The sequence below is a fragment of the Herpailurus yagouaroundi genome, unplaced genomic scaffold (genome assembly GCF_014898765.1).
Source record: "Herpailurus yagouaroundi ecotype Mexico unplaced genomic scaffold, PumYag 196, whole genome shotgun sequence".
NCBI lineage: Eukaryota > Metazoa > Chordata > Mammalia > Carnivora > Felidae > Herpailurus > Herpailurus yagouaroundi.
The window spans coordinates 8,810,561-9,098,918 of NW_024412427.1; the positions used below are offsets into that span (position 1 = coordinate 8,810,561).

The window sequence follows — 288,358 nt, forward strand, 5'->3', positions numbered from 1 at the left end:
AATATTTTCACCTTGGAAATAAGCAAAAAAAAAAAAAAAAAAAAAAAAAAGGCTTTTTTTTTTTTCCCTGCCAGTGAGCTAATTGTTAAATATTTACAAGTACATCACATTCATCCCCAGGAGTTCAACTGAAAGTTCCGGGCCTCTTCTGGGCCTGGGATGACAGAGGGCTTTAAAAGCACAGACTTTGGACCCACATACCTGGTTTCAAGTCCCAACTCTGCCACTTCTTGTATATGTGACGTTTAGCATGCCATTTCTGTAAGCCTCGGTATGCCAATCTGCAATATGGGCTAAAGATAGTGCTTCTTTCAGAAGACTCCCATGAAAATGAAATAGGTGATATACACTTAGTATGTGAGAGCCCTCATTAGTCATACCCCTACCCACTCTCTTGGAGAGTGGGGGACGACTGGGGCAAATGTTGGCTCTCAAGCACAGATGTGGCCTTCCACCTGGAGCCATCACTGGTTTTGAGGCTTGGCTCAGAGGCTGAGGTTCTCAGGAGGCCCTTCAGGAGGATGTGGCCAGCACAATAGTTTCATTATTGAGTGTTGGAAGTGTTTGTTATTTTCAAACCACCCCTCTGGGCCTTTGCTCAGGCTGTAAGCCAGCGGAGAATACTTGCCCCATATCTCCCACTTCCCAACCCCTGCTGTTCATCAAGGTCCTGAAAAAGCACCACCTCCTCCAGGACATGCTTCCTGACAAACCCCTGATGGAGGCACACTGCAAGTCCATCTAGGGTATGTCTGTCCCCACCCCGAGGGCAGGGACTATGGCCTGACCCGTGCCCAGCACAGAGCAGATACTGCCCAGTTGGCCGGAGAGATAGGGACATCCACAAAAGCTCAAGTTCCAACTCTCCATTGACTGCATGACCCTGCCCTCTGAACCTCAATTTACTCATCAATATACTGGGGGAAACAACCGTACCAACTTCCATGATTATGCAGATACAAGAGTCCCACTGGTCTAGCCTGGTGGATAAGTGGCTCTTTGTGCATTATTTTGTTTAAAACCTTGTTAGTAGAACAGCAATTCATTGCTTAATACCTGCAAAGTATTCATCATCGTTAACGGACAGCAAACATTCATTGACCACCACCAGTATACAAAGCCCTGGGCCAGGCCTAGAAAGCCATGAGGACAATCTCCCAACCCAAAGCACCCAGCAAATGACAGATATTATGGATATCAACATGTTATGTCTCTGGAAACCTCCTCATCCCTCTGACACCCAACCTGAGTCAAAGCTACACAGAAGACAGGGTGGAAGGTGTGGGGCGGGGCCTGGCTCAACACGACTGGCGACAGTCCCCTGGGTGAGACTGGTTTCCCCGCCACATGGGATCTGAGGCACCACCCCCCACCAGCAACTCTGACTCAATGGCCTGTTTGCCACGCCCACCCCCAGCCCAGCTCACCCTCTGACAGCCTCAGCGACAGCGACTGGGAAGCTGACCCGTCACAGACTCTCCGCGGGAAATTCCAGACCAGCCCTGTCATTCCCCAGAAGGTCTACTACAAGTTGTCTGTTCAAAACCACTGGGCTCAGTGTGAAAGAATAGGGTGGAAGAGTAGGCAGGCTCTAGCTTGAGGCTGTGGAGTGGGCTTGGCACCTTCCGTGACACTGCACTTTACAGTTTACACAGAGATGCCCAGTTCTTCAGTGCCTCAGCCTGATCTGGCCCTTGCCAGCCACTCGGGCCTCCTACGCAGGTCCTGGTGGCCTTCCCTCCTTGTCAAGCCTGCCTCCCTGCAGCCACTCCGTCAGAGCTGATCATTCCACCCGGAGGCCTCGTACCTGCTGGCCCCTCTGCCGGCAATGCTCTCCATGCCCTAGTGCCTGGCCAAGCCTTACTCTTCCGTCCTCTGGCCACTCAGTATTTACCAAGCATCTACCGAGCATCTAGGTGCTAGGGTCTGTGCTGGGGGCTGGGGATGCAGCGGGGAGCAAACCAAGTCTGGTCTCTGCCTTGGAGTTGCTCACAGCCTCGGGGAGAGGCGAGTGGGACCCGCACACTGGGCATGGTGATGGAGCAAGCACTGGGGGCTGGAGGGGCCCAGGGGAGCCCCCCAGCATGTATAATGCTATACTCTTCTATGGAGAGTGTAGGAGCCTGAGGAGAGATGGTGTTCCAGGCAAAGGGAACAGCATGAACAAAGACACAGGCCCAAACCACTGCTGTGTTTGGAACTATGGCCGCGGCAGCGCTAATGGAGCACGTGATGGGAGCTGGAGTTGGGGAAGTGAGGTGGGAAGTGTGGCTGGGGTGAGCCCCGAAGATCCCTGAATGCCAGGCTTGGCTTCTATCTATCTCAGAGGCCCGGGGGAGCCATGGAGGGTCGTAGGCAGAGAAGGGCTTGAGGAGATATGCGATCACTGAGTGGGAGACAGATTGAGGGGTGGGGAGGAGCAGTCTGGAGGCCTCTGTGCTGACGGCAGCCACAGCTGAGCCAGTTAAAGCCAGGTCCCTGGCTTACCTGGTGTGTGTGCACCGGAGTTCCAGGCAGTCGGGCCAGCCCAGCCTGAAGGCATAAACACGGGACACTAGAGAAGCGTGCCTCGCCCCAGGAGAGTCAGAAGGACTAGGAGCAGGTGAGCCTGTTCTCCCTCAGAGGCCAGCTGCCAGGAGTGTGGCCCATCTCCAGCATGTTCCTCCAGCATCCACCCACCTTCCAGCCAAGGGAAGCGGGTGGAGCCCAAGCAAACCAAGGTGTTAACCACTGAGTGCAGCCCCACACAATCAAAATCCTCTCAGCCCCACCTTCTGTGTGTGCACGGCCAATTCACAGACGGGAAGCCTGAGGGTCAAATGCTTCTCTGTCCAGCCCAGGGTCTGGTGACAGGACAGGGGATGTCACAGGCAGAAAAGACCTACCCATGTGAAGAGAAGGGAGGCACCTGGCCCCACCAGGCTCCTGTGAAGGCCAAGAGCCAAGAAACTCAGCCACACACCTCACCACTCTCTTCAGGCCACGGTGGAGGACCAGAGAAGGACAGACACTCTCCCAAGGTCACACAGGGCATCTCTGGCAGGCAGGCCCCGCTCCAGCCCAGGCCTCCTTCCACCATGTCTCAGAATGTTTGTGAAAAAAGATGAAAAGAGCCGGGCCCTTGATCCGCCTGGCCTGGCGGGAGGGCAGAGGGCAGGGAGGAAATCTGCAGCCAGAGCCGTGACCCCACAGATCAGAGGGGGTTAGAAGCCTGCTGAGCAGACAGGAGACGGCCTGCAACAGGAGGGCTTCAAAGAATACTTGTAAAAATAATCATCATAGCACCAGCTCACTGTCACTGTGCACAGAGCTTCCTGCCCAGTGCTCCGTTCTGGGGCTCTGTGTGTACTTCTTTGTTCTTCACAGCACTATGGGGTAGGAGCTACTGCTATCCCCATTGTACAGATGAGGAAACTGAGGCTCAGTGAGGGGACATGCCACAGTGAGGGAGTGCAGGACCTCGAATGCAAACCCAGGCAGAATTCAAGCCCCTCTGAGAATGATACTCTGGCGGTTCTGTCCTGCCCAGACCTTCTGTGAGCCTTGGCCTTCACAGCCTTCACCTATTTCACATCCAGAAGGGAGAGGTGGGACACATGGAGCCTGGCCCAACTGCTGATCTCCACCCCAGTCCCCTCCCTGAGCCTCCATTTCCACCTCATCTCCAAAGGCTCCCAGGTTTCCAAACGGACTGTAGCAATGTTTTGTGGGAGGGCTTTGAAAAGTAGATACCAAAGAAGCAAAAATGTTAATACCATACTCCGCCTTCGAGGAGGGGCGCATAACTCCTCCGTTCCTTAGTGACTTCCTTCCTTCCAAGGAGGACAGCATGGAAGGTGGGGCAGGGAGGTAACTTTGCAGTAGAGAAACCCAACAAACATTGCCTCAGCCAGGTGGTCAAGGTTGACATCAACAGGGATAAATCATGGTGATAACATGTGCCCTTGATAAGATGTGATGAGAACAGCACTTCACCTCTGTGGTCTTCTTCCCAGGAATCCATAATCCCAATGTAACCATGAGAAAAACATCAGACACATGCCAGTAGAGAGATAATTCTACAAATATTAGCTCACCCGTTCTCCTTAAAACTGTCAAGGTCATCAAAAGCAAGGAAAGTCTGAGAAATTGTTACAGCCAAGAGGAGCCTAAGGAGGAGACACGATGATTAAATATAATGTGGCCTCTGGGGCACCTGGATGGCTTAGTAGGTTAAGCATCCGACTTTGGCTCAGGTCATGATCTCATAGTTCATGAGTTCAAGCCCCATATCAGGCTCTCTGGTGTTCCCCCTCCCCCCCACCCCCACCGCCGCTCCCCTGCTGGCTCGTGTGCACACGCGCGCTCTCTCTCTCAAAATCAATAAACTTGAAAAAGAATGTTTTAAATAAATAAATAAATAAATAAATAAATAAATAAATAAAATGGGGCATCCTGGATGGGATCCTAGAACAGAAAAGGGAAATTAGGGAAAAACTAAGGAACTCTGAGTGAAGTGTGGACATTAGTTAATAATAATATACCACTATTGTTTCATTAGTTGTAAGCAATGTACCATACCAATGCAAGATGTTAACAATAGGGGTATATGCCACATTATGTTCTAGAGCCAGAAAAAAGAAAAAAAGGGGGTTTTAGGACAGGCAGGAAGCCAAGAAAGCGGTCTCTAAACATTTCCTTCTAAAGCTGGGGAAACTGAAGACTGAAGAACGGAAGGGACTTGCCCAAGGTCATACCGCAAGTTTATGACAGCCTGGACTAGGATAAAAGTTTCTTGATGTCACAAGAATTTATTAAATGTCTACTGTATACAGTGCACCAGCCCATGTCCTTGTCATGGTGAAGGTGGGTTGAGAGGTTCAAAGATTTGTCCTTGGCTCAGCGACTTCTTTGGGCCAGGTGTCCAAGGACACAGACCCTGCCCCTTGGGGACTCTCAAATCAGAAGGGGAAACAGACGCTGAAACATCCTGAGCTAGAGGGCCAGGAGCCATGAACTTCCATGACCGAAGGATCCAGCCCCACCATCTGCAACCCGTGGGACTTTGCGAGGCCTCACTCTGCTGCTGGTGATGTCGAGCACCTGGTGATTGATTGTACCAACTACCAGTGACGCTGAGAGATTCCAATAAAGTGTCAAGGCTGAGAGGTAGCTAGCACGGTGCCTTGCGCACTGCACAGACTCAATGAACGGTGATTCCTTCCGTCTATTTTTTTAATGTTTATTTATTTTTGAGAGAGAGTGAGTGCAAGTGGGGGAGGGGCAGAGAGAGAGGGAGACAGAGGATCCAAAGCAGGCTCTGTGCTGACATCAGAGAGCCCGACGTGGGGCTCGAACTCACGAACCATGAGATCGTGACCCGAGCCGAAGTCGGACACTCAACCGACTGAGCCACCCAGGCGCCCCGTTTCCATCTGTTTTTAAGTTCAGTCTGAGGGCTGGAGGAGCTGAGAGAGGTAGACATTTCTCAGCTTGCCTAGATGGGGGTTTCTCCGGGAGGCGCCCAGATGAGGGACATTTAGGTTGGGTCTTGAAGGATAGGAAAGGGTTTGCCAGGCAAAGAGGAAGTGGAAACTGTGGCCCAGGCTTCCGGAATTCACTGTCTGGTCTGGCAGAGAAAGAGACGTCAGGGCATTTCCACACGACAGGACTTCCTCTGGCCTCTCCCTGGGCTTTGGGGCTCACCACTACCTGCGCGGACGGCAGAGGCAGCAGGGGATGGGCCAGGGTGGGGGCGGGGAACCAGAGCCAAACGACTCCAGGACTCGGTCTGGAAATGAAACCAAGTCGTGCCTCCCACTCACCAGCTGAGTGTCGCTTATAGAACTTCCTCCTTCTGTTCCTGTTTAGGAATTACCAGGGCAGGCTCTGTGGTGGCTAGGGGATTGCCCCAAAGGCCAGGCCTGGAGCCTCTGGGTCCTCTCTGGCCCCTCAAAGACTCCCAGACCCTTTGTCTGGTCAGTCTCCTCCTTGTCCTATTCCTGCCCTTCAACACATCCTTTCTCCTTTCTGCCTCCACACATCTGCCTGTGCATAGGCTCCACCGTCTCCTCTCTCTCTGCTTGTCCAAACCCTGCTTGCCCCTGGACCCCTCCTGGAAGACTTCCACAGACACCCCTCCCCATCCTGGCCTCTGTATCCCATTCACAGGTCTCCTATATGGCAAGACTTGTGCCAGGACAGATGTAGCAGTGATGGTCCTTTGGAGCTTGGGCCTCTAATCCCTATGTCCTTGTCCATCCATCCCGTATGCTTTGTTCACCCCCGGCGGACAGAATCGAAAACCAGGACCCCAGTCCAGTGCAATCTCTCCACAGTGCAGCCTTAGGCACGTCCCTTCCCCTTTCTGGCCAGCATTGTTTCCATAGCTGCAGAGTGAAGAGGTCAATGACACGTCCAGGGAGCCATAAGAAATCGGCAGGAAGGATGACGAGGCCTGCCCTCACCCCGCCCTGCCAACCCCAATATAAAGCCTCCCCCTCCAAGTGGAACTCATAAAATGCATGCACAAGGCTCCAATTCATGTGAATTTCTGGGTGGAAACAAATATGGGGGCCCAGGAAGGAGTACCCACCAGGCGGCCAAATATCATTGTTAAGAGCAGCTACAGACACCTGGCTTTGAATCCTGCCTCAATAGCCCTGTGGCCTTGGGCAAGTCACTTGACCCCCCCTCACCCTCCCTTCTCTCGTTTGTAAACTGAGGGGAAAGGACACACCTCCTGTGGCTCTTCAGTGATTAGCTTGACATGCGCATGTTAGATGTTTGGTAAATGGATATGTTGTTGTTGTTACTATTATTTCTGGTGCAGCTGGCCCAAGATTTCATTAATAAAGTGGACAACATAGCTCTGTCTCTCAAAAATGAGTAAACGTTAAAAAAAAATTTTTTTTTAAGGGGGGGCGGGTGCCTGGATGGCTCAGTGGGTTAAGTGTCCAACTTCAGCTCAGGTCATGATCTCACGGTTTGTGGATTCATACCCAACGTTAGGCTCAGTGCTGACAACTGAGAGCTTGGAACCTGGTGCAGATTCTGTGTCTCCCTCTCTCTCTGCCCCTCCCCTGCTCATGCTCATGCTCTGTCTCTTAAAAATGAACAAATGTTACAAAAAAAATTTTTAAATAAAATAAAGTGGACAACGTAGGCAGCCTTAAAATTAACAATGTAGATCTATATACTTTGCCATGGAAAGAGTTCATGCTGTATTAGTAAATTAAATTATGTTACAGTATTAACATATAATCCCATTTCTGTTAAAAAAAAAAAAAAGTGGGCATAGGAAAAAGAGATAAACATCAGTAGGTTTCTAGCAGTTGTCCCAGGGATAGAGGATCATACATGAGCTTAATCATTTTTTTCTTTTGTGCTTGTCCTTACTGCTTTAAAATTTTTTTCTTTAAAAAATTTTTAATGCTGTTTATTCATTTTTGAGGGAGACAGAGGGAGTGAGAGGAAGACAGAATCCAAAGCAGTATCCAGGCTCTGGGCTGTCAGCAGGGAGCATGGAGCCCGACACAGGACTGGAACCCATGAACTGCAAGATCATGACCTGAGCTGAAGTCAGTTGCTTAACCAATTGAGCCACCCAGGTGCCCCCATGCTTGTCTTTACTTTTTAAGTCTTCTACAGTAAGCTCATGTTCCTAGGGCAATAGGAAGTAATACAGGTTATTTGTGACTCTGACCACAGTGGGTCTTTGCTCCCCGACTGACCTGGACACTCAGTACAAGGCCTGGTCACAGAGCTCCACAGCTCAGGGCTCCTGGGAATCTAAGTCCTCAAGGGTGAACTGGTCGTGCGCTTGACCTCTCTCTGCCTCATGTGGGCTGGCCCCTGGAGGTGCATCTGTCTGGGATCTTGGTGCTCATTTTGCTCCTGGCTCCATCTGATGAGGAAGAGAGAAACTCCCAGGGGAAGTGCCCAGTTCTCTCCCAGGACGTCCCAGAACCCCCTCTTCCCCTTCCCCCTTCGCCTTGACTCACTCTGTTTACTTCCACAAATCCTTCCCGCGGGCGGAGGCAGTAATGAGTGGGGGGGCTCTTTGGCCCTAGGCCTAGGTTTAAGGCCAAGGACACAGCCAGTGCTAGCCCAAGAGGAGCCCACAGTCCCGAAGCTTCAACTAGACTTTACCTTAGCCCTCCCCGCCCGAAGCAGAGTGTGACACAAGCACTCACTCGGGGAGGGATCTAAGAAGCTGCAGAACCTAGGAAGGAAAGAAACCAAGAGAAGATGTGCTATCCAGGTCACTGCTACAGGCCACAGGAGCTTCAGTCCTCTGCGACGTCCAGTAGGTTTCCACATGCGTCCCAGAAATGTTTCATCCATCCTAAGCTGGGGGCTGGACCCTTTGTCCCCCACTCCCGTCTCCCTTGGCTTTGGGGTGCTCTTAGGGCCATTAGCTCCCTCACTTCCTAGCCAAGCCTGCTCCCTGCCTCCAGGGAGCCAGAAGGAGAAGATCTGAGAAGGGACACCCCCCCGTTTCCCCCCCCCCCCCCCCGCTCCCCAGCCCTCGTCTCCCCAATGTCCTGCAGACCCCTACACCCATCCATTCATCATTCTGCAGGCCTTTCCCTATGACCTCCCCAACCCCCACCCTGGTCTCCCAGGTATCTCTCTTTTCCTAAACAAACCCATCTTCCACTCCCCGAAACTGGCCCCTCCTGTGACCCCCAGTTAGAGATAGCTGCTCCGTCCTCCCAGGCACTTCAGCCAGAAACCAGGCATTCCAGCCTCCCCCCCGCCCCCAACACACACACACTCAAGACCTGCTGCCTCTACGCCTCCAGCCACCCCTCCTTTGGCCCCCTCCCCTGTGCCCAGGAGGAGCCTGGCTCATCCACACACCATCCCGTCCTCTGAGCTCCTGGCCTCTGGTCTCCTGTTCCCGATTCATCCTATAAAAGCCCTTATGCTCCTCTTCCCAAAACACAACTCTGGTCCTTCACTGACACTCTGTGGCCTCTGGCCAGAGCCCATACTTAGGAAGCCACACAGGACCCCGCCAGCCTCTCCAGTCCCAGCTCCATCTTGGTCACCTCCACACCTGTGCTACTGTCTCACCTCCAGGCTTTTCTCCTGTTTTCCCTTTCACTTGGGGTGTCCTCCCTGCCTCTCCTCCCTGGTTAATCCTGTTCATTCTCTGGTCCCTCCCCTGACCTTCCAGCCTAGGCCAAAGCTTCACAGACCCCATCTGTTCTTCCTACAAGGAATGCTCAGTTTAACCCTTCCACTCCCCACCCCCCCCTCCCCCCACCTCTACCCACAGACCTAGAGCTCCAGGAGTTAAGAGTTGGGGCCTGGGTCATGCTTGTGCCCCAGCACTGCCCAGACCAGGGCTTGACACTGAATAGGCCCCATGCTTGTTGGGACAGGAACCTCAGGCCTGGATTGCCCCTGTCTGCTGGAACAGTGCCAGGCCTATCCCAGCCCCTGCCTGAGGCTAGCATATTAACACAGGCTTTCAGACCAGGAACGGAGCCAACCCTGCCCCAAGTCACGCCCTGAGTCTGGCCTCACCTTCTCCCCAGACCCATGCCAGCTCAGTGGGGTGGGGATCTCAGGAGGAGCCAGGAAGGATCCCAGCCCCCGTGTTGGCCCAGGCTCCGGCTCCCTGGGGCCACGGTCCCTGGCTAAGACCTCCCCCGTCCAGATGGCTGGATGGGGGAGGCCCGGAGCTGGCAGGGAGGCTTCTCCCCACAACACGAATTTGAACCAGGCCTCTTGCTGCTTGCGGTCTGTGCTCTACTTCCCACTACAGGTACTTCCCAATAATTAAGCATATTTAATCATCCAATAGTTAAATTAGCTCCCTGGGCCTTGAACTAGCTCCCCTGTAGGCTTCCCATTCCTAGAGGTGCTGGTATCTGTGTTTCCAGGGCCTTGGGGCAGGACTCTTTGACTTGATTCAACTCAGCAAACACATACAGAGTGTTTTCTGTGTCAACAAGAGGAAATGTGCCCCGGGAAATATACAGCAGGTGAAACGGCCAGCCTGGGCGGCATCCCCTCCCTGCTGCACCTTGCGCCAAGGCAAGGAGGAGCCCATCACCAGCCAAGCCCCTCTGTCTGCCAGACACTGGGAACTCAAGGCCCAGAGAGGGTGAGTAACTTCCCCAAGGTCACAGAGCCCAGGTCTGGATATCCACTTGAGGCCTTGAGAGTTGATGAAACATTGCCCGTCTGGTGCTTGCACACTGGCTGATAAAATACACACAGCTCCTGCCTTTAAGATCACAGGTTGAGATCTTGAGAAAAGTGAGAGGTAGTCAATAAGCCAGAGAGCAACCCTGCTGATGCAGAAACACAGACTGTGCTGTGTGCCAGAGCAGGAGCCAGTGGGGGGAGGTGGGCAGGCTGGGGGGCAGGGGGCATGAGGACAGGAGGACAGGAAGGGCTTCACGCAGGAGATGGATTTTGGTGAAAACCTGAAGGACAGAAAGAGTGGCCCTACAAAGATTGGTGGGGTTCAGGCAAAGGCCCTGGGGTGAGACTGACCTGCGTGGGGGATGCAGCTGGAACCTAGAGCCTCGTGGGCTGTGCTAAGGGCCAAGGAAGGAGGCACATCCCGGGGATGTTTTTGAAAGATCTCACTGGCAGCTGCGTGGAGGGGGAGTGGAGGGGCAGAGAGGGGCCGGGCAGCCCTCTGGGAGGGGGTGCAGTGCTCAGCCCTGTCAGGAAGGTGAGCAAGGAGCACCTGATTCAAGTGCATGGAGGAAGCACCCAGGGTCCTCAGTTGGATGGGGAGTGTGGGCGCACAGAGAGGCCGAGTCAAGACCGGTCCCCAGGCTTTTAGTTTGAGTGGATGGAGTTGCCATTTACTGAGATGGGGAAGCCTGGGTAGGAGCCCGCTGAGGGGGAAAAGTCGAGTTCAGTTTTGGCCAAATTATGTTGGAGAAACCCTTTAGGTATCCATGGAGATTTTGAAAAATTAGTAATACTTCAGCCAACAGTTATTGAACACACTGCTTCAGGCACTAAGCGCCTTATTTGTGTTAACTCATTTGATCCCTGCATCATCCCCTTGGCAAAAGGTGCTTTTCTGTATGCTCATGGGGAAACTGAGGCCCAGAGTAGGACATCGTGTATAGGGTGAGAAGAAAGCAGGCAGTGTCCCAAGGAGCCCTCGTGTCTAACAGGCTGAAGGGGGGGAAGGTGCCTGGGTGGCTCAGTAGGTTAAGTGTCCGACCTTGGCTCAGGTCATGATCTCATAGTTCGTGAGTTCAAGCCCCATGTCAGGCTCTGTGCTAATAGCTCAGGGTCTGGAGCCTGTTTCAGATTCTGTGCGTGTGTGTCTCTCTCTCTGCCCCTCATCCCACTCATGTCCTCTCTTGCTCTCAAAAATAAACATTAAAAAAATTTTAAAAGGCTGCAGGAGGAGGCCTCTGAAGGGGTCAGATGTTGCCAGGAGGCCATAGGACTGAGGACAGGAACACAGGGTGTTCAGGGGATTGAGCCACAGGGCAGCTGTGGCTGCACCCCAGGGGAGCAGTGGCAGGGGGGTCGGGTGGAGGGGCAGAGGGAATGAGAGGAAGGGTGGAGAGCAAGTGGGCACTTTCCCGGGGGCTCAGCCTGGCTAGTAAGGGCAGGGGTGAGATGGGGAAGCTGACAGGACTGAGGATCCTGCCCACCTGGGGTCAGGGACTCCTGCCATTTGCCAGAGGGACAGACACTTCTGAATAACAATTTCCTTTTTGATATCATCCAGCCCACTGTGCGCCTAATCCCTTTGTCAGCCTTGAGAGCTCTCCCCCTCCACCCCCGGCCAGGGCAACTCTGCAATTCTCCCGTGGACTGAGGACAGGGCGCGGGGTCAGGGGAGGGAAGGGTGACTCACTCCAACCTCTCAGCTTGGGCTGTTCCCACATGAACTGGGGCTTGGTCGGAGCTCAGAGGGTGGCAGGCGGCCCTGTGCTCCCTGAGGAGTGTGGGCCTAGAAGATGCGGAGGGCAGAGGCATTGAATGCCAGAAAAAGGCAGGTCTCTCCTGGCTGCTGGACAAAGCACTCTCCAAGCTCAAAACTCTAATCGACACTTTCCCCACCTCAGAAAACCAGACTAGGGAGACCACGGCCATCAGAACAGCCAGCCACCCCCCACAAATGCATTCTAGGGAGGCTCAGGCCCAGAGTGGGAGAGGGGCTTTCCCAAGGTCTCATTCCATCCCCTCCTTTCATCAAGGCCACCTGATGTTAATCCTCTGACTGTCACCTCCCTGGAAGCTTCCCCTGACTCTCCTCCAGGCTGAGGTCCTTCCTCTGCAGTCCCAAAGCCCCTCAGGAATGATATCACCAAGCTTGCCACAGTCTATTGTAATTGGCTATGTGTCCATGTGGCCCCACAGGTTGAAGGCAGGGGCCACATCTGACCCACTTTGGTGTCCCCAGTGTCCAGTTTAGGGTCTGGAGAGAGTTGGGGCTTGGGTGTGTTTGTTGAACCAGGCTCGACCGAACTGAACCACTTGGTGCCTGATGAGGGCCACAGACCTTGACCCTCCTCTGGCTTTGGAGGCAGAACACCGTATTTCAGGTTCAGCCTTTCTATCAGGTGGACGTTTAGATGCAGATGGCCCCCAGATGATAGAAAACCAAAAGGGATATCAGACTCCCTGCCCTCAGTTTCCAGAGGAGGAAGCTGAAACTCAAAGCAATGAAGGCACAGTCCATGGGCCCGCGACCAGTGGGAATGAATCATACTCAGATGGCCTTGGCCCTGCTCCACGGCTCCCCTTACTCTAAGTGCTAAAACCCAGGGTTCCTTGTCTGCAACACTGGGTTAGGCCCAGCAGTCTCTAAAAGCCCAGCCTCGTTCAGTTCTATGAACCCACAGGCCCCGGGCCCTGCAGTGAGGGGAGGAGAGATCATTCAAGAGGCTGTTTATCATCTTGCTGTGCCCCCCCTCTGAGCTCTTGGAGCAAAACATTCCCAAGAAACAGGGTGATTCATTCACAGCACCATTTGCCAGTTCCAGAGAAAAGGCAGACCATGAAATACATTCTGCAACTTTGGAAGAGAAGACAAAATAATCTCAACATGAAGTTTCTCTTTAGTGGACTCAGGCTGGGAGAACATATATATTTTATATATTTATAGACTGTAAATATTTATATATTTCTATTATACATTTATATATTTTTCCTCTCAGAGAGCCATACTTTGGGGGAAGGAAGTTGTCGTCGTTTAAGCCAAATTCCCCCCAAACACAAGGTACGGCCCTCTAAGAACACCAAAGACTGCATGGCTTTTAAAACACTCTTAACACCGATTGGATGTGAGTTAAGGCCAAGGAGGACGAGCTGTTTGGCTGTTCTTTTAGTTTGTTTGTGGGGTTTTTATGTGGTTTTTTCTTGTCGTTGTTGTTGTTCTTGACGCTAATCCCTGTCTGAACTCCAACGGTCAAGGAGAAAGTGAGAAACTCATGCGTGCTCCTCTTAAATTAAGTAGACGGAAGCTTGCTGAATGTGTTGGAGGCCTTGGACATCTTGCAACCAAGAAGACACAGTGAGGGGGGCCTGGGAGGCTCAGTTGGTTAAACGTCTGACTTCAGCTCAGGTCATGATCTCACAATTCATGAGTTCGAGCCCTAAGTGCTGACAGCTCAGAGCCTGGAGCCTGCTTCATATCCTGTGTTTTCCCCTCTCTCTGCCCCTCCCCTGCTCATGCTCTGTCTCTCTCTCTCTCTCTCTCTCTCTCTCTCTCTCTCTCAAAAGTAAACATTAAAAAAATTTTTTAATAAATAAATAAAGAAGACACACAGAGCGGTAACAGGTGAGCCTGGTGATAGGGGGCGGTGTTTGGGGGTAGCATGTCTTAATTGCAGGGAGAGTGAATGGCATATGTCCACGAGTCACAGGAAACCTCTGGAACTATTCTAGCAGTACAAAGACAGATGGAAAATTCAGTCTCTCATTTTGAAGTCACAGTGCCCTGAGTTTGGGTCTCCCATAATATGAATGTTATACTCAACTCTTTAAAAATTGTACTTTCAGGGGCACCTGGTTGGCTCAGTGAGTTGAGAGTCCAACTTCTGCCTAGGTCATGATCTCGCCATTCCCGAGTTCGAGCCCCGCGTCAGGCTCTGTGCTGACAGCTCAGAGCCTGGAGCCTATTTCAGATTCTGTCTCTCTCTCTCTCTCTCTCTCTCTCTCTCTCTCTCTGCCCCTCCCCCACTCATGCTCTGTCTCTCTCTCTCTCAAATAAATATTTTAAAAAATTGTACTTTTAGCTCCCGACCCTGAGCTGAGTAGGAGTGAGCTTGACCTCTTTAAAGCCCAAGTAAAGATGTGTGCTACGGTAAGGAAGCCCCAGAGATCTGGGTTCTAGTTCAACTCTGACTCCAAAGAGCACAGGTGGCATTGAGCGTGTCTCTGGTGCTCATATGTACCACGCATAAAAGACATACATTTCACTAACGCACTTTGCACACGCAATTTCACAGCACATACATCACACAGACACGATAATGTCACCCCATCTTAAACATGTACTACAAACACACATACCACACATATGCCAATCATTACCAGACATATCACACAATTTCCCCATCTGTAAAATGTTAGGGAAGAAGATGGGTTGAGGGAAAAGTGGGAATCTTGGAGGCATGGGCTTTGGGATCATACTGCCTGAGTTCTAATCTAATTTTTTTAACTGTGTCCTGAAGCAGATTGCTTAAACTTTCTGAGCCTTGGTTTTCTCATTTGTAAAGCAGAGACAATAATATCCACTTCATGGGATTTGCTGACAAGGTAAACAACATAATGTATACAAAGCACATAACTTAGTGCATGGCCCACAGGAAGGTGTTTTAGTAAGGTGTAATTTACACATAATGAAATGCTCTAATCTTAAGCATTCAATGTAGGTAGCTGCGTATCAAGATGCAGAATATTTCCATCACCCTAGAAAATTTTTCTTGTGCCCCTTCCTAGTCAGTCCTTCTCCTGGGAACCACCACCGATCTGATCAGTCTATTTTAGAATTCCATATGATCCAGACACCATTTATTGTACTTCTGTGTTCGTGGGTATATTGGCTTGTTTTATTCAGTATAATAGTTTTGAGAGTCATTCATATAATACTGTGTGTAGAGTAGATCATTTATTTATTGTGTGTAGTATTTCACTGTATTACACGCTACAATTTATCCATTCTACTGAAGGTGAGCATCTGGGCTATTTCCAGTTTTGGCCTTTTGTGAACAAAGTGGCTATGAATATTCTAGCTAGAATTTAGTGTAAGACTTTTATGGACGAATATTTTCTTTTCTCTCGGGTAAATTCCTAGGAGTGGAGTGCTGGGTCACAGAGCAGATATGTGGTGAACTTTTTCAAGAAACTCCCAAACGGTCTTCTAAAGTGGTTTTACCATGTTCCGTGTCCAGTGGCAAGGTACAAGAGTTAACTCCATGTCCCTCCCAACATGTGGTGTGGTCAGTCTTTTCCATTTGTCATTCCAGCATCACATTGTGGCCTTAATTTGCATTTCCCTGATGACTAATGAACTCCCTCCATGTGCTCATTTAGAATTTCTTTTAAGGTAGCTCCTCTCCCCTTTGCTGCTCTGTAGCTTTCCACCTCCATCATTTGAAAAACGAGGAAGGGAAAAACTGATAGCAAAATCTACTAGAAATATGAAGAGCTCTGCAAATACAAACACAATTATGAGCTTAGCCTCAGAACCCTTCCCTTACCTCTGGTTTCCCAGGACTGAAAAGCTAAGGACCTGCTTGTCTTCCAAAGAAGCTAAGATCATGGCTAGCTGGAGGTCAGAATGTGTGTGTGTGTGTGTGTGTGTGTGTGTTTAATATTATTTATTTAAAGTAGGCTCTGTGCACAATGGGATACTCGAACTCAAACCCCAAGATCAAGCATCGCATGCTCTACCAACTGAGCCAGCCAGACACTCTGAGGTCAGAATGTTTTCATGATACGTTTATCTGATCAAATAATCATTTTTAGTCATTTTCATTTATAAACTACCCACTATGCTCTAGGCACCTCATATACACACAGCATGTCTGATCTATTTTAAGATTTTTATTTTTAAGTAAAGTAAAGTCCCAATGTGGGGCTCGAACTCACAAACCTGAGATCAGGAATCATACTCTCCACCGACTGAGCCAGCCAGGTGCCCCCAGCATGTGTAATTTTTACAATAGCCCTGCAACATTATTGTACAATCTCCATTTAGTGGACTGAAAATCAGAGATGTAAATTCCTCGATAACACCACACAGCTACATCTCTACCAGGTCTAGGTTAAATGCTGTGGGCGACTGTGCGCACGCCCACCTCAGTAATCCAGAACCATCCCCCTGTCTCAAGATCCTTAATTTAATCACATCTACAAAGTCCCTTTGCCGTGTAAGGTAATATAGTCACGGGTTCCAGGGATTAGGGTATGGACATCTTTGGGGGGGGCCCATTATTCTACCATATGAGACATAGTATCCAGAAGAAGTGGGGACAGCAAGTTCAAAGGCCCTGAGGCAGGGCTCTTCTGACATGCCTGAGGAAGACGAAGACCGGTGAGGATACAGTAGAGTGAGCAAGGGCAGCGTGACGTCTCACAAGGGCAGAAGGGTGAAGGAGGTAGGGTGGCTCTTGCAGGCCCTTGTGGGTCCCAGGGGGGCTTTGACCTTTCCATGAGTGAGATGGGAGAAAGGGAGGGACATGGTATTACAGGTTTTTCCAGGACCCCTCCAGCTGCTGTGTGGAGAGAGGACTACCCACAAGGAGGCTGCTACAGTATCCAGCTGAGAGGATGGTGGCTGGACTGGAGCAGCAGAGGGAAATGGTGAAACAGGTCTCATTGTGGACTTCGAAGGTTGAGTCACAAGGAACCACTTAAGGGTCAGGAGTGGAGAGGAGCTGGAAGAGGGGAGACGTCCAAGGTTTTTGGCCTGAGCAACTAGAAGAATTAAGATGCTCTTAAAGCTGGGGAAGTCTACAAAAAGCTCAGACTTGGGACTGCCCATGAGAAATCAGGAATTTACTCTGAGATGCGTGTTGGGAACCCAGATGGAGAGAGAAGTAGGAAGTCGGATATGGGAGTTCCGGAGCTCAAGGCCAGGAATCTGCAGGGATTTGTTTGGGAGACGTGAGCATGTATGTAGGTGGAATTTAAAGCCAAGAGCCTGGATGAGGTCTCTGAGGGATATGTGCAGAGGTGAGAGGACCAAGAACGGAGACCTAGGGCCCCTCCAATGAGGAGGACCAGTGATGCAGGAGGAAAACCACGTGAGGGGGCGGTTCTGGAAGTCAAGAGAGCAGAAGGCTACAAACTCTGTCCACAGTAAGCACGGCATGAGGGGCTGGTGGAGCACAGGATGACCCTTTTGCCTCCTAGGGCTGTTTTCTGGCAAAGAGCCTCCAAGGGAGACAATTTAAATTTTTTTTTTTCGTTTATTTATTTTTGGGACAGAGAGAGACAGAGCATGAACGGGGGAGGAGCAGAGAGAGAGAGAGACACAGAATCGGAAACAGGCTCCAGGCTCTGAGCCATCAGCCCAGAGCCTGATGCGGGGCTCGAACTCCCAGACCGCGAGATCGTGACCTGGCTGAAGTCGGACGCTTAACCGACTGCACCACCCAGGCACCCCAAGGGAGACAATTTAAAGGAGTTTGGCCTACTGAGGCAGCCTTGTTCGTGAGGGCCAGAGGCGGCCTCCCCTGCAGGAGGCTCAGCATATCCGCCCCAGTGGTCTGGCCCCATTTCCCAGCATGATCTCCTTCTGGTCTCACCTCCAGCCAGGCTTTAAGACTCAGTTCAGTCACCTCCCCTCTGCCAGGTGGCCGTACTGACCACCCGGACTGAGTTGGGTGCCCCTCTGCTCGGCTCCTGTAGGATCTGCTGCACGACCCCCCCTTTGAACAACTCCCCACCCCAAGCCAGTTTCCACATCTGAGTCTCCCACTGGGCTAGGCGCACCTGGGTTTCTGGCAAGAAACCTGGTTCCTCCTTTCTGCAACCCCGGTGCCTCCCTGGTGCGAGGCACCCAAGAGACTCAGTGTCTGGCCACTCCCGGTCCTGTTACATGGAAGCTCCAGCCCCTAGACTTCCCAGACCTTAGTGGGGACATTTACGCACTGCGCCTACGGACATTCACTGAGTATTTGTTAAATACCAAGGAAAGGGCCGTGGACTCTGGTCCAAGCCTGACTTCTGGCACTTTCAATCACTTTGGACTTCATTCTCCCATCTCCAAAATGGGAGGTGATGCAGGCTCCTCACTGGTTGTGACAACATTCGGGAAAGTGTTTGGCAAACTGAAAAGCAGCCTGGCAAATCGGAGTTACCGTAGCTCAGGGCTTTTCCTTGGCAGATGATTCAGGGCACGTGACTGGACCTGCATGACCCACTCCACGCCATGTGAGCCTTCTACTTGGTTTTTTTCAAGCCACTTGGAGGACAAGCAGCGTCTTCCTCTGGCAATGGGAACTGGGGAGTGAGTGGGGCCCAGCCCCGAGGGAAACTCTCACACACGCATGGACGTTCACGACTGTTTCCAGTGACTAAGGACCACACGAAGCAGTTGGCTGGACCCTTCCTGAAACCTGTCCCAGAACAGCTCGGTCTAAAGCACTGCTCTGGCCATCCTCGGCCCCACTGTCCCACTTCTCTGGGGGAGCCCCTTCCCTATACCCAGGGCAGGGACCCAGCCTCCCCCTTTCCCTCAGCAGCAGGCAACACACAGGAGGTCCAGCGTGGGAGGCAGTTTATTGATGTTTATTTGCCCAGATGACTCTTCCTCACTGTTCTGGGGTTGAAAGAATTAGGGGAAGTGGAGACGTGTCAGATGGAAGCCAAAAGGCACACACTGAATGTACCATGATGGGCTAAAAAGAGGTCGGTCTGAGATTGACAAGCCCCCCATTTCAGAGGCTCAGAAAGACTGGGCCCAAGAACGTGGGCCAAGTCCCTTCCATTTGCCAGAGAACGAGGCACAACCCTGGCCGGCTTTCCTGCAGGCTCTCACACCAGGCATCTTCGGGCCTGGCTGTTGTGCCTGTGGGACCACCAACATCACAGTGGCCATGGTGTCTTGACCTAAACAAACAGGGAAGGCCTGGCTTGGCTCCTTCTGTACTAGGAGAGACAAAGGTGACTGATGAGCAGATCTGCGGTGCACGAGTAATGGGAGGGGCAGTGCTTGTCAGCGTGAGATCATGACTCTAGAATGTAGTGTAAATCCACAAGGTGGGTAAGTAAAGGCTGGCCACAATGATTAAGCATGGAAGTGTCACTCTGAGCCAGCCCAACTTCTGAACAGGCGGACTTCTTAGACAGCCTCTGCTCGTAGGGGGTTTCAGTCCCCTTGGCTCTAAACTGTCACGGAAGCAGAAGGAAGTGGAACTGCCCAGCTGGGGCCTGGGGACTGCCACGATTGTCCAGATCTCTGTGGTCAGAGAGCGGCCCAGCCACCTCAGCCCTCCCCTGGGATGAAGGAGGGAACAGGACGTTGAGTCCCGGGAGGGCTGCCCCCTGGGCCCGCGCCCCGCCTGCCTGGCTCCGCAGGCCTCTTCTTCTACCGCTTCTTCTTGGCCTCCTTCTTGGGCCTCTTGCTGGCAGAAAGAGCAGCAGCCTTGGGCTTCCTCGTCACCTCCACACTTCTAGGCTCGGAGGGTTCTGCCTCCTGCATGGCAATAGAAAGGAGAGTCCCGTTTAGACGAGTCAAGCCTGACACCAGCAAAACGAGACTGTGTCTGAAGGGGGCTTCGCAAACTAAAGCACACTGCCACAGAAACACCAGGGGCAGGAACCGTCAGCGCCGGGACCCCGGACCGCAGGTCTGCAGGGCTGCCCCTGGGGGAGCAGGGCGGTCCTCAGTGAAGAACAGAGGAAGAGGCCCCAAGGGAGGAGGCAGCCTCTGGAGTCTCAGGAGGCCTGGGTGGCATTGAGGCTCCTCCGCGTACCAGCCAAGTGACCTTGTGAGCAACTCACTTCCCCTTCCTGTGTCTTTGGTTTACCCACCTCTGAGATGGAAATAGTGATACACGCCCCAGAGGGCTGAGGTGAGGAGGCAAAACGCATGGAAAGCGCCCGGGGGCCGGCTGGCTGCTGGCCCTGTGCTGGTCCCGGGCAGATGGCAGGTGGGGAGCCGGCTGTGGGACAGACCCACTGTGGCTTGCTCTCCTTCCGGCCCTGCTGTTCTCCTTCTCCCGTTCAACCCACAGACTGCCAGGGCCGGGAGGGGTGGAGAGTGCCGGCCGGCAGGTGGGCAACCCCCACACTGTGTTCTGTGGGGCCTGGCAGAGGTGCCCTGTGGGGGAGGGCAGAGGGCAGCCTTGGGGCGGAACTCCAGACTCTCCCTACAACTGGGGCAGCCCTGGTTTGTATCTGTCGGGACTCGTTCCCTGTAAGATCTGGTTTACACAGAGGTCCCGCTGCTAAAAAAAGGTTCAAAACCGCAGATCCAGCCCTGGCCTTCGTTGCACAGATGAAGACAGAGGACTCCAGGCGAGGGACTCGGCTTGCCACAGCCACAGAAGCCTATGTCCAAGAATCTGGAGTGGATTCAGTCCTGTCAAGTGCTCCCTCCTCCCCTGGGTGATAAGTCACCCTGTGCCTCGGCCAGGCAGGATGCTAGCGAGGCAGGTCCAGCCCAGAGAACACTGACCACAGCCCCTGGGCCTCCTCCGGCCCACAGGCAGACTTCAGTTGGCCTGCAGTGTTTATTTCTAAGCATTTGAGCCAACTGGTAGACTTCCCATTCAATCTGGACTCCTAGCTTTTCTTGAAAACTTGAAACACCTAGTAACGCTGGCCCCTAATCCCCCGGTGGAAAAAAATGGGCTGGGCAGCGGCTGCCCCTTTATTCAGGTGCCCACGCTCCCCACACCCCCCACGGCCCGCTGTCCCCAGCACTACAGAAAGGAAATGTTTCTCAGTACCTGTGTCCTTTGATCAAAAACGGGAAAATAAAAAACAGACTAAGAATACTAAGAAGGAGCACACTTCTGGAAGAGAAAAATATTTCCCCGTGTTTAACCGGCCGACTCCCAGCTTCCAGCTTGCTTTGCTCTCTGCCCTTCCCTGGCCCTGCACCTTAAGCTATGTGCTCACAGAAGCCGCGTGACCGTGGCTGGGAGAGGCAGTTCACACCTATGTACTGGCCTACTCCAGAGATCTGTCGGCTCCCTCTCATCAGCCATCACTGCCTCCTCTCCACCCTGCCAGCCTCCAGCAGAGACACCAGATGTAAAGGCCTAGACCAGCCCCGGGTACCCGCGGGTGACCTTCCCAAGATAATGAGGGGGCTGGTCCCTCCCCTGGCCAGGTCTCCGACGGTGGCTCTGGACTTTCCCATCCTATCTACTTGTGTGATACTGTTAATGTAACTTGGCCAAAAAAAAAAAAAAGGAAGAAAGAAAGAAAGAAAAAAAAAAGTTAGCCTGTTAGAAAGACAAACAAACAAAACAAAACCTCAGAGGAGCCAGTGAGTGCAGGAGTTGCCGGCTGCAGAGCACAGCAGGAAGGCTACTGTTTAAGGCAAACCCCACAAGGCACGATGCCTTTGGAGACCTTGGGAGGGGCGCCTGGGTGGCGCAGTCGGTTAAGCGTCCGACTTCAGCCAGGTCACGATCTCGCGGTCCGTGAGTTCGAGCCCCACGTCGGGCTCTGGGCTGATGGCTTGGAGCCTGGAGCCTGTTTCCGATTCTGTGTCTGCCCCTCCCCCGTTCATGCTCTGTCTCTCTCTGTCCCACAAATAAATAAACGTTGAAAAAAAAAATTAAAAAAAAAAAAAAAAAAAGACCTTGGGAGCTGGAAACCGTCCCCACTGCAGTACCTATGAGGCCAGAGGAAACCAGTCAGTCCCTGAGTGCCCCAGGCAAAGGCCCCATGAGACGATGGCTTATGCGCAGGGAACTTGCCAAGCCCGCCAGGATCTCCACAGATGGAGCCCCCCTCCCCCGCCACTCGAAGCTCGAAGCTGGGTGCCTCCTCCACTTTCAGTAGGGCCCAGTTCAGAATCCACAGGGACGGTGACACCCGGCTGCCATCCCCAGTGCTTCCCTCAGACCTTCTCTTAGGCACCTTATCTTTATCTCTCCTGAGCAGACCTCGCTCCCGATCCAGCTGTCTGTCAGATGACTGGACTGGCACCTTCCAGGCACCTCCAACCCCACTGTCCCAGACCAAGCACGGCCCCTTCTCCAGCAGGCCGGGTCCTCCTCCCCACCCAAGGCAGAGAAACTGGAGTCCCAGTAACCCCAACCCTCTCTCCTCCCAACTGTCCAATCAGTCACCAGGTACCGGTGATTCAACAACCCCTTCCACCTCCTGACTTGGTCACCCTCTCTAGCACCAAAGTCCCTCCTTTGTTCCCTCCACTGCTAACTGACCTCTCTGCTCAGTGCCACAGATCCCCCCACCTTAAACCTTCTAGGGGGCTCTCTATCCCCCACGGTCCCATGCCCCACACATGGGATGGCATCTAAGGAGGCCACATCTCCAGCTTCTTCTGGGCACTTCTCTAGACCTCACACTGGGTCAGGTGTCGGGGATTCTGCCAGTCACTCTTAACAAGAGGAGCGCCCTTCCTGGCCACCCAGCAAAGCCCTCCCTGTGGCCCAGGACAAGAACACACTCCTACTCACCATCCAGCCTTCCTTCCCTGCTCCTCCACCTCCAGCAGCGTCCATCCCTCCCTCCACCCCTCCCCTCTCCCACCCCCAGTACCGAGGAACTGTGCATTGCCACTGTTACCTTACCACAGTAACATATTCTCCTGTTTGTCTCCCCTACCAGCTGTGAGCTCCTTGGGACAGCTTCAATTGTGAAAGAAAAAGAAGAGAAGAGAAGAGGGGAGGGGAGGGGAGGGGAGGGGAGGGGAAAGAAATGGAAGATCAGGCAAGATCTCCCATAACCATGGGGACTTCACTCTTGTTTATCATCATGAAAACAGAACACACTTAAGGGTGCCTGGTTGGTTCAGTCAGTAGAGCATGTGACTCTTGATCTCGGGGTTGCTGAGTTCAAGCCCCACTTAGGGCATAGAGATAACTTCAGTAAATATTTACAAATATATGTACATAACGTTTAGTGCTGGGTCTCAGTTTTCCCATGGGCACAGAGGACATAAGCAGCTTTGAAACCCAATATACATTCCCAGAAGCATGGCCAGACATAGCCACCAGTAATAATAACAACAACAACAGCCACAACGGCTGCTGATACTACTGTTTACAGGAGGCCGGGCCCTGGGTTGCATGGTGTGTACATACCTTATTTTAGCCTCACAAAGTGCCATAACGAGTCCCATTGTACAGATGAAAGAAACACTCAGATGGTGTGACTTGCCCAAGGTGTCACTTGGTGAGCAGCAGTGCCGGCATGTGAAGTGCGGTCTTAACGGCTCTAGGATATCATCTGTCCCCGGTTTCCTCGGGACCTCAGGGCTGGAGACTGAGAACCAGAGTCAACTGTGAAATCTATTCTCTATTTAGTAGCGGCTGGAACCACAGGTTCCACAGGTGGCCATGTGGAACGACAAGAATGGCTTGTTCCAGATTCTGTCGACGGGTCACTCGGACCCCTTGTTTGTGACTGAGGTTCCCACAGGAGTCAGGAGGGCGGGTGAGTGCTCCCTGCACCAGGCTCTGTTTCCCACAGCTGAAAGCAGCTCTCTGTGGGCGTATGTACATGTTACTGTCATCGAGTCATCTGGATGCATGATCTGTCTCCTCCTCACCCCAGACCTCCTCCTCTCCTCCCCATCAAAGATTCTGGCATCGTCACCCACCCAGTTACCCAAGCTAGTAACCTCCAAGCCAGTTCTGAGTTCTCGCCGCCCCCTCGTGCCCCCCGCATCCCATCGGCCCCAGGTCCTGCCCGCTCTACGTTCTGAGGGTCTCTCGAATCCACCCGGCCCCTCTGGACACACACTGCTGCACCAGGTCACAGCCCGCGGTCTGCCCCCTCACTGTGTCAGCCTCCCACACGCTCTCCTCGCCACCTACCTCACCGCTTTCAGTCTATTCTAGAACAACAGTCCCAACCATGTCTGTTTTCCGCTTTAATATGTTTCTGGTTCCCTCTTCGTAGGAGACAAATTCCAAGACCTTCCTTGTGGCCTCCAGGGCCACTCCACTCCAGAGCCGGCCCTGCCCCCCGGCACGCCCCCTCACAGAGCCCACTCCGTCACCCCAGGCTGCCGGCCCGCCAGCATCACCCACTGCTTTGTTCCCTTTCCTGCTCTGCCTAGGTTCCCCGCACCCCCACCTATCTATCCACACCCAATGGATGCAGGTTCCGTGCCAGGCACCACGGGGTAATGGAGAGAGCACATGCTTAGTGATGCGCACCAAGCGTCCGCTCACTGAGCCCCCATCACCCCAATGAGCCAGCCACTGTGAGCTCATTTGACAAGAAGGGAAACTGAGGCTGAGTCTCGGTGACGGGTCCAATGGGGCACAGCCACCTTCCCCCCAAGCTACAGGGAAGAAAAGGCAGCTCTTATGCACATGATAAGACTCTGGGGTCCTAGCCACAAAGAGCTGTAGCTCCGAATTCTTAGCTAGTAAGGACGACCCTGCATGAATGACTGACTCGTAATTTCTCTTCAAACGCACGTTGCTGGTACAAGCGAGGCAGACTCCGGGTACCACAGCCCCACCTTTAAATCTGGGAACTCCGGGCCTCACCTGAGGCAAGTTTTAAGTCTCCTCAGCGAGCACGCCATGGCCAGCCATGGCCACCACCACCGGGAGGATCAGGAAACCTCCCCCGCCAGGTGACTCCGGGCTCTGCGGAGGCACCCGTCCTCTGTGGACACAGGCCTCATCAATAATGAAGCAGTTCCACAGCTGCTTACGAGGCCAGAAAATTGCTGCTATTCATCAGATTCGAATAATCGAATCTGTGCCACAATGCATCAAATCCCTTCCAGCAGGGAAGGCACTCAGGATTTTGATTTCCACTATACAGTTCAGTGTGGATTGAGTCCGATAAATCAGGACAGAATGTCATTCCATACGGGCTGAAACCACTCTCTCCTCTCAAGTGGTCCCGGGAAGGAAAACCACTGTGCTATGCTCAGGTCCTCACGCACCTTATCTCACTTGATCCCCAAGAACTCTGGGTTGGGTCTGCATGCCCTCCTTTTATAGCTCAGGACACAGGCTCAGGGACATGAAGGGCGTGCCCAGTGCCGATGCTTCTGTTGGTCCTGGTCTCTTGCCCCAGGCCTGGGTGGGGTGGGCCACCCCCCACCCCCAGCAGACCTTGCAGGGGTAGAACTAGCACTGGCCTTGAGGGGGAGAGAGGACTGGCAGAAACAGGGCGTGGGGGAGGCCTTCCGTGGCGGCTCAACAAGGCGCACGAAGACGGAGTGTCCAGGATGTGCCTGGCAGGCAAGAACTGTGATTACAGAGAACAGCCTTGGAGCTCATTCCAGACACAATTCAGCACGACTGCAGGCCCGTCCCACCGGCTGGGCTGTGGCCCTTTGCGTCCGGCTGTCTCTCCCATGAGACGGCACACATCTCGAGACCATGTTTATACCGTCACCCTGCCCGCCACACAGCAATCTCTCCAGAAGGGCTCGTTAAGTAAAAAACACCCTGCTGCCCAATTCAACTGCAAACTGCTCCCAAGCTTAAAAAAAAATACAGGGCAGAAGTGCAAAGTTAGTTCTACAAGGCTGTCTCCTAAGGTGTTGAGAGTAGGTATAATATACACTTGCCCAAGTTAATTATTTACTCTGGCAACCCCAGGAGGAATTTTCCAACAGGCTCCTGAACTTCCAGGCCACAGCCAGAGCTGGGAAGGCTCCCTCATTTTTAGGGTTCCAAATCTGCAGAGCTTTCTGGCTGACAGTGAAGTCTACGTGGACATCACACTGAAAGCCACCACTCTTGCTATCAATTCTGGTGAGTTCTCCACTGGATCACAATGCTGGGCATCAGTTGTCTCTGTCTGCCCAACACCCCCTTTTGCACTGGGGCTCTGCCATTTCTCTATCCCCTACGGTTCTAGGGGGACTCTCAGTCACGGTGGCCACTCCTGTGGCCAGTTAAATGTGGCCTGGCCAGAAATGGTACCCACTGCCCCTTCCTATCGATGGGGCAAGGTGCAAGCATGTGGCCAAGCCAGAGCCAGGCAGAGGACTTCCATGAGACCTGGAAAGTGAGCACAGGCAAGAGAGATGGCTTCTCTTGCTTATAAACCATGAGCAGTAAGGATGCAGACTGGGGCTGCGGCAGCCATCTTCCTGACTTGTGACGAGTGCCTAAGAATGAGGCCAACACTCACAGGAAAGCCAGGAGACGGAGACAGAGCCCTGAAGACCTTTTGAGCCTCTGAACCCAGATGTGCCTTAAAATTCCCAGTTCTGAGAACCAATACAATTTCTTTCTGGAAAAACTGCTGGAGCTGTTTCTGACTTTCAACACAGAGTCCCCATTACTGCAGGAAGAGACTGTGGCAATCCACACAAAGACAGCAGAGTGCGAGTTGAAGGTACCGGCTAGGGGCTGGCAGCCGGCTGGGGAGACATGAACCCAACACATGAAGAGATGGGAACAGTCAGCGTTCGAACTAGTAGGAGAATCTGTGATTTACTGCCAGAGGAACCGTTCTTATGTGCTAGGTGAGTCGCTGAACTAAAAGTCAATACCCACTTGCTTAGGGTTAACTGGATCAACATTCTGTGTAGAAACTGATCCGAAAGAGGCTGGGAGTAAGTTCCAGCAGGCTTTTGGGGAAGGGAGAGGAGCGTGCTGCCTTTATTTCCTCACTACCTGCTCCTTAAACTCCTGGAATTTGGCTCCCACCTCATCAAACTGAGAACAGCTATAGCCTGTCTTCCCAGAAAATGTGCCCGAGCATAAAGATATCTAGCACATTTTTGTTCACAATTTCAGGGACCCTGTGAACTTCTGAAGCCTATTCAGGGACCCACAGGGACCCAGGAACTCTGTTAAGAACTTTGCTCCACTGAAGCCGAACTCTGGAGGAGAGCGGCCTTTCCTCGGTCGCTCAGGAGTTCTTGTTGTGCGGTCCCCATGGGGACTGGGTTGTACACGTACTCTCCTTGAACCACGGCGGTTTTCAGGGAGACCACAGTCCCCTCTGCCCGCCGCTCTGCCCTGTCTCTCCTGAGACAGCGACAGGAACGGAGACCCCAGCTTTGTCTGCACGGCACCCCTGTCCCTCCTGGGGCGGGACCCTCCCCTCCCGCCACACTGGCCATAGCTGTCCCAAGCTGGGTCAGCCACAGTTCCTTCCCTGGGGATTCTGGAACTGGGACCAAGCAGGAAGGCAGCCTCCAGATGCTGCAGCTGAAAGACATAAACTTTGGAAGCTGTTAGTGGCCATGTTTCATCTCACCACAGGGACAGTGAGCAGAGGAAGCAGGGCCCTGGTAAGATAAATGAAAGACAGGAGATGGACAGGGAGGGGATACAGAGGAGATGCAGATGGTGAGTGACAGAGTCCCTGGTTCTCACCCCTTCCAGAGGCCCAGCTGCACCCCTGCTCTGGGACAGCACCCGCTGTCTTTTCAGTACATCTTTTCAGTATACCCACACTGCACAGAAACCACTTCAAGCAGGTTGGGAATGCCCCAGGTTCAGGCCTTTTCTGAATCTTAATTTCTGTTGAAAAGCTCAGCAACACACTCTCAGGGTTTCAAGTAATAATGCCATATTGATAAAATAATTCCCAGGCCTCTATCCCCAACTTCTCACTGGCTGTTTCTTTCCCACTTGGACGTCTTGCTATTATTTCAATCTTAACACATGTAGAACTGAACACTTCCTACCCTCCCAAAATTGGTTTGTGCTTCAGGGAAATCGTCTAAAGATTGGACCAGTGGCTGCATAATAGAATCACCAGAACACTTCAAGAAAATACTGATCCAGGCTACAGTGAACAACAGAATCAGAATCTCTATGGGGGCAGTCCAGGCCTTTGAAAACTCCCCAGGCAGGCGCAGATGGAAAGTGGTGGACCAGCCCAAGGACTCCCTAGGCCCTTACTCACAGCAGACCTCAATGAGGCTTTACCTGGAGCCCAGACGCAGCCCAGAAGCCTTTCACTATGGCCACCACAAAATCAATCAGAATGGCATGAGAGATGAAATGTACCTGCCAGCCTGCACTAGAGAGAAACGGTGTAAGGATCTACGATCTTATACTTTAGAATCCAACCTACAAGAAAATGCTTGGATTAAGTGTGGCCCAGGTCTCAATCATTCTCACACAAATGTTTATTTTCTCAGGTCTTAGTTTAATGAGGTGTTGACGAGAACAGTTCTCATTTGGCTTAGGACTGGAAGGACTTTAGTTTTGATTTTGCAAATTGGTTCTTACTCCCACTATGAAAAGGAAGGGGGTGGGGTGGGAAGCATTCGTATGTGTTCCTTCTTTCTTCCCTGATTACCCCCAAAAGAGCTTTCAAAATAATCTGCTAAGTATTGAAGTACTGAAGTCATAAACTAGTTGCAAAAAATCAGCTTACTGGAACAACAGGAAAGACATTCTTTCGCTTTTCAAAGGCTTTCCCATCATCTAGAGCCAAAAATATTATCTTCTGACCCAAAAAGCCACTAATAAACCTTGTTTCTATAGGCCAAGCAAGAGGGATGATTCTGCCCGAAGCAGACCGTCAAAAAGAGCGAGATTGTTCTCTGGGTCCTCCCACCCCCACTTCTGCCCTCTCCCACCTCCTGGCACCCTCCACTTCCCTCCTGCCCTCAGGCTGCCCGGGGTCCCCACCAGCTATTCTCACTCCACAGGTACCCTTCCTCCCTAAGAGCTCCCTGGCTCCAAGCAAAATCTTCTTTTCTCCATCCCCATCCAAATCCCACATCCCAGCTAGCTGTCAGGCTCAATCCCTGAACACAGGCTCAGCACCCACCCTCCCTTCATGAGATGGCTTGTGCGCAGAGTGCCGTGTCCCCTTCTATCTATCTAGGAGTGTGGGGAGTCCGAGAAGGCTGCCTGATGGGGGCACCCTGAGGAAAGCTAGCAGCAGAGTCTCTGCATAACTGGGGGCCTGAGGCACCAATAAAAAGTTTAATGACCGGTACTGTTATTTGTTGCTACTGATCCACTGAAAAGCTTTAAAAAGCTAAAACAGTAAGCTTCAGTCATGAAGACAGTTCACTTATGCGAGCCTTACTGCTCTAAACTGCAAGATAAATTAAAATGAGATGTTATGTACTCTATTTATATTTTAAAAGACGAAGCTGTTGTCCCAAATTAACCTCTAAATAGCAGAGTGGGGAAGTAGGCATATTGCTGAGCCCTTTGTCAACTCCCCGTCTCAAAAGACCGCAACCCACTGCGCCGCTAAGGACAGCAGAGAGAGGAGGAAAAGGCACCCCCCTTCCCTTGTTTGCTGAACTGACCCAGGCCTCTGTGGCTAGCCTGGAAGGGTTAAGAACATGACAGGAGGTGAGCAGCAGCTCTCCAAAAGGCCACACACCTCTGACTCTACATCTCTGCCTACAAAATAAAAACATTCATCACCTCCCTCCCTTGGGACTCTTAGCATTGGCTTCATCAGTGGCCAATGACAGTAAAAATGTTGGTTATTTATAATCGCCAATAGCATGCCGAGGCTGGGAGGACAGAGCCCCAGAGCACAGGGATTACGCTTTTAGAGTGTGATACAATTGTGGGTGGAAACACTCCAATCGTGACCTCCTTCTCCAAATACCAGAATAAGAAACAGAGATGGACAGAACCATCCGGAGGCCATGGGCCCGTGTCCATGTTCACCAAAGTTCTCGATGCCCTCACTGGCTATGCCTTCCCCCCGCCTGCCCTTTAAATGCTAAATCCTCGCAGCTGTAGCCTTGGACCTCTCCTCATCTCAGCCCATGTTCTCAGCCCGCAAACTTCGTCCTCGCCCCGACTTCAAGTACATCTCGACTCTCACGTGTTGATGAACACTCAGCCCAGACCCTCCTCCTGCTAGAGACCTTCTGCATACTTGGCAGAGCCACCCGGTATCTTTTCTTTCTTTTTTTATTTTATTTTTTAAGTTTACATCCAAATTAGTTAGCATATAATGCAACAATGATTTCAGGAGTAGGTTCCTTAATGCCCCTTACTCATTTAGCTCATCCCCCCTCCCACAACCCCTCCAGCAAGTTCTCCATATTTAAGAGTCTCTTATGTTTTGTCCCCCTCCTGTTGTTATATTATTTTTGCTTCCTTTCCCTTATGTTCATCTGTTTTGTATCTTAAAGTCCTCATATGAATGAAGTCATATGATATTTGTCTTTCTCCGACTAATTTCGCTTAGCATCATAATGCCCTCCAGTTCCATCCACGTAGTTGTAAATGGCAAGATTTCATTCTTTTTGATTGCCGAACAATACTCCATTGTGTATATGTATGTGTATATATATATATATATATATATATATATATACACACATACACACAACATCTTTATCCATTCATCCGTCGATGGACGTTTGGGCTCTTTCCATACTTTGGCTATTGTTGATAGTGCTGCTATAAACATGGGGGTGCATGTGTCCCTTTGAAACAGCACACCTGTATCCCGTGGATAAATACCTAGTAGTGCAATTGCTGGGTCGTAGAGTAGTTCTACTTTTAATTTTTTGAGGAACCTCCATACTGTTTTCCAGAGTGGCTGCACCAGTTTGCATTCCCACCAGCAATACAAAAGGGTTCCTGTTTCTCTGCATCCTCATCAACATCTGTTGTTGCCTGAGTTGTTAATGTGAGCCATTCTAACAGGTGTCAGGTGGTATCTCATTGTGGTTTTGATTTGTATTTCCCTGATGATGAGTGATGTGGAGCATTTTTTCATGTGTTGGTTGGCCATCTGGATGTCTTCTTTGGAGAAGTGTCTATTCATGTCTTTGCCCATTTCTTCACTGGATTATTTGTTTTTTGGGTGTTGAGTTGGTAAGTTCGTTATAGACTTTGGATACTAACCCTTTATCTGAGATGTCGTTTGCAAATATCTTCTCCCATTCCATTGGTTGCCTTTTAGTTTTGCTGACTGTTTCCTTCGCTGGGAAGCTTTTTATTTTGATGAGGTCCCAACAGTTCATTTTCACTTTTGTTTCCCTTGCCTCCGGAGACATGTCAAGTAAGAAAGAATTTGCTGCAGCCAAGGTCAAAGAGATTGTTGCCTGCTTTCTCCTCGAGGATTTTGATGGCTCCCTGTCTTACACTTAGGTCTTTCATCCATTTTGAGTTTATTTTTGTGTATGGTGTAAGAAAGTGGTCCAGGTTCATTCTTCTGCATGTCGCTGTCCAGTTTTCCCAGCACCACTTGCTGAAGAGACTGTCTTTATTCCATTGACTATTCTTTCCTGCTTTGTCAAAGATTAGTTGGCCATCTTTTCTTTTTTAATGTTTATTTTTGAGAGAAAGAGAGAGAGACGGAGAGAGAGAGAGACAGAGGCGAGAGAGAGGGGGACAGAAAATCCAAAGTAGGCTCTACACTGACAGCAGCAAGCTTGATGTGGGGCTCGAACCCACAAACCGCGAGATTGTGACCCCATCCAAAGTCAGGAGCTCAACCAACTGAGCCACCTAGGTGCCCCCGAACCACCTGGATATCTTAAAGGCACCTGTTTAAAACTGAACTCAGCACGCTCTTTCCCCAGCTACACCCCAAGCAAGTGGCTCCTTTGCCAGGGCTCCCCACTGCATCAGTAAATGGCTATGACTCTCCCAGCTACGTGAGCAGGATCTCTGGGACAGAGTCATTTCCAAGAAAAACTGATCTCCAGAATATCTTGTATGTTGTTTAGCGAAAAAAGAAACATGTGAAGCTGTATTTAATAGTATGCTATCTTTTACGTGTCAAAGGGGAGAATATTTATATATGTACGTATGTACATACACATCACACACACATATATACACATTTGCTTATGTTTCCAAAAAGAAACAAAAGAAGAATAAATCAAAATAATAAAAATGGGGGTGCCCGGGTGGCTCAGTTGGTTAAGTGTCCAACTCTTAATATTGGCTCAGGTGATGATCTTGCAGTCAGATCAAGCCCTACATCAGGCTCCTCACTGAACACAGAGCCTGCTTGGGATTCTCACTCTCTCCCTCTCTCTGCCCCTCTCCAACTTGTATGCACACATGCACACGTGCTCGCTCTCTCAAAATAAATAAATATTTATTAACAATGTTTATTTATTTATGGGGGGGGGGAGGAAGAGAGAGAATCCCAAGAAGACTCCATGCTATTGGCATAGAGCCCGATGTAAGGCTCGAACTCAAAAATGGTGAGATCATGACCTGAGTCTAAATCAAGAGTCGGATGCTTGACTGACTGAGCCACCCAGGCACCCCAGTAAACTTTTTTTTTTTAATTTAAAAAAATAATAAAAATGGTTACCTATGGAGGGAGGAAGGGAATAGGGTAGAGCATATTGATATTAAAGGAGACTTCTGTTTCTGAAGACAATTTTATCTTGTATCATTTTGATGTGGGAAAATGGTGTACATACACATTTTATATCTTTTAATTAAATCAAAAAGGAAAAACATATAAAAGTTCAAAACAAGCTGAAGCAAATTAAGCTAAATTCATATGAGGATGGGAGTATAACTATATGAAAAAAAGAATTACTAAACACAGTACTCTGACCATACATCCCTACTGGGACATATGCTAAGGCCAAATAGAACCTCAGAAAAATCTTAAATTTCATTCTGAGTCTTACTGTTAGTAGTAGAAAACAATGCAGTTTTAAGTTATAATAAATATATTATAAGTGTGCAGAATAGAATCAACATAAAAAAAAACAAAAAACAAAAACCTGCTTTCTTTAGAAAAGCCTACTTGCAAGGTTGGCCCTTGGAGGGCACCAGTGAAATTGGATTTTGGGTGGTTCCTACAATTCCCAGAACTGGTAAGAGTGACTCACTGTACCTAAACCAAACAATATGGTTTATGCTGAATACCTGCTTTCCTGCTGGAAGTCTAGAATTTTGTCCATAAGCAGCTTATGTAACGTACACTCAATATTATTAAGTCCTAGGCAATGAGTCTCTAATGAACTTCCCTGGTAGACAATATTGCACACAACTTGATGAGGCTCCCATTGAGACCATCTGAGCATTAAAAAAACTAAAGGGGCACCTGAGTGGCTCAGTCAGTTAAGTGTCCGACTTTGGCTCAGGTCACGATCTCACAGTTCGTGGGTTCGAGCCCCGCATCGGGCCCTGGGCTGACAGCTCAGAGCCTAGAGCCTGGAGCCTGCTTTGGATTCCGTGTCTCCCTCTCTCTCTGACCCTCCCCCACTCATTCTCCGTCTCTTTCTCTCTCAAAAATAAACATTAAAAATTTTTGTAATTAAAAAAACTAATAACGTGTCAAATGTATAAAAATATATGTTCAAAATGATATAAAAATCAAAGTTTCATTGGTCAAGATTGGAGGTTGCTGGAGTCCAAACTTTCTGCTCTGAAAATTATAAAGGGAAAGAAGCAATAATTTATCCAGCCTTTACTATGAATAGCATTTCAGAATAACCATACAGGCAATGAAGAAAAGGTCTTCTTCACTGAAGAATTCCAGCTAGTAAAAGCAGAAGGAAATAATGGAACTTAGCAATGATCACCAAGGGATGCGAAAACGACTTAGGTGAAAGACTGGTGGTGATTTTTTAATAGAGGGATCAGCTAACACCACCTGAATCCACTGATCAATCCTAGAATCTCTAAACGGGTGACAACCAGACACATGTCCATTGATGACATACAACAGGAAGTTCACGGCACCAGCTATGAGGTGTTCTTACCAAATAACCTGATCGGAGCTGACTCAAGCCTCTAGACCGAATTTCCAATTAATAGGAAGTATGGGGAACAGAGAAACATGTTAAATGACACCACACAGAGGCAATCAGCTAAATCCTGGATATGGATATCGTAGATGACAATGACCTGCTTTCTCCAACAGATCAATGTCATGAGAAAACAGAGGGTAGTAGAAGGACTATGAATGGCTACAGGATAAAGAGACCTATAGGAAAACGTCAAAACCACAAAAAGCCCATCTGATCATGTCAGTCTCCTACTTAAAACCCTCTGGGCCCTGCCCACTCTTCTGGATGCACCTCTCATCATGACCCCTCTGTGCTCTGGCCACAGTTACCTTCATTCAGTTACTTGAACTAGAGTCCTTGCAAATGCAATTCCCTCTCCCTGGGGAAGGGGCAACAGGCGGGCCCCTGCCCCAGTAAAATCAGGCCCTTCCCCTTGATACACACCGGCACAAGTGCCCTGGACTTATGGCAACATGCACGCTTGTTCCATATCTGCCCTTCTCTCAAGGATTAGAAGCTCCATGAAGACAGATACTACATCTCGAAGCAGGATGACATGTAGTAGGCACTAAATAAAAACCTGCTTAACACATGTGAACAAAGAAAATACTGGTCACGTGGTTCGAGGCCACTGGGTGGGAATGTGACATCGTCCCAACTGATCTTCTCTGCTGTGCTGTTTTTAGTACCTAGAACCCCGTCTGAGGAGTGGAGGCTCACAGGGAAGAACTCACCACCTCGTGGGACTTGGGAACAGGTACGATGATGGCCAGCACACAGATGAGCTGGAAGATGGCTCCCAAGAAGAGTCCGTACCGTAGCAGGTTCTCCAGGAAAGTAGGCTCGGGCACCTCGGGGGGTGAGAAGTCCAGGTCGGAGGCCATGACCTCAGCCGCCTGCTGCCTTCGGTCAGTCTCCTCTGACTCACCACCCTCCAGAGCCAACTTCTAAACACAAAGGTTAAGTGTCATGTTTCTACAACTGACTTTTAAATAGTTCCACTTGCACAAACACACACAAACTTGCAAGAATACATAAAGCAATTATAGTGAAATGCTAACAATTCTTGAATCTAAGTAGAAGACATATGGATAGTCGTTGGACTATTCTTTCAACTTTTTTGTGGGTCTGAAATTTTTCCAAGTTAGAGAAAATAAATAAGTAAATGCAAACACTTCAACACAAATCTCTAATCAACATACGTTTGAAGGCCAGCTATGTTTCAGGTTTTGTTCATTCGTTCACTTATTCATCCAATTATCCATTCAACAAACACTTACTGAACACCAAGTACTGAACAGAGGGCAAAAGAGACAAATCCCTGCTCTCTTGGGGCCTACATCTCAGGGCACAGGCAGGCAATGCATCCAGACATGCTACGTCAGCTAGTGACAACTGTTTTGAACAAAACTTGAGGGTACTATTTTAATTTGTACAGGGTGACAGACAGGAAGCGCTCTGAGAGAGACAGGAATCGAGTGGCAGAGACACGAAGTGTAAGCAAACCACTGGAACGCATGAGAGAAGCATATCCAGGCAGAGAGAAAGGCAAGTGTCGAGGCCCTGGGGTAGGGAAATGAGTCCAAGATGTCAGAGAAGAATGCTCGGGAAGGAAGAAAGATCAGAGAGGAGTGCAGGCTGACCCACTAGGACCCTGACACTTCCGAACTGACTGAAGCCACTGAAGGGTTCTGAGCAGACAAGTGACATGATCTGACTTACATTTTTATATATATACATATTTTTTAAATTTAAATTTTAGTTAACATACAGTGTAATATTGGTTACAGGTGTAGAATTCAGTGATTCATCACTTACATACAACACCCAATGCTCATCACAAGTGCCCTCCTTAGTACCCACCACCCATCTAGCCCATCTCCCACCACCTCTCTCCATCAACCTTCCTCAGTTTGTTCTCTATAAGTTAAGAGTCTCTTGCAGTTTGTTTTACTCTCTCCTTCCCCCCATCTTCCCATATGTTCATCTGTTTCGTTTCTTTTTTTTTTAATTTTTTTTCAACGTTTTTTATTTATTTTTGGGACAGAGAGAGACAGAGCATGAACGGGGGAGGGGCAGAGAGAGAGGGAGACATAGAATCGGAAACAGGCTCCAGGCTCTGAGCCATCAGCCCAGAGCCCGACGCGGGGCTCGAACTCCCAGACCGCGAGATCGTGACCTGGCTGAAGTCGGACGCTCAACCGACTGTGCCACCCAGGTGCCCCTCATCTGTTTGGTTTCTTAAATTCCACATGAGTGAAATCACATGGTATCTTTCTCTGACTGAAAAAGTATGCTATCTTATTTTGCTTAACATTATACATTCTAGCTCCATCCACGTCATAAATGGCAAGATTTCATTCTTTTTGATGGCTGAGTAATATTCCATTATGTATATACACTACATCTTCTTTATCCACTCATCAGTCGAAGGACACTTGGGCTCTCTCCATAGTTTGGCTATTGTTGATAATGCTACTATAAACATTGAGTTGTGCGTACTCCTTCAAATCTGTATTTTTGTATCCTGTGGGTAAATACCTAATACTGCAATTGCTAGATGGTAGGGCACTTCTATTTTTAGTTTTTTGAGGAACCTCCCCACTCTCCCCTAGAGTGACTTACATTTTATTTTTTATTTTTTTTAACGTTTTAAAAAATGCTTATTTATTGAGAAAGAGAGAGCGGGAGAGGAGCAGAGAGAGAGAAAGAATCCCAAGCAGGCTCCACAGCACAAAGCCAGACATGGGGCTCAAACTCACGAACCGTGAGATCATGACCTGAGCCAAGAGTCAGACGCTTCATCAACTGAGCCACCCAGGCACCCCGAGGGTCTTACATTTTAAGTGGTGGGATGAGGGGGTACAGAGTAGACACAGGAGGCCAGTGAGAAGGCTACTGCCAGTAACCCAAATAAGAGATGCTGGGGACATGAACGACAGGGGGCATGGTGGTGGCCAGTGGTGACAGGTCCAGCCTCAGCCAGCTTCTGCTTTCAGCAGGGACCCCACTCCTAATACCCTGGTCAAGCCGAAAGAACTGCCTGTAGTTCTCCAAGAGCCCGGGCTCTTTCAAAATCCTGGGCCTCTTGGGGCACCTGGGTGGCTCAGTCAGTTAAGCATCCGACTTCAGCTCAGGTCATGATCTCACAGTCCGTGAGTTCAAGCCCCGCATAAGGCTCTGTGCTGATAGCTCAGAGCCTGGAGCCTGCTTTGGATTCTGTGTCTCCCTCCCTCTCTGCCCCTCCCCTGCTCAGGCTCTGTCTCTCTCTGTCTCAAAAATAAAAATAAAAACAAAATCCTGGGCCTCTGCCCAGGCTGCACACTCTGCCAAGAATGCCCTTTTCTGTTCTGACTGCATGGTGAAGCCCCCACTGTACCTCCAAGGCTGAGCTCAAGGGTCACCTCTCCAGCATGCCCTCCTTATTGCCATCCTCTTACCCTGGTATGACTGAACTGTTTCCCCTCGACCACGGCACCTAACAGCGTCTTCCTCCTGCCCACCCCAATGAGAAAGGGGCAAACTTACTTTGGAACCAGGCCCACCTGACTCCAAAGTCCTCTGTATTTTCAGAGATCTGTGCCACAATGCAACTTCGTGCTAAAATTGAGCTGTCCAATATGGTGGTCATGAGCCACATGTGGTTACTGAGAGCTGAAACAGAGCCGATCCAAACTGAGAGGGCTGTTAAATATATACTCAATTTAGGAGCTAGCAGGAACATAAAAATGTAAAATATCTCATTAACGAGATTTTTATATTGATTACATGTTGAAATGATATACTGGATTAAGTTGCATTATTTTCACCTGACCTTGAAAAAGAACAAAATTGGAAGATTTACTTTCTGAGTTTAAAACCTACTAGACAGCCACAGTAAGCCAAACAGGCACTGGGATAAGGATGTAGACTAACGGAATAGGCAGCTGAGAAATACATCCTCACGTGTAGTCAGCTGATTTTCAAACAAGGGCGCCAACACCACTCAATGGGGAAGAACAGTCTTTTCCACACATGGTGCTGGGAAAACCGCATAGCAACTTGCAAAATAATGAGGCTAGACTCTTATAACATATACAAAAACGAACTAAAAAATGAGTCAAAGATATGGGGCACCTGGGTGGCTCAGTGAGTTAAGCGTCCAATTCTTGACTTCGGCTCATGTCACGGTCTCACAGTTTGTGGGATTGAGCCCCTCATCAGACTTTGTGCTGACAGCATGGAGCCTGCTTGGGATTTTCTCTCTCCCCCTCTCTCTCTGCCCCCCCTCTGCTCACGCTCTCTTCCTCTCTCAAAATAAATAAATGCACTTAAAAAAAAAAAAGAATCAAAGATCTAAACTTGAGAGCCAAAACTATGAAACTCATACGAGAAAACGTAGGGGAAAATCTTCATGAAACTGGACTTGGCAATGATTTCTTTGATGTGACACCCAAAGCACAGACAACAAAATAAAAAATAAATTGGACTTCATCAGAATTTAAAAATTGGTGCATCAAAGAACACTATCAAAATACAAACTAGAGTGAAATTATACTAGAGTGAAAACAGAAACTAGAAAACAATTTGGTTGCTTCTCAAAAAGTTAAACCTAGAACTACCACATGAAGGGGTGCCTAGGTGGTTGGTTAAGCATCCAACTCTTGATTTCTGCTCAAGTCATGATCTCACAGTTCATGGGTTCAAGCCCCATGTCCGGCTCTGTGCTGACACTCGGAGCCTGCTCGGGATTCTCTCTCTCCCTCTCTCTCTGTCCCTCCCCTGCTCACGTGGGCTCGCTCCTGCACACTCGCTCGCACTCTCCCCCAAAATAAATAAACTTAAAAAAAAAAAAAAAGAATTACCATATGATCCAGCAACTGCACTCCCAGGTATATGCCCAAAATAACTGAAAGCAGGAGCCCAAACTGATACTTGTACACCAGTGTTCACAGCTGCATTCACAACAGCCAGAAGATGGAAACAACCAAGAGCCTATCAACAGATGAATGGATAAACAAAACGAGGTACATACATACAAAGGAACACTATTCAACTATGAAGGGACTGAAATTCTGATACACGCTATAACATGGATGAAGCTTGAAAACATGATGCATGATACTAAGTGAAACAAGCCAGACACAAAAGGACAAATATTGTATGATTCTACTTCTAAAAGGTACCTAGAATAGGCAAATTCTAGAGACAGACACAAATTCTAGAGGCAAAGCCTAGAGGCAGAAACTAGACTATAGGTTAGCAGGAGCTGGGGGAGGAGGAATGGGGAGTTATTGTTTAATGGATAGAGTTTCGGTTTGGGATGATAAAAAAGTTCTGGAAATAGATAGTGATGATGGTTAGACACCACTGTGAATGCTACTGAACTATATAGTTAAAAATGGTTAAAATGAGGGGCGTTGGGTGGCTCAGTTGGTTAAGTGTCCGACTCCTGCTAAGGTCATGATCTCACAGTTCACAAGTTCGAGCCCCGCGTCGGGCTCTGTACTGACAGCTCAGAGCCTGGAGCCTGCTTTGGATTCTGTGTCTCCCTCCCTCTCTGCTTTGGATTCTGTGTCTCCCTCCCTCTCTGCCCCTCCCCTGCTCAAGCTGTCTCCTCTCTCTTTCTCTCTCTCTCTCTCTCTCACACACAAATAAGCATTAAAAAAAACCTGTTTAACAAAAAATAATTTAAAATGGTTAAAATGAAAGAAAAAAGATTAAAACGATAAATTTTGTTATATATATATATATTTTACCACAATAAAATTTTTTTTTACCTTTTTCTTTTTACTTTTTTAAGTAGGCTGCACACCCAGCAGGGAGCCTGGCATGGGGCTTGAACTCATGACCCTGAGATGAAAACCTGAACGGAAATCAAGAGTCAAGACTTGGACACTTTAGGGGACTAAGCCACCCAGGTGCCCCTGTTTTTACTGTTTAAATGTAGCTACTAGAAAAATTTAAAATGACCCAAAGTGGCCTGCACTGTGTTCCTGTGGCATAGCTCCGGGCTAAAGAAAACGTTCTGCTCCGGGCTGAAGAAAAGGTTCTAAGACCTTCCTCCACTTTGGCTCTGCAGCATCACTGCTTTGCACGACTGTCCCAATGCCAGGGAGTGACTAAAGGATGACAAAACCACCTTCTCAGTAAACAGAGTGGGACCTATGCAAATTCACACTGTCCTGGACACACAGGAAGGTCACGTGCCTGAGCCAACAGGGTGGCCACTCTCCCATCACTTCTGCTCTCTTTGGGAGCTGCCTTCAAAGCCCAAGGCCCCTCTTTAAAAAAAAAAAAAAAAAAAAAAAAAATCCTCAGAGCTGGCAGATCTTCCTCCTCCCAGGAAGGATTTGACTTCTGGAAAGAACCCAACCTCATCTGGATCCAAGTGTGGTGAATCAGGTGGGGCCTCGAGCTCAGGAATACCATTTTTGGTCAAATACAAGGTATGCTGCTCAGACACCAGGCGGCTTGTTTGGGGTGGCTCATGAACTGGCCCCGAAGTGAATTCCAGGGTGGCCACGAGAACAGCTTCTCTGGAGGAAACACGCGGCTCTGCCAGGGCACCACCACGTGAACACCAAGGTGTAAGAAAAAGCTCACGTTCCTTCACAGTGGCAGCTCATAAAGTATACATTTTTAAAAATGCCCTTGGTCCCAAAGCTGTAACAAGCCTATTGAACTTATCGATACTCAGATGAACTATGCTGAACAGCAACACTGTTAATGAATATTTGGAATATCATAAAAAGATGGGGCCTGGGGGTGGAGGCAAAAAGCCAGACTCTATCAGCAATTGGCTACACTTTGGGCCCATCTCTTGACCTCCTGGGGACTCGATGTTCTCAGGAGCCAAATGACAATCATCTCTATTCTGAGCTATAATGCATTTAGGATTCTTTTTTTTTTAATGGCAGTAGGACAACCTATAACAAGAGCCATAAAAGTGATTATATCCTTTGACTGAATAACTCACTTCCTAGAATTTACAGCAAGGAAACAATTCAAAGCAAGAAAAAAGGCTTCAGGTACAAAAAAGTTCATGGCAATGCTATTCATTATGCTGCAAAACAGGAAGCAACCAAAATGTCCAACAGTAAAGCAGTTAACCCGATTATGGCGCATCCCGGCACAGTCCCCCTTCACTACAATGGCAAATATAAACAACACGTATCAGGCCAGCACAAAGTCTTGGAGAATAACATGAGCTGAAAAAAGAAAACAATTATAGAAACCCCGCGGCCGTGACCACGTATAAAGTGATTTCACCGGCCAGAGATCAGAAGAGACTAGGAAGATGGAAATCGCTGCTGTTCAAGTGAGGACTCCTATACCGGACAGCACAGGTGTCACGGGAGGGTGGCTGTAAAAGGGTCCTGGGAAACGTCAAACGCTCTACACATATAGTGTATGCTTTAGAACGCTTCCCTAGCTTTCTCTGCACCCCTGTGCTTGACCTCCCGGCTTTCCTGCCAGTACCCTGGGTCTTCCTTTCCTGAGTACAGAAGTCACATGAGTCCTACTCATCCTTCACATCTCAAGCGGGAGGCGGCTGCCCCCAGGCTGCCTGGTGCCCAGTGGTTCCCCGGGCCACTGTTGCGGTAGCAGCAACAGCAAGGAGCGAATCACTGGCCGGCTACGCACGACACTTCCCAGTCGGTATCTCATTCGCTTCCCAACCAGTGGGGAGGTGGGTACTACTGCTGATGAGGATGAGGAAACTGAGGCTTGAAGAGGTTACATGGCCTGCCCAGGGATTACTTGGTGGATGAGTGGTAAAGTCAGGGTTCGAACTGGCTGGCTCCTCCAGAGCCTGAGCTTTCCCCACCAGGTCGACGGCTTTCCAGCTGCAGGCTGTGACCCATTAGGTGAGCTATGGAAACCACTTAGGGGGCTGTATCCAGCACGTTTTCCCTTTCCCTTCATTAGCTAGCACTTTAATTAAATAAATAACAACAGAAAATACCGTAATAGTAAGGATCAATATTGTATCCTGAAGCTTTATTTCAGTTGTAGCCATTTACATCCAAGTATGTGTGCTCTAGGCCAAAATTCAAAACCTATTGTTATCTGAGAAGTAAGGAGTCTGGAGTCTTAATGTTTTTCACTTGCTCACTATAAGGCCCTGGTCCGGACCTGACTCAAATATTTGGTAAGTGACAATGCCTATGCCTGTCTCCCACCATGAAAGCAAGAGCAGATGCCTCAACCAAATGCCTCATTTAACAATGAGAAGTAGGAGTTGAGAAGCCTGGGGCCTGCTTAGGCTTTCCCAGTGAGTCAGGGCAGAGCTGACTATCCTCCGGTGACTCTAGCCAGAGTCACTTTAAGAGCAGAGGTTTTCACACGTTGTGGAAATCTCTTACCCCTACCAGAATTTAATAAAAACTACTTACTCATCTATTACCAAACATGGCAAATAATTTCATAAGCTACTAGAACCCTTGAGACTCATCCCTGAATGCCAGACTCTAGTGGTCTCAGATAGTCGCTCATTGGATACATATTTATTCAGCGCCTATTATGTGTCGATATTATTCTGACTCCTGCCAGGGAGTTTTCATCCAAATGAAATTTCATCCAATCACACACACACGTAATACAATGTCAAAGGTATTAGGAGAAAATATAGAGGGAGTGCTATTTTATATGAGGCGGTGAGGGAAGGACCTCTCTGAGAAGGTGACATTTCAGCAGAGGCCAAAAAAAAAAAAATAATAAAAATAAAATAAAATAAAGCACAGGAATGAGTCATTTAAATGTCTGCTGGACTACCCCAGGTTGGAGGAACAGCGAGGATAAGGTCCTGAGTCAGGAATGAAACTTGATGATCCAGGAGAACAGTAGAGCGAGCAAGCTGTGTAAGGCTAGCAGGCCATTATAAGACCTTTGGCTTCTCCCCTTAATAAAAGGGGAGCCACTCGAAGCTACTTAGCAGAGATGATATGGTCTGACTTATTTTAAAATGGTCCCTCTGGCTGCTGTGTTGAGAACAACAGACTGCAGAGGGGTAAGAGTGGAAAAGAAACACGGAGACCACTTAGGAGGCTGCTGTAACAGTCAAAAAGACCTGCCTGCACCTGGTTGTAAAGTGGAGATGGTAAATTCTGGGGTTATGGACATATTTTGAAGAGAGAGCTACTGGCATTGCTGAGGTGAAATCTGAAAGAAGTTAAAAATAATCCCTGAAGGTGAAGCTATTCTGTATGATACTGTAATGGTGAATACACGACATTAAGGATTTGTCAACATGCATAGAACTTTATAGCACAATGAGTAAACTTTAATGGATGCAAATGTTTTAAAAAAATCATTTAGGAGGTCAAGGTATCCCAGTAGGGAACACAAAATGTGACATTCTGAATTGAAATGTTTTACAAATGTATGGGGCACCTGGGTGGCTCAGTCAGTTAAGCATCTGACTTCGGCTCAGGTCATGATCTTGCGGTTTGTGAGTTTGAGCCCCGCGCGTCGGGCTCTGTGCTAACAGCTTGGACCCTGGAGCCTGCTTTGGATTCTGTGTCTCCCTCTCTCTCTGCCCCTCCCCTGCTCGCATTCTGTCTCTCTCTCAAATATATATATATATATATACATATATATATATGTATATATATATATATTAAAAAAAAAAGAAATGTTTGACAACTGTATTAAACAACTTCACTGAAAGGGCAGGGGGAATCAGGTGTTGACCTCAGTAACTTTGGAAATGAGTGGAGTCTGTGGACTAAAGATAAAAGGAATTGCACTTGTACAACTCTAGTTGATACCATTATTTCCCAAAGGGGATAGAGGTTAACAATTCTGAAACCATTACATATGTATACTGAAACTGAATTGGGTAAACGGATGGTAGATGGTGGGAGCTAAGATTAGTCACAGCTAAGCCAGAGGAGGAGGCTAGAATGATCCACGTGGAATGGATGAGAGTTGCAGATATCAGTATGAACCCGTATTTAGCTTAACATAGATACAGGTGACTCCACAGAGAAATATTTATAGATATGTGTGTATATATACAAGTTAGTACACACACATCTGTCTCTTGCACTGAAGGCCTGGAAACATGGGCATAATGATCACACCTAGCACCGAGGTCTTGGCATTTAATACTTTCTCCAATAAAAGGAACCAAGCTCCTTGGAGAAATGGTTAATTCTGGGACTGAGGCATGAAATGTACAAGATGAACCTGGAACAGAAGGTGTTCACAAAACAAAAGAAAAAACACATGTGCCGGGGTACATCAAAGCGATAAAGGAGTGCCCAACCGCCGAAGCTGGGACAATGTGAGCAATAAAACAGAGCAGCACTGGATTGTAATCCAAAGTATGAAAATAAATATGAGCCCACACTGATATAAACTGAATAAGTTAATAAATAAGTAGGGCAGAGTCGACAAATTTCCTATGGAGAATTCCAAATAATTTACCTAGATTTATCTGACTTTAAGCGTGAAGCATGATTCCACACTCAAGTATGGGTTCCATGTAATGACTTTCTTCCAAGAGTACAATATGGAAGAGGGAAGGAAGGGGAGTAATTTTACTGGAAAAACCTGACTCTCTCAAGCTAGTGATCCAGGTTAACACCAACAGTGACCATTTATATTGATAGTACGTACCCTTGGTATGATGTCATGAGAATGGCCCTTTACCTCTGTGGTTTTCCTCCCCAAACCCCGTAACTTCAATTTAGTCATGAGAAAAACATCAGACAAACCTCAGCTGAGGATCACTGTACAAAATATCTGACCAGTAATACTCAAAACTGTCAAGCTGACGAGGCAGTCTGGGAAACTATCACAGCCAAGAGGAGACAAGCAGATGTGACTACTAAACATAATAGAGTATCATGGATAGGATCCAGAAAAAGGACATTAGGCGGAAACTGAGCAACTGTGAATAAAGCATGGACTTTAGTTAACACTAACTTATCAATATTGGTTCATTATGACACATGCACTACCCTAAGGTAAGATCTTAAGAACAGGGGCAATTCTCACGGCGCCTCCCTGGCTCAGTCGGAAGAGCAGGGGCTCTTGATCTCGCGGTGGTGAGTTCCAGCCCCAGGTTGGGTGTAGAGATTATTTAAAATAAATAAATAAATTTTTAAAAGAAATCACCCAACAAACACGCACTGTGCACCTACTAAGCGCTCTGCACTCGCCATCTCATTTAATTCTCAGATCAAGCTATGCGCCCATTTTACAGAGGAGGAAACTGAGGACCAGAGGGGCAACACACAGCAATATGGGGCCCACTCAGCAGTCGAATTCTGGCCGGACTGATTCCGGCGCCCGAGCGCCTCCCATGCTCCACGGATGGAAGGAAAGGCCAAGTCCCGGCAGCGAGCGCTGGGGACGGGCCCGGGCTCGGAACAACGCTCGGGGCGGCAGAGGCGAGGCCGTCCATCTCCCAGGGACTCAAACTCCCCTCTGCAAGCAACTTCCTGAGGGGCGCCCCGGGAAGTTATTCTCGCCGCGCGCCGAGCGTGCCCGGGACCGGCGAAGCAGCGCCGCCGCCGGGAGCAGCAGGGCCGCGGGCGCCGGAGTCCAACCCCCTCAACGGTCCCGCCACCCCGGCGACTCCGCCCCGCCCCGAAGCCCGAGCCCGGCCGCCGCGCCGCCGCACTTACCTCCCGCGCCGCCGGGCCGCTCCCCCGGAAGTGGTTCCCCGCGGCGGATCCCGGAAGTGACGCGTGGAGCAACCGGCGGGCTCCGCTCCGCCCGCGCTGCTGGGGTTCCGGTCTTTGTCCCCACTTTGTGGGTTTGATCCCAAGGGAGAGCCCTGGGGAAGCGCGGTACAGACGTCCTCGGTTCTCTAAGCCCGTTTGTCCTCGGCCCATTTCGGCAGATGTTTATAGACGTCTGTACGTCTATAACTTTTTCGCTTCTCGGCCTTTTGGCTAAGATCAAGTGTACGTCTATAACTTTAATTCTATACTAGATCCTGAAGCTAGGAGCCTACAATGCAGAGGCGAGACAAGAATTCTTATCATTCAAACAGAAGTATGTTATAGAATTCGTTCAAAACTTTCACCCAGGGGTGCCTGGCTGGCTCAGTCAGTGGAGCATGCAACTCTTAATCTCGGGGGTCGTGAGTTCGAGCCCCACGTTGGGTGTAGAACCTACTTTTAAAAAGCGAAAAAATTTGCTGAACACGTACTCTATACCCTGTGCTGGTTTTTGGAGATGAAATGAAATTGTGAGATAATAAATGTTACTGCTTTGAGCTACGGTGTTTCAGAATAATTTGTTACACAGCATAGATAACTAATAAAAGTACATAGACTGTCAAAGAGAAGGGATTGGATGGTAGAGATCCAAAAAAGAATTGAGACCTAACCTGGGGTGCCTGGGTGGCTCAGTCGGTTGAGCTTCTGACTTCAGCTCAGGTCATGATCTCACAGTTCATGCGTTCCAGCCCTGCATCTGTCTCTCTGCCATCATCTCAGAGCCTGCTTCAGATCCTCTGTCTCCCTCTCTCTGTGCTCTCTTTCTCTAAAAAATAAGTAAACGTTTGAAAGAAAAAAAAAAAAAAAAGAATTGAGACCTAATCTTACCTTCAAGGAGCTTACTCTTAGAGGACACAAAAATAATGATAATTCAGTCAACATCCACTAACTCCATGCTTTATGAGGCAATACAGAGGCTACAAAACTGTAGCATTCATTTATTCATTCAACAAATATTTATGGAGTTTCTACCTTGGATCGTGTACCATGGAACTGGGAAGACAATGGCAGGTAGGTGGGTTCCCAGCCTCACCGTGCTTACAGTGTAGGGGTTAATGTCTGACACCCCCACTAATCACACAGAGAAATGTATATGAATCAGGAGGTCTGTTGGGAGGAAAGGGAAACCACGAGAGAATAAATGACATGGGAGATACAATCAAGACAGGGTGATCAGGGAAGGCCTCTCTGGGGAGGTAAAATTTAAGCTAAGAAATGAGGAATGCGTAGGAATTTTCCAGGCAAAGAGAGGAAGGAAAGAGCATGGCAGGAGGTTGAAAGGCTGTGGGAAAGACTTGGAGCATAAGAAGGGGGAGAAGCTGAGCCTGAAGGGTACAGATATATAGGACAAGACTTGGTATTTGCCCTTAAAGGGACTCACTGCGGGATGTGGATGAGGAGGGTCATAGGAGACGGAGATGTTTTATGTGTTGAAATGTATTCCCTACCCCACACCCCACCCAAAAAAATCTATGTTGGAGTCCCAACCCCCAGTACCTCGAATGTAATCATACATGGAGGTAGGGTCTTGACAGAGGTAATCAAGTTAAAATAGGTGATTAAGATGGGCGCTAATCCAATATGACTGGTGTCCTTACTCAAGGGGGAAATTTGGACACAGATGCACACACAGGGAGCATGCCATGTGAAGATGAAGGAAGATCAAGGATGATGCTTCGGGGCAGCTGGGTGGCTCAGTCGGTTAAGCGTCTGACTTCAGCTCAGGTCATGATCTCGCGGTTTGTGAGTTTGAGTCCTGCGTCGGGCTCTCTGCTGACAGCTCAGAGCCTGGAGCCTGCTTTGGATTCTGTGTCTCTCTCTCTCTCTCTGCCCCACCCCTGCTTGCCCTCTGTCTCTCTTTCAAAAATAAATAAACATTAAAAAAATAAAAATAAATAAAAAGGATGATGCTTCTGCGAGCCAAGAAGTGACAAAGATTGCCAGCAAACCACTGGGAGCCAGGGGAAAGCAATGGAACAGATTCTTCCTCCCAGCCCTCAGCTTTGATCTCAGATTCCTAGACTCCAGAGCTGTGAGAAAATAAATATTTGTTGTTTAAGCCACCCAGTTTGTGGTACTTTTTTCGGGCAGCCCTAGCAGACTAATATGGATGTGCAGGTGCTTTGAGACCTGCCACTCCATCTCCAAATGTAAAAGATATCCAATGTGGCTGCTGTAGGCATAGCTACTGTTGCACTCTCTGGAAGCTCCTGGAAAAGGCTCCGGCTGAGTCTTGCTCATCCCTGTGCCCTGCATGGCTCCATCAGCACCGCAGCACGGTGAAGAACTCTGTGCCATGCTTGCTCCTATCCATAATACCTAGGCAAGGCACACTGCTCGCACCGTGAAAGAAAAAGTTGAAAAAGATATGGTTTCTGCTCTGAAAACAATTTCTAAACTAGATGAACACATGACAGTATAAACTGGTTTATAATTACCTTTATTCCATCCATGTTCACTAAGTGCCAAGCACTTTCCATATATCAATATTCTCCTGCCAGCAAGCCTTATAAGGCAGCTGTAATTATTCTCGGTTGCAAGACACCTAGGGATGGAGAAGTTAAGCAACTTCCCAAGGTCCCACAGAGACTCTGTGCATAACCAATGCACACCCGGCCAACCTGTGCAAGCCAGATAGGTGCTCCAGGAAGAAAGGAAGGATCCACAGGGACTGAGGTATCTGAGAAGGCTTCGTGAAGGAAGCAGCTCAATGTGGGTCCCAGATAATGGGTTGGATTGAATATGGGAAAAGGAAAGTCGAGGTGCCAGATTTACTTTTGCTACTTCTGAGCCTTCGTTTTGTTGGTCTCTTTGCCTGGAATGCTCTCCTCTCTTGGCTTTTCACAAGACAGGCTCTTTTTCATCCCTTAGGGCTCAGCCCAAATACAACATTTTCCGAAAAGGCTTCCCTGACCACCCATTCTAGCTGGTGGTCGTTTTAAAACATGGCTCCAGCAGGGCGCCTGGGTGGCGCAGTCGGTTGAGCATCCGACTCCAGCCAGGTCACGATCTCGCGGTCCGTGGGTTCGAGCCCCGCGTCGGGCTCTGGGCTGATGGCTCGGAGCCTGGAGCCTGTTTCCGATTCTGTGTCTCCCTCTCTCTCTGCCCCTCCCCCGTTCGTGCTCTGTCTCTCTCTGTCCCAAAAATAAATAAAAACGTTGAAAAAAAAGAAAAAAAAATTTAAAACATGGCTCCAGCGTATTACCACAGGCTCTTCTGGCCCGTAACTGCTTCGACCAGTAGCATACTCTGGAAGAGACTGTGTCAGCCTCAGGCATGGCACTCACCTGGCCTGGGAGTCAGCCATGTAAGAAGCGTGACTAGCCTGAGGTCAGTGAGCTGTGAGAAGTTCAAGCCACATGGGAGGAAGAGATTCCGAGGAGCATCAGACACCAGGTCAGGGAGTCAAGAGCCATCTTGGAGAGGTGAAGAGATGGATAGATATGAGATAAAGGGAAGATGGTAGAATGTTAAGTGTACGACCCAGGTGGTAAGTATAATGTTGCCTGTACAATCCTTTTGATTTCTTTATATGTCTGAATGTTTCACTACAAAGTTTGGGGCAAAGAGAAGCCATCTTGGAGGTGGATTCTCCAGCCCCAGATACCTCAGCTGATACCACATGGAGCAGAGATGAAGCTCCCAGTCCAGCCTTTTCCAAATTCCTGACCCGCATTATCATGAACTAAACAAATGAGTACTTTAAGCCACTAATTTTGGAGTTACAGAAAACAGAAACTAAGTAGACTTCTCTTACTCTCCATCACAGCTCCCTGCCCCTTTCCTTTATAGCATTACCACAGTTTGAGATAGTCTTGTTTCCTTGATTATTCATCATCAGCCTCTCCCCCACTAGAGTGTAACTTCTGTTTCCTCTGCTCACTCCTTCTGCCAGCACCTAGCACATTGCCTGGTGCGTGGAGGTACAAGTGAATGTTTGTTGAGTGACTAACTGTGCCCGGGAGATGGAACCCTTCTGTAGAGTAATGGGGGAGAATATAGAGTTCGTGGATGGGGGAAAAGCTGGAATTTGTCAGTTGGGCTGCCCAACCCCCATGTGTACAAATCTCAAGAAGCAGAAGGAGGCAGCCCCCTCTCCCACTACGGCAGATGCATGGGGTAAAGACACCCTTACCTCAATTCCTGTTAGAGCATGGATGCTGGATGTACTCATGATGTGTCAGAGTCCCCCATCCCAGACCAAGTCCGGAGGCAGAAATTCCAGCTGTAAAGGTCAGCCAGAGACAGAGGCGAGTCCAGAGTTGGGGGCCTTGTTTGGAGCAGGTGGCTCCAGGGGCAGGATCTTAGCCACTTGGCTTTGGGTGGTTCCTGCCCGAGCCCAGTTCTGCAGTGTCCCATCACCTCCTTCTGTCTTAGGTTCAGCTCAGGTGTGAAACCAAGAATGCTGAGTGTGGCATATCCTGATAAATCTAGGACACAGGGCTGAAACAGGTGATCTGGACATCTTCCACGTGCCAGAGAGGCCAGGGACATTTTCCCCTCTGAGGCAGCAAAGCCCAAACATGGAGACTCGTCACATCCTGGTCTCTTGCTCTGGGCCTCCAGGAGCCTCATAGCAGTAACCAACTTTGATTGACAAGGCCTGTTCTCTTGCTTTCTGCCACGTATGAAATGGACTCAGGGCTGGATTCCACGCTCAGAAGTCTATAAACACAAGGTACCCAAGTCCTATTCCTGTGCTCTAGGATCTTCCAGGAGCAGAGCTGCTATAAGGAGGGGAGGTTCACATGCCAGCGTGGAGCTCATGAGATTGGTCAGCAAAGAGAATTTCCATCAGGAGAGAGATTACATGTCAACACCAGCCTGCCCTTCCCAGGAAAATCCAAACACTCCAACTTGTTCTTGAGACCCAGGATCTCCCACAGTCCTGAGACCTGAAAAGCTTTATTCAGCAGACATTCTTTGAGTGCCAACCGTATGTCAGGTAACCACTGGGGACAAGATCTTGGGCTCTGGTGGGGGAGAGACATAGAAACAAACTAATACAATAGGATATTTTGAGTTCTCCAAAAGAAGTGTGTGCAAAGGGACATAAGAACCCAGGAGAAGCCTCGGATTTCTGCCTTTGGCAATCATGGAAGGCGTCCCAGAATAGGTGATATTCACTCTCCAGAAGGAGATTACAGCAGAAGCAAAGGACCAGGCCAGGGCTCGCACCTCTAGCTCCCCCCTCAGGGAGCGAGTCCAGAACTTTCTTTCTCTGAAATGCTTCAGTCATAGGAGCAGCACAGACGTCACACGCACCTAGCATCTGGGTGATATTAATTACCGCCATGTTTATTAAGTGCCCCATTAAACTTGAGTCTCACCAACAGCATGGTTGGCTCCCTGGGCTAAATCCATGCTAAATATTCAATTACACACAGCACAAGCAGAATCGTATTTGGCAGGGATTAGTTCACTTGTCCTGAGAAGGCACTTTTCCAGCTGAATAATAATGGTGTCTTTTAATTGTGTGGTATCCTCCTCTTGAGGGACTTTAAGCCAGAACATCTCCTCAGAGGGAGACAGAACCCAGGTGTCATCATCTCCATTTTGTACTTGGATGAACTCGGTAAAGAGATCTGGCGCTCGCCACATAAAGCTCCAATCTTTCTTCTCTTTCGGGGCCCGGCTCAAATGACCTCTTCTCTGAAGGTTTTTCAGCTCCCTCATCAGAATTTCTCTGAAGTACACGACACTGAAAGAAGCTGAGAGCATCGGCAGAGCCTTCACTGTGTCCAGGGCCCTGTGATGGATGCTTGGCCTGCATTCACTCACTTGGTCGTCCCCTCCCCCCACCAACCCTGAGAGAGTGCTTCCATTGCATAGCGGAGGAAACTGAGACATAAAGAAGTTGAGAGATGGGTCTTGGATTGCGCAACTAATAAGTGTCAGAAGTCAGGATTCAAACCCAGGCCTCTAAGTCCATTGTCTTAACCACACACAATCCTGGCCCACTTGTCCTTTCATTCAACAAGTATTTATTGAGCGCCTACTGTATACCCAGTCTGGCTAGGAGTATAGTACTTGCTAGGGATGCAGTGGTGAGGAAAATATCATCGTATCCTAACAAAGATTATTGTCTAGAAGGGAAGACAGATTTAAAATCCTTCCACAAACAATTATTTAATTAGACACATCGATCATCAGCCAGTGTTAACAGAATGTAACTCAACTGGGTAAGACACTTAGCAGGGTGAAAAAAGAAATCAGGTGCCTGGATGGTTCCTTGTTTTCTATAATTCAGGGGTCAGTCAATTCTTCCTTTCTTCTTAGACTCTGTGGCTGAGCAATGCCTACCGATTCCCACATTTGCTTTGGGAATATCCACAAATCAGTTCCCTCTCTAAATCACAGTTTTCCCAGCTATAAAATGGGAATGGAAATAACAAAAGACTGGAAGCAACCCAAATACCCATCAACAGGGACTGTTTACATAAATGATGGTACATTTACACCATGGAATATGCAGCTATTAAAAAGCATGAGACAACCCGAAATGCTAGAGAAGGATTGCTGAGACATCATTGAGTGAAAGAACAAGGTCAAGGATGGTGGGTATGGAATGTTCCCAGCTGCTTACATAACAAAGGAGAAAGGAGATAAAGGAACATGCTTATCTATGCATGGGCTATCCCAGGAAAGATGCACAAGAAACAGGTAATAGGACATGCCCCCCCCCCTTCCCAGAGGGGACCTGGACACCAGGGGTTATGGGGAGACTTGCTCTTTTTTTTTTTAATTTGAGAGAGAGAGAGCACACTCGAGCGGGAGAGAGGGGCAGAGGGGGAGAGAGAATCTTAACTGGGCTCCATGAACCTGGGATCATGACCCAAGCCGAAATCAAAAGTTGGACGCTCAAGCAACTGAGCCACCCAGACGCCCTGAGACTTCCTCTTACTGTGTACCATTTTGTACCTTTTGGATCTTGCACTCTGTGCGTGTAATGTCTTGAAAGATAAACTAATCGATTCTTTAAAATTTTGTATACAACATTTTCATGGGAATACAAATGCAGTCAGGTAGGGCTGCTCACATTCACCCACCTTACAGAGTTATTGTTAGTTTCAAAGGAGAGGTCAGCTTTGGCAACCCTTGGAAAACAGAAAACAATTAGAACACATGTTGCTCCTAATGAGACGAGGTAGGAATAAGGGCCAAACAGAGAAGAAAGGAGCAGAAAGAAGGAGGAAAAGCAGAGAGAAACAAAGAGGCCGTGCATAAAGAGATTGACCCCAGCAGAGAGAAAAATCACAGTTACTTTAGTGCCACTGAGACCCCAAGGCTGTGTGCTACCTGCTTCTTTCTAGCCAGCTTTCAGGTTGCCATGGTAATGTAATAGCCTGTGAAAAGCTTATTTATGAGTCTGAAAACATTTAAAAAAAAAAAAAGCCAACAACAGCAAGCTGCAGATAGGCAGCAATGAGCAGAGAAGGAGCCTGTGTGAAAGGAAGCATCAGGGTGACCTTCCTGGGGCTTGAGATCCCCCCTTAAAAATTGTCCGAGAGGGGCGCCTGGGTGGCTCAGTCGGTTAAGTGTCCGACTTCAGCTCAGGTCACGATCTCACGGTCCGTGAGTTCGAGCCCCGCGTCGGGCTCTGGGCTGATGGCTCAGAGCCTGGAGCCTGCTTCCGATTCTGTGTCTCCCTCTCTCTCTGCCCCTCCCCCGTTCATGCTCTGTCTCTCTCTGTCTCAAAAATAAAAAATAAAAAAAATTGTCCAGAGCAGAGGGTTGCAAACTGGAGCACATATCCAAATCACCTGGAAGGCTAGTTAAAACGCAGACTGCTATGTTTTAACCAACCCCAGAGATTGGTTGGAGGTCTGGAGTGGGGCACTTCTTTTTTTTTTTTTTTTTTTTAATTTTTTTAATGTGTATTTATTTTTTGAGAGAGACAGACAGACAGAGCACGGGTGGGGGAGGGGCAGAGAGAGAGGGAGACGCAGAACCCCAAGCGGGCTCCAGGCTTCCAGCCGTCAGCACAGACCCCGATGCGGGGCTCGAACTCAAGAACTGTGAGATCATGACCTGAGCCGAGCGCACCACCCAGGCACCCCTGGAGCGGGCACTTCTAACAAGTTCCCAGGAGGTGCGAATACTGTGGTTTGGGGCCATATTTAGAGAACCACTGTCCTAAAAGAGCTCTAAAGGCCTCTCCAACTTGGGGATTCCGTGAGCCATGTGCTCCAGCTCCTGTTCTCCCTGAGCACATCCATCCCCTCCATCGGCTCCTCTGTTCGCTAAGCAGCTACACCATCTCAAAGGATGGCCCAACACAGGTCTCAAGGTAGCTCAAAGCCAGTAGCGGGCCAAGAGCTTACAGGGCAGTTTCCAAGGCAGAGGCCAACACCTCATACAAGCAATTGCATGGAAAGATTGGCTGGCATTCCAGCTGCCTTTGCCAGAACTCTCTCATGGGGCTAATTAACTGGGTGCAATAGCCAACAGGTGCTGCTGGGCCAGAGGAAGGGTGGCTGCCAGTTAAGACTGAGGCTGAGCAAGGGCCAGGGCTCGTTGGAGAGGATTTGAAAAATGACAGAAGCCAAATCTTCAGGCATTAAAATTTACCACAGTGGGCTTCCGGTGCCCCATAGAAATGGAAACAGGCAGACAAATCCAAACCCCCAGCCCCATCCAACACACAGAGCGTGCTCAGCGAGAAGTTCATGGCTAGGGTAGAATGCAACCCTTGAGAACAAGTCCTTCCCCATTCAGGTTTCTAGCACATTCAACAAATATTGGGAGAGTGCCAGACATGTCAGGTGACCCACACGTGGGCGGTGAGCCAGGGTAGCCCCTGCCCTCATGGAGTCTACATTTAAGTGAAAGGAGACAGACATTACTCAAAGAATCATACGATTTAATTGTGCTGCGGTTATGTAAATGAGTGATCTGGTTCTTAGGAAATAATCCTTAAACATGTAGGGGTAAAGGACAAGATGCCTGCAACGTTTTCTCAAGTAGTTCAAAAAAATAACAATCATGTATATAGTGTATTAGCTATACATGTATGAATGTAGATATAAACTATATAATCGATCATGCACAGAGAGAGAAACAAAATAATAAAGCAAATGTGACAAAACATTAACAAGTGTTGGATCCGGACCAAGAGTGTATGGGAGTTCTTTGTGCTACTCTTGCAACTTTTCTGAAAGCTTAGTAACAGTACGAAGCCTTGAAGATTCTCTCTCGGGTCTTCAAATGAATATACGGTTATCTCCCTGAGTTGAAGAGGTACCACTGAACTACAACGTATATCCAGAAAAGCATATTGACAGAGAAGCTCTTGAACAAATTCATCTGTATAAGATTCTGTAACATTAAAATGGTCCCATCTAGTGTCATGTTTTCTTGTGTGTATTACAAATTGATTTTTTAAAAAGCACCACCCCCCCCCCCAAAAAAAAGAATCACATAAATACTTACAGATTGTAACAGTGACGAGTGCTATTTTTTTTTTTTTTCAGTATAGAATGATGTAAGGACCTAAAACTGGAGTGGTTCGTCTTAGGTAGGGAGGCCAAGGAAGGCTTTGTTGTAGTGGCAGGTTTGACCTCAGGGCTGAGCAGAAGTTGACCAGGAGAAGAGAGCCAGCTGCCTTCCAGGCAGAGGACAGGGCTCCAGCAAAAAAAAAAAAAAAAAACGCTTTCACGGGAAACAAAAGCACATTGGAGGAACTGAAAAAAAAATGAAACCTGGGCCCTTGGGGCTGAGAGCTGCCACACCCTCACCTTCTAGCTCAGCATGTTGGTGAGGAGCTGGGGCACGGGGCAGGGTTTCAGGAGAGGGCCGCTCTTCTGGCCGGGGGAGGAGTCCGCGTTGTTTCCCTCCTGCCCCTTCCGGTCCACTTTCTTCTGTGTCTTCCTCGGGCTCCCCTCCGCCCTTAGTTCTTAAAGACTCTGCTCGAATGCGGCTCCCCAGGTGCCACTGGGCCAGAACGCCACAACATACGGCACCACATGGCCACCACTGGCCTTTAGCTCCATTTCAGCCCCAAATCCCTGGCTGCCGTTCACCGACCTCTTTACCTGCCGCAGAAAGAACATCGGGCTGTCCTTTACACTTATTTCTACCCTTTGCTTCCAGGGCCTCAGGCCACGGGCTCCATCTGTGGGTGGCTTGTGCGGTTTCCAGCTGCTCTTCAGCCAGCACTGGTTTCCCAAGAGCGGCACATGGAGCCACCTCCTAGATTTCCTCTGGGGGGTCAGCCAAGGGCGACCCTGGGTGATTTGGAAGCACGAGCCTTCATAATAAACACGTGGCGTCTCCACGGCGTCTTTCATCCAAGCTATCCAAGAGTTTTGCTGACATGGGGTAACATCAAACCGAATCCTGAAACTCAGGGGATGAGTGACATTTCACTAGGTGTTCGTTGGATCAGAGAATTCAGAACTTTTAAGAAATATTTTATTTATTTATTTATTTATTTATTTAAATTTTTTTTTTTCAACGTTTATTTATTTTTGGGACAGAGAGAGACAGAGCATGAACGGGGGAGGGGCAGAGAGAGAGGGAGACACAGAATCGGAAACAGGCTCCAGGCTCTGAGCCATCAGCCCAGAGCCCGATGCGGGGCTCGAACTCACGGACCGCAAGATCGTGACCTGGCTGAAGTCGGACGCTTAACCAACTGCGCCACCCAGGCGCCCCAATTTTTAATGTTTATTTTTGAGAGAGAGAAGAGGGGCGGGAGCACAAATAGGGAAGAGGCAGAGAGAAGGAGACAGAGGATCTGAAGAAGCGAGCTCTGTGCTGACAGCGGAGAACCTGGTGTGGGGCTCAACCTCAGGAACCGGGAGATCATGACCTGAGCCAAAGTCAGATGCTTAACCGACTGAACCACCCTGAGTTCAGTCCCTCTGAATTCAGAACTTAAAGGGAACTTTGAGATCTTGTGGTCTAGCACCCTCATGCTGCAGATCAGCTCAGAGAAGTGAAAGAACTTGTCCAAGGTCACAGAGCAAGTCTGTAGAGGAGCTGGACCCAGAATCCAGGTTTCCTGATGCCTAGCAGAAGGGCAGAGCCCAATTACTAAACCATATACAGGATCTCCCAGGAAGCTAGCATTCTGAACGGCCGCAGGAAGCACAGCAGTCCTTAGTTAGGAAGTGAGCAGTCTGGGGAGCCTTGGTGGGAAATGAGCCCCAGAAATCTGTCCCGTTGCATTCAGCAGCTACTCCTTGTGCTATTTTTATTCTGTTTGGTTTCACTTTAGACCCGGTTCCTATTTCACATTTATGACTAGAGGCCTCTGAGTGAGGAAAAGGGAAGTCAGAAAGAAGGATCTCTTCTTTTGTACTCTGCAAATCTTTCCAGACTTTTTTTTTTTTTTCCCCTTTATAACATTTCCTTCCCAGGGCCCCTACAAGCTTCGCAAATCTGCATTGCCAATCCCCTGTTCCCTTCTCTGTAATTATCTTGGGAAAATTTAAATTCCTTATCATGGCTTTGTGACAATACCGGCTCAAGATAAGCAAGCCAGGCTTCTATTCTGAGGTCTTGTCAAATTGCCCTCAGTAGGTTCACTTAATAAGAATTATTGTTAGAGTTTTTTTTTTCGAGTGTGATAATGATATTGTGACTATGTCAAAGAAAGCGTCCTTATCTTTTTTGTATTACATACTTAAATATTTATGGATGAAATGATAAGAGGTCTGGGATTTGCTTCAAAATACACCAGTGGGGAAAGGTAAAGAAAAATACGCTCCTTAATACGCTGTTTTCTACCCCGTTTCTCTTGTAAGCTCTTTTTGCAACATCTTCCCCCAGCCTCCCACCCCCAATCTATGAATCTGCTTATTTTGTCTCTGGGGATGGGCTTTGCCTCTTGGAGTCTCAGCAGAGAAGACAGTGTGGATGCTGGAGCCAAAGAGGCTCAGATTCAAAACCCTGGCTCCGCCCCGAGGAGCCCAGTGACCAAAGGCAAGACATTTATCCATGACGTGGAAGTCATAAACTGACAGCAACCGGCCTCCTTTTCTGATTGTCTTCTTGCCCGCTGTTTCTCATTCTGCTGCCAGCTGCCCTGGGATGTGCATTCTAAGATCCCGCTGATGCCCCACAGCTTGGCTACCTTCTTCTCTGCACCGGCCCCTGGCCCAGAACCAAGCTCCAGACTGGGTCCAACTGCCTGTTACCTGCTTCCTTCTGGACGTCCTTTGAGTCCTAAAAACTCACCGCATGGAAATCGGAGCTCACCGCAACCTGCTCCCCCAGAGTACCCATCACCCCTCAGGCCCCAGCTGGAAACATCAGCTCATTCTCAACATCTCCCCCTCCTCCACTTCCCTTGTCCTTTCTACCCCAGACCCAGCGGTCCCATCTCCCAGGGCCCTCTCGCATCCAGCCCCCTGTGCTCCCCGCCACCTCCTTGGTGGGCCTTGGCTCAGGCCCTCAGAACCACAGGCTTGAACACCTGTGAAAGCTTCCCAGCCAGGCTCCCTCCCTGTGGCCACTCTGCTTTTCAGTACCCCCTCCGGGCTGCTGGCTTGAAAGCCTCCCATGGGGCTCTCTCCACTGAGAAGGGAAAAGGCCCAAATTCCCAAGCGTGGTGTTTGACACCCTGCACGGCTGGGTCTTCATATATCATTCCAGAGTCATTTTCTGTATTTCCTGCCAATGAAGTTGTGGTCTCTCACACCTGCGTCAGAATCACCTGAGGCCTTGGCTAAAACTGCAGAACCCTGGGCCCTACCCCAGACAACTGAACGTGGGGGTCCAAGCCCAACGCAAAGGCTTGAGGACCCTCACGGTAGCCACCCAAACGACTTGCCACGTGCTGACTGTGCAGCCCGGCCTCTGCTCATGCTGTAGTAGAGTTTCCCTTTTCTTCAAGGCCAGCTTAAACGCCATCTCTGCAGCTTTTGCTGAGCCCTAGCAGAGCAAACTCCCCACCCACCCTGCTCCTTTAGCACATGAAACACACCTCTGTTATAGACCATGTGTATCACACCATATCTAATTATCTGTTGGCCTGCCTGCCTTCCCAGCTGGAATGAAGTCTCCACCAAAGCAAGCCCACGGAATGCCTGGAGCCCCCAGCACAGCGAATGGCCCACAGCAAGCACTGAATAAATATCTATTCATTTGAATTGTATCTTACCACTCCTTGGTTCCCGGATGCCAAAACACAATGCTTAACACCCAGAGGGCATAATTACAGGGAGGTCTGAGGGGCGAATTGTCAAAGGATGGATGAAACCCTGAATGAATGATGAAATATGCAAATGTATTGGTGATGAGTGTTCATTGTTCTGAAATGCTTGTGCCTGCCCGAGTCTATTTCGAACCTGAAGGATGTGTGAATTGGGTCAGATGTGAGGCTGGGACTTTTGGTTCCAGGTTCAACGGGGGAGATCACCAAAGTTCTGATGTTAATAAGAAATGTCACTGTCACCACATCAAATGCATGTGAAAAGTACAGTGCCACTTGGTCATCAGACATGGGAAATCCTCACTCTTTACACCTCACAGGTCCACAGAGACCCTACTGATACTGCCCAAAGGGAAATCTGGTATCTGTTGTGAGGAGTCAGCAGAAATCAGCCTTAAGATGCTGAGGCTGGGGGCATTGGGGGCGCCTGGATAGCTCAGTCAGTTAAGCGTCCCACTTTGGCTCAGGTCACCATCTTGCTAGTCTGTGAGTTCAAGCCCTGCATTAGGCTCTGTGCTGACAATTCAGAGCCTAGAGCCTGCTTAGGATTCTGTGTCTCTGTCTCTCTCTGCCCCTCCCCACTTGCACTCCATCTCTCTCTCAAAAATAAACATTAAAAAAAAATTTTTTTTTTAAAGATGCCAAGGCTGGGGCGGCAGTAGCACTGCTCCAGGGCACTAGGGCATGTCTGGAGGCAGACCTGTGCCACTTCTGGCCATGGCTTCCCCATTTACTGTCTGAGTGAGATTAGATGAGTTACCCAATGGCTCCAACACTCAGCTTCTTCCACAATAATTGGGGCGCCTGGGTGGCTCATTCGGTTGAGTGTCCAACTCTTAATTTCAGCTTAGGTCATGATCCCGGGGTCATGGGATAGAGCCCCACATCAGGCTCCGTGCTGAGTGTGGAGAGTGCTTGAGAGTCTCTCTCTCCCTATGCCCCACTCCTCTCCCCCACCCCATCTTAAAAAAAAAAAAAAAAAAAAAGCAACCACTTTGTGCTCCTAACCCTTAAATTTGTTGAATGAGATCATGCATGTTACATGACTGGTACATAGTAGGCACCAAAAGATATTACGGCTATACTGCTGTGCTGTGATCCAAGACAACTGGACTCCTATAAGGAGTTGGGTGGGGGTGAATGGGGCTGACCCTGGGGCTGGAGTGACAGGAGTTAAGCAGAAAGCCAGGTGTCAGCCGTGGATTAGGGGTGGATTGTGGGGTTTTTAGAGGAGAGTTCCAGCTCCAAGGGTGGGGCTGGGCGTGGAAGCTGAGCTGCATTCTGCTCTGTGGCCTGGGTGTTCAGGGACCAGATGACACGGGATGGGGGGAGGTCAGGAGGAGGTGGCTGGACTGGAAACTTGAGCTCTGGAGAGAAACTAGCAGCTCTACTTCCAGTCTGGAAGTGTCTGAGGGCACTTTGGCCCTACTCTGGAGCCCAGGTTTATGCATCCATGGCTAATGGAGCTCTGTTAACTGCCCTATCACCGCCGTGGGGAAGTGCAGCCATATCCTGGCCCTGACACTGGGCACCCAGTTCAGATGGTAACCAGAAACTGGAATCCCAGGCAGGCTGCGGGGTTTTCCTGTAGACAGTCAAATAATGCGAAGTTCCTCTGGCTGTGTCTGCAGGTCCCGTTGTCACTAAGATCCTCCTACTCAGCTTCCAAGTGAGAAGGGGCCTCCCGACATACAGATGTCCCCTCCTCTGCCGGGCCACATTGTTGCCTGATGAGCCAGGCTTGAAGAAGTCTCCATATGCTGGGCTTTCTCCTCTGGGCTTTCTCCTGGGGATCCTGGGGCAGGGGCTGAGTTTGGGGAACACACAGCCTTCCCTAACTGGAAACACAACTGAGAACCCAGGGCAGGAAATGGGCAGAGAGAGATAGGCGGCCCAGGTGGCTGAGGAGGGGGTGGCCTGAATACATAACGGACCTGGACCCCTCGGTTCTCCTGGATTTCACAGGAAACAAAACCCGGCACTTGGGGCCTCTGGTGTTTGCAAGGAAGCCTGACATCTCCCAAAGACTGGAGAACAGCGACATCTCCCGGCTGCCTGTGGTCAAGGCCCTCCTCCCTGGTGAGAAAATCGCAAGGCCTTCAGAAACCATCTTAGGGACCTGATGCCTTTAAAATCCTAGAACAAAGAGGATTTGCCCTCTGATTCAGTCACTCTGGGGTGGAGCCCAAGATTCTGCATTTCCAACAAACTCCCAGGAGATACTGTTACTGTTGGTCTAGGAAACACACCTTCATTATCAAGCTTTATATATGCCAGTCACATCTTTTTAAAAAATTTTTTAATCTTTATTCTTGAGAGAGAGAGAGAGAGCACGTGCGAATAAGCAGGGGAGGGGCAGACAGAGAGGGAGACACAGAATCTGAAGCAGGTTCCAGGCTCCGAGCGGTCAGCACAGAGCCTGACGCGGGGCTCGAACTCACAAACTGTGAGATCATGACCTGAACCGAAGTCGATGCTTAACTGACTGAGCCACCCAGGTGCCCCTATGCCAGTCACATCTTAATAAAGCTGGGAAAAGAAAGAAGGCTTTAGGGGGCTCAAAAATTAATCAGATGTGGGGCACCTGAGTGGCTCAGTCGGTTGGGCTTCTGACTCTTGATTTTGGCTCAGGTCATGACCTCACGGTTCATAGGATCGAGCCCCACTTTGGGCTCTGTGCTGACAATGTGGAGCCTGCTTGGGATTCTCTCTCTCCCTCTCCCACCCACCCCCTCACCCCCAGCTCATACACCTTCTCCCTCTCTCTCTCTCTCTCAAAATAAATCAATATATATTAAAAAATTTTTAATTAGGTCTGGTTGCAGACATCCCAAGTGTCTCAGGAAAGGAGACGCTTCCACATATAAAATCAGTCAACCGCAAGGCAAGGCCAGGAGGGAGGAGCAGGGTGTGAGAATGCTTCTTGGGGAGGTAGGGTCCAAAGAGGTCTTTATTTTTTATTTTATTTTATTTTTCAATATATGAAGTTTATTGTCAAATTGGTTTCCACACAACACCCAGTGCTCATCCCAAAAGGTGCCCTCCTCAATACCCATCACCCACCCTCCCCTCCCTCCCACCCCCCATCAACCCTCAGGTTGTTCTCAGTTTTTAAGAGTCTCTTATGCTTTGGCTCTCTTCCACTCTAACCTCAAAGAGGTCTTTAAAGGCTGGTCAGATCTCCACCAGGGAGAGCTTGCCTACAGGATCAGCTGGGGACAGCCTTCCTGCACGGTACCTACCAACCCAGAAAACCAACCTGGTTAGCATTCATAACTGACTTGGGACAGGCCTAAAGATTCCATGCAAGGTGAATATCTAAAACACTTATGAGAGTAACATTTCCAAGCAACCCAGAATTGCTTAATTGATTTGCTAAGTACAATCAACTTCACCTCTTTAAAAAAGCTCTCCTAATGACCTTCCCAAATGCAGACTTTTCCAGAAAGAGATGAACTTCTGATGGTTATTGGATCACCAACCAATCATGGGCACTTCTGCTTGGGTAGGATATGAAGTAGGGGGAAGGACCCCATCAGCCCCATTTTACAGAATGGGAAACTGAGGTTCAGGAAAGTCCCTTGACTTTGCCTGAGGCCCCCCAACTGGGCCAACCGTGTGAACCTTGGTCCCTCACCCTGACATAGCACTCATGAGTGCTCATGTGACATCTGCTGCTGCTGACTCCGTAAAAACAGGCCTAGAAGGCACACTAGGTGGGGGGTGTCAAGGGAATCTGGGAGTCTAGGGTCCAGGCCTTCCCCTTCCCTGCATGCTGGCCTCGGGCTGGGAACGCTGCCATCATCCAGGGAGGGTGATGAAAGCAGCTTTTATGAAGCAGGGTCTGAGGCCCTCAGACAGGCCCCCTTTGTCGACTTCCTCTGCCCTCCCCACCCGCAGGCCCACTGCCTTTAGCATCACCCTCCCTGAATGGCTGGCTTCAACACACTGGAAATTTGCAACACAAACGCGCGGCTTGTCTCTCTCCCAGCGGAGCCTCTCTGCCCCAGCCTTTTGGGGCTTTTTAAAGCCTGCCTTTCTCTGGGGCATTTTTTTCCACAGCTCAAGTCCCCAGCCCCTAGAGCAGGCACGATCGCTAATTAACTCTGGGTTAAAACCCGTGCTGGGAAGAAAGCCGGGTGGCGAGCGAGGCGTTCCCACCGCCTCTCAGAGGATGAGGACGAGGCGGCTGGCTGCGGGGATTGGTGGAGGGGGGGGCTGCGCTCTCACTGTCAAGGCTGGGTCTGGCTTCTTCCCTCATCCTCCGCCTCAAGGGCTTTGAGAATACGCTGCAAATGAAGCCCCTCCTCCCAGAAGGCTCCTGCTCTTCTGGCCACCACCCTGCCCAGCTTTCAGAGCTCCGCTCTGATCAGTAAGAGCTACAGTAACAGCTGCCTTTTGCCTTGTGCATCAGACACTTTACAAGCACGTTCCTGACCCTCACAACAACCTGAGGAGGTAGATGTCATCGCCCCCATTGTACAGATGCAGTAACTGAGGCTCCGAGAAGAATAAACCCCTCGCCCAGAATCACACAGTTTGCAAGTGGCAGAGCTGAGTTTCAAATCTAAATCCGTGGGCCTCGTGCTTCTCTCTGCTTTAGGCTTTAGGCTTCTCTCTGCTCCTCCCTGAGGCTCTCCCAGCTTTAGCGTGACTTTTCCCTTCTCTCAATTCTTGGGACATTTAACCCACATAACCGTGTGCCTGTCTCCATCTCCCTGCCTGAGGTAAGTCACTCAGCTTCTCACATGCCTGCCTCCTGCAGCTCTGAGTACAAGCACATGCCACTGTCCTCCTAGTGCTCAAGAAAATGCCATGCAGGGGGAAAGGCCCAGCCCACTCTCCTAAGAGGAGAATAGAACCGGGGCTTCAGAGACTGACAAACTCCTAATCCAGCGAGCTCTGGGTGGGCCTAATTCAGTGCTTCGTAGGTGTTTGCGGGGTAAAGAAAGGCTGGTTTAAGGACTTCCCCGGGGGACTCTCCATCACAGCTGGCAGAAATGGAATGGGGGTGCCACTTCGGAAAACAGCTTGGCCGCTTCTTAAAAAGCAAACCATTCACGTACCACATGACCCAGCAGTTCCTCTCCTAGGTAATCACCCAAGAGCAATAAAAGCACACGTTCGTACAAAGTCTTATACACGAATGTTCATAGCAGTGTTTTTCGTAACCGCCCCAAACTGAAATCTACCTAAATGTCCATCACGGTGAATGGGTCGACAAGCTGTCAGACTTTTGTACAACGGAACGCTACTGAGCAATAAAGTGGAACAGGCTGCTGATATGGATCCAACACAAATGAATCTCAAAAACAGGTGGATGAGTGAAGGAGACTGACAGCACAGAGTACGTATTATGTGATTCCATAATTCACATGAATCCGTATGAACGTTCTAGCAGAGGAAACAGTATAGAGGCAAAAGGCAGATCAGTGGTTGTTGAAGGCTGGGGTTGGAGTGGGTGTTGATAGCAAATGGGACTGGAACTTTTGGGCTGACAGAGGTATTCTAAACGGGGTTGCATGACAGTGACACAATTTTATAAACTTATGAGAACTTGTTGAACCATAGGCTTCAAACAGGTGCCTTTTATGGTGTATGAGTTATATATATGTCAATAAAACTCTTAAAGTGCTCGGGGCGCCTGGGTGGCTCAGTTGGTTAAGCGTCTGACACTTGGTTTCAGCTCAGGTCATGATCTCCCAGTGTCATGGGTTTGAGCCCCGAGTCGGGCTCTGTGCTGACAGCTCAGAGCCTGGAGCCTGCTTGGGATTCTGTGTCTCCCTCTCTCTCTGCCCCTCCCCCGCTCACACTCAAATAGAGTGTCTGTCTCTCAAAAATAAATAAATGTTGAAAACAAATTTTTTTTTAATTTTGTTTAAAAATAAAATAAAAGTAAAGTAAAAAGCAAAACTGTTAAAGTTCTTTAAAAAAGAGTAGAAGACCCAGTGGGCCACGGAAGGGCCTTAGGAGAACATTAGCCTAGTGTGGGGCACTGGATTCGGGAGTCGGAAACCTTTGTTTGAGTCCTGGCTCTACCGCTGCCCAGGTGTGTGCCTGTGGATGAGTGGGTAACCTCTCTGTGCCTCTGTTCTCTCTTGCTTATTACAATAATAGCAATGGTAAGTGAGAGCTATTTTTTTTTAATTTTTTGTTAACATTTATTCATTTTTGAAAGGCAGAGAGAGACAGAGCGCAAATGGGGGAGGGGCAGAGAGAGAGGGAGACACAGAAACAGAAGCAGGCTCCAGGCTCTGAGCTATCAGCACAGAGCCCGACGCGGGGCTCGAACTCACAGACCAAGAGATCATGACCTGAGCCAAAGACAGCCACTTAACCGACTGAGCCACCCAGGTGCCCCTGTGAGAGCTAATTTTTGAGACTTACTCTATACCAGGCCTGTGCCTTATGCACTGGCACCTTTAATCCTCACCCAGCAGCCTCATGAGTCGAGCCCTATCACTTTCCTCTTACAGATGAGAAAACTTGAGAAGAGGCATGAAGTCCTTAGCAACAGAACTTCAACTAAGGTTGCATTCTGATCCCCATGGCTTCTCCAGGCAATTCCATGTGTCCTACATCTGTACTCTGGCCTGGTGTCCATTGTGGGTACTCGAGCTGTAGGTGGTCCCCACCTTGCATTCCCTGAGATAACCTCACACCTCCTGACTGTATGAGAACCTATTGCCCAGGGGGCTCCCAAACGCTCCATTTGCCCACTCTCAGTCCCTGGGGACCTGGCCTGACCTGACCACTTTGTGTCCAGGCCGGTACGGTGACAAGCCACTCAGTCCCTGCTTCTATGGGAAACACCCCTTGTGTGCTCTGTGCCAAGAACACGGCTCGGTGCAGGCTAAGCAGAAGGATCACAACATAACATTGCCAAGAGGTTCATTCAGAAGCTACTGGTTCTGTGGCCCATGGAGGTACCCCAGGTGCAGCCAAAGGGAGTCTTCACTCCCCCCTCTTCAACCAGAGCAGTTTCCTGTTTTAAATCTGCTTTATATACTGCACTTCCATAGAAGATTTCCGAAGAAAGTTCTATGCCACCTTTTTTTTTTTTTTTTAAAGTTTGAAAGCTGCTATTCTCTGGCAGCCCTCGCTTTTCCAAGTTTAGAAACTGAGATCTGGAGGGTAGAAGTAACTTGTTGAGGGTCACAGAGGTCATGACTAACAGACACAGGAGGGCTGGGTAGGGCTCTGGACTTGAAGCTTATGGCTCTTTCCACCCCTCCACAACAGCCTCGTGGAAAACTGGTGTTTCTGACTCACACGCTTTCAGACCGTTCTCGAGGATTCTTTAGCTACAGGCTAGCAAAATCAGGAAACACAACAACCCTCCCAAGGTTTTCCATCTCCTTCCATGTTTGGCTGCCTTGACACATGAGAACAGGTGCTCCCCGGGCTAGCTGCCTACAGTGGCCTATGACTGCAGCAGATGTAAATCGAATAGGGGGAAATCTTGATAATTGGATGCTGCGCTAAGGAGAGAAAAACACTTATCTGTAATAAGTGGACTACCTGAAAGTGAGATAAAGTTGCACACGGACAAAAAAAAATTATATCAACTTTTTAAAACGCACATTTAACTCAGACAGTAAATGAACCTTTGTTGTTTCACTGTTATGATTACTCCAATTATTAGAGAAGCAGTATTATTATATTCTCTATGCCCCTCGGAATAATATCATAACTTTGCGTTCTGTCCGTAAAGGGAAAGTTCCATACAGGTCTTCATCTGCAAGGGGAAAAACCTCTTTCCCCTATTAGGGTTTGTCAGTATGATGCTAAAAACGGTCCTTTGGTTGACTTGTGGGTAATTGATTCTCTGACGCTGGCGACGCTTAGGAAAATGAAGGTATAAATGATGGAAGCGTCACGCAGTCACCGAACAAACGCTGAGCCCCAGGTCCAGGCAGCAGGAGCAGCGCCTCATAGCAGAGGGGACACCTGCCATATCGGAGGTGAGAGGGGGTGGTCCTGGGGGCTGGGCTGGATGGGGGCAAGACGGTTGACCTTCTCACCAACTCAGAGACACCGAGTCAAAGAGGCCCACCATCATCCTCGTCGCCTGTGGACTAGTGAGTACACTCAGGTACCTGGTTAGGGGCTCTGGAACACGCTTGTGATGGTTGGCTCCATGTTGAGGTTGTTTTGGATACATGGCACCTCAACCATGGAGAAGGGGCAGGCAGACGGATGTGTTCCAGGGGTTTGTCGGGGGGGCAGATGAAATCTCAGCACTCCTTCTCCGGTGTGCAGGCAGGTGTCTGGGGCAAGACACAAGCTGGCTAGATTCTCCCATCAACAATGGGGGTCTGCCATGGATCGGAAAGGAGCCAAGTGGCTGTGCAAATCAATACATCCCATCTATCGCTCTGAACCCATTCAACATAATTGCCTGGAAATTGATAACATTTTGCTTTCTTGCTCAATTGCTGCTGTGCTCCTTACTCGAGGTTTCAGACGCAATTATCTGCCCCTGGAGCACTCCATTATCCCCACGCTTGTTTCTTGATCCATGTTTTGATGGTCTCATAGTATTTGTGTCTTTCACCATAAGCCGCCTCAAACTCTTCCAGGAAGGAGGTGGAGTGTCTCTCTTTTGAGTGATGCTTCCTCATTAAAAACTTAGATCTCTTTCAATTTGGAATGCTATTGCTGAAACAGTTTATAAACTAAATCAGGACGTCAGTGCCTCAGCGTTCTTAAATTACAAAGCAGAATGTTTGAGAAAGGTAAACGAGAACCGCCTGGGTGGCTCTGTTGGTTAAGCATCTGACTCTTGGTTTTGGCTCAGGTCATGATCTCACGGGCCATGTAGTTTGAGCCCCAAATCGATCCCTGCGCTGTCAGTACAGGACCTGCTTGAGATTCTCTCTCTCCCTTTCTCTCTCTGCCCCTTCCCTGCTCGCACTTTCTCTCTCTCTCAAAGTAAATAAATAAACTTAAAATAAAAAAGAAAGGTAAAAGATTTTCTTCCTAGTTGTCCAAAAGTGGCCTTGCTAGGTTGGGCACATGAGACCTGACCTCTGTCATTAGCAAAAGGTGCATCTGGAGAATTCTCATAGCATTCTTGGCATAGAGGCTGGCAAGAGGTGCCGACTAATGTAGGTCAAGTGTCCATTTATCCTGAATCCTGATGACCTCAATTAGATCTAACCGCAGAATTCACTTGTCAACACTGCAGAAAGCTAACTGATACTCATGAGGATAGATGATAAACCTTAAAATACCTTTGGAGCTATCAAGGAGTTGTTGAGGATGCTGTTGAATTTGTACTACACTTAATTCAGTGGAATTCTGTCTCTGTAGATTGCTCGCGTGGAATACGTCTGTCAATAGCTACTTTATCCGTGGTGATACAACATCTAATTCTCATCGGACCGTAAGCAAGAGAATTCTTGTCGTTTCCCAACTTTGTCCAGTGGAATTTTGCAACCCCAAGGATCAGAGGCTGCAACCCCAAGCCTAGAGGTTGCGATGGTGTCTTGACTCACCCCTGGGGCACACGGTTTGTAGTAAATGTGCCTCTTGGTTGACCAGACTATACAGTTGCTCAACCTCGTTCCAAATAAGCTAGGGGTTACAGAATTTACTGTGACTTGCCCTCCAAAGTCTGCCCTCATATCAGGTTATTTTCAACTCCCTGAAACCACTGGCTGCACATAGGAAGGTGCCAAGCAGGCAGGTGTTCCTGTGTGTGTCCCTTTTTTTTTTTTTTTTTTTTTTTTTTAATTTCCCTGGAGATCCAGTGACAAAGAGCAAAAGCTTTCTGTTTTTCAGAACGGCTTCCCATGTGCAGGTGATGAATCCTGCAGCACCTGCCATGAACGGGGAGCTGAATAGGGAGCTGTGAATAGGGTATTGTATCTGGGAGGCAGCCTCCACGGAGCAGGAGGGCCCTGCTGGCCTGGGAACTTTGAGGCCCATTCTGAAGTGCCCAGTCAGAAACCAATGTGATGGAGGACCATGGAGAAAAGGTCCTTCTCCTCTCTGGGCTCGTTTCCTCAGCTGTAAGATGAAGACCCTGATACCCGCTCCAGAGGGCGAGTGTGAGGGTGGGCTGTGCAGGCCAGGTGAGCACAGGGGCTGCGAAACACACGAGAAGGGGCAGGAGGTGGGGAAGCCAAGGGAGAGCTTAGCCCAAGAGCAGGGGGTTGGGCTTTGCTCTGGAGAGCAACCAAGGGCCTCTGAGCAGGGGAATGAAGTGATTAGGGGCCTGGACGTGCCCAGGTCTTTCAAATATCCGCAGCGGCCACCTGGGTGGCTCAGTCAGTTGAACGTCTGACTCTTGGTTTCATCTCAGGTCATGATGTCACGGTTGGGGGGTTCGAACCCCGTGTCGGGCTCTGCGCTGCTGGTGTGGATTCTGCTAAGGAGTCTGTCTCCCTCTCTCTCTGCCCCTCCCCTGCTCGCTCTCTATCTCTCTCTCCCAAAATAAATAAATAAACATTTAAAAGAATTTTTTTAAAGATCAGCAGCAAAGAAGGCAAGGAAGTCCAGCCAAGAGACAGAAAAAAAGAGGGCTCGTTACAAGGGGCCCTCCTTACCTCCAAAGAACTCCCTGCTTAGGAAACTCCATTGTTAGAGAGGCAGCCTGGAACCGGGCCGGGAGACGGGGGGCCAGATGTGATATGGTGTGACGAAGAGGACAGAAGACTGAGATCCTTGGTCTGGAGAGCAAAGGCCTAAGTCAGATCCACCTCATGTGGATGAGGGTGCAGAAGCTGTGGGTGGCACAGAGGGTGGATGGCAAAGCCGGGGAGAGGGAGGGGCAGGCAAATGCCATGTTCTCATCTTTCCTCCAGCCCCAGTCCTTCCCAGAAGAGTAGAAGCTTAACACGTCTTTTTGCACTTGACACAATGGGAAAAAATTCCTAACAAGAAGAGCTGCCTGGAGATAGCACATCCTGGCTCGGGGGTAGTGAGCTCTCTGCCACTCGCTGGCAGAGAGCATTTGAGCAGGAACTGGAGGATTGTTGGGGAGACAGTGAGGCCTGGAGGGCTCCTCCCTTCTGCTCTGGAGGTGCAGAGTCACAGGTTGCTCTGAGCCCAGCTCTGCAGGTGCTCCCTGGCTTAGTCAAGACCCTGCTGTCTGGTAGAAGGAAGGGGATGCCCTAAGAGGGCGGGCGAGACCAGAAAAGGAAGGTGGATTCTGCCAGTGCCGGCCCTGCTTGCTGGAGATCACTCTTCAACAGGACAGGAGAGAACACGGAAGACAGGGGGTGAGGTTGGGCTAGATGGGTTCCTGCCCCTCTCTGGGCTGGCTGGGTCCCCACATGGGCCTGTAGCCCATGGAATGGATATTCTACTGAGGGGGGCATGAGAGGTGGGGAGACCCAATTCCTAGGTCTCCTAGCTGAGCCCCCTGCTTCCACACTGGGCAGGTCTGGGTTGACGGTGGAGCCTCCTCCCCGAGCCCAGGCGGGCTCTTTCTCACGTTGCCTGTTCTTTCCCTGATCGCAGAGCACGGTGTCAGCAGGCCCCAATTAAGGGTAATTACATGATCTATTAGATGATTCTGCCACACTGGCTCCCCAGGCTCCCTGGTCTCTTCCAAGGCTAAAAGCCTTCAGCGAAATCGAAATGTCTGGAGCGAGAAGCAGAGCTTTCCCTTCCCTCTGACTTCACACAGAACCAAACAGGACGAGAGCCTGCCCCCTCGAGTGGGTCTGATCTGAGGTCGTCGCAGCAAAAGTGTTTGGGAGAATTCCTTATGTGCCAAGCAACTCTCATCTCATCTCATCCTCACAAGGGCCCTATGCAGTCAGTATCGTTATAGACCCCATTTCACGGATAGGGAAACTGAGGCCCAGAAAGGAGAAGCCACGTGTCCTGGGACACACAGCTGGTGATGGTGGAGCCCAGATAGGAACTGAGATTTGTCTGACTCAGAGCCTGAGCTATTGGCCCTGCTCCCTGTTGTCAAGTGTCACAGTGGGTGGGGTGACTTAGGAGACTAGGAGAAGGTGTAGCCCCCAACCCTTGCTGAGGCCTGAATTCCACATGTGATGCCTTACAGCAAGGGGCATTTTCACCCATGTCATTAGTTTTCCATGCAACCCTATGGGGTCAGCAGGGTAGCTTATCAGGCCCATTTTATAGATGCAGAAAATGAGGTCAAAGCTTGTGACTGGCAACAGCAGGACTTGAACCTGGGTCTGTTTGACTTCCAGAGTCTGGGTTCTTTTTCGTACCTCACTGCCTCTAAATGACGAGGACTAAGGCTTGTATACAGCCAAGCCCAGAACTGGGCCCAGCCAATAAAAGGCATCCTTGTGGCCATGGCTGCAGTTGACCTTCTCCTTCTGTCGTTCTCCAGGAGTCACCGGAGGGGTGAAGGATGCTGCTCTGGGTGTTCTTCCTGGTGATCCTCACCCTCGACAGTGGCTCCTACTGCTCCCCGCCATCCCTGCCCCTCAGGTGAGCAGTCCCGCCTCCAGGGCCTAGATACCCAATGTCCCAGAACCATCCCTGCAGCCCAGTGGGGGATGATTTAGGGCGTGCAGAACAGAGCCCTAAGCAGGCCCCAGCCACCTCCTCAGGCAGCCCCCACTGCCTATCTTTGGGAGGGGGGCAGATCCTGAGTTCCAGAGAAGCCTCCCAGCCCTGGGTCCTACCTTCTCCGGGGATGAGTAGGGCAAAGGGCAGAAGGACGTTACGGGGACATGGTGAGTACCCCTCACCCCACCCCCGTTTCCTCACCTGGCCCTGCCACCCAGCCCTTTGACGTCTGACTCCTTCCATATAGAATGCCTCGGTATGCAGATGCCATCTTCACCAACAGCTACCGGAAGGTGCTGGGTCAGCTGTCTGCCCGCAAGCTACTGCAGGACATCATGAGCAGGCAGCAGGGGTAAGCAGGTCTAGTGGGTTTTTTCCCAGTCTTCCAAGCATCAGAGTTTGGAGGGACTTTTGGTCCCTTGCCTGGCACAGCATCTATTATTTCTGGATTTGCCACAGCAGAAAGGCCCTAACGCGAAGCCCCAGCTTACCTCTAATTATGCTATGATTGTTGAACACCAACGATGTGCTTCTCCCCATGTTAGGCCAACAGGAATGATACCAATGATAGTTACCATCTGATCATGATTCTGTGCTGGACACAGAGGCTGTGCCCTCAGACATTTCCATACATTCAGGACAGTGTTGGGCTCACAGGAAGCCCTTGGTAGTATTAGCCATTACTCTTGGCTTCTTGCCTGTAACAACCCTACAAAGTAGGTACTGTTTACTCCCATCTTACGGGGCAGTTCATAGCTTCTAAAGGATGCATACCAGACAGCTAGCATCCAAAGAGCCTGACATCACAGCCTGTATATTATTTATTTTGAAACAGTTTGGCGCATACAGAAAAGCTGCAACAGTAATACAATGGAATTCCACATCCCCTTTCCCTATCTTCAGCAATTGCTAATATTTTGTCATATTTGCTTATATACACACGCAAACACGTGTGCACTTTGTCATTACTTTGTTGAACCATATGAGAGTAAACTGCGGTCATCACAACCATTTACCCTCAAGTAGCTCTGCACGGCGTCTCCAAACAGCTAACAACAGGACATTCTCTGATAGAACCACAGTGTAATTATCACTTAGTGTATACATTCACCTTTCATCAGTTTTCCCAACATGTCCTTTATGGCAATTTTTCATTTTCCTGATCCAGGATCCAAGCCAGGGTCATGGATTGCATTTAATTGCCATGTCTCTTTAGTTTCTTTTAATCTGGAACTGCTCTTCGGTCTTTCGTGACATCGACATTTTTTATCAGTAAAGTTCAATTATTATTTATAGAGCGTCCCTACGTTCCTCATACTGGATTTGCCTGATGCTTCCTCATGATTAGCTTCAGGTTATGCATTCATAGCAGTGATATTGTTCCTTCTTGGTGCATTACATCAGGAGGCACATGATGTCAATTCATCCCCTTATTGGTGATGGTAACTTTAATCGCCTGGTTAACGTGATGTCTGCCACGTTTCTCCTCTGTCCAGTTAACATTTCTCCTTTATCATTAACAAGTAATCTGTGGGGAGGTATTTTGTAAATCTATTTCGCAGCCTATGCTCTTCACTACTATATCGAGCACCTTCCTAAGTGTTGCTGAATCTAGTTCGATTGGGTGAAAGAGTCCACACCAGATATTGGAATAGGCATAAGGACATACCTGTTCTGCTTACTTGGCCCTGGCCTTTCCCAGGCTTCTCCACATCCTATCCAAATAGTCACCTCCACTGCTGCTCTTTTTCTAATCTAACAGAGAGAGAAACCAGGAGCAAGGAGCAAAGGTACGGCTTGGCCGTCAGGTGGACAGCGTGTGGGCAGGTCAAAAGCAGATGGCGTTGGAGAGCATCCTGGTGGCCCTGCTGCAGAAGCACAGGTAGGAATATGTGTGGGCATGCACACGCGCGTGTGTGTGTAGTTAGGGACCTTGCAGGCTTCCTTCCGCATGGGTTGCCAGGAAAAGGAAAGGATCTCCTCCTCTCCAAAGACATGGGTTCCTCGGGGCGCCTGGGTGGCGCAGTCGGTTAAGCGTCCGACTTCAGCCAGGTCACGATCTCGCGGTCCGGGAGTTCGAGCCCCGCGTCAGGCTCTGGGCTGATGGCTCAGAGCCTGGAGCCTGTTTCCGATTCTGTGTCTCCCTCTCTCTCTGCCCCTCCCCTGTTCATGCTCTGTCTCTCTCTGTCCCAAAAATAAGTAAACATTGAAAAAAAAAAAACAAAAAAAAACAAAGATATGGGTTCCTGCCAAGGAACAAGGTTCCTTCCTACACACATGAAGAACTGGAAGAAGGGGAGCAAGTGCATAATAGAGACCAGATCTTATCTACTGCTGTATCTCCAGTGAGAAGCAAGAGGCCAGGCTCAGCGTCTGTGTACAAAAATGTGACCTACTCAGTAGTTCTGGGATAGGAACCAGGCACCTGAATTTTAAAAAATGTCCAGGGGATTCTGATGCAGACGATGTGACAGGCACATCCTGGGTCCATTGGCAAGTTTCCAAAACTACAAGGCCAAGGAAAGGCCAGCCCCTCCCAACACCCTCGGGCAGACTAGCGTGGGCAGCACTCACGACCAGGAAAGTTGGGAAGGACAGTCACCCCTCCTCTCGTGGCCCCTCATGTTCCCCTGGGTATCAGGGAAGATCAGGGAGTGCTCTCGGCTTAGAGAGGGGGGAAACTGAAGGAAAGAGGGGCAGCAGCTGGCCCCAAGTCAGGGACTGGAAAGCCAGACCCAAGACCTGTTTTCTTCCCTTCTTCACACGGAGTTCTACTTCACAGACACAGCTCCCCAGGGATGACGGACTGTTTGTGGAGAAACTGCTGTATTTTTGAGCCTGATTTTAACTGTGAGCACAAACATGTCCCAGCAGGGCTCTGCCAGTCACCTCTGGATGAGCCTATTAAGCAAATCCATTCCCAGCAGAGCTCTCCATGTGCTCCCGCACCTTCCTCCCAACCTAATTAGACACCAAGAGCCCAGAGATCTCACCAACCACAGTCCTGTGGAGACACGAGCGGCAGGCAGATGGGCAGGCTGCAGGAGGGGCGAGAGCCAGCCTGGGAGGCACACACAGCAAGTTGCCTTCCTTGTCTCCTCCTTTGTGAAGGGAGGAGGGGCTCCAATCACCCCTAAGGATCCTAAGACTAGAATTCTAAAAATAATGCCTCCCCCGAGCAGCCCACGCTGGGATTAGGTCATCATTCACCTGCTTTAGGGCTCCCGCCAGGCCCTGGTGGGCTAGGGTGTAGTGGCCCCAAGGAGGGCCAAGTGCTAAGAACACAGGCTGTGTTCCTGCAGGTTAAAAGCCAGAGACAGTTGCAGAGCTCAAGGTCACAGAGCAGGCAGGAAGGGGCCTGGAGGCTGCTCCAAACATTGTTCCCCCTCCAGCTTAAGGGTTGCAAATCCTAGGATCTCCTGGTGGGCCTGAGGACACATAACAGAAGAATGAATTCTTAGAGCTTAGAGTAGAATGATCTGGAAGACGGCACATCTGTGCACCCACCACACTTTATGTCCACCTAATGGCCCTGTGAGGAAACCGAGATTCAGAATTACCTGTCCTCCTCTCTCTGGAATATCGTCCCCTGACTACGACGTGCCAGGCCCTGGACTGAGGGTTACAGCAGTGAATAGGACAACAGTGGTCCTTGCTCCCATGGAATTCACTGACGCACTGAGGCAGACAGAAATTAAGCAAGTCCCCGAACAGTGGATTATTTAATCTGTGATAAGTGGTAAGAGATGTAAGGGGTGTGGTTGAACGTACGTGCCGGAAGGAATAACCTAATCTAACCCTGTCTGGGGATTAGAGGTGGCTACTTCAAGAGGAAGTAACTGGCCCAGGATCTCCGTGGGAATAGGTGAGCAGAGCTGGGGCTGAGACTGATGTTCGTTGTGCTGCAACCCGTGAGATCCTTCCCTTCCTCCCATAGTCCCTCTTCTGGAACCCAGACAGCTAGGCCTGACATTGGAGCACCTGTCACCCTAGTTCCGGGTGTCTTGCCCAAACTCACCCTTGCTTCGGTCTCCCTAGCTGAGCTTTATCTTTCTTTCCGAAACAGGAATTGCCAAGGATGAGGATTCCACCTGTGTCTCATGCCACCTGCAGCCAAACACAACTGCATCCAGTTACTCCTATTTAATTTCTGACCTACCTTTTTCCTTCACAGATACAATAAAATTCCCCCATACTGTTCTGCATCTCAATTTCCTTTTATCTTCTGCCTAATTTTGTATGTGTTTTACACAGTTCCATTTCCCAAAGAGGTATTACAAGATATACTACAAAAATAGCTAACGTTTACCAAGTACGCGGAGTGGTAGCCGGGAAGCTTCATGCATAGAATCTCATATGCTCCTCACACAGCCTAATGGGAGGTCTCGGTATCCTTATCTCACAGACAAAACACTGAGGCACAGAAAGGGTAACTGAACTGCCAAGGTCACTGCTGACAAGTGAGAGTCCAGGGATTCAAACCCAGGCGGGCTGGTTCAGAACCAGGCTCTTAATCATTCCCATCCACTCTGGGCCAAAGTCATCCTTCATCCACTGGTGGCTTGTTCATCCACGAGCAATATCATTTATTCATTCAGCAAATATTTATACAGTACCCATTATGTGCCAGGCCCTGTTCTAGGCATTGGGAATACAACTGTGAGCAAACAGGCAAAGACCTTATATTCTAATGAGGGGGAAGAATAATAAAAACAAGTAAATATAGAAATGTTAGATGGCAGCAGTTGCAAAGGAGAAACATTTAAAGGGTTGAAGAGTGTGGGAGGGCATTTTTGTACCTAGAATCCATACTTGTGCTGTGCTGTGGCCAGGGAGGGCCTCAGTGACGGGGTGACATTTGAGTAAAGGCCTGAAGGAGGAGAGGGGGGTTGGCTGTGTGAGTATCTGGGTAAAGAACATTCCAAGCAGAGTGAAAACCCAACACAAAGGCCCCGAGGCAAGAGCATGGAAGGAGAGGAATCAGAGCTGGTAGTTATAGACCTGGCTGTCCAATATGGTAGCCATTAGCCACATGTGGATACTGAACACTTGAAATGTGTCTAGTACAAGCCGGAATGTGCAGTAAATGTAAAATAGACATTGATTTCAAAGACAGTATGAAAAAAGAATACAAAATACCACCATGTTTTTTTTATATTGGTTATATAATAATATTTTAGATATACTGGTTTAAATAGGATATTAAAATTAATTTCACCTGTTTCTCTTTTACTTTTTAAAAAAATATCTTTCTTAAAAAAAAAAAAAGAAACTGGGGAGCCAGGGTGGCTCAGTTGGTTGAGTGGACGTACAACTTCGGCTCAAGTCATGATCTCATGGTTCATGGGTTCGAGCCCTGCATTGGGCTCTGTGCTGACAGCTCAGAGCCTGGAGCCCGCTTCAGATTCTGTGTCTCCCTCTCTCTGCCCCTCCCCTGCTGGTGCTCTGTTTCTTTCTCTCAAAAATAAATAAACATTAAAAAAAATGTTTTAAAGAAACTTATTCTTTAAAATATTTTATTTATTTATTTAGTTACTTACTTAAGTAACATCTACACACACTGTGGGTCTTGAACTCACAACCCTGAGATCAGGAGTCCCATGCTCCACCAAATGAGCCAGGTGTCCCCCCCCCCCTTTTTTTTTTTTTACATTTTTATGGTGGTTACTAGAAAATTTAAAAAGCACCCATGTGGCTTGCATTACATCTCTATGAAATAGTGCTGGTAGAGCTAATCCTTTTGAGTTAAAAAACAATTTTTTTTAATGTTTATTCATTTTTAAGAGACAGAGAGAGAGAGAGAGAGAGAGAGAGAGAGAGAGACAGTGTGAATGGGGGAGGGGCAGAGAGCCAGGGAGACACAGAATCCAAAGCAGGCTCCGAGTTGTCAGCACAGAGCCCAACGTGGGGCTCAAACCCATGAAGCTTGAGATCATTACCTGAGCCAATGTCAGACACTGAACTGACTGAGCCACCCAGCACACTTTGAGGTTTTGCTATAAAGGGAAGCAAAGAACTGAAGCCACTGACCACAGGTACCTAGGCCAGTGACTACTCAGCTCTTTCTATTGATGAACCATTTCACCTGGGCCAGATACCCCCGCGTATCATCTACCTTACACATGCCTCTTAGAATCCATCAACTTCCCGGGGGGATAAATTGTTCTATATTTTGCTTTGAGCAATGGTTACACCAGTGTAGTTAGATATTAACCTTCATTGAGCTGTACACTTAAGATTTGTGTATTTTGCTGTAATTAAAAAAAAACAAAAAAAACAAAAAACCAACTATGAAAAGTCCGGGTGATGGGAGGTCTGTTTTGATTAAAAGTGTAAGAAGAATCACAGCATTTTGGAGTCGATGGGGACTCAGAGACAAGCAATCCCTACTCCCATTCTGCAGCCAGGGACACACAGCACCGACCTGGGGCCTGGCAGGCAGGTCTCCTGTCTCCCTGCACCAGAACTGTAAAGCCAGCTTGATTCTTCACAGGGTTTAGACCACCTGCTCTCCCTGGGAGTCCCCAGTTTACCCTCCAAGAGAGAATGTCAGGCGTGGGAAAGGCTCTGCAGGGGACCACTGTGGCGGCTCTGCCGAGGAGACCATACCAACAATGGGGGACAAAAGCCCCCTCCAGAGGAGAAGGCTGGCCATTGAGGGCTGGCAGTCCACTTCAACCAAGAGAGGCGGGCAGGCCGAGAACCTGCCAAGGAAGGAGAACAAAGGAGGAAGCCGCTGAATGGTGGGCTCGCCATGGCCAGCCCCGAGGCCCCCTCCTTCCCCCAGACCCACCTGCTCATCTCTTTCCTCCACCCCGACAGAAACAAACACTGAGGACTCTCCCAACTTCCAATTAGTTTTTCAAATGAAATAATGACCACTGGGACCCACTGCTACTTGTGGTTTTCAAGGCGAATACAATTATAAAGGAAAAAACCATGATGGCCACAATTCCGGTGCTTTATCACCATTAACTACAACACTAATGGTGTCTTAAAAGACTTTACCCCTCCCCACAGAGGGGCTGGGAGCTTCCCATTCCCGTGGGGGTCCTACTTAAGACCCAGTGTTATTTTTTTTCCCCCTAAGGAAATGCTCTAATCAATGGGGGACTTGTCGCTTTTAATAATAATCCCTTATGTTTGTATTAACTTAAAGTTCACAGAGAGGTTTCCCATCCATTACTGCATTTGCTCCCTCCCACAGCCCTCTGGAGAAAGGCAGGGAGGGGTGGCCTCACAGAGGTCAGGCGCCCCGGCCAGGTCCCACCCTCGCAGAGGGAGCAAAGCCGGAACCGATTCCTCATTCCAGGGCAGCGCTCTTATGTGGTTTCACGATTCCAGGTCCCTCAGGAAATGCGAGCTGGGGAATAGAGTGAATTAAACAATCAGACAAATAAACACGTGGACCTGGTACAAACTGCTTTCTGTGATCCTACTAATGACACATGGGAAATAACGGTGATACCGATATCTGCGCTGACCAGAGCAAATACGGAGTCGATGCTAAGCGCCAGGCACTGTGGTATGTGTTTTGGCTGCGACCTCATTTAATCCTTCTAAAGCTCTCGGAGGTATTATCCCCATTTTTACTGATGGGAAACTAAGACCCTGAGGGGTAAAGAAGGGCACAGAGCTAATCAAGCAGGTCAGCTGGGCTCTAAATCACCATGTTTAATACTTCTTAGAGAAAGCCAGGCTCAGCACTACTACATTGTCAAAGAAAAACCAGAGCCACATAGTAAAAATAGTTAAGATTTCATTCAGGACTACTGCACTAGGGCAAAAGAGACCTCGGCATAGAACTGGGCTCAGTTCAGAATACGGCCTCGGCAAGGGGGGATTTATAGCCAAGGAGTAGGGTGGGGATAGGTGGCTGGCTTCTGACCAAACGGACCTTAACAAGATCCCTGCTGTAGACAGGCCAGGGTGCTCAGACATCACCTGGGGGTTGGTAGAGGATGAAGGACCTGATCAGATATCGAGGTGGGGGGTAGGTTCTGGTTAAACTGACTTAGCAGAATTCTTATTAAACTAGATTTTACAAGAAAGTGCAGAGATGGGTCCAGGAGAAGTTTCAGGAGCCTAAGAGACTCTTAAACACAGAGAACAAACTGAGGATTGCTGGTGGGGTGTTGGGTGGGAGGTTGGGCTAAATGGGTGATGGGCGTTAAGGAGGGCACTTGCTGGGATGAGCACTAGGGGTTATATGTTAAGCGATGAATCACAATTCTATTCCTGAAATCATTATTACACATTATTACACTCTGTTCTGCCCCAGCATAAAATTCAAGTTGCCTAAAATTTGCCATTGGTCCTAAAATAAAATCTGTGACCTTTACCACAGCCTTTAAAAGCTGTACTTGTTCTGGCTTCCAAGGATACTCTCCTCCTTGCTAACTACACCCTAGTTACACTGGCCTGCCTTCAGGTCGAACATGCCATGCCAAGCTCTTGCCTCAGCGTCTTTGCATATGTTGACCCTATGCCCAGAGTGTTCTCTCCCAGCTCTGCACAGGCTCCCTCTTGTCCTTCTGGTGTCAACTTAGCCTTCCCAACCCCACTAGGTAAAAAGTGCTTCCTTGAAAGCCCTTCAGATTTGCAGTCTTGTTTTCCCTGTCCCCTCCAATTTTAAGTGGATCAAGGGCAGGGAACTGTCCGTCTTGCGCTCGGCTACAGCTCGACGCAGCACAGAGCGTGGCACATAGCAAGTCTGCTGTGCTTTACTCCCCAGCTCCTTTCTGGGTCCACAGGCCAACCCTCAACCAGCCTGGAAGCTGTTTTCTGACTTCCTTTCCTGTAGCCCCTATACTTCTGTTCTCAGGCTTTACCCTTTCTCTACACCTCTGTCCATCAGGTCTCATTGGTCTGTCTTCCAGAACGGTACCCATCTGGTTCTAGGTGTAAGTCCCAGCTGGGTGGGCTCCCCCTGCTGTCATCCCTCCCCCACCACAGAGCTGGTGTGGTGCCAGCCTAAGTAGGGTCACTAGGAGCCACTCTAGAGCCCAATATTACCCTTTCCCCACAGAGTGGGATAAGAAACAAACACTTAAAGGCAAAGAAGGCTTCCAAAGTCATGGTCGACAGGAACCAGGCAGGTGAAATTGGCAGGCGGAATAGCAGAGGCGCCGTGCTGTGGTGACAGGCACAGACACCTGTGGGGACGGAGCTCCGGCAAGCTGGAAAGAGCAGGCCCCACCGACAGGGAGTTGCTGCTGCTCGGCTCCAGCTGATTGTTGCCATGTAGCAATCAGGCCCAATGTCACAGGCTCAGATTTTCTTTTTTAAGAGAATCGAAAACCCAGGGAGCCTGGGTGGCTCAGTCAGTTGAGGGTCTGACTCTTGATTTCGGCTCAGGTCATGATCCCAGGGTCATGGGATTGAGCCCTCGTGTGGGGTTCTGTCCTGAGCATGGAGCCTGCTTTGAATTCCCTGCTCCCCCCCACCCCCCCCCCGTCCCTCTCCCTCACTTACATGCTCTCCCGCTCTAAAAACAAAAATAAAAAATGAAAATAAAAAAATATCCAGCACCCAAAACCTGTATTTTTATTACTTTCTCAGTTAAGTTAGCAGCTTATTCAGTTTTTGAGAAAACATATGGATCAAATAAAACCTATCAATGGGCCACCTCTGGTTGCAGCCTCTGGGAAAGGTGAGGCCTTCTTCCCACCTTGGAAGCAACCCTGTAATTGCCCACATCACCCTCTCTCACCTGTAGAATCCCATTCAGAAGTAGTCCAAAGTTCCAGAATCTCTTTTCCCCAACCAAAAAATCCCAATTTCCTCACTGTAGTGAAATCCAGCTTGCACTGGAATGCAATCTGATTCAAATCATTTCTGCCTCCCAAATTCAATAAATACCATGAGGATTACCTGCTTTTCAAAAGTAATCTAAATGTATTTATGATGTTTCAATTAATAGAATCAGAGGTGATGAGCGAAAGTATGTAGCTAGGAGCTAATTGGGGAAGGTGCCAAGAGCTGAGCCAAGCACTTTAGATGCAGGAAACTCCTTCAGTCATATGACGTAAGTACAGTCATTATCTCTCTTCTACAGAAGAAAAGGAGGCTTAGAAAACTTAAGCCACTGGCCCAACGTCCCTCACCCTAACAAGTGGTGACAGCAGGTTTGCTTAACACTGAAGTCTATACACTTAACCATATTATTCAATATTTCTTCTCTATGTGATAGTATATAACCTCCAGGTAATGGTGGTCCTGGACACAACTTCAAAAGGGACATCCTTGAGATATGTGTGTCCCTGTAAGAGCCTAAGAATACTCATGTGGCCCGCCTCCTTTTAAGACAATTCCTCCCCTTCCCCACTGCATGCCAAGCCCATACTTTGAAGGCAAAAGCAGAGGGGCCTTCAGATATCAACAGGACTCCTTCGCAGACAGATGGTGCCCACTACTGGAGAAGAAAAAATGCCCACTTTTCCAGGCAATTCTCAGTCCTGTCAGGAAAGAGGCAAAAAGGACTAAAGTAAAAAGGCCTGGAGAAACACCCTGGCCACCTTGTCAACAATACTTCCCAACTAAGTCCTCATGTTACGTACCCCGGGGATCCCACCAGCCCAAAAGTACTAGAACAAACTCTCAATCGGGCCGTTGTTCCTGTTATTCTCTTTATTCCAAAACAGATTAATTACAAATTTCAACTTTTCAAATGCAACATCTGGCTAAGTTAGGAATATTCACAGCCTCTTGCTAAGGCGCCATGCCAAAGAAACAGGGTATCTGGGCTCACAGGTGTGCGCTCTGTGTCGGGGAAATAGAAAAACAACAAGCAAACGTACAACCACAATTCTGACTTTTGTTTGTTTAAATAAAGTTTCTTCATTCCTCTTTACGAACTGTGAATTGTTCTTGACTCCTTTTCTTGATATTCACCTCAGCTTGCAAAATTTCTTTCCTTCTTCTGGCACTAATGTGCTGTTCTGAAAGAAAACGGAGACAAACACCAAATTACTGAAGGTTTCAGTTCGCTGTTACAGTTCCTAACTGGTGACAACAGAGAGACCCAAGGTTCTCTGCCGTTTTAAGATCCTATTTATATAGGAATAATCATTAACCTATTAATTGTATTTATTTATCCCCCATCTCATTTCACAAGAGATTGTGAGACCACTAGTTCCAGCAAAAGCTGATGATAACGTAAATACGGACAACAGCGCAAACCTGACGACAGGAAAGAAAGCGGCATGTGGAGCTCTGACATGAGGTAATTCCAGGCACACCTCTCACAGTGCAAGGCCAGAAAGACAGTGTAAATTTCAACTAGGGGAAGAAAAAAGGAAAGCCTAAAGAATGTCCACCTTCAATTTCCCACGCTCCGGGTCCGCCAACCAGCACGGGCCCTCACGTAGCTTGGACAATGACATTCCGGCCACTCAGGACAGAAACCCGCACCATACTCCTGCCATGCAGGTCTCCAGTCGTGTTCTTGCCAATGGTCAGCCTCAGTGTCTAAACCTAAGAACGATTCTCAAAAATGGAACTCAGCTCACAGAAAAACTCTAAGAGGAGACAAAAACCTCTCTATCTCTTATTCCTTCTTTCCCCATGGCTGCCCTACCCTCGACTCTACGAACTGAGGGGAAACATGAGAACGGAAATGACAATCTAGATAGCTGCTGTCCAAGTAGGAGGGTGAAGCAGCAAACAGGTGTTTCGGGCAGCTCCGGCAGGCAGAGGCACCGCGCCGACACGCACGCCGTCCTTAGCGGGCAGTTCTACCCAGTGGTGAGGGCTGACGCGATGGCGATGCAGTCTTGCAGAATGGTAGGCTCCAAACCGATTAATCCACAGTTCCAGGGGACACACACACAGGCACAGAACTAATCCTGAAGGCTGAAGTGAGTGCCCCTAATCCCCTGCCAACATGCAGAGGTTCCCAGGTGCACTGAAACGTGTGTGCTCCAGAACGACCATGAGGAGAGGAGAGCGTGAGTATGAAACAGGAGGAGCTGAAAGGGCAGCGGCCCACCAGCCTCCGTCTTGGCTAAGAAGGTACAGCCTCTATTGTGCCTCATCAAATCGATGTCTGTCCTCAGATCAAAAGCACTCAGCTACCACAGACTTTCCTTTAAAATACTAGGCCCCGACCTCTGAAGTCCCAAACGTCCACATGATCAAGCATCTTTCCTTTCTCTCAAGCAGTGTGATTTGGGGGTAGCAGCAGCATGAAAGTAGACTATCTAAATAGCAAGAAAAAAAAAAAAATCAATCCAGAGTTATTTTGAAGAATTAAAGAGCTCAATATTTAGCAGAAAGGACTAGTTCTGAAAGTAAAATCTCAGAACAACTCTAATGCAGGACAAAATCAACTGGGTATGTTAGGGAATGGGGGAGGACACAAGGGACTGACTACACAGGGGAACTTTCTGGAGTGTAGAAATAGTCTATACCTTGACTGAGGTGCTATTTACACGACTGTGTAATTTGTCAATATTCAGATTGTACTCAAAAAGGGCAACTTTTACTGGATATAAATTGTACCTCAATTAAACCCAAAACAACAAAACCAGGACAAACGCAGTCTTTGTGTTGAGGATTAGATGTGCCAGCTTACGCTCACACATCAGTGAAAAGGCTCTACATTCCATGCTTTTGTTGATCTCCCTGATCTGCAGAGGATTAAAAATTAGATGGTTCTGCTGCCTTGGCAGGGAAGCCACTTCCAAGGCAAGGGACCAGGGAACATGACTTGAAAATTCAAATACTTTCCTTCTCTATATGTTGGCCTAGTACAGGTGTCAGCAAATGATGCCCCATGGGCCAAATCCAGCCCACCACCTGTTTTTGTAAATAAAGTTTTATTGGAACACAGCCATGCTCATTTGTTTAGTCTACGGCTGCTTCCACATTATAGTGACAGAGTTGAGTAGCTGTGACGGAGACCATATGGTCTGCAAAGCCTAAAATACTATCTTTCCAGAGAACTTTTCCTCATCCCTAGTCTAGAGGAACTGATCAATGAAGCGCATACTCTCTCTCCTTCCCTCCCTTCACCTTGCTTTCACCTCCATCCTCATCCTAGGATTAATACCTAGGAAAATGGGTGATATTTCACTTGACATTTTAGTCACACAGGGATCAGCCCTGAACTACACCGAGTTCTAGAAACCGGGGTTCTGATGCTGGCTTTGAGCTATGGCCATTAGTCCTTCGTAACAGAGAATCTCACCAAACCACACTGTTTGGCCCAACCAAAGATCAGTGTTACAAAAAGGCCTAGAAACAGTGACAAGGTGTGCCAGGATTTGCCATGGGACCATCATTTAATGAATTGAGATGTTCTGAACGGGGTCCCCTTTCAAGAAGTCCAAGGTTGCATCTGTCTTATCTTCAACTCTGCTTTCTTCATCGAGAAAGGGGCTGCTGTCTATCAAGTACCCCATGGGCATAAGGGAGGATGGAGTCTAATGCAGCCAAAGCCAGGTCAAATTACCCTATCAGTTGGGCTCACTCAGGGAGTTTTGGTTTTTTGCCCTGGTCCACTAAGTTCAAAAATGGCCCCAGAATTCAGCTTTGGCTTGGGGAAGGTGGGGAGGAACGAGTGGGCTGAACATCAGATAAAAAACTGACATGCATGAGGTGGGCAAGATGGGAAAGGGGCCCTGCTTCTGGGATGAGTCCACCCTTCATCTTTACCGTAGTGTCCTATATTTTGCCAATCTACTGCTCTGCTCTGCAGCGATCCTGCCAAAGGAAAGAGGGTTTGAGAATCAAGAAAGGACAGTGGGAAGAGAAATAAGCTTGAGAAAAGAAATGGCAAACACCCAACCAGAGCTTCCATTAGGGTCCGTGATTCCCCCAGTGGCAGAGTTTGTTCTAGGATTCACAGCAGAACTTTCCGTATGAGGGTGCGTGCATGTCCGTGTGCACACATGCTGGAGAGGGGATGAGGACCATGGTCTCTCTCCCCAGAAAATGTACACAATTTTAGGATTTCAGATTAGGAACTCCTGCTAAACAGGATCTAAATCAAACGGTTTCCAGTCCACTACTCCCCTGATTTGTACATCTTGTGTGGGCAACTTCCAGAAAAGAGAGAACTCAACAGAGCACAGCCTTTTGGCTCCCTGGGGCCTGGACTGGCTGCTGCAAGGGAACAGGGCTCTGCTTAGAAAAAACAGCTGAGTCCCAGGCTCTTTCTCAGATGCGATGCATAGCTGCCAAGTTAAGGCTCCTGGAAGGGCAGAGAAATGAACCAGCTGCCACTGCCGGTGCTAAGGGAAGCTCTGGTGGAACGTGGATCACTACAGGCAAGTGAGGGAGCACCTCGGGGCCAGGTCTCCACGAGGCGAGGCACTCAGTGCACAATGGCGACTCAGGCAGGGATGAGACAGGTGGCTCTCCCGCCTACTAATGGTCTCTGAGAAAGCCTCTCTGATCTGCCCAACTTAATTGGCAGCCATGTTGGAGGGCACACTATTGAGTTACATTCTTACAGCAAAAGTCCTGGAGAGGAGAAAGCAGGGCACATCTGAAAATGTTAACTTCCAAAGGTGAAAGCAGTTCTGACCTTTTCTTACCGACCTTTCCGTGGCTCAAATCACCCAAGTTCTAATAAAGTCAAATCAATGAGAAACACCTATGTGACATTTAAATTTGCTTCTAATCCAGGTTCGAAAATCAAGCTGCCAGCAAGCTGCTGCCGTGCTGAGATCTGACCGTTTGTGTGAACCTAAGGTTGTCTGGTTCTCAGGGACGTGGTACAGGCTACCGAGCAGGGCTCCCTGTTAGGGGCTTCTTAAAACCTGTGGCAGTTGGGGGTGGGGGTGGGATGGGATGGGAAGAACGTGGACCTCACACTTAGGAGGAAACGCTCTGTGAGTCTGCCAGGGGTTATAGAGGATTAGCTCTGGGGCATGGGAGGAGGACAGAATAGGATTCCCCGTGGCGAGTAGAGAACATTTTTATACAGCCAGCACATTAACAACGATCTTCTGCCGCACATGTTCTAATCCATTTTAATCTTCATAAAGCAATTATTTTCTTCTCTTGTTCTAATGTGTCAGGGCATAAATCACTGTGGTTTTAATACATTTAAAACTGATCACCAAGGCCCCTTTCGGACTTAAAAGGCTGGATTAAGGTGTCACACTTGCCCCTAAGGATACGAATCGTTCTGCCACATACCCTTGTTCAAAGAGCTGGGTGAGCAGAGCTGACAAAAATATTTCTAATCCCACTCTGAGTCCCTGGCCCATCCCCAGCCTTACCTCTTGATTGCCTGCTGGGCCAGCATCCGATTGCCAGCCAGGAACGTCACGCTGCCCAAGATGGCCAGGTACTTCAGGGTCTGGAACATGTTGAGCTGAGTCCAGTAGACATACATGAGCCCCAGCATGGCTACAGGAACAGATGTCATGACAGCCAATTAAACTGCTGGACTCTGAAGAGGTCTCTATTTCTAGACCAGCTCATTTTATTCCTTTTATCTGGTGCCAGAAAATTAACTCAATATACTTACCTTGGCTACCGAGAAATTCAGAGGTAAAAATCAGATGTCAGCTACCTTAACTATCCGGTTCCTTGTTCCAACTCACATCTATTTCCTCTAATGTAGGTTTTTTATTTTTGTTGGGTTTTTAAAAAAAATTTTTTTTTCAACGTTTATTTATTTTTGGGACAGAGAGAGACAGAGCATGAACGGGGGAGGGGCAGAGAGAGAGGGAGACACAGAATCGGAAACAGGGTCCAGGCTCTGAGCCATCAGCCCAGAGCCCGACGCGGGGCTCGAACTCACGGACCGCGAGATCGTGACCTGGCTGAAGTCGGACGCTTAACCGACTGCGCCACCCAGGCGCCCCTGTTGGGTTTTTTTTAAAGCATTACTATGATACTATATTTGGCATTCATTTTATTTTTTAAATTCTGAATGAAAGCATGCAGGGTTATATAAATGAATAATTTCCTTTCTATTAAAAAAAAGATTATTAAGGGGATTTTGCCAGTGTGAGTAGGAAGGAAGCAGGAAGCACTGAGGAAGAAGGTTTAATGAAAAGGGCTCAGGCCTGGGCACTGGGAACCCTGGGTTCTGGTCCAGGCTCTTCCTTGCCTAGCCGCTTCCATTTCTCTGAGCCTACATTCTCTCACTTGTTGAACAGGGAGGATCCTAACTCCTGCCCTGGGCACCCACATCACAGCTGTGATGAAAATCAAATGAGGGAATGTGCACAAAAGACACTCTGGCAAGAAAAGTCATGGCTCTAAACAAATTTATATTCAGGTTCCAGTCTCAGCTTCACTCAGGAGGGCTATCATCAAACCCAGTAACTAGGCTGGTGAGAAAGGTCATCCTGTCAATTTTGCCCAGAAAGATGACGGATGAACTACGGCAGGGGTTCTTAACTGTTTCTGAGGTCACGGACCACTGTGAGAATCTGATCAAAGTTACAAACTCCCTCTTTCCTGAGAAAAACACAGACACACATTTGCCTAGAATTTTAACTGATTCATCTGTGGACCGCTACAGAATCACACACTATGGATGCACAGAGGGTGACTCCCCAAAGCGTCAACGAAATCAGAGAATACTGAAATCTCAGTGAAATGCAAGGCGCCACAGATCCAACAGGGTCAAACGTCTCAAACGCTTAGCTGGTTTGTGAATTTACCGTCTTGTTATGTTTAGGTCCTAAGTTCTCAAGAGAATAACACGGGACAGTGTGGCCAACTGTGGAAGAAACTGTTTTCTATTACTGTCCAGACCCAGCCGCCAACAAACGTGAAGATCGATATGGTGGGGAAAGATAACCTTTGGAAACTGCATTAATGCTCTTCATCCAGGAAGATGGCTCAATGTAAAGCTACGGCAAGTGAGTAATCTCTGGAAATGAACAGGGCTATTAAGTATGGGTAAATGGCCAGCCAACAGCAGCCTAGCACAATGAAACCCAATATAATGACAGCTGTTCTACGCTGATGGACCAAACAGGTTTATCATCATATTAACTGTCCTAAAAGGCCAGGAGGAAGAGGGAAATGTTATGCTATTAAGTCATTATAGTTAATAGGTTGTGGGTCTACTTAACAGGGCTTTTGCATGGGCAGGCAAAATGTCAGAGGAAGCTAAATGGAATTAGCAGCCTAGAGTGCTTACCAGCATGTCCCAGGTGAAAGATGATCGTGCTTGGAGCAAAAGTGAAGTTGGAGACATTGGCACCAATCCGGATCCACTGAACGATGGGGAGAGGTAAATTAAAAAGACATTAGAACTTGAAAGGGAAGGCAACACATGCTACGTCAATGCTAATCCAATGAACAGCCCCAAGGGCTTAAAAGTTCATGTATACTTGAAGGACAGGAAATTTTTCCAAGTGACAGCCATCCTATTATAAGTCCTCAGGAAAATAATTGTTCCCTTTTCTCTTTAGGAAGGCATTCCTACACCTGCTCTCAAATGTGCTCGAGTAACTCAAACCTGAACATCCTTTTTAATGACTGCAAACTCTTCTATTTTAAAGCAGGTGAAACCACAAAGCTGAAAGGTCACAGACCGCATTTATGATGAAGTAACTGGCACTCAGGCTAATTCCTCTAAGTACTGGTAAGATAAGACCCTTGGCAGCCGGTAGGGTGCACGCTCCTGCTGTGGGTTCCATGCCTTTTGGAATTCTGATCACTCATGAGAACAGGTGCCCATACCCTCAGTCTGGTTTCTGAAAGACTGTGCCATGCCTTCCAGATTTAGACTGACCAATAATTCCTTTACTAAAATCAATGAATAAATTAGAAACACGGGCAGCTAACTTTCCAGAAGTAAGATCTAATGAGTTTTCCATACAGTTATCAAAATTCTCTGAACTTCAAGGATATGCTTCTTATATTTATAATTTGTAAAGAGAGACCAAAAGAAAATTATTAAAAAAAAATTCAAACAGTACACTGAAGTATAAAAATTTCCTTCCTTTATACTCCCTAAAAGGTCCTCTCCTTAGAGGTGACCAACACTAACAGATAATGCCTTTTCAAGGTTTTTACAAAGAGGACCATACTAAACATACTCTTCTACCCCTGGCCTTCTTCACCCAGTACATCTTGGCAATCTTGTCAATACCAGCATATAAATCTATATATTCTTTTAATAAAGTGCATATTATTCCATCATATGGATGTACCATAATTTATTTAACACTTGCTTTTATGAGGGTTTTGGGTTGTTTATGGTTTTAGGTTCACTGAAATGCACAGCCTCTGTTCTCTGTTGTTATCTTTTCAAAAAAAAATTTATTTATTTATTTATTTATTTATTTACTTGTTTATTGAGAGAGAGAGAGAGAGAGAAACAGCAGGGGAGAGAGAGAGAATCCCAAGCGGGCTCCGAGCTATCAGCGCAGAGCCCAACACACAACGCAGTTCGATATCATGAACTGTGTGGACCTGAGCTGAAACCAAGAGTCAGACGCTAAACCGACTGAGCCACCCAGGTGTCCCTCTGTACTCACTTTTTATATAGCTATCAGCATTGGGCCTTGCCTTCTTCACACTTGACCTCATCTGAACACTCCTGCAGACTATCCCAGTCCATACACTTTTATCATTTTTTAGTGGCTATAAGGTACTTTCTCGTGCCTCTCATTTATGGATCAGTTGGCTGTTCCCCACAGTGGGGAATTTCAGTTATTCTAAAATTTTTTGACCATCGGTTCAGGTCACAGCTGCTGGACCCCTTCAGAGCTGTGCGGAGGCCAGAGCACAAAGCCTCCTTTAGAACAGCTACATCTGCTGAGTCTGGCGCCAGACACACGCTGCCCATGCTAATTACAGCTACTCACCAGAGCAAAGAGCAGGAGCAAGGGCGAGAGGATCAGGGCTGTGAACGTATTGGACACCACGGTGGGGGGCCTCTTCTCAGGCTCTCGGAACAGGTGCTGCCAAAAGAGGACATACCAAGAGTATTTAAGAATGTGCCCTTCCCCGCAGGGGCTGCCATGTATACCAGGAACCAAAACGCCAATGACAGTCAAGAAGAAGAAATGCTTCCCAGAGGCTAAACCCTCCTGGAAGTGAGAGGACACTGGGCTTCTGCCTCTTCTCAATGCTGGCTTCTAGTCCCAGAGGCCTCTTTCCAAAGACACCAGTCCCAGCTTACTACTTGGGCAACCCTCTTTTTCTCGCAAAGACTCACTGCCATTTAGAGGTTAGAAAATGCAACCCATTCAGTGGCATTTTGCTTAGTGTCAGAGAGGGTGCCCAGGTATATGGATGGTTTGGATGATATATCCAAGGCAGGACTCTGGCTTTCATAATGCTTCTGGGTTCCTAGGGTGGCACTATCATATATTACTGCCCCACTTAAGTTAGCTAACTGGTGGTAACCTCACTCACTGTAAAAGAGCTTCACTACTGATGGTTCCAACCATAACTCACCCCTTCTGCATCCAGCCCATGGCTCTAAGGAAGCCCTAAATGAACCTTCTCTCTTCCTTGTTCTGCCTGATTTCCAGAATTGGAACCAGAAAGCTGGGCAAGCACTGCTCTGGTATTTGTTTTGCTTTGTTCTGAGAACCTCTGTATGAAGATCTTCGGGAGGCTCATCTAGACAGTGTCACCCAGCAGGGGCAGTGATGGACTAGGGGGCCAGAAGACTTCTATTTGGGCCCAAGTAGAGGGGCAAGTTGCTTTACCAACTTTTTGCCTCAGTTTCTAACTGGAAAATCGGGGATGGGAGGGCAATGACCATCCTATCAGGTGTGCAAGGTGGCTGTAAAGACCAAATGCAATAGGGCATCTGACTGTGCTTTGTAAGCTCTAACATGTGCAAGTTTAACTTCTTTTCAGTCTTTCTTCCAATGCACAGACTCATGTCTGTCTTTCCTTGCCAATGTCCAGCCAACCCAGCTCCAGGATGAGGCAACACCACCTGGGGGTCCTGTTCCCAAATTTTCACCTCGGTTCCTCTTTGCTGCCACTACCATTAAGGGATCTCTAACACCGTCTATGGCAGATCAGTCGGCACCCTTCATCCTCACAGTTGTACCTTCTATTTAACTGCATTTTACAATCTTAAACAATGCTGTATCAACATTAGGAGGATTTCAAAGAAGAATCCTACTACTTACACCCTTTGGACGCTTGTCCTTTTTTTAAATAGTGAAACAAGAGTAAGCAGTCTGCTTGGAACATCTCGACATTCATTCAGATGTGGTGTGAATAGTTTCCACATTACTACAGTATGATCATTTCTTGGGACTGCAATATAGTCCACTGAGTGCGTCCACCTCAGTCTCCTTAACCAATGGCTCAAACTGCTTAACAATTACTATACTTATTTTGTTTATGTTTATTTTGTAAAATGTTTTAGAGACTTTTCAAAGCCTTTCTTCCTTGATCAGTTACTTATTTTGATTCTCACAACAGTCCTGTGGAGCTGAGCTGGGCAGAGACTGCTAACTGTGTGCATAGAAGATGAATCCCTGGAGAGAGGATTGCCTGGGGGAGGAAAGCCCTATGCTCCCACCCAGTTGAGTTTTCCACCTATAGGCCCCAATAGCCCTGATTTCTGCAGGAGCAGAGAGGAAGAATGCCAAACCCATTGGTCCTGTAGCTGTCAACTGAAGGCTGAGCCTCCTGAATGTTTAGGAAAAACAGACTCTGATTTTGTGTCCAACTATCTGCTTTCAGGGAGCTGGTCACTGGGCTCTTTGAGCCTGTTTTTTCAAGTTCTAGGTTGGCGCTGATATTTGTCCCGTTTAATTTGCAGTGTGGTGAAGCCAAAACTATAAGATATTGTGTAAACAGGTTAAAGGAGATCCCAGAGCCACAGTTCAGGCATTCGCTGCCCCCTCTCGTTGTGCCCATTTGACGTATCTCCTCCATGTTTAGTGGGAGAGCCCTTAGGCTCCTTATACCTGAATTTCCTGTTTGGGGGTGAAAAGGTTCTTGGACAGGACAGTCGATGGAGCATCTTCTTCAGGGAACTTGATGACCACATCAGCCTAAAAAAATAAGGGCAGCTTTTAAAGGCACAGGGTAGAGAAGGGGTTGAAACAGGGTAGCATGCCCTAACTCACATGCAGGCCCATAACTGAAAACAGCTCCTAGCAGTCTAATCACTTCTGATCTATTAGCTGACAACTGAGGCAGTAAAAATGTCAAGAACAAAATAATAAGTATTTGTTGAAACTGCTTTTTAGAGCTAGAATTTCAATTTTCTACTGTCTGGTGAGCCCCACAGAGCTGCTTAATACAAAAATCCCAGCTGGTATTCAGGCTGTTACAGTTGCAATCAGAAACTGCTGGTGTCCCTGGGAAGTGTGATTTAGTCACAGAAAAAAGAAATGAAAATGTGCTCTCGTACAAAAAGCAGCCCGAAGTCCAGGAGAAGAAAAAAGGCTCTGAATACAACGCAAAGAAATGCAGCCGCCCCTTTGTCTTGCAGAGGGAGCGACCGCCATTCAAGGCCTGGGGTTTGGCCTCTGCTACCTTTCCAACCTCACCACCCACTGCTCTTGACCAGATGCAGGGGCTCCAGCAAAATGGACCCACTCAGGCCTCACCGAAAACATCTTCTGCGGGTCATTCCCCAGCCCCCAGATACTATTCTGATAAACCCCTGCAATTCTTCCACCGCTCACTCGAATGCTGTCTTTCAAGAAGTATTTCACTCATCACATCTATCAGACGTGAGATATGGAGGTGAAGAGCACTATGTAAACTATAACACAGTATGCAAATACTGGTTAATAGTTTATTAGCATCTTGCATATTCTAGAATTCATCTGAATTATTTTCAAAATTCAAATCTTACCCTTTCCCACCCCACCCCGTGAGGCTATACCACCTCTCAAAGACCAGGCTTTTGTCTCTTACATCTATGTATCCCCATAGTGCTTTGCTATAAAATGAAAACTTCCTTCGAGTGGAACTTTTATAGAAATTTGCTAGGACCCACAAGGGCAAATTCATGCTTCATTCATTCACTCAGTCACTATTTATCGAGCACCTACGATGTGCCAGGCCATGTGCATACCCCTAGGACCAGCACACGGCCCCTCACCTCACCATGCCTATTTATTGCCCTGCACAGGCAAGGCCAGGGTAAAGAGGCCATGTTCCTGAAAAAGAGCAGTCTCTGTCTGACTGTGGCACAGCCACTCTTGCCTAGGTCAAGGTGCATTAGGGCATACCACATTCCAAAGGATTGGGTTCTTCAAAGTGGCATCTCCGATGATCAAATAGAGAGTGTAGGTGCCGGATGCAGAGTCAAATTCGATCTTTCTCTCAGAAGTATCCAGTTCAAACTTGTACACGTTCTTGCTGTCTGGCTCAGCAACAAACACTACTTCCTGGCCAGTCTTCTGGTTATGGAGTCGGACAAATGTCTGAGTAGAACAATAATAATACAACCTTTCATCTGATAATTTCAAAGTTCCCTCCATACCCAACACCAAATCAACAAGGCAGCAGACTATTGGCTCTTTTGTCACAGTGGAAGCTCTGGGATGTGCCAGACCTGCCTAAGAGCGAGGAAGGAGTGGCCATCCCACTCTGGTTCCCAGCTCAGAGATTAGAGATCACTTTTTGTTAGTCTAAGATATTTAACTTAGGGGTCCAGCCAATTCTCAACTACATGGAGGCTGAATGCCCAGTTTGTGGAAGATTTAAGCCCTTTGCTGCTGCTGCAGTTTCTTCTTCCTGCCAGCCTTTTGGCCACTTTGCTGCCCAATTAACTTCTTCACCAGAGGGTGAAAAGAAGGGAAATGAGGTGGAACTGTAAGAGGCCCATTTTCAATTTCCTAGTGCCTCTAGCTAAAGATTTAGTAGAAGAGGCTTGAGGATTGATAGCAAGGCAGAGTTCTAACCAAGCAGAGCAGCCTGGTGTCACAGAGAAAGCCCAGGCTCTGAGGACAGACACATTTGATTCCACTACTTTTTAGGTGAGCAGGTCACTTCACCCCCTCAGGCCTTGATTTCCTCATTTTTATGAGAGAACGATTAACCTCTATATGTGGTGTACCTGTGCAAAGATTCACAATGATAAATGCAAAGCATTTAGCGCAAGACCTGGTATATGCTAGCTAGTTGACACATAGTAGCTGATACTGTCACCAATGTGATGGTACGAGTCCTTATCCCCCCAATGGCACAAGAAACTAAGGCTTCTGCATATTAGAACTGCAGCAAACTTAACATCCACTCTGAGCTTTCCTTTCAGGTGTTTCAAAATAAAGAATTGAACAAGGCTGGAAGGTTCCAAGGATTAAATGAGTTGCCATGTTCACGCAATTCAGCCCTGGCTCCCAGAAAAAAATGTAAATCTCATTTGTCACTCTGCATCTGGGCAACGAGGAACCACCATCAAAGTATTTAGAGAAAAGGCCCAGAGATGTGAAGTATCCTGACTACAGCAGTCTTGGCCAAGAATGGGATTTAGGCCTGACCTTCCTCCTGTGACAGCCAAGGGCACGTGGCAGCCAGGTCACCTGCACAACGCCATCTCTACCTGGGGGGGGTTCTCTATGTCACGGTTCCAAAGCAGAATCTTAAATGAGACAAGTATTCAGTTAAAGTTACACTCCCTCACTAATTCCCTGCCTCAGCCCTAATCCCACCAGTTTAATCTTATTATCTCTTCTCTTCATGTTCTTTCTTCCCTTGTGCTGTTTGGTTGGCACACCTCATTCGGAAAAGGAGCTCGGAAATGTTGAGAGGCTGAAGTGCTTAAAGTCAGTTAGCCATGGCTAAGTGTCCTGACTGAGCTCTCTGAAGCTTAGGGGTGGAGGGGAGAGGAGCAGAGAAGTGCCAGGGGTGGCGGCGGTCTTGGGGGCAGCCACTCTGGAGCCTGGCCACATGTGCAGCAGTTGTAGCTACAAGCAGCAGAAAGCAGGAAGGTTTCCAAGTAAATCCACTCACCTCAGTCATCTGCTCTGAAGCTGTCTCTCGGCACAAACTCGACTCCGCCAGCTCTTGCTAAACTATCCCCACAAAACATCTCAACCAAGGCCCCTACGTCCCATGTTGTTTTCTTTCAGTAAAGTATTTACTGGAATTTCCCATTATAATACTATCATCGATGGGGAAGGCCCAAGAGCAGTTATTCTCAATCTAGGGGGATGATAGGGGCAGGGGAGAAGGTGTCTGAGAGGATAAGGGGCCATATCAGATTCTCTGGGGAAAGGGTATATGGTTTGAAAAAAAATTTTTTTTAATGTTTATTTATTTTTGAGAGAGAGAGAAAGAGAGAGAGAGCACAAGCAGCAGGTAAGGGTAGAGAGAGAGGGAGACACAGAATCTGAAGCAGGCTCCCAGGCTCTAAGCTGTCAGCACAGAGCCCAACACGAGGCTTGAACCCATGAACCGGGAGATCATGACCTGAGCTGAAGTTGGATGCTTAACTGACTGAGTCACCCAGGCGCCCCTGAAAATCTTTTAAATAATAATTCTCATGACTTTATGTATGGAAAACAAAAATGAAGGCTATTGTTTTCTAATACAAATTAAGCATGAGTTAAAAAGGGCTATTCTTCAGATTCCTAAAAAGAGGAACTCTGCTGTGGTCAGAACAAAACCCTTTGGGCCCACCTAGGTTCTCCTTTTTCATAATTATTTCAATCTGTTTTGTTGTTTTTTTTTTTTCCTCAGAAAGGAAAAAACCTCAATTAAGCGCTAATCTGCCTTAAATTTATCTTCTCAATACCAGCTGATCTTTTAAAAACAACTGTGTCGGGGCACCTGGGTGGCTCAGTTGGTTAAGCAACTGACTTTGGCTCAGGTCATGATCTCCCAGTTTGTGGGTTCGAGCCCAGTGTCGGGCTCTGTGCTGACAGCTCAGAGCCTGGAGCCTACTTCGGATTCTATGTCTCCCCCTCTCTCAACCCCTCCCCTGCTCATGCTCTGTGTCTCTCTGTCTCTCGATAATGAACAAACATTAAAAAATATAAAAATAAAAATAAAAAGAACTGTGTCCGCCACGTTCAGAGTTACAACCAGTATGAGTGGGGACAGTGCCATGTGGGAAAACGTGCCAGTCCATCAGGGTCCAGAGTGAAGACCTGAAAGGGAGTGTGGACTTTATACACTGTGCCGTACACTCTAGTGCATGGTAAGGCTGCAGGCCAGGAGGAACACCTGGGCTTTTTCCTGACCTGGTGAGGGGTGAGTTCAGCACCAGTGTTCACATCTACCAGCTGGAAGAACAAAGCAAAGTTCTGGTGGCTGTCCGCGATGAATGTGCCCTTGGCTTTTGCTGGGTAGGTCACCCTGAAAGAGACATGTATACAGTAAATCTTCGGAGAGGATCTGCGGGTCTCTGAGAACAGAATAAAAAAGACAAACTGCACTTCACTGCCTAATCCTTCCTCTCCCCACTGGATAACTTCCCTGCTGCAGACAGACAGGAGTACAGTTGTCTGTGGCCAGAGGGCAAACCGGACTAGGAGAGCCAGGACTGAGAAAAGCACAGGATAAACTCTCATCGGGGTCTGGGGAAATGCTACGCACAGACGCTCCAGGCTGTCACTTCAAGGACCTAAGGATGTCAGCTCAACCAAGTCAGGTACCAGTGGGGCTCACGTGTCCCTCTGCAGCTACAGGGGGGAATAGAGAGTTGGGCTGGCAAGCGGGCAAGGAGAAATAATCACAGGATTGATGTCAGCAGCATGTGGGTACATGGTTGGAAGATGAGGGGGTAGGAGATGCAAAGGAAAGACGGGTACTTATCACTTTTTCTTTTTTTAATGCTGTATTTTTTCATGGATACAGTTTCAATTTACTTTTCTGCCTCAAGTTGGGTTTTAAAGAGTTATTTTCTCAAAAGGCAGACTTGATGAGAAAACTATTCTTTTCCCAGCCATCTCCTGGGATGCGGTAAGATGGCCATGGGAAAAAACAAGCCAAATGGTTATAAAGCTCACACCTGACTATATTTTATACTTAGGCTTTATATTTACGTGTGAGGAATACCAACTCTTCATCTGTATAGAGTATTAAACTTTGCAAGGCACTCTTACATTATTTCCACGGACTCTCAACAGGGCTCTCATCTCCAGTGTCACTATGAAAATAACTAAGCCAGAAGCAGAAAGCCCAGCCTTTTCACATGACTTAAAAGGAGTGAATGTTTAGCTTCTAGGCCCTGGCTAACATCTCCTGTCTTCATAACAGCCTTGAGGGTTCACCTACTTTCTCTAGCAGCTATAGCCACCCAGTCAAGTTGAGGTCCAAACTATACCCAGAGGTCTAGATGGGCCCCCCCAAAACAAGGATCTGGAAGAGGGCTGACAGGCTCCATATAGTGCCCAGCCTGCTCTGATCAACTGCCAATGATGACCTTGAATGCTGTGTTAGAAAAGATTCTGAGTTCAACAGGAACAAAAGCTATGACTGATTAGTGATGTCTTCCACAAACTTAAGAAAGGAATTCACAGCCCCAGTGCTAGGTATCTGCCATCTCAATTCTAAGGATCTCTGAGGCTTCCAACCAATTTCAGACCCACTGTGAGCCGAAGGGAGTAGTCATGAGGCCACTAAAAGCCAATTCAGGACTATGAAGATAAATTACCAAAATATAAACACACTGCTTCCTTCGTTGAGAAAGTCTTGCCTTTTTTAAGAAAAAGTCATCCGAACTAAATAATATACTTGGTGACATAGTTGATTCAGACTCAGATGCTCCCTATCCCATTGTGGACTAACTGCTGGTAGAGACAACCCCAAATCTGCGTGGATGCTGTGTGGCACGGTGCCAGCAAAATTGAAGCCTCTTTAATTTAGAGTGCAGGCTGGATTACTGCTGACCCAGAAATGGCATCCAGAGGGGATCGGTGCCTGGGCGTGCTCCTCTCAGCTCAAGCCTAGACTTCCCCGGTGCCCAGAAGGTACCCCACCTACCGGGTGGTTTTGGGTGCGATGCTCTGATCCTTATCCACAGTGGAGAGATCAACGTTCGTGATGCCAACTTCAGTGGAGATCTTAACTCTGAGCTAGAGTGAAACACAGAAGAAAATCACCAAGTCAGCTGATACATCAAGAATTACAGGCATACCCAAATTTTCCTCATAAAGGTGAGCAAAGGCATGAAAAGATCCTAGGACAGGAGTCTTCAATGATTTTAATAAAGCTGACTCGGCCAGGTAGGATTTCCAGCTCTTCAATCTCAAGGCTTAAAAGCAACTCCGTGGGGCTCCCGGGGTGGCTCACTAGGTTGAGCGTCTGACTTGATTTTGGCTCAGGTCATGATCTCACAATTCATGAGATTCGTTTTCTCTTTCAAAATAAATAAATAAACTAAAAACAAACAAAAAAAGCAACTCCTTGATTCTCATCCCTTCTTCTCTTCTTTGGCATTGGTTGGATGGTATATACTAAAAGAAGAAAACAAAGTAGGATTTTTCACGTGTCCTTTAAAATAAAATAAGGGGGAGGGGCGCCTGGGTGGCTCAGTTGAAACTTTGGCTCAGGTCGTGATCTCACGGTTTGTGAGTTCGAGCCCCACATCAGGCTCTGTGCTGACGGCATAGGGCCTGCTTAGTTAAGATTCTTTGTCTCCTCTCTCTGCCCCTCTCCTGCTTGTGTGCTCTCTCTCTCTCTCATTCAAAAATAAATAAACATTAAAAAAAGGATATGAAGGGGTGCCTGGATGGCTCGGTTGGTTAAGTGTCCGACTCTATTTCAGCTCAGATCATGATCTCACGGTTTGTGAGTTTGGGCCCTACACTGGGCTCTGCAATGACAGTATGGGGCCTGTTTGGGGTTTTCTCTCTCTTTCTCTCTCTCTCCCCCTCCCCTGCTCATGCTCTTTCTCTCACACACAAATAAATAAATAAACTTTAAAAAAAAGAAATTAAAATACAGAAGGGGGAAAATTTGTAAGCAGTAACCTTCAAATAATTTGAATCAACAAATACTTGATTCTAATGACAGCTATTGTTTGCTTTGTGAAAGACACTGACTTTAAAACGACAATTTCGTGTAATCCTCACAACAATTCTCTAAGGTAGTGCTATTTCAGATAAGGAAATTAAAGATTAAAAAGATAAAGCCACTAGCTCAAGTTTTGATGGCTAGTAAGTGACAGAGCCAGTATTCAAGCTCAGGCATTCTGATTCAGTGTCCATACTCTTAGGCACCTGGTTATCCAACTTCCCAGCAACAACTTACTCTGTACCAAGCAGTATTTTAAGTCTGTCCATGAAGATGTAAGAAGCATGGCAGACATCTGCACCATTCACCAGGCACTTCCGCACACATGGTAGGGATGTGCTTCCCTGTTTCCCTGGAATCAGGTGTGGCCACATGACTAGCTTTGGCCAATGAAATGTGAGCCCCCAAATGGAAGTTTTAAGAGTCAGTGCGTGATTCTCTCCCCTCCTCTGCATGGACACAGACAATGCAGAGAGAGGCCTGCTCCTTCAGTCTGAGTCCCAGCCTAAGGACAGCATGAAGCCGAGCCTCCAGTTGATATGCTAAGATACCTAGCATGGGCAAAAAAGAAACTTTTGTTATTTTAAGCTACTGAGACTTGGAGTCTGGCAGAAGCACAAACCAGCCCATCTTGACTCTTAGGGTTTGAATTCTATATATTCCTTGTAAATATTTTCACAAAGAGGAGCTAGATAACACAATAAACACAATAAACACGAACTTTTTAAAAGTTAGACTTAAAGTGTAAAATTCCAAGAGGCAGAAAACATTCTGAAAGTCTATTCATGGGAAATTTTTTAAAGTCCAAGTTTTGGGGTGCCCGGGTGGCTCAGTTGGTTAAGCGGCTGATTTCAGCTCAGGTCATGATCTCCCAGTTGGTGAGTTCGGGCCCCACGTAGGGCTCTGTGCTGACAGCTCAGAGCCTGGAACCTACTTCGGATTCTGTCTCTCTCTCTCTCTCTCTCTCTCTCTCTCTGCCCCTCCCCTGCTGTGCTCTGTCTCTCTCTCTCTCTCTCTCTCAAAATAAACATTAAAAAAAATTTAAATAATAAAAACTGTAAACCAAAATAATAAAAATAAATAAAGTCCAAGTTTTAATGTGCAAATTATAAAAACCCAAGGTACTTTTTATATGCAAACATATCTATAAGACTTGCAAATATTTGCTAAGCTTGAATGTAATGCTTGAGGAAATCCTTGCCAAATCCACTGGTTTATAGTCTAAGTCAGGATCAAGGAACAGAGATAGAGGGCTGGGCAATTGAAGAATGGCTTTAGCATTTTGCTAAAATGCACTATCAAGGTGTAACAACCTCAAATTGAGGCCAAAGAAGAAAAATTAAAAAGGGATAAAGACAGCTATCAAGTAATATAACAGCCTTCTCTCCTACCTCCATAATAACTATTTTGTGACAACAGCCTCAATTATCAGATTGAATAGGGCTATTATGTTTTACTTAAAAAACAAGGGGTGCCTGGGTGGCTCAGTTGGTTAAGTGTCAACTTCGGCTTGGTCATGATCTCACAGTTCATGGGCTCGAGCCCGAGTTGGGATCTGTGCTGACAGCTTGGAGCCTGGAGCCTGCTTGGGATTCTGTCTCTGTCTCTCTCTCTGCCCCTCCCCTGCTTGCGTGCTCTCTCTCTCTCTCTCTCTCAAGAATAAATATTAAAAAAATTTTTAAAAAAACAACAAAAAACTGAATGTACAAGATTTATTACAGAAGCTGTAAGGACAGTCTTACCTCCTACTCCTAAATACATAGCCACCTATTGGTAGAATTATACTCAGCCTCACTGCCTGTCACTGAGGTTAGGCAACTGGGTGAATGACAGTGGTAGGGAAGGGAAACAGATGGCCTTCGAGTTGAATAAATCCCCAAGGAAAGAGTTGGGAGCCTCTCCTTTGGCTCTTTGGGCTCTGCGCTGAGAAAACAGCTTCGCAACTCACATAGGGCTTGGAACCACATGAAACTCAATGCGGAGAGGCACTGGGACCATTTGAAGAAAAACTGGAGTGGAAGGCTTAAGCAGAAAAGTAGCCAAAGAGCTGTGATTAGACTACTGCTGCTTAGCAAGATACCTCCCACTAAGATCACTTTGCCTACATCCCCCTAGCACAATTGGAGCACACAGGTGCAGGGGATATACAGAGATGGCAAGATGCACTTCTTGTCCTAAAGAGAAGCATACATGTAAAGCTAAATGTTAACAAACCAGGCTGCTGCTTTAATGGAGGGATGTACAAAGTGCTATGAAAGCACAGGAGAAATAACTGTGACTTAAGCTGGCCTGGGGGTAGCCCTTGCTTGGTTGGGGAGCGAGAGAATGTGTAGCACAACGGCTCAGAAGTCCTCCAGTTTGGGGAGAGGAAGGAGTTTAGCAATATTCCATGCTATAAAAACAATCCATCTTCATAGTTAACCACTCTGCAACCTACCCATCAACACTACCCAGATAATTCTTTCCTTACTTCGGTGACTCACTCCCTCAAGGGCTCACCCATTTAATTTGTAAATGTGATCTTAAAATCATCATCCCACCTAAATTTCCATAAACAGGAGATGGTTACGTGACTAATGGTACGTGTACACTATGAATTACCATGGAACAATTACAAAGGACAAGGTAGATGTCTATAAACAGATAAAGAGATATTATCACCTATTTTTGAGTACATCCATTGACATGATTATATTTAACATCACTGTCATGGAGTCTAGGCAACTGGGTGAATTCTGGCAGAAGAATGGTGGAGGGTTGGGAGGAGTCATCAAGTTAAAAAGATCCCTGAGGGGAAAGCTGCGAGTCTCTATTTTATGACAAGAGCAAAGAATACAGCTGTTTTTAGAATAATCCTTTTTTTTTTTAAATTTAAATGTTTTTATTTATTTTTTGAGACAGAAGGAGAGAGGTGGGGAGAGAGAGAGAAGGGGGAGAGGGAGAGGGAGAGGGAGAGGGAGAGAGAGAGAGAGAGAGAGAAAGCAAGCAGGGGAGAGGCAGAGGGGGGGAGACACAGAATCTGAAGCAGGCTCCAGGCTCCGAGCTGTCAGCACAGAGTCCAACGCAGGGCTCGAACCCACGATCTGTGAGATCATGACCTGGGCTGAAGTCAGATGCTCAACCAACTGAGCCACCCAGGCCCCCCTAGAGTAATCCCTTTTATGTAAACAAGAAAGGATAAACGTACATTCATTCATTAATTTTGTATCCTTCTTTTTCTTAAAATGTACAATAATTAACTCTTAGAAATGGATTCCTCTGAGGAGAGGAACTGGATGGAAGGGATGAGAGAAAGCTCTTACATTTCATTATATACTTTTACAAAATTCATTTGCACTTTGAATTTTTTTTAACTACATGCATATTTTACTCCTTTTTTGAAAAAAATAGAGATTATCTCAGCAATGAGACTGTGTGCCATATACTTTTTTCTTTATAAACATTTTGTATTGAAAAGCACCACCCAATAAACAGAATTGCAAAAATAACCATTCTTCCAGGGTGCCTGGGGGGGTGCTCAGTCAGTTAAAAATCTGACTCTTGGTTTTGGCTCAGGTCGTGATCTCACAGTTAGTGAGTTGAAGCCCCACATGGGGCTTCACGCCAAAGGTGTGGAGTATGCTTGGGATTCTCTCTCTTTCCCTCTCTCTCTCAAAATAAATAAATAAACTTAAAAAAATAATCATTCTTCCTTTCAGCAGATGGATACATAGAGACAGATGTTTAAAGATTTATGTAAGGCTCCTCAATGTATCCTAATTATAGTGATAGAAAAGTCATCAACTTTTAGCTTTTTCCTTAGAATCCTGACTACAAACTTTCAACAGTAACATGGTCACTAAGGCCCGCTAATCAAGATTCAACTGTGTGTTTTAAAGACATTATAAGCATTCCCAGACAATACACACACATGGATGACAAAAGAGCAGATTGCAGTGAACTCAAGTCATTTTGGGTTTGCTCTCAGCCCTAATTCTAAAAGGCTCCCTAAGTTAAAGGTTTCTTTGTTGCAGAGAAACACTGCAGGGCTGTTCTTGAATAGGGAACAGTTTAAAACAAGTCCTTCTGCTCCTAAAATCTTAATACAAATGAGTCTCTGGAAACACTGAAAAGAAAAGCGTTTTTATACTACTCTTTTAAAGCAAATTGAGAAATAAAAATTATCGTAACTTTTTTCAAAGCCATGTTGTAAAGAATTGAGTAAGATCCCTGTGGGTTAGCTGCTTCTTCCTTCAAACTAACACTTCAAGATTAGTTTTTATAATAGGAAAGGGACTTGTTTAGCCACTTTAAATGCAGCTAAGCCTGCTTTACATTGAATCATGCTAGTCTTTTCTTTGCCTGTACTGCATGCCACATACACCTCAAAAAATGTTTTAACGCCAGGAAATGTAGTCTTTCTGCTGAGAGTAATAACCCCCTTGTTTAGCTCATTACTGTCAAAAATGATGGTGCATTAGGGGCAATTAATGCTAATGACAGCTTCTAAAACCCATGTTTCCCTGACAGCAAGTCCAATGTCAATGAGGGCTATTACAGGCCTTCCACACCAAACCACCGTTAATGCACTCTGACCAATGTCAAGCGTCTCTCAGGAGAGGAAACAGGACCTGCTGACCCGCTCTGAGGTTCTAAGTGTGACTACTACTGAAATTACAAAGTAAAGTTGCGTATGTGACAGAGGTCAGAACGCACACACGCGCGCGCGCGGACACACACACACGTACATATGCATGCATAAAGCTCTAACATAATGAAGGAGAGATTTTTTTTAATGCTCACTCCATCACCAGGAAGGAAAAGGACAGCAATGGCCTCAGTTGAGGCTTATTATCATTGCATGAGTAACAGCTATTAGCCATTTCTGCTATTTTGCACTTAAATAATTTTTCCAACAATCACAGAAACACTTGGACAAACGCCAGATTTGATGTTACAAAAAGCCAAGCTGTTAAGTAACCAAGACAGCATAGCATTGGTATAAAAATAAAAATATTGATTAATGGAAAACGACGACTGCAAGACTAGGTATTAACCCTTGCCTGTATGGCCAACTGATTTTTGACGGCAAGATGCAAAGTGTGCCAAGACAATTCAATAGGGAAAGAATGGTCTTCAACAAATGGCGCTAGGATTTCCACATGCAAAAGAAGGAAGCTGGACCCCTACCTCACACCATATACAAAAACCAAGTCAAAATTAATCAGACACCTAAATGTTAGAGTTAAAGCTATAAGAGGAGTAATCTTCATAACCTTGGATTAGGCAATGGTTTCTTAGATATGACACTCAAAGCAGAAGCAGTGAAAGAAAAATAAAGAAACTGAACCTCATCAAAATTAAAACATTTTGTGCTTCAAAATCCAAAATCAACAAAGGGAAAAAACCTATAGACTGTGAGAAAATATTTGCAAATCATGTATTTGACAAGGGACTTGTATCCATAGTATAAAAAGAACTCTTAAAATTCAAGAATATATGGGCCCCTGGGTGGCTCAGTCAGTTGAGCATCCAACTCTTAATTTTGGCTTAGGTCATGATCTCACGGTTTGTGAGATTGAGCCCTGTGTTGGGCTATGTGTTGACAGTGTGAAGCCTGCTTGTGATTCTCTCTGCCCATCCCCTGCTCTCCTGTGGGGATACACATACATATGGTCCCCCTCCCTCTCTTAAAATAAAAAAATATATATACATACAAAAAAACCTCAAGAATATATAAAAAGATAATAATGTATCAAGAAGAGGAAATAAGAGGTATATAGATTGGGACGGAAGAAATAAAAAGACAAAAAACAATTTCTTTTTAATGGGCAAAGGGTCATCTGTACAGACATTTCTCCAAAGAAGATATACAAATGGCCAATAAGCACATGAAAAAGCTGCTCAATATCATTAACCATCAGGGAAATGCAAACCAAAATCTCAGTGAGATACCACTTCATACCCACTTAGGAATGCCAGAATGAAAAGACATATAATAACAAGTGTTGGTTAGGATGCAGAGAAATTGGAATCCTTATACATTACTAGTAGAAATGTAAAATAGTGCAGCTTCTTTGAAAAAGTTTGTCAGTTCCTCAAAAAGTTAAACATAGAGTTTATCATACGACCTCGTATTCCATTCGTAGGCATATACCTCAAAGAACTGAAAACAGATGTTCAAACAAAAATGTGTACATGAATGTTTATAGCAACATTATTTTAAAAAGCCAAAAAAGTGGAAAAGCTCCAAATGTCCATCAACTGATGAACGGATAAACAAAATGTGGTATATCCATACAATGGAATATTACTCAGCCATAAAAGGAATAAAGTACTCATACATGCTACAACATGAATTAACCTGAAAAATATGCTAATTAAAAAGGCCAGACACAAACAGCTATATATTGTATGATTCCATTTATATGAAATGTCCCAAATAAGCAAACCATGGAGACAAAAGTAGTAGTTGTTAGGACTAGAAGATCTATTCCTGTAGAATAAGGAATATCTACTATAGACGCAGGACTGCTTTCTGGGGTGACAAAAGTGTTCTGGAATTTGAAAGTGGTGTAAATATAAATAAATAAATATCTGTAAATATACTAAAAACACTGAATTATAAATACTTTATTAGATATGTGAATTATATCCTCAAGAAAGCTGTCACCCAAAAAAAAAAAAAAAAAAAAAAGGCCAAGCTACTTTGTATAGAATAAAAAGCTAACCCTTTGAAGATGAGTTACCATAGTTTTAAGGGCCCAGGAATGTAAGGAAATATTTTTATACCACTCCATCCTTTTCTTCTCGAATGGTCGGAAATGGAGAATAAGCACTCAAAAAATAAGATTTGGTTTCCACTCACAGGGAGTTCTCAGCCCAATGAAAAAGCAAACATATAAGCAAACAACGGTAATAGAATACAATAAGAACAATTATAGATAGGATATAAAATACTACAGCAACAAAAATAAACTTTAAGTAGATTGAAGTCCTAAATATAAGGGGGAAAAAACTTAAAAATTTGTAGAAGAAAATATTGCAGATTATCTTTTTGACCTTGGAGTTTTTTAAAGACACAAAAAGCATAAACAACATAAGCAAAAAGGCTTTTAAATTAGGCTTCACTGAAAATAACTTTTGTGCATCAAAAGATGCCATAAAGATAACACTGGGGAAGACATCTGATGCTTATAAGTAAAGCTTACTTTCCAGAATATAAATAGCTCCTAAAATTCAATAATAAAAAGACTAACAAACCAAAAGAAAAACAGACAAACAAGACAACAATTCACAGAAGAGGAAAACTAAAAGGCCAATAAACACAAGAAAAAAATGCTCAATCTCACTAGTAACCAAGGAAAAACATTATAACAAGAAACCATTTTGGGGCACCCAGCTGGCTCAGTCACAAAAGCATACAACTCTTGATCTCAGGGTCATGAGTTCAAGCCCCATGATGGGTGTAGGGATTACTAAAAAAAATAAATAAAACCTTAAAAAACAACACACAAGACACCATTTCATATCCATCAGATTATCAAAAATTCATAATACCAAATATTGATAAGAATATGAAGAAAAGAGCAATCTGGCAATATTTAATAAAGCTGGAAGACAAACACACTCTATGACTTCACTCCAGATAAATAAACAAAATGTGCACAAGGAAACGTACCAAGATGTTCACAGTAGCACTGTAATGGTGAAATCTAAATGTCCAATAGGAAAATGAATTAATAAAATCTACTTCATTCATAAAAGGAAGGCAATTACATGACAATTATCCACAGTTACACATATAGCTCTAGTTCTACAGGTATAAGTGCAACTAACTGTCATATAATATTGAATGAGTACAAGTGCGTTGCAAAAGGATGCATACAAGATAATGTATAAATTTTGAGAAGAGGCAAATCAATGCACTGTATTATTTAAAAATATGTACACGTGTGGGGCACCTGGGTGGCGCAGTCAGTTAAGCATCCGACTCTTGATCTCGGCTCAGGTCACGGTCTCACAGTTCAGGGGTTCGGGTCCTGCATCAGGCTCTGCGCCGATGTTGCAGAGCCTGCTTGGGGCTCTGTCTCTGCTTCTCTCTGACCCTTCCCCACTGTGCTCTCTCTCTCTTTCTCAAAATAAATAAACTTAAAAAAAATTGTTTCAAATATGTACATGTGTAGCAGAAATATAGAAGTTTCTTACCAAAACAAAAGGGAGAGGGTGGAGCAAATATAGCAAAATGGTAGGGTTTGAAGGAGATGAGTGGCTGAGAATGAGTGAAGGAGACGAGGTACATGAGAATTCACTAAATTATTTTCTGTTCTTTTCGGTATATTTGAAGTAGTCCATACTAAAAAATAAAAGTTTTGTGGGAGCACAGATGAAAGAGTAACATTTGAACTAGACTCCATAGGATGAGCAGTTCAGCATATGAGCAAGAGAGGGGAGGGGCATTTCTTATGCAGGCAGCAAGAGTTGAAACCCAAAGACATGTGCATGTAAAGTATATCTGAGGAGCAGTATGCAGTCAAGAGCAGCTAGCATTGAGGGGGTGGGGACGCACCCACACTGAAGCATATGCACGTGCCTTGTGGAGGACCTTCTTAGCCATTCTCAGGAGTCTAGACCTCACTCACAAGCAATGGGGAACCAAAGAACAATGATTTTATCATTCTAGTGGCACTTAGGGAAAATTAAATGAAAGAGGCAGAAATCTGAAGACAATGGAACTACAGTTGGCACTTAAACAACGAAGGGTGAGGAGTGCTGACTCCCACCCAGTACAGTTGAAGATCCATCTAGAACTTTAGACTCCCCCAAACCTTCACTACTAATAGCTTGCTGTTGACCAGAAGCCTTACTGATAACACAGTCGATAAACACTTATTTTGTATGTTATAAATATTGTATAGTGTATTCTTACAGTAAAGCTAAAAATCAAGAAAATGTTATTAAGAAAACCATAAGAAAGAGAAAATACATTTATAGTACCGTATTGCTTTTGTCGAAAAAAAAAAATCCACGTGTAAGTGGACCCCTGCATTTTAAACCCTCATTTGTTCAAGGGTCAGATGTAGTTAGAAACTCCCTTATCTACAGACAATATAGGGCTCTACCCAATTGAGAACACAGGGACTAAACAACAAAGAACTCATGCAAAAGACATTCAAAGGTGGAATCAACAGGACTTGGTGACTGACTGAAAGAAGTAGAAAGAAAGGAAGAGGTTAAGAATGACTGTGTCATATGGGTATGGCACTTAAGCTGGATATGTTGTTATCAAGACTGTAAAGGTAGAAGGAAGAAAAGGTTTCAGAGGGGAAAAAAAAAAGAAGGAAAGAAAGAAAAGTCTGCCTTTTAATGTGTTCAGTTGCAAATAGGGACCCTTAATGAGGGGAGCTAAAATTCGTAAAGGTTCAAGGTGCACACTACAATAGCTTCTGTCCAAATATTGCATTAGTAACGGACTGGGGTCAGATGTCTCATGCCCAAAAAGGTCAGATTATGAGGTGGAGAAAAGGGAGAGATGAGAGTTTCAGAAAGTATCTTCCTTTCTGACAAACTTTAAATATAAGTATTTAATCTACTACGTTAAGTAATGCCCCAGTTTTGAAAAGGTCAAACTTTCTAGCTGCCTTGTCCTTTCATTTAAAAAAAGTGAGTGTCACAGGAACCAACTTGAGGAGCTTCCGAAAGGTCAAATCTGGGATAATGTGAGAAACAAAATAAATGATGGCAGTAAGGTATCATAACCTACACAGTAAAATAAAAATCCATGAGCCCAAAGTGTTATAAATAATTGAATAAATAAATGAAGACAGAGTCAGTCAGGGGAGGGATAGCTTTTTCTTACAGAATTCTAATTAATAAATGTAGAAAGAGTGAAAAAAAGAGAAAATCACCTTTGGGCAGACAACACATGAACAATGGTTGCAAGCTAGACCATCAGGATATTTGCAGACTCAATTATAAAGCAGAAAAACAGCAACTTTACAGTAGAGACACCTAGCAGACACCACTGAAACTAAGTGATCAAGGTTAACATCACCAGCAGTGAGACATATCAGTATCATATACTTCCTAAGAAGATGCACTGAGAGGGACAGAGTTTCACTTCTGGAGTATTCTTGCAAAAAATAAATTTAATTTTGAGGAAACTCAGACAAACCCAAAGTGAGGGCCATTCTACGAACTAACTAGAGTACTCTTCAAAAGTGCCAAAGTCATGAAAGAAACTATCCTAAATTAGAGGAAGCTAAAGGAACATGTCCCTAGGTAGAATCCTGGATCAGAAGAGGGACATTAGTAGGATAACTAGTGGAATTTGAATTACAGTCTACAGATTACTTAATAGCATTGTATCAGTGTTAATTTCCTGATTATTATCTGGATAGTAATTACTGATATATTACAGTTATACAAGATGCTAACATTTGGGGAAGCTGGGTAAAGGACATTTTTTATACTACTATACTTGGCTAAGTCCCACAAAGCATCAGAGAAATGAGGAATAGTTTTCCATCCTTAAAAACTAAAAACTTTAGGGGTGCCTGGGTGGCTCAGTCGGTTGAGTGTCTGACTTTGGCTCAGGTCATGATTTCGTGGTTCATGGGTTCGAGCCCCACATCAGGACCTGGGCTGACAGCTCAGAGCCTGGAGCCTGCTTCAGATCCTGTGTCTCCCTCTCTCTCTACCCCTCCCCTGTTCACACTGTGTCTCTCTCTCTCAAAAATAAACATTAAAATAAATTTTTTTAAACCCAAAAAACTAAAAACTGTATACTTTATATTTTTGCAACTTCAAAATTATTTCAAGATGAAAAAAATGAAAAAGTATAATTTAAAAAAGTGAGGAATGCCTGGTTGGCTTAGTCAGTGGAGTATGTGACCCGTGATCTTGGGGTCATGAGTTCAAGCTCCATGTTGGGCATAGAGTTTACTTAAAAAAATAAAAATAAATTTAAAGAAAAGTGAGTGGGAAATGATACTTGAATAGTGAAGAAAAGAGTTATCACAAACAGCACATATTCAATTACTCAAAGAAAGGCACAGGGCCACTCCAAATTCCCCCTCATCCAACAGAATAAATGACAATGTAAGCAAGTAGATGCAGCAAAGACACAGTGACAAAAACATTGAGAAGTGACAGCTGAAAGGAGAAAGTAATATCATAAAAAGGCCAGCTGCTGGAGCTGCACACAGCTCTTCAGGCTCTATGCCAGCTGTATATTCACCAGAGAACACTAACCAAACTATTGTGCAGGGAATCCACCCAAGTACAGGCTGGGTGACCTTGGACAAGTTACTCTACCCCTTTGAGCTGCATCTGTGAAATGAAGATGGCTCCACCCATGCCTTAGGGTTGTCAGAAGACTAAAATAATGTAAGCAAAAGCATAAAGACCTATGCTTCTCATGTCAAAGGACTTCAATAAAGGGTTTGTACAGATGATTCTAATTCAGAATAAGAAAAGGTTAAACCATATCCCATAGTTTAAGAAAGTAGGAAAATGTAGGGGCTTCCAACTTTAGTTCAGGTCACAAGTTCAAGACCCGCCTTGGGCTCTGTGCTAACAGCTCAGAGTCTGGAGCTGCTTCGGATTCTGTGTCTCCCTCTATCTCTCTGTCACCCCAACTTGTGCACTCTCTCAAAAATACATAAATAAACATTTAAAAAATGTATTTAAAAAAAAGAAAAAAGAAAATGTATAATTCATCTTAAATAAACTTCTGTGAAACAGATTGAAATGAAAGCCACAGTGCCTAAAGGGGTATACTTGAATTAGCTGGGAAAACCACTAATGTGAAGTACCTCCTTCCTAAGGCATCAGATAAATGAGACATAGTTTTCCATCTTTAAAACTGCTTTGGGGGGCGCCTGGGTGGCTCAGTCGGTTAAGTGTCTGACTTTGGCTCAGGTCATGATGTCACAGTTTGTGAGTTCGAGCCCCTCATCAGGCTCTGTGCTGACAGCTTAGAGCCTGGAGCCTGCTTTGAATTGTGTCTCCCTCTCTCTCTGCTCCTCCCCTGCTCAGTCTCTCTCTCTCTCTCTTTCAAAAATAAATTAAAAACATTAAAAAAAAAATTTTTTTAAACTGCTTCAGATCTTCAACACAACTCGAGGCAGCTAAACATCTGAAACACAATTCATTATGAAACTTACTGACATTCTTTTGTACTTTACCCAGATAGCCTTGCTACAGTGTGTTGTCACTTGATGATTTTCGTCACCTAATTTAGCATCAAGCACTTGTCTAAACCTATCAAGACCTACCATGTAAAACATTACAAGAATATTTATGTCTCAGTGACATTATGGGTGGTTTTTATCTTTCTGTTTCCTAAATTTTATGTAAGATAGCAACACTAAATTATAATAGAAAATGAGTAATTTATAAATAAAACCCACTATGATCAACATCTTGGAGAAGTCTGTCAAACAGCATAGTTTAAACCTACCCTTCTCTTAACATAGTCACATTAACTTGGTAGTAAAGTGAGGTCAATATTAATTAATGCTGTGTGCCCACTTGGTCATTTCATTGGATTTAATGGGGACGAAAGAAAAGCACTCACCTCTACACTATTTGCAATATAACGGTTGTCACCTTCAACTTTGACAGAGAAGTCATAATAACCACTGGAAAATTTGACATTCATGAAGTTTAGTTCAAAAACATCCCTGTTAAAAATGACAGCAGGGTTAGCAAGAACTCACACAGCAAAGCCATGAATGTACCAAATGGGCCACACACCGCCCTCCTTGAGACGATCCAGGGCTACACCACTTCACCTTTTAGCTTCCCACCCCAGTTGGGCAACCTCCTGCTCAATCACGGAATACGGTGTGGGGAAAACTTGAGACCAATCTCAAATGACCTCCTCTTTCAAGGGGCGTCTGGGTGGCTCAGTCGGTTGAGCGACTGACTCTTGATTTCGGCTCAGGTCATGATCCCAAAGTCGTGGGATTAAGCCCCACATCAGGCTCTGGGCTGAGTGTGGAAGCTGCTTAAGATCCTCTCTCTCTCCCTCTGCCCCTCTTCCCTGCCTGCACTCTCTTCTCTAAAATAAAAAATAAATAATAAATAAATAAAATAAAATGACCTCCTCTTTCAAGATTCTAAAGTCCCTTTTTTCCCTTTGTTTCCTCCTCTCAGTTCCTAAAACCCACCTTTGGGTAGACTTCCACAATTAAATGCAAAACAGTCTACAGTATGAAACCTATTATGTTTAAAAAAAAGAAAGAGAGTAGAAATGTTCAAAAAGCTGGATGTAGAGCAGTATAATCGTAGGTAATTTTATGTATTATTTCTACTTTCCTATGTTTTGTGAATTTCCTTAAAATGGCATATCTTACTTTTATAAAAATATTAGTAACTTTTATTTTAAAGAGGGAAAAAGGTAGAGAATTCTTAACTCTAATTACATAGCAAAATCCCCAATGTCTTTTACCATTGCGCTCACCATTCCTAAAAAATTTTTGCTTTTTAATTTCACATATTGCCTGTGTATTTTTATCACGGTTTAAAAAATGCATATTCTCGGGGCACCTGGCTGGCCCAATCTATAGAGGATATGTATGACTCTTGATCTCAGGGTTGGGAGTTAGAGCCCCACGTTGGGCATAGAGCTTCCTTAAAAGAAAAAAAGAAATGCATATTCCCGATCTCATTAGCTTACTAATTTAACACTTAACAAAGTCTCTTATAAAAATTGATCCTTAATTCTTTTAAAATTTATCTAACAATATACAGCCATTACAAATAAGACTAAAGAAGAATATTTAATCCTATCAGGGAAATGTTCATGACATATTGTTATAGACAAAACATAATCCTTATTCAGTTAAAAATATATTTATTTGCAGGGCACTTGGGTGGCTCAGTCAGTTGAGCATCCGATTTCGGCTCAGGTCATAATCTCACAGCTTGTAAATTTAAGCCCCACATGGGGTTCACTGCTGTCAGCACAGAGCCTGCTTTGGATCCTCTGTCCCCCTCTCTCTACCCCTCCCCCGCTTATGCTCTCCCAAAAATAAATATTTAAATATTTAAAATATTTAAAAAAACATGTACATACACACACACACACATATATATACACAGACACATATACGAATGGCTTTGTATATACATACATACATATATATATATATATACACACACACACACACACACACACACACACACCTATTTGCATAGAAAAAAGGTTGACCAAAAAAGACAACAAAATGTGAACAGTAGTTACCTCTAGATGGTAGAATTATGGGCAATTTTTGTTTTATTTTTTGGGTTTTTCCATATTTTTGCTACAATAAATATGTATTACTCATACATCAGAAAAAAAATTAAATATTAAATTTAAAACCAGCTACTTACATCACAATGACAAGACAGAGACAACTAGAAATAGATAGGGAAGGAAACAATAAAACTAAAGCACAATTCTTCTAGTTGGCTTTTTTTTTTTAAGTTTATTTACTTATTTTTTTAGTAATGTCTACACCTAACATAGGGCTTGAACTCATAACCCCAAAATTAAGATTCCCATGCTCTACCAACTAAGCCAGCCAGGTACTCCTCTTTTGGTTTTAAAAATCCTTTTCTTCTATGACTGTAGGATTTTGATATCAGTAAGTCAAATTTACCTAACCATGGGGACATTTTGTAATATCCATATTAATTTGGGTTATATTGGCTACAGACAAAACAAGTCTATTGGTGCTCTGCAAAAATAAAATCAGCACTTACCCTACAGGGGTAAAAGAAGTCTTCTGGAGGACAGTGGCTCTGGAAGCAACAGATTTAGCATGTTCTAGTTTCACAGTGGCCTGAGTCAGAGGCTGAGACAGAACATTGGTGACCTGCAACTAGAAATAAATTTGAAAATTATCTGCAGCAACAAAGACTGAAGGAGTACAAAATTTCATTTCTGGGGTACTTTATCCATAGGAAGCCAGCTCTGCAGGGGAAAAAAACACCTCATTTCAGGACATCTTCACTGACTCTGGTCTACGGTCTATCAGAAATCAAACACAGGAAACACAAGGAGATTGGTAATGGGATAGATTATAGAATATTAGAGGTAGGGAGGATATTAAAGATGACCTTGTCCAATAATCTCGTTCTTCAGGTGAGGATAGGCTCTTTACATACACCCCCCTTTATTGATCATCTGAAATAAACAGCACCATCTCTACTTTACAGATGAAGAAGCTGAGGCCAGTTAAGTGGTTGGTCTAAGACTCAACCTCAAGCCTATCAAGCTACGAAACCAATACTACTTTGTTCTCTTAGCCGCCCACTCACAACTCATGGTGAACTATGTTAATCAGGCTATTTCTCACACTAGCCTTTGCTGAGGGGGTGTGGGTGTAAGCAGGGAGAGGAGAGGCGGTTTTGAAGGAAAGGGCACTTCCGCAGGAGAGCATCTGGAGAGGCCACCAGGGTAGAACTGATGCAACTGTCCTGTGTGGAACCCCCATGTTTAGGCATAAATAAAATGCTAATTTCTTATGAAGATCTTGGCTTACCACGGATTTCCAAACAACAGCAACAAAAGCCCCATTTGAGATGACAACTCTATGCGTATTCAAGATCTGTACATTTACTCAGAGATTCAGGCAGCATAAAAGTTCAGAGAGTCAGCATGCGCAGTCTATGCTTGCTGCTAAGTGAGAGGGAGGGCTGTGCTACGAAGAGGCAGAAAGACATACTGTCAACAGCAGGAGGAAGAGACCTGGTGTTAACAACTTCAAGCACCAGAATTACTGGGAAATTTAAAAAGTGGTCTTTAAATAACATAGTTAGAAAGTTCTGGTACTGGAAAATGCCTTTTAGAAGTAAGCCTTCTCGGGGTGCCTGGATGGCTCAGTCAGTTAAACGTCGGTCTTCACTCAGGTCATGATCTCACAGTTCATGGGTTCAAGCCCCATGTCAGGCTCTGTGCTGACAGCTCAGAGCCTGGAGCCTGCTTCAGATTCTGTGTCTCCTTCTCTCTCTGCCCCTCCCCTGCTCATTCTCTCTCTCTTTCTCTCTCTCTCTCAAAGATAAATAAATGTTGAAAAAAAAAATTTTAATTCAAAAAAAAAAATAAAATAAAGCAAGCTTTCTCTATACACCTGGTGTTACAAACCCTGAAATGCAATTTTCTTGCATTTAATTTCTTGAAAGCCTTACTGTTTAAAATCCTCCGGTGGGGGGGTGGGGAGAGCTTTTTTTGGATGGAGTTGAAGGGTTCTGTGACTAGTTCACCCAGGGGTCATGTCCCCAGTTTCAGGCTAAGGGAAATGAGCCTTCCTCTACATTTAATGGGTGTGTCCTGGGGCGGGGGGGGGGGGGGTGTTGGCCCCGGGTTTATTAGTGCCTAGGTTTCTGAAAGCCTTACACTGGAAACAGCAAGAAGAGTGACACAGTTTGGACGTGGAAGCCATACCCGAAGGATAGCCTGCTCGTGAGTGTCAGAAGGAGAGCCCTCGGGCACAACCACAACTGGCACATGGTAGCGATTTTGAGAGAGTGCAGCAGCAGCAGAGGCCACGCTGAAGGCTTCTGAGAGTGACTCGAAGTTCTTCTTGCTAAAGATCGCATTCATTAGTTGGATGACCTGATCCTGAAAGAAAAGAGAAATGCAGCTTGAGATCTTCCTCCAGCAGGAAGGTGGGAGAGCCACCCCTCGTTCCCCACTAGCTGAAGTCATTCTCTATCTGCTTCTTGGTGTTCACAAGGAGGATCTTTCAGCCATTAATCCAAACTGACCGAGAAGGTGAAAAGCAAATGTTAAGATTAAAACCTGGGGCGCCTGGGTGGCTTGGTCAGTTAGGCGTCCGACTTCGGCTCAGGTCATGATCTCACGGTCCGTGAGTTCGAGCCCCGCGTCGGGCTCTGTGCTGACAGCTCAGAGCCTGGAGCCTGTTTTGGATTCTGTGTCTCCCTCTCTCTCTGCCCCTCCCCTGTTCATGCTCTGTCTCTCTCTGTCTCAAAAATAAAGAAACGTTAAAAAAAAAAAATTTTTTTTTAAAAGATTAAAATCTGATTTGGTTGTTTTTTTCCATCTTCTGGTTCAAACTGAAATTGACACATTTATTTGTCAACCTTTTATTGAATGCTTACTGTACAAATGCAAGATAACTACTGAGATATGAAAGTATATGACAAAATACATACAACAGTAACCTTATGTTCCAGGTTACCATATTTGCCATGCACTGTAACAGGTGCTTGACATGCATGAACTCAAATCTTGATTAAAACCCTGACAAGATTGATATTATCAATGTTTTTCAAATGAGGAAAGTGAGGCTAAAGAAGGTTAAGTAAGTCCTACAAGTTGTAACAGGAGGAAAAAAAAGACCCAAATTTATATGGAAGTCTATTTGTCCCGAGTCCTTCCAGAATAAAATATGTTCTTTCCTGATTCTTCTCACTCTCTGAGCTAAGCCAACTTCTCTCCCTAACCCCCTCTGGGCAGTACACTGGGGCTAAGTTTGAATTCATAAGACCAAACCTTATAACCAACATATACATTAGAAACAAACTAAAATAACTTTCCATTAAGAACTAATGGGCTGTTTAGAGGAGAAAAGTGAAAGCAGTTTTTTAAAAATGTGGAACCTAAAAGGCATTATTAAAATTCTGGAGGCTGTGTGCTTAAGAGGAAACATTTTTCACTTCAATCAGTTTTGTTTTTTAAAATCTACAATCTAACAAAAGAGCTCCCTTGTTCCCGGCAGTGTTATTCACAGTCGACATGAAATAATTTTCTTTAATTGTACCAATTACATTTTTCCATCACTAGGCTGTTGACATGTTAAAATGGAGGACTGTTCACCAGAATGGTTATGTCAAAAGCAGTGACAGCAAAATTACTCCAGCCAAAATACCTGGTGAATAGAAGCTTGGGAATAAAGCAAGAAAAAGTTTAAGTTGTATATGTAGAATATTGCCAATTCATCTACTCTGCTGTGTACAGGAGAGTTCCTTAATGATTTGTACCATAAGACCCACATTCCTGCACTTTCACCCGTCATAGAAATTAAGAGAGTATGGGATCTCCAGACCTTCTACACTTAGGGTAAACAAAAGACAACAGAAGAATGCTAACACATGAATAAATTATTAGGTCATATCCTCCAGAGAAAATATAAAATTAATTCAAATTGCCCAACGCAGATAAGTATTTACTATTTACTTGAAGAAACTCAGCACAGAACTCAAAATGCTTAAAAGAAATGAAAGTTCTAACTTGGAACCCAGATCTCTTCTCCTAAAATGAAAACAACAGCATCTTGTATTTTAAATCCTGTAGTTAAGGGTTGGTAACCTTCTCACAAACAAGGGGTACAAAGAGGGCCCAACTCAAAAAGATTTCCCACACACATTCCCGCCGAAGGTTCTTGCAGGTTAACAAGTTCCTCTTGAAAAAAACAAACAAACAAACAAACAAAGAAAAAGAAGAATTAACTCTTGGTAGATGTCTGTAGAAACATATGCCTCTCAGAAAACTATGTCAATCGGCAAAGATTAGCTAAGATTTAGCCATTTAGCCACTGCTGAGGCTGAGGTGGGAGGCAGAAGAGGCAGTTTTGCAGTACAGGAACAAGAAAGCTGGACATCCATTTCATAACACATGGGAAAGAGAGAGCCTGTAGCATGGGGAGACCTGGTTTAGAGGCATCTCTCCCACCTATTATCTGTGTGTCCTCACACATGTCACGTTGCCACTCTAGAGAGGGACCAAATCTGACTGAGCATATTACTCACAGATTTCCTATGGTGATCAAATGAGCCACACATAAAAATGCTTTATAAACTGTTAAGTGTTGTGAGAAAAAAAAAAACAATAAAAAAATAAAATAACGCAAGCGTGACAATTTGTTTACATGTCCATCCCACTGACAACCAGTTTCTTGAGGACAGGCATTACATCTTTCTGTTTCTCATTTTCAATGCCTAACTCAAGACACTGGGTGACTACGTCTCGAGGCTAACTAAACAGCCCCCTCTGAAAAAAGCTGTTCTTAGCAGATAAAAGTCAACAGCCCCTTTGGCTTTCATGCTTGAGAATTATCAGGTACCTCCTTAATGGATGGCTCAGTCCCCACGTGGTCCATGAGCTTGTAAGTGGCGGCCACGAATAATGCTGTTGTTTCCAGTCCTTCTTCAAACTGGAGATACACACCTCCCAGTTCATCCAGGCGAGCAACAAGATCCTGTCACAACAAAATGGACGCATGTTGGAAGTCAAGTGGTAACAGAAACAAGATGAACAAACCTGTCGCCCTGAGCAGTTTTGAGAAATCACACTCCAAATCTGGAGAACACCTCTGACATTTAGCACTTTCTCAATTAAGATGCTTAGGCACAGAGTGAAGAATATCACACAGGCATCTGAAGAGAACAGTATCTGCTGCAGCCCTGGGAGTGTTCCTTCCCTGACCCCTATACTCAAGCCTAAGCCCTGCTCTGGGCAGAGGGCCAGTGGGCCAGGCCGCAGTGCACCCAGGAAGCATCGTGACACAGGCGGATCCCATGGCCATCCTTTTGGATACAACCTACAGAGCAGAGCATTTCTCTTATTCAATGCTCTAAAGGATGAACAGAGACATATACCTCTTCTGGGCAATATGAGGGGGCAGCTAATGTGCCCACACTGGGTGGGGCACCCAGTGATGACACTGTGTGGACTGCCTGTCATCACTGACTATGCAGTCCATGAGAGTAGGCTCTGAGCAGCAGGAGGTCCTAGGTAAAGGAAAGGATGGAGTAATAAAAACACAGTGACCACTTGCTGAGCACTTATTTTGTACTAGGGACTTGAGAACCTCACTTGTTCCTACAACCCCATATAAGGAATTGAGGCTCACACATTAAAAATTTGCCTGAGATTACAAAGTAATGAGTAGCATTAAAAAATATCTGAATTTGAGGTTTGTTAGGCTCTAAAATCTGTGGACTATGAACCTATACCTACAAAAGGCTGCAAAAGTAGTCTGTTGCCTTATTGATGGTGTAGCTATCCTACGTGAACAAATATCTCCTAGGACATATTGCTCTGATACAAAGAACATAAGTGTGCCATGGATATGAAAAGAAATGTAACTGGCCAAAATAAACCATGCATGTCTCTCTGCAAGACTCTTCTAAAGGGTTTCAAAGACAGGAGCTGCGAAATTCATTTGGCAAAATAAATTCACACCTCAATCTCCTCCACAATGCTCCTCAAGTCAGCCTGCTGGGACAGGTGGGATGCTGTCTGCAGAGCCTGGACCGTTCTGGAAGATAAAGAGTACAACCCCAATGAATGGCAAATCTCTGTTTATCTACTCACTCTTTCCTATATTGGGACACTTTCAAGAATACCCCTCTCCTGTTCTTTACAAGTATAACACAGTCTCAGTCTTTAAGGAACTTAATCATAATCCAGTTGGGAAAGGACATCATATTACAAAGATCATAACAGCAAGAGAAGGCAGTCCAGGCAACATGACCTGAAATAAGTACCGTGGGCACAGGGAAGAGAGGGAGCACAGGTTCACTCTCCTCTGAAAATATGTTTTGCTCCTAGTGTCAACACACACACAACACTGAGACTAAGACTTACTTAGTTTTAAAAGAGATACGCTCTTCAGGAGAACAGAATTGAATTCAACCAAGCTGTATGTTGTACAAGAAACTGTGCTAGGCAGAACTTAGCTGCCTGTTAACTTTCTACTTTTCTTACTCTAAGACCAAAGAATATTATAGAATCTACATATGCAGATTGTTGGGTAGAATTTGGAGCAAACCAAATGAATGTGTTATAAACAAGAAGGCTTCAGGAAACAGATGTTGAATGTTCAATACTTGTGCTATCATCACCCTGCTGGGAGACCTGAAAGTCACTTAATCCTTCAGGCATTAAATAAGATAAAAGGAATTCAGTTCTGAAACCGGAATGTATTCCCTTTTTCTTTTCCTACCATTTATTTCTGATTATAAAAGTACATATTTGTCAAAACTTCAAGCAATACATTACTAAAGAAGAAAGTTAAAATTCCTATAATACCTACTCCTAAAAGATAATTGTTCTCCAACTTATTTTTAGTTTAATGATACGTTGTATACAACTTTCCACATGAGTACATATAAATGTACTTCATTCTTATTAACCATGACATAGTACGTACTGTTTAGATGTACCAGAATTTACTCAATCTCCAGTTGATAAACATTTATGTTGTCCTAAGTCATACAATGCTGTAACAGATAGCCCTTACTCAACTCTCTAAATATTTTTAAATTGAAGTGAAATTTACATTAGAAAACTAACCATTTGAAAAGTGAACAATTCAGTGGTATTTAGTATGTATCTCACAATGTTGTACAATCACTGCTTCTGTCTAGTTCCAAAACATTCCCATCAGTCTAAAAGATAACCCCGTACCCATTAAGCACTTGCTTCCCAGCTTAATGGGCACAGCCCCTGGTAAATGCCAATCTGCATCTGTCTCTATGGATTTACTTATTCTGGATATTTCATGTAAATGGAATCAGATAACATGTAACCTGTATTTGGTTCCTTATACTTTCCCTTAGCATGTTTTCAGGGCTCACTTATGTTGTAGCATGTATCAATACTTCATTGTTTTTATGCCTTATTCATGTAGTTTTATCCACTCATGAATATATTCCTGTAAGACAAACTTTCAAGGCAGAATGTGAAAGGTATGTATGCATAAGGTTTTTTTTATTAGATTCTATTCTCTTAGTGCAGATAACCCGGAAAATATAAATGCTGCTTTTCTAGAATGCATAAAGCTGAGGACCCCTGGTGGTTAAGCCACTGCTACTCAACCCCAGAATGGTTACCTATTTCCCAAGACACGACTGGGCCTTTATATAAAACCACCATTTATCAATCAGGTCAATGTGTTGGGGAATGTAGAGAGAGAATTTATCTGCTTTCATTGAGATCATAACAATTTAGATTCCCTCTATGGAAAATTAATTCCATTAAGATGACAAGTTGGAAAATAGGGGAGTTACAGTCCATGGACAGGAAAGCCCCAGAGTATTCAATGACTCCCATGGGATCTTTGTTGTTAAAAAGCACTAGAGAAAACGAAACCTGAATTTCCAAACAAGATAAAATCCCACATCTGCCCGTGACAAATGCTGAGGCCAGAAAAGGTTGCTAAGACAGCCAAGAAAGAACTTTTCAATTAAGGTATCATTTTTCTCTTCTTTAGAACGAGTGAGTGTCATGCTGGTAACAACTTTAGAAGTTTTTAGACTGAAATTAATCCACTTAGCTTTTGAAAAGTTTTGTCACTGGCTTTAATTACTTATTCCCCAGTCAGCAATTTCTTTCCCTCTGAAGTACTTTTTCAAACACTAAGAAAGCCGATCTTGTCTTGCTAATATACAGCAAATGATTTAAAGAAATTAGGTTATAGGACACCACAATGGCATCTTTTCAGATGGTTCCTTCAAACCTACAATTTTTTTTTCTCCATTCTAGACAAGTTTATGAACATTCATATCCTAGAATAAGTCCAATGTAGATGACCCATTTACAAGTCCTAATTTAGATCCAATTTCCTTACACAGGGCAAGTCAGTAGTAATGTTATATAAGGCACCCTGCCAGTTTGATCTTCACAATAACCCTATGAGACAGATACCACTCTCTCCGTTTTACATACGAAAACACTGAGGTTTAAGGGGGTTGAAGCTCCTGGTGTTGGTCACAAAGATATTAAGTAGAAGAGTCTGGATTTGAACATAGTTCTCCCCGATCCCAAGCACGTGCTCTTTCTACCTGCACGCTTTCTACAAGAAAACAGAAACATCAAAGTACAGTTTCAGCCTTTATAAACTCTTTGTTGGGCACCTCCCATGCACCATGCTGTGTGCACACCACAAATAAAGAAGCTTACAATCTAAAAGAGAAAGAACTACAGTAAACCGAGGAAGTAACCAGCTTCCTAAGAAAGAGACTAAGAAGGAAATGCTCTAGAGAAGGAGCTTTTGGTGCAAGCCCGCTAAGAACTGGGCACTGCAAGAGCTCCTTCCCATGCATTATCTCATTTAATCCTGACATTTATTCTATGATGTAAGGATTATTGGGCTCATTTTATAGATGCGGCTCAGGGAAGTTAGTAACTAACCCAAAGTCAGAGCAAGAAAGGAACAGAGCTGGTGTTCAAAGTATAACCATATAACCAAGTATAACTGACTCCAAAATAGATGTACTTTCTTTGTATTTTTTCCTGTTCTGGGATTTTGAGGAGGGAAACTTTCTTTTTTGCTTGGAGGGAAAAGGAAAGTTTTGCTGTAGAAGATGGCATCAGACTGAGGCAGTGATGACAGGGATATCTGGACATGATACTACGGATCTCACTGGGGATCCCTGGGGATTTCTCCCAAGGGATTATGAGAGGAGATCAAAATAACGTGACCTGAAAGCAAAGGACTGCAGGGCCAAGCACTGGACAAAGTGTGTACAAGACGTCAGCCCTGGGAAAAGTAGCCCCAAAGTCACTGATTACTTACTGAGCGTGTGCAAATGAACAGGGTGTGAGTGAGAGAGAATGTCAACTGACTGTGAGCCCTGCCCTTAACAAAATTTCAAGTTTAAAAACATTTTGATCTTACCCCCTCCCCACAAAAACAAACTAACAAAAAACCCAAAAATCTGGGAAACAACTGAACTATCTGCAATAGGGAACTGGTGTCACCAACATCTTGCTAAACAAATAACAAGAGGCCAGGTGCTCCCCCTCCTTTCAGGGGTTGCAACTGAATGGGTGACAAATACAAAACAAAAAATACATGTACTGTTATAAGTGGGGAATTTCAGTGTTAAAGAAAAAAACTACATATAGAATCACTTTTAAGTTTAATAAATATCCTGGGTGCCCTGGTTTCGGTTCAGGTCATGATCTCATGGTTTCGTGTGTTCGAGCTCCACACAGGGCTCTGTGCTGACAGGGCAGAGCCTGCTGGAGATTCATTCTCTCTCTCTCTCTCTCTCTCTCTTCCTCTCTCCCTCTCCCCCACCCCCTTCTGTTTCTCTCCTGCTCACGTTGTCTCTGTCTCTCTCAAAAATAAGTAAATAAACTTTAAAATGCATTTCCCTAATCAGGGCACCTAGGTGGCTCAGTCGGTTAAGCGTCCAACTTTGGCTCAGGTCATGATCTCACAGTTCATGAGTTCAAGTCCCGAGTCGGGCTCTATGCTGACAGCTCAAAGCCCGGAGCCAGCTTCGGATTCTGTGTCTCCCTCTCTCTCTGCCGTCCCTCCCTCGTTCGCACTCAGTCTCTGTCTCTCTCAAAAATAAACATGAAAAAAATTTTTTAAATGCATTTCACTAATGACAAAAAAAAAGTTTAGTAAACATCCTTAAGTCCGTTAAAACATTAAATTTATAATAAACAGGAAAGTTGCTCAGAGTTCCTTTCCTTTAAGTGCTTCTCCTTCACCTAAGCTTTTGCAGAGTAGTAGAGTCTGATTCCTAGAATGCTCTCTCCTCTGAGCACACACTTCTCCCAGCAGATGTGTCTGTCACAGCTTCAAGGGATCCTATAAGCCGTCCTCCAGTGCAGGGCCTCCGCTGCCAACAGCTCACTGTGCCCCAGCCAAACCTCAACAAAGATGCACGTGGCTTGCTGGCTTCACTTTCCCTCGGTTATCTCCTCCCCTGCTTCAGCCTCTAACCTCAAAAGCAATTCTCTTTTTTTTTTTATTTTTTATTTAAAAAAATTTTTTTAATGTTTGTTTATTTATTTACTTTTGAGAGCGAGCACAAGTAGGGGAGGGACACAGAGAGAGAGGGAGACACAGAATCCGAAGCAGGCTCCAGGCTCTGAGCTGTCAGCGCACAGTCTGATGTGGGGCTTGAACTCACAAACTCAGATCATGACCTGAACTGAAGTCGGACGCTTAACCGACTGAGCCACCCAGGTGCCCCTGAAGCAATTCTGTCTTTATATGGCAGTGTGTTTATATTCTGACTCAGTATCTTGAGGAACACGGTGTCCAGATGAGTCCACCAAGACAGGGACCTTCCCTGTCTTAATTTAATATCGTGTCTGCAGCGCCTGGCAGAGCACATGGCACATAGTAGATGCCCAGAAAATATGTGCTGAAATCAGCGGACGAACCCTCTCTCAGGACAGTCTCTGACACAAATGAAGTCTGAAAAGTGCTCGACACGGTGACTTACGCTAACACAGTCTCTTCCTTGCTGAGGCGAGCGGTAAGGGCACCGAGTGCTTCTTGGGAAGCCAAGGGAAGGCCAAAGCCACTTAGGGCTGCCACTGCATGGTAGATCTGGGTAACGGATGAGTCTTCACTGACAGCTGCCAGAAGCAGATCTTTGGTCTCATTTGAAATAGAGATCTAAGAAAGGATTGGCAGACATAGAGTTTAGAACAGGTGCTGGTAGTTTGTGGCAAACAACACGCAGAGAGACCGCCAAAGTCATACCACCCGGCTAGCACACGGTTGTCCCTCCTCAACTGCTCGGACACCAGAATTCAATGTCTGTAGGAACTCAGCATAACACTTGAAAAGATTCTGGCAAGTCACTTGTCTATTTGTATGGTTCTCCTATGTTCAATGAAACGGATTTCCAGAAATCTGGCATGGGGACATTCTTCTTTTACTCTGAACATTTTTTTTTTTTTAATTTTTTTTTTCAATGTTTATTTATTTTTGGGACAGAGGGAGACAGAGCATGAACGGGGGAGGGGCAGAGAGAGAGGGAGACACAGAATCGGAAACAGGCTCCAGGCTCCGAGCCATCAGCCCAGAGCCCGACGCGGGGCTCGAACTCACGGACCGCGAGATCGTGACCTGGCTGAAGTCGGACGCTTAACCGACTGCGCCACCCAGGCGCCCCAACTCTGAACATTTTTAAAAGTTAAAGGGAGTTGGAGAGAAAAATCTAGGCTTCCCAGAAGAGAGGCAACTATAGGAAAAATTACTGAAAAGCCATGAAAAGTGAAAACTCGGAGAAAAAAATAAACTCCATTTCCTTAAGAAAAATAAAATCACAAGAATGGAATTCCCACCCACACTAATGGATCCTTATTGTTAAAAAAAAAATTTAATCTGACATGACCCTCCCCCTTTAAAAATACACATTACAGTGTAAAGCATATAGAAACGTAGAAGCTGGACTCACCTCACACCCTGAGAGGGCCTGGCTGGACTGCGCAGCATAGAAAAGGGAATCCACATTGCCTGGATCAAGGTTTGACTTAATGAAGGCGCACGCTTTCTAAATAGGAGGGAAAGTCAATGATAAGTGGCAATATACACAGTGACTGGGAAAGCATACATGTTTTTTGAGGACAAAATGCTAAGCAATCTGTGATGGCTAAAAGTATGAACTATACAAGATTTTGTGTTTTAAGCAGGTATTTTCCATAGAACACTGTATTACCCAACACTGTAGACTTCATATCAAGAGCAACAAACCTAAAGTACTCTAGTCCTTCTGAAGCCTAAGAAAAAAGAAAAAAGAAAAAAAAAAAAAAAACATTTTCACTGATCACCTGCTGTGGCCATAACCTGTGCTGGGTGTTTATGATGCTCTTCCTTTTAATGAACATAAGGACCCTATGGTAGAGATTACCATTCCCATTTGACAGGAAAAGAAACTAAGCTTAGAGTTGGTAAGTCACCTGATGAAGGTGACAAAGCCACAAAATGGCAACGTCTCCACAGATTCTAACTGTACTGGGGTCTCCACTTAGATGTCTCCAAAGTTAAGTCAAGTTCAACACACCTAAAATGAGCTTGAAACCTTCTATTTCTTCACCTGGACCTTCCAGCTCATGTACAGGCACCACCACATACCCTACTACCTGAAGCAGAAACCTAGGAATCATTCTCGACTTTTCCGTTACCCTACAAGCCTGGTGACCCTATCTCCTTTCATTTTTCCAACCCAATCCCCATCCTCTGGCTTCCCTCATTGCCTTATTTCAGGTACTTGCCATTTGTCACCTAGTCTTTTAATCATCTCCTAACTGGCCTCAAGCCATGCAGTTCATTCTGCATACTGACTGCTTCAAGGGTGGTCTTCACAAAATACAAATGTAACCATGTTACTCTGCTATCAAAACCCTCGGGTGGTTCCACATTATCCTCAGAAAAAGAGCCGAAGTTTCTGATACAGCATAAAATGCCCCTGTGACTGGCACTTTCAGTGCCAGCTTTACCACCACACCACCTCCGACTCCAAAGTCTTACCCTCCAGCGTGCTGCAGCTACCCAGAGACACTATGATCTCGCCTTGGCATGTATGTGACCCTGCTACTACCCCGGCTGGGAGCACCCTTCCCTTGTCCCTCCAGTCTGCCCAACCAGGTCTTATCTTCATCTCTGTTCAGATGTCACCTCTTCCAGAAAGCATTTACGGACATTCATCCCAGGTTAGGCCAGGGCCTTCCCTCCCAAATGCTCCCCCAAAGTGCTTACCACACTGTACTAACTACCTCCCCCAGTGACCAGTTACTGAAGAGCAAAAACTTGGATGAACCCCAATCACAGTGTCTGCCACAAAGTAGGCACATAATAAAACTCATGCTATTCTCACTGTATCAAACCACAAGGAATACTATCTAATAGTTACATTGCTAAACATTTTGATGGAGGTAACATAAAATTCAGCTATTCAAAATTAAGTGGCAATAAAACCAGTTAAAAGTGGGTGCTTCTGAGGAGTAAGACAGGGTGTAGAACAAGGTGGGCCAGGTAATGGGTTGATGCTTTTCACTAACAGTTGTGCTGTATTATCTGATTTTTTCCTGTGTGTGTGTGTGCTACTTTAACCAAAAATCTATTTTTAAATTTTATGAAAGAAGTTAAATAAGAGTCTCAAAACAAGTGGGTTTCAACCAGAAGTTTGAGAAGAAAAAAAACACACAAAGAAATACTTCACACTGTACAAATTAGGGATCTGAAAAAGAAAACAATCTACTCAAGGAATCCTTCAGGACAATGTGGGTAAACTTAAGACATGTACTTTATCGCCATCTGGTGCTTTAACAATAGAACAACAGCATCCAAGACCACCCTTTCCCCCGCCCCCCCCAAGGATTATGGTCACTGCTACCACTTTTTGAGCACTTAAAATGTGTCAACATTGTTCTAAGTGTTTTATGTGCATTTCTCCTTAAGTATTAGGTCCTCCTCTGATCTTAAGTTTACAGATAAGAAACCTGAGTCATCAGAGAGGCAAAGTGACTTGTCCAAGGTCACTCAGCTCTTAATGGAGGAGCTGGAATTCAAACCCAGGCAGCCTGGCTCCATAGTTTGAGCTACATACAACCTCTGTCTCTCAAGGTTTTTCATCTCTAGTGAAAAATTATTTATCCTGTAGGAAAACCAGCATTGTGCCAATTCCCTAATTCTTTGTACAGGCAAATGAAGGTAAACAGTCCCAGCAGTCAGTGGCTTTTAAGCAAGCTCCCAATGTGTACTAGGTTTTAACAGCAGCAGCAGCAGAAGTGCCAGAAGACCTCTGGAAACACACCCTGGACTCTTGGAAGACCACCCAATGCTGAGGCTTCAGCTGGCCACTTCCAAGGGTTTGTAACTCTGACTTGAGCTGTCCTCATCCTACATTCATTTTCCCAACTGAGGCCTGCAAATCATCCCCTAAGTGTCCACTCCCTATCTGCTCCTCTCTAACCTTCTATGCCCTATATTAATACTCCCAATTATCTAAACATCCTCCTGAGCAAAGAACATCAGTGCTTTTCTCTACCCATTCTTCCCTACAACTCCCTGAACAGAATCAGGAACCAAGAAAAGATAGCTAAATCTCTCTCATCTGCCCTTACCTCTCCCTTATTTTCACCATTAACATCTCCCAACTACTCTGAACTCCTCTCACACCACACTCTGTAATCTCGCCAGACTTCGTCACCGTGTTGTGATATAGAGGCATTCCAAGGCAAGAGCTCCCACACCAGGTCCTTTGTAAGGGGGCCCACCTTTTCCTCTTAAAAAAAAATTATATATGTGTGTGTGTGTGTGTGTGTGCATATATATAATACATATATAACACATATATACATACATGTATATATACATATATGTATATATACATACATGTATATAACACACACAATGTATGTGTGTATGTACATATATATTATTTATGTTGAGAGAGAGGGAGTGAGCATGAGCAGCGGAGGGAGAGAGAGAGGGAATGAGAGAACCTCAAGCAGGCTCCACACTGTCGGCACTGTCAACATGGAGCCCACTGTGGAACTCGAACTCACGAACCATGAGATTATGACCTGGGCTGAAATCAAGAGTTGGACACTTAACTGACTGAGTCACTGAGGTGCCCCTTGGGCTCACCTTTTTCATACATACTTCTTTTTTTTTTTTAAACGTTTATTTATTTTTTTGGGACAGAGAGAGACAGAGCATGAATGGGGGAGGGGCAGAGAGAGAGGGAGACACAGAATCAGAAACAGGCTCCAGGCTCTGAGCCATCAGCCCAGAGCCCAACACGGGGCTCGAACTCACTGACCGCGAGATCGTGACCTGGCTGAAGTCGGAGGCTTAACCGACTGCGCCACCCAGGCGCCCCTCATACATACTTCTTACCACACTTCCCCCGCACCTCTGTTCTGGCTGTCCCGGACAACCAACTCACTGCTCCCAAAACACAAGCACTTTTAAGCCTCCAGATTAGTGTGAGCAGTTCTCTCCATCTGGAAGCCCATTCATCTCATTCAACTTGTCAGCTAAACTTCTCCCTCTCAATTGGTAACTCCTGACATATTAACAAAATTCAAGACTTCTTTTACTTTATTTTATTTTATTTTTTAAAGTTTATTTATTTACTTTGAGAGAGAGCAAGTGGGGCAGGGGGAGAGAGAGACAGACCCAAGCAGGCTCAGTACCACCAGTGCAGAGCCCGATGCAGGGCTCAAACCCACAAACTGAGAGATCATGACCTGAGCCAAAGTCGGACGCTCAACGGACTGAGTCACCCAGAAGTCAAGACTTCTTTTAAAATAAACTTTCCTTGGGGCACCTGGGTGGCTCAGTCGGTTAAGCGTCCGACTTCGACTCAGATCACGATCTCGCGGTCCATGAGTTCGAGCCCCGCATTGGGCTCTGGGCTGATGGCTCAGAGCCTGGAACCTGCTTCCGATTCTGTGTCTCCCTCTATCTCTGCCCCTCTCCCGTTCATGCTCTGTCTCTCTCTGTCTCAAAAATAAAAAATTAAAAAAAAAAAAAAAAAACTTTCCTTGGGGGCGCCTGGGTGGCTCAGTCGGTTAAGTGCCCAACTCTTGATTCTGGCTCAGGTCACAATTTCACAGTTCGATTTCACAGTTCGTGGGGACTGAGCCCCTCGTTGGGCTCCACGCTGTTAGCGCAGAGCCTGCTTGGGATTCTCTCTCTGCCCCTCCCCAGCTCAGGTTCTCTCTCTCTCTCAAAATAAATAAATAAACATTTTTTTAAAATAAACTTTTCTTGATCCTTCTCTCCCCCCAGCTGCTACCTTCTCTCCGCTACCAGTGAGTTTCCAAGTCGGAAAAGCCAAAAGAGACTTTCCAGTGCTCACTCCCTCAGCACTGGACAGAACTGATCACTTCCTCATTCTGAAACATTCGCCTCCCTTTGCTTCCAGGATTCTCCAGCACTCTCCTGGCTCTTGTCCTACTTCTCACAGGGGCTCCTTACTTTCATCCTCTTCTACCTGACCTTTCAACGCTGGAGTTTTTCAACTCCTAGGCCCACTTCTCATCCATCCTCTCTCTCCCGGGGCAATCTCACTCATGCCCACGGCTTCATCCAGAACTTTTATGCAGATATTCTCAAGATTTTTACCCCCAACCCAGACTTCTCTCAATGGCCATTTACATGACTCAAAGGCATTTCAAACTCAACAGGTTTAAGACCAAATTCATGAACTTGCCTGCACAAACCTATGTTCCTGTCTTACAGAACAGCTCAACATCTACCTGTGCAGCAAACGCTGGAAGTCCAGGTGTTAACTTTTTTTTTTTAAGTGTATTTATTTTGAGAGAAAGAGCACGCATGCGTGCAGAGGAGGGACAGAGACAGAGAGAGGAAGAGAGGAAATCCCAAGCAGTCTCCATGCTGGCAGCACAGAGCCTATTGCAGGGCTCGATCCCACGAACCATGAGATCATGACCTGAGCTGAAATCAAGAGTCAGATGCCCAAATGACTAAGCCACCCAGGCATCCCCGGGTATTATCTTTTGCACCCCTTCTGCATTCAGTGTTGCCCCATATTCCCCTGCCAAAGTCTGTCTTCTATAGAACAGGAAAGAAACATTTCCAAAATGAAAATGGATCATGATACTTGCTGCTTAAAATCAACTGCTCTTGGGGCGCCTGGGTGGCGCAGTCGGTTAAGCGTCCGACTTCAGCCAGGTCACGATCTCGCGGTCCGGGAGTTCGAGCCCCGCGTCGGGCTCTGGGCTGACAGCTCAGAGCCTGGAGCCTGTTTCCGATTCTGTGTCTCCCTCTCTCTCTGCCCCTCCCCCGTTCATGCTCTGTCTCTCTCTGTCCCAAAAATAAATAAACGTTGAAAAAAAAAAATTAAAAAAATAAATAAATAAATAAATAAAATAAAATCAACTGCTCTTTAGAAAAAAAGCAAAAATTTTCCTGTGGCCGCCGAGGCACTTAGACTTAGCTCCAGCCTTTCTCTCTGGCTGCACTCCTCTCTCTCCCACTGTCTGCTTAACATGCGGCCTCCAGTCAGTCTCTCAAATGTAATCTGCTCCCTGCCTGCACAGGTCCCTTGCACATGCCATTCCTTCTGCCTAAAGTTCCCTCCCCTGCCCCCGTTAACTCTTCTTCTCCCTTTAGACTTCAGATCAGTCATACCTTCCTTCATTTAATAAACAGTTACTGAGTGCCTACCACATGCCAGCTGCTATTCTAGGAACTGGAGATGTACAACAAATAAAATGGACAAGGTCCCTGCCCTCAAGGAGCTGTAATTTAGAGGGATACAGAGTGAGATTTAAGTTCAGAGATTTCCTTGGGAAAGCCTTCCCTGACCAGGTCAAAGTCCCCTATTTATAAATAGTATATATCTCTTGGGGCACCTGGGTGGCTCAGTCGGTTGAGTGTTCAATTTTGGCTCAGGTCATAATCTCACAGTTTGTGAGTTTGAGCCCCGTGTCAGGCTCTGTGCTAACAGCTCGGAGCCTGGAACCTGCTTTGGATTCCGTGTCTGCCTCTCTCTGCCCCTCCTCCACTCGCACGCTGTCTCTCTCTCTTGAAATAAATAGACGTTAAAAAAAAATTTTTTTAATAAAAAATAAAAATAAACACTATATACCTCACCTTCGTAAAACTTACCGTAGTTACAAATATTCATGTATACATTTGCTTATATGACTAATGTCTATCTCCACTATTAGAGTATACATTCCAAGAGGGCAGAAGCTTTCTTTCACTGTTCAACACTGAATCCCCAGAGCCAAGCACATGGCACGAATTCACTAAATATCTGTTAAATGACTAAATGAATCGTGCAGCAGCCAGTACAGATGGCAACCCCCCTGTACTAGGTTAGGGCTTATGGCGAGCTTTCTCAGCAGACAGCGTGAGTGAGCTTCTCCCTCTGCTGAACTCCACACACCACGTGGGCCTGGGACTTTCTACATGCTATGCATCCTTTTGTACTCAGCACCTGATCTCACTATCGTGGTACCTGTCCTTCACTAGGTAATGAGCTGTTATCTTTTCTGCACTTAGTATAATTCCTGGCACATAGCAAATGCTCCACAAATAATTACTGCCTGAAGGAATGTCTGACTGTCTGCTATCCCTAGCAACCAGCTGAGTACCTGGCCCTCAACAAGCACTCAGTACTCGGTGAATGGTACAAACATCCTGTCCTTCATATGTACTCACCATGTACCAGACACTGAGCTAAGCACTTTATTCTTTTTTTTTTTTAATTTTTATTTTTGAGAGAGAGAGAGAGAGAGAGAGAGAGGAAGGGGCAGAGACAGTGAGACAGAGGATCCCAAGCAGAGAACCTGATGTGGGGCTCAAACTCACGAACCAAGAAATCATGATGTGAGCCGAAGTCAGAACTCAACCAACTAAACTACCCAGGCGCCCCAAGCTAAGCGCTTTATACAAATCATCTCATTTAATCCCCATAACAACCCTATAAGATAGGTACCATTTTCGCCTTTTTACAGACAGGGAAAGTGTGTGATTGTCTGACAACCTGTAAACACTGCCTAATGTTTCCTGATTTTAGTCATTCAAACACTACATCACAAGTTTTGCATAATATATAACCTATTTACTTCATGTTTTCATTATAGTGAATACAAAACAACTCTCATTATTCTTAAATCTTAAAGAAGGCTAAGCAGTAACATCTATAAAACCACCATTCTCATGTGCTTATTATTTTTATTTAAGTTTATTTATTTTGAGGGAGAGAGAACAAGCAGGGGAAGGGCAGAGAGAGGGGGGAACAGAGGATCTGAAGTAGGCTCTGTGCACATAGCAGAGAGCCCGATGCAGGGCTTGAACTCACGAACCATGAGATCATGACCTGAGCCAAAGTCAGACACTCAACGAATTGAGCCTCCCAGGTGACCCTCATGTGCGTATGGCTTTTATTTTTTTATTTGTTTTTTTTTTTAATTTTTTTTTCAATGTTTTTATTTATTTTTGGGACAGAGAGAGAGCATGAACGGGGGAGGGGCAGAGAGAGAGGGAGACACAGAATCAGAAACAGGCTCCAGGCTCCGAGCCATCAGCCCAGAGCCCAACGCGGGGCTCGAACTCACGGACCGCAAGATCGTGACCTGGCTGAAGTCGGACGCTTAACCGACTGCGCCACCCAGGCGCCCCTGTATGGCTTTTAATTATACATATATAGAACCTGATTATTAAAATGAAATTGTTCACTCTTCCTAACACCTAAAACTAACTCTCATTCCACATTCTGTTGTTCCTACAACTGCCTTCTACTCATATTCTTATTAAACCCCATTCCTCTCAGTTTTGCTGGGAAAATCTCTTATGACAAAATAACCAAAATCTCCCCTAAGGATCTACCTGTGAGAGCAGCCAGTTCAGTGCATCTAGCAGGGCTGAGGGCATTCTCTCTGCTCAGCTGAAAGCAACAACAATGGAGCAGGATGCACATCACCACATGGAAGTGGCAGTAAGGGAGACTGTCCTCAGTGGATTTATTTAGTGCGCACATCTAATAGGGCAATTTGCTAGCTTGAACCTTCCATACAACTCCCTTCCATTGCTTACGATGTGCACATCACACAATCACCGCAGCACATTCCACAAGCGACTTGAAGAAAAAAGTGTGATTAACCCATTTACTTTCTGGTTAACAGGCATATTTGAGAGCTTCCATTTCTAATAAGCCAACGTTTACAATTCATTCAACAACCATGTGTCGAACACCCTCTGTTTATTAGCCATCAAGCAATGGGGATGACAGTCGAGAAAAATGTCAATCGATGTCCATCACCCACTACTACTACATAATAGAGCTGAGAGCTAATACTTAGTACATACTCCATGCCATCACCATGTTAACTATGCTAACAGACTATGAGTGGTGAGTGGACTATTATTATCTCCATCTTACAGATGAGAAAACAGATTCTGAAAGGTTCGGTAAGCTGCACAGTTAACTCAGCTATGTAGCTCTGAAGTCAAGAACTTGAAGCCAAGCAGTCTGACTTTAGAGTCTGTGTTATAAACACAAAGCCATAGCTGGCCCAATTATGCAATTACCCCATATCACACTGCACTGCAGCCATCCAGATGGCTTCAGTCTGCATCTTCAGCCCTGACCAACGTCCCCTCAAACTCTGGACATCACCAGAGAACACCTTTAGGAGTATGTGTTCAACCTAAATCCATGTGGAACCCCAAATCATGAGACGGATAAAAAGGCACTGCTCTAGCTAACGTGGAAGTGGCTCATTCTTCCATGATCTCCCTGGACTGAATCCTACAGTTCCATACAAGCTTGAAAATGACCAGTAGAAACTGCTCTTCCTGCATTCAAATCCACCAAAATTTAATATTAACCTAATATTCCAATTTTGTCTCCTATATCTCACAATATAAAACCTCTATAGGGCAAGACTGTTTCACTCTGTATCTCCCAATCTGCTCTGTCTCGTCCCCAGGCCCTCTACAGACTGCATCCCTCTGTACATTGCAGTATCTGTGCCAGGCATTGTCTGAACTCCCCTGAACAAATTATAAATAGAAGCAAAACTTTTAAAATATTGACGATGATGATAATAATAATAATAATAACAATAACTACCACCTGAAGGGCCTTTTGTAGGCCGAACACTTACTAGGCTTAATAGGATTTCACTTTATTTTTATAATGATCCAGTGAGGAAGGGATCGTAACTCCCATTTTACAGAGAGGTGGAGCCAGAATCAAAAACTTGGGCTAACTAGCACCGATGCCTGCACTCGTTCTTTTGAGCAAAACTAATTTTACTAGGAAGTACATTCACCTTGAGGGTTTATAACAGTATGATCACAAGGAAAAATTGTCTCCTTAATACAGTCATATGTTAAGGAAGGAAATACTGGGCAGGAAACAAGAGCTAGCTGTCAGAAGAAACCTGAATGAGTGTGGACCTCATACAGCAGGATTAACAAACTTTCTGTTTGTAAAGGACCAGAGAGTAAATATTTTAGGCTTTTCAGGCCAGACGGTCTCTTCAGTAACTACTCAACTCTACTGCTAAAGTGCAAAAGACGCTACAAGAGTGGGCATGGCTGTGTTTCAATAAAGCTTTATTTACAAAAGCAGGATTTGACTCTGGGGGCCATAGTCTGTCAACACTTCTGCCATACAGTATTCAGATGATGGCTGGCAGACATCGGGCAAATTACCTAACCTTTCTGAGCTTCCATTTCCTCCTCTATTACAGGATACTATTTTTGACCACATAGAATTAAGACAATTAACTCAAGCTAATATATCCAATGTACCCAGCACACAGGAGGCATTCAATAAATCAATAGCAGTTACTGATTTTAGTGTGGGGCAGGAAATGTAAAAGTAAGCCTAAGACATCACAAACTCTCCTACTAGATCACATAAAAACAAGCAAAAAATGCACATAGAACGGCATTTTGGCCTACTGGCTAAAAGGCGACATTTTGAGCATCAAAAAGAATAACAACTGTTATTGTAGGTCAACTATACTTCAAAAAAGAAAAAAGAAAAAAAAAGAATAACAACTGCCATGGATTGCAAAACATTAACCGGGACTACCAGTTCTGGCCGTGGCAGAATTAAAGGCATTGAAGTTACCTCCTGCCGTCAATAATGACAAAACTAAAAAAATATACGAAGTTGAGACACTGGACAACAGACAGTACAAGGCTGTGATGCTTAAAAGAAAGTAAATAGTATGAAAACGATAGCACAAATGACAGGATTTTAAATAGAAATATCTCGTTATATGGCTCTTTTGTTATTCGTGACATAGCAAAATAGTAATTCAAAGTATATTGATGAAGTTCAAACGCACATTACAATCTCTAGAGCAAATACTAAAATAATAAGTAGAGCTAAAAAGCCAACAGAAGAGATAAAATGGAATAATCAAAAATTAATTCAATCCAGGGCACCTGGGTGGCTCAGTCGGTTAAGCATCCAACTCTTAGTTTTGGCTCAGGTCATGATTTTACGGTTCGTGCATTCGAGCCCTGCATCGGACTCCATGTTGACGGTGCAGAGACTGCTTAGGATTCTCTTTCTCTCCCTCTCTCTGCCCCTCCCATGCTCTCTCTCTTTCAAAATAAATAAATAAACTTAAATTATAAAAAATTATTCAATCTAAGACAGGAAGGAAGGAGGAAAAAAACAGCTAATCAAAAAACAAGATGGTAGACTTAAACTAAACAATATAGTTACATTACATATAAATAGACTAAACTCCCAATTAAAAGATATTGTCAGATGAGATTTTACAAAAACAAGTCCCTACTAGATACTGTTTACAGAGAGAGGGTAATCTGACAACACCTGAATCCACTGATCCAACTTTATCATAACTAAACAACCAGATGTTAGTTACACACCCATTGATAGAAAGTACACATAGGAAGTACCTATGAAATGTTTTTGCCAAGAAAATTGACCTGAGGGGCGCCTGGGTGGCGCAGTCGGTTAAGCGTCCGACTTCAGCCAGGTCACGATCTCGCGGTCCGTGAGTTCGAGCCCCGAGTCGGGCTCTGTGCTGACAGCTCAGAGCCTGGAGCCTGTTTCAGATTCTGTGTCTCCCTCTCTCTGACCCTCCCCCGTTCATGCTTTGTCTCTCTCTGTCTCAAAAATAAATAAACGTTAAAAAAAATTTTTTTTAAAAAAAGAAAATTGACCTGAATACAAGTAAGCCTCAAGAGCTAACCATCAGTTTATAGGAATACAAGAGATAAGGAGGTATGTTCAAAAACAGTATGAAGATGCTATCAAACAAAGGCAGAATGTGGAAACTTCTCCAGGATGAGTTGATCTGGCTTGTTCTACAAGTAAAAGGTACTGGGGGAGGGGAAGATGGAAACGGTTATTAGACGAAAACGGTCTTTAAAAGCAAAGTTTTCTCCAACTGGTAGCAGAAGAGATCAGAGAGATTTGAAGAGTAAGAACTCAACATGACATTACTGACTTAAATGGGGAGGGGACAACATGAGAAGTAATGTGGGTCGCCTTGAGGAACAGAGAGCAGCCCTTGGCTGACAGCCCACAAGAAAATGGGGATCTTAGACTTAAGACTGCACAGAACTGCATGCATTCCGTCAATCACCTGAAGAAAACTGAAGCACTTTCTTCCCCAGAGCCTCCAGATAAGAGCCCAGCCTTGGCCAACACCTTTACTTGGACCTTCTGTGACACTAAGTAGAGAGCACATACAAACCTGCCTGGACTTCTCACTACAGAATTATCAGCTAATAGATGAATACTGTTTTAAATAACTAAATTTATAGTCATTTGTTATGCAGCCACAGAAAACTGATAACACAAGGCTTATATGAGAAACCTGGCCTTAACCCCTTTACCCTAGCTATCCATGCTACTGTAATAAATAAAATGTAAATTCACTTAAGACTGTTCCTAAAACCAGGTAAAGTTTTAGTCATGATGCATGTTCCTCATCAAAGGTCCAAAAAAACAAAAAATCAAAACTGCCTGATACAGTGTCAGTGTTTAATAAATATGAATGCTCTCATCTTGAATTCCTTTATTATTTATGAGTCACAAGTACAGGGCACTTAAGAAGTCCATGTGGTATTGTACAGTCTCACTCAGAACTATAGCAACAGTTTCTAGAGGTAAAATGTCAAGTTTACAGTAAAATGTTAAGTTTCTAAGACTCACTCTTCTTTATATTCTACTATAACGCCTGGCATGGTCCTAAACATACATTAGGCATTAAGAAAAAAAAAAAAGATCTGGCAGACGGAAATAAGTATTTTTTACATTGGATTTGCCTTGGTCTTCCTCAAATGAGCAAGAGTTAGTTCTGAAGTACACAAAAGGAACACAGTCAAGGGATGAGGCCAAGACAAAAGTAGCCTTACCTTTACATCTGGCACCTGGGCACCAAGGCTGCTGAGTCCCACGATGGAGTAGAAAGCAGTTTCCAAACTTGTGAAAGGGCGGTCCAGTGAGGCTTTCAGTCTCTCCACATCTGGCTTGGTGAGGTAGTGAGTGGGCGTCAGAGCCTGGGTGCTGGCTATGATTGTCAGAGCCAACAGGAAGACAGTGCTTGAACCTTGGGGGGAAATAACTATTAAATACACTCCACAAACGATTCCAAAGTTCTATGTACAGTTCCAATGATGGCGTATACCAAGGTCTGGGAACCAAATCATAAGAGGAAGTGGGAGGGGACTGGGAGGTTTAAACTGGAAAGAAGTCCTAGGGAGTGGTGGGTACTGTCTCCTTCATCCATCTGAAGGGCAGTCCTCCTGGCAGCCTCTGTGGGCTGAAGCACAGAACCCATCAGGCCACTCCATTTCAAGCACGTTTGTAACTTCTATGCCACTAGGACAGGCCCAATCCTGACCCCTCACCACGGCCTTGCCTGCCTCTCACAGGATCTCTTCCCTCACTCTTCCCTCCATCTGTGGCTCTCTGGCTCCCTCTGTTCCTCTAATGAGTCATGTTCTTCCCTACCCAGCACTTTTTCATGCTTTCCCTTACTTCAACTTTGCTTAATTTTTACTCTCAGATTTCAGTTCAAGTATCTCTTCTTTAAAAAGCCTCCCAACAGCCCTCAGTAATTGGGTTAGGTCCCCAGTACTATAGTGACTTATACAGCCACACTATAAAGTACTATAAAGAATGTGACCTCTGAGGCCAGGTTTAAATTCTAGCTCTGCCACTTATTAGCAGTGTGGCTGTGGCAGTTACAATGTGGCCAACCCATGCCTTAGTTTCCTCAAGTGTAAAGTGGGGAGTAACAGTACCTACCTTAGGGGTGTAATGAGGATTACATGAGTTAACATAGAAAGATCTTAGAGCAGTGACTGTTACAGCAAGAACTACATAAATGTTAGCTACCTCTATTAGCACTGCTATTGTTGCCAGATCAATGCATAGCAACCGGTACTTCTTCCATGTTGTCTTTTTCACAACCATAAGTAATAGTGTAATGTCTGATTCCTCTGCTAAACTGTAAGCTCCAGGATAGTTTCTCCGATACATCCCCGTATTTCCAAGTATTACACATCACCTGGCATAGTACTAAATTAATATTTGCTAAATACATGGAAAGAAAAGTTAATCCTTGTCTATTACGCTCCAGGAGACAGGAAGCAGTTAGCAATGGTACATTTTATGGGCTGTTTCCTGAATTGTCTGCCACCCGATTGTACAATATCCATCCTTCACCACCATCACCTTATCCATACTTTTCATGGTTTCAGTTACCCATGTTCAAACACGGTCCAGGACTGTCAGGTCAACAGTAGCCTAACGTTACATCACAATGCCTGTGTCATTCACCTCACTTCATCTCATCACGTAGGCATTTTATCATGTAGTTATCTATATCAAGAAGGGTGAGTACAGGACAAGATATTTTGAAAGAGAGGGAAGACCACATTCACATAGCCTTTAGCACAATGTATTGTTGTAACTGTTCTTTTACTATTAGTTATTGTTGTTAATCTCTCACTGTGCCTGATCTATAAATTAAACTTTATCATAGGTATGCATGTATAGAAAAAAGCACATATGTATAGGGTTCAGTTTTAGGCATCCACCGGGGTTCTTGGAAAGTATGCCCTGCAGATACGGGAGCACTACTATAATCATGAGGCCAATAGAAATGGTCCTAAACCTCTGCCTATAGTGTCAAATTTACTTTGAACTATAATCCCTTAAGAAAGGCATTATTAGGGAGAGCCTGGCTGGCTCAACTGGTAGAGCATGTGACACCTGATCTCGAGGTTGTTGAGTTCAATGCCCACGTTGGGCATACACATTACTTTTTTTAAAAAGCATGATTGTATCTATTTTACAAATAAGAAAATTCAGAGTGAGAGTAGCCTGCAGCCGATCTTGGACTCAAACTCAAATCTAACTAAAGAGGTTAGATAATTATTTTTTGGAGTATATTATAGAAATGATGCCTACATTAGTGCTACTCAGAATCGTTCTTCTATGAATGCTAGTTCTATTTAAATCCTTGTGTATGTGTTAAATAATCTAAAAAATGTGAAAGTTCTTTTTAAAACACTAGAAAGAGAGGTGCCTGGGAGACTTAGTCATATGAGCATCCGACTCAATGTTGGCTGAGGTCATGACCTCATGTTTTGTGAGATCAAGCCCCACATGGAGCCCTACATTTTGGGATTCTTTCCCTCTCTCTCTGCCCCTCCCCTGCTCACGCTTCCTCTTTCTCCCTCTCAAAATAAAAAAATAGACAGTTTAAGAAAACACTAGAAGGGGTGCCTGGCTCAGTCAGTTAAGCGTCCGACTTTGGACCAGATCACGATCTCGCCATTAGCGGCTTCGAGCCCCATGTTGGGTTCTGTGCTGACAGCTCAGAGCCTGGAGCCTACTTGGGATTGTGTCTCCCTCTCTCTCTGCCTTCCCCTGTTCACTCTCTGTCTGTCTCTCTCTCTCTCTCTCAAAAATAAACATTAAAAAAAATTGTTTTTAAAAACACTAGAAAGAAATCTATAATGCATTCATTAATAAAATATTTATTGGATGCCTACCAAGCACTATTTTTGGTATTAAAGCAGGAAACAGAAAAAACAAAACAAGACCTCACAGAGTCTACATTCTAGGGTGAAAAGGAAGATATCACACAACACAATTAAGAAACATTATTTATCACGTTAGGTGACAATCATTATGGAGAATAAAAAAGCACAGAAGAGATTAACTGAGAAGAACTACAATTTTTAATATGAGAGTCTATGAAGGTCTAACTAAGAAATAAAACTACTGTGTATAGACCTGAAGGAAAAGAAGGAGCAAGTCACAAAGACATTTTTGGGGAAACTATCCCAAGAAGAAAAGCAAGTGCAAAGACCCTGAATCAGCAGTATATATAGTATTCTTGGATATTAGCAAAGAGGAAAGTATAGCTAGAGTAGCATAAGCAAAAGATGAAAAGTATGGAAGCGGTGATAAAGGCAGCAGAGGTTAAATCTGAAGGGCCTTTAACATCTTTGTAGGGCCTCTGGCTTTTAATGAGTGAGATGGAAGCCACTAGAAAGTTTTGAGGAGTGATTTGATTTACATTTTAACAGGATCATTGACACAATTGTCAGGATTTAATGAGATCTTGACACAATTGCCAAGAATAAACAAAACTGTGTTGAGACTATGCAGGAGAAAGGACCTAAAAAGGATCACCATTTAGTAATAACCCAAGTAAAAAGATAATGGTGGTCACAGCCAGGGTGACAGTAGTAGAGGTGAGAAGCAGTCAGAGTCTGGCTAGAATTCAAGGTCAAAGCCAGAACTTTTAAAGGATAGAAAAATGCAAGAAAAACCTGAATCTCCAGTGCTTTGTATACATGCATGTACTCAATATATTAAGATCTAGTAAATGACTATGAAAACATGTGTGGGATATACCCATACTATATGCTAAGTACTTGGCATGCACTGAGTCATTAAATCTTCACAACATGCAAATGAGTGTGGTTTACAGACCAAGAAATTGAGACTCAGGAGTTACCTGCCCTAAAAAACAAATGAGAATCAAACTGCAGGCATTTTGAATCCAAAGTTTGTTTTTAACCACTCTATCACCCTCAACTTTTCAAAAACTGGAACAATGACCCAGTATCTTAGTCACTGTTATCGTGGGCAAGTTACTTCTCTTCTTTGAAATTCTGCCTTCCTATCTGTCAAATGTAAATAATAGTACACATGCCCCACGCCGCCGCGGTGAGACTACATGAGGATTCCATTCTGCACAGTGCTCACTCAATAACTAGCAATGCAGTTAACTTTATTGATGCTTGCTTAGTGCCATATACTATTTTAAACTACGCAAGGGAATCAGCTTATTTTGATACAGCAATTTATGCAGCGGATAATGTGACTGATCTAGTTTACACATCAGAAACTGAGGTGCGGAGAGGTTAAGGAACTTGCGCTGGAACACAAAACGAACACTTGGCAGGCTACAAGCATGCACCAGGAGAATCTAACTTCAGAATTTATACCCTACGTTCTCAGGTGAGTGATTTCCTTCCTCCTTTTTACTAAAAAGGAAACCACGGTCCAAAGAAGAACGATTTGGCCGAAAGCTTCCACTCAGGCACCCCCCGCCGGCCCGGGAACCGCCGCGAGTCAAATGAATGAGTGAAGCCAGACCTAGGGTTAACCGCGGCCCCCGGTTGGGCCTCGGGGGCACCCGTAGCTCCACGCCGCACTCGCACCCACTCCCCCTCCGCTTGCCTGCAGTCCCACCAGCTAGACAGCCCTCCATCACACGACCCCAAAAAGAGCCCAAGCACATGCCCCTTCCCCACAGGGGAAGAAGCTCCCGCCTGGCCGGCTCCCGAGGGGCGAGCACTAGCCTCCCGCGGGCTACGGCCCACTCGCCCAGGCGTGCCGGCCGCGGGGCCCCGTTGCCGAGCCATGCACAACGCCTCACCCGGCGACGCCATTTCTCCGAGCAGGTCCCACCAGGGCCCGAGCCGCAGGCTGACTTCCGCTCGGGAAAGTGGCGCCAAGAGCGCGCCGGAGGGGACGCCAGGGACTCGCGGCGGTCTGCGCGTGCTGGGATGGGATCTAGACACAGGTTAGTCCCTGCCGTCCCGCTGGGTCGGGCCAGTCCCAGCAGCTGGGGCCTGAATTCCAGTCCCCACGCGCAAAGGGCGCCGCGGTCCTTCTGTATAGGCCCGCCTCCCCCCCCGCAACCTGGCCCATTTGGAACCGGCCCCCTCGCAACGGTCTTGATCCGGGCGCTACCGGTACGCGGTTGGATGAGGCTTTGGGGAGGGCCCGAAACGGGGCCTCCTCTGATTGGCCGATCGCGTTGATTGGCCGATCGCGCCGTCACTCAGTCTTCTCTCTGCAGCCCGGCCAATTTTAAAGGAATGGGTAGGGTCCCTTGAGGAGGGGCGGGTAATATTCGAGGGCTTAGGTTTTCTTTTTCTTTTCCTTTTAAGTTTTTTTTCCTTTAAGGAATTATGGCAGTTTCCTCCAAAGACTGTTTCGCTCGTTAGTAACTGACCTATAGGTGACGTTTAGTACCTCTCAAAATAACTGAGCCTATTAGCCCAATTTTACAGAAGTAACAGGGTCAAAAATAGAAGTGACTCCTGAGACAAAAGCAGCTTGTTTGTTTTAAGATAAGAAGAATCCCGTAATAATAATAATTAAAAAAAATGAAAGTGTCTTATCTAAGAACTCAATAATAACTAATTGTAATAATTGAGCGTTTACAGGATAGCCCGAGTGTAGTAAGCATTCTCCGTACTTTATTTACTCCTTATCACCATTCTGTGAGGTTTGTCCTGTTACTCCCATTTTCTAGAGAAAGGAACTAAAGATTTGAACCCAGACATTCTGACTCCATAATCTGTGCTTTTAACTGTTAAGAACATCTAAAAGCATGCACAATATGGTAAATATTAGTGTCCCCAATGTCATTACCCCAAATAGGGAAGAGTGAGGTCTTTCTGTCTGCTACTGTGCTATTAAATAAAATAGATACTTACATACTAGTTATACGTGAATATCTGAATTTGACTTTAAATTAATTAAAATTAAAAGTTCCTTAGTTGTGCTAGTCACATTTCAAGTGCTCAATAGCCACATGTGGCCACTGGATATCATTTTGGACAGCACAGAATTATAGAAATTTCCAATATCACAGAAATTTCTAATGGATGGTGCTGATAGAGAATATATATATATATATATAAAACTCTTACTGGAGCACCTGAGTGGCTCAGTCAGTAAGCCTCTGACTTCTGATTTATATTCAGGTCTTGATCTCGTGGTTGGTGAGATCAAGCCCTGTGTGGGGCTCTAAGCTAACAGTGCAGAGCTTGCTTGGAATTCTTTCTCTCCTTCTCTCTCTGCCCCTCCCCTGCTCAGGCTTTCTCCCTCTCTCTCAAAATAAATAAATAAATAAATACTAACAAAATCTTCCAACTCAATAATAAGACAACCAGTGTTGTGCTGGAACCATCTCATACTGACTTGTGAGACTCACTTATTAAATTTAGCAAGAACTTTTCAAATTGGTTGTTAAATACAGCTACTTAGAAAAATTAAATTATACAAACTTAACAATGAAATAAAATCGATTGAAAACCAAACTCATCATTTCGTTATTATTTTACTACATTTTACCATTGTGTATGCTTTTATGGTTGTTTATATCTATTGCAATCATGTTATAGGCACATTTGCAGCTTTACCAGATGATGCCAAATTATTTCCAAAATGGTTGTACCAATATACACTACCAACTCTGATTTATAGGAGTTCTGTGCTCCACATCTTTTTTTTTTTTTTTAATGTTTATTCATTTCGAGAGAGAGAGCGAGAAAGAGAGGGAGAGAATCCCAAGCAGGTTCTGTGCAATCAGCACAGAGCCCGACGTGGGGCTTGATCTCACAAACCATGAGATCATGACCTGAACTAAAGTCAAGATCTCGACACTTAGCCAACTGAGCCACTCAGGTGCCTCCCCCCGCCGCCCCGTTCCACATCTTTGTCAACATCTTATATTCATGCCAATGTAAAAAAAAAATTCAAGCAATATAAAAGTTTAAATACCATAAGTTTTCCTACACATATCCCAACATTTGTGTGTGTGTGTGTGTGTCTGTCCATATGTACACACACAGTTTACACACATTGCTCAACAACTTGCCTTTTCATTCATTACTATATGCTAAACATTGAGAAAATAGAGATCTATTCAGTCACTCAGTCAGTTTTTATTGAACATTATCTTGTGCCTGGCAGTATTCTAGTCTCTTAGAATACATTTGTGAACAAAGCAGCCAAAGATCCTTGGCTTCATGGAACTTACATTTTTTGCAGGAGGAGATGATAAACAATATCATAAGTAAGTGAATGATACATTAAAAGGTATTGCATGCTATAGAAACAAAAAGTAGGAAAGGGTAAGGGAGATTAGGGAAGGGGAAATTGTTCTACCTCAGTTTCTTTTAACAGCAGCATGGTATTTCTTACCTATCCATTCATGCCCCATGAGGCTGACACTGTGCTAGGTGCTGGGAATACAGCCATGACCGTGTAGAGAAGGTTTCTGTCCTCATGGAGCTTACAGTCTGATGGGAGACAGTCAACAAACAAACACAAATGAACTTGATAGTTGTAGGTAATGGTTAAATACTATGAAAAAAAAAATTAGAAAACAGCTGTGGGACTGCGTGGGGAGAGGCTACTTCACTTAGACTGGTGACCAGTAAATGCTTCTCTGAGAAGGTGACATTTAAGCTTTCACCTGAGTGATGACATGGAAGCAGTCCTAAAATACTAACCTTTCTAATCCCCTCTTCATTCCTAGGATCTGTAGTCGGGAAGACATAGTGATCCCCTGTGCTTCTGACAATGATGCAGGAAGTGTGGATTTGCAGCTGAGCAATTTAGAGGATGTTAAAAAAGATGCAAGTAGCCTTGAACTTACAGGTGAAAGGAGGAAAGGATTTTTATTTATTTATTTATTTATTTATTTATTTATCTATTTATTTATTTTTTTATTATTATTATTATTTTTTGGCAGGGACTTTTCAAGTCACGTTGCTGGATAAGAGCCCTCAACTAGACTTTGACAATGAATTTGGTCCCTGCATTTAAGAGCTTGGAATATGGTTGGCAAAATGAGATAAAATATATTTGTGTAGACATCTAGGAAACTGTGACAGGCAATCCTGCAGACTTGCACAGAGTCTAGGTGCTGGAAGGATTCTGATAAGAGAAAGATGGTTGTAGGTGGAAACTTGATCGGGCTACAGAATATCTATCTTTTATTCTGCAAACATTCATTGAGTACCAGTTGCTGAGTGTACAGTAATGAACAAGATTGACATGTTCCCTGTCCTCAAAGAATTTGCTGGAAAGGACCAAAAAAATTAAACATATCAAATAAAGTATGAGCTGTAGTTAATACTCTAAAAGAATTATACAAAGGGCTGAGACAAAAAGTAAGGGAGATGGGAACCGATTTTAAGCCATGGTCGTCAGAGAACACCTATCTGAGATGGTGTGGTTCAAACCTGAAGGAGTCCTCCAGGATATGAAAGAACAACCCATGCAAGAAGTAGAGGAAGGAACATTCCAGGTGGATATAATAGCATGTGCATGAGACAGGAAAGACTATTTAGGAACTACATTTACTCATTTCTACACTCAATCAACAAATATTTATTGAAGCCCTACTATGCTATAAACACTGATCTAGCTGCTGGAGATCTACTAATGAACAGAACAGACTTATAAATAAATGACTGGAACTCAGTTTAATATGGATGATTGGGAGTGGGGATAGGGAACAGATATAAAGAGGTTTTTTAGCAGCTAGGAGGATACTTAGTCAAAACAGGCAAAGAGAGGATTTAAGAAAGGCATCCTGGCACAGAGCCCTGAAAGATGAGTGGGTGCTAGCTAGGCAAACAGGGTAGGAAGTAGGGAAGGTGGGGAAGAAGAAGAAACATGCAGAGAGAAGGAAAGCCCATGCAAAGATGAGAGGTGAATGAGAACAGGGCTTCTAGTGCATGAGAAGAATGTGACAGTGAGTTGCAGGAATCTGCAGGAGAGGCTATAATTCAGGAGAGCAAAAAGTGTACAGAAGAAGGGTGGTAGAAACCCTCAGATGATGGGTATGTAAAGGGGGAAATAGTAAGACTGTTTCCCCAACAGGAATAAGGGATTTGGTTTAGGAAAATAGAGGAGGTAAGGATGCAAAGCAATACGAAGAGGGAAAGGATGCCACCATAATTGTCACTCAACAAGGGAATAATATTTACCAACACTTCCTTGGTGCTAGCTCTGTATCAACCAAATGAGGTAGGCTCTATTACCATCCTCATTTTGGAAATGAAGAAATATGTCCGGAGAAAGTAAGATCACACAAGGTCAGAATGCTAGAAAGAGGCAGAGCAAGGATCCAAGCCTAGTCAGACCTACTCCATAGTCTGTGCTCTTAATCAAAGTATATCCCAGGTCTGGAAGGAGAGACTTCAGACATTTACTGCAACCTGGTCCAGTAGGGAGAGATCAACAAGGGGCTGCTACTATATTTTAAGCTCTTGTCACTACAGAGTCATAGACTTTTTTTTTTTAATGTTTATATTTGAAAGAGGAAGACAGAACATGAGCAGGGGAGGGGCAGAGAGAGAAGAGAGGGAGACACAGAATCCAAAGTAGGCTCGAGGCTCTGAGCTGCCAGCACAGAGCCCAATGCAGGGCTGAAACTCACAGACTGCGAGATCATGACCTGAGCCGAAGTCGGATGCTTAGCCAACTGAGCCACCCAGGCACCCCAGAGTCATAGACTTTTTAATAATAAAATCTACTATTTAAATGCTTATTGGAGGCCACATACTGAGATAAGTCTTTTGTATTTATTACCTCACTTAATCCTCATAATAACCCTGTCTTACAGGTGAGGAAACTAAGGTACCAAGAGGCAAACTATCTTGATAAAGATCATACAACTAATAAGTAGTAGAGCCAGGATTCAAATTAGTCTCAAACTGAGGTATAAAATCCGTGCTCTTAACCACTCTGTCATAGCTCACACTTAAAGGTTTTTGTAGCTTAGGAGGCCCTTAAAGAATGTTGAATTTGTAATTGAGAAAATTGAGACTCAGAGAGCAGAAGGGACTTAGTCAAGGTTGCAGAGCAGATAGTAAAGGTGAGACCAGGACATGCCTAACCTGATGTCCAGTGGCTCTCCCCACTAGACTGTATAACTTTACGTAGTATGGAGGCATCACCTGCTGTGTTCGTTTTGGTATTAGACTCGGACATCTCTGACATCGCTGGACTCCCTCAGGAATCGCTCACAGATAGCTTCAGACACCTGACCCAACAAGGCCCCCTCAGTGAGCCCATTGTTGAGAGGCTGATCCAGTCTATCCAGGAGTTTTTTAATGGTGACCTACAGGTATGCACAAGCAGTCTTACCTAGTTATCCAACTTATTCCTCCATTTTAACAAATATTTTAAACATTTATTGTTTTGTTAACATGCAAATATAACTGATATTCTAGACTATAAAACTGATTTATGATTATATTTTGATAATATACATGTATACATTTATAAATTGTATTTATACTTATGTTTATAAAAACTATGAAATTCCTATTAAAGGAAGAAAATAAAAATAAAAGTCTTTACAAATCCCACTCTCCTAAGATAACTAATGTTAACGTTTTAGTGTATTTATTTTCAGTCTTTTTCTTCAACACATATAAATGCATGTAATTAGGCATGCCTGGGTGGCTCAGTTGGTTAAGCATCCAGCTTTGGCTAGGGTCATGATCTTGCGGTTCATGGGTTCAAGCCCCGTGTCAGGCTCTGTGCTGACAGCTTAGAGCCTGGAGCCTGCTTCAGATTCTGTGTCTCCCCCTCTCTCTGCCCCTCCCTTGCTCGTGCTCTGTCTCTTTCTCTCTCCCTCAAAAATGAATAAAACATTAAAAAAATACAATATTACTTTTAAAATGCATGTAATTATAGAAAAATAAACATCAGAGATGGTGGGAGGAAAAAAGTTTTCTAGGTCAATAGCTATAGATCTATATTTTCCTACTTAGCACAGTATTCTGTTGTTCAGGCAAAACATTCATTCATTAGTTTATTCTGTGAGAGCACATAACAGAAGAATGTATCTTAACCTTGGGCATTTCTTTTTTTTAAATTTTTTTTAACATTTATTTATTTTTGAGACAGAGAGAGAGCATGAACAGGGGAGGGTCAGAGGAAGAGGGAGACACAGAATCTGAAACAGGCTCCAGGCTCCGAGCTGTCAGCACAGAGCCTGACGCGGGGCTCGAACCCACAGACCATGAGATTATGACCTGAGCCGAAGTCGGACGCTTAACCGACTGAGCCACCCAGGTGCCCCAACCTTGGGCATTTCTGAGGAAGGACACCTTGAGCTCAGATCTGAGGAATGACTAGGAGAAACTAGAAGTTAGAATTGGAGGAAGTATTCCAGAAATAGGACATGGTATGTTTAACAACCTTGAGGCAGAAAGGAGAAGAGCATGTTTTATGAACTGAGAGAAGCCTGGTATGTTTAAGTGACAGTATCGAAGGTGTCTGTCATTTGTCAACAGACACTTAGGTTGTTTCCATATCTTGGCTGTTGTGAATAATGCTGTGGTGAACCTGGGAGTGCAGAGGTCTCTTTGAGATCCAGATTTCATTTTCTTTGAATATATATATGCAGATGTTTTGGTTTGTAAAAATTATTCAAGCTTTACATTTCCTTTATGTATAATGCTAATTAAAAAATTTTTAGGGGCCCCTGGGTGACTCAGTCGGTTAAGTGTCTGACTTCGGCTCAGGTCATGATCTTACGGTTTGTGGGTTCAAGCCCCACATCAGGCTCTGTGCTGACTGCTCAGAGCCTGGAGCCTGCTTTGGATGCTGTGTCTCCCTTTCTCTCTCTGCCCCTCCTCTGCTCACACTCCATCTCTCTCTCTCTCTCTCTCTCTCTCTCTCTCTCTCAAAAATAAATAACATTTAAAAAAAAATTTTTTTAAGCCAGAATGTTGGTCTTCACTTTTTTTTTAATGTTTATTTATTTTTGAGAGAGAAAGAGAGAGGGAGGGAGACAAAGCAGGCTCCAGGCTCTGAGCTGTCGGCACAGAGCCCGATGGGGGGCTTGAACTCACAAACAGTAAGATCATGACCTGAGCTAAAGTCGGACACTAAACCGACAGAGCCACTCAGGCACCCCTGTTGGTCTTCACTTTTGACTTAAACTGTTCTTTACACTTCATGGCAGCAGAGCTTTATATAAATCATTTCTTTGTAATTAATATAGGGATTGCATTGCTGCAGTGAATTGAAAAAAAAAGAAAATCCATTCCCTACCTTGATCTGAACCTACAACCAGGCAGGAAAATAGATGAATAAGAAGATAGTTTTGTCAGAGTGTCACAAATACCATGATAGCAATATACACATGAGGTTTATGGATACTCTTAGGAAAGGCACCTAATGCTGCTTCAGGAGGAAATGCATTTTCCAAGTCTTAAAGGATATATAGATTTTAGTCAGTAAACAAAAAGAAGTGTAGAGAATTCAGAAGGTGCAAAGACCCAGAACCAAGAAAGGGCAGCATAAAAATTCATTTGTCTAAAGCTCAGAATGCTGCAGGGCAAGGCAAGAGATGAATTTGAAGAGGTTAGCTGGGGTCACACTGGGAGAGCCTTGACCTCCATGGGTTCTACTGAAAGATACTTGATAGGGAGTTACCTGATCAAATTTGCACTTAATAAAGATAAATCTGGTGATGGCTAGGGAAATAGATTGGAGGGGAGCAAACTGGAGCAGGGAAACTCAGTGTCGGATTGTTGTACTAATCTAGATGAGAAAGAATTAGGCCATGAAGTCAGCTTCTGGCTGTATGTATTGCTACTCGCTGTCCAGAGAGCTTATACCAGTTTATACTATCTCTAGCCCAGTATAGAAAGATTAGAAGAAATTCTCTCAAGATTGTGAAATTATTGGTATCTTTTACTATCTTCTTTATACTTTATTTTCCAAGGTTTCTGTGATAAATACTATTTTTACAATCAGAAAAAGAATAATACAAAAGATTTTTATTCTTCAAAAAATGACTTGTTTTTTAAAAATATTTACTTCTAGGGGCGCCTGGGTGGCGCAGTCGGTTAGGCGTCCGACTTCAGCCAGGTCACGATCTCGCGGTCCGTGAGTTCGAGCCCCATGTCGGGCTCTGGGCTGATGGCTCAGAGCCTGGAGCCTGTTTCCGAATCTGTGTCTCCCTCTCTCTCTGCCCCTCGCCCGTTCATGCTCTGTCTCTCTCTGTCCCAAAAATAATAAAATAAAACGTTGAAAAAAATGAAAACATTTACTTCTTTTGAGAGAGATAGAGAGCATGCATGCATGTGGAAGCAGGGGGTCAGGGGGTGTGGAGGGGCAGAGAGAGAGAGCAGCCTCCTCGCTGTCAGCACAGAGCCCCATTTAGGGTCTGTCTCATGGACGGTGAGATCATGACCTGTGCCAATATCAAGAATTGAAGGCTCGGGGCGCCTGGGTGGCTCAGTCCGTTAAGCGTCTGACTTTGGCTCAGGTCATGATCTCACTGCTTGTGAGTTTGAGCCCCACATCGGGCTCTATACTGACAGCTTACAGCTTGGAGCCTGCAGCCTGCTTCAGATTCTGTCTCCATCTCTCTGCCCCTCTCCGCCTTGTGCTCTGTCTCTCTCTCTCTCAAATATTAAAAAAAAAAAAAAAAAAAAGAGTTGAAGGCTCAACCTACTGAGCCACCCAGGCTCCCAAGATCTTGCATTTTTTTTTTAATTTTTATTTTAAAAAACATTTTTTTTTCTCAACGTTTATTTATTTTTGGGACAGAGAGAGACAGAGCATGAACGGGGGAGGGACAGAGAGAGAGGGAGACACAGAATCGGAAACAGGCTCCAGGCTCTGAGCCATCAGCCCAGAGCCCGACGCGGGGCTCGAACTCCCGGACCACGAGATCGTGACCTGGCTGAAGTCGGACGCTTAACCGACTGTGCCACCCAGGCGCCCCGATCTTGCATTTTAATAGGAACCCTTAAAGTCTCAAAATAATCTTTAATGGCATGAAGAGAGCTAGAAGTGGGGCACCTGAGTGGCTTAGTTGTTTGAGTGTCTGACTCTTAATATAGACTCAGGTCATGATCCTGCATCATGGGTTTGAGCCCCACATCGGGCTGCATGCTGAGCCTGGAGCCTGCTTAAGATTCTCTCTCTCTCTCTCTCTCTCTCTCTCTCTCTCTCTCTGTCTCTCTCTCTCTCTTTCTCTCTCTCCCCCTTTCCCCCTCTGCCCCTCTCCCCAGCTCATGGTCTCTCTCTCTCTCTCTCTCTCTCTCAAATAAAAACTAAAAAAAAGAGAGAGCGAGAGCTGGAAGTAACAGCATCAAAGGTCACATTTAGAAAGTTTAATCAGTTAATCAGTATACAGACAGGGTGGGTAGGTGGGGAAGCAAAGACTAAAGGTGGGGAGAGCCATCATGGAGCAGTTAGTAATTTAGCATTTAATCTAGCTGAGAGGGAAAACTAAATCGTAAGCCCAAGCAGGACCAGCAGATGAGGAATTTCATTCCCCTGTAATTTATTCATTACTTATAATAAAAGACTGATGCTAGAATTAATGAGATGTCAGATGTTTGAAACATTACAGGAAACTTCCCCAACGCCCTCTACAGGGGTGCCTGGGTGGCTCAGTTAGTTAAGCATCTAATTCTTGATTTCTGCTCAGGTCATAATCTCGTGGTTCGTGAGTTTGAGCCCTGCATCAAGCCCCACACTGATGGTGCAGAGCCTGTTTGAGATTCTCTCTTTCCCTCTTTCTCTGCCCCTCCCACATGTGCTCTCCCTGTCTCTCAAAATAAATAAATAAACATTTTTTAAAAGCCCTCTACAATTATCAAATGAGATTATAATATGTAATTGTGTTTTTGTCATTTTTCCACAAATTCAGAGTGAACTTGAGAAGCTGACATTCCTAAGATCTTTGTCTTCTCTCAGCCGAGCTTTACCCTATGCTGAAACCGTAGGAACATTCATCCACAGCCACATAGAGGACATTGTGCATATCCTAAATGTAAGTATTGTGACCTTATCACAAATTATCAGGACCATACAGATTCAGTGACTTGACTAACAAATGTTTTAGTGGCTTTGTATACATTATCAAATCCCTTGGCCTCTTTCATATCAATATCTGTGCACGGAGGAGAAATACTCAGGAATATCCACAAATATAATTACCCATGAAAACCAACTAAAAGATGAGTAGAAAGGAGAGGAACAACATTTAAAATTCTCAGAAAGGGCAACACTGCATTCTCATTAATCACGCTGTAGTTGTGAGGCAAACTCTATAATCAGATGCCTAAGTTCAAGTGCCAGCTCTGCCTCTTTCTAGCTGTGTGACCTTTGGGAAGCTATTTAACTTCTCAGCACCTCACTTTCCTCATCTATAAAATAAGAATAGCTGTATACTTCACAGAGCTATTGAGAGTACCAAATAAGAAATAAATGTAAGTCATGTAGCATGATACCTAACACATATTTGACATTTGAGAAACATGGTTGTATTCGTTTTACTGTTGTATTTGTACTTAACTCCAGCCACACTCAGCCACATTAATTTATTGACTTATTGAGTGCCTCATAGTTCCAGGCAGTATCCGGGAATTGAGGCTACAAAGATAAGACATGAGTCCTGTTCCTAAAGCCAAGCAAGGTGTAATCAAGTGTCTTGGGGACAGTGACAAAAGTTTTAAAAAGTATAGTATGAGTATGGAGGAGTTAGTGAATGGTCGATTCCATGTCAAAAGATCCAGAAGGACTTTACAAAGGAGGTGATGCACTTAAGCAAGTGTTTAACTTTTTGATGCTTTACTTTTCTCATCTATGAAATATCCCCTTCAGTTTCTCTGAAGCCTAAAATTCTGAATCTGAGATTTCTCACACACTCCAGGAAAATGAGTAGTTTTTTTTTTCCAACCCACAAATCTATAAGGCTAATTAGACTGATGATTAGTTTTCAGAATTGAAGGCTAACCAGATAACAGGTTTGTTAAGCAGTAGACAGTTATCAAGGGTCCTCTGTATTTAGAACACTGTGGTACTTTAATGAAGTATACAAATTTCCTGGAAGTATTCATCTTTGCCCTCCAAGAGTTTACAGTCCATTTGGAAGGGACCACACTTCATAAATAGGTTGAGAATTATTCCAACTAATACATCAAGAATAGTAAAATGATATTAATGCAGATTTAAGAATGAATACAGTTTCCTACTCTGCTTCACTCCATAGAAAGAGGGTGATAGGCAGCCACAGGACCCCAAAAAATGTCACAATTCCAGAATCTCACTTCTACAAGAATGGACAGCAGTGGGTTGCCACATTTTCAACCAGCCAGCTCAGAAGATCCACAAATGCAAGTCACAAACAGCAAAAGTACACTGAATTTCCCCATCCCGTGCATCTAGATCTGTCCTGCCAGTAGTAAAATACCCACTGTCAGGTATCAACCAAAATTTGAGCTAAGAAGGGGTATAACCTAGAATTAAAGGTAGTTGGTGTCCATGAGAGAATTGCATGGATCATTGCATCACTGGACAAGTCTACAAATTCCCTGAAAGTCCATGTGCAGGGAATAAAAGAGTACAGCTCCCAAAAACCAAGAAGAGAGGTACCTAAGAGGAGAGGCACTTCTGCTGAGTAACCTACAGGGAGGGGAAATCCATCATAAAGAAGAATCGTAAGGCATTTGCCAGTCTTCTCATGACCCATGCCAATGCATGCCTCCTCAGTATTTTTTTTTTTAATTTTTTTTTTTAACGTTTATTTATTTGAGACAGGGAGAGACAGCATGAATGGGGGAGGATCAGAGAGAGAGGGAGACACAGAATTTGAAACAGGCTCCAGGCTCTGAGCTGTCAGCACAGAGCCTGATGCGGGGCTTGAACTCACGGACCGCGAGATCATGACCTGAGCCGAAGTCGGACGCTTAACCGACTGAGCCACCCAGGCGCCCCGCCTCCTCAGTATTTAAATAAAAAGAACCAAAGAAGCTATGAACAGAATATGGAAAGGATGGGGGAAAAGATCTATTATGATACTCCACGAAAAAAGATTTATAAATAAGCATATGAAAAGATGTTCCCTCACTGTGATTAGGGAAAAGCAAATTAAAACCGCAGTGAGATTCAACTATACACCCACTAGAACATTAAATACTGACCATATGACCCGGCAGTTCCACTCCTAGGTAAAACGAAGCACGTGCCCAAACAAAAACATGTACACAAATGTTCATAGAAGTTCAATTCATAATAGCTGAACCCTGGAAACAAATGTCCATCAACAGATGAATAGATAAACACATTATGGTATATCCTTACAATGGAATACTGTCCAGCAATAAAAAGGAACAAACTATTGATACATGCTACAACTTGAATGAATCTCAAAATAATCATGCTGTGTGAAAGAAGCCAGAAAAAGAAGATCTATGTCATATAATTCCATTTATATAAAATTCTAGAAAATGCAAACTTATGTAAGGTGACATCAGATCAGTGGTTACCTGAAAATAGGAGTAGAATGGGGAGAAACAGGAGTGAGAAGTTACAAAGTAACACAAAAAACTTTAGGGAGTGATCCATATGTTCATTGTCTTCTTTTTTTTTTTTTTTTTTTTGTTTATTTTTATTATTTTGAGAGAGAGCAAGCCCGGGAGGGGCAGAGAGAGAGGGAGACAGAATCCCAAGCAGGCTCTGTGCCGTCAGTGCAGAGCCTGATGGGGGGCTCAGACTCAAAGCCATGAGATCATGACCTGAGCCAAAGTTAAGAGTCGGATGCTTAACTGACTGGGCCACCCATACACCCCCGTATGTTTATTATCTTGATTGTGGTGATGGTATTTCATGGATGTACACATAAGTCAAAATCATCAAACTATACACTTAAATATGTATTGTTTATTGTATGTCTATTATCTCAAAGTCAAAAAAGCTGTAAAAATTCTGTTGAGAACTTTAATAGAAAAGAAAAAATGCAATGGCAACTGGGATGTAGAGTAAAGAAATGATAAGATTGGGCCTCTGGGTGGCTAGTTGGTTAAGCACTCGACTTCGGCTCAGGTCATGATCTCACAGTTCACAAGTTCAAGCCCTACATCAGGCTCTGTGCTGACAGCTCAGAGCCTGGAGCCTGCTTCGGATTCTGTGTCTCCCTCTCTCTCTGCCCCTCCCACTTGCACTCTGTCTCTCAAAAAAATAAAAATTAAAAAAATTTTTTTTAATAAATAAAAAAATGATAAGATTGATGTGAAATTAATCCAGATAGATCTTCTGATTAAGCTTGGAGGATGTGATGGATAGGGTAGACAGAAGGGACCAGTGGGTAGGGGCTTTGACTGGCAAATTACTATGTAGCTCTGTCCAGGCCAGGGTTCTAGAAATAAGCAGAATAGCAGCGGGGGTCCTTTTTAGATGCTATTGGTGGCCAGCAGCAGACACAGGCACTAAGACCTACTCTACTGGAATTTTAATGGAGGCAGACCTGTCCTTAGTGCCTCTTACTTCTCCTCTGCCTGCTAGGGGCTCTACCCTAATTCTGTACCTGGGGTCCTCCACAAAACCCAGCTACTATTTTGTTTTTTGGTAAATAAAGGTACACTTAGTATTGAACAGGCACTGTATTTACTTGAGCAGCAAGGCAGGCAATGGATGAGAATGATGTGCCAGAAGACTGTTCAGTTGTATGGGTAATAAATGCTGAAGGATTTCAGAGGATGGGCAGTTCATAGTAGACTGAACTAATATGAAAAGACTGTCCATTTGTGCCAGTGAGAGTTTGAGCTCCCTGAAACAGAATGGTGGAGAGGAAAGAGAGCTATTTTAGGAATTAGAAGACATAATTCTAGTTCCAGTTCTGTCAAGTGCAACCCACGTGATCTTAGACAAATCATTTAGCTTCTCTGAACCTCTGGCTCCACCTGAAAAATGGAGACAGTAATATCTGTCTGGCTTTCGTTAAGGCCTTTGAACTCTGTCATTTTGTTAAGACTTGTTAAGATTCTTGTTGGAGAAAGCAATACAAATCAACTCTGGCTCACTTAAGTTAAAAGAAAAAACAAAAACAGCATGCTGGGATATCTCTCTTAGACTCTGAGGAAGAGGTTTAACAATCAAGCCTCCAGAAGAGCATGTTCCAGGACAACTCCTGGGGTCTCAAAGGCAGGGGTTGCTCTCCAGTGACTATGACTCAAACCTCTAGCAGCTCTCAATCTGTGTCTGTCATTCTCAAATTCCAGATTCTGGGGGGCGCTTGGGTGGCTCAGTCTTGGGTTCAGTGTCTGACTTCGGCTCAGGTCATGATCTTGCATTTCATGGGTTCAAGCCCCACATCGGGCTCTGTGCTGATTGCCCAGAGCCTGGAGCCTGCTTCAGATTCTGTGTTTCCCTCTCTCTCTGCCCCTCCCCAGCTTGCACTCTCTCTCTCTCTCTCTCTCTCTCTCTCTCTATCTCTCTCTCTTTCTCTCTGAAAAGTAAATAAACATTAAAAAAATTAAAATGCCAGATTCTGGGAGAGGGAATCCAATTGGCTCAGACTGGGTCTGTTCTCCACTCCTTCATCAATTAGGTATGTTTGGGGGCAGCATCGTATAGTAATGACATGATTTCTGGGCATCCCTGTCTGTGTATTGGAGGCAGTTCCCAGAGAAAGAATGATTGCTGTGCTCTGGATAGTCACCCAAGAGGTTTCTACTACACAAATACTTTACAAACAAAAAATAGCCTCTCACGTCTGAATTCCCTATACTGGTTAGCATAATTGTGAACAAATAATAAGACTTTCATACCCAACTGATTGTAAAAAGGGATTGTAGGCCTGGTGGTTTAGTTACGAGGCACTGCCTTCATCCAGTGTGAGGGGTGTGGCTGCAGGAATGGAGAATCAGATATTGTGCAGAGCAGGCAGTGGCTATCATCATGATTGATTGCATGTGGGAAATGAATAAAGCAGAAAAAGAAATCATGTCTTTTATGAGCCCTGGGAAAGAGCACCATTGATAACAATGGAATGCTGGGAAGGTGTGTCCTTTGAGGGGAAAGATAATGAACTCACTTTTAAACACCAAGTTTTCAGGTCATAGCAGTGATCTTAGTGGTGATGCCCTTGAGATAACTAGATGTGGGCAAGGAGAGCCCTGGGGGGCTGAAGGCAGAGTCTTATGCTTTGTCCCTTCTAGACTATAAAGCCATAAAATTAAGTGAACTCCTTGAGGAAATAAGGAAGAGCATCAGGTCACCAGCAAAATCTGACCAGCGTTGGAAAGTGAGAAGAGAAGGAGAAAAGTTGGGAAGGGTCAAGAAAGAGAACACAGTAATATTTATTGAGCACTGCCTCCTGGACACCATTCTAAGTTCCCGGTGAGGCTTTTTGGTGGCAGGTAAGAGACATCCACTCGAGGCAGCTGAAACACAAAAGGGGAGATTTGTTCTTAGTTCTGAGAACTGAGTGCTCCCAGAGTTCACATACTCAGAACTTTCTCTCCATCTCTTATCTTTGCTCCTTTGCATACATTTTCATTTCTCTCTGTCTCTCCCCTTCCCCTCTCTTCCCCAAATTCTCCCTCTCTGTTACCCTGTTCATAGGGCACAGTGTTCCCAAATTTAAAATATTCTCCTCTTAATAGGCCAGCTACACTGAGATTGAAGCTCGTGGTCTCAATTCCAGAGTGCTGAGACAAAGAATCTAATTTACCTTAGTGTGTACTCCTTTCTGGATAAGCTGGGATTAGTGCGACAGGACGACTTAGCAGAAACATGGCTGTGAGGTACCCATTCCTATGACCCAGTTTCCAAAGAGTTTGGCTAGACAATCCAACAAGGCTTCCAGTACGACCATTTACATTTGCTATTTATATCAGCTCCTGAGACGAATCTCTATACAGATAAGGAAAGTCAGGCCCAGGGAAGTTAATACATCCAGGGTCGCACAAGGAGTGCGTGGCAGAGCCAGTGCCCAAACTCAGCTGCTGTCTAGCTCCTAACATCTCTGTTTTTTCTTCTCTGTCACTCTGCAGATATTTCCAACAAAGCAAGGCAGCTTTCCCTCTGCCAATGTGGACTTTGGAAAGCTAGTCCTTTTCTAGGACAGCCAACATAATAATATTAGGCACTATAGCAGAGTGCTGTTTAGTAGAAACAGGGGTTCAGATGCCTCAGCTGGAAATAATCACAAGTAATAAAAATGATGAATAACAGACACTAACAGTTATCAAGGGCTACTATGTATTATGAACTAGCTCCTTTAGTATCCACAACCACCCTGTGATGGCAAATAGTACTGTTACCACCTCATTTTACAGATGAGGAAACTGAGATACAGGAGGTTAAATAACCTGTGTCAGCTCAAATGACTAGTAAGAGGCAGAGCCAGGCCTCAGGCTCTGGCTCCAGAGAATAATCTTCTAGCCTGGCCACTGTCCTGCTGCCAGTCCTGTGGAACAAAGGAGCAGGGCCCGATGAAGTTCCTGCTGTTGTTCTTGAAGGCCATCTACATTTCTGATCATCTGGCCCAAGGACTTGGCACATTCTTGACTCTTTAAAGTTCTTTCCCTCTCATTGCAGATGCTGGTAGAAGAGGAGCTTCTGCATTCTCTCTTCAGCCCTGTGCCCCAGGAGGTCTTTGTCACCATTGCTGACCTCAGGTGATACCCATATGCCCCCGCCCACTACACATGCCCCAGTTTTTCATTCAGGGTCAATACCAGAGCCAACTGACATGTTCCATATTTTGAACTTTTGCAAACAGTTTATATAGGGAAGGGGAAGCCAAATCCATGTTTTGTGTGTGTGTGTAAGAAATTTGATTTCATATATGCTACCGTCCATATCTGAAAGACCTTATTGGAACCTCTTTGGAGTTCAGTTTTGTCCAAAGTATATTCATTGGAAAGTTACTCTCATTTATGTTTCATGACAGTACGGTTCCATAGTCCAAGAAATTTGGAGGGGCCTGCTGTTTGTCTTTCTTGGAGATTTGTATGGCATACTAACTTATTAACGATCCCAAGAAATCCTGTAAAGTTTTTTTCATATTTATTTTTTATATATCTGGAGAGAGCACAAGCAGGGGAGGGGGGCAGAGGGAAAGAGAGAGAATCTTAAGCATGCTCCACACTCAGCACAGAGCCTGATGCAGGACTTGATCCCACGACCCTGGTATTATGACCTGAGCTGAAATCAGGAGTCAACCAACTGAGCCACTCACTCACCCCTGTAGTTGAAAAGTATTTTTGAACTTGGCCCAACCCACCATTCTCCAAACTAACAAATGTTCAGCAGAACACCCTTTGGCAAGTTGTGGTTTACTATGTTAGACTGTAGCAGGCTTTTCTCCATGGTTGAACTGGAAAAACCCTGGAAGGATGTCACTCCAGTAACCTCTTGGGAAGGCGGGGAGGGAGAGGGGAGAAGGATGGAGCCTCTGAGCCCTGAAACTCTTCCTCTAACCTTTTATGAGATTTGTCTAAATAGGCTAACAAGCACGCCATTTGTCTCTTCCATCAGAATGATACACCAATTGGTCCACCCCTTCTTCTTGGGTTACTTTGATCCCTGCTTATCAATGTCAAATCAGATTCTTCCCAGCTCACTACTCCCAAACTGTCTTTTTTTAGTTACCAAGATGTCCATTTGCTACTTGGCTCTGAAGATCGAGCTGACTTTTTCAGTCTTCTCACAAAAAGTATAATCACTCTGCCCCCTGTAAAGACTCTTACCCAGCTGGAGGAAATCGTGCCAAGTGGATCCTACAACACAGAGGTAGTAACTCATGCTTTGCTTTAATAACGTGCCATCCACAGCGTCAGCTGATCATGGCCTTTGATAGTGCATTTGATTTTTTGGAACCAGCCAAAACTCATTTAAGCCAAATCTGGTGAATAAAATAGGGAGTTAAATTAAATAGCTTTTTTTTCCTCTTTGTCTTCTTTCTTTCTTTCTTTCTTTCTTTCTTTCTTTCTTTCTTTCTTTTTCTCTTGGCTTTTGACTTTGAAGTAGGTGGGAATGGCCCATATTCTTGGCAGATATTTAGGATTATCATGTGCTAAGTATCATGAGAGGCAACAGAAATACAACACTACACTCTCTAATCTGGGGAGCTTACATCCCAGTGCAGAGATACAAACCACTGATAAGTATCATATCTGGTGGTAGTAAAGTGCTATGAAAAAAATGAAACAGGGAAAGAGGAGGATAAAGAGTAGTGTGATTGGGAGGCACAGGGGCTTTTTTACGTAGGTGGTTAGGGAAAGTCTTCCTGATGAAGGGACTGTTGAAAAGATGGTATGAATATCTCTGAAGGGGAAGCTTTCAGGCAGAGAGGAAAAAAAAATGCAAAGGCCTTGATTTTCATCTGCAGCTAGTAAACTGGTTGGTAAAGCAGTTGCCAAAGGGGACTTAAGTCCCCTTTGTTTCAAAATGTCAGAAAGAAGGAGCACCTGGCTGGCTCAGTCTGTAGAGCAGGGGACTCTTGATCTCAGGGTCATGAGTTCAAGCCCCATGTTTGGAGTAGAGATCACTTTAAAAAAAATGCAAGATGTCAGAAAAAGTCACAAGTCACACTTTAAAACTATTTTGATGACCCTAATTTCCCAACTGTAGTTAGAATCGGTTAACTGTGTTCCCAATAAGGCTGAAATGTCTATTTAAAATTAATATATTGTACATGGAACATTCTCCAGAATAGATCACATACTGGGACACAAATCAGCCCTCAACAAGTACAAAAAGATCGAGATCATACCTTGCATATTTCAAGACCCCAATGCTGTGAAACTTGAAATCAACCACAAGAAAAATTTGGGAAGACCATAAATACTTGGAGATTAAAGAACATCCTACTAAAGAATGAATGGGTTAACCAAGAAATTAAAGAGGAAATTAGAAAGTACATGGAACCCAATGAAAATGAAAACACAAGAGCCCAAAACCTCTGGGATGCAGAAGGCAGTCATAAGAGAGAAGTATATAGCAATCCAGGCATTCCTAAAGAAGGAAGAAAGGTCTCAAATACAGAACCTAACCTTAAAGAGCTAGAAAAAGAACAGCAAAGAAAGCCCCAAACCAGCAGAAGATGGGAAATAATAAAGATCAGAGCAGAAATCAATGATACCAAAATCAAAAAAACAGTAGAACAGATCAATGAAACCAGGAGCTGGTTCTTTGAAAGAATTAACAAAGTTGATAAACCCCTAGCCAGATTGATCAAAAAGAAAAAGGAAAGGACCCAAATAAATAAAATCACAAATGAAAGAAGAGAGATCACAGCCAACACTGAAGAAATATAAAAAATAATAAGATAATTTTATGAGAAATTATATGCCAATAAATGGGCAATCTGGAAGAAATGGACTAATTCCTAGAAACATATAAATTACCAAAACAAACAGGAAGAAATAGAAAATTTGAACAGACCCATAACCAGTAAGGAAATTGTATCAGTAATAAAAAATCTCCCAACAAACAAAAGTCCAGGGTTGGATGGCTTTCCAGAGGAATTCTACCAAACATTTAAAGAAGAGTTAACACCTATTCTTTTGAAGCTATTCCAAAGAATAGAAATGGAAAGAAAACTTCCAAACTCATTTTATGAGGCCAGCATTACCTTGATTCCAAAACCAAAGACCCCAATAAAAAGGAGAACTACAGACCAATTTCTCTGATGAAAATGGATGCATAAATTCTCAACAAGATACTAGCCAACTGGATCTAATAATACATTAAAAGAATATTTCACCATGATCAAGTAACATTTATTCCTGGGATGCAGGGCTGGTTCAAAATCTGCAAATCAATCAATATGATACCTTATATTAATTTAAAAAAAGGATAAGAACCACCTGATCCTGTCATAGATGCAGAGAAAGAATTTGACAAAATACAGTGTCCTTTTTGATAAAAAAAAAAAAACCCTCAAGAAAAGGATATATGGATCCTATATATGATATAAGGATCATACCTCAAGATCATAAAAGCCATATATGAAAGACCGACTGCTAATATTATCCTCAATGGGGAAAAACTGAGAGCTTTCCCCTAAGGTCAGGAACATGACAAGGATGTCCAGTCTCAGCACTGTTATTCAACATATATTGGAAGTCCTAGCCTCAGCAATCAGACAACATAAAGAGATAAAAGGCATCCAAATCGGCAAGGAGGAAGTCAAACTTTCACTCTTTGCAGACAACATGATACTCTGTGTGGAAATCCCAAAAGATTTCACCAAAAACCTGCTAGAACTAATCCATGAATTCAGCAAAGTCGCAGAATATGAAATCAATGTACAGAAGTCGGTTGCATTTCTATACACCAATAATGAAGCAGCAGAAAGAGAAATCAAGGAATTGATCCCATTTACAATTGCACCAAAACCCATAAAATACATAGGAATAAACCTAACCAAAGAGGTGAAAAATCTATACACTGAAAACTATAGAAAGCTTATGAAAGAAATTGAAGAAGACACAAAAAAATGGATAAACATTCCATGCTCATGGATTGGAAGAAAAAATATTGTTAAAATGTTGATACTACCCAAAGCAATCTACATATTCAATGCAATCGCTATCAAAATAACACCAGCATTCTTTACAGAGCCAGAACAAAGAATCCTAAAATTTGTATGGAACCAGAAAAGACCCTGAATAGCCAAAGTGATCCTGAAAAAGAAAACCAAAGCCGGAGGCATCACAATTCCAGACTTCAAACTGTATTAAAAAGCTGTAATCATCAAGACAGTATGGTACTAGCACAAAAACAGACACATAAATCAATGGAACAGAATAGAGAACCCAGAATGGACCTACAAACTTATGGCCAATTGATCTGTGACAAAGCAGGAAAGAATATCCAATGGAAAAAAGACAGTCTCTCCAGCAAATGGTGTTGGGAAAACTGGACAGCAACATGCAAAACCTGGACCTGGACCACTTTCTTACACCATACACAAAAATAAACTCAAAATGGATGAAAGACCTAAATGTAAGACAGGAAGCCATCAAAATCCTAGAGGAGAAAAAATAGGCAACAACCTCTTTGACCTCGGCCAAAGCAATGTCTTACTTGACATGTCTCTAGATGCAAGGGAAACAAAACAAAACTATTGGGACCTTATCAAGATAAAAGCTTCTGCACAGCGAAGGAAACAATCGGCAAAACTAAAAGGCAACAGATGGAATGGGAGAAGATATTTGCAAATGACATATCAGATAAAGGATTAGTATCCAAAATCTATAAAGAACTTATCAAAATCAACATCCCAAAAACAAATACTCCAGTGAAGAAATGGGCAAAAGACATGTTTTCCAAGGAAGACAGCTAGATGACTAACAGACACATGAAAAAATGCTCAACATCACTCATTATCAGGGAAATACAAATCAAAACCACAGTGAGATACCACCTCACACCTGTCAGAATGGCTAAAATTAACTCAGGCAACAATAGATGTTGGCGAGGATGTGGAGAAAGAGGAACCCTTTTGCACTGCTGTGGGAATGCAAACTGGTGCAGCCACTCTGGAAAACAGTATGGAGGCTCCTCAAAAAATTAAAAATACAGAACTACCCTACAACCCAGCAATTGCACTACTAGGTATTTATCCAAAGTTTACAGGAGTGCTGATTTGAAGGGGCACATGCACCCCAATGTTTATAGCAGCACTATCGACAATAGCCAAAGTATGGAAAGACCCCAAATGCCCATTGACTGATGAATGGATAAAGAAGATGTGGTGTGTGTGTGTGTATATATATGTATATATATATATATATATATAAAACATTCATTTTATATATATATATACATATATATATATATACAGGTGTGTGTGTGTATATATATATATATATACACATATATTTTTTTTTTTTAATTTTTTTTTTCAACATTTATTTATTTTTGGGACACAGAGAGACAGAGCATGAACGGGGGAGGGGCAGAGAGAGAGGGAGACACAGAATCGGAAACAGGCTCCAGGCTCTGAGCCATCAGCCCAGAGCCCGACGCGGGGCTCGAACTCACGGACCGCGAGATCGTGACCTGGCTGAAGTCGGACGCTTAACCGACTGCGCCACCCAGGCGCCCCTATATATATATATATATATATATATAATATGCATTGTATATACACACACACAGTGGAATGTTACTCGGCAATCAAAAAGAATGAAATCTTGGGGTGCCTGGGTGGCTCAGTTGGTTAAGTGCCAACTTCGGCTCAGGTCATGATTTCATGGTTCGTGGGTTCGAGTCCCATGTCAGGCTCTGTGCTGGAAGCTCCGAGCTTGGGGCCTGCTTCGGATTCTGTGTCTTCCTCTCTCTCTGCCCCTCCCCTGCTGTGCTCTGTCTCTCTCTGTCTCTCAAAAATAAATAAATGTTAAAAAATTTTTAAATAATGAAATCTTGCCATTTGCAATAACGTGGATGGAACTAGAATGTATTATGCTAAGCGAAATAAGTCAGAGAAAGACAGATATCATATGACTTCACTCATGTGGAATTTAAGATACAAAACAGATGAACATAAGGGAAGGGGAGCAAAATAATATAAAAACACAGAGGGAGACAAACCATAAGAGACTTTTAAATATAGAGAACAAACTGAGGGCTGCTGGCCGGGTGTTGGGTAGGGGGAAGGGCTAAAGGGGTGAGGGGCATTAAGGAGGGCACTTGTTGGGATGAGCACTGAGTGTTTAGTGATGAATAACTAAATTCTATTCCTGAAATCATTATTACACTATATGTTAACTATGACGTGATGTAAAAAAAATAATAAAAAAAGAAAATAAATAAAGTGAATATATTATTTCACCTCGGCTCACAAACTGCCTACCAGTACTTTTACATTGGTTCTGTGCCTTTCCTCAAAGATAATGGAGCCTTAAAAGTGTACATTGTAGTTGATGGGAATGCAAATGGGTGCAGCCATTCTGGAAAACAGTATGAAGGGTCCTTAAGAAGTTAAAAATAAAACTACCCTACAGGGCACCTGGCTGGCTCAGTTGGAAGAGCATGTGACTCTTGATCTCAAGCCCCATGTTGGGTAAAGAGATTGCTTAAAAATAAAAACATTAAAAAAAAATAGACCTATCCTATGATCCAGCAATTGTACTTCTAGGTATTTACCCAAAGGATACAAAAATAGAGTTTCAAAGGGATACATACACCCTGATGTTTATAGCAGCACTGTCACCAATAACCAAATTATGGAAGGAGCCCAAATGTTCATAGACTGACAGATGGATAAAGAAGATGTGGTGTGTCTACACACACACACACACACACACACACACACACACACACCACACAATGGAATATTACTCAGCCATAAAAAAGAATGAAATCTTGCCATTTACAAAGATGTGGATGGAGTTAGAATTATGCTAAGTGAAATAAGTCAGAGAAAAACAAATACCATATGATTTCACTAATATGTGGAATTTAAGGAACAAAACAAACGAACATGGGAGGGAAGGAAAAGAGATGAAAACCAAGAAACCGGCTTTTTTTTTTTTTAAGTAAGTGTTTATATTTATTTTTAAGAAAGAGAATGCAAGCTGGGGAGGGACAGAGAGAGGGAGAGAGAGAATCCCAAGCAGGCTCCATGCTGTCAGCACAGAGCCCAATGTAAGGCTTGAACTCATGAACCGTGAGATCATGACCTGAAGTCAAGAGTTGGATGCCCAACCAACTGAGCCACCCAGGCCCCCCAAAAAATAGATTCTTAACTATAGAGAAGAAACAGTGTTACTGGCAGAGGGGGGGATGGGCTAGATGGGTGATGGGCATTAAGCAGGGCACTTGTTGGGGTGAGCACTGGGTGTTGTATGGAAGTGATGAATCACTAAATTTATACCTGAAACTAATATTAAACTCTGTTAACTAACAGGAATTGAAATAAAAACTTGGAAAGAAAAAAAAAAGTAAAATTCTATATAGAAGCAAAAAAAGTATAGTGTTGGGGAACTTCATGGTGGGGGTGTGGGGGAGGGGGACATCACTGATCCTATGCCTTTTCAGTCTCTCTACAGGCAGACACTTCAGGCATTCTCTGAGATGCTCCAGAGTTTGGTAGTAAAAGACCCACATTTGGAAAATCTCGACACCATTTTTAAGGTAAATAGGATATCAGAGAGAAGGGGAAACTATTTTTATTAACTGGTGAAAGTGGAAGACAAAAATGTGAAAGGATTAAGTTTTTTTTTTTGTTTTTGTTTTTTTTTTTAATTTTTTTTTCAACGTTTATTTATTTTTGGGACAGAGAGAGACAGAGCATGAACGGGGGAGGGGCAGAGAGAGAGAGGGAGACACAGAATTGGAAACAGGCTCCAGGCTCTGAGCCACCAGCCCAGAGCCCGATGCAGGGCTCAAACTCCCGGACCGCGAGATCGTGACCTGGCTGAAGTCGGACGCTTAACCGACTGCGCCACCCAGGCGCCCCTAAGAGATAGCATAATAGTTAAGAGTATCAGCTATTGGGGCGCCTGGGTGACTCAGTCGGTTAAGCATCCGACTCTTGATATCGGCTCAGGTCACGATCTCACAGTTTGTTTGATTAAGCCTTGCATTGGGCTCTGTGCTGACAGCATGGAGCTTGCTTGGGATTCTCTCTTGCTCCCTCTCTGCCCCTCCCCTGCTTGTGTTCAGCCCCCCCCCCCCCGCCCCGCCACTCTCAAAATAAACAAACATAAAAAAAAAAATTAAAAAGAGTGTCAGCTATCAGTGTTTAGTCAGACTTGGGTTCAAATTCTGACTCTGTGTCATTCAGTGGTTATAAATTCAGCAGAAATGAGCCTTCTCAGAGTCTCATTACTTTTAAATTGAAATAGTAATTACAGTGAGTATTGAATAAATGGCCTTCAATATGTGATTTAAAAGGTTGCTATAATTATTCCTTAAATTACTATTGCTTACTACCATAGCAATGTTTCAGTCAGTGACCAGAGAACAGAGTGAGCCTCATGAATGAGTAAATAGGTGCCTACCAGGCAGGATTCAAGGTCATTGATAACGCCCTGTCCTCACCTGTACCCATTCCAGCGTATGCCATTCCATCATTAGGAATTTGCTCATTGGAATGCATTCACTGCAGTTCAAGCATCTACTCCTCTTGCCCCTTATTAAAATGCAGATATCCCTTAAAGGAATAGCCCTTTAAGCTATTAGGAATCATCTGTGCCTAAGTGCAGATGGACATTTATCTTTGCCACAACTGACCTTCACCTTATTTCTCCTTCCTCTTATATTGTAAATCAGCACTCCAGCCATATTGCCTTTCTCTCCTTTATCCAGTTGTGCCTTGTACTTTCCTATGTTGGCAGCTTTATCCAAGCTGTTTCTTCTACCTAAAATGCCACTTTTTTTTTCTTTTTCTTTCTTTTTTTTTTTTTTTTTTTTTTTTTTGCCACATGGGGCCATGAAATGTAACCTTTATGAAGTTCCTAATTATGAATGTTTTCTTCTCTGGGAATCCTTCCCTGACTGTTACAAGCAGATGCAATTTCCCATCCTCAGAGTTCTTTAATACCACAGCCTTGATTTTCTTTTCCTTCCGAAGAGATTTCAGAAGGCTAGAAACACAGGAGAATAGGATAAATAATGGAAGAAAGTGGGATGAAGGGAAAAATAAGTCTAGAAAATAAGCCTCTGTAGAAGCCAGCCCATCTGACCCCAGGTCTTTATGCCTTGTTTGCCTTTGCACCACTTTCATTTACAACCCTAACTGGTCATTTAGGAAGACCTTTTCAGATACAGTGGTGACATGTAGAAATTCTCTCTCCATATTTTCTTCTATTTTTTTTTTTTAAATTTTTTTTTCAACGTTTATTTATTTTTGGGACAGAGAGAGACAGAGCATGAACAGGGGAGGGGCAGAGAGAGAGGGAGACACAGAATCGGAAACAGGCTCCAGGCTCTGAGCCATCAGCCCAGAGCCCGACGCGGGGCTCGAACTCACGGACCGCGAGATCGTGACCTGGCTGAAGTCGGACGCTCAACCGACTGCGCCACCCAGGCGCCCCCATATTTTCTTCTAAACAGAATAAAGATGTTATCCCAAATCATTCTGGTAAACCATTTAGTCTCCCTCTTTTTCACAGCAAATGGACCCCTGGTTACAATCAACCAAAGACCATGAGCGGCAACGGGCCGCAGTCAGCATGGCTGAAGTTCTAAAGTGCTCATCCAGACATCTCAGCTTGAAGGTAAGCAGCCCTTCAGTCACACAGGAAGAAGGATCCATAGCCACCCTACTAGTGCCTATTTCCCCTCCTATGTATGACTTCCCAAACTGATGACTTCTTGGTGCTCCATGTATAATACCATAGCACTTAGCATTATTCACGTATCTGCCCCTCTAAAATTTGAGCGGTTTGAGGCCAGGTACCACGTTTATTAATTTTGCATCCCTGTTGCTTAACACAAGAGCTAGAACATAATAACATAGCAAATATTTTTGAATAAGTGAGTAAATAAATGTAACAGTGGCCTAGACTCTGTGCAGTGTCATATTTGAATTAATAAAGTCAAACAGCAAATGTAAGTAAATCAACTTTTTTGAGGGTGGGGGAAGTGGCAGAATCTTAAGAAGCCTTCATGCCCAGTGCTGAGCTGATGCAGGGCTCAGTCCCGTGACCTGAGCCGAAATCAGAGTCAGACACTTAACTGACTGAGCTACTTAGGAGCCCCTAAATATCTCCCAGCATCCTACAGAAGAAGGTTCTGTGGCACCTCTTTTTAAATCCTCTCATTTGTCTCTTTCACTCAGTCACTTCTCAGTTCTGAATGCTTTCCCATAACTCCTGAAAAGAGTTCATCAAAACTAAGATCCTCTTTCCGGGATCTATTCCTTTTTTAATCTGTGAATCTTTTTGCTCTTTCCTAGTAGATCTTCCAGGCACTAGAGCTTCTGTCTCCAGCCATCATTTCTCCAATCTAATTGGAAGAGAAGTTAGTGAGGAATGCTAGGTCCTAATGCTAGATTTTTTTCGTAGAGATTTTGTCTTTGGTATAAACATTCTAACAGCCATGCTTATTAAAAGGACAGCATTCCATTAACTTTTTTATTTCTCACATTGGAAATAAATCCAAGCTTTCCACCTCCTTATTGAAGTAAGTTCAGTCCCTCAAACTATGCTACTTCCTTTTTTCTCTCAGGTCAATGCAGCCATCCCTGACTACCCTACTATTCTATCATCACGTTGGTCTTCTTTCTACATGCTTCAACCTCTAATTTTGGCTGCAGACCAAAGAAGAGTTTCAGGGGCACCTGGGTGGCTCAGTTGGCTGAGCATCTGACTTCAGCTCAGGTCTTGATCTCACGGTTCATGGGTTCAAGCCCCACATCAGGCTCTGTGCTGACAGTTCAGAACCTGGAGCCTGCTTCAGATTGTGTGCCTCCCCCTGTCTCTGCCCCTCCCCTGCTCGCATCCTGTCTCTGTTTGTCTCAAAAATAAATAAAACATTAAAAAAATTTTTAAGGGGCGCCTGGGTGGCGCAGTCGGTTAAGCGTCCGACTTCAGCCAGGTCACGATCTCGCGGTCCGGGAGTTCGAGCCCCGCGTCGGGCTCTGGGCTGATGGCTCAGAGCCTGGAGCCTGTTTCCGATTCTGTGTTTCCCTCTCTCTCTGCTCCTCCCCCATTCATGCTCTGTCTCTCTCTGTCCCAAAAATAAATAAACGTTGAAAAAAAAAATTTTTTTTTTAAATTTTTAAGAAGAGTTTCAAATGATCTCTTATATATAATCTTTCTATAGGCCCTGGAGATCATCCTTAGTGTTTTCTTCCTAGGGAGAAGTGGCAATACAAGGTTGCTAAATATAGGTGCCATTGGAGTCTGTGAACATCCAGGAAGCTATAGGCAGAATTTTGTGCAGTGGAGTCTTCTAGAGTTTCCTGAGGAAGGTCCATAGCTTTTCTTAAACCAACTTTATTGAGTTATTGTCATCCAGACATAACAATTGTCTTTATTCCTTCTGAAAACATTTGCTGCATGAATGTGATGGATTGGGGGCTTCCACTTTAGTTCCTTCTAGTTATCTACATGTAGCCAGAGTTATTATCTTGAAACCCATGTCATTCTTTTGATCCAGTGATTTCCAGCTGTTCCTAGAATACAAGGTCTTATACAATCCAACTCCTACCTGTCCCCTTGCATTTGCTGACTTACTTTGGCCACACTGGCCTCCTTTATATTCCTTACCATATAAAGTCCTTCCTGCCTCATGGCCTTTGCACTTACTACTTCCCTCTGCTTGGAATGACTTTCCCCAACTCTTCACATAGCTAACTCCTTCTCATTCTTTAGTGCTTAGTTCAAATGTTTCCACCTCAAAAAGGCCTTTGCTTACAAATAGATATATACTTATGCTCTGTCTTATCACTCTCTTTCCTTCTTAGGGCTTCTTAAGATCAGAGATTATCTTGTTTGATTGTTTCTTTATTGATTTACTATCTTTTTCTCTCTTAGAGAATGTAAATTCCATCAGTGATTATGCTTGTCTTATTCACTACAGCATCCCCAGTGCCTAACACAGAATATGCCACACAGTAAATGCTTAATTAAATATGCACTGAATAATAAGTGTGAATCAGCTCATGTGCCTTCTCTGTTCAAAACTCTCCAATGACTGTGGCGTCTGGGTGGCTCAGTCAGTTGAGCAGCTGATTCAACTCAGGTCTGATCTTGCAGTTCTTGAGTTTGAGCCCCACACTGGGCTCTGTGCTGACAGCTCAGAGCCCGGAGTCTGCTTCAGATTCTGTGTGTCTCTCTCTGCCCTCCCCTGCTTGCATTCTCTCTCTCTCTCTCTCTCTCTCTCTCTCTCTCTCTCTCTTGTCAGCACAGGGTCCAATGCAGAGCTCGAACTCGCGAACCACAAGATCATGACCTGAGCCGAAGTCGGATGCTTAACCGACTCAGCCACCCAGGCGCCCCTCTCTCAAAAATAAATAAGCATTAAAACTCCCAATGGCTTACCATCTTACACAGAAAAATAGTCAAAATTCTTACAGTGTTCTCTAAGTTGCTATACCCTATACCTAATCTACCTCCTATTTCTTTTGTTTTTTAGCTTGTTTACTTTGCTCCAGTCTACCTAACCTGTTTGTTCCTCTGAAACACCAAACACACTCCTTTCCCTTTGCACTTGCTATTCTTTCCACCAGGAGTGCTTTTCTCCCAGATATCTACATGGCTGCATCCTTCATTTCAACGTGAGTGAGGTCTTCCCTGATAATCCTAAAATAGCAATTCCTGTCCTTTTTTTTGTATTTTTCTTCATCATAGCATTTATCACCATTTAACACGTAACAAATGTTACTTCTTGGTCAAAGTTGGTTAAGCATCCAACTCTTGATCTCAGCTCAGGTCTTGATGTCAGGGTCATGAGTTCAAGCCCCACACTGGGTTCCACGCTGAGCGTGAAGACTACTTTAAAAAAAAATTTACTTCTTTGCTATTTTATGTTCTTCCAACTAGAATATCATCTCCATGAACAGGATATTGTCTTTTGTTCACAGCTTGTATTGCCAGTGCCAGTTACAGTGCCTTAGCCCTAAGTGTCATCCTCATAACTAGTTCCTGGTTTATAAGTACACTCAGGATTTGTTGATTGGGTGAATGAAGGTTCTATCAGTGAATGAAAGACATTACATGGCTGTGTGTATGTGTTGCTGTGTTGACTGTAAATAGGTGAAACAGGCTGTTGTTCGCAGTATCTCAGTCCATTTCTCTAAAGAGCCACATGAGGAATTTCTCTCTGCTTCAGTCCTAAGAACAGTTGTGCTTCCTCTGCATGGGTATTTGCTTCTTATCTTCTAGGCAATGTGAATCATATTATGTGGGACATTGTACGTACCTCCACATTAGCCCTGAGAAAGTTCAGAACCTAGCTCTGTGTCCTGCCTTGAGCAAATGATTATGCATTCTGCATGCAACCAAATTCTTCACATTTATCTTTTCTTTTAATCTTTTTTATAATTTCCTTTTTTCACTATTTTAAATTATATTTCTTTTTCTGGTATGGTTTTTTCCAGCTACCTTTTTTCCCATAATAAGGTAAAATATCAGTAAATACATTTTTTAGTTTTGTTAAATAGTGCACCTCAACTTTGCATCCAACTTTTTCACTTAGCAGACTAGTACATTTTCCCACCTTACTGTAAATTCCTAGGATACTTGACTCCTAATGGCTGTATTCCTAAAGTGGTTACACCATAGTTCTCTTCACTATTGGACAATTATTTCCAGTATGTCTTTAAAAATAGTACTAGAATGAACACCTGTATATATAAAGCTTTTTCATTCTTTAGACTGCTGACTTAGGTTAGAATTTGTCCTATTTAATACCACCTGATGGACATAGTGTATCCACACATGTTCAGTGTTTACCCTAAAGAGATCTAAGGGCTGCATGTGACTCTTGCACTTTCCTGAGCAGAGGGTGGAAGTAGAATTACTTTTCAGTAACTCAAATCTAAGGCATCAAATGCACCCGTATGCTAATGGTATTTTTCTTTTTCTTCCTAACTAGCTTCCACTGCAATTCCAAAGGCTTGGGCGCCTGGTGGCTCTGATGGCACTACTGTGTGGGGACCCAGTGAAAGAGGTAGCTGAGGAGGCTGCAGAGGGCACGCACTACCTACTGCATATCACGCTGAGGCTGAAGTGTAAGGCACTGCTGATGGCAGCCAGTTCTCCTTGTGCCCTCATTCCCTATATTCTAGAAAGACTTTTTATGGTGGTTTTCAAAGAGAAAGGCACATAGTCCACAAGCATAGATGAACCAACATTGACTTGATAACCTGAATCAGAACCCTGGATGATCCATTAGTGTCAGCCATCTGCATGGCCATGGAGTTGAAATAGCTAAACATGTAGCCTCATGTACAAACTAAAGTTTGTTTGTTAAAGTAAGTTAGTTTGGTCAGAAGTGGAAGTTCTGCCATCATCTGGGCCTTCATTATTATTTATTTATCCCATAAACGTTTTCTGAGCACTTACTTAGGATCTAATGGCAACCAGAACACAAGTGGTCCAATCCTTGTATAACACATTGTCTAGTGGGGGAATCAGACAATCAAAGAATCAACAAATAACTCTGTAATTATAAATAAAGAAATCTGCTACAGGGAAATTGCAGGGGCCATGAGGAAGAATCCCATCTAGCTGTGGCATTCAGCAAAGGCCTCTCTGGAGATAACCTGAAAAATAAGAAACATTAGCCAGATGAAGATGTAGGAAGAGCATATTGGGCAGAGGAAACAACAGGTATGAACTTGAGGAGTTTGAAAAATAGAAAGAGGGTCATTGCAGTCAAGGAATGAATCACTGACCGCCCCCAGGTAGGAGAGATTTTAGAAGATATCTAGCCCAGTGCCCCCAGTATTTGAATCTCAGTCTAATCTACTCCCACCAAGGATTACCCTGCCTGGGCTTGCTCATCCCCAGGATAAGGAAACTCTGTGCTTCCCGAAACAGCAATCACATCTCTGGGCAGCTCTGAGTATGAGGAATGTCTACCAAGACATATATAGCCAAGAAAATACAACTGATTATTCATTCAACAAATATTTATGAAGCACTTACTATTCTAGGTGCGTTGGTGAACAAGACAGACAAAGTTGCTTCCCCGAAAGAGTTTATTTTCCAGGTGGAGACTCTGTATCCTCAACCAGATACTCAAAGACTTCCCATAGATAATTTCCAGCAAACACGAGTCACAGAGCAACATGAAAACAAGGCACTGTGAGGGAGTACTGGCAGGCTCAATAATCAGCAAAACTAGACACAGAAAGATTTCTGATATTGGAGTTATCTGACATCGTGAAAGTGTGCAATTTTTTATGGGGACCTAAGCTTCATAAGGAGACCCCTCAAAAGTCCTCACCAATGGGGGAATGGTTTAGTGTGTCTCAGTTATACTCTCAAATCACTCAAAAGCTCTGTTCTCAAAAAAGCTCTTTTCTTTTTCTTTAAGCCCTTTTGATATATTGTCTGACCACAGAGGGGGAAAAATCAGCCTTCAGATTAACACACGCTCCTTCCCCCAGACACTCTTATCCAAGTGGAAAAGATAAGAAGAGTGAGATCTTTGGATTCACTTCAGCCTGGGGATCGACCAGACTTGCAAAGTCAATAAGAAAGACATAAGCCAGAAAATATTAATATTCCATGTTTTCTTCTCAGATGTCACTCATGACAAGAAAAATCACCCAAGCTTGAGGAGAGCAATGAAAAAGTGTCAAGAACTCCTAGAACTCTACAGTATTAATCAGTTCTACAGTTGTCCCTTCAAAATTGCCCAGGTAATCAGAATGGCTGCAGATGTAAAGACAGATAACTGGACACGTGGGAGAGGATGGGAAATACCAGAAGTCTCATACATTTTGTTATGAGAATATAAAATGGTAGGTAAAGCCACTTGGGTAAAAGTTCTAATTTCTTATAAAACTAAACATACAAGGGGCACATGGATGGCTGTCAGTTAAGTGTCCAACTCTTGATTTCGGCTCAGGCCATGATCTCGTGGCTCCTGGGTTCGAGCCCTCCGTGGCATTAGGCTCTCTGCTGTCAGCACGGAGCCTGCTTCAGATCCTCTGTCCCCTTCTCCTTCTGCCCCTCCCAGCCTCAAAAATAAATAAACATTAAAAAAAGAAGAAGAAAACTAAACATACGAGATTGCCTGCAGAATTTCCTCTCTAATCACTCCACAGTTTGGAGACGAGGCGCCATGGTTGTGACTGTTATACAGCTGGCCCCGTTAGTTTAATGGTTTAGGTCAGCCTGTCAGTGGGGCCAGTATCACTGTTTGGATATCTCTTCAGACAGGCTTTGCTCTCATTGATTGCTCTTCTAACCTTGGCCAGCCTCTTGCAAATGTAGATTCTTGTCACAAAAAGGAGCTGCTAGAGAGTGTAGTTGACCCAACAAGCTATACATTTTTTAATTAATATATGTATCCATTATTCAACAAATATAGGTATCAGGCACTATGTTAGCAGATGGGGAAAAAAGAAAACCTACAGATTTACTCAGGTAGGGTCTAAGGTGTCAGGTAATTTAAATTCCCTGTGCATCCGTTTCATCTGTACAGGGGATCTGTAAAAATTGGGTTGTAAGTGTTAAAGGAGATATTGTATGGAAAACCCTTTGCTTAGTGCCTGTCATATAGTAAGTGCCTAGTAGATTACACGTATTATAATCATGTGAAGGACTTTATACACCACCAAGCACAACGAGAAACAGAATGAAACATTCTTTGACTATATCATCACCAGCCAAGGTATTTTAGCTATGTCTGGGACCCTGTGAGCTGTATAGCACTAAGGCCTTTATTTTAGTTCTGTTCCTATAAAAGGTGATTCTTTATGAGGATCTTGGTAATAAAACCTCTTTCTAAAAATCAGAACTGTAAAAGGCCATGCACAGACCCTAGCAGTGGACATTTGCACCTGCTTCCAGTTTTTCACTTTTGTAAACAAGACCGAAATAAACAGCCTTGTCCATATTTGTATGCCTCTCTAATTAACTCAACAAAATTAACATAATATTTCTTATTCAGGGTTCTTTCTATTGTACTAAGTTTCCTGGAAGTTCATTTTCTCTAAATCATTTCAGGTCTTTGAAGTGTTTCTCAATTCAAACGAGCTCTGCCAGTTTGTAATGACTATATTGGATGGCCTGAAAAATCTGAAACATCCGTGCACCCAAAAATCAGCAGGAGAATTGCTGATAACATTGGTAAAAAATGCAGAGTCCCGATTTGAGAAGGTAAAAAGCTCAGTGGTCGTTTCCTGGGTTTGAAATATCGGCAAATGCTCTCCCCTCTTGCAGTTACTAAGGTCTCTTCTGCTACTCCTGTTCAATGGAGAGTAACCACTGTTGGCCCAGGGTCCATTGTTCAGTGGAGTCCCCTTCAACAAGCATGTAATGAAAACAGTCACTTGTATGCAACTAGGGATGGATAGTTTTAAAATCCAAGATGTGTTCCATGTTTTCCAGAATAGAATAGTTTTGAGGGAAGATATCATTAGCACTTATGAGAATGGTAACTTCTACTTAGATCCTCATCCAGGTCAATTCAAGGTGCCAAATTTTTGAAAAGCAAGCCATGAGCAATCATCAAAGGAGACCAACTTAGCTTAAAATCAAGAGATTTTATTTAAGTATCTATAGTTGATACATCAAGAAACAACACTGTAATTATATCATTTAGCAATATGGGAGGACAACTGAAAGCGATAAAAGGGGTAAAGTAGTAGTCCCTGGAGAGCAGATCTGGGGAACAGGCAGGAGAGAGCCTTGAAATAGCACCGGACTTTTTAAATTGTGTACATGTTACACTTTGATAACAATAAATGTTAATTTTAAAATGATGAAAACCGACTTTTAACCTATTAAAATAGCAAAGATACAAAAAGAACAACGTGATGAGAACATGGTGAGATGGGCCCTTGCATCAGCTTTCAGCTGTAAAAAAGACCAACTCTGAGTGGCTTGCACACAGCTGAAGTTTAAAGGGTTTGTCTGCTCATACAATAAGAAGCCTGGAAGTGAAGTATTTTCTAGGACTGGCTCAGCCAGTCGACAGTGTTATCAAAGAGCCAGGGGCTTTTCCATCTGCCACTTTGCCTGTTCACATAATCATAAGGTGGTCACAGCAGTTCCAGACTTTATGTACAGATAAGACTGTATCCAGCAAACAAGAAAGATACTGCCTTCCTTTTGTCCCTTTAATCAGGGAGGAAAGTGTTTCCCAAAAGCCTCCAGTAGATTTTTTTTCCCGTGTTTCATTGGCCAGAATTGCATCACATGCCAGCTTAAAAGTGGCTCTGGCAACTGGTGATAATGAAAGCCATTTTATATGAGGGTGCTGAGGACTGCCTTTCTGAGAAGCTGACATTTCCACAGAGACTTGAAGCCATGAGTCTATGGGTGGGCAGAGAAGGCCAAGAAGAAAAATTGCGCCAAAATCCAGTGGCTTCTGTTTCCAGAGATGGTAGACATCTCTGGGTGAAAGGCAAGTATAGACTCCTCTGGCATTGTCAGAGTCAGAGCAGAAAAAAATCCCAACTTCCTTGGAACACTTTTACTAGTTTGGTTTATTATAAAATCAATACATAGTCATTGAGGAGAAATTAGAAAAATATGTAAGCAAAAAAATCAATATCCCATCATTCAAAGTCACATTATTAATATCTTTGTATGTAAGTTCTTCTAAATATTTTTATATACATATACATACACAAAGATCTATTGTAGGTAGTTTTTAAATACTAAACATTCTTGTCACCCCCTGAATCTTTCAGAAATAGCCACAATATCCTCAGTAACCATCATTGTCCCATAGGATCAAGGTCTTAGTGATTTCTTTTCCTTCTTCAGGTGCCAGAAATTATGGGAGTGATCTGTGCCCGGCTATCCATAATCAGCCAGCCTAGAGTCCGCCAACAAATCATAAATACTGTGAGTTTGTTTATCTCCAGGCCCAAGTACACAGATATAGTGATCAGCCACCTTCTGTGTCATCCAGTACCATATGACAGGTAACAGAACCTAGTGCTGTTCTCTAAATGAAATTGGAGTGTGTGACACAGCCCCTGGTATTGTGGAACATGGCTGTCCTCAAAAATCGAATGATATTCTTGTAGAAGAGATAAGATATAGACAGATAACCGACAATATAAGTCAGAATATAACGCATAAACATAAAGAAACAATCCAACAAATCCAGAATGAAGAACACTGTATAAGATAGCTGGACTAAACTCTTCAAACAAGTTAATGTTATGAAAGAAAAATGTGCTGGGGTCACTGTTCTAGATAAAAAGGCACCGAAGAGATAAAGCCAAATGTAATACATGAACTTGATTGGATCCTGGATGAAAACATAAACTGTAAAAGAAAATTTTGAGGAAATTTAAGTATAAACTCTGTAATAGATTACTGAATTAATGTAATTTTCTTAGGTGTGAAATGATAATGTGGTTATACAGAAAAATGTTCTTATTCTTAGGATATCAAAGCTGAAGTTATTTAGGGGTGAATATCATGATTATCTGTAATGCACTTGAGAAAGATTTAGCCAAAACATACATACATAAAAAAGAAAATATGAATATATCCATAAATAGGAATAAATCACATAGAGAATAAAACAAGATGCTTTTTTACATACAATTGTGGCTTTCAGAGTTGGAAGCACCCTGAAAGTTCCAGGAGATCCCTATGGGGAAGATAATGAAGCATTATGAGAAGGTTCTAGGCCCCCACTTCCTTTATCAGAGCAGCATCTTTTTTTTTTTTTTTTTTAATGTAAGCTCTGTGCCCAGGGTGGGGCTTAAACTCACCACCCCAAGATCAAGAGTTTCATGCTCTACCAACTGAGCCAGCCAGACAAGAGCAGCATCTCTTTTTGTCTGCTTTATATATTGTGATTCTGGGTAATTATTATATTTGAAAAAAAGATTTCTTAGCTTTTTTTTTTTAATTTTTAAAATGTTTATTTATTTCTAAACAACAGAGAAAGACAGAGCACAAGCAGGGGTGGGGCGAAGAGAGAGGGGGACACAGAATCCGAAGCAGGCTCCAGGCTCTGGGCTGTCAGCACAGAGCCCAGTGCGGAGCCCGAACCCACAAACCGCAAGATCATGACCCGAGCCAAAGCCGGACACCCAACCGACTGAGCCACCTAGGTGCCCCAAGATTTCTTAGCTTTAAACTGTTTGAAAACCACTTTCAATGAATGATTCTCACAATGTCTTGGTGCAGTGCTGATGTTTTCTGTAAGCTGAAATTAAGACACTTTACCACTAAGTCGAATAAAGGAAGGTGTTTACCCATGCAAAAAAAAAAAAAAGAGTTCATACAATTTTTTTAAAAAATATTATTTTGTATATTTCTGTAATCCATTATTTTTAAACCTTTACTGCTTGCTTCAGCTTATATGAAACTTATGATTTCATACAAAATATTAAATATAGATTCTTATATGAAACTTATGATTTCATACAAAATATTAAATATACTTAATCATTTTAAAGTATAATTTTAGCATAATTTTATTGTTCTAGCTCTTGGAACAAGAGTTGGTTTAACTGGTGGATTGTTCTTAGGAGTCTGTGCAAAGCAACTACTATGTCCAAGGTGCTGTTGGGCCTGTAGAAATAAGGGATAGGACACAAGCCCTGTCCTGGAGCAGCACACAGTCTGATAGCAGACCTAGACGAATAACAGAGGACTCCAAAGCAAAATAAAAGAGTTCTGTGGAAGCTCCTGTAGGAGGTGATTTAATTAGATGAAGGATTGGGGAGGGAGTTTTAAAAGAAGGGCAGCCACAAGCTAAGTGTTTAGTGTAAATTAGCCAAGTAGAAGGTGGGACAGGGCAGTGGAAAAGGCATTCTGGACAGGAGGAATAGCAAAACTAAACACAAGGAAGGTATGAAACAGCTTGATGAATGCATACCCCCAAAGGGATGATGCAAACAAAAACCACTGAATCAGTATCACTGGAGGGAAACCGTATTTTTAACAAATTCTCCAGATGTATTTTTCACACTAAAATTTGTGAACCATTGGCTTATAGGCTAATGTATGTGTTTTCCTAATTCAGATGCATTCCCAGCACTTACAAATGTACAGACCAAAAGCATTTTTGAAACACTTCTTTCACAATAAATAGCTTCTCAAATTATTTCATTTACTTCCTAGGGAATTCAAAGAAGGAAAAAAAAAAGATAGGTAAATATAGGAATTTCTTAATTTCATCCCAAGAAGGAATGTTCATTTTCTACAATCTGTTGCCCCAGCTAGGAGCCTTTTCAGTATTTCATATTGCCTTTATGGCCTTCCCTTTAGGAGTCCTTCAGGACCTTCTCAATTTGTTTTATTTGTGGATGAGAATTATCAGAGGAGTGAAATTATCAGGGAGTGAAATGTTGGAATAGTCTTTAAGCCTCTCAATTTTTAGAGTGATTCTGATATAGACAGTTGGAAGACCATACTTGCTGTAGCACACAAAGATACCTAAGTAGATTCCGGAAATAAGAGAATGAGTTAAAACCAGGAGTAACTCCCAATGTTCCCCTGATAATGCTCTTCTACAGTGTTTATATAAATGTCAGGCCCTACCTTTGAGTCAATTATAGAAGAAGAAAAGTTCCTACACACTATCTTTCTTCGAGAAGAGACCTGGGGCGCCTGGGTGGCCCAATCGGTTAAGCATCCGACACTTGGTTTCGGCTCAGGTCACGGTCTCACGTTTCGTGAGTTCAAGCCCTGCATCGGGCTGTGATGGCAGTGCTGAGCCTGTTTGGGGTTCTCTCTCTCTCTCTCTCTCTCTCTCTCTCTGCCCCTCCCCCACTTGCTCTCTCTGTCTCTCTCGAAATGAATAAATAAAATTAAAACAAAAAACAAAAAAAGAGGGGCACCTCGGTGGCTCAGTTGGTTGAGCGTCCGACTTCGGCTCAGGTCATAATCTCACGGTCTGTGAGTTCGAACCCTGTGTCAGGTTCTGTACTGACAGCTCAGAGCCTGGAGCCTGCTTCGAATTCTGTGTCTCTCTCTCTGCCCCTCCCCCGCTCATGCTGTGTGTGTGTGTGTGTGTGTGTGTGTGTGTGTGTGTGTGTGTGTGTCTGTGTCTGTCAAAAATAAATAAACATTTAAAAAAAAAAGAAAAAAAGAAGAGGAGATCTCTTCTGGGGCACCTGGGTGGCTCAGTCATTTGAGCATCTGACTCCTGGTTTCAGCTAAGGTCATGATCTCATAGTTTGTGAGTTCAAGCCTGAGTCAGGCTCTGTGCTAATAGCTTGGAGCCTGCTTGGATTCTCTCTCTCTCTGTCCCTCCTCCTCCCTCAAAATAAATAAGTAAACTTAAAAAAAAGTCTGGGGGCACCTGGGTGGCTTAAGTATCTGACTCTTGGTTTGGGTTCAGGTCATGATCTCGCATTTCGTGAGTTTGAGCCCCACTTCAGGCTCTGAGCTGACAGTGTGGAACCTCCTTGGGATTCTCTCCCTCTTTCTTTGTCCCTTCTGCTCTCTCTCTCTCTCTCTTTCTCAAAAGAAATAAATAAACTTAAAAAAAATAAAAATAAAAAGTCCAGTAGTAAAAATTTTAAAATAAGTAAATAAAAGAAGAGACTTCTTGTAAGGAGAATCAAAGCTTTATTTCTCAGCTTGGACTTGTCCAAAACTTGAGGACCATAGACTGGATTGAATAAATATATCTTTGAATTCCTTCTGTAAGCCTGGCATTGTGCTAGACCCTGAGGGGTTCATAGAAGAAAAGCCAAATATAATCCCTGCCTTCAGAGGGAACAGATGGACACATACAAAGAACTGAAAATAGTATGTGTAAGATCGAGGCAACCTCTATACAGAAGAAATTGTGAAAGTGTTATGAGAACTCTCATGAGAGACATGGTAAAGAAGCAGCAAAAGTTTCACAGAGGAGATGACATTGGAGCTGGACCTTGAAGGATTTTGTCAGGCAGGGAAGCGTTTGGGAAAGGGCCTTCCAGTTTAAGGACAGGCAATAAGCAGACGTGTAGAGTTGTCAAAGTCCATTGTTTGGTAAAGATGAATGGTCTGGGGTAGCTAGAGCGCAGACATGTGACAGGGATCTGAAAAGATCATTAGGACCAGTTTGTCTTGAAGTCCATGCTGAGGCATGGGAATTTGAGATTATAAAACCTTGGGACTTACTGTTATGAAATCAGAGAGTAAGTCTTTTGATAGCCTGAAAACCTGAGCAGAGAGGAAAATCACTTGCAGATTGGATTCCAGATTTTAGGAAGGTCATGGTCATGGTGGGCCTAGGATAAGCCATTCTCCTGAACCCTCTTGTTCTTTGGGATTTCCAGGCATCTGGCTGAATTGTGGAGAACTCTGGATGTAAAACTGCCCAGCACCACCTGGATTCTGTGGAGACTCCTGAGGAAGTTGCAGAAATGCCATAATGCACCCACCCACGAGAAGATGGCCTATATGGCTGTTGCTGTAAGCCACTGAACTTTGCCCTTCCAACTTCAACACCATACGCTCCCCCCTCTTGGGATGACTGGCCCAACACCCCATCTGTAGTATCCCTTCTCATCACTCTCAAAAGTTTGCATCTGTCATCCATTTATAAATCTACAATGTCTCTGCCAAGGGATTAATATGGAGGGGGCTTGGAAGAATGAAGGAATCAATATGGTATAATGAAGTTTAGTTTAATCAGTATGGTTAAATGTTCCTTTATCCTTTAAAAAATATGTATCATCATAGTAAAAGAGTAATATACACTTGTGAAAAAAAATGTCAAATAATACCGAAGAGTATAAATAACAGAAAAGGTCCTCCTTGAGCAGAAGTCGGCAAACTTTTTCTGTAAAGGACCAGAAGGTAAATATTTTAGGTTTTCAGGTCACATATAATCTCTATCATATATTCTTTGGATTTTTTTTTAAATCTTTTAAAACCTAAAGACCATTCTTAGCCTAGCTGTATCATCTCCCTAAAAATGAACTTTCTAGAATTATTTATACATATATAATTTTTTTTGTATTTGGTATACTTTCCCCCACTTTTTCTTTTAATACTTTTTAAAGAGAAGTTTTAGGTTTACAACAAAATTGAGTAGAAAGTACAAAGTTTCTATATACTCTCTGACTCCTACACACACAACCTTCCCCACTATCACTATATACTTTTTACTTTCTTTTCTTTCCTACCAGCTTACGGTTCAGCTCTCTCTGACCTAAGTTATTATCATACATGTATTTTTTAGCTTCCAAAATTATTCTGACGTCTTTAATCTGCCATAGTCTTCTCTCCTATTCTCTTTGTTTTTGTGGATTTATACCTTTTTAAAACCCCTATAATGTTAACTTAGTGTAGTCTTAGGAGTTAGGGCAGACAAAGGTACATTTTTAATCATGTTAGTCTATAAAATTGTATGTATATATTAATAGGATCAAATTACATGTACTGTTTGATGATCTGCTTTTTTAAACAGTATATGAACTACTTTCCATGTCAAAACATAAGCCTCTCTGTTATTCTTTTCATGGCTGCATAGTAATTCATTCATTTTTATTACCTTTTTAAAAATAGATAACACTTAATATGGCACAGAACCATTTATTTCATTTCCAAGTTTCCTATTAGTGAACATTTTGACAATTTTTAAACTTTTGCCATTAAAACAGTGCTATAATAAATTTAATCACACACACATGAAGTCTGTTATACATATCCAATTATTTTCTTAGGATAAAGGCCATTGTAGGGGAATTTCTAGGTCAAGGGGTGGGCTGATTTAAACTTTTGAGAATTCCCAGATGGTCCTCTAAAACATTGCCCTTCTACCAGTCATATGTGAGAATGCCCATTTACCCACACCCTTACCACACTGAGCATTCCTAGCCTTTTTATTGTTGCCTAGCTGATAGGTAAAAAAAAGGAGTATTATTTTAATTACAATCTTGTTATTGGTGAGAGTGAAGTAGCCATTTATATTTTGTGACTTGTCTGCTCATGTTCTATGTACCAGTGCTTCTCATATTTAATATGCATGCAAACCAGGGCACCTGGGTGGCTCAGTTGGTTAAGCATCTGACTTTGCAGGTCATGATCTTGCCGGTCCCAAGTTCGAGCCTCACGTTGGGCTCTGTGCTGACAGCTCAGAGCCTGGAGCCTGTTTCAGATTCTATGTCTTCTCTCTCTCTCTGCCCCTCCCCCACTCATGCTCTGTCTCTCTCTCAAAAATAAATAAACATTAAAATTTTTTTTTAAAATAAAAATATGCACACAAACCACAATCAGCTAGGGATCTTACTGAAATGTAGGTTCTGATGCAGCAGGTCTGGGGTGGGGCTTGAGCTTCTCCATTTCTAACCGGGTCCCAGGCGATGCCAGTGCTGCTGGTGTGTGGCCCATACTTTGAGTAGCAAGCCTTTACCTTTTTTTTCTTACTGATACAAAAAAGGACTTTATATATTAAAAACATCACATCAGTGCAAATGATTTCTCTAGGTTATTTGTAATCTAACTATGTTTACTACAAATTTTGCCATGGCTTTATATTTGTATGTGGTCAAATATGTTAATAGTTTCCTTTATGGTTCTGGATTTTAGACTCCCCTCATTCTTGGGTAACTTTTAGTAACTATTGTACTCCTATTCCTTTCCCCCCTCACTTTCATGTCCCTGCACCGTTTACCACTACTGTTCTGCCTGTGGGATAGTAAAGCCAGAAAGCATGTTCTGGCACAAGCACAGATAAAGCAAGTAAGGGATAGTGCTAACAGGTGTTCAGCCCTCTGGTGTGTCTTTTCTACCACAGGCAACAGACGCCCTTTATGAGGTGTTTGTGGGAAACAGGCTCCGAGCAGCTACATTCCGACTCTTCCCTCAGCTTCTCATGACACTGCTTATCCAGATACACCACAGCATTGGCCTTACCATGTCTGATGTCGCCATCCCAAGCGGTCTGTACACAGAACAGGAGATGTCTTCACAGGTCACCCCTTTGTGGTACTGCCTTTTGTGATATCATTGACCTTAACTAACACTAAGCTCTCAGCACTGTGGTAGACACAAGGATAGCCAAGATGTGGTCCCAATCGTGGGAGAGTTTACAGTCCACTATCATGAGACATCAAGATGAAATGCCCAGGAATTATTCTGGGCTCTCACTGGTTGGTTGTCTGGTTTTCTTGGTGCCAAGGTAAACTCAGTATAAATTCATTAATGTCACTGTGGCCCATGACTTTCTTTCAGACGAAGTGCTATAATGTGGATTATTAAGAACACCTGACTATGGGGCCGCCTGGGTGGCGCAGTTGGTTAAGCGTCCGACTTCAGCCAGGTCACGATCTCGCAGTCTGTGAGTTCGAGCCCCGCGTCGGGCTCTGGGCTGATGGCTCAGAGCCTGGAGCCTGCTTCCGATTCTGTGTCTCCCTCTCTCTCTGCCCCTCCCCCGTTCATGCTCTGTCTCTCTCTGTCCCAAAAATAAATAAACGTTGAAAAAAAAAATTTAAACAAAAAAGAACACCTGACTAAAAGTCAGGAGAACTGAGTTCTAATTCTCATTCATTTAATTAGCTATGTACCCTGGGCAAATCTTTCTGTTGTTCTGTGCCTTGGTTTCCCCATCTGTAAATTAGGTCAGGCTCAATACTCTCCAAAGACCCTCTAGTTTTAGGATTCTCTGGTGTTATGTCCAGCATACAAGTTCAGTAAGTAGTAAGGGTAGTTTATTTTTTAAAGTAATCTCTCCACCCAAAGTGAGGCTCAAACTTACAACCTGGAGATCAAGAGTTGCATGCTCTACTGATGGAGCCAGCCAGGCATCCCAGTAATGGGGGTAGTTTAAAAAGCAGTGTGGGTAAGGGCACTGGAGGTGGCTCAGTTGGTTGAGCATCCAACTCTTGATTTCACCTCAGGTCATGATCCCAATGTCATGGGATCGAGCCCCTGTGTTGGGCTCATGCTGAGCATGGAGCCTGCTTGGGATTCTCTTTCTCCCTCTGCCCCTCTTCCCCACTGGTGTGCTCTCTCTCTCTCTCTCTCTCCAAAAATATAAAAATAAAAATAAAAAGCAGTGTGGGTAAATTTATGGAGGGGGTAAATTGTATCTAAATAAAGCTTTAATTTTTTTAAGTTTATTTTTTAGAGAGAGAGAGAGACAGACAGAGAGAGCAATTGGGGGAGGGGCAGAGAGAGACAGACAGAGAGAGAGAGAATCGTGACCTGAGCTGAAACCAAGAGTCGGATGCTTAACTGACTGAGCCACCCAGGCACCCCTAAATAAAGCTTTGGAGAAAAGCAGTGGGTATGGGTTTAGCATCCCATATCATTTGTTTTATCATAGATTTCTTTTCAAACTCCCAGGGATACAAAATTTAGTTAGATTTCTTTATGCTAAAAATTTGTGTGAAGGGCTTTTCAAGTTGTTAGAGCATTAAGAGTCTTTGGGGAAATCTGGAAAGAAGAGAATTACTGTCCAGCAGCTATCAGTGCATGACCCTCCTCAGTGAGAGCAGGGTGATCATGTGCTGATAAGTTGGAGGGACCTGTTCTATTCACGTGTACTGGTTTTGTTTGATTTAGCTTCGCCATACAGGCTACAAAGACTCTCCTTCTCAGAACATTGTGCTGGCAGGAATTCAACATCATGGAAAAGAATAAAGGATGGACCCTCTTGGAAGGAAAAGATGGCCATCTTCAGGGAATATCTCTCCTTGCCAAGTAAGGCTTCCTTGCCATGTACACCTGCTCTAAATCAGCATTGATTTAGGTACTTTTCTCCCTTTTAGTTAAAACAGCAACCTAAGTTGGATAACATCACAGGTTAGGGAAATACCCACTATGCCAGGCAAATATTTTAGAGGTCCTGACAGTACTATACCCTCCTGTGCACCTGAAGCTGGGCAAAATCCTCAGAGGACCCCTAGCCCTGGGAATAATGCAATCTGGATAGGAGCATTTATTTCCACCACCCCCCCCCCCGTTTTTTTGGATTTTAATTTTGAGTAATCTCTACGCCCTCCATGGGGCTCAAACTTAAAACTTAAGATCAAGAGTCATACTCTCCACTGACTGAGCCAGCCAGGCACCCCAAGAATAGGAGCATTTCTAAGAGGTGTCCTATTGGGTGTTCTGTTTTGCAGTGCATTGCTGGAAAGAAATCACCTCTTTGCAAATAAGATCATGTACTTGTTGGTCCCTCTTCTTAACCGAGGGAATGATAAACATAAACTCACATCTGCAGGATTTTTCGTGGAGGTAAGATTCGTTAGAAGCTGAATTCAGGAAGCCTGTAAAGCAGCACTGCCTGCCTTCCTGGGCCCCATCCAACTTCATGGCAGGCTGGGATCCATAACAGACATGGGACAGAAATAGTTTCAGGTTCAAGCCTACTGAAATACTTCTTGTCTTATGTACCTACAGTGTAAGCATCACCCTGTAATATAGTACAGGTTTCAAAGGAAAATGTGTATTTTGGAGTTGGTGGGAAGGTGGTTCCCCTCCTGAAAAAGGGCTTAAAGGTAACTTCTACAGGGGTGCCTGGATGGATCTGTCTGTTAAGCGTCCAACTTTGGCTCAGGTAATGATCTCACAGTTTGTGAGTTCAAACCCCACGTCAGGCTCTGTGCTGACAGCTCAGAGCCTGGAGTCTGTGTAAGATTCTGTGTCTCCCTCTCTCTCTGCCCCTCCTCTGCTCACACTCTGTCTTTCTCTCTCAAAAATAAATAAACATTAAATTTTTTTTTTAAAAAAGGTAAATCCTTTGGCTTATTTCTGGATTCTTTCAGCTTCTCCAGAGTCCAGTGGCTAGGAGACTGCCCAGCATATACTCTATTGCCCGCTTGAAAGACTGGCTACATCATGGAAATAATGTCTTCAAAACTCTTGCCCTAAAGGGACTGCACTATCTTACCAGACACCAGGAGATGGTAGGAGGGGCCCTGAGAGTACTGATTTATAAGTCACAAATCAAGCATACCCTAGAAAGACACCCAAGAAACTGGTAACAGCTGAGAAGGAAATTGGGTAGCTGGGAATAGGATCGAGTGGGAATGCATCCCTTTGAACCATTTAAATCTTATGCCTAGGAAATATGTAAGTACTGACTATAAAGTATTTCATGAAATTATAAGAACTAAATAAAAAGTCCAAGTCACATATATTCATAAAATTTGAAACCTACAATTTGTGTAAGGAGGTACCCTCACTATCATCACAGCCTGGGTGACATTCAGGTGTCCTTTTATGTCTTGAACCATGTTGCTCTAAGGAATAAATTGGATATGCCATGGTATCTATCCCAAGATGTGTATCATCTAAATAAAGATCACTGACATTCATGTTGAAAGAGAGCTCATTTTCTGCAGGGCTAGCTAGAAACTAGGCCTGGGTCAGAAAGGAAAATTAATTCCGGGCCTTCGACTTTGTCATTTGAGTTCCATTTCTTTTAAATATTTAAATATGTGTGTATGTCTGACACAAGAATGACAGATATTAGCATGTTAATTGTTAATACTTTTTACATGTATGTCTTACACTTTGAAACTCTGAGATTGCTTCATTTTGGGAGTTTCAGAAGAACAGAATCCCAATTCAGAATGGGAAGGATGCTTAAAGGTCCTCAGTCAATTTCTGCTTGAATTCCGGCAAGGAATCTTTCTGCTCTGGATACATTCCATGTTGGAGAACTCACTATGAGTTGAGCTAGCCATTCCATTTTCTCTCTCTATAAGCAATTCCTTACATTAATCCTAAGTCTCTGTTATTGGACCATCTCCCTCTTGGTTCCATTTTTTCCCTATGAGGCAACTTACAACAGCTCTGCTCCATTCTCTATCAGCCCTGCCAATACTGAGAGGGCAATCATGCCCTCTTTACTTCTCTATTCTTAATTAGCCAGCCCTACCAAAAATTCAACAAGCACCAGGTACTGAGTTAAGCTGGGGAGCCCTACTTTGGTAACAGATGAAGTGCTATCAGGAGAGGTGATGGTGCACTCCCTTTGGGCACACAGAGGGAAGGCATCAAGAGCCTGTTGCCATGCATCTTAGACCTCTTATGTGAAACCGACGAGAAGATTGTTTTGTTGGCCATCCAGATACTCCTGCAACTCGTCGAGACAATGGATTTCACTACCCTGACTGCCATGATGAAGACCCTGTTCTCCCTATTTGGTGATGTAAGACAATGAGAGAGGAGAGACTTTCCTAGAGGAGGGTAATTGGCATAACAGCAAATAGAAATTGGGATCCTTCCAGGTAACCTGTGATGTTAGCAGGACTGGTGTTACTGTTTTCTCAGATTAAAAAACAAAAACAAAAACGAAAAACAGATGTAGAGACTTGCCAAGGAGAGTCTCTACAGAGATGTAGAGACTTACCCTGATCATGGGGTGGGGAAGGAGTTTGTATAAGAAAAGATGTCTTTCAAGGAACAATCAGGATGGGTCAAGGTGGTGGACTATACATATGTCCCCATCCCAAATCCCAAAAGATTTTTGAAAAAAGAAATGCATGGAGCACAATGAACCATGTCCTTGGAAGAGTCAAATATGCCAAGGTTGGGTTTTTGAATTTCAGCAAAACATTGTGTGAGTAGTTAATACTAGTATCAGGCACAAACTGTGCTGACTACATTTCTCATATGCAGAGTGAGAGAACAATCAGTAGTACAAAGCATCAGGTCTTGCTAACTTTACCTATATTTGGCTTCTTGCCCTCAGCGACCTACAGCTAAATAGCCTCATGTTAGGACTGGGTTTTCAACTGACCTAGTCCTTGCAAGTTAAGCATGAACACTTTCGATGAGTTGCTTCCCTTTGGATACTTTATAGGTGAGACCTGATGTTCATCGTTTCTCCATGACCCTCTTTGGAGCCTCCATAAAGTCTGTGAAATACACAGATAAGAAGGGTATAGAGAATCAAGTCCTGGACAGCTTGGTCCCACTACTTCTGTATTCTCAAGATGAAAATGATGCAGTAGCTGAGGTAACACCTCTGTCAAACTTCTTTCAGCCCTGAATAACTTCCAATCCAGAGCCAAATACGCAAATAAGCTTTTATAGCTTTGAGGGCAGGGACTTTGCCGTGCCATCTTTATTCACCATTTCCTCTAGCACAGACTACCTTTCAATTATTTTGCCTAAGTGAATTATGTAAAAAATCTTACTCCTTATTTCTGTATAGGAAATTATGGCCCTTTGTGGGTAAGAACAATAAATATACCTTGTTGTTACCCCACTCCAATATTTAGCCTAGCACAGAGGCCTAAATACCGTGCCCACTTCAACAAACTTTTTGTTGATGTCAATAACAATATCCCATTACCTTTCTTGTATTTAAGAACTGCCTCATGGCCTTTGGACAAATAGACTTGTGTTCAGGCTAAGTGAGAAATAGTAGCTCCTCTGACAATCTAAAGAAGGCTCTGCATCTCCTTAATCTTCCACAAGTTTCTGTCATAGAGTTGTGGGTGGGATGTCATCATCTTTGGTACTTTCCTCAGGAGCCTATCCATCCCAAGGTGCTAACTATGACGAGGTACTTTCCTCAGGAGCCTATCCATCCCAAGGTGCTAACTATGACGACCAATTACAGCAAACCAGAGAGGTGCACAAGGATTCTGGAAAAATGCTGAACTTGCCCTTATTTATGCTCCCCATTACAGAAATGAAAGCGGAATCAGAAACAAGATTTAAGATTATAGTGGGCCCTGGTGTCTTGACATGGGGGAAGTGTTATGGCCTCATAAACAGAAATATGAAATATTTCAGACCCCAATAAAGTATGGAGTAGAGCTTCCCAACCGAGTGATGGAGAAGTATGTCCTGTAGGGGTCATAGATATGTGGATGCGTTGATACCCATCCCACCCCAACCACACCCCTGTCAGCCCTTGGCAATCAGGCAAGGCATAGAGCAGCCGAGGCTCTGGGCTTATTTTCTTTCAAACCTTGAATGATCCCTAGCCTTGTCTTCAAGGCTAGAGAGGTGGAATCCAACATTAAACAGGTTGGGAGTCACTAACACAGAGAACATAATAAATACCCACATATCTACCACCCACTGTAAGAAATAAAATAGGAATAAATCACACGCCTATCCCCAAATGAATTCCCTCAACAACTATCCTCCTGAATTGTATTGTTACCAACTTCTGTGGTAATATGTTTTCATGTTTTAAAACTTTATATGTAGAGGGCGCCTGGGTGGCGCAGTCGGTTAAGCGTCCGACTTCAGCCAGGTCGCGATCTCGCAGTCTGTGAGTTCGAGCCCCGCGTCGGGCTCTGGGCTGATGGCTCAGAGCCTGGAGCCTGTTTCCGATTCTGTGTCTCCCTCTCTCTCTGCCCCTCCCCCGTTCATGCTCTGTCTCTCTCTGTCCCAAAAATAAATAAACGTTGAAAAAAAAAATTAAAAAAAAAAAAACTTTATATGTAGAAAAACACTTCGTATGTTGTATCATTTATAAATCTGTCAGCAAGCAACTTGCTCTTTTTTGCATATTTAGCATTATAAGACTTGCCCGCATGTGGGGCTCCCGCTTGTTTATTCTTCCTGCCGTACAGAATCCTCCATCTTGAGGATACCCTCACACTTCTCCCTCCTATGCTCGTACATCTACATCGCCTCCAGTTTTTCATTACTACAATGCTGCAATGAGCATTCTTTTATGTATTTCTTTGCATACCTGTGTGAGAGTTTCTTGAGGGAATAAACTCAGAAGTAGAATATCTGGGCATCTTTAACTTTACTAGATATTTACAAATAAACAGAGTAGCTGAACTAACTTGTATTCCTATCAGTCTCCAAAAGAATGGTCCAAATCTATTGGACGTGGGACAAAATACTTGCTTGGATACTCATCTGAGGTGGTGTGTGGTACATGGGAAGCATTCTGACAGCAGTGAATAGAGAAGAAGCCTACTTGCTAAATTCTGCTCAAGCATCTGGATCAGGAAGGGATCAGTGCCTTCCAGAAGTCATTCCAAGTCAGAGATTCCACAAGGTCTGGGAGAAGAGAAGCTATACTTCCCTGTATAAAGTGACAGGAGAATATCACAGGAGCAGCACGTGGGTGGAGGAGCCCTAGGTCTAGGAGTGGGGGAGTGGGAACTCCTGCCCAAATCCCTGCTCTGGGTATTACACCTGACAGCTCTCACTGTTGCCCTAGACCAGTGGCTTCTCCATCCTCCCCACAATTCTGCAGGCTTTATGAGTCCCCTATAAGGAACTGACTGGGGAAATTGAAGGAGGACAGGACTCTGGTTCCTTTCCATCCCTGCCCTCGCTTTAGCCAGGATAATTCTGAGTTTATCAGCTTTTCGTATTGGACGTCAGTATCAGTTTTATTTGAAGAAAAGTTAGGTCAGCTAAAAAAAGAAATATTTGAAAAATGCTGATCTCTGATAATCCTTTCCACAGGAAAGCAGGCAGGTCCTAACTATATGTGCCCAGTTCCTGAAGTGGAAGCTGCCCCAAGAAGTGTACTGCAAAGATCCCTGGTACATCAGGTGTGGCAAAGTTGGAAAAGTCTGCAAGTTCTTTGTACGTGAGCAATAATGGCTATGTTAGCTCTTTCATATGCTAGCATACTTATTTTTTCTGACGTAGTTTTAAAGGGAGGAACATGACATAAAGGAAATATTTCCCATCCCCTTTCACATCAGCAGCTGTTATCCATGAACCGTCTTGTTTTGGGAACCTATTTTTCTACAGTTTCCTCCCAACTGAGTCACAGATGCACTTTCTATTACCACCCTTTCTCATCAGAAAGACTCTCTTTTGAATTCCTGGGAGCCCCATTAACCTGGGTCAGAGGCTTATATAGGGTATAGGGCTGATAGTACATGCTCAAAAAACTGCTTATGGAGTGAATTGAAATGGAGTTATGTATTGCCTTTACAATGATCTCTAACCCTTTTCTTGGGTGTAGTGGATTATTTTACCCTCCATTAGAACATGTTTAGGGAGCCGCAAGCAAGGGTTGCTAGGCTATCATGGGCCATGCAGCATGCTTGGCAGCATGCCACTGACTCTGCTAGGACCCAGATGGCATCCTTTCTCCTTCCAGACTTAACTAAGGCTACTGGGGCCAATCTCAGGGGAAGGCTTGAGCCAGGGCAGTTTCAGGGGGCCTATCCATGGTTTTCTGGACATCTGACTCTAGAACTGCTGGGATCCTACTATGAAGACCCTAGGACTGACTATTCCCACAGGGATCTTCCATTTGTGTAACCTATTTAGGACCCAGTGGTGGGCTCCTCCGATCAGAGTTACAGGGCTAGGAAGCCTCACAGTGTCAGGCTTTCCACTGGGGATGATCTCTCTGACCTGTAGGCAAACTTACATCTGAGGCAGTGATAACAATATTTACAGCAGAAATTCCGATTATAGATTATCCATGTACCATCGTAAGATCTATAGGAATAGATTCTGATTGCCCTCCTCCTATCCCAAGCTGCCTATCCCTGTAGCAGACCCACTGAGAGGCACATTTATTCAGCCAGTAGGCACAACACATCCAATGTGCAACAGGCCATGGGGAACCCAGAAACATGCCAAAGATACAAACTTCCCAAGGGAGCTTGCTAGCTAGGAAGGGGGATAAAACTTCTGTGGGAAGTTAAATGGAAACTCAAGGTGGAAAATGACATGTGCCTAGAGAGGAGTACCTGCAAAAATGCTCAGAGCAGAGTAAGGTCAGGAAGGCAAGGGTGACGGGGGAAGAGCTGATAGGGAGGCAGAGCTCAAGACAGAGAAGACTTAGAAACAGAGAGGTGGAGATGGACTTAGAGGCATCACGGGCACAGTATGTGGCATGAGTGACTGTGAGCAAGGTGTATTCAGAGGATTTAACTTTGTCTAGGGGCTTGTTATTGTGGTGCTAAGCAACCACAATCACTATTTCAAGCACTATGCTATATGTGTCCGATGTCTGACATAGTCCCTGACTCTGGAAACTATAGTGAGGCTGACAAAAATAGTCGTGCGTTTCACTCCTTTCTACTCTTACTTTTTTCCCCACTTAGGGAAAAAAATGCAAGGGGAAAGTTAACCTCGTAGCCCAAACATTGATGTTCTCCAAGAATGCAAAGCTTCCTATCAGAAGAGCAGCAGTCTTATTTGCAGGTATAAATAATCTTTGCATTTCTACAGTCACGTTACCCTATATTCTCCCAAACTGTGTTGTTGAGTATCCTCATTCTTTATGAAGATAACTTCAAAAATACTTTTTTTGAAGAAAGGGGCTGTTGTCTTTAGGTAACTTTCAGGCACTTGGAAGTCAAAGTTTTAGAATCTAATTATCAAAAGGCCAGTTCTGCCAACTGCTTAGAGCCAGAGCCAGACCACAGACTCACTGACTTTATCCTACATTTAGGGCTCTTATTGAAGTACGTGGATCACAGTGAGCTCAGGATGAAAGGCACTGACTGGATAGAGAAAGGTGAGTGACAACACACTTGGGTTTGGTTTGGGACATCTCACATTTTGAAAGGGATCTGAGGCAGTGACAATGGGCAGGCTCTTTGACAGAATTTAGACCCTGGGAACCAGAGAGCCTGACTTTTGCAGTAAGCAAGCCCTTGGTGACTTCAAGTGAATGATGGTCTCATCCCAATCCAACTACCCAATTAGGAAAGGACATGACCCTATTTGTCTGGAAGCCAGCTTTGATGAGTGTCTCAGGGACAGTTTCTGAATTTTTTCGGGAAATAAGACATTACCTAGAAATACTATCTTAGTAAATTATGATGATACCTCACAAGCACCACAGAAATGGCTGTAGCACTACTTTCCATAAGCAGTTGTCCTGTGAGAAGGTAAAACTTGGTAATACAGATGTTTTATAATCATATAAGGCAACCATAACATAAATGGCTTTCTGAATTGTCAGTGAGTGGAAATTTTCTATAACTGTACAGTTTGGAGGATTTAGCACTCAGAGAACTACTTATTCCCATTTAAGAAGTAGTCCTACAATTAGAAATGCCATGAAATGCTAAGCCTCACACCCAAAAGTATGTACTAAGAGAACCAAATTAAAATCCTGGGGGTACCTGGCTGGCTCAGTCGGTAGAGCATGAGACTCTTGATCTCAGAGTTGTGAGTGCGAGCCCCATGTTGGGTGTAGAGATTACTCAAAATATTTTTAAAAAATAAAATAAAATCCTGAACAATTCACTGCTTTTAAAATAAGAATATACAACTGGTAAAATAGCCAGAAGCTGGACCTTATTTAAGAAAGATTATGAGAGGGGCACATGGCTGACTCTGTGAGTAGAGTGTGCAACTCTTGATCTTAGGGTTGTAGTTTCAAGCCCCATGTTGGGTGTAGAGACTACTTAAAAATAAAATCTTAGAAAAAAATTATGAGAGGGGCTCCTGGCTGACTCAGTCAGTAGAGCATGCAACTCTTAGTCTTGGGATTATGAGTTTGAGCCCCACATCGGGGGTAGAGTTCATTTCAAAGTAATTAATTAAATTTTTTTTAAAAGATGATTTGGTGCTCACTTTGGCAGCACATATACTAAAAAAAAGATAATTTGTATAAAAAAATTATGAGAAATGTTAACCAGATTTGTTGTAGTGATCATTTTACAAAATATACAAATATCAAATCATTATGTTGTACACCTGAAACCAATATATAATGTATGTCAATTATACCTCAACAATAACAAAAAAAGCAAAAGAGCTTTAAAAAAAATGGAAGATCATGCCACTTTTCTAAATTCTTCTATCTTCTCACAGCTATCAGAAGCAAGAAAAAAAAAAGTAAAAGTAAAATAGATTCTTTTATTCTATGAGGTAGGCCTGTGCCTGGTTGATTCTGTTCAATTAAAAAGAAATTATTTTCTTTTTTTAACTTTTTTAAATGTTTTTATTTTTGAGAGAGAGACAGAGTGAGTGGGGGAGTGGCAGAGAGAGAGGGAAACACAGAATCCGAAGCAGGCTCCAGGCTCCGAGCTGTCAGCACAGAGCCTGACATGGGGCCCGAACTCACAAGCTATGAAATCATGACCTGAGCTGAAGCTAGACGCCCAACTGACCGAGCCACCCAGGTGCCCCAGAAGGAAATTATTTTCTAATCTAACACAAGGGGAGCAAAAGTTCCTTTTTCATTCTAAAGTCATTTATGTATAGGATCTATATATGAACCTTATGAAATTGCCAATCTGTAGGGCGAAATCAAGTCAAATAACATTCTCATGTGGTTCAATCTAATGGAATAATCCCACCCTCTTCCTTCCCTAACAGTGCCTGATCTGTCTTAGAATAGGGTGTTCCAGCACTCCTGAACAAATTTATGTCATTTACTGTAGGTAATTTTTAAGCTAAATTTAAACAGAAAAATAACAAAATTTTAAATGTGAATTTAAACTGACTTCATGACAAAATAAAGTTCCATTCCTTTAGATTCTAGAATTGATGTGTACTCCTTCATGTATTCTGTGAAACAGATCTTAATGCAAGAACTGAAAGAAATTAAAAATAGTTAAGTATTCCCTTTTGGAAATAAACATGAGTTTAAAGGCTAAAATGCTACTGAAGAAATAAAAAGCTGCAAACTGTGAAGAGGTCTTGAGCATTTTTGAGACCTTGGAGAACTGGAAATTAAAAAGAGAGCTTTATCTAGGGGGCCTGGCTGATTCCATTAGAAGAGCATGCAACTCTTCATCTCAGGGTTGTGAGTTTAAGCCCCAGGTTGGGTGCAGAGATTTATTTATTTTAAATAAATAAAACTTAAAAAGAGAGAGAGAGAGCGCCTTATCTAACTAAATATGATACCAAAGACAGATCCATAAAGTAAAAGAATGATAGATTTATCTATATAAAAATTTTATTTCTTTTAAAAATTTATTTTGAGAGAGAGAGAGGGGCAGAGAGAGAGGGGGAGAGGAAGAATCCCAAGCAGGTCTGTGCTGTCAGCACAGAGCCTGATAGGGCTCTATCCCACAAACCATTAGATCATGACCTGAGCTGAAATCAGGATTTGGATGCTTAACCAAACAATAACTTTAAACCAAACAATAACTTAGGAAATATATTTGTATTTGTATTTTTTTAGTAATCTCTACACCCAGTATAGGGCTCGAACCCACGATCCCAAGATCAGGAGTTGCCTGTTCTACCGACTGAGGCAGCCAGGCACCCCAACAAATTCATACATCTCAAAAGACAAGTGGCAAACAATATGAATAAGCAGTCTATAGAGGGCAAAATCAAGTCTATAGAGGATAAATGGCCAGTAAATATATGAAAAATATTCATTATTCCTAGTAATCAAAAGTTTGAAAACAAAACAATGATGAGATGCCAAATGACTTTTTCTGCCAAAATGGCAAAGGTTACTAATTAATAGTCACCATAAATGTGTTAAGGGAAAACTGACATTATTGTACACTGCACTGGTATGAGCATAGATAGATATACCTTTTTTATATTTAAGTTCGGCAATATGTATCAAACCCTTTAAATAAATATATACTTTGACTTATCAATCTCACTTCTAGGAATTTAACCTATGAAAATCAGAGGGGTGCCTGGGTGGCGCAGTTGGCTGAATGTTCAACTCTTGATTTCGGCTCAGGTCATGATCCCAGGATGTGGGATCAAGTTCCACATCCAGCTCCATGTTCCATGCTGAGTGTGGAACCTGCTTGATTCTCTCTCTCTCCCTCTCAAAAAAAAAAAAAAAAATCAGCAGAAGGGTACCTGGGTGGCTCAGTCAGCTGAGCGTCTGACTCTTGGTTTCGGCTCAGGTCATGATCCCAGGGCCGTGGAATTAGACCCACATTAGGCTCCACACTGAGCGTGGAGCCTGCTTAAGATTCTATCTCCCTCTGCCCCTGTTCCCCACTCACACTTGGTCTCTTTCTCTCTCTAAAAATAAAAATACCCAAAAATAATAAATAAATAAATAAATAAATAAATAAATAAATAAATAAAATAGCAAACATGGAAAACATCCAAGATTAGAAATACTGAGAAATTGCTTTCATAAAGCATGGCATATCCATATTATAGAATCCCACGAAGCCATGAAAAAATTTTTAAAAATTTTTTTTATCAAGTAATCTCCATGCCCAACATGGGGGTTCGAACTCATGATCCCAAGATGAAGATTCACATGCTCTACTGACTGAGCCAGCCAGGTACCCCAAAGCCATGACAATATCATAGAAAAAAAATTTAATGACTTTGATAAGCGATGATGCAATATAAAATAAAACAAGCAATTATTAGATAATCTGCATGACCTGGTTTAATTTTAACAAAAAAGCACATGTATGTAACTGAATAGAAAAAACAGAAATATAACTATTTCTCTGGTGGTGGAATTATGGATAACTGATTTTCTTCCAGTGCTTACATGTATTATCCAAATTTTCTAGGCAATGAACATGTATTTATTTTATACTAAGAAAACAAAAGGTAAAGATTTTAAAAAAATAAAGTACACTTAAAAGAAAATAATGATTTAAGAGTAATCTCTAGTACCAACACAGGAATTTAGAAATTAGCAGTTTTAGACATGGCCTGACAGATGATTTGACTTCAGGTGGACTACTTGGCATTGTGGCTATTGTAAAGGAGTAAACTATTTGGAAACTCAAAAATGAATGCTTTGTAGGTCACAATTGGAATTGATCTACAAATGTGTAATTTTCAGACAGATTCTTAGAAATAGTCCTTTATCTCACCTACTGTAGGCTTGTTGGCTGTTTGGTGTCTGGATCAGTGATCATTTCCATAGATATTCACCTCCCACCTGTGTTTTCTGGCCACATAGATCTGAGAGATCTGCTGTGTGACCCTGAGCCCTCTCTGCGCATCATCGCCTCTCAGGCTCTCTTCCAAGTCCGGGAGGTAGGGACTGAACAAGACCCCAGGCAGACTGTTTGCGGCTTGAGGAAGCTCATGGGCTGTCTTTCTACTTAGAAATGCAAGGCAAGTAACATCAGGTAAAAACTAATCCTTTCAGAAACCATAGAAGCAATCATGCCCCATTTTTTTTTTCAGACTGAAAATAATGCCAGCCCGAAGTTACCTCCTGCCATTTAATTACCTCAGAACATATTTTTTGCTGTCAAAATCTTTAAGGAAATAGAATATATGAGGGAGGGAAGCTCTTGGTGTAAATTTGCAGAAATCATGAAATTCTATGGAGCTTTTGAGGCATGCCAGAACTTCCATAAAGTTCCAGTCTTGATAAACAGGTCTAGCACAGCTTCAAAAGAGATTCTAAATAAATGTTAATATAGCAATTTTAGGGGGCGCCTGGGTGGCGCAGTCGGTTAAGCGGCCGACTTCGGCTCAGGTCATGATTTCGCAGTCTGTGAGTTTGAGCCCCGCGTCAGGCTCTGTGCTGACAGCTCAGAGCCTGGAGCCTGTTTCAGATTCTGTGTCTCCCTATCTCTGACCCTCCCCCGTTCATGCTCTGTCTCTCTCTGTCTCAAAAATAAATAAACGTTAAAAAAAATTTAAAAATATATATATAGCAATTTTAGGATGATTGGGTCTTCTGTCAAAGCCCAGTCTACTTGTCAACAATCTTAAGAATAAATTAACAACCAATTCTTATAGTTTGATATTATTGGTGTATGTTTATGAAATCCCTGTGGCCTTTCTACTTCCTTTCTCTTTCCTTAAAAACCTTCAAGCAAGAAAAAATTTCTGAAGTGGCATAATACTAAATCTACCCCAATTATGCAAGATTTCCACTCTTTCCCTCCCCTTTTCATTTTCCTGATTCCCTCTCCTACAACTACTGTCAGATCCTCAAATGGCTCTAGGATGGGAACTATTATTTGTTGAGCACCCACTGTATGCTTTAAGCATAGAGAACATTTTCTTACAAGCAGAAGTTTCCCAAGAAAGAGGTTAGTTTGTGTTGGGTGAATACTTTGATAAGCTGCATATAGAAGGGTGGGAACCCCCAAGAGGCATACCAGATTAAGTAGAAATTGATCTAATTCCCAGGCTTTTGTCTGGTTGAGGAACATAAGTGGAGAGCCACAGGTGAACTCTCTAGGGCAATGGAGAGGCCTCTGGGAGGTAGTGACATGGAGTGACATGTAAGAGGTTGAAAGAAGCCTTTCTCTTCACTCATATATATGCCAGAAGGAAAAGGGGCAACTGGCATGTGAAAAAGAGACACACCCAATGGTGAATTGCATTAGGTTTTTGTTGTAAAGCAAGCAACGTGAATCTTACCACCCTGTCCCCTCGATTTTCACCTTTCACCCCCAGCCCTCTGCCAATACATCTTTACAAACAAATTTCTTTATGATTCATGGTGAGTTGGGTTTGTTTTCAGGGTTGTGGCATGTCGAGTGTGACTTCAAAAGGATCCCTGGCCAAGAGAGGTCTTCATATTTGGGACTAGCAGTCAGGAGTTTTGAGCTAATTGCAGGCCAGGGCTATCTGCTGAATTAAATCTTCACCCTTGAGCAGAGCCAAGAGGACACCTTGAAGCTAGCTGCTGGATGCTAAACTTGAGTGCACTGAGCACAGTTGAGTTAAACATGTCTCTTGCTGCTCTCTCCTTGGTCTCACTCCATTAAACCACTTTTCACTCTCTGCTTTTGAACTGTCCATTTTGTGGATTATCCAGTGAAAATGACTAACACTCATTAAGTGTTTACAATGATCCAGATTCCTAAGTACATTATATGATTAATTCTTTAAATCCTTATAACCACTCCATATATTATTCTCTCCGTTTTACAGATGGGGAAGCTGAGGAACAGAATTTGAAAAAGTGACTTGCCCGAAGTCACATAACCAGTAAATGCCAGAATTCAAACTCAAGTAGTCTTGCTCCAAAAGCCACATCCTTGGCTAGTCTCCTCCGCTCTGCTCTTTTCTCTTTTTATTTATTTATTTTGGGGCGTGAGGGGCAGAGAGAGAGGGAAAAAGGGAATCCCAAGCAATCTCCATGCTGTCAGCACAGAGCCTGACATGAGGCTCAATCCCACAAACCATTAGATTATGACCTGAGCCAAAATCAAGAGTCAGACACTTAACCGACTGAGTCATCCAGTCACCCCTGCTCTGCGCTGTTCTAATCTGCTCTGTCCCTCTAATGTCAATAAATGCAGATCCACTCTACAATTAAATCCCAGTTGTTAAACTCATACCCCAAATTAAAAAATGCTGTAAAATGATATCGAGCTTCAAATAATAAAAATAAAGTTAGCATATCTTATTTAATAGGATACTATGTACATTGTACACTGTAGAGGAGTGTACTTAGACAAAAGCTCGTGGTTATTCTTGAGGAATATTGTTTGAGTCCCTGGTTTGACCTCATATGCCACCCTGTCTCACAGCAGTGAAGACATATCTCTTCACTCATATTTATGCCAGAGTCCATTTCCCTCCAGGAAGATTTTTATTTTCTGAGTAATACTACCAACAGGGAGGGGCAAGTACAATAATACTTGTTTCATTGTGTTAAAATTCACAGAGAGAAGCATCCATTAAGAAGCAGAGGTCGGGGGCACCTGGCTGGGCCTGTCGGTGGAACATATGACTCTTGATCTCAGGGTCGTGAGTTCAAGCCCCACGTTGGGCAGAGAGATTTCTTTAAAAAAAAAAAAAAAAAGCAGAGGTCTGATTTTTTTACTGACTACCTCCGCAGTTTGGGAAAGGCTGAAGAAGTATTTAATAGTGATTGTATTAACAAATTCAAATATCCAAATATTCTAAATATCTCCATTATTTTTATACAAGGTTCTTCTCAAACATAGTTTTGTGTTTTCATGGAATTTTTTAAATATATAAAACAAAAATTTCTGGACATTTAATTTTGTTATAATATGTTAAAAATTCAGTATAAGTCAATAAGATTTCAGTTTTATCTTCATCATATACTATTAAAAGGTATTGCTCATTATCTATTGCTGGCCTAGCCATGTCTTTATTATTTTAGATTCTTACTTTTTTACTCTTAGTATTGCTTTTCTTCCTTATACTGAGATACATATTTTATTAAAAATTATTATTTTGGGGGGCACCTGGGTGGCTCAGTTGGTTAAGCGTCTGACTTCGGCTCAGGTCATGATCTCATAGTTTGTGAGTTTGAGCCCCGTATCAGGCTCTGTGCTGACAGCTCAGAGCCTGGAGCCTGCTTCTGATTCTGTGTCTCATTCTCTCTCTGCTCCTCCCCCACTTGTGCTCTGTCTCTCAAAAATAAATAAAATGTAAAAAAAAAAATTATTTTTTCTTATTGAAAGATTAAACTATCATATAAGTAAGAGATGGGCTTAGGGAATGAGACCATCTCCTAGACATCAACTCTGCCAAGTAAACTTGCACTGGGTAAAATTGTAAAATCTCTCTCTCCTTCCAGCTTCCCCCTCCTTCCTGGCTCGAAGGTCCTTTTTCTATCTCTCCCTCTCAGGAAGGGATCTAATGAACAGGCTGTTATGCGAAAATGATTAATAATGCAAGTTTTAATGAGCCTAACTCTTCCAGGGATGTTTGCTTTTTTTTTTAATTTTTAATTTTAGAGAGAGAGAAAGGATGCAAGTGGGGGTGGGGCAGAGGGAGAGAGAGGAAAAAGAGAGAATTTTAAGCGGGCTCCACGCTCATTGTAGAGCCCGACGCAGTGCTTGATCCCACAACCCTGGGATCGTGACCTGAACTGAAATCAAGAGTTGGAGGCTCAGTGGACTGAGCCACCCAGGCACCCCCAGGGATGCTTGCTTTTTAATAAGGTAGATCTCTAAGCCAAAGGCATGAACCTTTAATTGAGAAATGTTAGGCATTACTAAGCAGGATGCAGAGGAGGTATTTGGAAATGAGTTTGAAGGTAAGGGTGGGATATAGAGATTTTCCTGTCATCCCTGAAACCACATCATATCAGCTGCTTTCCCTACATCTTCAAACCCTTGTCAGAACACAGCAGAGGAAAAGCTTTAGAAAGGATAATTAACAACTGCTTTCTGTTACAGAAAACACAGAGGGAAGTGATGGATTTTATTCTTCCTGAACAACAGTGATGACTTCCCACCACAAAGAATGACTGAGTGCCAGTTGTTGAATGATTCAGTGATGTCTCTTTCTCTCACCCTGTAGAGTTTATAGTCTGAAGTCCAAGGGAGACAGCACTGGTTTAAAGTGGTTCCTATGGATACCAAAGAATCTTTATGAGGGACCTGTCACTCCAACCCTCCCCCCTTTTCTTTTGACAGAGGTGGTGGTATGAATACAGCAAGGGACATTTTTAAAGGGAGCAGGGATATGGGAAGAGGTTAGGAAGGAGATGGAGCTGAGATTCTAGAAAGGATGCTTATGTGAATTAGATTAAAAGGTGGAAGGTTGAGACAGTATAGAAGATACATCAAACATAGAGTCCAGCTTTTATGACCCCCCAGACACTAGTTTTCAGTGAAATCTTGCCCCAGACTGGTCAGAAGACCACAGGTAGAGAATCTGTCTCTCCAGACACTCAAATATTTATGAGGTCATGGTTCTTATGCCATACTAGGCTTTATCTCCCAAACCTTTGTCTTTCAACCACCCACCAACCAGAGTAAACCTACTAAATCCTGAGTTAAACTCTTGTGTGCATCAGGTAATCTTAGGAAATCACTTTTGTGGCAAAAAGGGCAGGACACTAAAAAGGATAAGAATTTGTAGGCAGTTCAGGGCGCCTGAGTGGCTCAGTTGGTTGGGCATCCAACTTCCACACAGGTCATGATCTCACAGCTTGTGGGTTTGAGCCCTGTGTTGGGCTCTGTGCTGACGGCTCAGGGCCTGGAGCCTGCTTCAGATTCTGTGTCTCCCTCTCGCTGCCCTTCTCTCTCTCTCTCTCTCTCTCTCTCTCTCTCTCTCTCTCTCTCACTCTCTGTCTCAAAAATAAATACACATTAAAAAAAATTTTTTTAAGAATTTGTAGGTAGTTCAAATCAAGTATTCTGACCTTAAAATTAAAGAAATTGATTTTTTCAGGAAAGACCTCAAGCTTTTCCCCTGCAAGAGCTTTGGTGATTTCTAAGGAGTTTTGGATTATATTACAACCCAGATTATCATTTCAGTTCAAGACCCCACAGAATTATACAGTTTGGCCAGTCAATCCCACCACATTTTAGTAGTTTCATATGAAAAAATTTTTTTCAAATAGGCCAAACACATTTCCATAACTTCCTTTGTGGTATCCTGTTTTAGAGCTTTAAATAATCTTGTCGGAAATTTTTTCTTTTTCAGATTTCAAACCCAAAAGTCTTTTGCAAAACTTTTTTCAGCAACTGAATTATTAAAATAATTGAAAATGGAACTTGGGGCACCTGGGTGGCTCAATTGGTTGAGCGGCCGACTTCGGCTCAGGTCATGATCTCACGGTTTGTGAGTTCGAGCCCCGCATCAGGTTCTGTGCTGACAGCTCAGAGCCTGGACCCTGCTTCTGATTCTGTGTCTCCCTCTCTCTCTGCCCCTCCCCTACTCATGTTCTGTCTCTCTCTGTCTCAGGAATAAATAAACATTAAAAAAAATGTTTAAAAAAAAGAAAATGGAACTTAAAAAGTTTTAAAGGGGTCTTCTAATTCAGACCTTCAGAACCTCAGACCTTTTTACTACTTAACAATGAATTGTTATAGCATTCTGGTTGTTATAAGAACCTTTTAAGATGTTTGAAATATTAATATCATAACACTACCCAGGCCTCATCACTGCCAAAAGTGAAATAAAAACATGAAATAGACATTAGTTAAGTGGTCTTATATTGAAAAATCAGTGACTAAATCTGAAAATAATCTCAAGATATTCATCTGTGCATCTGATTCCTTATGTAAAAACCCTGTGCCTCAATACTTTTCTAATCAAAATATTAAATCAGGATTTATTTGAAATTAAAATACAGTATGTAAAGAGAGAAGTTCAGAAAACATTTTTTTCTTGACTCATGATAGATTTATTAAAGTGGTAATGCATATATATACGTATATATATATATATTCAATATTCAAAAGTTACAGAATATTCCTAGCCATCCATTTCACCTCCCCAGAGGTACCATGTTATCAATTTCTTATATCTCCAAGACATAATTATGCATTTATGAGTAGATATGTGTATTCTCTTCCCTGCTTTTTTCACAAATCAATTTTATTTATTTATTTGTTTGTTTATTTATTTATGTAGGCTCCATGCCCCACATGGGGCTTGAACTCACGACCCTGACATCAAGAGTCACATGCTCTACCAACTGAGCCAGCAGGTGTCCCTTTTTTCACAAATTATAGTATTCTATACATATTTTTCTGCACCTTGCACTTTCTCTCCTTAATATCTTTGAGATTTTTCTATACTACTCCAAAAAGAGTTTCCTCATTCTTTATTCCTGGCCAGTATTTATTACATTAATGGACACTTAGGTAATTTACAATTTTTTTTTGAGAGAGCACTAGTAGAGGGCAGGGGTACAGAAAGAGAAAGGATCTTAAGTAGGCTCCATGCTCAGCATGGAGCCCAGTGCAGGGCTCAATCCCACCACCCTGGGATCATGACCCGAGCTGAAGCCAAGAGTTAGATGCTCAGCTGTCACCAGGTGCCCTGAGAAATTCCAATCTTTAGAACAAACAATACTGTAGTGAGTAACTCCAGACATATGTATTTCACATATGGTCAAGTGTGTCTTTAGAAGAAAATCCTAAAAGTGCAATCACCAGGTCAAAGGATATGTTATTTGATATTAAAATATTGCCAAATGACTTCCATGGAGGTAATAACAGTTACCCCCCAGTGATGTAAGAGCATGCTTTTCTCCCTACATCCTTGCCTGCACAATGTGATATTCATTCTACAGATATTTATTGAATTCTTGCTATGGCCCAGGCACTATTCTAGGTAATTAGGAAATATCAATGAATAAAATAAACCAAAATCCCTAGTGGGGTTTGTATTCTACCAGAAGAGAAAAAGAATATAATGTATCATAATATATAGTATAAATAAATATAAAATCATATAGTATCTTAGAAGCTGGAATATGTTCTTGGAAAACGATCAGGGTATGAGGAATCAGTAGTGTGGTGGTTGTGGGGACCAGGGGGTATAATTTTAAATAAAATGGTTAATAGTAGGCTTCATTGAGGTGATATTTGAGCAAAGACTTGAAGGAAGTGAGGGAGTTGATTATGCAGACCTGGGGAAAGAATATTAGCAGCAGAGGAAATAGACATTTCAAAAGCCATAACGTGGGACACCTGGCTGCCTTAGTCAGTGGATGGAGCATGTGACTCTTGATCTCAGGGTTGTGAATTTGAGCCCCGTGTTGGGCATAGAGATTACTTATGTAAGTAAATCCTTAAAACACAATTTTTAAAAAGTCATAAGGCATTAGGGTTGCCTAGGTATTCTAGGAACCGTAAGACCAGGATGACTAGGGTGGGATAAAAAAGGAGAGAAGCAAATGAAGGCAGAGGGAAATAAAGTTATATAAGGGACTAGATCCAGATTCCTAGTGACTTGTAAGCTGTGACAAAGAGTTTGACTTAACTCTGAAATGAGGAGTCACTGAAGCTTTCCAAACTTTTGGATTTTTGACAACTGAATAGATTTTAAAAAAATGTTTTTTGGGGGGGCGCCTGGGTGGCTCAGTCAGTTAAGCGTCCAACTTTGGCTCAGGTCATGATCTCACAGCTCATGAGTTCGAGCCCCATGTTGGGCTCTGTGCTGACAGCTCAGAGCCTGGAGCCTGCTTCAGAATCTGCCTCCCTCTCTCTCTGCCCCTCCCCCACTCATGCTCTGTCTCTTTCTCAAAAATAAACGTTAAAACATTTTAAAAAAATGTTTTTCAGTGGTGTAAGTCTGTGTTTTTTTATTAGGTTGAGCACCTTTTGATGTCTTAAAGCTGTTATTTCCTTTTCTAAGTATTCAAATCCTTTTCTCATTTTGAGGATGTTAAGTCTTTTTCATGTTGATTCATAGGAACTTTTATATATTGATGAAATTAGTCTTTGGTCTGTTACTTTGTTACAAATTCAGTTAATATCTGCAATGGTCTAACCACATGAGTTTCACTTTTGTCTGTTGCATTTCAAATTTTAGGACCATAGAAGTAACAGTGTGATTGTACATGGAAATTAATTCATGATTCTCTATTCCTGCATCTTATTTTTTAAATCAAATATACAGAGAAAAATAGTTTCTGAAATGAACAAAATGCTTAGAAGTCCTTAGGTGCATTTTTAAAAAATGTTTATTTATTTTTAGAGAGAGAGAAAGGGGTGGGGTGGGGAGGAGCAGACAGAGAGGGAGAGAGAGAGAATCCCAAGCAGGCTCCACACTATGATGTTTAGCCAACAGAGACACCCAGGCACCCCTTAGGTGCATTGTTTTAATTAACAGAGCTAATCAATAAAAGCAGGTAATAAAAAAAGTATCTTAAGTATCATAGCAAACATACATGACAGTCTATCTCCTTTATAGCATACATTTTATTTATTAGGTTATTTTTTGGAATAAGTACAAAGTTCGAAGGATACTGAAGATACACAGTAAAAGGCAAATTTCCTTATTTTTATCTCACCATTATTGAATTTCTCTTTCCTTAAGCACTACAGTTCTTATATTTTTCAGTTTCTTATACATCCTTCCAGAGACATCTTATATGGATGTGTGGGTACATATAATCTTCAGTCTGTTTGCTCTAAGTAGACCCATTCCTAATCTCAATTATTCAATGTAAATTCATGCATTTAAGAATTAACTATATTGACGGGGCTAACGTTTTAAGATGTGGAAGTGAAGATTAGCAGGTGTTTCTGGTGCAGTAGGAAAATAGTAAAGGAAATAGTAAGTTATAATGTTATTTGTATGGAAGTTTCACATATTTTTTCCCTTGCATTAGTTGTATAATTTAGACATTATTGTTATTGCCATTTTACAGATGAGGAAACAGGCTCAGAGAGGTTAAAGAACTTGCCAGAGAGCACAGAATCAGTAAGTAGCATTACTAGGACTTAAACTCAAGTCTCTTGATTCTAATTCTCTGTACTTTCTTTGGTAGCTCCATAGGGAACAGCCTTAGCTATTTCAAAGTTTCTCTAAACTGAATGAGGAAATTGAAATGAGGCAAGAAGCAACAGGTATAATCTCACCAAGACTGTTTGCTATTACTGTCTTTGAATGTTACATACATCTCTCTCATATGGTTTGATTTTCCATCAGGTTCCTCTGCTTTGGGCTAATATCTGGGGTGATTTTTAGTTAATAATGTTCAGCTTCCCTGGGATTAAGGGTGAGCAAGATTATTCTAGGTATGCATGGGTTCAGGAAACAAAAATGATCATAAGTTTTGGTCCTAAGTAGAATTAAGTCTGTGTCAGTGTAATCTCTTAAAGGAAAACTTAAAATGCCGTCCTGAAATATCTTCTTGTGACCAAATTGAGTGCCCTAGACATAGATTTTGATGGATAAAGACCTTAGAATTACATTTTTAAGTTAAATTGGACTTTTTAGTTTCTTGTTTCCTTATCCAAAGTCCAAAGGAAAAGGAGCAAAAATCACTTAACTGCCCTTGTGAGCAGGACTGGTACTACTTTCCTGGGAGGGACCCAACTCACCAACCACCACTTTAGTTTTTCTTTTGAGGAACAAGAATAGGAAGAATGAGGTCAGGTTATGCTCCTCCCCACAACTATCAACTGCTTTTTTTTCCGACAGTTAAAAGGTTAGGTGGGTAGTTTTTCATTAGAGGAGCATGTTTGTGCACACCAAGTACCTGCTTAGGGCACAACATAGCTGGGGGACGAAAAAATAATTTTTTGAAAGAATTACAAAATGAAATAGCCATGTTGGAAAAAACAATCAGAACTTTGTTACACTTTCTTTTTGTTGTTTTTTGTTGGTGTTGTACTTATTTTGTTTAGAATTGTTTATATTTTAAATTACATCTGGAGGAGGTACATGGTAAATGTTTTAGTTTTGGAGCCTCTAAAGGCCTTAAGAGGTTCTGGACGCATGCTCTGGAGAATTCTGAAATATTAAACACCAGGGAGGCTAATCATAGGGCCCTATCACACAGTGGAATCAAAGCAGAGACAATTTTCACAATGTATCTGGATTCAGTACCCATACTTCATTTCCTATTCGAAATTCAGTGTAGTGTTAAATGGGAATTCCACTGGATAATAAGAAAAAATAAAAACCAACATGGGTAATAAGAAAAAATAAAAACCAACATGAATCCTGATAAAAAGCAGGGAGAGCGTATTGATGAAAGAAAAAAAAAAGCATGTAGGTGAGGCTGGATGTGACAGACATGTCTCCAATGCTCAATGCTGAGCTGTCTAAATCTGATTCAATTATAATAGTGAACCCCTGAAGAGTTCTGAGAAAGAAAGCGACATGGTGTAAATGTTGCTTGAGAAAAACTGGTCTAGTAACTAAACATAAGATGGATTGGAAGAGAAAATATAAAATGTTGAAAGACAACCAGAAACCTGGTGGAGGAGGAATCTACAAGATTTAGTGACTAGGTATAGGGCATGAAGTGGTGACTAAGAGGGAAGCATGGCTGGTTTTGCCGGGGCGGGGGGGGGGGGGAGGGGGGGTTGGTGACTACGGCAGTACTGTTTATTGAAAAGCAATGACATAGTTTAGTTACAGTCCGAAAGAGGAGGAAAAAAAGAGTACTGTTTATTTATTTTTTTTTTTTTTTTAAGTTTTTTTTTCAAACGTTTATTTATTTTTGGGACAGAGAGAGACAGAGCATGAACGGGGGAGGGGCAGAGAGAGAGGGAGACACAGAATCGGAAACAGGCTCCAGGCTCTGAGCCATCAGCCCAGAGCCCAATGTGGGGCTCGAACTCACGGACCGCGAGATCGTGACCTGGCTGAAGTCGGACGCTTAACCGACTGCGCCACCCAGGCGCCCCAAAAAGAGTACTGTTTAAATAATGCTTTATTTCATAAGGGAAATAAAGGAACATAAAGAGTTTTTTCCTTTCATCTTGGCCTCACTGCCAAGGCATGTACTTTCTAATAATTCGGTTTAGAACATTTGAAAGAATTACAACATGGCAAAAGAAAGTCGTAAAAGTAAGTCACTGATGGGGTGCCTGGGTGGCTCAGTCGGTTTAAGCGTCCAACTTCAGCTCAGGTCACCATCTCGCAGTTTGTGGGTTTGAGCCCCACGTCAGGCTCTGTGCTGACAGCTCAGAGCCTGGAGCCTGCTTTGGATTCTGTGTCTCCCTCTCTCTCTCTCTCTGCCCCTCCCCTGCTCATGCTCTGTCTCTCTCACTGTCTCTCAAAAAATAAATGAAAGTTAAAAAAAAAAGTAAGTCATTGATTTAATGTAAAAGGCGACAGATCAGGTGAATCAAAAGATAGGAGATGAAAGTGGAAGGCTTTACATAGACAGGATATGACTTACTGAAAATCCAAAGTTACAGCCTAGATCCAGTCGTAGAAAGAAGGAAAAATGTGTGTTTCTCAATTTTTCTTTGCTGGATGACATTTGAAAGGTGCTTATTTTGTTTCTTGGATCATTTTTAAGCCAGCAGTGCCCCTCAGTTCAAGTCTGGATGTTCTGAAAGTCACATCAAAGGAAGAATCAGTATCTTGCACAAAGCAGGCATTCAGTAGACATCGTGGAATGAAGAAATTAAGGATTTTCAGGACTCAGTATACATGAAGTGAGAAAAGAATCAGGAGAATCAAATCCAGTAGCAAAGATGAAATGGGCTAGAGTCCATATGCTGCAACTCAATGAAAGCCAAACTACTAGAGAAATGAAAAATGAGGCAGTGAGTCTCTGGTTTGGTTTGTAATTCCTGAAGCTCTTTCCTTTTATCTTGGTTTAGATATCAGAATCACCCTCTGCGGTTTAGATCTGGATAAAAAAGTGATTAGTTATGACAAAGGTAAAAAACTTGACATTTCTCAGCTCTTGTGATCCTATCCAGGACCAACTATGAAAGCCAGGATCCCATGGGGCAGAGTTAGTTTTATTCTATTTTTCCTCAAAAACTTACGACCAATATGTTTGCATTTGACAGACCAAGTGATATTTCTCAGCAGTTGTTCCAAACAAACCTTTACCACTCTCAACTCCCTACTGCATGTTGCTCTACTTTGCACTCAGCGGAGCACTTAGCAGTTCTGCTTAATCTAGATGTAAGGTGATAACCTTGCAGACAAGAGCTACCTAGAAAAAAACCCAGGCTCTGGATTCTTGGCTTGGCCAGCTTTTCCAGGGCCTGGCTAAATCAATGATCTCTTTATCTTCAGTCTCTCTCTGCCTGCCCCTGTTGCTGATTATTCACATACTTGTGTTTCCCCTATCCTAGAAAATTCCCTTCCTTTTGCCTCTCCACCACAAAACTTCTTAGAAGCTTTTATTTCCTACTTCCAACTTTCTGACCTTCCTCCCTTTAGCCCCTCAGCCACAGTATTCTGGCTTCCACTCTCACCGTGCCAAAGAAAACTGCTCTGGCAAAGGTCACAAAAAACATATGAATGATAAGATATGAGGTCTTCTTTGAATTCTATTTTAATTCTCTGTGGTGTTGGGCTCTATGGAATACTTCTTTCCTGGCCTCTGAGACACCACTCCTTTATTTTTATACCTGTTTAGAAGTTTAATTCATTCATTCCTCAAATTCTGCCCATCTCTGAAATGTAGGTGTTCCTAAAGGTTCTACCCTGGAATCTCTTCTCATGCCAACACACCCCCTACCTGCTCCGTTAGCATCAGGAATTGCCTGAATATTCCCAATGCCTCATATCCCGGCTGTCCCCACTCCTGTAGCTCTCTCCTCAATAAGCATAGGTTAATCAGGAAACAAATGAGCCACTACAAGAGGAATTTCACCCATTACCTCCACGAATCCTGACATTTCTTTACTGACACACCCCTTGGCACTGGAGATAGACCTCCCCTCAACCACCCATACCAGCCCTCTAAGTAAATAAAAACCAATGGGAGGAGATTCTCTGTGCAGACACTATGTGCCAACATTCCCTCCAGAGATAATGAGATGGTCCTAAAGTCAGCTGCAGTAGTAGCTTCTAGAAGGAAGGAGAGAGTTGGAAGTACCACATGGGTGTTTCAGTTTGATTTTGAGTTTGAGGGGTAAGAGGAGTTTGAGTTTTTTCTCCTTTGAGACCTGGCTTGCAGCTGGTTCCCAAATCCCACCCCTCTGCATGTGTGGACAGTATAGAAGACTGAGAAATTGTCAGGAGAGAGGAGAAAGGGGCTACCTTCCAGGTTCCAACAGCCTCCTCTTAGACTTCCTGCAAGCATCCCAAACACAGCTGCTCTGCGACTGAGCTCATCCCTCTGCTTGCACTCCCATTCCAGGAAACCGCATCACCTTTCACCCTCTTGGCCTAGATGGAAACTTCTGTTTGGGGGGACTTCCCTCTTTAGCAGTGTCCCATTCAGTTCTGAGGCAGCGACCTCTCTTCAGACTGGCTTCTTCCAATGCTGGACCAGCCCCCTGCCATCTCCATACCTCTGGTCTCTACCCCGTCCAACCTGTGTCCCACTGTAGCCAGAGGGACGTTCTCAGAACATATATGGATCACTCATTACCTCCTTTCATTAAAACCCGCCACCGATGGGGCGCCTGGTGGCTCAGTTGGTTAAGCGTCTGACTCTTGATCTCGGCTGAGGTCATGATCTCACAGTTTTGTGAGTCTGAGCCTCGAGTCAGGCTCTGCGCTGGCAGCACGGAGCCTGCTTGGGATTCTTTCCCTCCCACTCTCCATCTCAAAATAAATAAACATTTGAAAAACACACTGGCAATGTCTAGGCTTTCGGTGGGGCTTATGAGGTCCTTTGTAACCTACCTTGACTTGTCTTCCATTTTCATCTCTGGTGACTCCTTCCCTCACCCAAGCATCAATGGACATTTTGTAATTTTTCAAGTACTATGAGCCAGGCACTAATCTAAACATTGTAATACTGTGAACATGAAAAAAAAAAAAAAGGCCCCTGCTTACATTCAAGTCACATTTTAGTAGGAAGAGGCAGTGAATAAACAAGATAATATCAATTGTGATATGGCACTATGAGACAATGAAAAGGAGTGTTGGCGGGAGGGTCAGCTATTTTACATACAGTGCTCAGGATTGGCCTGAGAAGTTAACGTTTAGTTGAACTTGAACCAGGAGGAGGAGCCAGACAAGCAAAGACCTGGTGTTGAGTATTTGGGGCTCTTTGAACAGCATGTGAGAAAGGCCTTGAGGCAAGAACTAGCTTGACAGCATGGCATTTTCAAGGTTCCAAAACAAAGCAGTTAGGCTGCACCTTATTATATACTCGTGAGGGGGGCAATGAGGTGAGGCCAGATCACAAGGAATTTGGATACTATTTTAAGGGCAAGAGGAGTCTTTTGAAAGATTTTGAGTAGAGTGACATGCTCTGGATCACTCTGGCTCTTCCTGCAGAAGGGGTTTTGGTGGAGCAGAAGGGGAAGCGTGGAGACCCGTTCCATGCCTTAAGACTTATGCTCAGGCCATTTCTAAGCCTGGAAGACAGTCGTCTTGACTAGGACGGTTCCCAGGGTCATTGATTACTGCAATTCTCTCAGCCCAGGTCTAGCCTGGTTTAGCAACCGAGAAGAGACAAGGAGTAGTTCCCTGACATCCCTGCCTCTCCAGCCCTTCAGTCATCCAACAGACCACTCACTGGCCGCTGGAGACAGGAATCCGGAGGCCTCCCGCTGTCACGAGACCACTTTTTTCATTTCGTGCCTCGGTCTCTTATCAAGGGGCAAGTCTGAGACGAAGTTTGGCGAGGCAGTGGAAAACACACGCCCATGGGTTAGTGGTACAGAGGAGGCTTCTCCCGAAGACGATCGAGGAGACCACCTCACAAGAGACAGCTCCGTCGAAGCCGAAGAGCCGCCGAGACCCAGGCAGCGCCGCGGCCGTCAAGGCAGGATATGGACTACAATTCCCAGTAGCCTCTGCGCGCGGCTGCCGATCCCTCCGCAACAACTTGCTGCGCTGGCTGTGCCCCTCGCAGCCCGACAAAGACCACGCCCAGGGTGTTTTTGTTTTTGTTTTTTTCCCCAGGAATTGAGATCCATCTTCTTATCACACATCTCCAGAGAGAGGCCACTGGGTGCCCTGGAGGAGAAACGGACTTTTTTGAGGGGAAACGCGGATGCAGACTGTCGGAGAGACGTCGTGCTAAAGCCACCGACTTTCGCGCGCTTTGGCGCAGGGGGTTGTGGGTAGCGCGCCCAGAAAACGAGAAAGGAGCCGGGGGGCCGTGGCTTCGCCGCCCGCAGGGTCTGAGGGGATGTTCGAGGACGAGCCCCACGCTGAGGGGGCGGCGGTGCTGGCCGCCGCCGGGGAGGCGCTGCAGGCTCTGTGCCAGGAGCTGAACCTGGACGAGGGGAGCGCGGCCGAAGCCCTGGACGACTTCACCGCCATCCGGGGCAACTACAGCCTAGAGGTGAGCGGCGGCAGGTGGGGCGGCCGGACCAGACCCCTGCCAGGCCCCACCCTCGCCCCGCCCCTACCCCACCCTGTGGGGCGGTGGGAGTTTCCCCGCCGGGAAGGGTCGCTGCCCAGCCGGGAGCAGAGGAGTGCGAAGCTGGAAGGGCGGGTGTAGACCAATCTATCCGTTTTCTTTCTGAGGCGGGAAACCGAAGTCCGGAAGAGGAGCGGAGGGTCACACGTCACTCGGGGCCCCTAGACTCCAGACCAGCTTCCCTCCGCCCCGTCGAGCGCCGCATACGTCATGATCGTGCCCGTAAACTTGTTAAAAAACCAAATGCCATAATGGTAAAAGCTAAAGTGAAGTTAGTACCTACACCACTGCCCAGCTCTTTAAATCTGTTATCTCACTTAGTTCTCACCACAACCCTGGGAACCCGACCTGGGATCGCCATTCCACGAAAGGGCTTAAGCTTTGGCCTCCCACCCTTTGGCCTCGTCCAGGCGGAAGTGTGGGGTACTCGCTTTGAGGAAAGGCTCTCAGCCCCAGCTTGCTCCTGTGTCCGTATTCTGAGGCTTAGCACAGTGCCTGGTTCTGGATAAAATAAGTGTAAACCATCGTTAGATTCTTCCCAACCATTCTTGCATTGAGTCCTCCCCCACCGCCCTGTGAATATGGCAGGGCCGAATTATACCTGCTTTCCAGGTAATAATATCAAGGCCCAGAGAAGGGTCTTCCTCAGGGTCGTTCTGCTAATTATTATAGGAATCCAGACAAGGAATGCAGCGGAGAGATGGCATTGCGGCGGAGTGTATTTCATTATATTTAAATTCAGAGGTTTTGTTTCATGATCCAAGGGGTCTAGACACACACACACACACACACACACACACACAGTGCTCCACCGACTCACCACCCAGTGAAATAATTAATTGGTGGGTTCAGAAGCACATGGTTGGATATTTGAAATTGAGTATGTGTGTCTGTATATGAGGGAAAAATACCTAGGAGACACTCTTCGTATGTCTCTACGGTAGGACTATTGTAGACTGGATAAAGGACAGTGACCTGCATCCATGAGTGGCATGACTGGAAAGCTGAAGGAAGAATAAGAAAGGGAGATTATGAATTATGGCCGCTCAGTGAAAACAAACTAATGTCTAAAAGCCCAAGAAAGTGTTTCCGACATCCCAAGTCCTCTTTTGGTCTGTCGCTGAATAAGCATTTACTGTGCAAACTGGTCAGGGCATTAAACCAGACACCTCTTTCAGATTCTTGAACATGCCAAGTTTCTTCCCACTTGTGTGCTTTCTTCATGCCACACCCTCTGCCTGGAAACTTTTCCCACTCACCAACAGGCAAATTGAAGAACTAAATCTCCAGTTAGGGGAAGTTAATCAGGACATCTTGAATGTTTGATTCAGAGAGCACAGATCTGTGAATTAAGATTTGGTGAGGGTTTATTCTGTCCAGAGTCTTTTATATTCTTCCTCTTCTTTTACTTTTTAAATTAACTTATCTATTTGAGAGAGAGGACGAGCAGAGAGGGGCAGAGAGAGAATCCCAAGCAGGCTCCACACTTACAGCGCAGAGCCGGAATCAGGCTCCATCCCACCAACCGTGAGATCATGACCTGCACCCAGAAGCAAGAGTTGGACACTCAACAACTTAGCCACCCAGCCGCCCCTCCTTTTTTTTCTCTTTTGTTTGTTTTTGGTGAAAGACTCTTAGAGTAGGTATTTTCATAGATTACTGGTTTTTATAAGGCAATCTTTAAAAAAAATTTTTTTAAGAGAGAGATCATGCACGCAAGCAGGGGAGGGGCAGAGAGAGAGAGGGACAGAGGTTCTGAAGATGTGGGGCTGGAGGGACTGAGATGTGGGGCTGGAACACGTGAACTTCGAGGTCATGACCTGACCCTAAGTCAGACACTTAACCAATTGAGTCACCCGGGTGCCCCTCTGTTGTTAAGAAGCCCTGTCCCCAGCTTCCTGCCTGTCAGTATGCCTAACAACTTCCTGCTTACATTTCTCCTTTGCCTTTCCCTCTTACATTTTGGTGTCTCCCTCTGTGAATCCTTCTCTGACCTCCACTTAACATCAGTTATTATACTATAGTCTCTCACACTTTATTTTCAATTCTTACAGCGTGTCTCACCAATTATAGATCATGGTTTTCTGTTCCTTTTCTTAACTCTAAATTTGTAATTCCATGAGGTCAGAAACCATCATTGCATTTCTAAGGTCTAGCATCAGAATAAATAATAAAGATGACTTTTTTCTTTTTTTTTTTTAGGAAAAAGAAGCAAAACTTTCAGTACTTATTTTCTTTATCTCAATGGTGTTTTCATCTAGTAACCTGTATCCAATGGCTCTTTTTTTTTGGTAACGTTTATTTTTAAGAGAGAGAGAGAGAGAGAGCATGTGCGACTGGGGGAGGGGCAGAGAGGGGGGAGACACAGAATCTGAAGCAGGCTTTAGGCTCTGAGCTGTCAGCACATAGCGCAATGTGGGACTCAAACCCACGAAGCACAAGATCATGACCTGAGATGAAGTCAGATGCTTCACCGACTGAGCTACCCAGGTGCCCCTCCAGTGGCTCTTGTAATACTTGGATGCTATTCCCAAATAATTGGTTAATCAAGGCTTCTAAAATTATCCAAACTTAAGCTTACATGCCTCATTTAATACCTTGAACAAATAAGATTTCTCACTACTTTAAGGTAGTAACACTGGGCTTTAACTCTTGTTACCCACCCCATTTCTGCCCACCCCTTTTGGATTACTACAAGAAATCTTTCCATGTTTTTATCCTTCTAGAATCTGGTCTTAAAGAGGATCTGTAGAATAGTAAATAGGAACAGTAATATGTTGTGCTGTATTGTGTCTAATTCTTAAACCTTAAAATCCATATATAGTTCAGTAGTAAACTTATAAAGTGATTTTAAGGGGCACCTGGGTGACTTAGTCGAGTGTCTGACTCTTGATCTTGGCTCAGATCATGATTTTACACTGTTTGTAGGATCAAGCCCTATGTCAGGCTCTGCGCTGACAATGCAAAGCCTGCTTGGGATTCTCTCTCCCTCTCTCTGCCCCTCCCCCACTGGCATGCATACTCTCTCTCTCAAAATAAACTTCAGAAAAAATAATAGGGATGCCTGGGTGGCGCAGTTGGTTGAGCATCTGACTTTGGCTTGAGTCATGATCTCATGGTTCATGGGTTCAAGCCCTTCATTAGGCTCTGTGCTGACAGTGCAGAGCCTGGAGCCTGCTTCAGATTCTGTGTCTCCCTGTCTCTGCCCCTCTCCCATTCGGGCTCTGTCTCTCTCTCTCTCTCTCTCTCAAAAGTAGATAAACATTAATAATAATAAAGTGATTCTAACTTGGGAGATATCTCAAGTCTAAAGCAGACAATTAAGTGTTGAATTACCAAATGTCATCTTTTTTATAGCATTATAAATTGAGATATCTGCTAAAATAGGCTAAATTACTATTTTAAAGATTGGGTAAATATGGGTGCTCGGGTGGCTGAGTCAGTTGAACATCTGACTCTTGATTTCGGCTCAGGTTGTGATCCCAGGGTTGTGGCTTCAAGCCCTTTGTCAGGCTCTTCACTGAGCGTAGAACATCTTCAGATTCTCCCTCCTCCTCCCTCTCTCCTTTCCTCCTCCTCTCCCTCCTCCTCCCTCTCGCCCTCCTTCTCTCCCTCTACCCCACTCCCCTGCTAATGCTCTCTCTTTTTCTCTAAAATAAAAAAATTCTTTAAAGATTAGGTAAATAATTCCCCAAATTTTTACCTAACAAAAATGACAGTCTCCTTTATGTTGCTTGAGATAGATATGAACTTTTTATGTGTCTCCCTGGCCATCTTTCTACTCAGTACTTTCCTTTCTCTGCCAAACTGGTTAAAGAAGAAACATAAAATTAACATGGTGGAAAGGAACTTAAGCATCTTTAAGGCCATGACTCACCGGTGTTATAAAATTGAGAAAGCCAGTGCTGAGAAATTTTAAGAGAACTCTTTGGATAATATTAGATTTGGGGTGTAGATGAAAGATCTGTTTTTAGACTAATGCTGATTTAGCATCTTACACAGGACTGATGTAAGGAGTTTTATACCCATTACTGCAAAACTAAGCTTCGTGACCTTGGGCGAATATCTTCATCACTTTGGCCTGTTATATACATAATGTAAGATCAGACAATTCCAAGATCTTTTTTGGCTCTAGAATTCAAGCATTTTAACATAATACATACATTTTACTGTTTGTCTTTTGCCTGCCAGGGAGAAGTTATACACTGGTTGGCATGTTCGTTATATGTTGCATGCCGCAAAAGCATTATTCCTACTGTTGGGAAGGGTATCATGGAAGGAAATTGTGTTTCACTTACCAGAATACTACGTTCAGCTAAATTAAGGTAAAGCACTTTGATTTTTCAAACACTGTTTTATAAGTCCTAAATTTAGCTTTAGAATTTAATTTCTGTTTAACTCTATTCCATTTTAAGTTTGTTATCCTATAGGTCTCCTTTTCCAATTCTCACATTATTCCATTGCCCCTTTTCCTCAAATTCTGACTTCAGAGGTCTCTGTACTAAATCTTTTTTATCTGTAGCTTTTTTTTATTAATTTTTTTAAATTTGGAGACAATTTCAAGCTTTCAGAAAAGTTGCAAAAATAAGGAAAGTAGAAAGAACACCCATATACCCTTGACCCAAATTCACCTATTGACATTTTACTCCATTTGCTTTGTCATTTGATCTTTCTCAAATAGTTTTTCCTCAACTATTTCAAAGTAAGTAACATACATTATAGCCCTTTGCCCCTAAATAGTTCAGTGTATAAACTTAGATAACTACAACAGTTATCAACTTCAGCAAAGTTAACATTGATACAATAATTTAATCTATTATCTCTATTCTAGTTTTATTAGTTGATCCAATAATGGTCTTTATAGCAGCTTTTTAAAAGAACAGTTTCCAATCTAGGATCAGTTATTACATTCACTTACCATGTCTGTTTAGTTTCCTTTAATCAGGAATGTTTCCACAGCAAGAATATAGTCCACAACCACCTTACCCCCCACTTTAAAAAAAAAAAAATTTTTTTAATGTTTATTTTTGAGAGAGAGAAAGACAAAGTGCTAGTAGGGGAGGGGCAGAGAGAGAGAGAGGGAGACGTAGGGTCTGAGTAGGCTCCAGGCTTGGAGCTGTCAGCACAGAGCCTGTTGTGGGTCTCAAACTCATGAACTATGAGATCATGACCTGAGCTGAAGTTAGATGCTTAACCAACTGGAGCCACCCAGGCACCCCAATTACCTCCTCCTTTTTAGTAGATTACTCCTCATTTTGGATTTGTCTCATATTTTCTTATACTTAGAAGCAAGTTACATATCCCCAGATAGAAAACTACATAAGTAGTTTTGTGTCTTCACTATATTACATCTGGAGGCACGATATCCACCTGCTTCTCTTTGGTGATGTTAATTTTGATTATCTGCTAAAGGTGTTGTCTTGTTTTTCTACTGTATAGTTAGTATTTTTTACCTTGCAACAGGTAAGCAATCAGAAGGTCTTGGCTATAGCTTTTACTTGCTCTAGTATTAATCATGTGGAACTATTTGCCTGGATACAAAACAAAAGAAATGGAGTGAACCAGACATAGGTGGTAGTGTTCTCAATTTCTGGAATTTTCTACCCATGACAAGACTACTTGAGGTTGTTGTCTATTTGCTGTCATGTGTTTCCAGCATGGAAGAGAAACAAACTTTGAAAGACCTATCCAGGGAGAGCAATTAGGTTTCAATTCATGCTAAATTAAAAACCAAAATTTTTTTTTCTCAGAACAATTTTAGTTTTCATAAGTGGAAAAATAGTACATTAAAGACAAAATTTTTCCCTGAAGGCAGTTTTTAAAACTTTAATAGGTATCAATTTTTGTCATTAGTGATAAAAATAAAATGAAAGTATAATTAAGATTGAATTCACATAGTTTTTTTAATTGAGCAGAAATTCCCTCTTCATTGCAATATAAAATAATCTGACTTTTCTATCAGTGTTTCTCATTATTGACCATATAAAAATTTTTAAATATTTAGAATATTAGGTTGTTGGGGAAACTGAACCAAAAAGAAGAACTTAAAATTTAGAGCAGTGTAAGTATATGGTAAAAATTTCAAATAATGAAAACATTCTGGAGATGTATGGTGGTGATGGTTGCACGTTGGGAATGTACTTAATGTACACTTAAAAATGGTTAAAATGGTAAGTTTTCTGTTATGTATACTTTTACCATCATTTTTTTAAAGGTTCACAAATTTTCAAATAATACAGAAAGTTTAAAAATGTAAAGATATCTCTTTCTTTTTTTTCCTCATTCCCCAGAATTAACCACTTAAACAATTTACTGTTAATAAATTATTAAACAGAAAAAAAAAGCCTGTTTTTTAGTGTTTTGGTTGTTTTTTAAAACATAAATGCGATCCTACTATATGTATTGTTTTGCAGTTGCTTTTCTTAATATTCTGGTAATCCTTCCATATCACCATAAGTAGCTCTTCCTTTTCTAGGATTTAGGGTGTAAGGATGTTTCATATAGTTAGCCAACCCCTTATCAATGACCATTTAGGTTGTATCCAGTTCTTTGTGATAATACACAGCTGAACATCATTGTGAAAATGTATTTCCGCTAAATTTCTAAAAATGTAGTGAAGGGTCAAAAGATACTAGTTTTTTAAATGTAGATTGATATAAATTAAAAAAAAAATTTTTTTTAATGTTTATTTTTGAGAGAGAGTGAGCAGGGGAGGGGCAGAGAGAGAGGGAGATAGAGAATTCAAAGCAGGCAAAGCCTGTCAGCACAAAGCCCAGTGTGGGGCTTGAACCAACCAAACTTGAGATGATGACCTGAGCCAAAATCGGGCACTCAACCAACTGAGCCACCCAGGTGCCCCTGATATAAATTTTTTCAGGTGTCAGATTCTGAACTACTAAAAGAGCATAGACCAGCTTCATCATGTTCAGACAAATAAAAAAGAATTACAAGTGATGTTATTATTTACATTGATTTATAATAATTTGGGCTATTTTCACAATTTGAACTTTAAGGATAATTTTAAATGATTAAATATGTATTTTTTTTAATGTTTATTTATTTTGGTCATGGGGGAGAGAATCCCAAGTAGGCTCTGCACAGAGCCCTACATGGGGCTTGGTCCCACGAACCATGAGATCATGAACTGAGCCAAAGCCAAGAGTCAGACATTTAACTGACTGAGCCACCCAGGTGCCCCTGATTATTCTCATCAAATATTGCTCATAAATCATACTGCAAAATACTGTGCAAATTTAGATTCTAGATGTACATGTAAAACTAGAAAATTTTTATTGAGAAATTACCTGTATGGTAGACACTTACTATATACTAAGGGTTTGTATTTTTTTATTCAGTTAATCCTCACAGTTAATCCCATGAAATGAATCTCATTTTACAGATAAGGAAACCAAGTCACCAAGAACTTAAATTACTTCCCAAAGGTTACACCCCATTAAGTGGCGGAGCCTCCCAAGTCCATGCTGTATTACATATGCATCCACCCACAAATATTAGTATGTTTGTTTTGAAATGTATTTATATATTCAGCCTCAGTTTGTGAAAAAAACTTAACCAAAGCAACTTTCAACTTAAAATGAGTTCCAACTAAAAATTTATTTGGCTATTAAGTGTAATATTAAAAAATAGTTACTGTTATGTAATTTGAATTTTTATTATTTTGTCTGCATCTTATTGTATTAAGTATTGAGAAGTAATTTTTCCACATTTTTCACAAGTTTTTCAATAACTTGCGATTTAAATCAAGATGACATTCATTATTTTCATGTTATAATAGAACCTGAATGAATATTTAGTTCATGAAAAATTTTTTTCATAATTTTAATTGGAACATTGATGATGTTAACTTTTTACACAATAATTTCTTTTTTATTTTTTGAGTGCCAGTAAAATTGAGTAGTGTGCTGCTATTGGGACGTATGCCCCATGTTTACCATCCCTACTCTATATTTGTTTCAGGGTATGTGTGTGTGTGTGTGGTAAAATCTACATAACAAAATTTACCACATAACCAATTTTAAGTGAATATAGTTTGGTGGCATTAAATACATTTACATTGTGCAACCATCACCACTATCCATCTCCAGAACTTTTTCAGTTTCCCAAGTTGACACTCTGTAACAATTAAACAACAACTTCCTTCTTCTCCCTCCTCCTAGCCCTTGGCATATATCAGCACTTCATTCCTTTTTATGTCTGAATAATATTTACATTGCATGGATATATCACATTGTGTTTATCCACTTATTAGTTGATGGATACTTGAGTTCTTTGTACCTTTTGGCTAGTATGAATAATGCTGCTATGAACAGTTGTGTACAACTTTTGGAGACATATATTCATTTGGGGGGTGGTGTATATGTATGAATGGAATTGTTGGATCATATGGGAATTCTTTGTTTAACCTTTTGAGAAACTGTCAAGATTGTTTTCCAAAGTGCACGAGTTTACATTCCCACCAGCAGAGCTTGAGGGTTCCGTTTTACCACTACCCTTGCCAATACTTGTTATTATTTGTCTTTTTTATTATGGCATTCTAGTAGGCATGAAATGGTATCTTGCATTTCCCTGATGGCCAGTGATGTGGAGTTTCTTTTCATGTGCTTTTTGGAATAATGTTTTCTTTACGACAGAATCCCAATGAACAGGATAGTTTTGAAAGCTGTCAAGTTTACTTTGCTTCTTATTTTAGTTTTAAAAATCATAATCCTAGTTTAAGTAATAACAATGCTGTAAGGTTTTTTTTTTTTTTTTCAAACATTTGATGTACTTTGTTCCACGATAGAACAGCCATTTTGGGGGTAACAGTAAATACAGTGGATTTATATGGGGATGTGTTAGTCAAGCCCCTTGTTTATAAAAAAAAAAACAGATTCCAACTACCAACTTTGGCTAACTTAAGGAGAAGAGAAATTTACTGAAAGGATATTGAATAGCTGACAAAGTCTTTAGAATGACTTGAAAAAATAGACTTGGAAAATGTCCAGGAACCAAAGGAGCCTAGCTATAGCGAAAAGCATATCACAAAAATTTATCTAACAAGGACATGACTTGCATGATCATCAGTACCATCCCTGGACATTGCGACTGTATTTGCCCCTAAGAGCTAATTGATTGTAAGAATTAATCAGTTGTTGTGTTCTCTGCGCCACCAGCTCCATATTCAAAATCCCAAACATATATCAAAGACCTCAGGTTTTATGCCTTCACCCTAACTTCCAGTGAAGGTGATCTATCTAGCAGATGGCAAGACTCAAAATTGGGGAATTCCTCAAACAAAGGAAAGGATTTCACATGCTGAGCATCCCTGCCTCCCCAAACAAAGTCTCCTACAAGAGACTATAATCTGTCAGCCCAAATAAATATTTAGCAACCTGGCAATAATGTTTTTGGCTATTGTTTATAATCTTTTTTAAAATATTTATTTAATTTTGAGAGACAGAGAGAGAAAGCCAAGGAAAGGCTGAGAGAGAGGGAGAGAGAGAATCACAAGCAGATTCCAAGCTGTCAGCACAGAGCCTGACACGGGGCTCAGACTCACAAACCATGAGATCATGACCTGAGCTGAGATCAAGAGTCAGTCTCTTAAGCGTCCAACTTCGGCTCAGGTCATGATCTCACGGTTCGTGGGTTCGAGCCCCAGTCGGGCTCTGTGCTAACAGCTCAGAGCCTGGAGCCTGCTTCAGATTCAGTGTCTCCCTCTCTCTCTGCCCCTCTCCCACTCACACTCTGTATCTCTCTCTCTCTGTCTTTCAAAAATAAAGAGTAAAAAAAAAATTTGTAAAAAAAGACTCTTAGAGTCTCAGATTTCAGTCAGCATATCTGGAGTTTGAGTACCTGTGGACAATTAGCTGATGATGTCTTCTATCAACTTTTTTTTTTTTTAAGTATCATTCCAGGGGCACCTGGGTGACTCAGTCAGTTGAGCATCGGACTTAGCTTCAGGTCATGGTCTCACGGTTTGTGGGTTCGAGCCCTGCATTGGTCTCTGTGCTGGCAACTCAGAGCCTGAAGCCTGCTTCAGATTCTGTGTCTCCCTCTCTCTCTGCCTCTCCCCCATTCGCTCTCTGTCTCTCAAAAAGCTAAATAGCATTTAAAAAAAATTGTTCTAAAGTATCATTCCAGGGGCCCCTGGGTGGCTCAGTCAGTAAAGCATGCAACTCTTGATCCTGGGGTTGTGAGTTCAAGCCCCACGTTGGGTGAAGAGATTACTTTTAAAATCTTTATAAAAAAAATACTCTGTATATAGTGCTAGACACTTAAATGGACTTTAGCACTACATATTTTCAATCTAAGACCATACTAACCTGGGGACATAAAAAATGTACGCATAATTGAATAAGCCAGAAAGGTGGAGTAATAATCATTAAGTGATTTTCTGGATATGTACTACCTTCTTCGTTTATATTTGGTGGTAGAACCACACATTGGAACACGAACACTTGAATTTTATTCCTAAACTGTAGCTGTCTGGTGCTTTGTGATCAACTTCCAGAATCCACTACTTGGGAGATTATGTCTGTCCTCAAACTAATTTTGTGAACTCAACAATCTGTTGGTATTTACTCTGTAATGTATATACAAATTACTGTCTAGGTGCTGTAGGGAATAAAAGAAGTAGGTAGGTGTCATTGCCCCTTGCTTAGAAGACATTGATGTAATGACCATAATTCAAAATCTACATTCCTATAGTGATTCTGGGAGTCAGAGTAATTTCATAGCACTTGGGAGCGAGATTTTTTGGTTGGTTTTTTTTTTTTTTTTTTTTGATAAATTTAGGGTTTGTGTGTGTGTGTGTGTTTTTTTTTAATTTATTTTTGGGACAGAGAGAGACAGAGCATGAACGGGGGAGGGGCAGAGAGAGAGGGAGACACAAAATCGGAAACAGGATCCAGGCTCTGAGCCATCAGCCCAGAGCCTGATGCAGGGCTCGAACTCACTGACCGCGAGATCGTGACCTGGCTGAAGTCGGACGCTTAACCGACTGCGCCACCCAGGCGCCCCAAATTTAGGTTTTTAAATAAAGATTTGTAGGCGTAAATAAAATGTTAACTTGTCCATTGTATGGACTCCTTTTAAAGTTGCTTTTTTTTAATTTGTTTAGCTTAATACAGTTTTTTAATAAAATGAAGAAGTGGATGGACATGTCAAACCTGCCACAAGAATTTCGTGAACGTATAGAAAGGCTAGAAAGAAATTTTGAGGTGTCTACTGTAATTTTCAAAAAATTTGAGCCAATTTTTTTAGATATATTTCAAAATCCATATGAAGAGCTACCGAGGTTACCACGAAGCAGGAAGCAGAGGTGAGAACCTTAATCGTTATATAATTGATATTAAAAAAACATAAAGCTTAGGAAATTTGCATTTTTAAAGTCTGCTTTTTACCATAAGAATCCATTTGTGGAAAAAAAATTTTTAAAAACCCATTTATAATTACCATATCTGGAAATTCAGGGTAATACTTATTTTTTTATGTTCTGATTATTTTGTGCAGACTAAAAAGGCTTATTTAAGTCCATTTAATGGACTGTAAATTGTCCTTTGTGAATGGAATTTTACATGTAATTTGACTTTCTAGTTATTTATATTTGCTATTTCAATTTAAATGACAAATGTGGAGTGATATTTAGCAAATTAGTCAATTAAAAAGCACATTTTTTCTTTCTAGGAGGATTCCTTGCAGTGTTAAGGATCTCTTTAATTTCTGTTGGACCCTCTTTGTTTATACTAAGGGTAAGGTGATACTTTCAGTGGTTTTACATTTCTACTGTGGGAACTGGTTATTTGACATGAGAGGTTTCTGGTCTTCGTGTCTTTTTTTTTTTTCTTATAAAGGTAATTTTCGTATGATTGGAGATGATTTAGTAAACTCTTACCATTTACTTCTGTGCTGCTTGGATCTGATTTTTGCCAATGCCATTATATGCCCAAATAGACGAGATTTGTTAAACCCATCATTTAAAGGTAATAACCTTATTTATTTTTAAAAATTCGTCATTAGTTTTTAGAAAAAGTTTTGAAAGTTGACCATATTCTTCTTCCCCCTCTTTTGCTCTTCATATCCTATCAAACTAGGTTTACCATCTGATTTCCATACTGCTGACTTTAGGGCTTCTGAAGAACCTCCCTGCATCATTGCTGTACTGTGTGAACTGCATGATGGACTTCTAGTAGAAGCAAAAGGAATAAAGGAGCACTACTTTAAGCCATATATTTCAAAACTCTTTGACAGAAAGGTACTGTACTTATAAGTGAATGGCTAAGATTTTTAAGGGTCAGTAGCAGAAGCCTCAAAGGCAAAAACAAGGCTTTAAGCAAGTTCTCAGTGTTACAGGACTCAAGGTCAAGATTATCAGGGTTCAGTCTCTGCTGTGTTGTAGAATGCTGTGGTGCAGAATTGCCCTATGATCTTTTGTGGTGTGCAAACTGAGCTGTTAAAGACTGTGACCAACTGTATGTACTGTCAAGTAAATTCATAGGCAGAGGCAGCTGTAAGAGGCTCTGATAAAAGAATTACGAAGAACAGAACATAAAAAGCAGGAGGTCAGAGTAAACTAATTTACTGCCACAATTTGAGTAACTGCTGAGTATTTTCTAAAGGTGGGATGATCTATAACAACTATAGCTTTAATTCCATATAAATAGAGCAGGAAATCCGTTATAGTTTTGTAGCTGCTTACAGGCTATCTGCATGCATTCTGGGTTTTCCTCTAGGTAATTCACTTAGCTATTTCTGTATTTATGAAATGGCTTATTCCTCTTGGTCTGTGTCTTCCCAAACATTGAGCCATTTAATCCAGCTAGTCCTTGAGTTTTCTCTTTGGTGAAAAAGGGTTTTAAATTAGGTCATCACTGTGGTACCCCTCTTTGTAGATATTATGAGATTTTTCTTTAAGCATAAAGTCTTTCCTACATGGTGGCTCTTCTTTTACACAAACTTTTGTATTTAGTGTTATCTTTCTTCCAGTGTGTGTGTGTGTGTGTGTGTGTGTGTGTGTGTGTGAGAGAGAGAGAGAGAGAGAGAGAGAGAGAGAGAGAGAGAGAGTCGTGGCTCCTTATCTGTATGTTAAACATCTCCAGCAAAGTAAACTTTGACAGGAACTCAAGGATTATGTCTTTTGTGCTCTGCAGCAGCAGCATACTAGTAGCTCTAAGGTTTAATGACCATACATCTTGATTTGCCTGGATTATCTAGTTTTGGGTTGTTGTCTTGGCATAATTATTATAGGACTTCATTTCACTCCTGAAGTATCCTGAGTTGGACAGTTGTCCTTCTGCTCTTGGGCCACAGATATTTTGTTTGGCCTGTGTAGGACGTTCTTTATTTTAATTTCATTCCATTTTAATTTACATATAAAGACTTTTTATGTGACAATCTCTTTCAAAAATCAGAAGCTATGGCAAAACAGGATTGGAATATCTACATGAATTTCTACATGGGTAACTCTGATCAAGTTAAATGATGGCCACGTCTTTTAAGATGGGAAGTATGCTTTCTACCCTTTTCATTTATGTATGTTGAGCTTTGACCCATGAAGGCATTTGCGTTTGCAACCCTGATGTATAGTAGTCTAAGCATAGTGTGGGGTACATAGAAAATATTATAAACTGTACTTTGCTTCTCTCACCAGCAACAGTACCTATATTCCCTTTGAATCTTTTTCTTGCCTGATACATATAATCATTCAATAAATGTTAGTTTCCCTTCTCCATAGACCAGGGTTTAAAATTGGACTGCTTTTGTCAGAATCACTTAGGGAGTTTATATAAAATGCTGCCTCAGCTCAGACCTTGGGGTCCATCAATCTGCATTTTTTAGAAGTTCCCCTAAGTGCTTCTTACGTCACTAGAATTTATAAACCACTGCCATAGGCCAACTTCAAAGTATTTTCAAAATGGACTTTAAACTTTTATTTGCACACTATATAGGTTTTACTGGTTTGAAAGAAATATTCAGTAATTCTCTTTTGTATATTATTTATAACAACTACCAATGTGAAAATTTAGATAAATGTCATGTTTTTGTATGTTATTGTGTTTAATTACATGTCACAAAATGACTTTTTCTTCCCAGATTTTAAAAGGAGAATGCCTCCTGGACCTTTCCAGTTTTACTGATAATAGGTAAGTATCTAACACTAATGGTATCTGCCATATGGTATCATATAATAATGATTTATTGCAACTTATTAAGTGGAACATTATATCAAATTAACTCCTTCAAACTCAAGTTCCTTCTGCATTAGTGGTATTAACTAGATGTTGTTAACTAAGCCTTGTTGTCTTTAAGTACACTTATTTTAGGAAACCTTTGCCACTTAAAAGAGCTCCTTCCAGAGAAACTCATAAACAGACCCAATGACTTCTGGCAAATTCAGAATGTATATATATTCAAAGCAACTATTGTTCTCTCAATGATCAGATCTTAATTAGGTTCAGCTAGTTTTGAGATTAAGTTTATACTCTCTTTTTGCTCATCTTTCAGAGTAATTTATTATCACTATATATGTGAATGTGAAGCATGTCCATAATCAGATAAGAACCTTCAATATTGTTAGATGGGCAGAGTTAAAAATTTGAAAGTCATCAGCTTTTCCAGGTCTTGGAGTCTAAATCTATCTTGAAGTGAAGATAAATCCATTGTGGAGATGCCTAGCTGTTTCAGTTGGTAGAGCATGCCACTGTTGATCTTGGGATCATGAGTTCAAGCCCCATGTTGAGTGTAGAGATTACTTTAATAAATAATTTTTTTTTTTAAAAAGGTAAATCTGTGTGTAACTTAGTTTTATTCTAGCTACTTAAAATCTTGGGGTGCGTGGCTGGCTCAGTCAGAAGAGCACAAGACTCTTGATCTCAGGCTTATCAGTTCAAGCCCCATGTTGGGTGTAGAGATTACTTAACAATAAAATCTTTAAAGGGGCACGTGGGTGGCTCAGTCGATTGAGTGTCTGACTTCAGCTCTGGTCATGATATCACAGTTCGTGAGTTCGAGCCCCAGACTCACTCCTGTCAGCACAGAGCCTGCTTTGGATCCTCTGTCCTCCTCTGCGCGCGCGCTCTCTCTCTCTGTCTCTGTCTCTCTCTCTCAAAAATGAATAAATATTAAAATAAAATCTTTATGGGATGCCTGGGTGGCTCAGTTGGTTAAGTGTCTGATTTCAGCTCAGGTCATGATCTCACAGTTCATGGGTTCAAGCCCCACATCAGGCTCTGTGGTGACAGCTCAGAGCCTGGAGCCTGCTTCGGATTCTGTGTCTCCCTCTCTCTCTGCCCCTCCCCCACTCGTGCTCTGTCTCTTCTCTCTCTCAAATAAACATTAAAAAAAAATTTTTTTTTTTAGTAAAATCTTTAAAGGGGCATCTGGGTGGCCAGCGGGTTAAGTAAGCATCCAACTCTTGATCTCAGCTCAGGTCATGATCCTTTCTCTCTTTCTCTCTCTCAAAATAAATAAACTTTAAAAAAAATAATTTAAAAAAATCTTTAAAAGTAAATAAAATAATTCTCTTTTCAGCAAAGCAGTGAACAAGGAGTATGAAGAATATGTTTTAACTGTTGGTGATTTTGATGAGAGGATCTTTTTGGGAGCAGATGCAGAAGAGGAAATTGGAACGCCTCGAAAGTTCACTGGTGATGCCCCATTAGGGAAACTGACAGCACAGGCTAATGTGGACTGTAATCTTCAACAACACTTTGAAAAAGTAATATAACTTAGCCTGGCCTCAGTCTTGAATGATCTTTTTCTCTCTGTTTGATTCTACTAACAACAGACACATCTTTCAAGTTAAATCTTGAGTTTCTTCTACTAATATATATTTTCCATGAAAGCCTTAAAAGGTAATTTTTAAAAGTGGCATTTAGGGGGCACCTGGGCAGCTCAGTCAGTTAAGCATCTGACTTTGTCTCAGGTCATGATCTCACAGCTTGTGGGTTCGAGCCCCACGTCGGGCTCTGTGCTGACAGCTCAGAGCCTGGAGCCTACTTTGTATTCTCTCTCTCTCTCTCTCTCTCTCTCTCTCTCTCTCAATCCCTCTCTCCCTCTCCCCCTCTCTCTCCCCCTCTCTATCCCTATCCCTCTCCCTCCCTCCCTCCCTCCCTCTCTCCCTCTGCCCCTCCCTCCCTCTCTCTCCACCTTCCCCTCTCACACTCTGTCTCTCTCTGTCTCTCAAAAATAAATAAACATTAAAGAAAATTAAAAGTGGCATTTAGTATTACCTCATTTCTTGATGCTTTTCATATTTTTGATGTATTTTCCCAGAATGCCTGGACTTTTCAGTAGGGTGTGTGTCTTTTGACATAAAGAAGGGTTTATGCTTTCTTATCATTCTTTGCATCACTTTAGCCACTTGCTTTAAAATTTAGTTTCCTTCTACCCATGACAAACTATGTGCTTTCCCTGAACTTTAGCCATACAACTCTTGGCTTGATTGTGAATAGTGAAGGCTTAATTCTGTATTTATGTGTAAAATGGGTTGGAGAATGAGGTCTAATGGAAAATTTACTGGTCTAGAAGGTAGAAAACCTGTTTTAGACCAAGCCTCTTCCATTAACTTTATCAGCTTCAACAGTTTTTTAAACTTTTCTGTGCTTGTTTCATATGTAAAGTGAAAATGTGTATATTTCAAATGAGTATTATGATAAAATGAGATAATAAGTAGTAAGTACTTTGAAAAAGTGTTTTTTTGAATGTGAGGATATTATTAGCATTATATTGTTAAAAATTTGGTGGATAACCAGAGGAGGGAGGAAAAAAGTACTACTAAATATGAATAGAGAAGGTGATACATACACTGAATTAAACACATAATGAGGGCAAGGTAACTTTTTAATCTTTTTAAACTTTTTAAAAGATTTTTCTTTTTTGACAGAAAACATCATTTGCACCTTCTACCCCACTGACAGGACGGCGATATTTACAAGAAAAAGAAGCAGTCATTACTCCTGTTGCTTCAGCCACTCAAAGTGTGAGCCGGTTACAGAGTATTGTGGCTGGACTGAAAAATGCACCAAGTGAACAACTTATGAATATTTTTGAGTAAGTATAATATTATCTTTCTAAATAAATTTTAATTACAAGGTATGTTGACCTAAAATCAGATGGAAGTACCTATTAAAGTTACACAGAGATATTATTTCATAATATTATAGACCTTAAAGTTTAAATAACCTCTTAAGGTTATTTAGCCCTGACATCCCACTCTTATATCTACCCCTAAGTTATGCATTAATAGGTTTTCTTCTTACATTGACTTTAAATGGGTTCAGTCTAAATGTTCATCAAGTGGGAGACTGAATACATATTGATGGTGCAGCAGTAAATGGAATTTTAATGCAGTTGCTTAAGATAAAGAGGCATGTGTCCTAGTAAAGATGGTAAATAGAAGCCAGATCAGAGAACTTTCTTTCCTAATACTTAGTGAAATAAGAGAATAGTAAAAACCAGCAAACTACTTACTAGCAGCAACCAAATGAGAGGGCTATGATTTCATGCTATAAATTTCCAAAATGATGGTAAGGAAAGGAATGGATGGTTCTTATATGCCCATCTCCAAGAAGCATTACTAGGGAAAGAAGATATGTTGATGGATCTTGAGAATGTTAATACCCCAGATGTAGAGAGAAACAAATGGGGTTAGCAGGAAAATGAGTAAAAGGTCATAGATACCTTCGCAGGTGAAAGCCCCTATATTCCACCACCAAGATCGCAGCAGAAATATGAAAAACTCCCAGGGCCTGTCCTTTTCCAAGGTTCCATACCGATTTGGGTGAGATCCTAATCCTAATAGAACTAGAAGATATCTCTGACTAGATATAGTGAACCCTGGAATAGGGATATTTAACTAAATTTCAGAAGAGTAATAAGCAAAGCCCTGATCTTCTAACAAAAGCTGAACATAACACCACCTGAGCTCTCTTCTACTCCCCAAACCTTTAGTTTACAGAAAAGTAGACAGAACAATCCTAACCTCAGACACAGCTCAAAAGATATGCAGACTGCTGATAGGGTGGGAAGACTGTCATGGAGAGCTTCAATCCTCATAGCACTTGAATAAAATAGATCTGGACTAAACTGTGTAAGCATGAACAAGTTGAAAAGAAGTGTCAAGGTAATGATGCAAACATTTTATAGCAACAAGAGAAAGTGGGAAGCACGAAAACATAGTATGCAAAACACAAAGGACCTAGAAACAAATAAATGGGAAGACATTCCATGTTCATGGATGGGAAGATTTAATATTGTTAAAATGTCCTTATTACCCAAAATAATCTGTAGATTCAGTACAGTCCATATCAAAATGCCTGTGGCATTGTTTATAGAAATAGAAAAAAAATTACTATAATTTCATGTAGAATTTCAAAATACCTTTAAAACAATAAAGCAAGAACAACAAAGCTGGAATGCTTCCTGACTTCAAAATATATTGCAAAGCTACCATAGTCAAAACAGAATTGGATTGACATAAAGACAGGCTTGTAGACCAATAGAACAGACTAGAGAATGCTAAAATAAATCTTCATGTATTTGGTTAAATGATCCTTGACAAAGGTGCCAAGACTACGTTATGGGGAAAGGATAGTCTCTTCAACAAATGCTGCTGGGAAAACTAGATGTCTACATGCAAAATAATGAAGGTGGACTCTTATCTTACACCATATCCAACAGTTAACTCAAAAAGTTAACTTAAAAACCTAGACATGAGGGGCACCTGGGTGGCTCAGTTGGTTAATCATCCAACTCTTGATTTTGGCTCAGGTCATAATCTCACAGTTCATGGAATTCTCTCTCCCTCTCTCTCTGCAGCCCCCCCCCCCAAAATAAATAAATAAACTTTAGAAAAATAGTTTAAAAAAATTAAAGACAGCCTAATTGGAAGAAAACATTACTCAAGAGGCACAGCTTGCATTAGAAGAACTTGATAAAAACAAAGTATTTTTGCCATATGTGTTGCTTACCTCTCTACACATCATACTGGTCTGTTTGGACATGGAGTTGGGAGTCCTGAACACTGCACTCATTATCTGGTTTCAGGCAGATCACTTTTCTTTCTCATAGTCTGGATTTGTTTTTCATTTCTTTTTTTTTCCTAATGTTTATTTATTTTTGAGTGAGAGAGCACAAGCAGGGGAGGGGCAAAAAGAGAGGGGGACAGAGGATCGGAAGAGGGCTCTGTGCTGACAGCAGAGAGCCCAGTGTGGAGCTTGAACTCACAAACCGTGAGGTCATGACCTGAGCCAAAGTTGGACGCTTAACCACTGAGCCACCCAGTTGCCCTTGTTTGTCATTTCTGAATTAAGATTCTGTGTTTGAATGAAAGAAAGGTAACAATATAAGGGTAACAGTTATTTCTTGCTAAGTGCCTTTTTAGTGCTGTATTTTTCTATTTATTATTATTTAGGCTTTGATGAGAATTACATACAGTTTATTGTTCCACTACTATAAATATATATAGTTGACCCTTGAACAGCATGGGGGTTAGAGTCACCAACCCTCCACACAATCAAAAAATATGTATATAACTTTTTTTTTTAAGTAATGTCTCCACCCAACATGGGGCTCAAACTTATGATCCTGAGATCAAGTCACATGCTCTACCGACTGAGCCAGCCAGGTACTCCATAACTAATGATTCCCCAAAATCTAACTAGTAACAGCCTACTGTTGACTAGAAGAAGCCTTATCAGTAACATAAACAGTTGATAGACACATGTTTTGTATGTTATATGTATTGTATACTGTATTCTTAGAATAAATTCAGCTCGCGAAGAGAAAATGTTATTAAGAAAATCATAAAGAGGGGCGCCTGGGTGGCTCAGTTGGTTAGGTATCTGACTTTGGCTCAGGTCACGATCTCATGGTTCATGGGTTCTAGCCCCACATCAGGCTCTCTGCTGTCTGTACAGGGCCCACTTCGGATATTCTGTCCCCCCTCTCTCTTTGCCCCTTCCTCCATTCCTCCCTCTCTCTCTCTGTCTCTCAAATGTAAACATTAAAAAAATTTACAAAAAAACCATAAAGAGAAAATACATTTGCAATACTGTACTATATTGAAAAAAATCCACTTATAGGTGGACCTGCACACTTCAAACTCATCTTGTTGAAGGATCAACTGTATCTATTATATATATATTATATATAATATATATATGAATACTGCTATAGCCTCTATTTTTCTTTAAATCAGGTTTATTGGAGTATAATTTATATGCAATAGGAGTCATCCTTTTAACTGTATAGTTGTATGAAATTTGACAAATGCATAGTTATGTAACCACCACCATCACAAGCAAGATGTAGAACAATTCCATTAGCCCCCAAAATGTATGCCCCGTTTTAGTCAACCCCTGTGTCATTCCCACCCACTGGCAAATACTGATTTATTTTTTATCCCTATAATATGACCTATTATATATTATATACATAATATATATAAGTGTATAGTTGTATGATTATATAATATATAATTAAAATAATATGTAATATAATATATTATTACAATTATATATAATTATGTGTAATGTTTATAATATAATTATAATAATGTATTTATAATATAATTATAATTTGGAATTTCAACTTTATATTTACTTATATGAGTATATTTTTATATATTAATATATATAATTATAAATATATGTATTTAAAATCATAATTATATTAGGAATTAAGTCTGGAATTTCAACATTATATTTATATTTACATAAGTATATTTTATATATTAATATATATAATTATAAGTATATGTATTTAAAATTATATTTGGGGGGCGCCTGGGTGGCGCAGTCGGTTAAGCGTCCGACTTCAACCAGGTCACGATCTCGCGGTTCGTGAGTTCGAGCTCCGCATCAGGCTCTGGGCTGATGGCTCAGAGCCTGGAGCCTGTTTCTGATTCTGTGTCTCCCTCTCTCTCTGCCCCTCCCCCGTTCGTGCTCTGTCTCTCTCTGTCCCAAAAATAAAAATAAACGTTTGGAAGAAAAAAAAAAAAAATTTAAAATTATATTTGGAATTAAATTTGGAATTTCAACATTTATATTTATAATTATACAATTATAATATAATTATAATAATATATTACATTTATAATATAATTGTGTTTCTAATTATAATTATTTATAATATATAATTATATATGTAATATATATAAATATATAGTAAATTATATTACATATTATAATATGTATGGGTAATATATACATAAATACTGCTATAGCCTCTATTTTTATTAAATCAGGTTTATTGGAGTATAATTTATATGTCAATTTATATATATATAAATTTATGTAATTTTATATAAATTTGTATATATATTATATATATATAAATTTATATAATTCACAATAAGAGTCATCCTTTTAACAATTTCATTAGCCCCTAAAATTTATGCCCCTTTTAGTCAACCCCTGTGTCATCCCACCCACTGGCAAATACGGATATATCTTTATCCCTATAATTTGGCCTTTTCTAAAATGTCATATAAATAGAAGAACAAAAGAGATAATATTGACACTGCTAATGTTGAAATTCCAAAACAGTATGCCAGATGATTTTGTTTAAAAGCTGTAGATTTATTTGAAACATGCTTTTAACATATCTAGATTTACAGTTGGGAATAAAACTGTGGTCACTAAAACCAAATTCTTGAAATGTTGGTAGTCTGGATTTTTTTCCTGGTAATTAGGTTCCTCTTCTATTTTATAGATCTTGTATACGTAATCCTATGGAAAACATTATGAAAATAGTGAAAGGAATAGGAGAGACTTTCTGCCAACACTATACTCAATCAACAGATGAACAGCCGGGATCGCACATAGGTAAGAAGACAAAACTAAAGTTGACACAGCATTGAAAGTAGATAGATTGGCCCTAAAAAAGTAGAAATTAAATTTTTTCCTTCCTTGCTATTCTTAATGTATAAGATTTAAGCTTATATAAGTTTTGTCTTTCAGTGCTTAACAGTTACATTTCAGTAGCAAATATTTTCCCTTTTATTCCCCTCCGTAGACTTTGCTGTAAACAGACTAAAACTTGCAGAAATTTTGTATTATAAAATATTAGAGACTGTAATGGTTCAGGAAACACGAAGACTTCATGGAATGGACATGTCAGTAAGTAAATCCATTCTCCCAAGCACTGGTAAGGTTCAAAATTCCTAAGCCTTAAAACAGTGTATTGAGAGGCTCTAAGGGTGTTGTGGGCATCAGCAGTTAATAGCAAACTTAGCCAGTATGACTTGCTAGTTGGCCCTAGTTGTGTTTTGCACATCTAGACCTGGCCACCTCTAGGTAGAAATGTAAAGTACATGAAATTAATCTCTGCTACATCATTAGTATCCTTTCCCTTCAGGTCCTTTCATTTCCAGCTAGCTAATAATGAGTCACCCCCCTCCCCCAACTATTAACCCGACTGATAATTAAGATATTTGCTCATACCTCCCAGGAATTTTTGAGGAATAAACTGTGAGTGGCTTGTTAAGAAATTGCTTTGTGTCCTTTGATCATTTGATAAGTCTGACCACTCTTTCCAATAGCTATTTAAAGGAATTTTTCAAAAAAGTCAAAGTTGTTGGGGTACATGGCTGGCTCAGTTCGCAGAGTATGTGACTCTTGATCTTAGGGTGGTGAGTTTAAGCCCCATGTTGGGCATAGAGCTTACTATAAATACATAAGTAAATACATACATATGTACACACGTACATATATACATACTGTTTATAAAAACTCAAAGCTGTTAATATCTTTCAGTTTCCTCCTCCTCCTCTTTCTTGTCACTCTTGGAGTCCTCTGACTTTCAGTTCCATTAGCAACAGGTTGATGTCTAGGGGTGCAGCATAACTAATGTAATAAAATTTCTTTTAGTTTTCATTCTGGAAATGTTCATCTCTCTCTTGTGTTGGTCCACCTTTTTCCTGGATTTCATGGCTTTCTCTTTTGTGATTTATCTTAATATTTGATAGAGCATATGGTTCCATAGCTTCCTGAGAAAGAAGTAAATTTTCAACTTTTTATTTTGAAATAATTATAGATTCACAGAAAATTACAGAAGTAGTACAGAGAGGTCCTATGTAGTCAGTTGCCCCCAGTGGCTACATTTTACATAGTGTAATATCAAAACTAGGAAATTAATATTGGAACAATGTATGTATCTTCTTCCATTGCATCACTTGTGGATTAATGCTACTACCACCAAAATCAAGATACTGAATTGTTCTGTTATTACAACAATCTCCCTCATGCTACCCTTTTGTAGTAATGCTCATTCTACTCACACTCTTTATGAGTTCAATTTTTTTTTAATTTGTTAAGGTTCATTTTATGACCCCTAGTGTATTCTGCTGTTGTTGGGTAGAGTGTTCTGTAAATGTCAGTTCTATAGTATTAATTGTGGTGGTGTTGACTTCTTCTGTATCCTTGTTCATTTTCTGTCTGGCTCTATCAGTTGTTGAGAGCAGTATTGAAGTCTCCAGATATAATTGTAGATTTATCTATTTCTCCTTTCAGTTCTTTCCTTTTTTTTTCAGATTTATTTTTAAGTAATCTCCCTACCCAGTGTGGGGCTCAAACTCACAACTCCAAGATCAGGTAATCTACCAACTGAGCCAGCCAGGCACCCCTCTCCTTTCAGTTCTATCAGGTTATTTTTTATTCATATATTTTGAAGCTCTGCTGTTTGATATATACACATTGAAGATTGCTATGTCTTCTTGCCTTTTATCATGAGATAATGTCCTCTCTGAAGCCGTTAATTGTTCCAAAGTCTTATCTTTTGTTCATATATAGCCACTCCTGTTTTTGATTGTTTGCATGGTATGTCTTTTTCCATCCTTTTCTTTTTTTTTAAGTTTATTAATTTATTTTGAGAGAGAGAGAATGCGCTCAAGTGCACTTGAGCAGGGGAGGGATAGGGAGGGGGAGGGAATCCCAAGCATGCTCTGTGCTGTCAGGATGGAGCCCAGTGCAGGGCTCAATCTCACAAACCCTAAGATCGTGAGCTGAGACAAAATCAAGATTCAATTGCTTAACTGACTGAGCCACCCAGGCACCTCTCTATCCTTTTATTTTCAACCTACATGTATCATTATATTTGAGGTGAATTTCTTATAGGCAGCATGTAATTGAGTCACATTTTTTCATCTCAGTCTCTTTAAATCAGTAAATTCAGACTTACATTTAATTATTGATCTGTTAGGGCATATGTCTGCCATTTTATTTCTTGTTTTCTGTTTGTACTCTTTGGTGTTTTGTTTGTTTTTTTTTCACCCATCTTCCTCTTGATTACCTGAACATTTTTTATTTGTTTTAAAAAAATTTTTTTTAACATTTATTTATTTTTGAGAGACAGAGATAGAGCACAAGTTGGGGAGGGGCAGAGAGAGAGGGAGACACAGAATCTGAAGTGGGCTCCAGGCTCTGAGTTGTCAGCACAGAGCCCAACGCAGGGCTTGAACTCACGAACTGTGAAATCCTGACCTGACCCGGAGTTGGACACTTAACCGACTGAGCCACCCAGGTGCCCCTATTTGTTTATTAAACTCTATGCCCAACATAGGGCTTGAACTCATGACCCTGAGACCAAGAGTTGCATGCTCTACTGACTGAGCCAGCCAGGCACCCCTGCTTGAACATTTTTTAGACTGTTATTCTTTGTATGGATTTGTTTTAGTTGTTACTCTAAATATTACGTTATATATGCATATCTTCACAGTCCACTGGTATAGACATTTTACAGTTCAAACAAAATGTAAAAGCCTTAAGGCCCTTTTTTAAAACTCTGCATAAAGGCTTTATTTTATTTTATTTTTGTTTTGTTTTGTTTATTTTTTAGAGAGAGAGTATGTGTGAGCTGGGGAGAGGGGCAGAGGGAAAGAAAGAATCCCAAGCAGGCTGCACCCTCAACACAGAATCTGACGTGGGGCTCAATCCATGACCCTGGGATATTTAAAAATTTTTTTTTCAACGTTTATTTATTTTTGGGACAGAGAGAGACAGAGCATGAATGGGGGAGGGGCAGAGAGAGAGGGAGACACAGAATCGGAAACAGGCTCCAGGCTCTGAGCCATCAGCCCAGAGCCCGACACGGGGCTCGAACTCATGGACCGCGAGATCGTGACCTGGCTGAAGTCAGACACTTAACCGACTGCGCCACCCAGGCGCCCCGACCCTGGGATATTTAAAGTTTATTTATTTATTTAGAGAGAGAGCACGAGTAGGGAAGAGGCAGAAGAGAGGGAGGGAGAGAGAATCCCAAGAGATTTGTGCAAACCCAAGGCTCAATCCCATGACCTTGAGACCGTGACCTGAACCAACTGACATCAAGAGTCGGACACTTAACCAACTGAGCTACTCAGATACCCCTTAAAGATTTTAAGTAACGCCTCCACCCAATATGGGCTCCAACTTACAACGCTGAGAACAACTGACTGAGCCAGCGAGGTGCCCCTTTTTTCTCTTTGTTTTAATTTTTGTCTTCCAGTGGGAGGATTTCCTTATGTTGTTGGATTGTTCTTGGATATCCACTTACATTTAAATGAGGCACTAAAAATGGGACATTAATAAACCCTTATGGTAACTGAACAGTTTGGTTCAAAGCTTTGTTGGGGCGCCTGGGTGGCTTACTTGGTTGGGCATCCGACTTCAGCTCAGGTCATGATCTCACACACAGTTTGTGGGATCGAGCTCCGTATCAGGCTCTGTGCTGACAGCTCGGAGCCTGGAGCCTGCTTCCGATTCTGTGTCTCCCTTGCTCTCTGCCCCTCTCCCACTTGCACTGTGTGTATGTGTGTCTCAAAAAATAAATAAAAACATTAAAAAAAAAAAGCTTTGTTGGCAAAAATAGGAATATAAACCCAACAGTCTCATATAATCATGTAGTATTAGAGACCCTTAACATTTGGTGTCTTTAAGATTCTTCTGGAATATTTCAGTTTCTGTAAAGAAGTATCTGCTAATTTTTTGCTGGATGTTGGTGTTACTGAACAGAGCAAGAAAGGGAAACTTGATCTCACAATGCAGTCTGCAGACTTTTGCCTAAAACCACAGTTTCTTCTATGTCTGGTGTTCTCAAGCTGAGTCTCCCTAGTTCAGTCTTAGAATAATTCTCCAGATCCCTGTTGGGACAGACTAGAGGCCTATCATCTGCTTCATTAGAGTAGGGGTTGAATGGGGACCTGACGAGTTCTAACTACTACAGACTTTCAAATCATCCATTCGTGTCAGCCCCTGCCTAGCCCCTACTTTCCATTCCTCCTGTCCCTTCAGTTGCTATGTTTTCCCCAGGTTGCATGGAGCAAATTAATTAGGTCCAAGTGTCTCTCTTCAGGCCCTTATGTTTGACCATCCTACTTTCTACTGAGTAATTTGTCATCCTTCCATCCACTTTCAGTTTTCATGTATTCTAATTTGCAGTTACAGCTGACTTCTAGTTTTATCCAAGGAGTTTCTGTTTCTTATCCTTTTTGTTGATTTGGAGTGATATTTAAAAGAAGGATGGCAACAAACACTTTTTAAAACTGAAAATTTTGTTAAATCTTAAACTCAAAAAAAAAGTCTTAATGCTCAACACGACTTTTATCTTCTTAGTAAATTATTTCTCTGAACTTTTTTAAGTCTTAGCTGTGACATAATACCTTTGATTTTAGTGTTTTGATTAACAAATATTTTTTTATTAAGTTTATTTGTTTATTTGGAGAGAGACAGAGACAGCGCAAGTGGGGGAGGGACAGAGAGAGAGAGAGAGAGAGAGAGAGAGAGAATCCCAAACTGGCTCTGCACTGCCAGCACAGAGTCCAGTGTAGGGCTTGAACCCACAAAGCCATGAGATCATGACCTGAGCTGAAACCAAGAGTCTGACTCTTAACTGAACCACCCAGGCACCCCTGATTAACAGTCTTTATGTTAACAAAATAGTTGTAAAACTGGCATTTAAAAACAAACGGAACAAAAAAAAAAAATGGAACCAATCCTAATGCTTCCTCTTGATGGGAATATTGACTGTTTTATTATTTCAAAGCAGATTGTTGTGTATGCCTCATTTAAATTTAAAATCTACCATTGAGCAAGATTATATGTTATAACAAAACTCTTTACCAGTTTGAGAGCTCACATTATCTTTGATAATCTGGTATAATGTACACATTATTTTATCTTGTTTCTGTAGTCTTTATAGAATGGCAAAGGCTGAAATTGCTGAGAAATATTAAACTGCAGTTTTTCTGTTCTCCAAGGTTCTTTTAGAGCAGGATATATTTCATCGTTCCTTGATGGCCTGTTGTTTGGAAATTGTGCTCTTTGCCTATAGCTCACCTCGTACTTTCCCCTGGATTATTGAAGTTCTCAATTTACAACCATTTTATTTTTATAAGGTGAGATGAGAGCAAAGTTATGATATGGTGCACCTCATAAACGTTCTGTTTATCTTAGTGTTAAAGTTACAGGCTGTAATGATGTCTGGGAAATATTTCCAGAGGTATTCTGAAAACATTTTAGTCCTTTGGGTGGAATCAAAAACAAAAGGGAAAGGATGAGGATATTAGTAAATTCAGCCAGTCTCAAACTGCAGTCCTTTTTCCTTCACTGACTTGCAAATGTGACCAGGAATTAAGTAGTTAGCTTTGAATTTTCCATATTTATAAATGGAAATCATAATCCTATTAAACAGATGCATAATGAAGAAGAAAAGCTCTTTTCCCCAGGAGAAAGAAAAGGTATGAAATGGTTCGTGGTTATGGTTTAGCTAATGAAGCTGAAATAAAAGATTGTGCTCCTTCCTTAAATTTGAACTAATTCAGTGTGGATCAGTCTTACTTAGCTTTTTTTTTTTTTTTTTTTCCTGCTAGAACTATTTTATTAATCTTTTTCTTACACAACATAAGGGTCACAACTACAGTAACATTTAATGTTACCTAGTATCCGAATTTAAGACTGATGCTACTACATTACCCTTATTGGTATGATTTAGTTAATATTTTGCTGTATGTGCTATTTTCAAAGTATTTATAGAAAAGTTAGTTTGAAGAGTTCAATTTTTATACCTAAAATATGTCTCAAGTAATGGAAAATGCAGATCATTAGAAAGCTTATCCATTTGAATTGCTAAGTGGGATTTAAATATTTTTTTAGTGTCTTAGGGAAAATTGTTTCTGATACTTTGTTGATGTGTGTTTTCAGATTTTCTGTTAGGAAATATAAGTAATTTTATTCAAGGACAATGTTGGTTTTGACCTTATCTGATAGCAATTCATTTTTATTTGTAGCATCCTTTTTTCATTCAAGAAGTTAAATGCCTTTGTTCTTTAACCACATAAATAATATAGCCTCCTTGAAGAAAAACAGGAAAGTACATATAAATGTGAATATTAAAACCATACAATATAATCCTAATTATAAATAATAATCACTTAATATTTTTGTGTATATACCTACAGACTTTGTTCTAGAATTTACCCTTATTAAAATAGAATTATATAATATAAGCAGAATTCCTTTTAAATATATTATTCATCTGTTCTCTTGATCTATTGGGAAGAATTGTCTGAGAAGAGACAGTAAATTCAAAATAGCACTGGACTCAGAACCCAAGACCCGACTTCCACTATTGGCCTTGGTTGACCAGTTTCTCCCTATCATTGCCTCATTTCTCCATGTGTAAAAGAAAACATGAAAAACAGAAATGTATGTGAAAGTATTTTGGACATCTTAAGAAGTCCTTTTAAATTAAAATATATCGATCAGCCATTGAATCATAGTTCAACAATATCATTAGTTCTGTGTCCTTATAAGACCAAAGCTAGTCATACATGAAAGCCTAGAAATGACCAAGACTACCTATATTACCTTGTCAATTTTCTCCTTACCAGGTTATTGAGGTGGTTATCCGCTCAGAGGAGGGACTTTCCAGGGACATGGTGAAACACCTGAACAGCATCGAAGAACAGATTTTAGAGAGTTTAGCGTGGAGTCATGATTCTGCACTGTGGGAGGCTCTCCAGGCTTCAGGAAACAAAGTTCCTACCTGTGAAGAGGTGAGTTAGGGCAAGGCTGATGATCCTGTCATTTTAAAAAATAATAGCTTTATGGGGTGCCTGGGTGGCTCACTAAGTGTCCAACTTCAACTCAAGTCATGATCACGCGGTCCATGGGTTCGAGCCCCACATTGGACTCTATGCTGACAGCTCAGAGCCTGGAACCTGCTTCGGATTCTTTGTCTCCCTCTTCTCTGCTCCTCCCCTGGTCACACTCTGTCTCCCTCTCTCAGGAAATGAATAAACATTAAAAAAAATTGTTTTTAAACATATAATTTAGTACGTTCATGGATAGGTGCACCCATCACCTCAGTCAATTTTGGAACATATCCATCACCTCAACAAGAAACTGTATCATTTAGCTGTCACTTTCCTTACCCACCTTCTTCTCCTTAGCCCTAAGCAACCTTAATCTACTTCTGTCTTTATTAATTTGTGTATTCTGAACATTTCAAATATGTGGAAGCATATGATATGTGGTCCTTTGTGTCTGGCTTCTTTCACTTAGCATTATGTTTTCAAGGTTCGTCCATGTTATAGGATATATTAGCACTTCATTGCTTTTTATGGCTTAATGATACTCTGTCATTTGAATATATCATTTTGTTCATTTATCAATTGATAGACATTTGGGTTGTTTCTGCCTTTTGGCTTTTATGAATAATGCTGCTATCAACATTCACAGACAAGTTTTGTATGGATATGTTTTTATTTTTCTTAGGTACATTTCTAGGAATAGAATTGCTGGGTCACGTGTACCTCCAGCTGTGTACACGTGTACCTCCAGCTGTGTACCTCCAGTTTGGGGAAACCGTCACACTCTTTTCAAAGTGGCTGCACCATTTAACATTCCTACCATCAGTGTATGAACATTCTAGTTTCTTCACATCTTCTCTAAAACTTACCTTTGTTTTTTCTTCCCTGACACATCTTTTTTATTCTAGCCATTAGTAGACATAAAGTGATATTTCATTACGGTTTTTATTTACATTTCCCTGTTGGCTAATGATGTGCAACATCTTTTCATGTGCTTATTGGCCATTTGTGTATCTCCTTTGGAGAAATATCTATTCAAATCCTTTGCCATTTTTTAATTGGGTTTTTTGTCTTTTTATTATTGAATTATAGGAATCCTTTATATATTGTAGATATGACTCCCTTATCTGTTAATAGGATTTTTAAAATTTGCCTTTCATTTCATGGGTTGCCTTTTAATTTCTTGATCAAGTCTTTTAGAACACAAAGTTTTTAATTTTGATAATGTCCTGTTTATCTATTTTTTTCGTTTCTTGTGCTTTTGGAAGTCATATCTAAGAAACCACTAATTTTATCATATTTAATTTTTCAAATGTCTATGTAAAAAATTAAATGGTTTTCATTAGTAGTATTTAGAATTTAAAAAATCAGAAATTTGTGCCTAATACACACAAGCCACACATTTCACAGTTTAGTATCATGTGAGAAACTGAGTTTTTTCTCCTTTACCTCTGTGTTGCTCTTTCATAACTCTTGTCTTTTCATCTTTCTTTGCTTTTCTGTGTCTTATACTTCATGAAACCTGGTGAATTTTTCCCTAATTCCACACTACTGGAAGGACTATCCAAGACCAGGAAGAACTGAAAAGAAAATGATTTCTTGAAATCTCTCTTCCATGTATCTTTGGTTTTTTGCAACAAACTGTGATTAACTGTGCAATCTTTGTGTATTCATCAATACTTCCATTGTAGAATCTCTTGGGAAAGTGAAAAAAGGCAATGAACTTGAAGAAAGAGGATTTGGGTTGAAGCCCTTGCTCTGTTACTTAATAGTAGTTGTCCTTGGGGCACCTGGGTGGCTTAGTTGGTTAAGTGCCTGACTCGTAGTTTCAGCTCAGGTCATGATCTCATGGTTCATGAGATTGAGCCCCACGTCAAGCTCTGCACTGAAAGCACGGTGTCTGCTTGGGATTCTCTTCTTTCCCTCTCTCTCTCTGTCCCTCCTCCACTCCTGTTTTCTCTCTCTTTCTCTGCCTCAAAACAAATAAAAAATAAACTTTAGTGGTGCCTGTGGTGGCCCAGTTGGTAAGCATCCAACTCTTGATTTTAGCTCAGGTCATGATCTCACGGTTCATGAGTTCAAGCCCAGCACTGGGCTCTGTGCTGACAGCATGGAGCTTGTTTGAGATTCTCTCTTTCTCTCTCCCTCTCTCTGCCCCCTACTATATATTAAAAAAATATAAACTTAAAAAATAGTAATTGCCCTCAGGCAAATTTCATATTTTAAGCCTGTATTTTGTCATCCTTAAGTGGAAATAGATGGTGCCTACCTCATCAGTTTACTTCTAGAAGTGGTCAATAAACTTAAGGAGATAAATTATAAAATTAAGTGAGATATGTGTAACAACACAAACTATTGAGCACTTTATGCAAGTTGTTCTATTTTGTGAAGAAGAAAGAAGGGAAATAGAACAGTTGAAGAAGACTTTTTTCTCATTTTTCTGTTAGAAGTTTTCATCAGTAGGTTTATCTATATGTAAAGCAAGAGGTTTTTATTTTTTACAGGTTATATTCCCAAATAACTTTGAAACAGGAAATGGGGGAAATGTACAGGGACACCTTCCTATGATGCCAATGTCTCCTCTAATGCATCCAAGGGTCAAAGAAGTTCGGACTGACAGTGGGAGTCTTCGAAGGGGTAGGTTCAACACAGGTAAAACAAAAAAAATAACGAAGATAATTTTCTCAAAATTTCAAGTCTTGCTAATATATTATTATGAAATCTAATTTCTTCATCAAGATTGAAAAAGGGACTTATGAAAAAGATTTTTTAAATTTAAAAGATAAACAGGGGCTAGGACACCTGGCTGGCTCAGTCAGTAGAACATGGGACTCTTAAACTTGGGTCATGGGTTTAATCTTACATCCACATTGGGTGTGAAGCTTACTTAAAAATAAAAATAAAACGAAATGTAAAAGGAGGCTTATGCTAACACCCTTTTGTGGCTTGTTGTATAGTTTTGCATATCAAAGTAATAAGATTTTCACTCTGTTTTTTAATATTTTTTTACTTCAATGTCAGTTGTTGTGGAAATAGTATTTTAGCCTTTTAATAAACACACTTTTCCTAATGCTAACAGAAAACTGTAAATAAGCAAAATACCTACTTTTCAAATGTGACAAAAGTTATATTCTTTCTCTATGTATGTCTCTATAGAAAGAAAAGTATTTGAAGCAGAGCAAAAAAACTCTTTGGGATGCTTAAGTTCATCTAAGAAATAACTTATCCATACTCTCTTAAAATAGTTCATATAAACCTTCCGGGAAGATTTTAGTTCATTCATTCGTCCTTATTTTCTCTTATGATGTGTGCATCTGATGTGTGCATCCTCTGGATTATATGAATTTTTTCTTGAATTTTTTAATCAGTTAAAATCTTTTGATCACATATCCCTGAACAAACTTCAGATGAACAAGTACTCGGGCTTCACATGGCTCTTGATCCAACTTGAACTATAATTTTGTGTATGTATGTGCAGGCACACATATAGTCTTTGCTTTACATGTAGTCCAAGATGATAAAAATGTGCATACAAAACAGTCTTCATAAGCAATGAGAATGATTAGGGTTGTTTTATGACCTTTAAAAATCTTGTCAGGAGACAGGGGCACCTGGGTGGCTCAGTCGGTTGAGTGTCTGACTTCGGCTCAGGTCATGATCTCTCGGTCTGTGAAGTCAAGCCCCACATCGAGCCCTGTGCTGACAGCTCAGAGCCTGGAGCCTGCTTCGGATTCTGTGTCTCCCTCTTGCTCTGCCCCTTCCCCGCTCATGCTCTGTCTCTCTCTCTCTCTCTCTCTCTCTGTCAAAAATAAATAAACATTTAAAAAAAAATTTTTTTTTTTTTTTTTTTTTTTTTTTTAAATCTTGTCCAGAGGCACCTAGGTGGCTCAGTCCATTAAGCAGCCAACTCTTAATTTAGGCTCAGGTCATGATCTCATGGTTTGAGCCCTGTGTCCAGCTCCACGCTGGCAGCATGGAGCCTGCTTGGGATTCTCTCTCTTTCTCTGCCCTTCCCCTGCTTGCTCATGCTCTCTCTCTCTCAAAATAAGCTTTTTAAAAATATATAAATAAAAGCCTTTAAAAAGGAAAACAATCTTGTCAAAACTTGTATTTATCTGTTTCATCAAAACTTTTAAAAATGATCAGTCAGGGGCGCCTGGGTGGCGCAGTCGGTTAAGCGTCCGACTTCAGCCAGGTCACAATCTCGCGGTCCGTGAGTTCGAGCCCCGCGTCAGGCTCTGGGCTGATGGCTCGGAGCCTGGAGCCTGTTTCCGATTCTGTGTCTCCCTCTCTCTCTGCCCCTCCCCCGTTCATGCTGTGTCTCTCTCTGTCCCAAAAATAAAAATAAAAACGTTGAAAAAAAAAATTAAAAAATAAATAAATAAATAAATAAAAATGATCAGTCATTAGGGGCGCCTGGCTGTCTGTCAGTAGAGCATGTGACTCTTGATCTCAGGGGCATAAGTTTGAGCACCACATTGGGTGTAGAGATTACTTTAAAAAAGTGATAATTTAAAAAAAAGCTATGAGTCCTTAATGTTTAGCAAAATGAAAGATAATAAAAGTATTTACATAGTACAGTATAAAGCACTGGAAACATTGAGAATGGAAGTGGTTTGTTTTTCATCTTTTTGGTTTTTGTTTTTTCAAGATTTTATTTTTAAGTAATCTCTATACCCAACACGGAACTCAAACCCACAACCCCATGATCAAGAGTCACACACTCCACTGACTGAGCCAGCCAGGTGCCCTGAAAGTGGTTTGGTTTTTTTGTTGGTGGGTTTTTTTTTTTTTTTTTTTCAAACTTACAAAGAATAGTTTAAACAGTGCTTGCCACCTCCTTCTCCTGTGATTTATGCTGGTGAATGAGCATCTTTTCTGTGCCTTGGTGAACTGTCATGTTCCTTTCTAAATTTGGATCAGCTTTCAACATTTTATACTTTGTGTGTTTAATTCTTTGAAATATCTCTGAGAGTTCCTCAAATGTGAAGTTTTTGCCATCATCACTTTCTGTTGGATATCTTCATCCTTTTAATCTCAACAACTTTCTTCAATTATGTCAACGAATTTCACTTTCAGGAAGTTCTTCAGGCTGTGTATCTAATCTCTTGAACAGTGTCAGTGTCAGTATTCCCAGAGTCAGTTGTTCCTTCTGTGACTTTACTGATGTTCTAAATTAATTTCAGTTTCAGTATTATCACTTTCATTTCTTTGTTACAATTTTCTTTTTTTTTTTAAGGTTTCTTTTTTTTTTTCTTTGATGTTTATTTATTTTGAGAGAGAGAGAGAGCACAAGCTGGGGAGAGGGGCAGAGAGAGAGAGAATGAGAATCTCAAGCAAGCTTCATGCTCAGCACAGAGCCTGATGTGGAGCTCAATGCCACGAACGTGAGATCATGACCTGAGCTGAAATCAGAGTCAGACATTTAACCGACTGAGCCACCCCAACACCCCCGTACTTTTTTTTTTTTTGATGATTCCCCTCATGTGTCTGTTTTTATAAAATGTCATATAGGGTTTTTCACTGGAGACAAAGAGACAACATAACTGTATGCTTTCCTGTGCTCATGAATTGAATAGCAGATGTGCCCTGACCAATCAGTGACAGACTTTGAAAGAATTAACATGATTAGTTACTGATCATGATTCACATCTATTAGTTATATAATGATTTGTAAACTAAAGTTTGTTTATGCAGTTACAGTTAGTACATCATGGAAACTGAAATTTGAACCATTTTGTTAGGCTGTTGTTATTTTAACTAAACTATGGTAACTTAAATTCTTGCATATTGGAACTGAACAAAGTATGAACAGTCTGTGTGAGAATGTGTGCATATGTGTATGTATCCTTGACTGTAATATATATATGTATACGTATGCATATATATTTATATTTTATATGTGTGTGTGTGTTTACAGCCTAGCTAGACATCTCAGAACTAAGATCATGAATAATGGTCACCCAAATATGATTCTCTCCAGATGGTGGTGTTTTGAGTGGATGTTACTTTCTATATTACAGTTTTTTGGTATTCTAAGAATTTTCTTTCGGTGAGCTCTTTTGTTCATTGGGTTATAATTCACATACCATAAAATTCACCCTTTTAACATGTACAGTTAAGTAGTTTTTAGTATATTCATAAGACTCTACAATTCTCACCATTATCTAATTCCAGAACAGTTTCATCAGCCCAGAAAAGAAACCCCATATTCAATAGCAGTCACTGTCCAGTTCCCCCACCCAATCCCCTGGAACTACAATCTGCTTTTTGTCTCTATAGATTTGCCTATTCTAGAATTTTATATAAATAGAATCATATAATATGTGGCCTTTGTGCTTGGCTTCTTTCATGTACCATGTTTTAAAGATCTGTTTATATTGCAGCATATATCAGCTCTTCATCTTTATGACTGAATAATATTTCATTGTGTGGATATGCTATATATTGTTTGTTCATTCGTTAGTTGATGGACATTTGGATTATTTCCACTTGTTGGCCATTATGAACAATGCTGCTGTGAACATATAGGGCATATATTTTTTTTTTAATTTTTTTTTTAACGTTTATTTATTTTTGAGACAGAGAGAGACACAGCATGAATGGGGGAGGGGCAGAGAGAGAGGGAGACACAGAATCGGAAGCAGGCTCCAGGCTCTGAGCCATCAGCCCAGAGCCCGACGCGGGGCTCGAACTCGCGGACCACGAGATCGTGACCTGAGCTGAAGTCGGACGCTTAACCGACTGAGCCACCCAGGCGCCCCATATTATTTTTATAAGTAGAAGAAAAAAGTATTTTCTCATAGGGGTTCAGGCAAGAGAATCAAATAATGGAAAATCCTTAGAAAACAATATTGAGCCTTGACTCTAGGAAGAAAAAGACATAATATTAATTTCTGTATTTATTAAATGTAAAGAGTTGTTCACTGTATCTTTTCCACTTCTGTGCTAACAAAAGATAATTTGAAGGGGTTTGCAGCTAACCTCATGGCTACACTATGAACCCTCTCTTTAAATGTCAGCTTTAGGAGCACCTGGGTTGCTCAGTTGGTTAAGCGTCCGACTTCAGCTGCAGTCATGATCTTGCAGTTTGTGAGTTTGAGCCCTGTGTCAGGCTCTGTGCTGACAGCTTGGAGCCTGGAACCTTTTTCGGATTCTGTGTCTCTCATTCTCTCTGCTCCTCCCCACTCACACTCTGTCTCTCTCTCAAAAATAAACTTCAAAAAAAATTGTTTGAAATGTCAGCTTAAACATTCCTAGTCAGATTCAAGGGCTGTGTTGGATTTCTTATGTATAAAGGATCCAGGTACACTCCTATTAAGTGATCATGGGAGTTACCACAGAACTTTCTATCTGCCACTGAGGTTGGGAAATCAGAGCTGTTTTCATAAGCCCCAGAAATATGCAGAGATTTTTATTAAGACATAACTGTTTCTCCTCTCACCTTATTAATACAGAGAGCTGTCAAATCATTTCCAGAAGTTATTTTTATACCTTGTAAACATGTTTAATAAGTCATCTTTACACCCAACATGGGGCTCGAACTCACGAGCCTGAGATCAAGAGCCACATGTGCCACTGACGAGCCAGCCAAGTGCCCTGAAATGCTTTCACTTTAAACAGCACATTATAGGTAGGATATCTGAGTGGCTCCGTTGGTTAACCGTCCAGCTTCAGCTCAGGTCATTCATGATCTCAGTTTGTGGGGTTGAAGCCCACATTGGGGTCTGCACTGTCAGTGCTTGTGATTCTGTCTGCCCCTCCCCGACTCCCACTTTCTCTCTCTCAAAATAAATAAGTACACTTAAAAAAAAAAAAGCATACCATAGGAGTGTCTGGCTCAGTCAGTGGTGTGTGCAGCTCTTGATCTGGGGTTGTGAGTTTGAGCCCCACAATGGGTATAGAGATTACTTTAAAAAAAAAAACATTTAAAATAAAAAATACGAGCGCCTGGGTGATTCAGTTAAGCGTCTGACTTTGGCTCAGGTCATGATCTCACAGTTTGTGAGTTCGAGCCCCATGTCGGGCTCTGTGCTGACAGCTCAGAGCCTAGAGTCTGCTTTGCATCTGTGTCTCCCTCTCTCTCTGCCTCTCCTCCAGTAATGCTGTGTCCCTCTCTCAAAAATAAACATGAAAAAATAAATAGATAAAAATAAAAAGTATATTATATACCTGTAAAGAATCAGTGGGTCAGGGAAAGTGGGGAAGGATTGTGGAAAAAGATGTAGGGTTTTTAGGGGCTAGGAGAACCTTTACACACTTGGTATATAGGGAAAGCCACTCCTATGGAAGGATAGCATTGAAAACTAAATATAATCTATAATCTTTTAATCAACACACTACTGCCAACCCTCAGATTAAGGCAAGTTAAACAGAGTCTTATCACCTTTGCTCATCTTTATCTTCTCGTGAGCTTATAAAAGATGATTCTGTACCTACTAAATCAGAAAGCCATAGGGGCACCCGGGTGGCTCAGTAGGTCAAGCGTCCAACTCTTGATCTCAGCCCAGGTCTTGACCACAGGGTTGTGAGTTCAAGCCCCATGTTGGGCTCCATGTTGGGCGTGGAGCCTACTTAAACAAAAGAAAAAGCCGAAGCTACTGCCTTAAGCTGCTTGAAGTATGGGTGTGTAGGAGGGGGCAAAACTGTGAACCAAATCACTGATTTTTCCTTCTCAGATGTTATTTACTAGATAAGATTGGGAGACAGAAGCTAATTGGACTGCTCAAATTTAGTGGTCACCTCATTCTACTTCTCAGCTTCTATTTTACCCTTAATATTTTGCTCCTTTAATAGTAGGCAGAGGTTCAAGAAACCAGGAAGATAAGCTATCATAATTTTCACATGTAGTAACTTTTTCATACCTCTTTTGCTATACTCTATATTCTGTGAAGATAGAAGCCGTGTTATTTACTGCTGAATACCTATTGCTTAGCATATAGTAACTCAGTATCTATTTTTTGAGTGAACGAGTGAACCTGATTTATTCTTTTAGAATACATATCAAACTATTTTAAATTTATTTTTCTCTCTATTAGATATGCAACCGTTGTCTCCAATTTCTGTCCATGAACGCTACAGTTCTCCTACTGCAGGGAGTGCTAAGAGAAGACTTTTTGGGGAAGATCCCCCAAAAGAAATACTTATGGACAGGATCATAACAGAAGGAACAAAATTGAAAATTGCTCCTTCTTCAAGCATTACTGCTGAAAATCTATCAATTTCACCTGGGCAAAGTCTTCTAACTATGGCCACAGCCATAGTCACAGGGACAACAGGACATAAAGTTACAATCCCATTGCACGGTAACATTTTAATGTATTTATTTATTTTTTTTTTTCTGAGTTGGTTAGTAATTTAAGAAATGTCTTGCTGGGTTGAATCACATGGCCTTTTTGATCCAGTTTTTTTTTTTTTTTAACCTATACCATTTTTTTAATTTATTACTTTAGAGCAGTTTTGGGTTCACAGCAAAATTGAGTAAAAGGTATAGAGATTTCCCATATACCCACTGCCCACACACACACAGACCTCATCACCATCAACATACCAAAGAATGGTGTATTTCTTACAACTGATGAACCTACATTGACACATTATGACCCAAGTCCATAATTTACATAAAAGTACACTGTTGATGTACACTTCTATAGATTTTGATGAAAGTCTGATAACATATATCTACCATTATAGTATTATACAGAATAGTTTTACTGCCTTAAAAATCTTCTGTATTCCACCTTTTGTTTTGTTTTGAACTTATACTGGTTTTTGAATTTTCATACTTTTATGAATTTACCACCCTTTTCATTGGACTTATTTTCTTATCTGAGCTTTACAAATGAGCGTGTTAAGCAAAAATCTTTTTTCTTAATTACAAACATCTCCTTAAGAGTTCAAAAGAAAACATTGTTTCAGAGCAGAAATAGAAAACAAGAGTGTTATAACCTAGAATTACAATTTTTGTAGCTTTCCTCTTTTCTAACCTATTCCTATGTTTGGATAGCTAGGTAGATAGGTAGGTAGGTAGGTAGGTAGGTAGATAATTGACAGTTTTTCTGGAACACATGCAACTTATTTCTAAAATAGAATTCTTGCTTATACATTTAGGTATTGCAAATGATGCTGGAGAGATCACACTGATACCAATTTCCATGAACACAACTCAGGAGTCCAAAGTCGAGAGTTCTGTGTCACTTACTGCTCAGTCATTAATTGGTGCTTCTCCAAAACAAAACCATCTGACTAAAGCACAAGAGGCACATACAGCTGGAATAAGCAAACCAAAGAGAACTGGGTCTTTAGCACTGTTTTATAGAAAGGTATGTGATTTTATGACATCTAAAAAGATCTCATTTGACACACCCGCCTGGCTCAGTTGGTAGAGCATGCAACTCTTGATCTCAGGGTTGTAAGTTTGAGCCCCACATTGGGTATTGGGTGTAGATATTAGTTAAAATATTTAAGGAGCACCTGGGTGGCTTAGTTGTGGCGTCCAATTCTTGATTTCACCTCAGGTCAAGATCTCACACTTGGTGAGATTAGGTGTCCCGTCAGGCTCTGCACTGGCAGCATGCAGCCATCTTGGGGTTCTCTCCTTCCCTCTCTCTCTGCCTGCCTCTCTCTCTCTCACTCTCTCAAAATAAATAAATAAACTTCAAAAATAAATATTTTTAAAAATTAAAAAATGAAAATAAAATGTCATTCAATCAATGCAAGAAAGATTAACAGCAATTTTAGCCTTCTTTCTTGGGTGTGTGGTAAAATGGACATAAAATTTACCATCTTAACCATCTTTAAGTGTACATTAAGTACAAAAGTGTCGGGGGGCCTGGGTGGCTCACTCAGTTAAACGTTCGACTTCGACTCAGGTCATGATCTCACGGTTCGTGTGTTTGAGCCCTGCATCGGGCTCTGTGCTGACAGCTCAGGGCCTGGAGTCTGCCTGCCTCAGATTCTGTGTCTCCCTCTCTCTGTGTCCCTCCCCTGCTCACGCTCTGTCTCTTTGTCTCTCAAAAATATTAAATAAGCATTTAAAAAAATTAAAAGTACAAAAATGTCATTAAGTACAAAACTGTCATTGAGTACATTCATATTGTCGAGGGGCTTTCACCACTATCCATCTCCAGAACTTTTTCATCTTCCTAAACTGAAACTCTGTCCCAAACAATTACAATAATTCACCATTTCTCTCCCCACCACTGCCTCCTAGTAACCACCATTCTACTATGAATTTGACTATTCAAAGTACCTTATATAAGTGGAATCATACAATATTTGTCCTTTTGTGACAGGTTTATTTCACTTAGCGTAAGTCTTCAAGATTATCCATGTTGTAGCATCATTCAGAATTTCCTTCCTTTTTAAAAATTTTTTTAAGTTTATTTATTTTGAGGGAGAGAATCCCAAGCAGGCAAGCTCCATGCTGTCAGCACAGAGCCTGACGCAGCGCTTCAACTCATGAACCATAAAATCATGACTGAGCCAAAGTCAGGAGTCAAACACTTAACTGACTACACCATCCAGGTACTCCTGTAGTAAGTTTTGAAATTAGGAAATGTGAAACCTCCAACTTTGTCTTCTTTTTCAAGATTATTTTGGCTATTCAGAGTCACTTGAGATTCCATACGAGTTTTAGCGTGGATTTTTCTTTTTCTTTTTAGAATGGATTTTTCTATTTCGGCAAAAAACATCTTGGGGATTTTTTTTTTTAAAGTAGGTTCTATGCCCATCATGGAGCCCAGCACAGAGCTTGAACTCACGACCCTGAGATAAAGACCTGAGCTGAGATCAAGAGTTGGATGCTTGGGGCGCCTGGGTGGCGCAGTCGGTTAAGCGTCCGACTTCAGCCAGGTCACGATCTCGTGGTCCGTGAGTTCGAGCCCCACATTGGGCTCTGGGCTGATGGCTCAGAGCCTGGAGCCTGTTTCCGATTCTGTGTCTCCCTCTCTCTCTGCCCCTTCCCCATTCATGCTCTGTCTCTCTCTGTCCCAAAAATAAATAAACGTTGAAAAAAAAAAAAAAAGAGTTGGATGCTTAACCAACTGAGACACCCAAGCACCCCATCATGGGGATTTTGATAAGGATTGCATTGAATCTGTAGATTGTTTTGACTGGTATTGCCATCTTAACATTATTAAATTTTCAGTCCAGGGGCACCTGGGTGGCTCAATTGGTTGAGTGTCCAACTTTGTCTCAGGTCATGATCTTGTTGTTCGTGGGTTTGAGCACCATGTCAGGCTTACTGCTATCAGCATGGGGTCCACTTTGGATCCTCTGTCCCACCCCCCCCCATTCCCCCCCCCCCCAAAAATAAGTAAACATTTAAAAAAAAAAAGTCTTCCAGTCCATGAACATGGGGTGTCTTTCCATTTATTTGTGTTTTGAGCTTTTTGTTTTGCTTTTTTGTTTTTTAGTTAACATGCAGTGTTTTATTATTTGCACTTTCTTTAATTTCTTTCAGCAGTATTTTGCAGTTTTCAGTATACACTTTTATATACTTGGTTAAGTTGATACCTAAGTATTTTATTCTTTTTCAGGCTATTATAAATGAAATCATTTTCTTTATTTTTGGATTATTCATTGTTGGTAGTATAAGAATGAAAGAGATTTTTGTGTGATTTTGTATCCTGCAACTTCATGGAATTCATTTATTATTTCTCACGTTTTTTAAGGACTTTTTAGAGTTTTCCAGTATTCTACACATGTAAACTACACACAGAGGTGATTTTACTTCTTTTCCAGTTTGGATGCCTTATATTTCTTTTTCTTGCCTAATTGCTCTGGCTAGAATTTCTAGTACTATGTTGAAAAGTGCTGAAATTGGGCATCCTTGTCATGTTCCTAATCTTAGGGGAAAAGCTTTCTTCTTTTCTTTGTTTTACTTTTGAGTATGATGTTAGCTATGGATTTTTCATATATGGCACTTATCATGTTGAGGTAGTTTTATTCTATTCTTAGTTCATCGAGTGTTTTTATGGGGAAAAAAGGGGGGGCTTTGGGGACAGCTGGGTGGCTTAGTTGAGCATCTGACACTTGATTTCGGCTCAGGTCATGATCACAGGGTCACGGGATTGAGGCCCAATATCAGGCTCTGCCATAAGCATGGAGCCTGATTAAGTTTATCTCTCTCTCTTTCTCTCTCTCTCTCTCCCTCTGCCTCCTCCCCAGCTCACACTCTCACTGTGTAAAATAAAAAATTTTTTTTTTCAAAAAATTTTTTTTTTCAACGTTTATTTATTTTTGGGACAGAGAGAGACAGAGCATGAACGGGCGAGGGGCAGAGAGAGAGGGAGACACAGAATCGGAAACAGGCTCCAGGCTCTGAGCCATCAGCCCAGAGCCCGACGCGGGGCTCGAACTCACGGACCGTGAGATCGTGACCTGGTTGAAGTCGGACGCTTAACCGACTGCGCCACCCAGGCGCCCCAAAAATTTTTAAAAATTAGAAAATAAAATTTAAAAAGAAAAAAAGCATTTTGGATTTTGTCAGTTGCTTTTTCTGCATCAATTGAGATAATCATATTTTCCCTTTATTCTGTTAATGTAGTATATTACTCTAATTGGTTTTTCTATGTTAAACTATCCTTCCATCCCAAGAGTAAATCATAATTTGATCACACTGTAAAATCCTTTTAGGGTATGCTGTTGTGTTCAGTTTACTGGTACTTTGTTGAGGGTTTTTGTATCAATATTCATGAGATATTGGTCTATATTTTTTGTAGTATCTTTGTCAGCTTTGACATCAGGTAATATACGTTTACCCTTTTAAAAGAAACATATTTGACCTCTTAAGAAAACATTATGATTTTGGTGAACTGTGTTTGACTCAGGCTTATATGGTGTGACTCCATTTCATGATATAACTTATATATCCTACCACTTTATGTTCTTATATCACTTTGAGCAGTTGGCCATCCTCTGAAATTTAGTGGAACTACATTGTGTTAGGTTGCTGTAGATTAGAGTTCATTGTGGGACAGGTGCTTCTTGGATCTTACAGATAAGCTTAAATTATTGAAGAATTGTTATAAAAATTGGTGGAATACTGGGTGGCTACACAGTTTTTATCATAAATCCAATGTGTTACCTTTTATTTATTTTTTTTAAGTAAATTCTGTTCCCAAAGTGGGGCTCAAACTCATGACCTTGAGATTAAAAGTCACATACTCTATGGACTGAGCCACCCAGGCACCCCTTACTGTGTTACCTTTTAAATTAAGATTTGACCAATTTCCATTATAATACATACGTTACTGTAGTATTAATGAAAAAGGACTGAAAGATTTAACATAGAAATAATTTCAATTTGCCCTACCCATTTTTACAAGCACTGTCAACTTCTGATAAGACAGGTAAATTAATTAGATTTTTATAACCAAACATGATTCTTCTCTAAAATAAATCCCAGTGGGGCGCCTGGGTGGCGCAGTCGGTTAAGCGTCCGACTTCAGCCAGGTCACGATCTCGCGGTCCGTGAGTTCGAGCCCCGCATCGGGCTCTGGGCTGATGGCTCAGAGCCTGGAGCCTGTTTCCGATTCTGTGTCTCCCTCTCTCTCTGCCCCTCGCCCGTTGATGCTCTGTCTCTCTCTGTCCCAAAAATAAATAAACATTGAAAAAATAAATAAATAAATAAATAAATAAATAAAATAAATCCCAGAACTGAAAGTACCTCTGTAGTCTACTCCATAACTACATGGCTGGCTAGCCCATTCTCAAGAATTATTATAAAGGAGGGGCGCCTGGGTGGCTCAGTTGGTTGAGCTTCCGACTTCAGCGCAGGTCATGATCTCAAGCCTCCTGATTTTGAGCCCTCATCGGGCTCTGTGCTGACAGCTCAAAGCCTGGAGCCTGTTTCAGATTCTATCTCCTCTCTCTGCCCCTACTCCACTCACACTCTCTCTCTCAGAAATAAATAAACGTTAAAAAAAATTGTAAAGGAAAAAGAAAGCACTGTTTTTTGTCTTAGCATTGTGATTAGGGTTTAAGACTTAAAAATTTTAAGAAATTATCTTTCCAAATTACTTTTGATGCAAATTTAAATTTATTTCCTCTAGTCTTTTTAATCATAATTCTTGAGAGACTTGCCATTTTCTCCACTTCCCACTGCCTCCTCTACTCTGCCTCCATGACTGCTGCCTCCACCTTGTGCCTATATAAGGCCTGTTTTTTGTTTTTGTTTTTAAAGTTTATTTATTTATTTAGAGAGTGAGGGAGCACGAGCAGGAAAGGGACAGAGGAAGGGAGAGAGAGAGAATCCCAAGTAGGCTCTGCGTTGTCAGTGCACAGCCCGATGAGGGGCTCAGTCCCACAAACTGTGAGATGATGTCCTGACCAAAAATCAAGTCGGACACATAACCTACTGAGCTACCCAGGCGCCCCTAGTTCTGAATTTTTAATTCTGCATTTATTTCAGAATCTTGGGTTTTTTTCTTTCCATTTATTTATCTGAGAGAGGGACCAGACAGACAGAGAGAGTGCAAGCTGGGGAGAGGGGCAGAGGGAGAGAGAGACAATCCCAAGCAGGCTCCATGCTCATCGAGGAGCCCAATGCAGGGCTCAGTCTCACAACCCCAGGATCATGACCAGAGCCAAAATCAAGAATCAAACACTTAACTGACTGAACCACTGAACCACTCGGGCATCCTTCTTTCCATTTAATTATAACCTGTTTGACATAGATTAGAAACTAGAAAAACTCTATCCTAAAAGAGAATAGGATGTCTGTATAAAGAACATATGTGTCCGTGGGGCACCTGGGTGGCTCAGTCGGTTGAGTGTCCGACTTCGGCTCAGGTCATGATCTCGCGGTCCGTGAGTTCAAGCCCTGCGTCAGGCTCTGTGCTGACTGCTCAGAGCCTGGAGCCTGTTTCAGATTCTCTGTCTCCCTCTCTCTCTGATCCTCCCCCATTCATGCTTTGTCTCTGTCTCAAAAATAAATAAACGTTAAAAAAAAAAAAAAAAAGAACATATGTGTCCGTATCTGTAGTGAATTCAAAATAACCATTCCTTGAGTAAGTTGCAGCTATTATCTATGCTGAATTCAGCGTGGTGCTGGTGTTCCAGGACTGAATAGAATGTACTCTGAATTTTTTTGTCAGAATCAGACTTCCAGAGTATGTGTTTCTTTTAAGGCATTGGATCAACTCTGTAAAAGATACTTAACAAATATTAATGACTTATTATTTTTAATCTTTTTAACTAGGGCCATTATCTTTTATTTTCTGTGACAAATGTAAAGTTCTGACATCTTTCCCACTGCACTGACCCAAATGGATTCTGTTTATCTTTTGGCCAGATGGACTAGAAACAAGGGGATAGGATGCAGAAAAAATGAATTTGCTATAAAATGAATCACTTGTGGCTTTGGAGTCTACCATTTGACTTTCTATCAGATTAGTGTATTGGATAGTTTATATTTGGTTTTAAACTCTTATTTGTGGATTATTTTCCTGCGAAAGATGCTTTTTTTTTTTTTTATTTTGAGAGAGAGCGGGGGAGGGGGCAGAGGGAGAGAGAGAATCTTAAGCAGGCTTCATGCCCAGCACAGAGCCTGACACTGGGCTTAATCTCAGGACCGTGGGATCATGACCTGAGCCAAAATCAAGAATCAGATGCTTGGGGCGCCTGGGTGGCTCAGTCGGTTAAGCGGCCGATTTCGGCTCAGGTCATGATCTCACGGTCCGTGGGTTCGAGCCTCGCGTCGGGCTCTGTGCTGACAGCTCAGAGCCTGGAGCCTGTTTCAGATTCTGTGTCTCCCTCTCTCTGACCCTCCCCTGTTCATGCTCTGTCTCTCTCTGTCTCAAAAATAAATAAATGTTAAAAAAAAAAAATTTTTTTTTAAATAAAAAAAAAAAAAAAATGAATCAGATGCTCAACCAACTGAGCCACCCAGGTGTCCCCAAAGATAATTTGCTGTAAGGGATGCCTGACTCTTTTTCCCTGAACATTTAAATTTGAAGACTTAGTTCAAACAGAATAGTGTGATTTAGGAATACCACAGCAGGGTCACCAGTTTTTAAAACAGTAAAACATAATGCTTCCTGGATGATTGGAAGCCATTTTAGAATCTTGCAGGACCTTCAGGTCATTTGCATTAGTTATCAATTCGTATAAAAGTTGTACATGAAAGGTTTAGGGCATTGAACTAAATTTACTCTGATGTACTTAGAAACAACAAAAACAAAAAACCTTGTATCTCATTTACTTTAATATTCCATTTATGTGCTCATAAAAACTGTAGAATATAGGGGAGGTTTTTTAAATGGTTTTGCTTTCTGACTCATTCTTGAAAACATTTTAGTTCTTTATTATCTGACTTTTTTCAAAAATTTTTAAAGATTTTACTTTCAAGTAATCTCTCCACCCAGCATGGGGCTAGAACCCCCAACCCCGAGATCAAGAGTCACACTCCACCAACTGAGTCAACCAGGCACCCCTATTATCTGACATTTTAGACTTCCTAGTAATCTTTTCTGAACAAAAAAAGGTATGGGGGATTTCTGCACACTTGAAAAATTATGTATTCATAATGATCATGATGCAAGTAAATCTTGCATTTTAGTGTTTCTTACTTTACATAGATGACAGGATAGAGGACATCTTTTCCAAAAGAGTTTTTAAGACAGTCTTCTGAAGAGAATTGAAGTCTTCTGCCAGTGAACTAGTACTATAGAACAGAAATTTTACGTAATTTTACATACATTTGTCAACAGCCTAGGTATTTGTTAATCTTGGCCTGAAAGCCCATGTTCATGGTAAGACATAAATTCGAAGAATTATTTACTGGTTTTTTTTGCATCAATGTGCTACCTTCCATCTTAGGTCTATCATTTAGCAAGTGTACGATTACGAGATTTATGTTTAAAACTGGATGTTTCAAATGAGTTACGAAGGAAGATATGGACATGTTTTGAATTCACTTTAGTTCATTGCCCTGATCTAATGAAAGACCGACATTTGGATCAGCTGCTTCTTTGTGCCTTTTACATCATGGCAAAGGTAATGTATAAGTTGGGGGAAGCTCTTTGCCCTAGTTACCCATTTTTGAAGCACAAAGTGAAAATCTTTTGCACTTAATTGTTAGTTTGTTCAAATGCCCACTATTGTTAAGTAGTAAATTCCAGCTACTGCATCTATTCTCTGGACTCTCCATTTCATTTTGTAATAATCAGCTTTCCCACATCATAAGAATACATTGGTTGTAAAGAAATTGGAAAAGGTCTTAAAAACCGTTTGTATAAATGGTTCTCCATACTGTTAATGTGAACATCATTTTTACCGCCATCGCTGTGACCCCTCTCATCTAATACTTTACAATAAAATGATCATTATGTTGTAGGTTAGTAATTGAGGCCCAGAGCTGAAAGTAACTTGGTCAGTTATACAATTAACAAATGGCACCCTAGGATTTCTTATTTCATAATTTAATGAACTCATACTTCATAAAATAGCTTCTCTAATATACTGCTTTCCAGTGATTTTTTGCACCACCTCAGAAAAGCATTTTACTTTCTAGGTGCTACAACATGCTTTCATTCATAAAATAGTATATCTTACTTGCTTTTTAAAATTCTGATATACCTGAAACAATCATCTATAACTTTGGTCTGAACCATACTGACCACACTGGCAGTACTCGCAGATGTACATAGTTAAGACCTAATTCTTAAGCTTTTTGAGGCAGAGGACATGTTTTCAAACTCCTTTTGACTCCTCTCTCACAATGCCTTTAAGATCTCTATACAAAATAGAGATTAATAAATGTTATTACCTAATATTTTGTGTTTTCCATGGAACTCTCAGAGTGCAGGCTTTGCCATTTTTAGCTCATCATTATGGAAGAACAGGTTTAGTGCTAACGGACAGTAAAGCAGAGAGAAGGAGTAATTTAAGTAAATTTTATAATAATAAATAGACTGGAAGGGATACTGTTATGGATCACCAATTCATTTCCTTCCTTTCCTTCCTTCCACCATAACTTTTCTAAGTATTAGAAACCATATAGTCTGTCCTAAAATATTAAAAACCTAATCCTGTAATAATTGTTCAGTTTTCTTGTGAATCACCATAAGACATTTTTTATCCTTTAGTAAGTGGCTACTTTACTTTTAAGAGGGTACTTTAAAAGTCAGTAAAATCAGAGACTGCAGGGGATGCAGCAGATCGGAGTTTTCTGGTGTCATTCTTTTTATAAAAAGAAATGTATTTTCAGTAAAGTTATACCATAGCAATCTCAGTGCTTTTGATTAATGAAGCTATTAGCTGAGTCCCCACAGGCCACAAAGCTTGAACTTTAAAGGTAGTAAAAATCATAAATGGTAGTGGTTTTTAGTCATGGACTGGCCTGGGGTTAATGACTTTCTGCAGGACTGCTCTCACTGCCAACCTATAATTGAAGCTTTTGTTCAGAGCCATTTTTCTTTTAAGAGCAACTGATAAATGCAGAATTTACTTTTCCTTAGGTAACAAAAGAAGAAAGAACTTTTCAAGAAATAATGAAAAGTTATAGGAATCAGCCCCAGGCAAACAGTCATGTGAGTAACATTTTTCCTCCCATCCAAAAATAGATTTGTACTAGTTCTCTGTTGACAAGTCATAGAAAAGGTAAACTTCTTTTATAGGTTTACTGTACTTTAGATTTTTTGGTTTAGTGGATATCATTAAACTCTAAAGAAAATTTCAGTAAAAGCTAGGAAATTGGCTGTTTATATACTCATCGATATATTTGCATATATTTGTCATGTGTTTTCCTATTCCATTTATTTGTTCATTTGTTGAGTGGGGACATTTTTCACAAAAAAATCTAATGAAGGGAAGTGCCTGGGTGGCTCAATCTATAGAGCATAAGATTCTTGATCTCACAGTGGTGAATTTCAAGCCCCACGTAATATATGGAGCCTACTTTAATAAAAAATCTAGGGGTGCCTGGATGGCTCAGTTGGTTGAGTGTCCAATTGTTGATATCACCTCAGGTCATGATCCCAGGGTTGTGGGAGCCCCGCATCTGGCTTTGCACTGACAGTGCAGAGCCTGCTTCGGATTTTCTCTCTCTGCCTTTTTCTCTTTCTTACCCTCTGCCCATTCCCCACTTGCACACGCACTCTCTCTCTCAAAATAAGTAAACTTTAAAATAAATAATCTAATGAAAATCATCTATAATAATGCCTGGCTGGCTCAGAAGAGCACGTGACTCTTGATCTCAGGGGTCATGAGTTTGAGTCCCATGTTGGGTGTAGAGATTACCAAAAAAATAAATTTAAATAATAATAATAATATTCTCTAATTGTGTGGGACTTGATTCTCTAATGATGTTTAAAATCCCATGAAATTTGAGGATTTATTAGCTCAAGTCTAGCTTCATTTGCCACCTACTAAGAATCTTAATGTTTGAATCTTTAAATAGATACCAAGCATATTTGATAATGTCATTTTATAATAGCCATGGTAAAAATCCTATAAAACCTTTCAGTCATGGAAATATAAAATGCTAGCCTAGTGGCCGGACACATAGTAAGTATTTAATGACTATTAGTTCCATATTGTTATTATTACAGCTGAAGAACATAAAGTTGGGCTACCTTAAGGTTTTGACCACTCAGGAGCTTAGTTGCTGAGCTCTAGGGAGCATAATGACCTCTTTTTGAGCCTTGGTGATCTGCCATCTTAGGAAGAGAGATGTGATGTGATGTAGCTACTCAGATATCCCATGCTTAAGTACTGGTAGTCACACCCCCTTCTAAGAGAGCCCCACGTAGAGTTTCACTTCTTTAAGCTCTAAAATACATGGAAGAGCCAAGTACAAGCATTTGTTATATCCTTTGATAGACTAAGAGTGTCTGGACCTCTTCAGAAAAATCCTTCAGGAACAGATTCTAGAAAGGTCCAGATTATCCCTAAAGATCATTAAGGTGAAGTTAGTGTGGGTCCAAAGTGGACCGAGCCATAGCTTCCTAAATATCCTCTCATACCTACCACCCATAGGATGAGGGGAAATGGATTATGCCTTTCAGCTGTCTTGGAGGTAGGAAAGAATTTAGAAGAAGGAAGGGAAACATTTTCATGTGACCATCTGAAAGGAGATGGGAATGGGACGGGAGTAGGAAAACAAGCCTTAATGAGATCAAATGATTCTTATGCAAGGAATTAAAAGGAAGAACAAGCTCAGATATTTGAAATTGCTTTTATTTGGCAAAACCTCATCAGTGTTTAGTTTTTGTAAACTACAGTGGCAGTATTAGGTGGTAGGCTCTGTTTCCATATCCCCTCTACTAAGATGGTTGCTATAATCTATATTTACCAGCCTAGTAACATTTTGCCCTCGATTATCACCATTACAGACAAATACCTTTTAACTGGCATGATATTCTGTTCTTATTTTGGTTTTGCTTAAACTGTGCATCTTTATGACTTAGCAGTCTTTTTCCACTCTAACCTGTAGGTCTATAGAAGTGTACTGTTGAAAAGTATTCCAAAAGAAGTTGTGGCATACAATAAAAACATAAATGGTGATTTTGAAATGACAGATTATGGTAAGTTGCCCAATTTAATATTCTATATGTAATATACCTTTGATTACATCGTACGTAATGCAGTGGATGTCAGGCAGCATGGAGTTAGTGATGTAAGCGGAATGGATAATGCATATGTGAAAGCATTTGGGAAGAAACAAGTTTGAGATAAGTATGAGTCAGATGCCTCCATCCAAAGAGGTTGTGAATTGAAACCATTTTTCCCCTATTAATTGTGCTTTAGAAGAAGTTTTGTGGGGCGCACGAGTGGCTCAGTCGGTTGAGTGTCCAGCTTTGGCTCAGGTCATGATCTCACCGTTCATGAGTTCGAGCCCTGCGTCGGGCTCTGTGCTGACAGCTCAGAGCCTGGAGCCTGCTTCAGATTCTGCGTCCCCCTCTCTCTCCGCCCCACCCCTACTTGTGCTCTGTCTCTCTCTGTCTTTCAAAAATGAATAAACATTAAAAAAATTTTTTTGTTCTAAAAAAGTTTTGTAGTATACTTACAACATTAATAAAACACATAAAAGGCTCTTAATAAATTTTAAAAATAAATCTGAATTACAGGGGAAGTAAGGTAGCTGTCAGTGATCTGCCTGGGGTGACAAGGAAATGTCTTGTTCATTAATAAGTATATAAGTATTCTTCCACCACCAACAAAGCTGCCATCCTGTTGTTAACCATCATGATATGTAAGACTTGAGGCACTAGGAAATTTTTTTCAAAGAAAGGAAAATCAATTATTCATATTGTCAAGGTAATTATTCCTATGTTGATAAGCTGTAAAAATGCTTCTTCTGCCCATCTTTTCCTTGTCTCATCTTCCCATTACTTAATGTGTACATGTGTAACACATGTACTGTGATGTATTCTACAGTGTGGGACATTTAGATTATTAACCATTATACATAGCTTTGTGAGGAACATCACTGTAGCTTAATCTTTGATCCATATCCTTAGGATAAATTCTTAGAGAAAATTGCCAGAGTCAAGGACTCTTTTTTTAATCACGTAGATATCCGTGATCATTATGGTGTTTTTTGGGATCTGAACTTTTAAGATCTTACTCACCAAAAATATTTTTAATAACAATGCCCTAGAATCTGCCCTATTTAAGTATACATAAGCCAAGCTCAATTCTTTTTACATAGATATATTATTCCCGAGCCTTTTCAAGGCAATGGAAGTGTATCAGACAGTAAAACTGAAAAAATGCATATATATTATATATACGTACATATACATCAACTACAAACGTGTGTATAAAATACACACACACACACACACACACACACACACAGCCTTTCTATTTTTGTAACACATGTTGCTCATCTGTCCCAGGTAGTTTTTCTGTCCATACAAAACCAGGCATGTGGGGTGGGGGTAGAGACAAACTGGCACCAGAGGTTCGCTGGAAAGTAATGTTCTCATGAGGAACAAAGTAACTACTAGCAAGTATCTGGCATACAAGGAGCAGTGAAGTTCAATAGATACAGTATCTGCAAATGAAATTTGAGGTCAATGAAGGTTAGCTACTCTCTACAACCTAAAGGTTTCAAATCAACTGCTGTTGTATATACATTTATTAACTAGATATTTATTAGCAAGCAAACAACCATTTTTAAGATTTTATCCAATGGTGGTGGCACAGACCTGCACAAGTATCCAGTGATAATGGACTCAGGAATTCTGGCACCAAAAAGGAAAAAGTTACAGTGGAGGATACAGTCAGGCAAGTTTATGTTCAGATAAGGTATGTTAAAGTTTCTCCAGCTACGGTTGGTTGCTATGACTTAAACATAACAAAGAACACCACATAGTGAAGAACAATTCTGGTTCTATAAAATTCTTAATTAGGTATAAAATGATTACTATTTAGAAAGCACACATAGTTTATGCATCTTATATAGGTTGTCCAAACACCCAGCTGTCCAACCACCACCTCACACATTAAAGGTTCACTTGAAGCAGGTGCCAAGATTCCAGATTCAGGACTCTGTTAGCCTTAAAGCCAGGATCAAGCAAATGACATGCATCAGAGTTCAGGGCTGGTCTTCATTATCATCCATAATAGTAGAGCTCCACAGACTTCAGTGAATCACTCATCTGTATCATGATATTGTGGACAGTGTCTCAAATATGTTAACCAGTCTATTTAAGTACTTCTAATTTCCCCAACATGCACCAACTTTAAGCATTAGGCTTTCATAACAGTCACTATTTTCATCAATAAAAACCAGATTCTTAAATTTTTAAATTGCTTTTTAATGTTTGTTTATTTTTGAGAAAGAGAGAGACAGAGTGTGAGCAGGGGAGGGGCCAAGAGAGAGGGAGACACAGAATCCGAAGCAGCCTCCAGGCTCCAAGCTGTCCGCACACAGCCTGACGCAGGGCTCCGGCTCACAAATGGTGAGATCATGACCTGAGCCAAAGTTGGCCGCTTAACCAACTGAGCCCCCCAGGCGCCCCTTGAATTTTTTTTTTTTAATGTTTATTTTTAAGAGAGAAAGAGCACAAGTGGGGGAGGGGCAGAGAGAGAGGGAGACACAGAATCCGAAGCAGGCTCCAAGCTCTGAGCTGTCAGCACAGAGCCCATTGTGGGGCTCAAACTCACGAACCATGAGATTGTGACCTGAGCCAAAGTCAGACTCAATCGACTGAGTCATCCAGGCGTGCCCACCCCCCCCTTTTTTAATGAATAAAAACCCATTTCTTACATTGAGTATGTTAATTAGCAAAGCATTGGCCTTTGATTAAGGTAAACCTAACAGAAACTCTTATAATAGCTACCTGTTGGGAATGAGCTTCCTGATCAAAATACCAATTCTTCACCATTATGTCAGCAGACCACCCTAGACTGGCATTATTGACTAGAACACTTGAGAGACCCAGATTACAGCTTAATCTCAGTAACAAATACAATACTCAAGTGTATAATGGTACACTGACAAGTTTACAGTACTTCCTCAGAGACTTGTTTTAAGGATTACAAAGAATGATGTAAGTATGATGTTTAACACAAGACCTGCTTATAGTAAGACCTCAGTAACAGCTGTTAGTTATTTAAGTTTTTTTTTTTAATTTTTTTTTTATTTTTTTATTTAAAAAAAAATTTTTTTTTTCAACATTTTTATTTATTTTTGGGACAGAGAGAGACAGAGCATGAACGGGGGAGGGGCAGAGAGAGAGGGAGACACAGAATCGGAAGCAGGCTCCAGGCTCCGAGCCATCAGCCCAGAGCCTGACGCGGGGCTCAAACTCACGGACCGCGAGATCGTGACCTGGCTGAAGGCGGACGCTTAACCGACTGCGCCACCCAGGCGCCCCTAATTTTTTTTTTTTTTTTGAGACAGCGAGCATGAGTGGGGGAGGGACAGAGAGAGAATCCCAAGTAGGCTCCATGCTGTCAGTAAGAGCCCAATGCACGGTTTAATTCCATGAACCATGAGATCATGACCTGAGTGGAAACCCGGAGTCAGACAGTCGACCAACTGAGCCACCCATACACCCCTATCATTTTTTAAGCAGTATAAAATTTATGGTTTTTTATTGATGAATATTTCTCTTTAAATTTTTTTTTCTTTTTCTTTTTCACGCTAATTTGTCTAAGGCCATATTCCTTATTTGCAATATTTTAAATGTTGTTGGGGTGCCTGGCTGCCTCTGTCGTAAGAGTGTGTGACTTTTGACCTCAGGGTCGTGAGTTCAAGCCCCATGTTGGGTGTAGAGATTAAACATAATAAAAACAAAATACTTGAAATGTTGAGTAGGTCACATTAAAAGAAAACAGTAAAAGCAAATTCTCTCATGAGACAAAAATTCTGTTTTCATATGAGATATATAATATTGGTAACTGCATATTGAAAATCAGGTAACTTTATTTCACATTATGCCCATCTTAAAATCACCAGATAGACAATGAAGATATAAATAGAGCACAGTTTTACTTGTTTTTATATTATGGTCATGCCTTTTAGAGTTCACAAGAAACTGCCAAAATATCACTGTTTCTTTGTTTTTTGTTTTTTTAAGTAGGTTCCACACCCAACATAGGGCTTAAACTCACAACCACCAGATTAAGAGTTACATGCTCTGCTGACTGAGCCAGCCAGGCATCCCACCAAGGTCCCAGAGAGTTTTAAATGTTTGGTTCCTTCAAAATAAATAGAGCCCATTACTTTATATAAATATTAATGACTAGAATTGGAATGACACACAAATCTGAAGACTGTGTATAGTCTCTGTGTCCAGAAATTTCTAATCAAAGGAGGACCTTAAATAATTTTGACTGATCCATGTAGTGAGAATAACCTACAACAGCTGTTACAAAGCCAATATGGCTTGGAATAGCATTTATTAGGATAGTAGTAGGTGTTACAGGGAAAGGGGACTGTGCATAAAAAATTTGAGAAGGGCCTGGGTGGCTCAGCCAGTTAAGCGTCCGACCCTTGATTTCAGCTCAGGTCATGATCTTGTGGCTCATGAGTTCAGGCCCTGCGTTGGGCTTTATGCTGACAGCATGGGGCCTGCTTGGGATTCTCTCTCTCTCTCTCTCTCTCTCTCTCTCTCTCTCTCTGCCCCCCTCCACCAATACATAATGAATAAATCAATAAACTTAAAAAGTATCGTTGTGAAAAAATTCTTGCTGAAATAGTATCTAGAGAAAAGAGTATTAGCCTTGGGGTGCCTGGATGGCTCAGTCGGTTAAGCTCCCAACTTTGGCTCAGGTTATGATCTCCTGGTTTGAGTTTGAGCCCCACATCAGGCTCAGAACCTGGAGCCTGCTTTGGACTCTGTCTCCTTCTCTCTCTGCCCCTCCCCCACTCACACTCTGTCTCTTGCTGTCTCTCAAAAATAAACATTTAAAAAATTAAAAAAAAAAAAAGAGTATTAGCCTAAGTACGTGTATTTGTATTTCTCAAGTTTCCAATTTAATTTGTACATAATATAGGTGGGTTTCAAACATTTTCTAAAAACATTAATTGCTTTATATAAAGATTTGTGTTTACTTTTTTTTCCCCTTAAGTTGGTTCCAAATCCAGCATGGAGCCCAATGCAGGACTTGAACTCACGACCCTGAGATTCAGACTTGAGCTGAGGATCACCTGGGTGGCTCAGTCAGTTAAGCATAGAACTCTTGATTTCAGCTCAGGTCATGATCTCATGGTTTGTAAGTTCAAGCCTCACATCAGGCTCTGCTGTCTCTCTAAATAAATAAATGAACTAAAAAAAACAAAAAAGATCTGAGCTGAGATCAAGAGTCAGATGTTTGACTGAGCCATCCAGGCGCTTCTGATTTTGTTTTTATATCATAGAGTTGTGATTCAGATCACCACTTGTGCATTATAATACATCTGTCATAACCCTGAATCTTTTAACAGAATTGGAAGATGCTACAAAAACACCTGACTGTTCTAGTGGACCAGTGAAAGAGGAAAGAGGTGATCTTATCAAATTTTATAATACAATATATGTAGGAAGAGTGAAGTCATTTGCACTGAGATATGACTTGTCAAATCAGGACCATATGGTATGTTTTATATTTTACTATGATATGAATATTCATAGTCATAGTTAGATTACTATAAGTTTATTAGATAAGTGCTTCAGAGTTAAAGTGTGACTGATGCATTTTATAGGAGAAAAAAAAATACCAGTAATTAATTAGAGAATGATTAAAACTATCATACAACACAGACCAGAAGAAATCAGGGAAATTTTATCCGTATTATGATTATGTTGCTGGAAATTATGTTAACATATGGGCAACTACTAGATGAGAATGTGGAAAAAAGAAAACAATTCTGCTAATTTTTTCTCTTAATTTCTATTGTAATATGTATATATGAGATAAATGTTTTTCTCAAGATAAAGAGAAAAGGAAATAAATAGGCCTGAATCATTAGTAGAGGCAACACTAAGACATTTTAATGCAGATTTGGCAGTACTAGCAGGCCTGTGAAAACATCATCAGTGTATAAGCTGAGGTTGGTTCCCAGGAAAGCAGACTTTAGTTGTAAGAGGAACCAAGTGAAACTGCATCTAGCCAGTAGCCATATATGTGTATTTTGTGTCTCCCTTTACATTTCAAGGAATGCGGTCTGTGACTATTCTCAGAGGCCATGACTATTCATTCAACTCCCATCAGTTCCACCTCTCCTTATCATGAATATGTCTGTCATGAGCCAATTGAAACTAGTTTTATTAGCTTCAGTTGAAGACGATGAAATTATTAATTAAGGAACCATCTCTATTTATTCCTAGAATGGAAACATTGTCGAGAATATTAAAGGAAAGTGCAGACCCTGCTTCCCTAATTCTATTTCTAAATAATTTGCATTTCAGTATAAAGTCTTAATCATTTCACTAACAAATTTGTTTCATGATGGACCCATCCTTCTGGCTCATAGAGTTCTGTCTCTCTTTTATTCTCTCTGCTATGGCTTTGGTTATGGGGCAGGAGGTGTATGTTATGTATATACAGAGATTATCATTGTGTTAGAATACTGATTACTCTTTGCCTCTCCTTTCTGGCTTATTCCTATATACTATACTATACTCCTGGCTTATTACCACTTCTGGGTGTCTCAGAATTCTTCAGTATTTCCTGAAAGATGCAGGAAAATAAATTTTAGTTTATCTGTTAGTAACTCTTGAAAAACAAGGGGTAATGGACCATGTCTTTGCTTTTTTTCAGCCATTAATAGATTCTTATGGTGTAGCTGACACATAAGAAATGCCAATAAGAATAAAAATATGGGGGCACCTACCTAGCTCAGTTGGTAGAACATGCAACTCTTGATCTTGGGTTTGTGAGTTACAAGCCCCATGTTGGGCACAGAGCCTACTTAAAAAAAATAAAGGAATAAAAATATGGTGGGATTCAAAAAAGAACTTTTATCATACAAAAATTTACTTTTGGATTATTTCAGATGGAAGCTCCACCACTCTCTCCTTTTCCACATATTAAGCAACAACCAGGCTCACCACGCCGCATTTCCCAGCAGCACTCCATTTATGTTTCCCCACACAAGAATGCATCAGGCCTTACACCAAGGAGTGCTCTGCTATATAAGTTCAATGGCAGCCCGTCTAAGGTAAGGTGTTACAACAATCTATGTACTTGTGTTAAAAATTGGATTTCATATTGCCAGTTAATAATCTTTAATCTTGCTCTTTGTCTGCAAAATTACTAGTAATAAATATGAATTGGGGCACTTGGGTGGCTCAGTCAGTTGAGTGTCTGACTTCAGCAAATGTCATGATCTCTTGGTTCATGAGTTCAAGCCCCACATCAGCCTCTGTGCTGACAGCTCAGAGCCTGGAGCGTACTTTGGATTCTGTGTCTCCCTCTCTCTCTGCCCTTCCCCCACTCACGCTATCTCTCTCTCTTTCTCTCAAAAATAAATATTTTTTAATTTTTTAAAACACGTAAACCCACAATATTGGTCTTCACTTTTGACTCAGACTGTTCTTTACACTTCATGTCAGCAGGGCTTTATAAAGCATTTCTTTGTAATTAATATAGGGGTTGGATTGCTGCAGTGAATTGAAAAAAAAGAAAATCCATTCCCTGCCTTGATCTGAATCCACAACCAGGCAGGAAAATAGATGAATAAGAAGGTAGTTTTGTCAGAATATCACAAATACCGTGATAGCAATATACACATGAGGTTTATGGATACTCAGGTCATGATCTCACTGTTCGTGAGTTCGAGTTGTGTGTCTCCCTCTCTCTGCTCCTCCCCCACTCACGCTCTGTCTCTTTCTCTCTCAAAAATGAATAAACATTTAAAAAAATTTTTTAAATAATATGAACTGTTACTGTGGCAAGTTTCCTGTGATTAAGAGCAGTGTATTCAACTGCTTCAGTAGCTTAATCCATCACTATTGTTGTGATACTAGGGAAGTTCACTGCAAGAGTCCAATGTGTCACCCTGCTTAAATACGATCTTGAGAAGGGACCAGTAAGGCAGGTGGTCAGACACGAGGAATATTGACTTTAAAGGAAAGCTTTCAAAGTGGAAGTTCCTTTGGTGATGGGATAGTGAAAAGTCTAAAAACAGAGGCCTTCTCTTATTTATGCAAAAAGTTCTGTGGTTATCCTCTTAACTCCCGTACAGTGATGAATATGTGACAGTTATATGATTGATGTTTTCAGATACTTGAAAAGCTATCAAGCAAATATGTTTAGTATGTCTCCAGAAGTCAACCTCACTTGAGATAGAATACCTCACAGATTTGCATTTCCTCTTCATAGAAGTTGATTTCCTACAAGGATGTTTAGAAGAGATTCTTAAATGAAATCAAAGATGGGACCACCTGACTTCTAAGGCAATGATTTCAAAACCATAGACCGGAATCACCTGGGGGACCTTGTTGAACACGGATCTGTTCAATAGACCTACTGAATCCCAAAGCTCTGCCAGTCAGGTTCTCTAGACAGTTATGATCCACAGCTTTCAGGAGCCACTACTCTAAGGCCTTTCTACTCAATATAGTTTATAGACCTTCAACATCAGCATCACCTGGGAACATATTAAAAATGCAGGATCTTGGGGCACTTGGGTGGCTCCGTCAGTTGAACAACTCTTGATTTCGGCTCAGGTCATGATCCCAGGGTCTTGGGATTGAGCCCCACACCTCAGTACGGAGCACACTCAGTGTGGAGCCTGCTTGAGATTCTCTCCCTCTACCCCCTCCCCTGCTCACACGTGCATGTGCTCTCTCTCTCTCTCTTTCTCTGTCAAAAAAAAAAAAAAATTAAAAAATAAACTTAAAAAATGCTTGATCTCAAGCCTCATGCCAGCCCTGCTGAATCTGAATCTGCATTTTAACAAGATCTGCAGATGATTAGTAAGCACATTAAAGCTTAAAAAGCATTGCTCTAGGAAGAGGATTCCAAATGTCAAGGGAGCTCAGAATCACCTGGAGGGCTTGATTAAACATAGATTGCTGAACTCCATCCCTAGAGTGTCTGATTCAGTAGGTGTTAGGGTGAGGCTTGAGAGTTTGCATTCCTAGTAAGCTCCTTGATATTTCTGCATCTGGTCCAGTGTCTTTGAGTACTACTGCTGTAAAGTAAATCCAGTTTTTAAAACCATGAAAAGATTAGATCTAATCGCTCTTATTAGGTTGGCCTAGATTCAAAAGATAATCTCTACCCTAGTGTTCAGCTTTGGGTAGAGTGCAGGAAAAAGCAGTTAGCTTAGTTCTTTGCTTTTTTTCCCCTTTTACTCACACATGTCCTCTATTTTTGCAGAGTTTGAAAGATATCAACAATATGATAAGACAGGGTGAACAGAGAACCAAGAAGCGAGCAATAGCCATCGATGGTGATGCAGAATCACCTGCCAAACGCCTCTGTCAAGAAAATGATGATGTTTTGCTTAAACGACTACAGGATGTTGTCACTGAGAGAGCAAATCATTAACGCCCTTCCTGTTTCTACGCTAAAAGCACTTTCAGGTAGCAGAATGTTGGGGCTCTATCCCTCAAAACTTTCAGCCCTGTAGATGGAAAGTATCACTGAATTACAAGAAAAATTGCACCAAAATTATGCGCTTTTTTTATGTCCAAAATTAATTGACAGTATGTTTGAGTTGGATTGGAAAGCAATATTTCAAGTGCCTTTTAAACATTTTAATAGTTAAAGAATTTTTTAAACGTCTGTTTCTTGGGTTAGTTTTAAGATGAAGTAAGGAGATACCTCATAACTTTTTAGCTCACTTTTTAAAAATAAATGTCTCCTTCTATGCTTTGTAATATGAAGGTACATAATCTGTTTTTGGTAAGCACACTTTGAAATATTTCTGTTCTCATTTAATATTGAGCAGGGGGGCACATGGCTGGCTCAGTTGGGAGAACATGTGAGTCTTGATCTCAGGGTTGTGAGTTCAAGCCCCATGTCGGGCATAGAGATTACTCTAAAAAATACATATGTATATTGAATAGGGATTGGTTCCTATAGCACCTGAGCCAAAGGATGATACACCAGCCTGTCTCTGACCCACTATGGCAACTCCACATCCAAGTGCCACTACTATCCTGGGTTGTCTAGCTCCCTTCTCATGGCCTTTCTCTCTTTGAGCATAAGTAGATTCGTACCTGAGCTCCAGCTCCTTGCCTTCCAGACCTAATAAAGGCCCTCTTAGCTGATGTCACAACCTAATAAAAGGGGTACTTGGGTGCAGCTTTCCAAAGAATCAGCTGTTCAATATTCACTTTTTCTAATGTGTTTCCAGAATCTGGAAGGACATGGATAAACCATTCTTAATTAATTTTGAGAAAATGTTATGAAATGTATGTTTTTTAAACTGAAAAACTTATTTTTTTAAATACAAAATGTTTAACTTAACTTATGTCTAACCCTGGCTAATTTGACTTAGTCTAAGATTTGGCTGTAAATTAGTAATTGCTATTGTCAGGAATTTTATTTTTAAATTTTAAGAAAAGTGATTTTGGTCACATTTTACTTTTCTGCAAATTATATCCTCATTTTTTGTGTAGTATCTACACATGTTGTAAACCAAATAATATCAAATGTGTCTTAAGTCCTTGTATATATTTTTATGTAGCTGTAACTATTGTGTCATTTTCATCTTCATTATTAATGTAGAAAACATACATGAGCATTTGTACAGTGACTATATAAGAAGCTTTGGACATGTTTTTATTAGTTTTCAAGACGGTATCAGTGTACATAAAATGGTTAATAAAACATTGGAGTTTTTGAGATACTGAAAAAAACTATGTACTCTTTTCTGTGTGACTAGAAACAATTGTACAGCCATCTAGAACCTAGACCTTTTTAAATACCTGCTTTATATCTTTTAAATACCTTAGTGTAACTTAAAAGTTAATGTTCCTGGTGGTTTTCAGGGGCTAGGAGGAAAATGGGGAGTGACTAACTACTTGAGTATAGGGTTTCTTTTTTTTATTCCTTTTTTTAATATAATTTATTGTAAAATTATCTAGCATATAGTGTATAAAGTGTTCTCTTGGTTTTTGGGGTAGATTTCCACAGTTCATCGCTTACATAACAACACCCAGTGCTCATCCTAACAAGTGCCCTCTGCAATGCCCATCACCCATTTTCCCCTGCCCCCCACCCACCCCCATCAACCCTCAGTTTGTTCTCTGTATTTAAGAGTCTTTTATGGTTTGCCTCCCTCCCTCTTTGTTTGCAATTTTTTTTTTCCCCTTCCCTTTCCCCATGGTCTTCTGTTAAGTTTCTCAAGATCCACATATGAGTGAAAACTCATATCTGTCCTTCTCTGACTGACTTATTTCACTCAGCATAATACCTTCCAGTTCCATCCACGTTGCTGCAAATGGCATGATTTCATTCTTTCTCATTGCCAAGTAGTATTCCATTGTATATATAAACCACATCTTCTTTATCCATTCATCAGTTGATGGACATTTAGGCTCTTTCCATAATTTGGCTATTGTTGAAAGTGCTGATTCATAGGGGCACATGTACCCCAATGTTTGTAGCAGGGTTTCTTTTGAGGGGAGGGAAATCATTTTAGAGCTTAATCTAGATGGTGGTTGTATAACATTGTGAATTTACTAAAATACACTTTAAAATGATTATTTAAAAAAAATAAAAATGTAATTTTTAAGTTAGGTGAATTTTACCTCAGTTCAAAAAATGCCTTAGACACATAAAGAAACAGGATTATTTCAACTCCTTGGAATGAATTTGTGGACCAAATTATGTTACTGAATTAAGGAAAGGGTTTATTTCTCTCTTACTGCCTTCATGCATATTTCTCCAGATGAAACTCACAGCTTAAAGTTCTTTTCTAATTAAGATTTTAATGTTAGATTATATTAATTCAGATTTTTAAAGAAAGTAATAATATTCCTGCTCATTTTTATTTTCTTCTTTTTTTTCTTCTTTTATACTACTTTCACTAGGTCAAAAATGTTACTAGCTGCCTACCATATTCCTGGCCCTTAGCTAGGTACTAGGGATATAAAACTAAACCAGCCTTAGTTTTCATTCTCAAGATATAATAATTGTAACCCATTACTACAGTTGATCTTTGAACAACGTGGGGGTTAGGGACACTGACATCTCCACACACACACCTCATGCCCTGCCATTAAAGATCCGTGTATAATTTTTGACTCCCCCAAAAACTTAATTATTGACCAGAATTCCACCTTACCAATAACAAATGGTTGATTAACACATATTTTGTATGTTTTATATGTTATATATCGTATTCTTACAATAAGAGAAAAAAAATGTTAAGGAAAATACAGTACTGTTCTGTATTGAAAAAAAATCTGCCTGTTAAGTGGACCTGCACAGTTCACACCCACGTTGTTCAAGAATCAGCTGTATAATGTAATAAGTGTAGTAATAGAGCTCTACACAAAGAGGCATGGTATTAGCACAGAAAAGAGAATGAATTACTCTGTCTGGGCAGGTGTGTGAAGGAAATCTAAAATTACTCTAAAGGCGAAGGAGCTAAGTGGTAATTCAGTCCTTAGGGATGAATAACTGCCATTCAGAGAGCACAACCTATAGAAAGGCCCAGAGGCATGACTGTACCACAGGTTTGGGAATTATAGGTAGTTCAGTGAGGTTGGAGTGTAGTATGCACAGGCAAAAACACAACGCAAAATAGGGCTAGGAACGCAGGCAGGGGCCTTTCACAGTTGGGTTTTCTAATCTAGGTTAAGCAGCTCAGGCTTGATCATTCCCAGTGGTTCTTAACATTGGCTGCAACTGGGGAGCTTTGAAAAATTCGCCAGTGGGTGGGTCCCTCCCCTAGAGTTTTTAGTGGGTTTGGGGAACAGCCTAGCATCCAGATTTCTAAAGACTTCCTAGGTAAGCACCTAAGGTTGAGTTGAGAATCACTACTGTAGGCCATGGAGAGTCACTAAAGAGATTTTAATTTTAGGTGGATAATGACAAAATCTGATGTTTATTTTAGAGTAGCAATTCCCAAATTTGCCCAAGGATGAGAATTACCTGAGCCACATGATAACAATACAGATTCTTAGGTCCTGCCCTTTACCATGGAATGATCATCTCCAGAAATTTTGTTGAACTGTTAACCTCTGTTCCAAGTGATAGTCACCCCCAAGTAAGTTAGAGACCTGGTAGTGCTTCTCAAACTTAATGTGCATAGGAATCACCAGGGATTGTTGATCCTGGTAAAACTCAGATCCTGATTCAGTAGATCTGAGGTTGGGCCTAATATTCTGCTTTTCTAGCAAGCCCCCTTAACGCCAATGCTGCTAGTCCAAGGACTATACTTTGAATAGCAAGGTTGAGGAATCTGAAGCTGTGGAGAGGCTGGAGGAGAGGATGGTTAGACTGATATGAGACACAAATTTGTAGTTCTTAATTTTGGAGTAATTTTGTCCCTTTAAGGGACATTTGGCAATGATTGGAGGCATTTTTGCATTTTTGGTTATCGCAATTCAGGGGCGAGCGTGCACCAGTCCCTGAATTAAGTAAACACCTGTCAAGAAGATCTGTACACTTTCGGATGCTGGTAGTGGGGACAGAGAGTCACCTGACTGAGCATGTATGGGGTCACAGTCAGGGATGACTTTCCAGGAAGGATTAATGATGATAGATTCCAGGTGGGGTAACTAATATATATGTGAGGTTATTTGGCATCAATGACAGACCCTTAATATGTTAAGAAAATGTTCAGGAGGTTTCAGATCCTCAGATCCTACATCTAGGCAATAGTCCCATCAAAATTCCCAATGGTAAGAATCACTGTTGAAGATTTATGAACCATACAGATTCAATAGGATGATGCACAGTTTTGTTAAGCATCCCAGGCTGTTCTTACCATGGAAGTCTGAAGCCAGCAGAAGAGTATAATGGCCAAGAGTATGGAGATCCAGGTTCAAATATCCTCCTTGACGCTGCACTGCCAAACCAAACTGAATGTTACTTCAGTTAGGTCATCATCATCATCATCGCTTCGGGAAATAATTATAGAAAATCACATTTATTGTAGAGAAATTGGAAGATACATAAATAAAAGCAAAACAAACTATGGTCCCAGCACTCAGACGTCATCTTTCCAAAGATTTTATTTTTGAGTAATCTGTACACATGACGTGGGGCTTGAACTCATAATTCCGAGATGAAGAGTCTCACACTCCACCAACAGAACCAACCAGGCACTCTTAAAAATTTGTTAAGTTTAAAAAGATGACATCTTTAATAAAATTGGCCAGAGCTTGTTTTCATAAACAAACGACCTCAAGGGCGCCTGGCTGGCTCAGTTAGTGGAGCATGAGACTCTTGATCTCAGGGTTGTGAGTTCCATCCCCACATCGAGTGTAGAGATTACTTAAAATCTTTAGGGGGGCCTGGGTGGTTCAATCGGCTAAGTGTCTGGCTTCGGTTCAGGCCATGATCTTGGGGTTCATGAGTTTGAGCCCCGAATCAGGTATGCTGGAGCCCCAGTTCTGGTGAGCACGAGTCCCTCTTCTCTCTCCCCCCGCCCCCCCCTCAGACCCTAGTCACTTGTGCCCTCATTCTCTCAAAATAAATAAAATAAAATCTTTAAAAAATGTATTACAATTATTTTTCACATGAAGGAAAATGTGTAAGTCTTAAGTTGTATATGCTACACTGAATTTTTTCCAGCTTTGTTGGGGTATAATTTACATAGAGTAAGATGTACCCATTTTCAGTATACAGTTTGATGAATTTTAATAATAGTATATAGTTGTGTAACTACCACCACAATCCATATATAGAATATTTCCAGGGGCACCTGGGTGGTTCAGTTGGTTGAGCGTCTGACTTCGGCTCAGGTCATGATCTCACAGTTCGTGAGTTCAAGCCCCACGTTGGGCTCTGTGCTGACAGCTCAGAGCCTGGAGCCTGCTTCAGATTCTGTGTCTCCCTCTCTCTGCCCCTTCCCCGTTCATGCTCTGTCTCTCTCTGTCTCTCAAAAATGAATAAACATTTAAAAAAAAAATTTCCATCACTTCAAAACGTTCTCTTGTGCCCTCTGATCTTCCCTGCCCTCCCCACATCCTTCCCACCACACACTCTACTCAGTCAACTGTTGACTCTTTTTTGTCATTATAGTTTTGCCTTTTCTAGACTTTAATATAAAATATATGTATGCACAATGTAACCTTTTGTTTGTTATTTGTTGTTTTAATTTTTTTTTAGTGTTTATTTATATTTGAAGGAGAGAGAGACAGAGCATGAGTGGGGAGAGGCAGAGAGAAAGGGAGGAAGACACAGAATCCAAAGCAGGCTCCAGGCTCCAAACTGCCAGCACAGAGTCCAACATGGGGCTTGAATCCATGAGCCACAAGATCATGACCTGAGCTCAAGTCGGACGCCCAACCAACAGAGCCACCCAGGTGCCCCTTTTTAAAAAAATTTTTTTTAATGTTTATTTATTTCAAGAGAGAGAGTACAAAAGCAGGGGAGGGGCAGGGGGAGAGAGAGGGGGAGGGGGGAGAGAGAGGGGGAGGGAGGGAGAGAGAGGTAGAGAAAGGACCCCAAGCAGGCTCTGTGGTAGCCTGAACCATGAGATCATGACCTGAGCCAAAATCAAGAGTTGGATGCTTAACCACTGAGGAACCCAGGCGCCCCAGTATGTAACCTTTTGTATTTGAGTTCTGTCACTTAGTGTAATGTTTCTGAGATTCATTCATGTTGTATGTGTAGATAATTTCTTTCTATTGCTAAATAACTGCCCATACTATGGATTGTTAACAAAAACAGGCACCTGCGTGTCTCAGTCGGTTAAGCGACTGACCAGCTCAGGTCATGATCTTGCCGTTTCCGAGTTCGAGCCCTGTGTCAGGCTCTCTGCTGACAGCTCAGAGCCTGGAGCTGGTTTAGATTCTGTGCCTCCCTCTCTCTCTCTGCCCCTTCCCCACTCATGCTCTTTCTCTCTCAAAAATAAATAAACATTAAAAAAAACAAAACAGAGGCCCAAAATAGTGTTACTTAGACCAAGTTCCCAAATCAATGCTTAATTAATATATAATCTAATTGCAGTTTCAAGTTCCCCTAGAAATGTAGTCTTAACTGGTCAGTCAGGAATTTTTCAATTCCTGCCAATCAGGCAGGCACCTGGGTCCTCTTTTACCCTCAAAGTGAAATGAGGTAGTCTGCATGATAAGACACCTTGCTTTTCCCCCTAAAAAACAGCCTTGCCAGGAACACTTCTTTTCTTCTGCTAATAACTTTCTTGCCCCACCATCCTATAAGAACGTTCTCCATTTTGAGGTGCACGTGGGTGGCTCAGTTGGTTAAGCCTCGGGCTCTTGATTTCCGCTCAGCTCATGATCTCACGGTTGGTAGGTTTGAGCCCCGCATCAGGCTCCGTGCTGAATGTGGAGCTTGCTTGGGATTCTCTCTCTTCCTCTCTCTGCCACTCCCCTGCTTATGCATGCTCGCTTGCTCTCTCTCAAGAATAAATAAATAGATTTTAAAAAGACAAAAAAAACCTTTCCATTCTGTACTACACCATGGAGCACCTCTTTTGCTAGATGGGGTGCTGCCTGATTCATGAATCATTTAATAAATCCAGTTAAATCTTTAAATTTACTTGGTTGATTTTGTTATTTACCAGATTATACATATACCACAATTCATTTATCTATTTGCCAGTTGATGGACATTTGGGTTGTTTCTAGTTTTGTGTTATTAATAATTATGAGTATCTGCATTCAAGTCTTTGTACTTATATTTTTATTTCTTTTATTATTTTATGAATTGGATTGCTGGGTCAAATGGCAAATATATGTTTAACTTCATAAGGTAATGACATGTCCTTTTTCAAAGTAGACCATTTTGAATTCTCACCAGCAGTGTATAAGGGTTCCATTTGTGGGGTGCCTAACTGGCTTAGTCGGTAGAGTGCAACTCTTGATCTTGGCGTTGTGGGTTCAAGCCCCACATACAGTGTAGAGATTACCTAAAAAGAAGGAAAAAATCTTAAAACAAAAAAAAAGAGTTCCACTTGCTCCACATTCTAGCCACCTCGATGTGAATCTTGCTAGACTTTTTTCAATACATATATTATGTATTTTTTTTAGTAAGAAATGGATCATATATCCATTTGTATCACATACTATGGCAGATTTATCATTGTAATGTCTAAATTATGCCCCAAGATGATTCTTTTTCTTTTGTTTTTTAAAAGTTTATTTATTTATTTTGAGAGAGAGAGAGAGATAGCACACGCACACATGAGTGGGGGAGGGGCAGAGAGAGAGGGAGAGAGAGAATTCCAAACAGTCTCCCTGCTGTCAGCACAGAGCCCAATGTGGGGCTCAAACTCACAAACCATGAGATCATGACCTGAGCCGAAATCAAGAGTCTGATTCAACCAACTGAGCCATCCAGACGCTCCAACAATTCTTTCTCCCTCTCTCTCTCTCAAAAAAAAAAAAAAAAAGAGAGAGAGAGAGAGACAGAGTGCCCAAGCCCGGGCACCCAAGAAAGGACAGGCAGAGGAAAGAGAGAGAGAGAGAATCTTAAGCAGGCTCCACACCCAGCATGGAGCCAGATGTGGGGCTCTGTCCCAGGACCCAGAGGTCATGACCTGAGCCGAAACCAAGAATTGGACGTTTAACTGACTCACTCAGGCTCCCCTTCTGTAACAATCCTAATGGTTATGTTCCAATGTATGGATGTATCGTTATTTACGTTATTTTATCATCAAACAAGAAAAGATTAAAAGGGTATTTGGGAGGTTTTTTGTTTGAATGTGTTTCAAATATTAGAACTGAGGGTTGATGGGGGGTGGGAGGGAGGGGAAAGTGGGTGATGGGCATTGAGGAGGGCACCTGTTGGGATGAGCACTGGCTGTTGTATGGAAACCAATTTGACAATACATTTCATATTTTAAAAAATAATAAATAAAAAATAATAAATATAAAAATAAATAAATAAACATTAAAAAAAGTTTTTTTTTTTTTAAGTAAAAAATACATAGCAACAAATCAAGCAAAAAAAAAAGAACTTGGTATAAATTTTGTTTGGTGAGTCTAATGTTTGCAAAGTTAATCAGGCATTATTTGTAACATTATGATACAAGGTTATTAAAATACTAAAGATACTTATCATATAATGGAGTACCACATAGGCTCCCTTCACTTGGGTCTCTGTTCCCATGCCAAAGCACAGCACTTCCTAGACCAACCAGCCTTTCCTGTACTTTTGGTTTCTTTTTTTTTTTTCCCCAGAACTTATGATCTACTCGTATTATCTGAATCTACCACTAGTAATTTAGTAAGTGCATATAGTTGAATATATAAACTTCAAGTGTGTATAAGCTCCATGTAGGTAGTACTTTTTCCCTGTGGTTTCCCCAAAGTGTGGAATGATGCATTAAAGAAAGTATGATATTGACATTTGTTGAATTAATGAAGAAGGAGGCTTAGGGATGCTTTTTATAATAATGATAACTCATATGTATGGAGCATTTTCTATGTGCCAGGCTCAATTCTCGTAAAATCCTATAATAAAACTTTTGTACAAAATTGGAAATTAAAGGCAGTGGCTGGCTGGCTAAGTTGGTAGAGCATGTGACTCTTGATCTCTGGGTTGTGAGTTAAGCCCCATGTTGGAAATAGAGCTTACTTTTAAAAAAAAAAAGGGACATTCCTATTGTTGTGCAATCAATCTTCAGAATTTTTCATCTTGCAAAACCGAAACTATACCCATTAAACAACTTTCCTTTTCTCCTCTCCCTGGTTCCTGGAAACCACCATTCTAATTTCTATTAGTTAGACTACTCCAGATACCACATTACATATAAGTGGAATTGATGTGGAAATGTTGGCATTCGGAGCAAATGGTCAAGAAAGAATTCTTGAGATGTCTTCAGTGCAAAAAGGTGGTTTTATTGGGATGCCTGGGTAGCTCAGTCAGTTGAGCACCCAACTCTTGATTTCAGCTCAGGTCATGATATCAAGGTCATGGGATCAAGCCCCGCGCCAGGCTCCGTGCTGAGTGTAGAGCCTGCTTAAGATTCTCTGTCCCTCCCTCTGCCCCTCTCCCCTGCTCACAATCTCACTTTCTCTTTCTAAAAATAAAAAGGTGGTTTTATTAAAACACGGGTCCAGACTCGTTGACAGAAAGAGCTGCACTGGGGTTGTGATGGGTGACTGATTATATATTTTCAAGTTGGGAGAGGGTTAGGGAAAGCACAAGCCTCCAAGGAATTTGGGAAACAAGGTTTCCAGGACCCTGAGGACGCTAGCTATTGTTAGGAAAAGGTCAATGAAAAATTACTGTGTAGTAAATCCTCAGTCATGAGACCCTTCAGATGTATATCAGTGAGCCATATGCTTGGAGGATGACTGCTAACCTATGTTTGAGGGGTTAGAGATAAAGGAAGTTTCCAAGGAAATTTTTATATGTTTATTATTTTTTAAAGTTTATTTATTTTGAGAGAGACAGTGCGAGTGGGGGAAGGGCAGAGAAAGAGGGAGAGAGAAAGAATCCCAAGTAGGCTCCACACTGTCAGCACAGAGCCCAACGCAGGGCTCGGATTCATGAACCCAGGAGAACATGCATAACCTGAGCTGAAACCTGAGTTGGACGCTTAATCGACTGAGCCGCCCAGACGCCCCAGAATTTTTATATGTTTAAACTAGACTCACAGGATCCTGGAGGGTCAGGATAATGTTGAGATAAGATTGCCTTTTGCCCTTAGCAAAGTGTCAACACTGAGGGAGCTGAGCTCTCAGAGGAGTTCATTCCGCCTGTTTGAAGGACTTGTCAATGGGCTGTAGGTAGTAAGGAAATTTAATTTTTTCTTTTGCCTTTGTTTCCCACATCATAAAGTATTTGTCTTTTTGTGACATGAACATAATGTCCTCAAGGTTCATTCACGTTGTAGCATGTCAGAATTTCCTTCTTTTAAGGTTCAGTAGTATTCCACTACAAGTATATACATTTTCTTTATCCATTCATCTGTCTTTCGATTGCAGCCTAATTTTTAATCTGTATGATATACAATGTCTTTCAGTATTAGTCTTGAGTGACTCAGATTCACGTAAGGATCCCCTGTATTCTGGGAAGTCTGTACTCTTAAGTTTCATTTCTTCCTTTGCTCTGGAAAACTGTTTACATTTGAGAGCACATCCTCACACTCCCAGTTCCCACAGAAGGAACTCTGCCTGTTGAAAGATTCCCAGATAACGAAAGTGTTGGGCAGGGGCGGTTGTGGTAATGACCTCCAATGACAATCTTCTCCCTTCACTCAATTTTCTTCTAAACCCTGTCTCCCAGTTGCCTCCTGCAAACCCCAAATGCTTCACCTTTACTGTGTCTTCCCTAAACTTCCCACTTTGGAAGCCTTAGCACCAGCTTCCACCAACACCCTGAAGATTCAGTGCCCCCTTAGCTACTTTCCCAAGGAAAAGGGTCTTTTCACCAAGGAACACTGCTGTCCTCCTCAGAATCTGGTGCCAGTCCCCCCCCCCCCCCCCACCAATACTCAGAGAGGACTGGGTAAGGGAAAGTTCACTTTCCTGCAGCTGCTTCACTTTTTTTTTTTAATTATTATTATTAAAGTAAGCTGTATGGGGGTGCCTGGGTGGCTCAGTCGCTTAAAGCGTCTGACTTCAGCTCAGGTCATGATCTCACAGTTTGTGGGTTCGAGCCCCGCATCGGGCTCTGTGCTGGCAGCTCAGAGCCTGGAGGCTGCTTCAGATTCTGTCTCCCTTTCTCTCTGCCCCTCCCCAATCATACTCTGTCTCTCAAAAATAAATAAATGTAAAAACAAAACAATTTTTTAATAAAAAATATAATAAAGTAAGCTGTATGCCCATGCCCAAGGTGGGGCTGGAAGTCACCACCCTGAGATGAAGAGTGGAATTCTCCACCGACTGAGCCAGCCAGGCGCCTCTCTGGCAACCACTTCAAATGTATGTGGTACTTCTCTTTCCTAGGGATAGAGGCTTTTCTCAGTCCTGTAAAAAGTGAATAAGAGCATCTTAAACACTATGGTTATTGGTCCACTTTAACTCACAATATAGGTAAGTTCAGTATGCTTGTTATGCATGTGTAACTCCAATCTCACCCAAGTTACAGGCTTTAAGTCCCACCTTTATAGAAATCCTGAAACCCTTATCCTTGTTGATAATAGAGACACCCACCCTCCAGAACAAGTCCCAAGAATACAAATGCCTAGAGAAGAGCCCAACATGGGGCTGGATCTCATGAAATGTGAGATCACAACCTGAGCTGAAATCAAAGAGTTGGACCCTTAACTGAGTGAGCCACCCAGGCACCCCAAGGGTCGAGTTTTTAAGTGAGAAGGATCACAATGTAAACAAGATATTTAACTTGGGGAAGGAATGTAAAAAAAAAAAATGAACAAAGCCTTCCTTAATACTTGAATCATTATGTGTTTTGTTACTAATGACAGCACCCTTAAGAGGAGAGAAATAGACAAATACATGTGACTTTATTTATTTTTTTTTTTATCTTTATTTTTGAGAGAGAGACAGAGCGCTAGTTGGGGAGGAGCAGAGAGAGAGGGAGACACAGAATCTGAAGCAGGCTCCAGGCTCTGAGCTGTCAGCACAGAGCCCGACACAGGGCTCAAACCCACAAACTGTAAGATCATGACCTGAGCCAAAGTCAGATGCTTCACCGACTGAGCCATCCAGGCGCCCCCATGTGACTTTATTTTGCATAATAACCAAGAAGCCTGGGACCCAAAGATTGGCAACCACAAAGTCAAAATGTCCAACCTTAGGCCATCAACTCAGGAGTGGACATAGTACAAACATGTTGGTCATATGTATTAGTCTGCTAGGACTGCCGTAACAAAATACCACAGACAGTGGCTTAAATATAACAGAAGTTTAGTTTCTCACACTTCTAGAGGCTGGAAGTCCAAGATCGAGGTGCCAGCACAATTGGTTTCTGGTAAGACCTCTCTTCCTGGCTTCTAGACAGCCATGTTCTTGCTGTGTCCTCACGTGGTCTTTCTGTTGTGTGTGCACAGGGAAGGAGATGTTACCAGAGGGAAACTTGTCCATGTACCTGATGCACAGTAAGCCAGTGTCTGAGACACCAGTTTTGAAACAAAGCTTTACTATCAGAAGGGCAGCCCAAAAAGAAGGCAGGGGTTGTTCCCAAAGAAAGCTACCTTAGCTTTGTTGAGCTTTGTTGCTTTGTTGAGCCTAGGAACAGTTCATATATGGGGAAGTAAAGGTAAACACGTGAAAGGATTGACGCACGGAAACTGAAGGGATTCTATTTTATTTTATTATTTTTTTTTTTAGGTTTAGGAATGCCTGGGTGGCTCAGGTCACAAAACTTAGATTTGTGAATTCATGCCCCACTTCCAGCTCTGTTCAAAGAACAAAGAAGCTATGTTCCCACTCGAAGGGAAGACAAGAAAGTTAATCATTCTCTAAGTTCATCCTAGGCCCTCAAACACCTGGATCAGGTAACATCCAAAAAGAACTGGATCCCAAACATGTTCCAGGACATTAGCTTCCAGCGAACAAACCTCCATCAACACTGTCATCAGTAATCCCCACCTTTGGTGATTTATAGGGTAACACCTATTGTTCACCTGACACTTACCTTTGATCTGACCCTACCTTGCCTTCCTGAAGGAACACGTACCCTGGACCCCTTTCCAATATAAACCCCTAACCCCAAGCAACAGGGAGACTCACTTTTCCAAGTCTTTCAGACACTGTCTGCTATACTCCATCACTTACACTATTCAATAAACTTATCTCCTTTCCTCCTGGCTTGGGTATAGAGATTACTTAAAAAATAAAAATTTTTCAAAATAAAATTAAGTTAAAAAAAAAAGAATTTTGGCTTGGCTTTGGGATTTGGGGAAAATACTAAAAAAAAAAAAAAAAGAAAAAAAGAAAGAAAGAAAGAAAGAAGTCTTGAGAAGGCTAGGTTCCACAAAGGGTGGAGAGGAAGTAAAACAGTGATGACAGCTGGCATTGAGAACCAGCAGCACTGGTTGAAGAGGAAGCTGCGGAGAGATAAAAACCGCAAGGTTAATGCTGACAGAAATAAAATTGCCCAGCTCAGCTGGGTAGGTGGAAGGTAGCTAGGGAAGGGCTGAGAAAAATTGCTGGAGATATTCAAGGTCATTAAGCAATGGGCTTGAAATTAATTTGAAATTACCTTTTTTTTCTAGTCCTAACTATGGTGAGTGAGAAATCAGAGGTGAGTCTGAGCAGTCATCTCCTTTAATATGACCAGAGCACAGGGCCTATGTCAAGTAGGTAACTGTTCCCAAGTTGTGGAAAGATAGAAGGAACAAGATCACCAGAACTGTAAATAGAGTTAACTCTATTCGGCAAACCAAAAAGCACCAAAGTTTGGGAGTCAGCTTAAAATCTCAATTCTGTCACTTACCAGCCATGTGACCTTGAGCAAGTAACCAACTATCTTGCACAAGATCTAGGGCC

At 42.8% G+C, this 288,358-nt stretch overlaps 5 protein-coding genes and 2 long non-coding RNA genes across 15 annotated transcripts; 3 read left to right on the top strand and 4 right to left on the bottom strand.

Moving 5' to 3' along the window:
* Window positions 1–18,695: 18,695 nt before the first annotated feature.
* Window positions 18,696–45,441, bottom strand: MANBAL (mannosidase beta like). 2 transcript variants are annotated; one of them, XM_040447100.1, is made up of 3 exons: window positions 45,397–45,441; window positions 34,513–34,725; window positions 18,696–19,630 (listed from the first exon to the last, which is right to left on the bottom strand). In XM_040447100.1, the coding sequence occupies exons 2-3, from the start codon at window positions 34,660–34,662 to the stop codon at window positions 19,523–19,525; spliced, it is 258 nt and encodes an 85-aa protein (XP_040303034.1). In that variant the 5' UTR covers window positions 34,663–34,725; window positions 45,397–45,441; the 3' UTR covers window positions 18,696–19,522. The 2 variants fall into 2 exon arrangements, with proteins under 2 accessions (XP_040303034.1, XP_040303035.1); XM_040447101.1 differs by lacking the exon at window positions 45,397–45,441 and adding an exon at window positions 39,538–39,586.
* A 17,439-nt stretch (window positions 45,442–62,880) lies between these two features.
* GHRH (growth hormone releasing hormone) lies at window positions 62,881–75,372 on the top strand. Of its 2 annotated transcripts, XM_040447102.1 has the most exons (7): window positions 62,881–63,112; window positions 63,811–64,001; window positions 66,503–66,618; window positions 70,980–71,080; window positions 71,409–71,513; window positions 72,924–73,043; window positions 75,228–75,372. In XM_040447102.1, exons 4-7 carry the CDS (start codon window positions 71,001–71,003, stop codon window positions 75,241–75,243), a joined length of 321 nt encoding a protein of 106 aa, XP_040303036.1. In that variant the 5' UTR covers window positions 62,881–63,112; window positions 63,811–64,001; window positions 66,503–66,618; window positions 70,980–71,000; the 3' UTR covers window positions 75,244–75,372. The 2 variants fall into 2 exon arrangements, with proteins under 2 accessions (XP_040303036.1, XP_040303037.1); XM_040447103.1 differs by lacking the exons at window positions 63,811–64,001; window positions 66,503–66,618.
* Window positions 75,373–81,770: 6,398 nt separating this feature from the next.
* RPN2 (ribophorin II) lies at window positions 81,771–142,287 on the bottom strand. 2 transcript variants are annotated; one of them, XM_040447107.1, is made up of 18 exons: window positions 142,182–142,287; window positions 137,632–137,825; window positions 125,189–125,284; window positions 124,226–124,401; window positions 119,217–119,292; window positions 118,096–118,230; window positions 115,455–115,631; window positions 113,771–113,889; window positions 111,597–111,702; window positions 98,006–98,097; window positions 96,262–96,376; window positions 93,304–93,498; window positions 92,026–92,112; window positions 89,950–90,045; window positions 88,275–88,350; window positions 86,392–86,521; window positions 84,818–84,865; window positions 81,771–82,101 (listed from the first exon to the last, which is right to left on the bottom strand). In XM_040447107.1, the coding sequence occupies exons 1-18, from the start codon at window positions 142,192–142,194 to the stop codon at window positions 82,089–82,091; spliced, it is 1,944 nt and encodes a 647-aa protein (XP_040303041.1). In that variant the 5' UTR covers window positions 142,195–142,287; the 3' UTR covers window positions 81,771–82,088. The 2 variants fall into 2 exon arrangements, with proteins under 2 accessions (XP_040303041.1, XP_040303042.1); XM_040447108.1 differs by lacking the exon at window positions 84,818–84,865.
* On the top strand, window positions 142,007–201,859 carry MROH8 (maestro heat like repeat family member 8). 3 transcript variants are annotated; one of them, XM_040447104.1, is made up of 24 exons: window positions 142,007–142,328; window positions 145,080–145,201; window positions 147,535–147,680; window positions 152,238–152,360; window positions 158,912–158,991; window positions 159,964–160,108; window positions 166,367–166,462; window positions 168,445–168,549; window positions 172,874–173,009; window positions 174,529–174,647; window positions 175,960–176,112; window positions 177,727–177,887; window positions 182,202–182,337; window positions 184,667–184,857; window positions 186,436–186,573; window positions 186,996–187,110; window positions 187,641–187,781; window positions 188,867–189,031; window positions 189,686–189,841; window positions 192,274–192,396; window positions 193,881–193,980; window positions 194,231–194,296; window positions 198,647–198,804; window positions 201,326–201,859. In XM_040447104.1, exons 1-23 carry the CDS (start codon window positions 142,042–142,044, stop codon window positions 198,793–198,795), a joined length of 3,153 nt encoding a protein of 1,050 aa, XP_040303038.1. In that variant the 5' UTR covers window positions 142,007–142,041; the 3' UTR covers window positions 198,796–198,804; window positions 201,326–201,859. The 3 variants fall into 3 exon arrangements, with proteins under 3 accessions (XP_040303038.1, XP_040303039.1, XP_040303040.1); XM_040447105.1 differs by lacking the exons at window positions 158,912–158,991; window positions 159,964–160,108; XM_040447106.1 differs by lacking the exons at window positions 142,007–142,328; window positions 147,535–147,680 and having other exon boundaries at window positions 145,084–145,201.
* LOC121012229 (uncharacterized) lies at window positions 157,655–184,833 on the bottom strand. Its single transcript, XR_005782025.1, has 3 exons — window positions 184,786–184,833; window positions 184,160–184,295; window positions 157,655–157,752 (listed from the first exon to the last, which is right to left on the bottom strand). It is a non-coding gene; the product is annotated as an uncharacterized LOC121012229 (long non-coding RNA).
* Window positions 201,860–213,968: 12,109 nt separating the features above from the next.
* Window positions 213,969–275,674, top strand: RBL1 (RB transcriptional corepressor like 1). 4 transcript variants are annotated; one of them, XM_040447109.1, is made up of 22 exons: window positions 213,969–214,273; window positions 218,543–218,676; window positions 225,474–225,674; window positions 226,040–226,104; window positions 226,207–226,335; window positions 226,447–226,607; window positions 228,446–228,495; window positions 229,883–230,069; window positions 231,237–231,403; window positions 236,066–236,178; window positions 236,369–236,472; window positions 241,587–241,724; window positions 243,219–243,383; window positions 245,924–246,071; window positions 252,458–252,724; window positions 253,530–253,741; window positions 261,243–261,419; window positions 262,883–262,954; window positions 264,859–264,949; window positions 270,307–270,455; window positions 271,858–272,022; window positions 274,188–275,674. In XM_040447109.1, exons 1-22 carry the CDS (start codon window positions 214,118–214,120, stop codon window positions 274,356–274,358), a joined length of 3,222 nt encoding a protein of 1,073 aa, XP_040303043.1. In that variant the 5' UTR covers window positions 213,969–214,117; the 3' UTR covers window positions 274,359–275,674. The 4 variants fall into 4 exon arrangements, with proteins under 4 accessions (XP_040303043.1, XP_040303044.1, XP_040303046.1 ...); XM_040447110.1 differs by having other exon boundaries at window positions 245,924–246,056; XM_040447112.1 differs by lacking the exon at window positions 274,188–275,674 and having other exon boundaries at window positions 270,307–270,366; window positions 271,858–272,012.
* On the bottom strand, window positions 237,249–281,865 carry LOC121012232 (uncharacterized). Its single transcript, XR_005782026.1, has 3 exons — window positions 281,754–281,865; window positions 278,755–278,835; window positions 237,249–237,341 (listed from the first exon to the last, which is right to left on the bottom strand). It is a non-coding gene; the product is annotated as an uncharacterized LOC121012232 (long non-coding RNA).
* Window positions 281,866–288,358: the final 6,493 nt, after the last annotated feature.

Bases quoted from the DNA above. Each gene is read 5' to 3' on its own strand.
- GHRH (XM_040447102.1), top strand. From the start codon at position 71,001: ATGCTGCTCTGGGTGTTCTTCCTGGTGATCCTCACCCTCGACAGTGGC. The intron at 71,081-71,408 runs GTGAGCAGTCCC...CCTTCCATATAG, and splicing joins CCGCCATCCCTGCCCCTCAG to AATGCCTCGGTATGCAGATG. The intron at 71,514-72,923 runs GTAAGCAGGTCT...CTAATCTAACAG, and splicing joins ATCATGAGCAGGCAGCAGGG to AGAGAGAAACCAGGAGCAAG.
- MANBAL (XM_040447100.1), bottom strand. From the start codon at position 34,662: ATGGCCTCCGACCTGGACTTCTCACCCCCCGAGGTGCCCGAGCCTACT. The intron at 19,631-34,512 runs GTGAGTTCTTCC...ATTGCCATGCAG, and splicing joins TTCCCAAGTCCCACGAGGTG to GAGGCAGAACCCTCCGAGCC.
- RBL1 (XM_040447109.1), top strand. From the start codon at position 214,118: ATGTTCGAGGACGAGCCCCACGCTGAGGGGGCGGCGGTGCTGGCCGCC. The intron at 226,336-226,446 runs GTAATAACCTTA...CTATCAAACTAG, and splicing joins GTTAAACCCATCATTTAAAG to GTTTACCATCTGATTTCCAT. The intron at 262,955-264,858 runs GTGAGTAACATT...TCTAACCTGTAG, and splicing joins AGCCCCAGGCAAACAGTCAT to GTCTATAGAAGTGTACTGTT.
- RPN2 (XM_040447107.1), bottom strand. The intron at 96,377-98,005 runs GTAGGTGGGGTA...TGTCTCTTTCAG, and splicing joins ATCGCACCCAAAACCACCCG to GGTGACCTACCCAGCAAAAG. The intron at 92,113-93,303 runs GTATGCCCTAAT...TTATTTTTTTAG, and splicing joins ACCCAATCCTTTGGAATGTG to GCTGATGTGGTCATCAAGTT.
- MROH8 (XM_040447104.1), top strand. From the start codon at position 142,042: ATGCCCCTTCCCCACAGGGGAAGAAGCTCCCGCCTGGCCGGCTCCCGA. The intron at 147,681-152,237 runs GTATGCACAAGC...CCACAAATTCAG, and splicing joins TTTTTAATGGTGACCTACAG to AGTGAACTTGAGAAGCTGAC. The intron at 189,842-192,273 runs GTAACACCTCTG...TCCTTTCCACAG, and splicing joins AAAATGATGCAGTAGCTGAG to GAAAGCAGGCAGGTCCTAAC.